General features: G+C 37.2%; 1 protein-coding gene and 2 pseudogenes across 4 annotated transcripts; 1 reads left to right on the plus strand and 2 right to left on the minus strand.

Moving 5' to 3' along the window:
* Nucleotides 1–20,185: 20,185 nt before the first annotated feature.
* Nucleotides 20,186–203,205, minus strand: REV3L (REV3 like, DNA directed polymerase zeta catalytic subunit). Of its 4 annotated transcripts, none has more exons than XM_032858330.1 (32): nt 193,717–193,841; nt 149,636–149,825; nt 143,445–143,519; nt 137,286–137,446; nt 130,777–130,873; nt 126,715–126,809; nt 126,044–126,148; nt 124,843–124,927; nt 124,607–124,758; nt 113,185–113,304; nt 109,903–110,140; nt 104,726–104,868; nt 99,488–103,646; nt 94,769–95,685; nt 89,117–89,196; nt 87,683–87,808; nt 83,182–83,374; nt 81,762–81,873; nt 76,414–76,529; nt 73,104–73,222; nt 65,529–65,647; nt 56,026–56,167; nt 54,089–54,333; nt 53,022–53,130; nt 50,954–51,160; nt 42,827–42,936; nt 36,152–36,266; nt 32,017–32,154; nt 30,506–30,696; nt 29,015–29,261; nt 26,929–27,138; nt 20,186–21,342 (listed from the first exon to the last, which is right to left on the minus strand). In XM_032858330.1, exons 2-32 carry the CDS (start codon nt 149,728–149,730, stop codon nt 21,202–21,204), a joined length of 9,162 nt encoding a protein of 3,053 aa, XP_032714221.1. In that variant the 5' UTR covers nt 149,731–149,825; nt 193,717–193,841; the 3' UTR covers nt 20,186–21,201. The 4 variants fall into 4 exon arrangements, with proteins under 4 accessions (XP_032714221.1, XP_032714220.1, XP_032714219.1 ...); XM_032858329.1 differs by lacking the exon at nt 193,717–193,841 and adding an exon at nt 202,976–203,205 and having other exon boundaries at nt 20,193–21,342; nt 124,607–124,755; XM_032858328.1 differs by lacking the exon at nt 193,717–193,841 and adding an exon at nt 202,976–203,205 and having other exon boundaries at nt 20,193–21,342.
* On the plus strand, nt 167,265–167,356 carry LOC116868244 (annotated as a pseudogene).
* A 10,554-nt stretch (nt 203,206–213,759) lies between the features above and the next one.
* On the minus strand, nt 213,760–214,483 carry LOC116868190 (annotated as a pseudogene).
* Between the last annotated feature and the right edge of the window lie 41,208 nt (nt 214,484–255,691).

Genomic DNA, 255,691 nt, shown 5'->3' on the forward strand with positions numbered 1-255,691 from the left:
GTCACCTTCTGTTTTTTTCATCATTATTTTATAGTTTTCAGAGTACAGGTTTTTCATGTCTTTGGTTAGGTTTATTCCTAGGTATCTTTTAATTTTTGGTCCAATTGTAAATGGGATTGTTTTCTTAATTTCTATTTTTGGTCCTTCATTTTTAGTGTATAGAAATGCAGTGGATTTCTGTACACTGATTTTGTATTCTGTGACTTTACTGAATTCATTTATCAGTTCTTGCAATTTTTTGATGGAGTCTTTTGGGTTTTCTATATATAGTGTTATGTCATCTGCAAATAGTTTAAGAGTTTTACTTCTTCCTTACCAATTTGGATGCCTTTTTATTTCATTTTGTTGTCTGATTGCTGTGGCTGGAACTTCCGGTACTCTGTTGAATAAAAGTGATGCGTGTGGACATCCCTGTCTCATTCCTGACCTTAGGGAAAGGGCTTTCAGTTTCCCTATTTCAGTTTCACTTCCCCATTATGGATTAGGTTAGCTGTGGGCCTTTCATAGATGGCCTTTATTATGTTGAGGTATGTTTCATCTAAACCTATTTTTGTTGAGGCTTTTTTTTTTAATCAAGAATGGATGTTGTCCTTTGCCAAATGCCTTTTCTGGATCTATGGAAATGATCAAATGGTTCTCAATGTGATGTATCATTGTTTGATTTGCAAATATTGAACCACCCTTGCAACCCAGGAATAAATCCTACTTGATTGTGGTGAATTATTTTTTAAGTGTATTGTTGGATTTGGTTTGCTAATACTTCGTGGAGGATTTTTGAGTCTATATTCACCAGAGATATTGGCCTAGAGTTGTCTTTTTTTGTAGTGTCTTTAGCTGGTTTTGGTATCAGAGTAAAGCTGGCCTTATAGAATGCTTTTGGAAGCTTTCCTTCATCTTCTTTTTTTTAGAATAGTTTGAGAAAAGTAGGCCTTAACTCTTTAAATATTTGTTAGAATTTGCCTGTGAAGCCATCTGGTCCTGGACTTTAGTTTGATGGGAGTTTTTTGATTACTGATTCAATTTCTTTGCCAGTAATTGGCCTGTTTAAATTTTCTATTTTTTCCTGTTTCAGTTTTGATAGGTTATATATTTCTAAGAATTTATCCACTTCTTCTAGGCTGTCCAATTTCTTGGCATATAGTTCTTCCTAATACTCTTATAATTGTATTTCTGTGATATTTGTTGTTATTTCTCCTCTCTCATTTGTGATTTTATTTATTTGGAGCCTTCCTTTTTTTCCTTGATAAGTCTGTCTAGAGGTTTATCAGTTTTATTGATTTTTTCCCCCAAAGAACCAGCTTCTGCTTTCATTGATCTCTTCTATTGTTTTTTTTTAAGTGCTGTATCATTTATTTCTGCTGTATTATTATCTCCCTCCCTTTGCTGGTATTAGGTTTTGCTTGTTGTTCTTAGCCTAGCTCCTTTAGATGTAAGGTTGGGTTGTTTATTTGAGATTTTTCTTGTTTCTTGAGGTAGGCCTGTATTGCTATAAATTTCCCTCTCAGAACTACTTTTGCTGCATCTTAAAGGACTTAAACTGTTATGTTTTCATTTTCATTTGTTTTCATGTACTTTTTAATTTCTTCTTTTATTTCCTGTTTGGCCCAGTTATTGTTTAGTAGGATGTTATTTAACCTTCATATATTTGCGGTCTTTCCAGATTTTTTTCTTGTGGTTGACCTCTAGTTTCATAGTGTTGTGGTCAAAAAAGATGCATGGTCTTCTTGAATTTGCTTGTTTTGTCGCCTAATATATGATCTATTTTGGAGAATGTTCTGTGTGCACTTGAAAAGAATGTGTATTCTGCTGTTTTAAAATGGAATGTTCTGAATATATCTGTTAAATCCATGTGGTCTAGTGTGTCATTCAAAGCCATTGTTTCCTTACTGATTTTCTATTTAGATGATCTGTCCATTGCTATACATGGGTTGTTTAAGTCCCCTACTATTATTGTATTACTATTGATTAGTTCCTCTATGTTGTTATTAACTATTTTATGTTTTTGGGTTCTCCTATGTTAGGTCCATAAATATTTACGATTATTATATCTTCTTGTTGGAATATCCCTTTTATTATTATACAGTGTCCTTCTTTGTCTTTTGTTACAGTTTTTGTTGTTGTCTATTTTGTCTGATATAAGTATAGATACTCTAGCTTTTTTTAGACACCCATTTGCATGATAGTTGTTTCTCCATTCCATCACTTTCAATCTGCAGGTGTCTTTAGATCTAAGATGAGTCTCTGGTAGGCAGCATATAGATAGGTCTTATTTTTTTATCCATTCTGTCAGCCTATGTCTTTTCATTGGAGCATTTAATCCACTTAAATTCCAAGTTACTGATAGATATTTTATTGCCATGTATTACTTTTTTGGTGGTTGCTTTTGAAGATTTTTTCTGATCCTGTCTTTCTTGCTTTCATGGTATGCTGGTTTTCTTTAGTGATATATTTGGATTTCTTTCTCTTTATTTATTCTTTGGATATTTATTAGTAGTTTTTGATTTATAGTTACCATTAGTTTTTATATAACATCTTCTGCATATAGTAGTCTATGTTAAGTTGATGGTCACTTAATTTTGAACTCATTTTTTACTCTTCTCCTCTCCACGTTTTAGGTATATAGTGTTATATTTTACATCCTCTTTTTTTTTTTTTTGGTGACTTCCTTGACTCATTCTTTATTTATTAATTTTTTTTTTTGGTAGAAATATTCATTTTTACTGCTTTTTGTTTCCTACCTTCAAACTGTTATTTTGGTCTTTCCTTTCTACTCAAAGACTTCCTTTAATATTTCTTGAAGGGCTGGTTTAGTGATCATGAAATTTTATTTGTCTGGGATACTCTTTATTTCTCCTTCTGCTCTGAATGATAGCTTTGCTGGATAGAGTGTTCTTGGCTTCAAGATTTCCTCTTTCAGCACTTCGAATATATCATGCCATTCTCTTCTGGTTTGGGAAGTTTCTGCTGAAAAATTCCCTGATAGCCTTATAGGATTTCCTTTGTATAGAACTGCCTTCTTTTGTTTTGCTGCTTTTAATATTTTTTTGTCATCACTGTATTTTGCCATTTTATTTTATTTTATAGATTTAATGTATTTTTTTGACAGAGAGAGAGAGAGTACAAGCAGGGGGAGTGGCAAGGAGAGGGAGCAGGCTCCTGCAGAGCAGGAAGCCCTATGTGGAGCTTGATGGGGCCCTGGGATCATGACCTGAGCTGAAGGCAAACGCTCAACCAATTGAGCTACCCAGGTGCCCCATATTTTGCCATTTTAAATACAATATGTCTTGGTGTGGATCTGCTTTCATTGATTTTGTTGGGTGTTCTCTGCCTCCTAGATCTGGATATCTGTTTCCTGTCCCGGATTTATTCTTCAAATAAATTTTCTGCTCCTTTCTCTGTCTCTTCTTCTGGGACTCCTATAATACAAACGTTATTATGTTTGATGGAGTCACTGAATTCCCTAAGTCTAATCTCCTTTTGCATAATTCTTTTTTTTCTCTCTTTTATTCAGCTTAATTACTTTCCATTACTCTGGCTTCTAAGTCATTAATTGGTTCTTCCAGGCTGTTCATCCCTTCAGCATGTTTCTTATTTCATTTATTGAGTCCTTTATTTCTGCTATATTATTTCTTATCTCTGTGTTGCTCGTCTCACTGATGTACTCTATTCTTTTCTCAAGTCCAGTGAATATTCTTATTATCATTGCTTTAAATTCTCCATCAGGCATGTTTCTTATTTCTGTTTCACTTACATCTCTGGCTATGGCCTTGCCCTGTTCTTTCATTTGGGACAAATTTCTCTGTCTCCTCATTTTGCCTAAGTTTCTCCTCATTTTGCCTAAGTTTTTTTGTGTTAGAAAATTCAGCTATGTCTCCTGTTCTTGACGGTAATGGCTTTGTGAAGAAGAAATTCTGTAGTGCCCTGCAGTGTAATGTCTCTCATTCCCCAGATCCTGGCGCTTCTGGGAGTGTCTCTAATGTGTTCTGTGTGCTCTCTGCTATTGTGTCCTGGATGCTTTATCCTTCGGGCCAGTCATCTGCAGAGGCTCTCTTTGTCTGCTGTGAACAGTCCTTGGCCTGAATGTGGTGAATTTTAACTAGGTGTGCTCTGGTCTGCTTGTGAAATGAGCCCGGTGGCCACTGCCACTGGAACTAAAGCCTCTCAAAATTCCCGGGTTAGGAGATGCGGTGTGGGCAGGGGTTTGGGTTGGTCTTCTTGGGGAGGGGCCCACTGTGGTGGGACTGAGGTAAGCATGACTGAAAAGGGTGGTTTTTCTTGAGTGCAGCAGGGTGGGGCTTGGTGTAAGCAAAATAGGTAGTGAGTGTTGACCCTCCCTGCCCTGGTTCCCATAGGTAGCTCTGTTTATGCTGAGGGGCAGGGGAGGGAAATAGCAGCTATTAGTTCCTTTGTTCTTGGAGGGATCTCACTTTGAGTGCTCCCTCTCTGGGACTGCACTGAGATTAGCAACTAAACTCCACACTCTGTGCCTCAGACACTCATCAGATTGCTGTTTCCCTGCTCTATGTCCATGGGCTATTTGCCCAGCCTTTTCTCCAAGAGCAGCCCTAATGTCCTCCAAGCTCTCCCAGAGCCAAGCACGCTGACCTTTAAAACTCCAGGCCTTAGCCCCCCATGAGTTGCAAGAGCTCATGAAATCTGGGCTCTCTTGCTTTCTAAGCCAATTGCTATGGGCATTCATTTTTCTCATGCACCTACCTATGTGCTAGACTGTCTCTTGCCCTTTTCCATGACTGTGGCTCTCTCCCACTATGGTGGCCACAGTCCATTTCTTTCCCAAGCTGCATCCCCACACCTACTACCTTCTTTGATGTGGAATCTTCTCTACCTTTAGTTGTGGCATTTGTTCTGCCAATCTTCAGATCAGTTGCGGGGGGGTATTTAGGATGATTTGATAGTAATCAAGTTGTATTTGTGGGTCAAGGTGAGCCAAGGTCCTCCTACTTTGCCACCATCTTCCCCTATAGTCTCATCTGAATGCATTTTAGAGCTCTATATTTTTACTCTCCCCACCCCACATTTTGTTTTTGATGTCACAATTTAAATCTTGTATATCCAGTAACAAATTATTGTAATTATGATGTTTTGTTACATAGTTATAGTTATTAGTATTAGTTATGTAGTATTATTTTTACTATTTTTGTCTTTTAACCTTCATAACTAGATTTACAAGTGATTAACCCATCAGCACCACAATATTAGATTATTCTGAATTTAACTATATATTTATCTTTACTACTGAAATTTATACTTTCATATATATTTCCTCTTACTAATTAGTACCCCTCATTTTGGCTTAAATCCTTTAACATTTTCTTGGAAGTTTGTCTAGTGGCACTGACTCCTTTGGCTTTTGCTTATCTGGATGACTTTATCTCTCATTCAATTCTGAAGGACTTTGCTGGGTATAATATTCTTATATGGCAGTTTTTTCCTTTAAGAACTTTGAATTTGTCATGCCACTCCCTTCTGTCCTGCAAAGTCTGCCCTAAAAAATCTGCTGCTTGTATTAGTAGCATGTCCTTATACATAACAAGTTTTTCTCTTGCTGCTTTTAAGATCTTCTCCTCTTTTTTAAATTTTGACAGTTTAATTAAAATGTGTCTCGGTGTGGGGTCTGTTTGAGTTCATCTTACTTGGAACTCTCTGGAATTCCTGGCTCTGGATATTTGTTCCCTTCTCCGGGTTAAGGACGTTTTCAGCCATTATTTCTTCAAATGAGTTTTCTACTCCTTTTTCTCTCTCTTCTCTTTCTGGGACTCCCCTACTGCAAATATTGTTCCTGTTGATGTTTTTCCATAAGTCTCTTAAACTATCTTCCCTGTTTCTCATTCTTTTTCCTTTTTGCTACTCTGATTGATTGAGTGCACTGCCATGTCTTTAAAGAACTCATTGATCCTTTTTCAGGTTCACCTAGCCTGTTACTGAACCCCACTAAGTGTATTTTTCAGTTGAATTATTGTATTCTATAGTTTTGTGACTTGTGTTTGGTACTTTCTTATATTTTATATCTTTGTTGAAATTATCTCTTTGTTCATTCATTGTTCTCTTACCCTTGGTGAACATCTTTATGGCTGTTATTTTAACTCTATGAGGTAAATCACTTATCTGTGTTTCATTAAGGTATTTTTCTGGGGTTTTGTCTTATTCTGTTGTTAGTAAAATTTCCCCTGATTTTCCATTTTCCTTGACTCTCTGTGTTGGTTTCTAGATGAAACAGCATCTCTTCTTAACTTAAAGGAGTCATCTCCTATAGGAGATGAACTTTATCCTTTGTTCAACCCTTCCTAGCTCTTGGTTGTCTCTCAATTAACCTATGGTGTTATATTAGTTTCAGGTGTACAATATAATGATTCAACAATTCTGTACATTAGTCAGTGCTTATCACAATAGATGTAAACTTAATCCCCTTCACCAGTTTGTTCCCCTCTGGTAACCAGCAGTTTGCTCAGTATATATGAGTCTGTTTTTAAAACAAGTTTTTATTTATTTATTTGAAAGAGAAAGCACAAGCAGAAAGAGTGGCGGGCAGAGGGAGAAGGAGAAGCAGGCTCCCCACAGAGCAGGGAAAATGATGCAAGTCTTGATCCCAAGAGCCTGTGATCATGACTGGAGTCAAAGGCAGATGCTTCACCAACTGAGCCACCAGGCACCCCCAAGAGCCTGTTTTTTTCCCCCCTCCTTTCTTTGTTCCTAAATTCTACATATAAGTAAAATCATATAGTATTTGTCTTTCTCTGACTTATTTCACTTAGCATTATACCCTCTACATCCATCCATGTTGTTGCAAATGGCAAGATTTTGTCCTTTTTTTTTTTAATGGCTGAGTAATATTCTATTGGATACTTGGCCTACTTCTGTAAATTGGCTATTGTAAATATGCTGCAATAAAATAGGGGTGCATATAGCTTTTTGAATTAGTGTGTTCATATTCATTGGGTAAATACCCAGTAGTGGAATTACACAGTAATTCTGTTTTTAACTTTTTGAGGAACCTCCAAACTGTTTTCCACAGTGGCTGCACCAACATTCCCACCAACAGTGCATGAGGACTCCTTTTTTCTCCACATCCTTGCCAGCACTTGTTGTTTCTTGTGTTTTTTTTATTTTAGCCATTCTGACAGATGTGTGGTGATAGCTCATTGTGGTTTTGATTTGTATTTCCCTGATGATTAGTGATGTTGAGCATCTTTCCATGTATCTGTTGGCTATCTGGATGTCTTCCTTGGAGAAATGTCTGTTCATGTTTTCTGCCCATTTTTATTTTTATTTTCAAATTTTTTAATTTAAAACATTTTTAAAATTTAAATTCAATTAATTAACATATACTGTATTATTCCAGGGGGCTTCTGCCCTTCGTTAATTGGATTATTTGTTTTTTAGGTGTTGAGTTGTATAAGTTCTTTATAAATTTAGATACTGACTTTTAAAAAATTAACATATATTATTTGCTTCAGGGGTACAGGTCTGTGAATCATCAGTCTTACACAATTCACAGCACTCATCATAGCACATACCCTCCCCAATGTCCATAAACCAGGCGCCCTATCCCTCCCCCCCACCCCCTTGCAACCCTCAGTTTCTTTGCTGAGATTAAGAGTCTCTTATGATTTGTCTCCCTCCTGATCCCATCTTATTTCATTTTTTCCCTCCTACCTCCTGGGACCCCCCGCCCTGCCTCTCAAATTCCTCATATCAGAGAGATCATATGATAATTATCTTTCTCTGATTGACTTATTTTACTTAGCATCATACCCTCTACTTCCATACACATTGTTGCAAATGGCAAGATTTTGTGGGCTTTTTGATGGCTGCATAGTATCCCAGTGTGTGTGTATATATATAGATATATATATATACACTGCATAGTATCACACTGCACATAGTATACACACTGCGCATACACACACACACACACACACACACACACACTGCATAGTATCATAGGCTGCATAGTATCCCAGTGTGTGTGTGTGTGTGTGTGTGTGTGTGTGTGTGTATGTGTATACCACATCTTCTTTATCCATTCATCTGTTGGTGGCCATCTAGGTTCTCTCCATCATTTGGTTATTGTGGACATTGCTGCTATAAACATTGAGGTGCTTGTGCCCCTTCGGATCACTACATTTGTATCTTTAGGGTAAATACCCAGTGGTGCAATCGCTGGGTCATAAGGTAGCTCTATTTTCAACTTTTTGAGGAACCTCCATACTGTTTTCCAGAGTGGCCACACCAGCTTGCATTCCCACCAACAGTGTAGGGGGGTTCCCCTTTCTCCACATCCTCACCAACATCTGTCATTTCCTGACTTGTTAATTTTAGCCATTCTGACTGGTGGAGGTGGTATCTCACTGTGCTTTTGATTTGTATTTCCCTGATGCCAAGTGATGTTGAGCACTTTTACATGTGTCTGTTGTCTATTTGGATATCTTCTCTGCAGAAATGTCTGTTCATATCTTCTGTCCTTTTCTTGATTGGATTATTTGTTCTTTGGTTGTTGAGTTTGATAAGTTCTCTATAGATTTTGGATAGTAGCCCTTTATCTGATATGTCATTTGCAAAGATCTTCTCCCATTCTTTCGTAGTCTTTTGGTCTTATTGACTGTTTCCTTTGCTATGTGAAAGCTTTTGATCTTGAGGAAGTCCCAATAGTTCATTTTTGCCCTTGCTTCCCTTGCCTGTGACAATGTTTCTAGGAAGAAGTTTTTGTGGCTGAGGTCAAAGAGGTTGCTGCCTGTGTTCTCAAGGATTTTGATGGATTCCTGTCTCACACTGAGGTCTTTCATCCATTTTGAGTCTACTTTTGTGTGTGGTGTAAGGAAATGGTCCAGTTTCATTCTTCTGCATCTGGCTGTCCAATTTTCCCAACACCATTTGTTGAAGAGGCTGTCTTTTTTCCATTGGACATTCTTTTCTGCTTTGTCAAAGATTAGTTGACCGAGAGTTGAAGGTCCATTTCTGGGCTCTCTATTCTGTTCCATTGATCTGTGTGTCTGTTTTTGTGCCAGTACCATACTGTCTTGATGATGACAGCTTTGTAATAGAGCTTGATGTCTGGAATTGTGATGCTGCCATCTTTGGTTTTCTTTTTCAACATTTCTCTGGCTATTTGGGGTCTTTTCTGGTTCCATATAAATTTTAGGATTGTTTCATTTCTTTGAAAAAAATTGATGGTATTTTAATAAGCATTACATTAAATGTGTAGATTGCTTTAGGTAGCATAGACATTTTCACAATATTTGTTCTTCCAATCCATGACCATGGAATGTTTTTCCATTTCTTTTTTTTCTTCAATTTATTTCATGAGTACATATTTTTTGCCTCTTTGGTTAGGTTATTCCTAGGTATCTTAAAGTTTGGGGTGCAATTGTAAATGGGATTGATTCCTTAATATCTCTTTCTTCTATCTTGCTGTTGGTGTATAGAAATGCAACTGATTTCTGGGCATTGATTTTATATCCTGACACTTTACTGAATTCCTGTATGAATTCTAGCAATTTTGGAGTGGAGTCTTTTGGGTTTTCCATATAAAGTATCATATCATCTGCAAAGAGTGAGAGTTTGACTTCTTCTTTGCCAATTTGATGCCTTTAATTTCTTTTTGTTGTCTGATTGCTGAGGCTAGGACTTGTAGTATTATGTTGCATAGCAGTGGTGACAGTGGACATCCCTGCCATGTTCCTGACCTTAGGGGAAAACTCTCAGTTTTTCCCCCATTGAGAATGATATTCGCTGTGGGTTTTCATAGATGGCTTTGATGGTATTGAGGTATGTACCCTCTATCCCTACACTTTGAAGAGTTTTGATCAACAAAGGATGCTGTACTTTGTCAAATGCTTTTCAGTGTCTATTGAGAGTATCATATGGTTCTTATTCTTTCTTTTATTAATGTGTTTTAACACATCGATTGATTAACATATCCCACTTTGTCATGGTGGATAATCCTTTTAATGTACTGTTGGATCCTATTGGCTAGTATTTTGGTGAGAATTTTTGCATCCATGTTCATCAAAGATATTGTTCTGTAATTCTTCTTGTTGATGGGGTTTTTGTTTGGTTTTGGGATCAAGGTAATGCTGGCCTCGTAAAATGAGTTTGGAAGTTTTCCTTCCATTTCTATTTTTTGGAACAGTTTCAGGAGAATAGGTATTACTTATTCTCTAAGTGTTTGGTAGAATTCCCTGGGGAAGCTGTCTGGTCCTGGGCTCTTGTTTGTTGGGAGAATTTGATGATATCTCCTTACTAGTTATGGGTTTGTTCAGGCTTTCTATTTCTTCCTGGTTCAGTTTTGGTAGTTTATATGTCTCTAGGAATGCATCCATTTCTTCTGGGTTGTCAAATTTACTGGTGTATAGTTGTTCGTAATATATATATATATTTTTTTTTACGATTTTATTTTTTGACACAGAGACACAGCGAGGGAGGGAACACAAGTAGGGGGCATGGGAGAGGAAAAGGCAGACTCCATATAGGGCAGGGAGCCTGACATGGGGCTCGATCCCAGGACCCTGGGATCATGGCCTGAGCCAAAGGCAGATGCTCAACGACTGAGCCACCCAGACACTCCTCATAATATGTTCTTATAATTGTATTTCTGTGGTGTTGGTTGTGATCTCTCCTCTTTCAATTGTGATTTTATTAATTTGGGTCCTTTCTTTTTTTGATAAGTCTGGCCAGGGGTTTATCAATCTTCTTAATTCTTTCAAAGAACCAGCTCCTGGTTTCATTGATTTGTTCTACTGTTCTTTTGATTTCTATTTCATTGATTTCTGCTCTGAAATGTATGATTTCTCTTCTCCTGATAGGTTTACGCTTTCTTTGCTGCTCACTCTCTAGCTCCTTTAGGTGTAAGGTTAGGTTGTGAAATTGAGACCTTTCTTGTTTCCTGAGAAAGACTTGTATTGCTATATACTTTCCTCTCAGGACCACGTTTGCTGTGTCCCAAAGATTTTGAACAATTGTGTTTTCATTTTCATTTGTTTCCATGAATTTTTAAATTTCTCCTTTAATTTCCTGGTTGACCCATTCATTCTTTAGCAGGATGCTCTTTAGCAGCCATGTATTTGAGTTCTTTCCAACTTTCCTCTTGTGGTTGAGTTCTAGTTTCAAAGCATTGTGGTCTGAAAATATGCAGAGAATGATCCTAGTCTTTTGGTACTGGTTGAGACCTGATTTGTGACCTAGGGTGTGATCTGTTCTGGAGAATGTTCCATGTGCACTAGAGAAGAATGTGTATTCTGTTGCTTTGGGATGGAATGTTCTGAATATATCTGTGATGTTCATCTGGTCCAGTGTGTCATTTAAAGCCTTTATTTCCTTGATCTTTTGCTTAGATGATCTGTCCATTTCAGTGAGGGGGGTGTTAAAGTCCCCTCCTATTATTGTATTGTTGTCAATGTGTTTCTTTGATTTTGTTATTAATTGGTTTATATAATTGGCTGCTCAAATGTTAGGGGCATAGATGTTTAAAATTGTTAGATCTTCTTGTTGGACAGACTCTTTGAGTATGATATAGTGTCCTTCCTCATCTCTTATTATAGTCTTTGGCTTAAAATCTAATTTATCTGATGGAAGGATTGCCATCCCAGCTTTCTTTTGATGTCCATTAGCATGGTAAATGGTTTTACACCTCCTTACTTTAAATCTGGAGGTGTCTTTGGGTCTAAAATGACTTTCTTGTAGACAGCATATTGATGGGTCTTTTTTTTTTTTATCCAATCTAATACCCTGTGTCTTTTAATTGTGGCATTTAGCCCATTTACATTCAGAGTAACTTTTGAAAGATAAAAATTTAGTGCCGTTGTATTTATTGCCTGTAAGGTGACTGTTACTGTATATTGTCTCTGTTGCTTTCTGGTCTATGTTACTTTTAGGCTCTCTCTTTGCTTAGAGGACCCTTTCAATATTCCCTGGAGGGCTGGTTTAGTGTCTGCAAATTCTTTTAACTTTTGTTTGTCCTGGAAGCTTTTTATTTCTCTTTCTATTTTCAATGACAGCCTAGCTGGATATAGTAATCTTGGCTGCATATTTTTCTTGTTAGTGCTATGACTATATCATACCAGTCCTTTCTGGCCTGCCAGGTCTCTGTGGATAGGTGTGCCACCAGTCTAATATTTCTACTGTTGTACGTCACAGACCTCTTGTCCTGAGCTGCTTTCAGGATTTTCTCTTTGTCACTGAGACTTGTAAGTTTTATTATTAGATAATGTGGTGTGGACCTATTTTTATTGATTTTGAGGGGGATTCTCTGTGCCCCCTAGATTTTGACACTTGTTCCCTTTGCCAAATTAGGGAAATTCTCTGCTATAATTTGGTCCAATATACCTTCTGCCCCCACTTCTTCTGAGATCCCAATTATTCTAATGTTGTTTCATCTTATGGTATCATTTATCTCTTGAATTCTCCCCTTGTCATCCAGTAGTTGTTTATCTCTTTTTCTTAGCTTCTTTATTCTCCATCATTTGGTCTTCTATATCACCAATTCTCTCTTCTGCCTCTTTCATCCTAGCAGAAAGAGACTCCATTTTTGATTGCACCTTATTAATAACTTTTTTCATTTCAACTTGGTTAGATTTTAGGTTTTTTTATTTCTCCAGAAAGGGATTCTTTAGTACCTTGTATGCTTTTTTCAAGCTCAGCTGTCACCTTGATAATCATCATTCTGAATTCTAGTTCTGACATATTGCTGATGTTCGTATTGATTAGGTCCTTAGCCTTCCGAACTGCCTCTTGTTCTTTAAAAAAAAAAAAAAAAAATTATTTATTTTTGAGAGAGCATGAGAGAGGTGAGGGTCAGAGGGAGAAGCAGAATCCCCACTGAAGAGGGAGCCTGATGCGGGCATCGATCCCAGGACTCCAGAATCATGACCTGAGCCGAAGGCAGTCGCTTAACTGACTGAGCCACCCAGACACCCTTGTTCTTTTGGGGTGACTTTTTCTGCCTTGTCATTTTATCCAGATAAGAATAGATAGATTCTTATCTATATATTATCTATATCTTACCTATATATTATAGAATGTTAGATAAGATTCTTAGATAGATAAGAATGAGAGGACAAAATATAAAAGGGTAGAAATGACCCCAGAAAGATATACATTAACAGAATCAGAAGAGACCCAAAACCAGGTGAAGACTAAAGGAGGAAAAAAGAAAACACACACACACACACACACACACACACACACACACACACATTAGACTGTTGAATAGATAACAGAGCCACACACTTGATCACTTGATTTTGGGTGTATTTTGGCCTGTTAGAAGAAACTGCCTCCCAGAATTTTAAAGAAAGAAAAACATATATATATATATATATATATATATATATATATATATGCACAAAAATAAGGGTAACACGATGAAAGGATGGAATATGACTGTAAAGATGAAAATTATAGATTCTAAAAAAGGAATTGATAAGAAATTGGTTAAAAAATAAAAAAAGAGAGAAAGAGTGTGATCAGGCTGGAGACCTGAACAAAGACATGTGCTAGATTTGGGGTATATTTTGATTTATTAGAAGAAACTGTATCCCAAAATTTTAAATTATGAAAAACCTATGTGTACACAAAAAATAAGGTTAAATCCAATGAAGAGATAGAGTATGACTATAGTAATGAAGATTTAAAAAGATTTTTTAAAAAGGTATTGATAAGATAAAATAGTTAAAAAACATTAAAATAGAAAAGAGGAAAAATTTAAAAAAATAGAATAAGAAGAAAAAATGTAAAAGAGTTAACTTTGAAAGAGTAAACAATCATGGGTAAAGAGCCATGAAGTCTATGTATTGCTCTCCTCTAGCTCTGGAGTTCCACAATTCTCACTGATTGGTGACCTTGGTCTTGTCTGGATGCTCCTGCTGATCTTCTGGGGGAGGGGCCTATTGCTATGATTCTCAAATGTCTTTGCCTGAGGCAGAATTGCACCACCCTGGCTGGGGGCCATGCTAAGTAATCTGCTTGGTTTTGCTTTCAGTAGCTTTTGTTCCCTGAACGCTTTCCATACAGCTTTGGAGGACAGGAATGAGGATGGCAGCCTCCCAATCTCTGGCCCAGAGGAACCGAGAACTGGGAGCCCCACTCCTCAGTGTGCCCTTGGAGAAAAGCCGTCAATCCCTCCCCTCTCCCTGGTCTCCAGCCGCACTCTGTGCTCACCCAGCCTGTGACCAATTGTTTCTATCTCTGGTACACGGCTCTGTTTGGAGTCTCCAAGCCCAGCAGATCTCCTGCAGTGCGCTCCTGCTCTGCTCCTCCTGGAGGAGGAAGGAGGGGTCTCCCCGGATCTGACACTTGTGGGGTCCCTGCTCAAAGAGCAGTGGTCCGACTGTGACTCGGATCATGGTGTAAGGTAACCCCGAACTGAGAGCCCCCTCCTTGGCTCCATCTCTGCTGCCGGCTTACCCGCTCCAATATCTGGCAGCTCTGCCGCACTCAGGCACCCCGTCTTTCTGTGACCCCGTGGGTCCTGAGACCACACTGTCCCTACGAGGGCTCCACCCCCTGTTTAGCCTCTGGAGCGATGTCCCTCAGTGGAGCAGACTTCTAAATGTTCGAATTTTGTGCTCCTCGGCTCCACCACTTGCTGGGAGCCAGCCCCTCCCCCCGCGGTCTATCTTCCTGTTGCTTCGGATTCACTTCTCTGCCAGTCCTACCTTCCGGAAAGTGGTCGGTTTTCTGTTCCTAGAATTGGTGCTCTTCTTCTCTTCTATCTCCTGTTGAGCTTATAGGTGTTCAGAATGGTTTGACAACTATGTAGCTGAACTCCTGGGACCCGATGATATTTAGGTCTCCTACTGCTCTACCATTTTGCTCCTCCCCCTCCTGGATACTGAACTTTGATGGGATGTGTCATTTGCAAATATCTTCTTTCATTGTGTAGTTTGCCTCTTAGTTTTTTTGATTATTTCCTTTATTGGGTAGACGGTTTTTATTTGATGTAGCCCCAGTAGTTTATCTTTGCTTTTGTTTCTCTTGCCTCATAAGACCTATCTAGAAAGATTTTGCTATAACCAGTATTGGAGAAATTACTGCCTGTGTTGTCTTCTAGGATTTTTATGGTTTCAGGTTTCATATTTAGTTCTTTAATCCATTTTGTGTTTATTTTTGTGTATGGTATAAGAAAGTGGTCCGGTTCATTCTTTTGCATTTTGCTGTCCAGTTTTCCCAACACCATCTGTTGAAGAGACTGTATTTTTCCCATTGCATATTCTTGTCTCCTTTGTAGAAGATTAATTGACCAGAAAATTGAGGATTTATTTCTGGGCTCTCTATTCTATTCTACTGAGCTATGTGCTTGTACTGGTACCATACTGTTTTGATTACTACAGCTTTGTAGTATGTCTTCGAATCTGGGATTACAACACCTCCAGCTTTGTTCTTTTTGGGGATTGCTTTAGCTATTTGAGGTCTTTTGTGGTTCCATACAAATTTTAGGATTATTCTAGTTCTGTGAAAAAATGCTATTGGTATTTTAACCGGGTTGCATTAAATCTGTAGATTGTTTTGGGTAGCCCATGTTTTGGGTAGCCCATTTTAACAGTATTTGTTCTTCCAACCCATGAGCATGGAATCTTTTTATTTGTTTGTATCATCTTCAATTTCTTCCATCAGTGTTTTTTTTTTTTTTTTAAAGATTTTTATTTATTTATTTGACAGAGATCACAAGTAGGCAGAGAGGCAGGCAGAGAGAGAGGAAGGGCGGGGGGAAGCAGGCTCCCTGCTGAGCAGAGAGCCCCATGCGGGACTCGATCCCAGGACCCTGATGTCATGACCTGAGCCGAAGGCAGCAGCTTAACCCACTGAGCCACCCAGGCGCCCTCTTCCATCAGTGTTTTATAGTAGTCAGAGTACAGGTCTTTTACCTCCTTGGTTAAGTTTATTCTTAGGTATTTTATTATTTTTGCTTCATTTGTAAATGGGATTTTTTTCTTAATTTCTCTTTCTGCTCCTTTCTTATTAGTGTATAGAAATACAGTGGTATGTTGCTTCATATTGATTTTGTATCCTGCAACTCTTACTGAATTCATTTATCAGTTCTAGTAGGTTTTTTGGTGAAGTCTTTAGGGTTTTGTATATAGCATTATGTCATCTGCAGATAGTGAAAGTTTTACTTCTTCCCTACCAATTTACATTCCTTTTATTCCTTTTGTCTGTTTGCTAAGGCTAGGACTTCCATACTATGTTAAATAATACTGGTGAGAGGGGACATCCCTGTCTTGTTTCTGACCTTATGGGAATTGTTGTCAGCTTTTCATCAGGTGGGCATTTTATTTTTATTTTATTTTTAAAGACTTTACTTATTTATTTGACAGAGAGAGATCACAAGTAGGCAGAGCAGCAGGCAGAGAGAGAGGGGGAAGCAGGTTCACCTCTGCGCAGAGAGCCTGATGCGGGGCTCGATCCCAGGACTCCAAGATCATGATCTGAGCCAAAGGCAGAGGCTTAACCCACTGAGCCACCCAGCCCCCCACCGCCCCAGGTGGGAATTTTAAACCCTTCAACTCACTGTTCTTTATCAGTAATCTGAGGGTGTTTTGCTGGTGGTGGGTTATGTTAGGGAGCACATCAGACATGATCTCTGACTTGATATATATAGAATTTATAGATATATAGAATTTATATGTAGAATTGAATGGAGACACTGATATCAAATGGCACACACAATTATCTGTAATTATTGGAATGACTGGGTGACTCTGTCAGTTAAGCATTTGCCTTCAATTTGGGTCACGATCCCAGGATACTGGGACCGAGTCCCACATCAGGCTCCTTGCTCTGCAGGGAGCCTACGTCTCCCTCTGCCTGCTCTGCCTGCCGCTCCTCCTGTTTGTGCGCTCTCTCTGACAAATAAATAAAACTTAAAATAAGCCTGTATTTATTATGAGCCATGATATGGGAATGTAGACTTGGCTTTTGGGGTTTTGCACCTTGGCATGGTGTGAGGCAGAGGGTCTCACTTTATTGTTGAAGACGCAGTTAATCCCCATTCTTCGTGGTATACCTAGTCCTGCCCCCATCGGTGCCCAGTGTCTCCATGTTCAGTGCCTGTTTCTCATTTGCTGTAGAGTAAGACTAAACTCTATTTGTGTGTGTGAGGGGGGTGGTCACCTGAGTATGTGGAGTCAGGTTTGGTCCATAAGGTCTAACTGTTTCCTTTAAATAATTGGTTCCCACGTGGGGTCTTCTGTTCCTAAGCTTTTTTTGGAGTTCGCTAATGCTGTCTTTCTCTTATTTTTGGGTTCATCCAATAGAAGAGGAAGAGGCAAAAACATCTTTATTTCATAATCTTGAAACCAATGTCATTACTTATCTGTCTCTCCCAATAGGTTGTGACATACCTGAGGACAGTGGATTACGTTGGTATCTCTAGATGAGCAAAACGTGCAGTGCCTCTTAGGTGCTCAGTAAATATTTATTGAATAACTAATACTTTACATTTGTGGAACTTGTCGCACCCATCCGTAGTCCCATTCATAAAGCCTCTACCAAGTAATCAGGGCAGGTGCTATTATCCTGCCTTCAAAGAATGATTGGTTTTGAAACTTCTTAATCTCTGTGACCAAAGTAGTGGCTTTTCCAAAGTGTTGCATTTGCAGTAGCAATTATGAGGACCAGGGTATGGGTCTCCTTACTCCTAGGCCACTATTTCCCTGGACTCTCCCAATCCTTCCCCCAGAAGAAAGGCACTTGCGATGGCATCAGTGGCAAGTTCAGGTAAAGACTCAGGCAGTAAGATGGTATTTTTTTTTTTTAAAGATTTTATTATTTATTTGACAGATAGAGATCACAAGTAGGCAGAGAGGCAGGCAGAGAGAGAGAGGAGGAGGCAGGTTCCCTGCTGAGCAGAGAGCCTTACGTGGGGCTTGATCCCAGGACACTGGGACCATGACCTGAGCCGAAGGCAGAGGCTTTAACCCACTGAGCCACCCAGGTGCCCCAGTAAGATGGTATTTTGATTTAAAAATATCTCCTCTATCTTCTTGGTGATATTCTCTCCTTCCCTAATAGACACAGAAACCTGATTTTAGAAATCTGAGAATTCGTCTACAACATATTTGCTCTGTAAGCCACTTCTGGAGATTGGCCAAGGTGACAAAACAGCTATGGGAATGGACAAGGCAACAGGACAGATGGTCGATTCAGTGCTTAGGATTTCCTCCTCAGACCTCAAATACTAGAGATTAATTTCCGGTATAAAGCTATTTATTAAGCAGAACTCTGGGGCATTAGTGGCATTAGATTTCATTTACTTCTATGAAACCCAAAATGTCTTCAGGACAGGTCTCATCCTACCAGGGGAAAGAGACAAGGTGTCATGGGGTGCACCAGGCAGACTGTCCTCCACGTCTGACTGAGACAGGGACATACGGAGCCCAAAAATAGCTTCTTGTGCCCTGCTGCCTTCTCTCCCCCCCGCCCTCTGGTCAGGGCAGAGCCCTCATGTGATTTGTAGCCAGGCTTTTTACCTTATAAAATCAAATATGTGAGTATCTTAAGAAATATTATTCTGAAATTGAGAAATGAACTTACAAACTTATTTGATAGACCCTAAAAGACTATGGTTGTTGTGATGCAAAAGAAGAGAGTAGATGGAAAGATCAAGATTACATAGCTAGAAGAATGTGCTGGCATAAACGCTAGCTCTTCTAGAGAATTTTAGGTCATTGGGGCAGCACGCTTGATGGTGGGGACTGGTCTCCTCCTGAGACTCACGGCGAGGGGCCTGTGACTGTGGGCAGGGCTGGAGGGTCCACGGACTCTCTGGGCAGCCTGCTCCGGCCCTGGCAGGACTACTCCGTCTAAAAATTCTGTAACTGTCCATGTTCACATTTTATGTTTTTCCCAATGTCCTGGCCTTCTTCACGGACATAGAAAATTGAAGTTCATACAAAATTGAATATAAGTTCAGCATTTGTCTGTTTCCCACAGTTGAATGGGATTTCTCCGGGGTGGGACAGAGAGACGCTTGTAAGTAGCTTTTGTTTGTATTTTACGTCTAGAGAAAGGCACTGGTGGGAAGTGGACAGAATGAGAGAAAATGACGTTAACAAACTTAAGGGGATGTTTAATGACATTACCTCTCCAGCATTACTCAGAAATAGTTTTTCTTTTTGTGGTCTGGGTGAAAGACAAAATTATTAATAGCTGATGGATAGTTTTGGAAAGGCAGGGAAAACAATTATGAAAGCATGCTGTAAGCTTCTTGCAAAATACTGTTTTGGTCAAGTCAGTCCCAGCCTCAACAAGGGTGAATGAACCTCGGTAAAGGGCCGTGAGGCTGCAGACCCTGAGGATGACCGTGTTCCAAGGGACGTACTTCCTCCGGGAAAGGGAACTAGAGATATGGGAAGAGCATGAGACAGAGCCAGTTTTGGGCACTTGTGGTTTGATAATCATTTCTTAGTCTGGCTGTGTTCAATTGTAAAGAACTTGAGAACAGTTACTCTGCTGAGAATACCGTATCTGGTTACAAGGGGAAAGCTGACGTAAGTGGGAATCCTGTTAGCGCAACTTAGAAAGGACCAACGACTGCCAGGCAACAGGGTAACAGAATCCCAATTCTGAGGGCCAGCCCCAGCCTCCCAAACAAAATTCCTCAAAGTGGGGCTCGTCTCTGCAGAACTTTGGGAAATATGCGCAGAAACAATTTGTGGTTCTGTGATTCTGTATCTACGGTCTCATTTTTAGAAACGAATCCCCCCTCCCCCTGTATTTGGAAGTTCTGATTTGGCAATGGAAGACCCACTTCTGATATATACCCAGATGAGCTTCCTGTGTTAAAATAAGAATTGTTTTATACTGAAAAAAATTGGCATTTAATTAAAAAAAAAAAGGAATAATTATTGCTTTCCCTCTGGAAAGTCTTGGCTTCATGATTAATTATAGCTAAGTGAAAGTGAAAGTGTACATAGAAGAATCTACTTCTTAGTAGAGTTACTAACTATAAAAGGATGAGAGCTAAATTTTTTTCTGGACTAACTTTTGCTGTCACATTTTTAAAAATCAAGTTTTGGGTGAGGGAATTTGCAGCATCAGTTGTGATATAACAATGAACTAAACTGACTGCATTAAAATTTAGAAAGGAGTAGGGTCAGATGTAACCAACAGAGGCATATAAAACATGACAATAATACCACTGATATCAAGATAAAATCACACTGCCATATTTCATATTTTATTCAACTTTAATATGGTTTCCATTATTAACTTTTAAAAACAAAATGATTTCCAGTTTAGAAAACAATGCACTGACCACATAATTCCTTTTTCATTTTATACAGTTATACAAATATTCTAAATACACATTTTGTGTTCAAGATGATGGCAAATAAGATTAACTGTACAGTACATAAGGAAAGAAAATATTTTAAGCATATTTAGAAGCAATAGAAATGTCTATACAAAACAAGCAAAAATGGAATAAAATTTTTTATTTTTAAAGTATTGCAACAGGCCCACAGGTTTGTAACAAAAATGTCTTTGCACAGTTCCTCACAATGCCCCAGGAATAGCTAAAGCAAGACAGCGGTTTTAGAAAATAACATTTCAAAATGCTACACATGGTACTATTGTTTGCACAGTTTGATCAAAATAACAACTCTACTCTGAGTCAAGCAAAACCTAGAGGAAATATACCTAACAACTTGAAAATCATTTGTATAAAATTCATTGCACATTATTTTACTCAGTTGTTTGAAAAGTAAAAAAGTGTATTTACAAAATATTTCGCAGTCAAAATTATAAAGTGAATGAGTATCTCTAAGTAACACGTCTTGATACAGACAGTTCAAGGAAAACACACGAATGTTTTTTTTTGTTTTTTGTTTTTTTGTTTTGTTTTGTTTTGTTTTGTTTTTTTTAAAGAGGTTTTCAGTGCTCCTTCCACAGGGAAGTAAGTATCATCTACTCAAATGGATTTACAAGATGTTACACATACTGGAGCAAATTCAACACATATGTTATAAAAGGATGAAGAAGAATTTGTACATTGTAAGAAGAGAGCTATTCAGAGATCAACAAGTACAATTTTTAATTCAGTTAGCATAAAAGCCTTCATAGTCTTCAGATAATAGACAGTGAACATACTTGACTCGATGAAAGTTGAGAAAGCACCATGCACAACAGTTTAGTGGTAAACACTGAAAAAAAAAGTAGCACCTGGAATTCTGTGATTTTGACAGTTTAAAACTGGTCTAGTAATTGCCGGAGATATGGTGCCTTGGATAATTCTCTATTTACTCGGGAGAGTTTGAAAAGTACTGGGCAGTTCAGAGAAACACACGGGATATGCCGGTCAAAGCACCCTGTGCAGTTCTTGCAGATCTGAAAGCAGAAGCGGGATACGTAAAACAGTAGCAAAGTCCCTGTATGTGTTAACTGCAAACTTGCACAATCCCTCCTCTCTGACCCACCGTAGGTTACTGACAGACAGATGAGATGCAACACACTACAGAAAGTTTCATTAATTCTCATCTCTGAAGCCCAACTACCCTGATGGATATTACAGGTTACCCTTGAACAACATGGATTTGACATGCACAGGTCCACTTGTATATGGATTTTTTTTTTCCAATAAACTCACAGTACACTATTATAAATGTTACAAATGTTACAAAATTCTTAAAGGAAGCTAGAGAAAAAATAAGTTTTTCTCTAAACGATTGTTTTCTCTAGCTTACTTTAAAGATACAGTATATAATCCATGTAACATACAAAATAAGTGTTAATCAAGTGTTACCAGTAAGGCTTTCCATCAACAGTAGACTATTAGTAATTTAAGTTTTTGGACAGTCAAAATTCCCATGTAGATTTTTGGCTGGGGGCGGGGTAGTTACCCCACCCCTATGTTGTTCAAGAGTCAATGGTATATTAAGATCCACAAACAAGCTACCCAATTACCATGAAAGACTATTTTTTAAATGAGCTATAAACACTAATTTTTTTTTTCAAATTACTCAGATTTATCTTTTTAGATGTCAATAATAAGCGATCCATTTTCTCATTCCAGAAGAGAAAAATGTCAGTATGGAAAAAAAATCAAAAGATAGGAATTAGAAAGTAGTAGTCCGGATCAGTAGTTCTCATATCTTGCTATACACGAGCTTAAAAGTGTACTAACACCCGAGACCCATTCCAGACCAACGAATCAGAATCCTCAGGCAAAAGAGCCTAAGGGTGTGTATACTTTTTAGGGCCCCCAGGTGATCCGGATGTTCAATAAGATTTGGTCTAAAGAAAAATAATTAATAAGGCAATTTTTAGCGGTGGAGAAGCATGATAATGTCTTAATGATCAGATATTAAAGTCTCAGGTCACACGTAGGTTAAAAAGATTATAAAACATGAAAAACATCAAAAAATTAAAAAGGATATTAAATGTGGACTCAAGGGTCAAGCAAGTGCAGGCTGGGTTTTTATCTGAAAGTGTACCCAACCGTGCGTTTACAAAACGGATGCGAACAGCTGCGTCTACTCCAGATGCTCTGAGAGATCGAACTGCTTCAGCAGTTCTCTGATCTGCATCTCAAAGACCTTCTCTTTTTGAGATGTCTCAACATTTTTGTTCTTTGCCCCAAGACCTTCCAGTCACCCGAAGGGCACGTTCTTCTGAGCACACTGCTTACTGTGTCCAGTACTCGGATACCGTCCGAGCGAACTCCCGAGAAACTGGGCACTGACCGAGCGCGCTCTCCGAGGACTAAGGATGCTGTTCTACTAGGACGCCTTTCCCTAGGAGTCTCGGCCAGGAGGCTCCCATCTCTTCCCAAACACAGAGCTTCTGTGCTACAATTGAGTGTCAGCTGCTGGGCAAACAGATCCGTATTTATGCACTCTCTGTGCCTCATAAATAAGCCAGGATGGAATTACTTGCCGCTTGAAATCTTAACTCAATTTTTAGTTTCAAGATCCATTACTGGTGACTTCAACCCTGGAACGCTATAGCTTAATTCAGCTTATGTTTTAAAACTTGAAACACTACAACCTGGATACTTACTTTTTAGCTCATGAGGCAGACATTTAAAAAAAAAAAAAAAAGGAAAGTCTGCTGTAGTCTTTCTTTTTGCTAGCCTTTGAAAAATTTTGAAGACATAAGAAAGCCAATCAGATGCTTATTTCATTCATTTTCATTCTTTCATGTTTATTATTAAAAGTGTTTAAAGCGATGAATTTTTCTCTGAGATCTGCCATGGCTGTCTAGAATCTTATGTGTGTGTTTAAGAGAGAGTTAAAGTTTCCAAGTGTAATGATCATTTTGTTTTCTGAGTTTAAAATGAATTACTAGCATTATAGCATTGCATTGATAAAATGTCGGTAGTACTTCCAACTTTTGTTAGTTTATTAAGGCTCTCTCTCTCTTTTTTTTTAAAGATTTTATTTATTTGAGAGAGAGATGGGAAGAGAGGAGCAGCAGACTCCTGGCTGAGCAGGGAACCCGCTATCAGGACCCTGGGATCATGACCTGGGCTGAAGGCAGATGCTTAACTGACTGAGCCACAAAGGTGCTCCTTATTAAAAGCTTTCTTTGCAGACTAAGATAGGGTCAATTTTTTAACATGCTGTAACACTTGAAAAAAGGTGTATCCTAGAATACTGGCTTTCAGAGTTCGATATATAATCATAATGTCTACCTTATGTTGTTTACATCTTCTATAACTGTACTTTTTGATCACTTGATTGTTCTTGGGCTGAGAAGCATGTGAAAATCTATTACTATATTTCTATTTCTTATTATATCTCCTATAATTTCTGCTTTATGAAAATTTCTACAGATTACTTAGTATACAGGAAACACATTTTAATTCTTTTTTTTTTAAATATTTATTTATTTATTTGACAGATCACAAGTAGACAGAGAGACAGGCAGAGAGAAGGGAGAAGCAGGCCCCCAGCCGAGCAGAGAGCCCGATGTGGGGCTCGATCCCAGGACCCTGAGATCATGACCTGAGCTGAAGGCAGAGGCTTAACCCACTGAGCCACCCAGGCGCCCCCACATTTTAATTCTTAAAAAAAGCTTTAAACTTTAAAATATCTTTTGAAAGATCATGAGTCATCCTTATTTATAAAACAACATCCCTTCTTTTATGTATTTCTATATGAAATAAGACCTAATACTGACCGAGGGATCTAGTTAAATCGATGGCACCAACTAGTGTGGTGTAGGTCACTGAGGGCAGAAGCTAGGAAGGTCCGGAGAAGAGACCTACACAGCCTTTGACTTCAGTGGGACTCCGGAGGTCCTGCTCACATTTGCGCCTTGTAATAGAAGCCAACAAGAGAATCTGCTATGGGGGCTGGTTGCTATCACCAGGGCAGCAACCTATAAAATAGAAGCTGGGAGCACCCCGTGACTTCAGTGGTTGCACGGACTAGAACCCAGCACTAACACAGAAGTGGCTGCAAATGGCCTGGTAATCGCTCCCATGACATACCGCTACTTCCCCTGTGCATTCAGCAAGAAGCTGTTCGTTTGTTCCAACTCTTACTGCCGCCCTGGGCAGGACTCTGCTCAGGCACAGCTGACGCAGCAGTAGGAGAACGGAGGGCCTCTACCCTCACTGGGCTCCCTAGCTTTCCAGCGGGGGAAGACCGACCGACACACAGGCACAGCAAGGCAGAAGAGCTTATGGCGGGAGCCCGCTGCAGGGAAGGCTTCACCGGGTCTAGGGTTTAAGCTGATTCCTTGTAGATGATGATTAATGGAGGTGGAGGAAAGCACTCCAGACAGAAGGAACAGGATTTTAAAAGGCCAGAACACGGAAGAAATTAAAGTGCGTTCATGGACCTAAAAGTTCAGTATGGTATGCATGGAGGGTAGAGTGTAACAGGGAGCAGGGTAAGGGATGCGGACAGAGGTAGCAGGGAGGCGCCAGAATGGAGACAGACGTATAAAGCACACCTAAGGAGTTCGAATTTATCAGAGAGAAAGAGCACCAGACTGGTACTTTTAAAATATAATTCTAGCTAGTGTTTAGGATGGAGATAGGGGCGGCTGCGTGACTCAGTCGATGAAGCCTCCAGCTCCCGATTTTGGCTCAGTCACGATCTCAGTGTCGTGAGAGGGAGCCCAGTGTCAGGCTCTACGCCCAGCAGGGGGTCTGCTCCTCTCCTTCGCCCTCTGCCCTTGCCCTGCTCCCTGCTCGCACATGTGTGCGCTCGCTCTCAGAAAAAGAATGGAGACAATGGCAGGTGGCTGTTGCAGGAGTTTAGGGGAGAGAGAATGGATGATAACAGAAGGGAAGGAGAAAAGTGAGGGTATTTAGAACTACTTAAGGGGGTGGAAGGGGAGAGGGAAAAATCAACTTATTTCGGCGAGCCAGGCTTCTGTGGCGCATCAAAATAACCATCCCTTCACGATTCTACCATCCTTAATGAGATCTGCTTAATGGATTCTGGATGACTGGCTGTGCTCTCGAAAACTTAAGAATTTCCTGCCAATACTAACTGTAGTGGTTAGAATGGTGCAGAGCAAACAGTCTTTATCAACCCTTGATTATCTTCAGAAAATATTCAAATTTTTAAAAGTGTTCTCTCCCTGGTCACCTTCGTGGCAGCTAAGTTTGACTGATTGTGGATGGATACTCTGTCTTGATTCAACAGCTTCTTTACCTTGAGGATAGGGTGCAGAGTATGGCCTTCACGTAGCGGTTTGGATACGTTAGGACTGTGAGGATGATTGTACAAGAGAATTTACAACATCAGAGCTAGATGGGGCCTATAAAAGAGGCCGATAAAACAGGCCAAAGGACAAAGCCGATGTTATGAAGTCCAGACTAGAATCCTGATGTCATTATTATCAGCATAATTCATTTCCCACTAACACACTACCTCTCCATTATTTGGCTGGTTTTCAAACATTTCAATTACTTTATATATTGCTCTTCTAAAATGAGACAAAACAAACTCCACTCCAAAATTGTTTTCTCTAGCCTGAAAGCTAAAAGTGTAATATGAAATGTGATGGTGTAAGATATAATCATTCAAGAAATATACTACTATGTTTTTAAAAAAAACGTGCTAGATTAATTTTTCTTCAGATTTCACTTTCCAACTTCTTTCAAGAGATTTTTGTTGTTTACTTCTGCTAAAATTCCCATATTTGAAAAATCATCTCTGCATTTTATGCCTGTATCCCAGCCAGCTGCTTATTAGCAGTGTAACACAGGGCAAATTACTTAACCCCTCTGTGACAGCTGACTCATTTGTAAGAGTTCTCTTGCCCAGATTAAGACCCAGTTATGTTGGGGCACCTGGGTGGCTCAGGTCATGATCTCGGGGTCCTGGGATCGAGCCCCACATCGCACTCTCTGCTCACCAGGGAGCCTGCTTCCTCCTCTCTCTGTGCCTGCCTCTCTGCCTGCTTGTGATCGCTCTGTCAAATAAATAAATAAAATCTTAAAAAAAAAAAAAAGACCTAGTCATGTTAACTATTTTCTATCTGGACTCAGAACTGTGAGCCTTCCAAGTTTACTAGCAATTCTGTAGGACAACTGGATTTTTATGAGAATGGTATGTAGCTATGGTAGAGAAATTGGTACTTCCTTTAAAAAATACAAATTATAAAAGAAATTGGGTGGAAGAACATCGTAGTTCTAGGTTTTGATAAACACAGTACACTATTCCATAAAAACAAAAAGTTATGAAACAATCAACAAAACTAAAAGGCAACCTATGGAATGGAAGAAGATATCTGCAAATGACATATCTGATAGGGGGTTAATATCCAAAACAATCCATCCTTAAATAATTCAGTTCAATTATGGTATTTTTGATATTTTAAAGTTTATTAACTTAGAATCTTTAGTTTGCTTTTCACCCAGTTTCTTATCTCAAACTCTATTTCAAGTATTGATGACATCTCCCTAAAGAATCCGATTGCCTGGGGTTCTGGGTTTATCTAACAAGGTCATACCTTTACAAGCTGCTCCTGTTGACGTTCCAGCTCTCGAATTTCTTGGTGGAGGACGACGGCGACGTGCTGAGGCTGGCTCCGACATTTACTGCAGATGCCATGCTGCGTCAGGGCGTCACACACAGGACAATGTAAAGTAGTAAAATACTGTGAAATGGTGCCTTTTCGCCCTTCAGGTTCACTTCGAGAGGAGCTGGTGGCTTTCTGGATCTATAAAAACATCAATTCAGAAATAAGTTTCAGGGAGGTGGGCCGAGAGGGGAGTGAAATGGGTGACGCGGATTACAGGACACTTTTGTACATCACGGTGAGCACTAAGTAACGGACAGAACCGCTTCGTCACTACACTGTATACCTGAAAGTAAAGGAACACTGTATGTTAGCCATACTGGAATTAAAATAATAAAACTTAAAAAAAAAGTCTGATCCAGCTTCATAGCAGAGCTGCTACTGTTATGTTAATTATAGGTTTATGAAGGCATTACTTCATTGACCTAACAAATAACGAAGAGCTACTATATGTCAGGTACTGTCCTACACGATGGGGATACAGAAACGAAGAAAATCCTTCCTTTAACAGAACCTAAATATTAATATCATCTGTGTATATATGTACTCATTTAGGGGAAGAAAATGGGTCTCTGTCACTCAGTTTTTTGGCTGGGATATACAGTGTGAGATCATACAGGACACTGGAGATTAGAGAGGACAGTGGAAGAAATCCAGGTTGAGAGTGGATACTGTTTCAGGCCGCACAAGTGGGCCAGGGAAACAAGGCAAGTTAGAAGGTTAAAAATAACTTATTAGGCAGTAGGATACAAAATTCAAGCAAGAGTAAACCTGGAACATTCCAAATGAAATTAGATATATGTCACCTAAGCATTCTTCATTGGAAGGTAATACTAGTTTCAGAGATCGGTCTTCTGGTACTCTTTCTGGTACTATTTCTGGTACTGAAATAACATTTTCATGTTGTTGTTATACCCTTGGTCTCCTCCTGGTATCTTTTAATCACTAGGTATCGAAGTTATTATTAGGCCAAACTCTTACAAATGCCATTGATTTAGCATTCTTGCTGATGAAACGGAAAGTTGTCAGAGCCTTCTGGTGCAGAGCTAGTACCCAGAAGACAGACGGTGGCCAGTGTAACTCCCACCACCTTCGTTTCCAAGCTCATTCTTTCCCTGAGGCCATACATGCTTGTTGAGAAATTAAAAGTAATTTGAGGATCAACTTTTTTTTTTTTTTTTTAAAGATTTTATTTATTTGTCAGAGAGAGAGAGAGGAAGAGAGAGCAAGCACAGGCAGACAGAATGACAGGCAGAGGCAGAGGGAGAAGCAGGCTCCCCGCCGAGCAAGGAGCCCGATGCGGGACTCGATCCCAGGACGCTGGGATCATGACCCGAGCCGAAGGCAGCTGCTCAACCAACTGAGCCACCCAGGCGTCCCTGAGGATCAACTTTTACTAGTTTGCCTAGACACCATGAGTCTTTCGTAGTCGGAGACAACAGCAGATGACTGAGCAGATCCAATTCTGAACAGTAGATAAAAGTCCTCTCCAAGACTCGTGTTTCCCAGACGATTATCCAATCACAGACTGCTCCTCCAGGCTGCCAGGGAGTTAACTAGGAGTTCAAGCAAAATTCCCTTGGCCAATATTCCAAGTTCCAGGTTTTACTTTAGTATAATGCTCTTTTAACATCATTTCGTTGGTCTGATTTCTTCAAGCACTATGTCGAGATACAACATACTACATACATTTCTTAAGCACCCATTCTGAAGGAATTTTTGCTCTCCTTCATTTACTTTTTATTAGCTGGTTTATTATGAAAATTTATCCGAAATAGCTGCAGAATTTATTTTACTCTTCTATAATTTGGCCAATGTGACAGCAGCTCGGAAGGTGTTTGTAGAAAACTTAATTTCTTTTAGGAAACCAGAAGACGGTGGAGCCTTTGCCAGTTTAGGATAACAGAGCATCCGTGTTGCCTCTCATAGCACTTAAATAAACTCTTTAGTTCTACTGGAAACTGCAAGTGAATTCTCTCTACAGACATAGCATAGGTGTACTATTTGGTAGGCTTACCCTTGGTAACTCATGATACCAGCTGAAGACATCAATTCCAATAAGTGAGAAGATTCTTGCCAGGGGCGGCAGGATTTGCTTGGTGATATAGTACGTGGCATTCAGTCTCAGAGCCGGGTCTTGCAGCACTTCCACCGGGCGCCTCACCAGCTGGATAAGTGGCACCCCGGGGGCCCCACAGATGATTACGTAGGGCACTCGCTCTCCAACCCGAGGCTCAGAGCGCCGATCATAAGTAAGCATTTTCCTATTTAAATCCAGAGAGATATTCACTCAAAAACGGTTATGGAAGGCATTTTACTGGAAAATTAAGTGATAATTAAACAATTATGAAACCACGAGAATACAAGGGGTACCTTTATGTTAGAGTTACAACCTTTTTTTTTTTTTTTTTTTTAATACAGATTTTTAAATTTATTCATGGCGGGGGAGAGAGAGAAAGAGAGCGAGCGAGTGATCGAGCGAGCATGTGCATGAGCAGGAGTAGAGGCACAGGGAGAAGCTGACTCCCAGCTGAGTCAAGAGCCCGACGTGGGGCTCAATTCCAGGACTTGGAGATCACGACCTGAGCTGAAAGCAGATACCCAGCCATCTGAGCCACACAGGTGCCCAGAGTTACAATTCTTTTGAGAGCTATATACACTTGACTTAATGAGCACCAAGAAGATATAATATAAGTTTAAAACTTACTGTAGGGGCACTCAGGTGGGGCTCAGTCAGTTAAGCATCTGCTTTCAGATCAGGTCATGACCTCAGGTTCCTGGGATCAAGCCCCACTTTGGGCTCCCTGCTCAGTGGGAAACCTGCTTCTCCCTCTCCCTTTGCCCTTCCTCACCCCACTGCTCGTCCTCTCCCTTCCGTGAATAAATAAATGAAATCTTTAAAAAAAAGATTAAAAAAGATTTAAATAAAATAGATTTATATCTTTTTATTTATTTAACTTTTTATTTTATTTAAATCTTTTTAATTTTAGTTTTTATTAATTTAAATAAAAGATTTTTTTTTTTAAAACAGCTTACATTATAAATCCTTGCTACCTGAAAAACGTGAGTTGCCAGATACCAACTAGCTTAAAATGTTTTCTATCTCTGAAGAATAAGAACTATCATAAATCTAACAGTGAAAGAGAAGAGGAAATTTAGCTGGTTAGATGATCGGATTTTAGAATGATACCATTTAAGTGCTCTGGTAGACTCATATTAAGGACTACCTAGTGATTCTGATGTGGAAAAACAATTCAAGCTCTGTACCAGATTATGATTTCACTGAATGTAGTTTCTCAAGGGAAGTCCAAAAGAGGAATTCCTTCTTCCTCTTCAGAGTTTACACAGTATGGGAGAGCATCTATTTACCTTTGTGAGGCTTTGTCTGGGCAGGTGAAGAAACTGTGTGCCTGTGGACTAGCTGTCTTTTCATCTACTCCAAACCATTCAGAATCCCAGGACTATGCTTGCTGGGTACTGAGAGTTCTACTGTGGTGTGAATCATTACCTTGTAAGTTCAAGGGCTGGCACACAAGCTCCAGGTTTATAGGAGAAACTTCCTCTGTATTCCTTGGCAAAGATAAAATCTTGGATGCTGGCTGTTCCTTCCAGAAGCTTCATACATTGTCGCTGAACATACTGTTTAATTAAACTTATATCTCTTGTTTCAAATAGCAGCTTTAGAGAACGCTCAAGTATCTTAAAAAAAAAAAAAAGGATATGCTTATAAAAATATCCCCTAGTACATTCATCATTGTTGTATTTTCAACTATGTAACTACTGAGTAATTTGCTATCTACCTAAACAATCTGCTATTTACAGTAACTGGATAATAAAAATTATTAAAAATTGGAAAATATTTTGGAGATCTTATATAACTTGCTATTTCTAAAAAGAGTATCACGTAGTTTGAGGAAAATCATATCAAAATAACATGCAAATAAAATATTTGCTATGTAATGAATAACATGAAATACTTAAGCACAAGAAGCCAGACATAATTTCATGTATTGTTTTTTATTTGCCTGTTACAGACTCAGGTGGACCGACAGAAGTTTAAGTGTCATATCACCAAGCAGCGAAATCAAAATCAGTCTTTTGCTTTTTCATAGTGTCAAGAAATATATATTGATTGTGAAAGAATTCTCTATGCTGGGAGTATTTCTGACATGCAGTGGATTTATGTAGCAGATTGAATTTAAATTAGTTCTAGGTTAAAGTTCTGTATCTTATTATGAATACTGGAACCAATACATATTTACTCAGTTTGCTAATTTGGCTTAAGTATGATTCTACCCTTAGAGAAAGAATGCACTGGATGAGATCTCTTCAGAAACTAGTATTAAACATCTCAAATTATATAACATTATATATACAGCATAATATACTGACATTGACAATTATGTATTGTCCTTTTTATGCTCTTATAAAAATCAGTGTGTAGAGTATTATTCCATTTATACCACTTATATTTGGTTTGTTATAGAAGGAGTCTGGGTAAAGTGAGTAAAGTGAGTCAGTAAAGAAAACGTATAAAATACTATTGGTTACAATTACTGTGGCTGAGAAATTTAGGTAATTTATGGTACCACTGTTCAGAAATCTAACTTGTATTTAATCATTCAAGTAAATAAAATTTCAGTTGATCTACAATGAATTACTTATAAAATTATTCTGTTGCTAGTTTCCTTATCCTGCTCCCTAGGTTTTCAGTGTTGTCATGATAACATTGTCATCTCTAGGTGATAGGCAGGAAATTCTTATCAAGTTCATGTGTTGTTTTTTTAGCAGTTGTAATAAAAGATACGTTGTGGGAAGAAGTCAGAAACTAAGGACTAAAATCAAATTAAGTTGTTTTCATTAGAAATGAAATTCTCAAAAATCATATAGTTCCTCCACTAATAGTTATACACAGTCACCGAGGCTAGGAGGGCCACGGTGATGTGTGCTTAAGGATTTTCACCAGATTTTTTTAGCGACTTACTTCTTAAAGACGAAAACAAGGTAGGTAAAACTTACCTTAGAAACAGCAGGGCAGGAATCTCTTCTGACTGTTTCTATTCCTTTTGCATCGAATACCGGATCCTTTTGTTCCAGTGTTTCATACATGTAACCCACATACCTCTTTTTTGTTTGTAAGACACAGGGCAAATATACCTGTAATGGATTCACAAAATGCCTCTCAATAACAATTTTCCCCTACCACAAATATTTTATTTTTATGTCTTTTTCTATCTTTAGCTAAATATTAATTACACATACAGAATCTAAATATGGTTTAGCACCAATTAAATTCATGATACAACATTCAGAGGGGAAAGCACACAAAATGAGTTGTCTTTACTTCCTTACCACTCAGCTCCTTTGTTTGCACTATCAAATTTTTGCCCCTCCTGTAGCTGACACAGCTCTCTCAAAAGTCATCAATCATATCTATTTAAACAATTAGAAATTACTTTAACACCTACATATTTAAAAGTTATAAGTACAAAATTAGAAGTTATAAGAGAATATACAATGAAAAGCCCTGGTCCTCCTGCCTCTACTTTCCCTGCCTTAGAGGCATCCTCTGTTATTGATTTCCTGTGTACCTTTCCAGAGATACTTATATACATAATGGTAGCTTACCATATATATCATTCTGTACTTTGCTTATTTCATTGATACATAGTAGTCCATTATGGGAAGGTATCCCAATTTACGTAACTAGTTACTTACTACTGTGGGTCAATTTGGATGTTTCCAACCTTTTGTTATTACAAATTGTGTTCCAGTGAACAACCTTGCATGGAGTAATCTACTGGATAAATTCCTAGGATAACAGTCATGGGCCCTCCACCTCCTTTTAATGCTACCAAATTGGTCCTTTTCTCTGTCCCCAAGCTTTATCAATAATTGCATTAAATGTAAATGGTCTAAACAACCCAACTAAAAGGCAGAAGTAATCAGGTTGGATCTAACCAAAAAGTGAGATACAGCAATAAACTACTAAAAGTATACTTCAAGTGTAAGGACATAGAAAGGTTACAAATAAAAAATGGAAAAGGATATGCATGCTAACACTAATCAAAACAAAGCTAGAGTAGGTATATTAATATCAGAAAAAGTAGGCTTCAAGATAAGAAATATTATCAAAGATAACAGTATCAATTTGTCAGGAAGATACATAATCCTGAATATGTATGTACCTAATAAGAAAACTTCAAAGTGCATGAAATAAAAACTGGCAGAACAAGAAGGAATAGGCAAAACCATGATTATACTTGGAAACTTCAGAACCTCTCTCTTAGAAATTGACAGAAAATCATTAGGAATATAGAAGGCTTCAACAATACCACTATTAACTTAAGCTAAGTGACACTTATAGGACATTCCATAAGCAGAATACAGATAGCTTTTAAGGTCACATGGGAATATTCATTAAGACCAACCATAATATGCTGGACCAAAGGACACATTTCAATAAACTTAAAAGCATTAAAATCATACACAGTGAATTCTTTGACCATAATGGAATTAAACTGGAAATAATAACAAAAAGATTTCTAGAATATCCTTAAATATTTAGTACTTAACATAATTCTAAATGACAGTAGATATATCATTGAAACAAATGAATAATAATGAAAATACAAGATACCAAAATTTGAAGTTAAAGTAATATTTAGAGGGAAATATATATCTTAAAATACTTACATTAAAAAATATTTAATATAAATGACTCAGACTTCTAAATTAAGAAGACAGGAAAAGAAAAGCAAACTAACCCCAAAGTAAGTATAAAGAAGGAAATAATAAAGACTGGAAATTAAGGAAATGTTCTTCAAAAAGTTCAGTAAATGGAAAAACCTCTAGCTAGATGATCAAGGCAAAATAAATAAATAAATAAATAAGAAAAAAACCCACACTAAATTATCAATATCAAGGAGGGATGTCACTAAACATCTTACAGAAATCAAAATCATAGGAAGTATAAATAATTCATGCCAATAAATATGACGACCTAGGAGAAATGGAAAAATTTCTTGACAACTGCAAGTTATCAAAACTGACATAAGAAAATCTGAATATTTCAATATATATATTAAAGATGTTTAATTTGTAATTAAAAATCTTTGACTTCCCTCCCTCTCTCTCCAATAAAATATCAGGATCAGAGAGATTCACTGGTGAATTCCATCAACCATTTAAGAAAAAATAACCATACTAATCTTATATACATGGGAAAATTTCTAACTTGTTTTATGAAAATAGCTTTTTTTTTTTTTTTGGCCCAAATTCAATACAAGAAAAAACTACAGACCAATATTCATCATAAACATATACATCATAATCCTTAACTAGTGTTTAGTTTCTTTAAGAAGGTTTGCCTTTTTTGTTTTCATGTTAGGTCTGTGACGTATTTCAGGTAAATTTTCATGTCTGGTGTCATGCCAGATGGGTTGAGTGAGTGTCCACACAATATGTGTACTTCTAGGACAGCACTCATTCTTACTGTTTTCTAGCTGTTCTCCCTGTCTGTGCGCCAATTAGAATGCTCACTCTTCAGGGCAATACCATATCCTAATCTTTGAATCTCTTCTCGCACAATTCTTGCTGCGAAGTAGGTACTTTCACCCATTTCACACCTGTTCTCTTAAATCAACCACTTCTAACTCCTATCATTCCTTCTTTCTCAGTATCTCTTTAATTGTCCTTTCTTCATTTTCCCTAGTTCGGGCTATGCAGGTTGCACCCTATCTTGAGATTCCGCTCTCCCAATCCATCTTGTATACCATCGTGAGGACAATCCTCCCCAAACACCTCTGATTATGTCATACTCTTGTTTAATGAACTTTTCTGAGTCAGTTTAAACACTTTAGCTTGGCATTCAAGACACTCAGCAATCTGGTCTCAACTCTATTTTCCAGACTTCTCTCCCTGTACTCTCTATTTCCAATATTGTGTTTTTCTAACTCCATATTCTCCTACATACCATTTTCTTCTATGCAGAATGACTGCAGCCCCATGGCTGCCTATTGAAAATCTAACCATTTTTCTGAGACACAGTGCAATATTACCTCCTACATGGGGTCTCCCCATCCAGCCCAGGAGGACATAGTATCTCCTTTTATCTGTGCTCTTATGTGTTTAAGGAGACTGCTCTCATGAGACTTTCTGTAAGTTTAAAATAAAAGATTTCTAATTTTTCCTTTTAGGTATTGGCTCTTAGAGAGTGGGACTGTTGTCTTATGCTTCTTTGCATGCGACACCTCTCCTAGCTTAGTATCCTTTATGTAGAAAGAATTAAATACATATTTGATATCTAAAGTAAAATGAAAATAGTCTAAGGTCCTTATGGCAGACTCTACTGTCCAAAGAAATAGTATCTGCCATCCCACATGGTCTTAACAGCGTGACTCTGACATTGTTCCCATTAAGAGATGGGAGTCTATGTTCTCTCTTAAATCTAGACAGGCTATGATGCTGTGTGACTTTGAAACAAGGTCAAAAAAAGCAAAACAGCTTTTATCTGTTTTTCTTCGGAATATTCATCCTGGAACTTAGTCCCATCATGCTGTGAGGAAGAACACATAGTCTCAGGGAAAGACCCAGTGTAGTTAGGTGTTCCAGCTGACAGCCCCAGATGATGCTGCAAACAGCAGCCAGCATCAACCCCCAGATAGTAGAGTGAGCAAGCGAATTTCAGCCATTAGCTGTTGGTTGGATTACCTTCAGCTTTTAAATTTTCCCAGCTAAGGACCTAAGCATTGTGGAGCAGAGACCTGCCATCTCTGCTGCACCCTTTCTGAATTCCTGACCCATAAAATCTGTTAGCATCATTAATAAAAAGGGTGACTGTTTTACATCATTAAGTTTGGAGGTGGTCTGTTACAAAGCAATAGTTAACTGGAACAACCTTTTTATTTCTTTACATAAAGACACTACTAAAAATTTTTTGAGAAAATTACACAAAACTAAGGTAAAGTATTTTAAATTTAACACTTTGTAGACACTATTACTACTACTACTACTACTATTACTACTATTATAGGGTCTACACTTTGTAGACCCTATACTACTACTGATTCTGAAAATGTATTCTGCAAGTCCAAAATCTCTAGAAGGTATGTGAATTTTATATGTGATTACTAGTACTAATATATTCTCTTACCTTTTCAAACTTCAATTTCACTGGTTTAGGATTGGTAGCAGTTACAGCTTCAGCAATTTCCTGACCAATCTTAAAAGACTGCTCCTTAGTGGCTCCTTTCAGTAGCACAAACATACTAAGAGGATTAAAAAACGAGGAAGTCATTGTAATAATAAAGTTTCATCAAGAGTAACTTTCCTGGCTAATACTCTAATACCAAAGAAACCCTCCCCCCACACCCTCTTCCTTATTAAGTTGCTTCCCATCTAAATTTTCTTGTTTTGCCATACTTTCCCTGTATATCTTATTACAGATCTTTAAGACATTTAGTATTTCTAGTTTGGCTACACAGAGACCAGCTTAGCTGTCAGAGCTGCCAAGAAGGTCGTGGGTTATTCCTAGATAATAATGGCTTTATATGACACACAATTACACCAGTCCTAAAATAAGAGAAAATGTGATTATAAAGAAATGGAAAATTTACTTGTGATATGGGAGTAAACTTCCTTATGGCAGACTGTACTGTCCAAAGAAACAGTATCTGCTATCCCACATGGTCTTAACAGTGTGATTCTGACATTCTTCCCATTAAGAGATGGGAGTCTATGTTCTCTTAAAAGACAACTTAAAAAAGACACACATATATTTCATAATATAAGTTCACAGAAGAAATGTTAGAAAACATAAAGGACAAAGAAGAAAACAGCCACCTAATCATACCATTCAGAAAAAAGGCACTACAAACCTTTCTGGGTGTATCTGTAAATTTCTTCTCATCTGGGATCACAGATCATTATTGCTGGATAACTTTCTCCTTTCATTTAGCTGTACATCTTAACATTTTTCCACATTGTTTAGTTCTTTTAATTATTATTTTTAAAAAAGATTTTATTTATTGTTTATTTGACAGAGAGAGACACAGCGAGAACAAATTTCTATCAGTGAAATTTCTGGGTAAATGGTATACACTAAAAATGTTTTTTGAAAGATACTGTCAGGGCACCTGGGTAGCTCAGTTGTTAAGCGTCTGCCTTCAACTCAGGTCATGATCCCAGGGTCCCAGGACTGAGGCCCACATTGGGCTCCCTGCTCGGCGAGAAGCCTGCTGCTCCCTCTTCCCACTCCCCCTGCTTGTGTTTCCTTGCTCACTGTGTGTCTCTCTGTCAAATAAATAAATACAATCTAAAAAAAAAAAAAAAAAGACACTGTCTATAATCTGAATTTTAGAAAGATATTTCTAATGTACAATTCCAAGAGCAGTTTATGAAGGTCAAGAAGGAAGAATTTCTAATATAAATAAAAAACTGCAATACAAAAAATACTCAAAAAAATGTAACAAACCCCCCCAAAAGTATGGGTATTTTTCTCCAGCATAATGCAGAATAATAGCACAATCTGTGATCAACAAAACTAATAGCTAATAAACATATTTAAATAAGAGTTATAAAGTTGATCTTCATGTATAATTTTTTGGCAAATTTTATCATTTATTTACTTGGAGAGAGAGAGAGAGACAGAGTGAGTGAGTGCAGGGGGAGGGAAAGAGGGAGAGAGAGAATCTCAAGCAGACTCCGTACTGAAGCATGGAGTCCAATGCAGGGTTCAATCCCGTGACCCCGACATCATGACCTGAGCTGAAATCAAAAGTTGGACGCTTAACTGACTGAGCCACCCAGGCGCCCCTTTGCTTATAATTTTAATGAAAAGATATTAAATAGCAGAAATGAACACTATCTTGAAACATGATCTTAAGATTCTTGCTCCTAGTCTTGGGGCCACCTAAACCAATCTCTTATTTCTTAAATGTTTTTTATATTCGACCTCAAATCTCATTTGGATGGTTTCTTTGGAAAAGCTTTCTCTGCCAATACTGGAGATAATACTTAGAATCTGATATGAAAAGTTTAAGAAAATGAATATTTATTCAGTATCACTTAAGGTCTTTAAAATAAAAATGGTCTCAATCTAAATTAATTTTAAAGGCTATACTCCAAACCACTTGAAGCTTTCTACAATATTTTTTTTGCTAGGCCCATCTGATGCTGATTACACCAATACAACTTTATTTTTAAAACAGATTTTAAAACTTCCTTTTGAAAGATTATTTTCAAAAGCAACTTTACTGAGATATAATTTCAATATAACAAATTGAATACATCTTAAGTGTACAGTTCCATGAATGTTGACAAATACATAGCCTTCTTATGGGCTGAACTGTGTCCCCCTAAAATTCATATGTTGAAGCCCTAACACCAGGACCTCAGAATTTAAGTATACTTGGGAGAACGGAACTTTAAAGAGGTGATTAAGTTAAAAAGAGGCCCTAGGTTAGGTGGTGAGATGAGCCTAATCTTACTGGTGTCCTCATAAGAAAAGAATATTTGAATATACAAAGGAACACCAGGGATACATGTCATGTGAGGACACAGAAAGAAGGTAACCACCGGTAAGCCAAAGAGAGAGGCTTCAAGAGAAACCATATCTGCTGACACTTGATCTTGAACTTTGAGCTTCCAGAACTGTGAGAAAACAAATTTCTGTTGTTTGAGCCACTAAATCTATGATACCTTAGAAAAACAAAGCACATTTTCATCACCCCCCAAAATTCCCATGTGCTGCTTTGTAATAGTTTTTCACTCCTGGCCCTAGGCAACACAAAACCTGCTATTAATTACTACAGATTTTTTTTTTTCTTTCAAGAATTTTCTATCAATGGAAATATATAGTATATACTCTCTTATGTCTGGCTTCTTTCAGCTTGTTCTTCAGATTCAGCCGTGTTGCTGAAGTAAGAGTAACTGGTCCCTTTTTATTGCTGAGTAATAGTCCATCGTATGGATATGCTACATTTGTTTATCCATTCACCCTTCAGTGGAAATTTGGGTTGTTTGTGGTTTTAGACTGTTATAAATAAAGCTGCAATAAACATCTGCTTCAGGTCTTTTTGTGGACCTAAATTTAAATTTGCTTTAGGTAAATATCCAGAAGTAGAACTGTTGAGTCCAATGTAAAGGTATGTTTAACTTGAGGTGTAACTGCCAAACTTTTTTTTTTTTTTAAAAGATTTTATTTATTTATTTATTTGGCAGAGATCACAAGTAGGCAAAGAAGCAGGCAGAGAGAGAGGGGAAGCAGGCTCCCTGCTGAGCAGAGAGCCCAATGTGGGGCTCGATCCCAGGACCCTGGGATCATGACCTGAGCCGAAGGCAGAGGCTTTAACCCCCTGAGCCACCCAGGCGCTCCCCAAATTTGTTTTTTAAAAGATCACTATGCTTAAAATGGTCAGGTGCAATGATGATGAAGACGCTTTGAAATTAAAGTACATATATACACATTTCTATAAAATGCTAGGACAGGAAAAACTAAGCTGTGGTAATAGAATCACGTAAGTGGCAGCCTGGTGGTGGGGGATGAAAGTGAGGGACTGATTGTGAAGGGATCCAAAAGAACTTCCTACATTGGCAGAAATGTTCTGTACCCCCTAACCGAGGTGGTAATTGGGTTCACGGATCTATACACGTATTTACTGAACTACACGCTGTGCATTTTTAAACAATTGTGCACTTAGTATACCTCGATGGATTTGTTATCTTAAAAGTACTTTATTAGAGGGTGTATGAGATTTTATCCAGTAGTTAGTGGGTTTGAGTCCATCTATGTTGTTTTGGCCAGTTTTATTTGGAGCTAAGCTTCAAGACAGCTGGCCAAGCACTGGAAGGTCACTTAACAGAATGGAGGGGAACAGCCTACATATGAAGAGACAATTTTAAGATGAATTTCTTTGTCTGTCACTTATGCTTTTAATCTAGTTAAATAACATTTATCTTTGGTTTAAGAGATCCAAGTACACATATAGAGCAGTGATTTTCACATGGCAGAAAGTGAGTGGGGATATTAGAATAACTTAGGAGGTCTTTCTCAACTATAATCAGATGAATTTCCCAAGAGATTCTTTTAAAAAAATTTTTATTTTTGGGCACCTGGGTGGCTCAGTTGGTTAAGCAACTGCCTTCAGCTTGGGAGTTCCGGGATCGAGTCCTGCATCGGGCTCCCAGCTCCATGGGGAGTCTGATCTCCCTCTGACCTCCTCCCCTCTCATGCTCTCTCTCTCTCTCTCAAATAAAGAAAATCTTTAAAAAAATAACAATAAATAAAAAAAATTTATTTTTAAAATTTGAGTGTAGTTGATCCAAGAGATTCTAGACAACTCTTATTAACTGATGGGAGCAGGTCACATCCCATGAGGATGCAGTAAATATGACTGAGAACCATTATTCTATAAAATAACTATTTGAACTACTAGTCAATAATATTTTAAGGTGTCAAAAAGTCAATAATATTGTAACTTTGTATGGTGACAGTTGGTAGCTACACTTATCATAGTGCGCATTTTATAATGTATATAATTGCCAGATCACTGTATTGATCACCTGAAGCTAATACTGTATGTCAATTATATTTTAATAAAAAAATCTAACTACAGTGTGTTTATTATACTTTCTAAATGGACAACAATGCATAACTGCTTTAGAAAGAGAAACACCCTTCTAAAAGTACTTTTGATGCTTTGGTAACTGATCTCCCTTACCTAGACCCCAAGATTCATAAAAACAGCAGTCTTGAAATTGGAGGGAGGCAATGGTCATTCACCATCATCTATCAGATTTCCTTCATTCTGATTATAAGACAACTGAGTTCCAGAGGGGCTAAGTGATTTGTTAATGACCACACAATCAGCAAGGAGTACAGCTAGAAAGGGAATTCAGATCTCCTCATTCTCAGTTAAGAACTTCTTCACTTCACCAGGTATTATCTATTATCCCTAAAGCAATGTTTCTAGTCATTTATCATTATTGTCTTCTCAAAGAAACAAGTTAAAAGTAAATATAGTAAGAAAAAATAATTAGTAAGGAATAAAGTATTGTTGGGTGGGGTTGAACTTTGTGGGACCTAAACCCGTTGTACTATCTAAGTACTATTTAAGTTTTGCTCCCAATTTGTATTGTTAGGGTGATACTATTACCACTGATAGTGCATGTCCTGGAGTGACTTGCCCTCATACAGTATATTTCAATGAAATGATGAATAAATTTATTTGATTGGAATCATAAAACACCTGTGAATTCTGACTTAAGAGAAAGCACCAGCTGGGAATCAAAAAACACTGAGTACTACTTTATGGCTCCACTGCTGATGAGCTGGGGATTTTAGACATGGGAAAATGTGCTTTTATTATCATTATTTATTTATTTATTAAAAAAATTGTTAAAAAAAGTTTCGGATGTAGTGTTCAATAATTTATCAGTTGCATACAATGTGCTTTTAGGCAGTACCTGTGAATGTGCCTCTAATGGTTCCTCCTGACAGTGTGAAAACTGCTGACCTAAATAGCACCGAAATCGTCTTCCAGCTGACATTCTGTGAATCTGTGTTTTTTGGTTTGAATTCTTAAAGAACTTAAAGGCTAAACAAAATTATGACAACCAGAATCATGCCAACTTCTGATTCTCTGTGTCCATCAACCATGGACACGTACGATCCTGAATTAAACTCAGCAATTTAAAGGTTTAACTTTGTCTTCTTCCCTAAATATTCGCAAGGAGCTCTGCTAACAAGGGGCGAAATGATGTTCTAGTAACTCTTATTTTGCCAGACTACTCAGCAGAGGTGGTTTTACAAAGCAGTAAAATACTCAAACTTCAGAGTGGCTTTTGATGGGGAGGAGTAGAGACTCTGGATAAATCAGGGCCTGGATAACTTGAAAGTATCCCCACCTGTTAGTAATGAAACAGCTGCTGTATGAGGTAAGGTCTCATTCAGCATTAATATGATTATGCTGACTGCATGTGCATTAAAGAATGGAGAAGATTAAATGCTGTTTAAAGATTACCTAGAAGCTGTTTGTAATGATTAGAAGCGTTATCTCCTACTGCTCTGCTAGTGCTCAGAGCTCCCGAGGCAAGTGCTCTTAGCATGATCCCACTGAGACACTAAGCCTTCCATATGAAAAGAATATCAGACTCTATGAAATCTGCATAATACCTATATTCTAGAAGAATTTTAATAAGTCATACAAATAAGATGGTACATAAATACCTGGGCCCTAATAAATACCAAAGCAAGTAACTAGGCTGAAGTTATTAATTCAGGACTCAGAGGGAGTCCTGTCCTTTGTCAGTCCACGGATGATGGGCTTCAGGAAGACTGTGAGCCTTCTGGAATCAAATGGAAAACTTTATGTGCCTATAGGCACTTTTTGTAGAAGATCAAAAAGATTTTGGGACCTAGTGAAAAGTTATACTCATGGCTTTGGCAGTACCTTTCAAAATTAAGACATACATTTAAATTCAGAGCTGCACCTATATGAGGAATCATTTACATTTTTAAAAGTGGTTTCTTTATAGACTAGACTCCTGTATATACAGTATTTTTGCAGATCACTATCTACCTGGCTACCTGCAGGGATGCCATGGGATTCTCTACAAGTCTGGCTCAGGACACTTAAATCTTCTGTCTCTTAAAATCTTATCTGGTAAGTCAGGACTTGAGCTAATCAGGATCACAAGATCATAAGGATTGGGAAGGACTTAAGTAGAACTCTGTTTTTAGCAAGGATTACCCTTAAGATAGTTCAAACACTGAAATGAATATCTGAAGAGATGTAAAAGGACAACTATAAAGCAGAGAGTTCATTACCTGTCAGTATCTCCATATACAACCCTAGCGCCCCATTTCTTGGTATCATTCACCAGTTTAATAGCTCGTTCCAAGGTCTCTCTCGCTTTGTGAACAATACTATCACCAACCTGCGGGTACAAACACACTGGAAGTTATTTCTTAACATAGCTTAGTATAAATCAGTAGACTAACAATACTTTTCATTACCAAATATTTCTAAAATTGAAATAAGGAGAAAAGAATAAAAAAGAAAACAAAAGTCTTCAGTGTCATCATTCTTTTTGTAAGGACTCAAGAAGAAAATAAAGTGAAGAATTTAAAGAAAGGAACCAATCAATACACAGACTCACCTGTGAGTGTATTAGTTAAAGTGCAAAGGACTGCACTTTATACAAGATACGTAGATTCATAATTCCTGGAAGAATTAGCCTTACTTAAGGAATTTTTCAAATGCCTTTATAACCAATTAGCCAGGGACTTATTCTGTGTATGTGCATGAATGTATGTGTATCTTTCAAAAATTTTCTGTTGTAGTGTTATAATTTCAGTATCATTAAAGTTAACACTGAACTTTAATCTCAGTGATTGGTTATACGTAATTTTTAGAAAATAAAGAACACAAAGAAAAATGTATAATTATATGATGGAAAATATAAGTGTTCAATTTAAATTAAGTAGGCAGATATATGTCTAATAAGGGTACTTTCTTATTTATTTTTTATTTATTATTTATTTATTTTATTTATTTGCACATGCACAAGTGGGGGAGCTGCAGAGGGAGAAGCAGACTCCCTGCTGAGCAGGGCTCAGCTTGATCCTGGGACTCTGGGATCGCGCCCTGAGCTCTGAAGGCAGACGCTTAACCAACTGAGCCACCCAGGTGCTTTTTTTTTTCTTGTTTTTTAAAGTAATCTCTCCATCCAACATGGTGCTTTAACTCATTACCTTGATATTAAGAGTTGTATGCTCCACCAACTAAACCAGCCAGGTGCCCCTAAAAAGGCTACTTTCATTGGTCATTAGTGAGTTTAAACAAAGATCATGGCATAAACTATCAAAACAAAAAGATGGTAGATCTTGACAAATATGACTAATTATATTTTACAGTTAAGTAAATTGAGACCAGCATGGGACTGCTGCTTCATTTATTAAACTCATAAAAACTAAGAATTGGGGAAAATTACCCTTCGGCATTATTGGAGCATTCCTTTTAAAATTTTAAAGAATCATGCACTTTTGTGTAAAGAAGCAAACAAAAGTTATAATCATCCTCCTTTTACTGTAAAATTCGAATCACCTGAACTAAATGTAGGACGGGGTAAGTGTTTAAAAGGCTGAGCTCATAAAACGCTGTTTATAGTTGCTTTAAAAAGGAAATATTAAATGAACAAAGGAATAAATTTAAAAAACTGGTAGCAGACACTTAATCTGGTTCTAAGAATCATGAATTCTGTTGAGACCTTTAGTGCAAAAGAAAACCTTGAGAACATGAACTATATCCTGAGACATTTAAAAAATCATGTTATCCAGTTGAAATTCAAGTTTGAATAAAATGTTCAAGGTCATCTGTTGTCACTTTCAAAACAAGATACACTTTAAAATATATGACGGCAAATAGCCGGAAGGGTGAGCCATCTAGTGTCAGAGTCAAATATGCTTTTGAGACATACACATACTGATCCTAAATGTCTACCTCCCACTGCCTACTCTGACCCATTTAAGCAACACACCTGCCCCTCAAGACCCTGTAGTGGGAAGGACTCAGTGGCAGGAATGAGAGGCGGGGGTGGTGGGAAGAAGGAGGGAGTGATAATTAAATTAAAGGTGATTCTGCTACTTTGTGCCATGGTTCCTAGTTTGAACATTACTCCATTATGGGGCTGAGATTAGATTTTAAAAAAAGGAAAAGACTGGCTTTACAGTTTAGGCAATGGTTGGGATTATAAAAAGTCATGAGAAAAATAAAGTAAAAATTCCCGGAAAAGGAGTGCTGGCAAGAATGTGGAAAAAAGGGAATCCTTGTGCACACAAGTGGGACTACAAATTGGTGCAGCCACTATGGAGAACAATATGGAGGGTCCTCAAAAAATTAAAAACAGAAATACCATGTGATTCGCAATTTCACTACTGGGTATATAGCTGAAGGAAATGAAAACACTAACTGTAAAAGATACATACACCCCTATGTTCATTACAGCATTATTTACAACAGCTAACACATGGAAGCAACCTAAGTGTCCACAGACAGATGAATGGATAAAGAAAATGTGGTATATACACAGTTGACTCCTGAACAACACAGGCTTGAACTGTAGGGGTTCCCTTATATGTGGATTTTTTTCAATAAATAGAGTATAGTACTGTAAATGTATTTTCTTATGATTTTACTATTTTCCTTTCTCTAACTTAAAGAATACAGCATATAATACATATAACATACAAAACATGTATTAGTTGTTTATGTTATCAGTCAGGCTAGTGGTCAACAGTAGACTATTTGTAGTTAAGTTTGGGGGAGACAAAAGTTATTTATGGATTTTCAACTCTGGGGGGGGGGTCGGTGCCCCCAACCCCTGCATTCTCCAAGTCTATGGTTTATCTTTCCACGCTTGACTGTTTTTTGCAGAGTGGAAAATTACTTTAATGAAATACAGCTTATCAATTCTTTCTTTCATAGACTGTGCCTTTGGAGTTGCATATCTAAAAAGCCATTACCAAATCCAAGGTCATGTAGAATTTTTCCTATGTTTATCTTCTAGAAGTTTTTTTTTTAAGATTTTATTTATTTATTTGCCAGACAGAGATCACAAGTAGGCAGAGAGGCAGGCAGAGAGAGAAGGGGGAGCAGACTCCCTGCTGAGCAGAAAGCCCAATGCAGGGCTCTATCCCAGAACCCTGAGATCACCACTTGAGCTGTAAGCAGAGGCTTAACCCAATGAACCACCCAGACACCCCACCTTCTAAAAGTTTTATAGTTTTGTGTTTTATATTTACTTCTGTGATCCAATTTGAGTTAATTTTGTGAAGCGTGTAGGATTTGTGTCTAGACTGACTTTCTTGATTGCGAATATCCAGTCATCCCAGCACCATTTATTGAAAAGACTATCTTCTATTGTCAATACATTATATTACCTTTGCTCCTCTGTGAAAGATCAGATGTCTATATTTATGTGGGTCTATTTTTGTAATCTCTATTCTGTTCCACTACTATTCCTTGGCCAGTACAACACTACCTTCATTAATGTAGTTTAGTAAGTCTTGAAGTCAGGTACTGTCAGTCCTCTGAGTTTATTCAAAATTGTGTAGTCTATTCTAGGTCTTTTACCTCATCATGTAAACTTTGAAATCAGTTTGTCAATACCCACAAAATAACTTGCTGGGATTTTGACTAGGACTGCATTCAATCTATACATGAACTGACATCTTGACAATACTGAGACTTCTTATCTATCAACAAGGCATATCTTTCCTTTTATTTAGCTCTTCTTATATTTCTTTGACCAGTTGTGTCATTTTCCTCATAGAGATCTTATACATACTTTGTTAGATTTATACAAAGTATTTCATTTTGGGGGGGTGCTTAATATAAATGGTGTTACATTTTTAATTTCAAACTTCATTTGTTCATTGCTGGTACACAGGAAATGACTGAGTTTTGTTGTATTAACCCTATATTCGGCAACCCTGCTATAACTGCTTATTAGGCTTAGGAGGATTTTTTGTTAATTCTTTTGGATTTTCTGCAGAGAGGATTATGCCATATGTAACAAAGACAGTTTTACTTTTATTTTTTCCTTCCCAATCTGTATACTTTTTATGTCCTTTTTCCTTGTCTTACTGCATTAACTTCCAGTTCTTTTATGATGTTGAAAAGCAGTGGTGAGGGGGGGGGCTTATCCTTGCCTTGTTCCTAATCTTAGTGGGAAAGATTCAAGGTTTTCATAGCTAAGTATGATATTAGCTGTGGGCTTTTTTGGGGTAGATATTCTTTAGAAAGCTGAGAAAGTTCCCCTCTTCCTAGTTTACTGAGGATCTTTATGATGAATGGATATTGGATTTTGTCAAATGCTTTCTCTACATCTATTGTTATGATCATGCGGCTTTTATTTACCCTGTATGTGATGTGATGGAGCTTATTAGATGATTTTTGAATGTTATACCAGCTTGCATACCTGGATAAATTCCACTTGGTTGTGGTGTATAATCATTTTTGTAAATTGTTGGATTTGGGTTGCTAATATCTATTGAAAATTTTTGCATCTATGTTCATGAGAGATATTGGTGTGTAGTTTTCTTATAATGTCTTTGTCTGGTTTTGGTATTAGGATCACGCTGGCCGCACAGTATGAATGATAAAGTATTCCTTTTGCTTGTAATATCGGAAAGAGATTGTAGAGAATTGATACAATTTTTTTCCATTCTAGTTTTCTAAGGTGAAAGCTTAGATGATTAGTTTTGAATGTGTCTCTTCTTTTCTAATAATGGATTCAATACTATAAATTTCCCTCTATTTGCTGCTTTTGCAGATTCCCACAAATTGTGATGAGCTGTGTTGTCCTTTAGTTCAAAATATTTTAAAATTTCTTTCAAGATATTTTTTCTTTGACCCATGTGTTATTTAATCTTAAGCATGTGGGGATTTTTCCAGCTCTTTATTATCGATTTCTAGTTTAATTGCATTGTGCTTTGAGAGCAGACACTATATAATTTACACCTTTTAAATTTTTTAAAGTGTGTTTTATGACCCACAATGTGGTGCGTCTCGGTGCATGTTCCATGCGAGCTTGAGAAGAATGCATATTTGCGTGTGGCTGGCTGAAGTATTCTATAAATACCCACTATATTCAGTTGACGATGCTGCTGAGTTCAACTACATCCTTACTGATTTTATTTTTTCCTATATGTTGCCCTTGTTTTTTGTTCCTTATTTTTGTTTTCCTCTCTTTTTCTGCCTTTTGTGATTTTGACTATTTGAAATGATTCCATTTTCTCTTTTTTACATACCAATTTTTAACTCTTACTTTTTATAAAAGTGGTTGTTGCCTTAGATTTTGAAATATACGTTTACTTTCTTTCTTTCTTCTTCTTCTTTTTAAAGATTTTATCAAGTAGATCACAAGTAGGCAGAGAGTCAGGCAGAGAGAGAGGAGGAAGCAGGCTCCCTGCTGAGCAGAAAGCCCGATATGGGGCTCGATCCCAGGATGCTGGGATCATGACCTGAGCCGAAGGCAGAGGCCTTAACCCACTGAGCCACCCAGACGCCCTACATTTACTTTCAATATACCACTTTCAAATACTACTATACCACATCACAGTAGTGCAGTGCTTTATAATGATGAAATAATCCAATTCCTCCCAACCCTTTTGTCATTTGTCATTCATTTTACTTATACATAAGCATACAAACAAACATACATAATCAAATACATTGTTGCTATTATTTTGAACAAATTATAATCTGTTAGATCAATTAAGAATAAGAAAAATAAAAGTGTTTATTTTACTTTCCTTTATTCCTTTTCTGAGGCTGGTTTTTTTTTTTATGTAGATCTGAGTTTCTGCCCTCTATCATTTTTCTTCCCTCTAAAGAATTTCTAGTAACATTTCTTACAAGGCAGGTCAATTGCCAACAAATTCCCTCAATTTTTGTTTGTCTGAGAAAGTTTTCATTTCTCCTTTGCTTTTGGACAATAATTTTTCAGGGTACAGATTTTAATGTTGGAGTATTTTTCTCTCAATATTAAGTATTTCATTCCATTTTCTTCTTGCTTAAATGATTTAAGAGGAGAAGGTGGATGTAAATCTTACCTTTGCTTCCATATAGGTAAGGTATTTTTTCCCCCTCTGTCTTCTTTTAGAATTTTAATTTTACTACTGATTTTCTGTAGTATGAAAAGGATATCTCCAGGTTTAGTTTTTTGAGCATTTATTCTGTTTGGTGTTCTTTGAACTTCCTGGATCTGTGGTTTGGTGTCTGACATTAGTTTTGTGAAATTTTCAGTCATTACTGTTTCAAACATTTTTTTTTTTGTTCCTTTCTTTCTTCTCTTTCTGGAATCCCTATTACATGAATGTTACACCTTTTGTAGTTGCTCCAGTTTTAGGATTTTTTTTTTCATCTTTTTTTCTCTTTACTTTTTAGTTTTGTCAGTTTTTTTTTTTTTTTTAAAGATTTTATTTATTTATTTGACAGAGAGAGATCACAGGTAGGCAGAGAGGCAGGCCAAGAGAGAGGAGGAAGCAGGCTTTCCGCCAAGCAGAGAGCCCAATGCAGGGCTCGATCCCAGGACCCTGGGATCATGACCCAAGCCGAAGGCAGAGGCTTTAACCCACTGAGCCACCAGGAGCCCCTAGTTTTGTCAGTTTTGATGGAGATATCTTCCAATCCAGAGATTCTTTTTCTCTACATCTAGTTTACTAACAAGGCATTCTTCATTTCTATTGAAGTGTTTTGATATCTAGTATTTCTTTTTGGTTCTTTCTTAGTGTCTTCATGTCTCTGCTTACATTGCTCATTTGTCCTTTCATGCGTGTACTTGACCCATAGAGCTCTTAGTATCCTAATAGTTGTTTTAAATTTGCAGTCTGATAATTCCAACATCCCTGCCACATCTAAGTTTGGTTCTGATGTTTGCTCTGTCTCTTCAAACTGTGTTTTTTGGCTTTTGGTATGTCTTTATTTATTTATTTACTTTTTGGATAGATGCATATATCAGGTAAAAAGGACTGTCATAAATAGATCGTTAATATGGTGGTCATCTGTGGGGGAGGAAGTATTCTACAGTTCTATGAGTAGGTCTTACTCTTTCAGTGAAACTGTTCCTCTGGACTATAGACTTCACATGTGCTTCTGTTTTTTTCCCCCATCTTTGGTGGGACAGGATGGAGAGTGGGCTGGTATATTTCCTTTTCTCCACATGGAAGGCCAGTGCACTTGGAACTGGGTATTTCCCTTCTCTCAGGTCAGTTAGGCTCCAGTTAAATAGTATCCCTGAAGGTGGACCTTGTCAAGAACAGAACACTCTGATGTATTTCAAAATGGTTCCCCCTTCCTTTGCCAGAAGCACAGGGGAATTTTTCTTCTGTGAGAGAAAACCTCTGAGAACCTGGTTGAGCTCACAGAGGTAAAAGTCACAAAACTGTAGGGGTCCTGAAGACTGGGTCACCTGGAGTCTTAATCTGTCAGACTTACCCACTTTCCCCATCCTCAGCACTGGTTCCTGCAGAGGTGTGCGTGCCTGGGTTTCTGCTCTTGTGAGTTGTGATTCTTTGTATTTACCTACTGGACTCTTCAATTTTGGGGGTAGTGGTTTGCCCTGTGACCTCACTTCTCTGACACATCTAAGAAGAGTTGATTTTTCAGTATGTTTAGCTTTTTACTTGTTGTGGGAAGAAACTGATAATTTTGAGCTTCTGACATGCTGGACCTGAAACTGAAAGTCCCTTTTACAAGTTTTTGAAGTTTATTCTACCTATTGTGTGCTGTGTGGGAACCTTATCCTTCTCCTGTTTTTCCCTTTTTAATGTGGTATATACCACAATGTTCTGACCTTTGTTTGGCATAAAAAGATCACCAATAAAACAAATCTACTCTGCTCTTAATCACTAGTATGTTACTGCATTACTCTTGTCACACTATATTGTATTTATGTTAAATTAACACCTTTAGTAAATAGCAAAAAATTAATCTTATTCTGTGAAAAGTATCTTTCAATTGCAACTACCTCTGCAAAACAAAGCTTTTGCTTCACATCTACTGGTACATTAGTAAACACAGAATGTTGATTATTCCGACATTTGGAGAGGCCAACCTAGCATCATATCTGTCAATACATTAAAAGGACTTTAGTATGAAGGTTGTTGTAAATGCTGCTATAAACGTGGCACTAAATCTCATGCTAACAGTTTGCTACAGTGTGCTCATCTAGATACGTAGAAACTGTGTATGATGAAGAGTTCTCATAGAGGAAAACCCTAAAACCCATAAGATTTTGTATGTATACAAGCTCCAGTTTGAACAAAACCAATCTTAAATCACGGAAATGAATCTCTTTAGTCTAAACAAAACAAAATACTTCAATGATCAGATATTCATTTAATGCTGCTTTAGTCTCTTGAAAAAACTACAGATCTGTCATCACTTACCTCAATGCATGGCATTCTTCCAGAAAAATTTGCAGCTGTATAGCCGAATGTGACATTTGCTATAAGCTTAAGTCCTAGCTGACGTGCATCCAGCATTCGGGAAAGGGCTCTGTCCTGCTTGTAAGCCTTCATTGATTGCTTCACCATGAGTCTAGTCTTTAAAATTTCTTCGAGCATTCTTGGTAGCACACCTTTTCTTACTGAAGGCTATCATAAAGAAGAAAAGAATATTTAAAATCCCTTAAAAGTTATAGATTTAAATAATTAAGAAGGAAGCACAAAGTTTAACAATGGCCAACTGTCATGAATTGAAACATACTAACGACTGAGTGGCCACAGGGCCAGTGGCCATCAATACAAAATCATCACATTTTCTTTCTTTTGAAGAGGACTTTTCTCCTAAATGGTTCCTGTAATGTTTATAAATCTAATGTAGCACTACCATGTGAGTTCAGAGACCTCCAGGAAGGAGGATGTCAACTAGCGCATAAGAGACCATACAACAAGTTCAGAGGGAAATTTTGTTCAAAACTTTGATCCAAACCCCCACTCTTTCAGAAAGACACATGGGATTTGTATCACTCATAACAAACCTCAGTTTTTAAAGATCTCATCCTAATGACCCCACACAGTAATCTGCATGGAACTCCATTTATCTACCTTGGAAGAATGATGAGCTGGGTTGACTCTGCTGACATTCAAACCTGCAGTTCCAGGGACTCTAGGTATTTCAAATGTGATGCTTAGACCACTAAGCCATCCCCTCCGGCCTATATTTATTAGCAATCTGGAAGAGGGGATGAATAGTGAGGTGATAAAATTTGTTGATGCCAAAAAAAAAAAAAAAATCATTTGTATTAATCAAGACTAGGGAGAATTTATGAGAACTCCAGTAGGAATGAAAACCACAAAACAGTATTAACTTTGAAGATGATTCACAGACACGTGCAAGGTAATGCATGTTGGACTGAACAATTAAAATCTTAGGTATAAGGATAATCACAGTTCTGAATATTAAAAAATCTTAGTTTTATTAAGCTTTACATTTTGGGTCAAAATGTAGATGCAAATTTTAAAAATACTGTTAAAGGGAGATAATATAACAAGCCACTACATATGTGACAATGAAAACATATTCTAACCTCTAATTCATTCTGTGTACCTTATGAAGCAGACATAATGTTTATGTTAAGATGTAATATATGTCATTATGTTAAAAGAGGTAATATTTTCCAAAAAGGAACAGGTCATGAAGTCTCTGGTGAGAATTTCCCTATCTAAATATCTAATTTTAGGGTACTCTTTGAACACAGCATCCTCTTACTGGTAGAAAATGATGCTACTTTTCTAAGTACATCAGAATGAATCTGAGGGCTTGTGGGGTCCATGCTACCATCAACTGCCCTACTGTACCACGATTACAGTCAGACTCACTGGTAAAGAAATAGGAAAAAAAAAGAAAGGAATGAAGTTTGCATAAGAGAGGCAATATAATCTTCTCCTAGATCTCTCTCCTATTTGTCTTTAATTTATTCATTTATGAGGCTCTCTTTGGTCTCTTTCAAGGGGAGATAAGGGAGAGAAAAAAAGAGACCCTATTTTTAGTTTGGATATCTTAAAAATACAATCAATAAATACATTAGAGTATCATTTCTAAGATAGCCTTAATTTAAAATAATGTAGAAGAACAATTAGTAGAGTTTACACATTAAAGCGATCTGAATCTTTATAAGTTAACATCGTGGTGATTGTCAAACAGCTACTTAAATCTCAGATTCTAATAGAGGTCAGAACATACATATACACATTTATTTCTTTCAGTATTTCATTAAAAACTAAAATCTAACAGTTAAAAGACTTTAAATCTAAATTCATGCAAAACAAGTTAACTGGTTTTTAAAAAGTAATTTCTTAGCAGATTCATGTATCTTTACTTTTTAACATAATATACTCAAGCAAACTTGTTTTTTTTTTCTTTGTTTTACATGCCAACAGGATATAATCTAAATCATCAGCTCTCCAAATGTTAAGCCACAGTCGATACCTTTCACTTACAAGAGAGTATTACCTTGACAAAAGCTATTCCATTGGGGGACACTGTGATATCATGCCTAATTTGGTAAAGTAAATCTGGAGGTACTCTTAGAGAGGTACAGCCAAATTTGAACTCATCATACCTATTAAGAAAGAAAACATTAAGCAAATACTTTCTCAAATCATAGAACAGTGATACTAGACAATTTTAGGAATCTAAGAACTCTAGTAGAAATTCATTTTCAAATGAATTCTAAACATGAATTAATTTACTTCGTAACTGGTCTATTACCAAATAGCAGTTCTTTAAATATTCACAATTTATTAAAAGAAACACTTCTTAAATGGCATTATCCTAAAACTTATGGGCAAAATCTATACTGAATACCAGCTTTCAACTCAACATGTGATCGCTTTACACTAAGTTCCTTAAAGAAAAATTTAAGCCTTAACTAAAAATATTTTAAATAACTTTTCCAAATTTCTGTTCTTAATAAAAAGACAGGATTACCAATATAATTTCCATGAATCTATGAAGGAATGAGTATGCTCTAGGCTAACATTATAACTTGGTTTTAAATACATAAAAATCATTATAAAGGAAGACTCTGTATTTCTTATGAGAATAATATATACTCCTTTGAACATTAAAAAAGTTATTCTCATTTAGTTTATAAAATTTGGTTGAAATGAGTAACTAAAACCCAACACTTAACAATTTAACTTAAAAATATTACTGACTATTTCTAAGAGGTTAAGAGGAGGTGACAGCTGGAATAGGAGATCATAATCCTCAAACTATTCCACTGAAATGGATGTACATGGAGAATGAAACAAATAGGTTGCAAGACTGATCTATTCACGAGTCATCCATTCATGATGCTGAATTAGTCATACAGTTATCCAGTCAATTAGTAAGGTAACTACAAAGAATGAATTAGCTGTGCTACAGCCCATTCATCTTGCTCTTGCTCAAAAGGACAGTATCAAGTACAAAGAGACACTCAAAGTCTAATTTTAGTAAGAAGTACAAAGCACAACAATATAATTACAAATACGAAAAAAAAAAACCCCACAAAAACAAAAACCAAAAACCCTTACTTTCCCAAGTTCTCCACATGGCCAAGGCAGGTGGAGAAACAGTAGTTGTATGCAATCACAATCGAAGGATATAGTGACTGGAAATCCAAAACGAGAACAGAGTTGCTGTAGAAGCGAGATTCAGGCTCCATAATCAAGGGAACACACTGTGGAGCTCTCATTTGGGATCTCTGCTGTACACTAGGTGTCAGAGGAATATAGTTCATTGGTTTAGCAATACGCAACATCATTGATTCCACACGGTACTGCAGGAAAAGAGGGGAAGTAGGACGAAAAGAAGAAACAGTTTAAATAGAAATATATTGGTCTCTGAATATATGATAATCATTTAGGGGATGTTCTACTCTTCTGAATAAAGCTGCATTCTTATATGTTTTTTAAGTATGCTCCATACCCAGCATGGAGCCCAACATGAGGCTTCAACTTATGACCCTGAGATCAAGACCTGAACGGAGATCAAGAGTTGGATGCTTAACGGACTGAGCCAGCCAGGTGCACCAAGGATACGTTTTTACAATACAGTTGTAGAGTATGGGTTATTTAGTCAGCTTTCAGGTGCCTATAAAAGACATTCATAAATCCTTTTCCTATATTCCTATAACTTTTATAAAAACTGTAAAATATATCAAATAACTTATACAATAAGTCAAATTTTGGAAAGACAGAAGACAAAATTAGATTTCTTTTTATATTTAAAAACATCTATGTATAATAAACATAGTGTGGAAAAGACTGTATAGAGTTTAACAGTTGCATTGAAAAGTTGGCCAATGATCTTTGAGAACTTTATTTGAGAAAATTAGAGAATCAAAGTCAGGAGACTTGAAATGGATAACTGTTATTCCAATTTTCCAAGAAGGAAACATAAGGATTTCAGAATTGAAAGGTAGTCAACTTTATACCAGTCCCTAACAAAATTAAATCAAACAATTACTGATTGTTTATAATAACCACTATTAAGTAGATGGCTTGGAGTATTAGGAAAGGAAAGCACTCACAAGAGCCAGCATGGGTTCACAGAAATGTTCTCATGTTGTTTTAAAGTATCTTTGCCTCTTATTATAAAGCCAGCTCAAATCATTTTAAAAATTTGTGGGGGGTACAAATAGCTTATAAGCAATATAATTAAATAAACAAACATACTTTGCTTATTAATAAACATGTCAAAGTAATTAGAACTCTATTTTTGCCATATTTAGTGAATTGGTAGAATGGAGAAATGTTACAGACTTACACTAATTAAAATAATTAAAAATAAAAGACTTTATGAGGTAAGGAACCTGAGTGAATGAATGTAGTATCCTTGATGCCTATCATAGTGTTTATTTAACACACTAAAGGTACTCAAATAAATATTTGTTGAATGAATGCATGAAATCTTTTTGGGTGATGCATTTGACAAAATCTCTCATATCCTTGGGAAATTAGTTAAAAACTTGTGAATTAAATTACTTCAAAGGTCCTATTTTTAACTTCTTAACAAAGTGATACAGTTACTTACATTGATTCTCAAATCCTCTTCCTTTTTACATTCAACTTTTATTTGGGAATTAGAACATGATGAAATTAGGAATGTAAAACAAAAGACAGGCAGACTTTCTTTGCTGCTTCTTCCCTAGTTTTAAGGGGTTTTGAAAGCTTCCCTAATCACACTGACAATACTTAGGAACAAAATATCATCCCAGGGACACAGTCATTTAGTTTTTTAACAGCATGAAAAACTTAGCAGTGGCCAGAAAGTTGGCATGGAGAGAAAATAAAAAATGGAGCTGTTAAGTGAAATTAGAGCTTTTCCAGAAAATAAAATGATAAGATTTGATTAATCAGCTATATATTAGTACCACATAGAAAGTTCAAAATATCACATTACCACAAATATCGCAAAAGTATGTCACTCACATAGAACTCTCAAGTGTGTAAGAAAATTGATTTCCTACCTGTGAACCCCTTGTCAGTACATGTAAAAACTGAATGCCAAAGAGTCTAGCCATTTCACTGGTTTTCCCAATCAGGTCCAGCTGTTCTAACATCTGGAGATTTCCACGGACACGGCTAATGTAGTGATCAACCATTTTCCATCTGTTAAAAAAAGAGAATGTTCATATTAGGGAAAAATGTGGACGCTTGAAACTAGTACTCTTTTAATTTTGCCAAAACCTACACATTAAAAATGAGGATTTAACTAGGGAGTCATGATGTGAGCCATTAGCAAAATACGCAAAGGAGTTAAACAGAAAATTTCATATATTTCAAGGGCATAAAACCTAGTGAAAATACACCAACTTTAAAGTAGTACTTGTAAGGATAATTATTCTCAGTATTTTGCTTATTGTTACTCTATTTTTCTTATAAGAAATTAACACTTTCTTAGGTGCTACTGCTGATACAATAATTACACAATTATAAATGCACTGTCTCTATAGGTTTTTAAAGAATGTGGAGGCTTTGGGTTATCACTACAAATACCAGCCTAAAAGCATGCCTACTAACTGTTCATGGGAAGAAACACAGTAATTTGGTGATGATTTAGGAAAATAATGAGATTATACCTGGGGTAAATGTATGTCAAATCAGTATTTTCTGTAAACACACAAATATTCTGTTCTTTGTGATTTAAATCTTTACATAAATTAATCTCTTTACCCTGCCTTTGTTGTTAATAATCAAACAACAACAAAAAAACCTTCCACCAAAGCCAGGAACAAAAGGTTTTTGTTGTTTTTTTATTTTAAAGATTTTATTTATTTATTTGACAGATGGAGATCACAAGTAGGCAGAGAAGCAGGCAGAGAGGAGGAAGCAGGCTCCCTAGGAACAAAAGTTTTGACTGAGTATTAAAATGTAAAAATGATCTAAAGGTATATTAAAAAGAATAAACTTTATTCATTTAATGAAAGTAAGGTTCAAATATTTTGCAACCTTTAATTATATGGCTTTTAGAACAATACAGTCAAATAACCGTTCAATAAAAAAAGTCTTAAAAGTCATGATACATGACTAATAGAGAAATACTGGAAAATGAACATGAAAAGAAGGAAAAAATCACCCTATAATAAAAAAGACTGATAATAGCAAGTATCAGAGAGGGTATGGAGAAATTATAACCCTTATATACTGCTGGTGGGAATGTAAAATATTGCAGTTGCACTGGCAAACAGTCTGGCAGTTCCTCAAATTGTTAAACACGGAGTTACCATATAATTCACTGATTCCCCTCCTCAGTATATATCCAAGAATGAAAACCTACATCTACACAAAAATCCAATACAAATGTTCTTAACAGCACTACTCGAAATAGCCAGAAAGTAGAAATAACTCAAGCGTCCATCAACTGATGAATGAATAAACAAAATGTGGTATGTATCCATACGATGGACTATTATTTGGCAATAAAAGGAAATGAAGTACTGACACATGCTATGATATGAATTAACCTGAACAACATACTAAAAGAAGTCAGTTATAAAAGGCAACATATTACGTGAATCTTTTTATAGGAAATATCCAGAACAGGCAAATTTGCAGTGACAGAAAGCAGATTAACAAGGATGGGGGCAGAGAAAGGAAGACAGGAGGGTGATGCCTAGGAGACGCAGGGTTCCTTCTTGGCGTAATGCAAATACTAAGATTTACTGTGGTAATGGTTGCACAACTGAATACATGAAAATCACTGAACTGTACACTTTAAATGGGCGACTTTTACGGTATGTGAATTCTATCTGATTAAAAAGAATTAAACAAGAATTAAAAAGAATTAAGCAAAAACCTGTCTTAAAAATTTTATATTCAATTTTTAAATAAAATAGACAAAAAGAAATGTTCTATAAGTTGCATTTCTAACAATATATTGTGACTATTTCCCCATACTTATATATTTTTATAGCTATTGAATATACTATTATGATTATAACATAATTCAATGGCTCTGTTATTGAGTATCTTTTATTACTATAAGAAATGCTGTGATGAACATCTTCATAGCTGTGTCTATGAACTGATGCTGAAATATTTCCAAATAAAATATATATATAAAAAAAAGATAAATTCCTAGATTCAGTCAAAAGGTCTGTTATGATTTAGTTTTTAATACGTAGCACACACTGCTTTCCAGAAGGTTTTAATAATTTACATTCAAGCTAATGATGATAAAGTGCTTGTTTTCCTTGCATCTTTGCCAACATTGGGGATTATAATATTTAAGTGATTACTAGTTTGACAAGCAAAAAATTCCATCACATTTTAATGTATTTTTTAGATTGTCAAGGTAATAATACTGTATAATATGTATATTTGGTACAGTATGTACATTAATATGTAATAATCATGTAAGTGTTTCATTATGGTCAGTTTCTGGATATTTATCTTCCTTTGTTTGGAGTATCTTTGCCTGGTTCCTCATTTTCCTCAACTCTCCATGATGGTGTCCCACATTAGACAAAGCAGGCACTTCTCCCAGTCATGGACTAGCCTCATATAGGAGGTCTCCACCACTCATTCCAGCCAGAGATTCTGGGGGCCTCTACCAATTCGTTCACTTTCCAGGTAGAAGCGGGCAGTTGTGGTTTCTGTTTACCTACTCTCTGTTGAGCAGAAGGTGGAGTTATGGTGTCTGATAGTCCAAACCACTGTCTTTGTTCTCCTCTAGGCAGCCAGACTATGTTGAACCTGTCAGAGCTCCAAGATTGGAAAGACAGACAGCAGTTCTTTGTGGAGCTGTGCAGAAGTTAGGCTACTGGAAGCACGGATCTCTCTCTCTCTCCAGGGGTAAGCTAAGAGGTGGTATTTGTCATCCACTCACTTTGTGCTAAGCAGGGGAGGAGGATCTATGGCATCTATCAGCCTATACCACCATCTCCATTTGGCTCTGTAGCTAGACTGGTGAACTTGTCAGAGCCCCTTTGGAAAAGCTGGGGTGCCGATATGCAAACCAACCCTTCTTCTGTGGGAGAAGCAGAGAGCTAGAGGCCATTTTGTGATCATATGGCTCTGGGCCAGAGGCAGGGACTCTGGTAAGAGGGTGTCTTAAATCTCCCTCCAGCTTTGGTGATTCTGGTTCAGCATTCATCCAGGGCACAGGAGTCTTTCAATTAGTTTCTGGATTTCTCACAAAGGGAGTTTGTCTGTGAATTGTTGCTGAATCAGTGTGTTCATAGGGGAAAGAGGATCTAGGGCTTCCCACTCCACCATCTTGCTGACGTCACTCCTTATCTTTCCTGACATTTTGAAAGTATTTAAAAAGTGGACTTTTTAAATTAAAAGAGCAATCTTTTAAAATAAGATCACCTTCATAGGGCACCTGGGTGGATCATTGGTTAAATGACCTATTCTTTGTTTCAGCTCAGGTTGTGATCTCAGGGCCATGAGATCAAGCCCTGTGTTGGGCTCCATGCTTAGCTCAGAGTCTGCTTGGGACTCTCTCTCTCTCACTGCCCTTCTACTCCTCCTTCCTGCTTGCTCTCTCTCTCTAAAATAAACAAATAAATCTTTAAAGAAAGAAAATAAGATCACCTTCAGTCCTACTTTCTAGTCCTATTTGGGTCGCCACATGGTATAAAAAGAGAATGGAATTACATTGTGGTCTTTATTTTTTATATTAACATATATAATGTATTAGTTGTTTCAGGGGTACAGGTCTGTGATTCATCAGTCTCACACAATTCACAGCACTCCCCATAGTACATACTCTCCCCAATGTTTCCCACCCTCCTCCCCTCTAGCAACCCTCAGTTTGTTTCCTGATATTAAGAGGATTATGAGATTATGGTTTGTCTCCCTCTCTGGTTTCATCTTGCTTCATTTTTCCCTCCCTTCCCCTATGATCCTCTGTCTTATTTCTCCAATTCTTCACATCAGTGAGGTCATATGATAATTGTCTTTCTCTGTTTGACTTATTTTGCTTAGCATAGTACCCTCTAGTTCCATCCACGTCATTGCAAATGGCAAGATTTCCTTTTTTTCAATGGCTGCATAATATTCCATTGTGTATATATATACCACAACTTCTTTATCCATTTATCTGATGATGGACATCTAGGCTCTTTCCATAGTTTGGCTATTGTGGACATTGCTGCTATAAACATTTGGGTGCATGTGACATTGTGATCTTTAAAAAAATAATGTGACAAAGTAGAATTTTGTTAGGTAATTTTGTTATTGTTAAAGAATTATGCCATTCTCCTCTAATACTTTGGGAAACTCAAGTATAATAAGCAAATACAAGTTTTTATTTTTACCTATTTGTTAAATATTTTATTTATTTATTTGAGAGCGAGAGAGTGAAAGAGGGAGCGGTCACAAGCGGCGGGGGGAGGAGGGAGGGTGAGTTGAGGGAGAAGCGGACTCCCCTGTGAGCAGAGAGCCTGATGTGGGACTCCATCCCAGGACCCTCAGATCATGACCTAAGCCAAAGGCAGACGCTTAACTGATTGAGCCACCCAGGCACCCAAACACAAGTTTTTATTTGGGGAAGAGGGAGGGAAATATAAAGTATAAGCTACTCATGATAGGCCTGGGTAGGTGCTAAATATATGAACTTAGAGCATTTTGAGGGCACAGGGTATTTTCTGGGATAGGGAATCTAAGCAGAAAGTGACAAAAAGAATTAAGAAGTCTAAGTAAAAACTCACTTACTCTGAATTTTTTCTTTGGACTGGTTCTACATCCAGGAAATGAAGAAAAAAATTCTGAATATTATCTTCTTGAGCAACATAACCTTCTGCTACCAACACATAGCTCCTACCTCAGAAACTGGCATAGTATTCAAAACTATTGCTTGGAAAGCAGATAAAATGAGAATGCTACTATGAGTTCCCAAGATCATGAATATTAGGGATTAGGAAGGTTTTATAAGCTGGCTGAGGAATCTAAACATGGTATGGAAAAATACATTCTAACAACATAACTCTGAGAACTTAACTCATTTATATAAATCAAGGGCTTTCAGGAGACCAAATGTGAATTTACAAAAACAAAATGATAATAATCAGGGCTCCCTCATACTTTACAAACAGATTTAATACAAGAAATTCTTGACTAGCAAATTTCTTTAATTTCCGAGGCAATTTATAAAAAATGTGTCTATTTACTTAAAACACTGTAGAAAGAAAGTGCAAATTATTATTTTTTTAGCAAATGCAAATTAAATAATTCACTTAAATGTAAAAATAAAATTGTGTGATATTCCAAAGTGTCTCCAAAGAAAATCTCTCCACGTAAAACAAGCCATCTAACATAAATGGTCTAATGACTAGTTCAAGTCCTTTATGTAGTATGTTAGGTCCAGTTCTCTATTTCACTTCACGAAAGCAATTACTTATCCTAGATAATGCCTAATTAGAGGTAGCAAAATATGCATTTACTGCATTTTAGGGCTCATAAATAAACCACCAAATGTAGCTTTCAATGTTAAGTTTAATACCATTATTAAAAGTTTGAGTTTGGGATGCCTGCATGGTTCAGCCAGTTGAGTATCTGATTCTTGGTTTTGGCTCAGGTCATGGTCTCCGGTCATGAGATCAAGCTCTGCATCGGGCTCCACACTCAATGGGGAGTCAGCTTGAGATTCTCTCTCACCCTCTGTTCATTACCCTGCTCGTGCACGCACACACTCTCTCTCTAATAAATAAATCTTTTTTTTTTAAAGATTTTATTTATTTATTTATTTGACAGAGAGAGAGAGAGAGAGAGAGAGAGAGATCACAAGCAGGCAGAGAGGCAGCCAGAGGCAGAGAGAGAAGCAGGCTCCCCACTGAGCAAGGAGCCTGATGCGGGGCCTGATCCCAGGACCCTGAGATCACGACCTGAGCTGAAGGCAGCGGCTCAACCCACTGAGCCACCCAAGCGCCCTGCTAATAAATAAATCTTTAAAAAATAAATAAAAGCTTCATTTTATTTATTGATAAGTTCTAAACTTCTATTTCTGTAAGCCTTTGATCAAAAGCTTAGTGCTTTCTGTGACTTCACACTTCACCTCCTTTAGATTCTTCAGAAGAGATCAGAGATGACATGCTCAGAAAGCAGTTTGCCCAAATATTTCAAGTTGTTTTTGAGGCTATATTTCCATCCTCACCATCATGTGGCCTTACAATTCAATAAGCAGAACTTCATTCATTTCAAACATTGGACATATTAATTTCAGGACTTTTTAAAAAATATAGCTATTTTCTAAGCTTATTACTCCTGTTTTACCTTCAACTTAAAGAAAAGTGGAGGTGGGAACTTTCACTTCTGACAATGATGGAATAAATGGCACTGGACTAGCTTTCCTGCTTTGATAAACTGGGCAAAGAACGACAGACAATGTAAGACTGTGTTAGTGAACCCCAGCCCATGTGGAGATAATTCTAATTATGCTAGAATTTAAGTAGTCTGTCTTGCTAAGCTGAGGAGGCAAAGATCAGAGTTCAGGCAGTTCATAGCTAGAAACTGAGGGACCGAGTGTCTGTGCAAGCAGCAGAGGTTAGCAGTCAGAAATACAGGTGGGGGTTTCCTGTGAGTAACTGGCCCAGGGCTGTGCTGAAAATGAGGAAGATGAAACCAAGTGACGCTTACTAAGGAGCAGCCGCTGTGAGCTTGGGTTTGGAACAAAACCATTCAGGCAGTGCTGGGGTTAGAGGCCCAGCAACACTAGAGAGGAAAGACCTGATTATCCCTTTCTTAATAAGTTGGGCATCCACCTGGGAGTCCAGAAAAACCATGCCTTAGGAGGCCTTTGCCCTAGAGAAAGGCCTACTCCAGACAAACCTAAAACCAAGCGCTAGCAATATGCAAATGAAACGGTTTGGAGACTGAATCCTGCCAAGTTTGAGGGGCGTAGAAAACACTTTGGCTTACCAGAGAATCACCTTAACAAAGCATAAAAACCAGGTTTACATAAGTTCAAGGTGATTGGCCAATAACTGAATTAGCAACTTGAACAAAAATAAACACACTTCACAGGAAGATAACAAAAATCCAGAATGTGTACAAGAGAATATCAACAACAGCCATTATATAATCATGCAAAGAAATAAACAAAAAATATAACCCATAAGATTGATGAACCATAAGCCTGTACCTCTGAAACCAGCAATAAATTATGTTAATTATTGAATTTAAATTTAAAAAATGTTTTTAAAAAATATGACCCAGTTAAGGAAAAAAGCAGTTAAACAGAAACGAATACCGAGATAGCCAGATGTTGGATTTAGTAACTACTACAGATATGTTCAGGAATCTAAGGAAAAAATATTTAAAAGATTAAAAGAAATATAGTCTTAATGCGCAAATAGGGCAATAAAATATGGAAACTATAAAAAGAAAGAACCAAATGAGAATTTGGGAACTAAAAATACAAAAACTGAAATATAAAACGTATTGGCTGGCCTTAACAGCAGATCAGTGATGACAGAAGGAAGTTAGTGAAGCTAAAGATAGGTAGTTAGAGAAAACACTGAAGAAAAATGCACAGAGCCTCAAAGATCTGTGGGACACTGTCAAATAGTTTAATACACATGTAATTTGGAGTCTTAGAAAGAAAAGAGTAAGTGGGGGCTGAAAAAAATATTTAAATAGCCAAAAATTTCCTAAATTTGATGAAAAACATCAATTTAAAGATCCATGAAGCATAGCAAACACCAAGAAAGTTATGTAAATTCTTAAAAATCCACATTTATGAATATCATAGTGAAATTACTGAAAAGTAAAGGCAAAGAGAAAAACCTTGAAAGCAACAGGAAAAAAAAATCACAGAATTCTGTTTCAGATAAAGAAAGCTGCAGAAGGACATCACTCCAGTCTAACAATTATAAAGAGCTCAATAATCTACAAAATCATGTTTTCTTGAGGCCATCAGAAAGTTGAGATTACAAGAGAATCAGGTGAACTAAAATTTACAGGGTGACAAATACATCTAAAGACAGATAGGACACATAACTTACTTCATCTTTGGCAGAACACTGGCAGCACAGGCAGCACCATAAAAGCACTTAAGAGTGAAACCGTTAAAATGCTAATAAATTCTTAAAGGTCAGGGATGGGCCAACATGACAGTTTATAATCGCTGGGAACCCTAGATACCAGAGGAGTGTTTTTCCATGGGCCCCCCTCCAAGACTGGAGGCTGGGCAGGACACAAAGGAATGAAATCCTGCATCTTCCTCTGACTTTTCTCTCCTGTGAAGCAAAGCCTTGAGCTGCTGTGGGCCTGGCAGGAAACTCTAATCCTCAGGATTTAAGCAGAGATCCACTATCTCTGGGGAAAGAAAAGATGCAAAATATGTCTGCTGCTGGGAAAGGGGTAGTTGCAAAAACTGCACCTGAACGAAGGGCAGGCAAGATCCCCTGTTCCAACTGTGGGCCTTGTACTAAGTAACAAGCAACAGCTGTCTACCACTGGGAAAGAGGCAGGGAACCTTTCCATCATAGATTCCAAGCAAGGAAACTGCACTGATGAGGAAGGAATTGTACAAAGCAGAGGTCCACTGCTCTGTGGGAAGTCCAGGACTGTTGAGAAAGCCTCATCCCCAAGCCCCAGGAGAACAGGAACCTCTAAAGACTGACTCCGGATCAGGAGAGCTGAGTAATGCACCTGCCTCCACTATAAATCTTACACACAGGAACAGTAGCAGTCAGCTATTCATGAAGTCTGACTTTGAAAAAAATGTACTGCATACACTGGAAAAATGAGGAGAATGACTATTGATTTCTCATTAGAAATGGAGGCCAAAAGAAAAGGGAGTGAAATCTTTAAAATGGTGGAAGAAAAAAAAATCTCAACCCCAGAATTAGACACTGAAAATACCCTTCAAATATAAGGATGTGATAAAGACATTTTCAGATAAATAAAGGCTGAGAGAATTTATTGCCAGCCAACTAGCAGTAGAACTGCCAAAGTAAACAATTAAGCAGTTTCTTAAAATATTAAACATACTAACCATGTGACCCTGCAATTCCACTTCTAGAGAAATGAAAATGTGTATTCACATACAGACTTGCATGCAGTTTTATTCATAACAGCCTCAAACGAGAAACAACCCAATTGTCCATCAACAGGTGATCGGATAAATATATTGTGGTATATTCATACAACTGGCTATCACTTAGTAATAAAAATGAACAAGTTACTGGCTTATGCAACAACATGGCTGAATCTTAAAAATTATTATGCCTTCTTGAAGGAACCCAGAGAAAAATAGGTAGATTGTAAATAATTCTATTTATATGAAGTTCTAGAACTGGCAAAACTGATCTGTAGTAATAGAAATTCAATTAGTACTTACCTGGATGCTTCAGGGACAGTAGGTTGACTATCTAGCCTGGGGTGGTGGTTACAGGGTGTATACATTTTGTAAAGTCATGGCACAATACAATTTAAATGTGTGCATTTTATTGTATGTAAGTTATACTCTAATAATACTCATTTTAACAGGGATATTATCTTCTTCAGAGTTATAAAACATTACCTGTACAGATCTGTCTTGTTATCGAACCAATCGGATAACACTCGAAAGGTAAAGAGGGGAAAACGCTGATGAAGAACATGAAAGCTCACATTTTCAAAGGTGTAGTTAGTTAGAGCCACCTAAAAAAAAAACAACAAACCAACAAAACCAAGACTTCATTATAATAATGTTTGTATTTATGTGCAAATTTTGTTCTAAAAGATCTGTAATATTACTTCAAACTTTTCACAGTAGATATGAAAGCTACCTGTAAAAATGATTTGTTACAAGTGAATCATAAATAATTTAAAACTATGTATATATAGTGTTCTAGGTGGAAATACTCAAAATAAGCTAATATTTAATTGGAAACAATCAGACCAGATGAGTTCAACTTGGTCATGACATACTTAGGAGATCTCCGTTTTTATCACTTCTTTTTATACTCTATGCCAATACAAATACTGACAGAAGCATTTTAAAAAAACTTTAAAAAAGTTTATTTATTTTTTTAAGTAATTTTTACATCCAATGTGTGGGGCTTGAACTCGACCCTGGGATCAAGAGTCGCATACTCTTCGGACTAAGCCAGCTAGGCACCCGTGACAGAAGCATTTTTACAATATGACAGTCTTTTCAGTATAATGTCTTGAAGACATTGCCTTTAATATCTGTAGGGAAGGAAATGTCCAGACTTTTCAAATTTTTTATTACATCTTTCCTTTGTTGTTTACATAGGGAACAATGTTTATAGTTGTGTGTACAGTGGGGGTCTACAACAAGAAGCATATATTTTCAAACATTTTAACAATTTGACGACTTTTGCTAATAATTTTCAGGCTTCCACAGCTGTATTCTCACTGTGAAAGGGACTGTGAATCCCTTGCTTGCTCACGCATAAGTGTATTAAATACCATATACAGGTTTAGTATTTTTCGCCTGTTAGTGACTGTTTCACTTGTAATGTTTTGGTTGAGATGTTAAATGGTGGATGAGTACTGTGGACATTAATGTGGGAAGTAATTTTAATCATGTGTAATTGGTCACAAGGCCTAAACTGCAGTAACTACTGCTGCTTTACTTAGCAGTATCTTGTTGCTTTGTATGCATTAACTGGGTGTGAAGATTGTGGGTCTATCCAACAGGGAGCTGCAGTATTTAAATTGACCAATCTAATGTTACAACTACTTTGATGTGGCCAAATGTAGACTAAAAGCCTTAATTAGAGTGGTGCAATTTTGTAGAACTTAGCATTAGTAGTTCAAAAAATCTTGATTGCCATGCCAAAAACCTCCCCAAATCAAAAAACCAAAATGAAAACAAAACAAAAAAAAGCAAGTTAATTTTCTGTTCTTTCCATACTTACTTTTTGGTCCATGAAGACATGCTAATTAACAAAATTCCACAGATTCAAGAATGAGTTATCTAGTTAAGGTCAGGCATTCATCCTGCTTCCAAGAATCACATTGGTGTTAAGACCCAATACGTGGACATTACAGTTACTTAATTTCATTCCCAAATCAAAATATTAAAAGGAAATGGCAGAAATGTTTCCTCATCCTCAGAATATGTAGGAAAAAGGGGCACCTGGCTGGCACAGTCTGTTAAGTGTCACTCTTGGTTTCAGCTCAGGTTGTGATCTCATGGGTTGTGAGCCTAAGCTCTGCCACAGGCTCCATGCTCAGCAGGGTGTCTGTCTGCTTAAAGATTCTATCCTACTGCCCCTCCACACTTGCACATGCTCTCCCAAATAAATAAATCTTTTAAAAAATATGTAGGAAAAAGTATGTTAATGGGAAAAGAATACTAAAAAGGGTCCAGGGGCACCTGGGTGGCTCAGTGGGTTAAGCCTCTCTGCCTCTGGCTCAGGTCATGATCTCAAGGTCCTGGGATCGAGCCCCACATCGGGCTCTCTGCTCAGCGGGGAGCCTGCTTCCTGCTCTCTGCCTGCCTCTCTGCCTATTTGTGATCTCTCTGTCAAATAAATAAAAATCTTTAAAAGAAAAAAAGGGGGTCCAAATCATAAAACATACCTTATCTAAATACTATCTCAGAAATACCTATGGGATACAAACAATCTAGACAATGGCAAGCATTTTCAATGGAAAATGGAATGAGGAATCTGCAGTCCTCATTTGTAGGACAACTTGGGAGGAAGAACTCAAAAGCACTTCACATTTGTATATTATAATTTTAAAATATTTCCTTTTCCACTTCTATAATCCAGCAGGTATAAAACAGGGACTGAATTTTAAAGGCTAATCTGTGTATGATCCAAACTGGTCTTACTCTATCTACAATTTCTATCAACCTCCAGATGACCGCACTGCAATTAGTATACTTGCAAGCACACACACATGTACACAGAGTTTTAAACTTTGGGACAAGCCTATTCTAGAATCACCAGTACAAAGCAGGTATTAACCCATTATCTTGGAAGTAAGTCACCATTTTTCCAATAATCATTACTGGCCTGGAGTACTTCTCTCAAAAATGACTCATTTTATCATTAAATCCCTGTATTTGAGTGACTCTTCTACTTGCTAATGAATATTTTCATCTGATTGTTGTTTTTGTTGTTGTTTTAATTCTCATTTAGTGTTACAGAAAATGAAGCCAAACATCTGATCTCTGGTAGTTACAAGATTACCTAACACAGAGTATATCACTTTAGACCAAATCTAAACTTTTGTTGGATATGTCTTCATTAACATAAGCAATCAAAAAAACCTCTACAGAAAAGGTCACCTTCTTGTCCTATAGCTCTCTCATTAGGAAAAATTTTGAAGCTTGCCACATAAATTGACCTATAAGGATTAACTAGCAGATTTTGTAACTCAAATTAAACTTAAAATCTTAAGAAATTGGTTCCCAATATCTGAGACAGATGGCATATCTATGTTCTGGGTTGATTTTATTTTAAACAGAACAATATCACAAATTGAATTAAAACTAAACAAATACTATAATCTTACAATATCTATTTGAGTCACTCTACTCTGAGTCTTCTTGGTGTCACGGGAGCATTAATACACTTAGCTACAATCCTAGCTTTAAGTAAAACTAAAGGAGCAAAACATGAACTCTAAAATTAAGAAGATCTATCTTCAGAATGTTCCAATCTTTAGAGAGTTATTTACTCTAGAAGTTGAAGTATGGATCCAGAAATAAGTAGTAGGAGTTACTTGTTTTCAGGGGAAATCTAAGTAAGTTAAACATTATATAAATGTACTATGTAGATCAAAGTCAGAATTGATATAAAGAAAGTGTTACAATGCTTATACATTTATTTATTGATGAAGGAATGGTCTGATAGAGGTATAGTTACACTTCCATTCACAGCTGTAGTCAATGTGCAAAACACAATAGTTAATCACTTCAGAAATAAACTAACTCAGAACTAGGAGAGGCAGTCAGAATTAGCGCAGGGGAACAGAGAAAATAAAGATAAAAGAAAAATGGAAAGAGATCTTAAGTACCTGTGTCCTATATCCTCCATCACTTTATTCCCTCAGTTGTTCCTCATTACCTGAGTCTTCAGTTAAAAAATTTTTTTGATTGACACATACCTCATATAAAGAAATGGACAAAAATTTTTAGGTGAAGAATTCATGAATTTTTATGTATATATACAACCATGTAACCACCACCCATATGAAGATACAAAAAATTTCTAGGATAGGGAGCCTGGGTGGTTCAGTTAGTTAAACAACTGCCTTCAGCTCAGGTCATGATTCCAGGGTCCTGGGATAAAGCCCCGAACTGGGGTCCCTACTCAGTGAGGACCTACTTCTCCCTCTCCCTGCCACTCCCCTTGGTTGTGCTCTCTGTCAAATAAATAAATAAAATCTTAAAAAAAAAAAAAAATTTCTAGGACACTGGAAGACTGTCTTCAGAGAGCTTAGAATATATATTTATTTTATACATATTTAGATTTAAAATGAAATATACACTAAGCTCTCTGAAGACAGATAGCATGTCTACAGTGAGTATGAGTCTTAACCCCTTACTAGCTAATGAGGCTTTCAACAAGTCACTAATCTCTGTGAGCTTCAGTTTTCTTTATTTGGAATAGTACCTCACTATTTCTGTTGTCTTATTTATGTTGCAAGTTTGTATCAAAATTTAAAAGTGACCAAGTCTGTAAAAGTGCCTTATAAATGATAAACAACATATGAATGGGAGCGAGTACGTTATTCTACTTCCATATAATCTTCATTGTCCATCACATTGTCTTATTTAAAAGCATCTGATGTGCTTATTGACAAACTAAAACTGTAATAGGGAACATTAGAAACAGATTCTGATGTTGCCAGACTGAGATAATGGGAGGCTTACATGCTTGTGTAGAAAACATCTGACTTTTCTAGTGGCTCTGCTGGGAGTATTCTCTTCTGGTTCTTTGTCTTAGACTGCTTCTTAGGATCTGATTCTCTATACCTCAAAATGTTTTCATTCACAAAAATGTCTTTTGGCTCAATCCTGATCACTCTCTCCATTCCCTTCCTGGCGAGTTCATCAACTCTCATGTGACTTCTATCTCTAATCTAGGCCTTTACCTCATATTTGGGACTTTCCTTTTTTTTTTTTTTTAAGATTTTATTTATTTGAGAGAAAGTGAGAGCAAGCACAAGCAGGGGGAGGGGCAGAGGGAGAAGCCAACTTCCTGCTAAGCAGGTAGATGGACTCTGGGCTTGATCCTGCAGGACCTGAGCAGATGGCAGCAGCCACCAGGCATTCCCCTGTTAACATTCCTATTTACATTTCCCATTTACATATTTGGGACTTTGCTATCTTCACCTGGTTATCTGACTGATACCTCATGCCCTTTATTTTCCCAACTAACTAGGATCTTAAATCATCTAGGCCAGAACCCTGATAATTATTCTTGACACCTTCTCCTCTTCATCCTTTTGTACATCTAATTCCTTAGATGTACATCTTGGATTTATCCTCTAAATTGTTTTTTGAATCCTTATACGACTGCCAACTTTCACTTGAGTTACCTCAATAATCTCATGGGTTTCCTTATCTTTAAATTTGTCCTCTTCCATGCTGCCACCAGAGCTAGGTCTAAGGCAAATTCACATGTCACTGCCTCCGTCCACCTCAGCCACCCACTTCGATGATCTTACTCCAAGTTCTACCACCACCAATAATTAACCTCCTCAATAATCTCAGGCATCCTATTCTCTGACCACCATCTCCCATCCTTGTAGTTTATTCCCTCTAGTACCCCAACCTCCCTCTGCTCCTTATCTAGCTCAAATTGCACAACTGCAATCACAACCTTGCACATACCATTTCTTTCTTTGCCCCTCTCCTGCTCTGTGATTAACAAGCTAATTAATTAATTATTTTTTCACAAAGCTATAACCCTTTGCGAGTTGTAGTTGAATCTAACCATCTGTAACTTACACTTACATTTGTGAATTTGAACAGAGCTGGCAGGTTATCACTTTAATTTTCTGATGCAAATCTCAACTGGGCCGTCCATGCTACCTAGCTTTTATACTATATTTTCTTAATTAACCACTCCTGAATTCTCCTAGGTAACAAATTCTCCTAGGTAACAAAAAGTCCCTCTACTACGCTTATTCTCAGTTGAGAACTCGGACTGTTTTTTTTACTGAGAAAACTGAAGCAGTCAGAAGAGAACTTTGACAAACTCTCATCGACATATCCACCTACCTACCAACATCTGCAACCATATAATCTTGCCTCTCTACCTGTGGAAACAGAGGAACTGGCTATACATTCCCCCCCCAAAGATTTTTATTTATTATGAGAGAGACAGAGAGGGAGCAAGGGAGAGCACAAGCAGTGGTAAGGGCAGAGAGAGGGAGGAGCAGACTCCCCGCTGAGCAGGGAGCCCAATGTGGGGGCTCAATCCCAGCATCTGGGATCACGACCTGAGCCAAAGGCAGACGCTTAACTAACTGAGTCACCCAGACTCCCCCCAGCTATACCCTTAACTGATCTAACCCCAGGCTCAAATTTGTGGAGCAGAGATGGCAAAAAATAAGTATTTGGTACCTGGCAAATTCTTGAAAGGCCTGGATTAAGGTGATATGCAGACCTCTAAATACTATCTTCTGGGCAAAGAGTCATTTATTCTTTCATTTAAGCAGTCAACAAGTATGTCATGAGTACTATTTACGAGGCACTGTGTTTGTTACTGAGGATTCAAAGTCCAGAGGGAACAGCAGTAATTTTAAGTTAAGCAGGACAGTGAAGGGGTATAGAGAGGAAATAAAAATAAGGACATCTGAATTTTTTTTTTTTTTTTTGGACAGACAGATCACAAGTAGGCAGAGAGAGAGAGAGAGGAGGAAGCAGGCTCTCCGCTGAACAGAAAGCCTGATGCGGGGGCGCCTGGGTGGCTCAGTGGGTTAAAGCCTCTGCCTTCGGCTCAGGTCATGATCCCAGGGTCCTCGGATCGAGCCCCGCATCAGGCTCTCTGCTCAGAGGGGAGCCTGCGTCCTGCTCTCTCTCTCTGCCTATCTCTCCGCCTACTGTGATCTCTGTCTGTCAAATAAATAAATAAAATCTTTAAAAAAAAAAAAAAAAAAAAGCCTGATGCGGGGCTTGATCCCAGGACCCTGGGATCATGACCTGAGCTGAAGGCAGAGGCTTTAACCCACTGAGCCACCCAGGCGCCCCAGGACATCTGAATTTTATATAAAGAAACCTAATTCCTTATGTGAAAGAATTACTGTGTGCTGGTGTCCAAAAGAACTGCAGAGGGCATGCTTGGAAAGTCAAATGTTTTATATAAATCTAGAAGAGCACGAAAGATCATAGTGAATAATGAGTGTATAATAGAAAGTACATAGTGAGAAAGTAGTTTCAAATAGGGAAGCAACTGAAGAATACAGATTTCTTTTAAATATATCTTATCTGATATTATCCAAGGTCCAAAATCTGAGAATAGACCAATTTACAGGTGATATCTTTTTACATTTTAATAAAAGAAATCAGGCAACTTCAAGGATGCAAATATGGTCTAAGATCTTATGATCTCACATTTTTGTTTAAAGAATTATTTCTCTGAGTGATTGCAAATAAGATCATTTGTTGAAATTTATACTACCAAAAATCCTTATCTGGACCCCCAAAGCCTTGATTGGAAGCTGCTATTAACTATTTCCAAGTACTGTCTTTCCAATTTACCTTCTTAGTCTGACCCAATTTTTAAATAACCTTAATTCCTTCCTCTGTGTAGACTAAATTTTTCTTACTTAATAAATCAGAAAGACCAAGCTGATTTCATCTAGCATTAAGTGTAAAAATGAAATTATACAACATTCGACAAATACAACATAAAACTTTAAGACAGTTGTAGACTTTTCTAGCTACCACTATATAGACAAAAATGAAAAAATTAAAACACATCAATAACATTAAATAGTCCTGTAGCTTTGCATTTTAGAATGTAGTATTTGGTTTTGTAACTCTACTTAAGTATAACAAAAATAATACACAAAGAAGCATTCAAATTACATAAGTAGGTTATACTAATACTCTATAATAACTAAGATAGTTATACCATCCTAATCTCTTATTTACAGTAAGATTTTAGATGAAGTACGTTACCTCATTTCTCATGATTCTCCAAAGATTTAATGTAATTCGGCCAACAATATTTATTTCACTCATTGTATCTGATCCATAGTCATCTCTTTCAGGTGCAAATCTGTTCTCAATTTTGTCATCTACAGAAATGAATATAGATTGCATCAGGACTCACAGAAACCAAATTTCCAAGCAAATTATGCCAAATAAAATGAGAATAAAAATTAAAGAGAAAGATTAAAGATGAAATGTAATGATCTATTTTGTATCAGCCTTAAAGAATAATTAATCATTACTTTGATTAAAACAATTTTCTTTCCTCTAAGTTATGAAAGAATTTTGGAATGTCTCTGAAAATTTTATTTCTTAAATAATAAAAATGTGTATAGACACATATTTTAAAAAAATAAACCCTTTCACTTTAAATTTGGGAATTTCTGGTGCTATTCTTATGACACCTAACACTATAGCATTTCTTTGGTGTTAGGATGAATATGTTTATTCTTACACTGGTCATTTCCTGGAAAACATGATAGCATTTTTTTTTTAAAGATTTTATTTATTTGACAGACAGAGATCACAAGTAGGCAGAGGGGGAGAGAGGAAGAAGCAGGCTCCCTGCTAAGCAGAGAGCCCGATACAGGGCTCGATCCCAGGACCCCGGAGATTATGACCTGAGCTGAAGGCAGAGGCTTTAACCCATTGAGCCACCCAGGCACCCAAACATGGTAGCATTTTTAACCTGAACAACTCTCTGAAAATTTGACATCAATTAATGATGTTCTTATTCAGAATGAAAATTCTAACTTTGTATGGACAACTAGATGAAAAATAGAGTTTTGAGTCTAGTTTCTTGGGTGATGATTTTAACTAGAATAGAAATTAAAATATGTTTATTTTATATAACACTGGGTATATACAAATGTTATTAATTAGAGGATCTGGAATAATATATATATTTACCATATACAGAATGTCTATTATGTCCTAAGAACTTTATTATTCTATTTTAATCTAGCCACTTTATAATGCTAGCATAATTTTCTTTTTGCATCGTAGTAAATTCTACTCAGAAATGTTATTATCTTGGCTCAGGTCACACAGTAACAGAACCAGTACAGTAAACCAGGGTTACCTGATTCCAGAGACCATGTACATACACTCAACCCTCTTTATATTTTTTTTTTTTTAAGATTATTTATTTAGGGGCACCTGGGTGGCTCAGTGGGTTAAGCCGCTGCCTTCGGCTCAGGTCATGATCTCGGGGTCCTGGGATCGAGTCCCGCATCGGGCTCTCTGCTCGGCAGGGAGTCTGCTTCCCTCTCTCTCTCTCTCTCTCTCTGCCTGCCTCTCCGTCTACTTGTGATCTCTCTCTGTCAAATAAATAAATAAAATCTTAAAAAAAAAAAAAAGATTATTTATTTAACAGAGAGAGAGAGAGAGAGAGCAAGAGAGGGCACAAACGTGTGGAGCAGCAGGCAGAGGGAGAAGGAGAAGCAGGCTCCCCACTGGTCAGAGAGCTGGATATGGGGTCCAGGACTCTGGGATCATTACCTGAGCCGAAGACAGATGTTTGACTGAGCCACCCAGGTGCCCCCCCTTTTCTTTATTTCAAAAGATGATGTTTAAAAGTTTATTCCATTTAACATTTACATAATGTTTACTATGTTCTTAGGCACTGTTCTTAGCACTTCACAACTGCTCTATGAGAGAAGTTCTACTATCACCTGCATTTTGCAGATGAACAAAGTGAAGTATAAATAGGTTAAGTAACATGTTTGACATCACAAAGCTAGGGAGCAGGAGAGCCAGGATTTGAACCCTTGCTCTCTTTGTGCACAATCTATACTCTTTAGAATAACCATTCCCTCTCTATTGTACCATGTTGCCTCATAAAAATGGTTTCAGCAGTGTTCTAAAAAGGCCAGGGCTGGCTCAGCTGGTATAGCATGTAACTCTTGATCTCAGGGTTGTTGTGTTCAAACCTCATGTTGGTGTGGAACCTACTTAAGGATAAATAAATAAATAAATGGTCAAGAGCTTTCATTCACTCCTCTTTAAAAAAAAAACAAAAAAACAACAAAAAAACCCACAACTTATTTTAGAAGAGCACACATGAGAGTGGAGACACAGGCAGAGAGGGAGGGAGAGAGAAAATCCTCAAGCAGACTCCCTGTTGAGCAAGGAGGCTGACACGGGGCTTGATTTTAGGACCCTGAGTTCATAACATGAGCTGAAATCAAGAGTCCACCACTCAGCCAACTGAGCCATCCAGGTGCCCCTCATTCACTTTTCTGATCTGAAGTCATATACCTTACCTGGTATAGCTAATTAAAATAATTAATGAATAGACCTGAATACTCATGTTGCTGCTCCTGAATATTCAGAAACCTATCCCAAACGAAATGTTGAAAAAAACTGAGTTATAGCACTCAAGGGACACAGAAGCTACAAAAAATTTGTGCAATGAAAAACTAAAATTATCTTTGCCTTTTTATTCCAAGCTTTTTGCAAAGATCAAAATATTTACTGTTCTTAAATCTTCTAGTTTCAGCCTTTCCCTTTAAAGTTACTACACTTAAGACATTGTACTGAAGTCATAACCTCTCCTAGGAGTTCTCTTGATTAGTTCTCACCAATAAACCCAAAGCATATACTCTTTTGTTCTAGTCAGACTTATGACTTTAAAACCAAGTTATTAAAAATGTTGTAGTTACTAAGAAAAACAAAATTCTGAGAAGTGCTTTATCAAGTTGTTATTATTGCTCCCCTCCTTCAAACAGAATCAGATGATGGGAAACAGCCTTCAAAATCCATGCACGTTTTCAGCCTGATGCCTTACTAAAAATCAATAGCTGGTGTCCCTATGTCATCTTCTCCTTCCTTATAACCAAAAGGATAAAACTTAGACCCAGACAAAATAAAATTATGGTACATCAACCAAAAAAATGTGTTTCATAATGATTATGAGGAAGACTATCTCATAATATAGAAAAAATACTTATGAGATGCAAAATGAAGGAAGCATAACAAAAATGGGATATATGTATGATTAAAGTTATATAAAAAGAGACCTAGATATACACATGCAAAATGACTGAAAGGGAAAAAAAAAAAAAACTTTAATAGCCTATATAGCAGTGAGATGGGAGTTTTTTTTTTTTTTTACTTTTCTTGATTTTTGGATTTGTCCATAATGGAGTTATGCTATATCTAGAACTTACACAATTTAGTATTAAAAATTAGAATAGTACTGTTTAAACATCGTGTCTTTATTTACTTTGTAATTTGCTCTGTTGTTGAACCATAAAATATTCACAGTGCTTCATACCTGGCACCCGAGAGATCATCTGACATAAGTCAACACTTAAGGCAGCAGCCCTTTGTAAGAGGTAACCCCAGGAATGCATCTGAATCTCATATCCTAGCAGAATATCAGGATCGTACCTAAAAGGAATGAAAAAATTATTCAAGGACCACAGATTTGAACCTTTACTCAAAAGAATGGGTTCTTCCCCTTATGTCTTCTCGGATGGAGACATGGTACCTAAATAATTTCTATACAGTAAGGAACAGGGCGATTAGGGTTCCTGATTTGAAGCTACTTTTGTAAAGTAACCATAGTTTTTACTATTTATTTGATATTACTTAGGAAAGAAGTGGATAGAAACTAGGGTGCGAGGAAAAAAAAACGGGCGGGAGAGAGGCATTAACACTGAAGTTTTAAGAGTGAGCGTATGATTGAGACTATCATGGGGGCAGGGTGAGATATGAAGGCATGCGTGGATACCATTCTGAAAAAGATCACCCCCCAGATCATTTTGTTGCCACTTCTAACCTATACTGTCTTAAAGGGGTTTAATGTTGAGAAAGAAAATGAAAATGTCTTCCTTTTCTCACTTAATTTTAGCAATGATTTGGTCCTCACGTGAAGTAAGGCCTCAGTAATGACAAGTTTGTCCTCTAAACTTAAGAGAAGGTGACTCAGTTTAATGGAACACTGAAATATTAACAGGGGTGAGATTAATGTGGGGAAGCTAAGCATTAGAAACTAAGAGAAAAACGTGCTCACTACAGCCGCACAGTTGCAATGGTTAAGACTGAACCGACAATGTGCATCCAACCCAGAAACAGCCTCTTTGTGGCTCCTCTTAGTACTTTCATGGTGACCACCATAGAACGCTTGGTGATAGCAGAAGGGAAAATAAACTTGAAGATTTACCTCAGTGAGAAAGTTATGTAAGGAAGAGAGCAAATTATCATAGACACAATTTGAGAACAAAAACTTAGAAACTACAATAATGCTCCAAATTACAAATTGGGTTGAAATTTCTGAGAAAGCCACTTAATTTAAGGACCACCTACTGATTAATTTAATAGAACAGCCAAATGGATCTTTTCACCAACCTATAAAAAGGTGTTTTCTTGGGAGAAAGTGCCACATGGCTGGTAATTTTAGAAGAGCAGGGGTTAGGCATAAGCGTGGGGAAGGAAAAGAAATCAAGGGATTATGCAACAATGAGGCAAATACTTAAGTCTCAGAGACCAGAGGCTAAAAGGGTAGACTAATACCTAAACAAAAAGTCCAGAAAGATCCTAGAACACGCAAGAAAAGAGAGGTCTCCCAACACTCTTCCTGCTCATTTGTCTTCTAACATAACATCTAATATGTTAACATATCTTTGTTGATAGCAATTTCATCAATTCTTCCATTAAGGTAAGACTCTTTCAGGGTAGTTATCTGAATGACAAAGTGCATCACCCCGAAAACTATGTATTGTCTAAATTTGAGAAACTGGGGTAGAAATATTATATCAAGTGGCTCTAGGGATTATCAGGGATGGGAGATTCAAAGGATTCCCATGCACTTAAGAAAGAACCGATGCAGCCAACTGCTTTAGTACCAAGAATAACTCAGAATAGGAATTACAATGTGCCACAGTTGGCCTTGATTTTCATTTCTAAGCATAGGTACGTGAAGAGGATGCTAGATAGGTTAAAGAGCCCTTCTTTGATAAATCCTATATAGTTCTGACTTCTTTACTGAATTTCTCTGATTCATAAAACATCTTATCACTGCCAGAATTATTATTCCAGTAAGCTACTCTGCTGTGTTGTGGCACCTGACTAATAGAGTTGGTTAAATACATTTACTTTTTGATGTTTTAAAAAAATATTTTTATTTATTTTTATTTTTTAAAAGATTTTATTTGTCAGAGAGAGAGAGCACACACAAGCAGGGAGAGCGGCAGACAGAGGGAGAAGCAGGCTCCAGAATGGAACCTGATGTGGGACTCAATCCCAGGACCCTGGGTCATGACCTGAGCTGAAGGCAGACACTTAACCAACTGAGCCACCCAGGCATCCCGAAAATATATTTCTTTTTAAAAAGTTGTCTTTTATTAATCACTACTGCTAGAGATGACTGCTGGGAAAAAAAAAGTTATTCTGTGCTGCTTTTAATTGATTAAATAGATTTTATTCCTTTAGAAGAATTGGGTATTGTTTTAATATTTTTCAGATCATTTTTTTTTTTTGACCTACAAGCCATTTTGTCTTAACAGACTCTTAAAGTTATGAAACCATGTCTCAAGTTCAAAATCTCAAGGATTTCATTTCTTCTGTGAAAACATTTGGTCACAATAACAAAATCTTTGTAACTTGTTCTTCAACTTTGGTGAATTTTATCTACTTTATTTGGTTTCTGAAAGTTATGGAAAGAACAAGGTTGGGTAGATGGGTCTGGTGATGAAGGAAAAATCAACTGGAGAAAACGCAAGCAGCAGCAGAAATATGAAAACAATTTATTTGCTTAGGCAGAAAAAAAAAAGCTGCTTCACAACTAAAACTTTAAATAACTCATTAATATCTGGACACAAGAGAGATGGGGGGTTCTAACTAGGGCAGTGGCAATTGGTGGGGATGGGGGAAAGGAATGATCTTGAAACATAATCCTGAGGTTATATGGATAAAATGTAATATATGGATGGAGGGAAGAGAAAAAGGAAGAAATCAAAGCTTATATTTAAGTTAGGGAGGCTGGGAAAAATGTAAAATTATTAATAGTTCAAGGAAATATAGAAAGAGAAATGACAAAACAATGCATTTGGTTTAACTTTTTAAATACCACTTCCTACTACTTTTTATGTTTTCCATCTGAGGAGGTAAATATTAAGAATGAATAAATAAAGACAATAAAACTCTGAAAGTATGCACCTATATTTTATTCAATTTTTATTTGGCACCTAGCACTATACCTTACACTCACAGCAAACATTTATGTATTGACCAGGCTAAAAGTTTTACGTACATTACCTCATTTAACTTTCTTCTTCTTTTTTATGGGGGGGAGGGTGGTGTGGGGAGGAGATGGAGTGAGAGGGAGCTAGAGATCTTAAGCAGGCTCCAGGCCCAGTACAGAGTCCAACGCAGGGTCAATCTCACAACCCTGAGATTATGATTTGAGCTGAAATCAAGACTCGGCTACTTAACCGAATGAGCCACCGAGGTGTCCCTCATTTAACTCATACTTATTACCTATTTTATAAATGAGGAAGCTAAAGCTTAGAGAGATAAGTACTTGCTCAAGACAAAAATACAGATGCAACATGGATGGAGCTAGGGTATAATGCTAAGTGAAATAAGTCAGTCAGAGAAAGACAAATACCATATGACTTCACTCATATGTTGACTTCAAGAAACAAAACAAATAAGCAAAAGGTCATGTGGGGGGAGGGGAGAGAGACAGACAAACCACGAATCAGCCTCTTAGCTATAGAGAACAAACTGATGGTTACCAGAAGGGAAGTGGGTGAGGGGGATGGGTGAAACAGATGATGTGGATTAAGGGATGCACTTGCTTTGATGAGTACCAGGTGTTGTACCGAAGTGTTGAATCACTGTGTGGTACACCTGAAACTAATATAACACTGTATGTTAATTAACTGTAATAAAAATTAAAACCCATCTTTCAAGTAACATCTTCCATTAAGATACACATATTTAAAATATAGATGTAGAAGCATATAATAAAAGCCATTTTCTTAAAAAAAAAATTACAGAGCTAGCTGATTCCAAAGTTTACCCTTTTAACAAAGCCTGTGTTGATTAGGTACTCAACAAATGGGCTGAAAGAATGAAATAATATTTTCAGGGGTTGTTTAGAATAACATATAAAGGACACTACAGAACTGAAATGTTGATATTTAAGCACTCTTCTTCTCTTTATAATAATCATATGATCTTTTAGAGTACGAACCAGAAATTGGTTTTGTTTACTGCATTCTTCCTAGTGACTAATATAATTCATGTTATGGACATGAAGTCACTACACTTGTAAATGACGGACAAAATTCTCAATGCTGGCAGATAAGCCTGATAGGAATATATGAGGAAAACACAAGCTTACAAAGCCCAGGGATATTACTGGACGTGTGCTGGCACACAAAGCAGTATTGACTGAAACTTTGCATTTACTTGTTGCTAAGTTGCTTGCAGAAATAAAAGTGTGAGCACTGAAGCATCTGACATACGGATGACAACCTCTGTGAGAAGATAAAAAGTAGGCATGACAAGACTCAAATGGATGGGAATCCATCCAGTCTTCAGTGGTATAAATAGTAAAAATACTTACCTCTTTTTACCTCCCTAGAGTGACGGGTACCAGTATATTATTTTTGATGCCCTGACAGTTAATTTTATTTTGCTGAAAACATTTTCTGGTCTTCTAAATTTAAAAATGGTTTATGTTAACCCATCTGGGTGGGATTCAATCAGATATTCAGTCTGTAGAATATTATGTTTATCTTTCTTGCAAAATATTGTCTCAGTTTTAACAGAAAAAGTTCAACTATAGAAAGCAAACTACAGAAAGCAAAACAGAAAGGGTCGAGTGTAATGACATGCTCACGGACAGATTTTATCCATACATTAAGATCCAAGGAGTATTTTCTAGCCTACTTTAGGTATTTAAAAACCTAAGCCTAGTATGGGGCAGAAACATTAAGTTCCTAGAAAAGTGAAGCATTTAATAAGAGGGCCCATAGCTATCAAAAGTTATAGTCTTAAAGTAATTAAATCTTTTGCATTTTCTTATTTTTAAATTAAAATACTTTTGTTTTAAAAAAATCCTTTTCATAAATTTTGACAAGATTCTACTATCAACCAACTATCAGGCCAACTACCAAATGATCAAAAGAGATTTTTAAGGAAGCACGTATTACAAATGAGTATGTATCGCATAGTCCTATATTTATGAACAGATTGCAAGCCAAAGCTTTTCGGAAACTTGGTTTAGAAATCAGAAAACATTTAAGAAAAACAAAAAAAAGGTGCTGAAAGGATGGTTGGCTCCCGAGGTAGAAGCTTATTTAGTGAATAATACAATTTAAATTTAGTACCCATTATTTCACCACCATAGAAAAATTATGCTAAAATCCAACTGGGAAAGCTAGAGGCTAAGCCAGTATCTCTTTCACAGACCTTTTAAACTTTTTGCCATCCCTAACCTGCTGGAAATGGTGATGGTGGTGGGAGGTGAGGGCAAAATTTTTCCAAAGATAACTTTTAAGGGCCCCAGGAAGGGATTTACTTCCTTTTTCCTATTTTCGCCCATGTTATTCAATAGCAAGAAAGGACTCTGAACAAAAACCAGAAAAATCAGAAAATACAAAACAATACCTCTTTATTATATCTGCAATTTCTTGAAAAAGTGCCTTCTCATCAGGTGCATAGGTAACTTCCAGTCCTGTAATTCCAGATCTAATCAGTAATGGGGTCTGGTACCTGATATCTAAGAAACAAGCAAAATGTTTATTACACGTAACTGTATAAGTAACATAATGTCTTATTTTTGAGTGAAATTATGCTACTGAAATACTTCAAGTTAAGAGTGTTCCCCAAAGTAAATACTTCATTAACTCAATTTCTTGAAAACTTTCTTAAAGATTTTCTAGTTTAATATGCAACTGAAAAGTCAAATTTTATTTTTTCAGTTATTTTCTTGAAAAGTCTGTATTTACCAAATGCCTCAAGTAATAACATCTCCCCCCAAAAGAAATTTTATTACTTTGCTTCTGTCTTTACTCTTCCCATGGAAAGAGCTTTGCTTAGTAGAGAGTATTTCAATAAATGGTATGCTGAGTTTTAAGGAACTATGTGTTATAAAAGAGTATGTACCATATCATCCTGTATTTATGAAGACATTGCATGCCAAAGCTTTCTGGAACCATTGGTTTAGAACTCAGAAAACATTTCATTTAAAAAAAAAGTTTATAACTATTTCTCAATGAAAAAAAAAAAAAAAAAAAAGCCCTGATTTTCAGTGCTTGCTTATTTCCATAATGTAAGACTCCCCACCATGGCTGATATCAAACTACCAATACGACATCAACCAGTTCAAAAATTCATAAACATTTAACAACTGGCTTGTGAATTGGTAAAAGTCAGCTCAAGCACACCACTGATTAGACTGCAAATTCCTATATGGTTTTGTTCTGTGCTAAGACTTCCTCCTCAATGGACTGAATTCACATATTACTATTCAAAACTGCAGAACACGAACACTTGATAGTGTATAAAATGCCTTTATGTGGTATACTCTATGAAGAATGTCTAAATCAAAAATGTGTGTATTTAGGAAGAGATATAAACAAAATTGGAATGTATCTTTAAAGTCTTATAATCCATTAACTTACCCTAGTAACTTCTTAAAAGAAAAAAACAAAACAAAACAAAAAAACTATTAGCAGCAAAATACTAGCAATGCATATGTAAGTTTGTCCACCCAACCTAAAGATAATCATTTTAATTCAGTATTAGCAATTATTATTTTATAAAATAGTATTCAGAACAAATTAGATATGTTAATTGAAAATTTTATTAATAGCTTTCTATTAAATGCTTCTGACTCTGGACAATAAATCAAGTAAGACTAATGAATCCAGGACAAAGCTATACAGAATACTTCCTACTCCTACTTTAGTACACATTTTAAAAAGGAGTTCCTGGTACTTGGTTTAGATCTCTAGCACAGAAATTGTCCCATTAAAAGGTTCATCCTAGGGTGGGTAGGTATAAAATTAATAAAAATAAACAATACCTTGGCTGGAGACTGTCTTGTCTTTATCAATCACTATAACACCTGTGAGTTCTGTTTTGTCTGTATCTGGTAGTGGAGTGTCAGATGAGATGCAGTAAAACAGAGCACAGATTGGATCAAATTCCGGATCTGGTTCTAAGTCTCGTCTAGTTCGAGCATGTAACTCCACACTGATTAGGGTAAGATTCTGTATCTACAAAAGGAAATAAAAATGATGATTTTAGACAACTTTTTGAGACATGTTGAAAGAAATGTTTCACTAAGACTCCAAAGAAATATGTGTAAAATTATGGGAAAAAATGGCCATAAAGGACACAAACACAATCTAATACTCCACAGATTAGGACTAAAGATTTTTACTTCCAAGATTAGATTGAATCAATTCATGTTTTTATTTTAGAAAAACTGGTTGTGATATAATTTCTCAGTGACAACATATACTTAAAAAGATTTCTCTAAAATACATGCAGTACCTCTCAAGTTTCTCAAATATTGAGAAAGAGAATGACTAGCCCAAGTGCTTGTATTTTGAGTCAAAATCTGTTACTTTGCACTTTCTACCCAGTTAACTATGGTTTCACCTCTAGTTTAGACTAAAAAGAAAGGTGTATTTTATTTTGAAATTCCTATTAATTCTCTACTACCACAATTTACTTCTGTATGTACTAGGTAAGTTTTTAATTATAGTTTTTCCTGAAAAAAATATTGTAAGAATTATATGCCATCAACTACACAATAGATTTTTGCCCATGTATATTTTCTCTTTAACATATATGCAAAAAAGTAGTATTTTGTTTTTTGCACTTATATTCCTATGCTTATAAAAACTCTGAACTGTAATCCTTAGTTCTCTTCTTAAAAACCAAGACAAAATAAGTAGAAACTTTAGGTAAAAAAATAAAACATAGGTTGGATTCATGATTACAGCCATGGAATTATAGCCATCACTGTACCAATAATGTACATATATGTGGCAATGGAAAAGAGGAGACTACTCCTCCAGTATTGGTAATTATTAAAATCATACAAATTTAATGGAAGGACTGTGTTCAGTATTTATTTCGCATGAAGAAATGTAAATACAAGGCTCTCCCTAGTGATGGACGCAGAATTTGATAGACCTCTTTGGAGGACAATTTAGAAATATCTATCAAAATTAAAAATGGAGGGGCGCCTGGGTGGCTCAGGGGGTTAAAGCCTCTGCCTTCGGCTCAAGTCATGATCCCAGGGTCCTGGGATCGAGCCCCGCATCGGGCTCTCTGCTCGGCGGGGAGCCTGCTTCCCTTCCTCTCTCTCTGCTTGCCTCTCTGCCTGCTTGTGATCTCTGTCTGTCAAATAAATAAATAAAATCTTAAAAAAAAAATTAAAAATGGACATCTCCTTTGATCTAGCAATTCTATTCCTGAAATACATCCTGCAGATATACTCACATGTAGTCAATATTTATGTATGAGGATGTTCATTAAAAATTATATTTCCAGTCTTTTATAGTTCATAAAAGACTAAAAACATAAATGTTTATCAGTTGGCGACTGGTTACATAAATTATGTGACATCCCATAAAGGCTACATATAATAAATATTCTGTAACTTTTACAGTTTTCAAAAGAACGAAACAGATCTAAATGTCCTAATATGGAAAGATCACCATAATACACTGAAAAGTGGAACCAGTGAGTGTAGCGTGTGTTTATGTATGTAAAAATGTTAAAGCACATGTACAGAAAATTTCTGCAAAGAGACATAAAAATAAAGAACTGCTTATACTGTCTTTGGGGAAGGACACTGTTTAGAGTCTGATGTGGGAGGTAAGCTTAATTTTCACTGTAAATCTGTTTGCCCTGCGTGCATTAGTAAGTTTGTAATTAAATACTTCTTAATATGTAAAGAACATTAATTATACATATATAAAGCACAAGAATAAAACAAATATCCACAAATCTACTATTTTCTTTGAATATATACTGCTGTTTCTAAATATTAAAAACATCAAACTAAGTAAAATGGGGAGCAAAGGGAAAGAACTTCTACTTTTAAATGTATGCTCTTCAGGCTTGATTTTTTTTAGACAATAATCACATATTAATTTGGTAAGTTAAAAAATCTAAACTGGGAAACCTCTCCCTAAACTAAAACCAAACGAAACCGAAACAAAACAACAACAACAAAAACAGTTTATTTAGAAAAGGATGAAAAAGCAGACTATGAAGAAGACTGAAGACAATTTCACATCAAAAGATTTGTGGAGGTCTTCTTATTTAGTAGGCCAAACTGCACATTCAAATTTTGCCATTCTATTCCTTGATATACAATGCACTACTGATCTTAGGGGCATTTTTTTAAGCAAACATGAAATCAAGAGATGGAGAGATTTACTGAGTGTGACTAAGAAAGAGGTGGGTGACAAAGGAGGATGAGGATTATAACCCCTCTCTTCTGTACGGAGAATGGATATGCAGAAGAGAGGGAAATTAGTGCAGCATAACAGAACACAAAGGAAAAAAAGCTATGGACACAATTCCCTAGAAAAAGGAATGGCATAGATACTGTAGATTTTTTTTTTTGCTCATTCCCAATGTGACCACCAGGTGGCAGTTTGGAGTACATGTTGAGATGAAAGCCCGCTTAGGGAAGAAGCTGTGAGCAACCTACCATAACTTCTAAGTGATTTTAACTTCAAGAGGGTTCATGATTCTGCAATGGCGTTATGGAGAAATAATGTAAGAGCACAAGGAGAATAATCCTTCAAATAATTAAAGGATAATCATATGTAATGAGTCTTTTCTAAGGTCTATAAAATTTGCTTTAATAAATATTTTTATCACATATTTTTTTCCCTAATTTTGGGTCTGTACTTCATAAGATATCTATTCCTGAGTTTATTACTTAATTTATCTAGGCTTCGAGGGATATGGTACAAGGCCAAGTAGGTATAAAGCAGGAACTAAATGCTGTTGAAAAAAGCAATGTTCAAGTAATTAGGGAATTAGACTATGTTCCAATTTCTAAAAAAATACAAATCTTAGCTCCAATTTAGATGAAAATGAGGACAATATTTGAATTTTTCTTAGACTATGCTCATCTATCCTTAGAACAGTTTAAGACAGAATTGACTTGAGAACAAATATACAAAAATAAAAAATCAAATTTTGTGCTCTAAGGGCAAAGACATAAAACTGTTCAATAGAAATATCATGAAAGTCACATGTAATTTTAAATTTTCTAGTAGTTACATTAAAAAAAGTAAAAATAGGTTAATTTAAAAATATTTTCATTTAAAATATCTAAATATCTAAAATATCACCCTTTCAACATGTAATCAATATAAAACATTACTAATGTGATATTATGTGATATTTTACATTCTTTGTTCCTATTAAGTCTTTAAAATCTGTTGTGCATTTACATTTACAGCACATTTCAATGCTGATGTTAAATTTTTATACGGAAATACTTGGTTTGTATTATTGTAAAATTTATAATTGAAAAAGTAGTTTTTTTAAAAGATTTTATTTATTTATTTGACAGAGAGAGAGACAGACAGACAGACAGACAGACATCACAAGTAGGCAGAGAGAAGGGGAAGCAGGCTCCCCGCTGAGCAGAGAGCCCGATGTGGGGCTCGATCCCAGGACACTGAGATCATGACCTGAGCTGAAGGCAGAGGCTTAACCCACTGAGTCACCCAGGCGCCCTGAAAAAGTAGTTTTAAATACCTAAGTTGTTCCAAACATACTTAACCATTTTCTAACAAAGGAGTCAAGTATCAGTTTTTAAATCTAAATTATGTACAATTAAATGAAATTTAGAATTCACTTCCTAGATGGATAAGACAAATTTTAAATTCTCAATAGCCACATTGCTAGTGGTGGCCAGCACAGGTATGTAAACAATGAAAATATACTCTAATTTCCACCTTAATGCCTGACAGAGATATGCTCTGAGTTGTGTTTTCTTTAATACAGATAAATTTTCTTTATTTTTTAGTATGTCCTGTGATTGACGTACATATTTATAAGATGGCTGCCTACCCTTTGGCATATGGTCTGTGCTGTGAAGGTAACAATAGAATCGTAGCAATGAATTAGCAAGCACTGATTAACTGAACCAAACAAGTAGAAAACACAAGTAAATATCTCATTTAGGATATAACATCTTAATTTAACAATCCCAGAATAACATAAAGAATAGTTATAAAGGCTTTTCTAATTTCAGCTTCTATAAACCAAACTTCAGCTATAAGATTTGTGAAAATTGTGAAATCACAAAGCAGTCTCAATAACTGATGGCTACTTCAAAAGTTTCTCCAAAACCCCAAAAAACAAAAAATAAAACCCAAAAAGGTTTCTTTATCTTATATGGATATATAAACTAATAACAAAATGAAGATTAATAGGCACAGAATTCAATGTATTCCACCCTCCGTAATAGATGTCCATACTTGTCCACAGAATAAAACATGAGAGGTTAAATAGTGTATGTGCCACTGTTGCAATTTTACCTCATGTAAAGCTTTTGCCTCCTGTAAGTTTTGTATGCTGACTTTGAAACCGTAGGTATTGTTTAAAGATGGTCCGTCAATCTGAGAAGTTTCTTTCTTTGGGGTATTTACTGCTGCAAATTGATTCTATTAAAAAAAACAACAACAACACATAGCCAGAAAAAGATAAATAAGCAATCATTTTCTTTTTTTTGATCACTTATTCCTACTTAGATAATCTGCTTTATGTGTTTAGTAATACATGATAACCTAGTACCATCTCTTCAGACCCAAGAAGAAACTAAATATTTTATTAACATTCTTTTCATGCTAGTAATTCAAGGTATCAGAACTGGGTATATGTAGAAATATCTGATATAATCTGTAAGCAAACCAAATGTCGATCTTTAGTTTATAAACCCCAAATAATGAAAATAAGTCTTGTTGGAGAGCTGACATTTACACCACATGGACATTTGTCTTGACCTTTCTTGGAAGTATAGCAAACAAGCAGGCAATGTATGTGCAACCAGGTTGACTAAAGTTTCTATAAGATTTGAAAATGTGGGTCTGTATTTTACTCTAACACAACATGTGTCTGAAAGATGAATGAAAATGTAAATCATCTTGAAGGGTTTAGAAAAAATAGAATCTATTTTTTTAAAATATTTTTTTCTAATTTCCAGATCCATTAACCATTCCCCCCAATGTTGATTTACGCTCACAACACATTTGTACTTATTCTTTAATATAAATAGCTTGTAATTCAACAATATTTATTTAAAAATGTAAGCTTTTTAAAAGTATTTAGTTCTAAAATAGAAATGCTGAAACATATTTTATGTGGTTAATATTAATGAGATGTAACCAATACGGAAGTGATTTCTGTCATCTATTTTTAAGGATACATGTCTAATGTATACCTTTTTTTAACATAATCATATATTTCTAACTATTACTATATTTTTAGTATTTGAATAAAGATATTTAAGATTTTTTAGTTTTAGGAGTAAATAATGTTGCTTTCCTTTACTACTTAGTAAAATGAACTGAAAAAAATCAATGTTATAGTTGAGAAAAAAGTAATAAACCAAGAAAAAGGATATATTTTTGGTGGGATCAAAAATCACTTACTTGAGCTCTGCTGTCATTGGATTGTTCTGATTTTGCCAGTAATCAGTTAATGTATTTGTATCCTCATAATCCACATTTTGGCTATCATATTCACTTTCTCTGTAATATTTGTATTTACATATAAGAATCTTTTAGATCCCAACAACAAAAAAAAAACTAAAAAAAAATTAGGCAATTTCTTGTTGTCTCAAAGATATGTAAATAAAATGATGCAAAAATATAATAAAATTTTTAAAAATTGAGACACAAAGTTATCAATTATCTAACTGAAATCTAAGAATGGATCTTCCACTGAACAATAAGTATGTTTAGCATAGTTACCTTTGCTTGTGTTAAGAGTACTCTTCCAAGAGTGTCAGTATTACTTCCTTTCTTATGACTCAATTTCTGGGTTTTTGGTTCTGTAGAAAGAAATGTCATTAATTTGTACATCAAAATTACCTTTAATTTTTGTTATTCCAAACTCCTGAGGACCATTTGTGAGTACTGTTCTATTGTCCTATTAATTCCCCCCAAAGACTTCATAATTTAAAAATAAAACTAATTCAAACTTCTGATCCCCACTAAAATAACTTTAAAATTCTGTATTTTTAAAAAACATTTTTATTTTAATTATTGAGTTTTATACTTCCGTCATATCCTAGGCAATCATTTAATTCATTTATTTATATATTCATCAATTATTTATGATGAGGAAAAAATAGAGTCTCTTCCCTCACAGGGTCTAGAGTGAGAATAAGATACTCATCAAATGCATTCAGCAAAATAAAATTATAACTGGGGTAAGTATGACAAAGGGGAATATAGCTGGGATTTTTATTAGGGAGATCAGGAAGGCTTTTTTATGCTAAAATCAGAAGAAAGAGTAGTAATTAACTAGGAACTGAGTAAGAATTTTTCCTGATTACCAAGCAAAAGAAGTGGAAATCATTGTGGGTGGAAAGAAGGCTAGGACAGACATCCAGGTGAGATGATGACAGCTTGGCCTAAGGTTGTGGTGGTAGAGTAGAGAAAACAACAGAGAGATTTGGGTAATTTGGGAAACAAAAAAGTGACAGGACTTGGCTGGTAATAGACTAGAGAGAATGGGGGATAAAGGAATCAGGTGGGTGTTACAAACAAATCCCATGTTTCTGAGTTGTGTAATTCAGTGACAGAGAGATGGTTGTACTATTCACTTAAGTAAGGAAAACCAAAAAAGAACCACAGGGGCTTTTATGTGTGGGCATGTATGTTTGTGTGTATGAGTACACAGGATGACCGGTGGCAAATGTATACTGTGAGATCATAAATTGAGTTTTTAAAAACAATGACATTATGGGGTGCCAGAGTGGTTCAGTCAGTTGAGTGTCTGCCTTGATTTTGGCTCAGGTTTTGATCTCAGGGTTGAGGGATCAAGCCCCGCACTGGGTTCCGTGCTGGGTGTGGAGCCTGTTTAGGACCTCTTTCCTCCTTTCCCCTCTCCCTCATCTAAAAAACAAGAAGGAGGAGGAGGAGGAGGGAGAAGGGGGGAAGGAGGAGGAGGAGGAGAAGGAGAAGAAGAAGGAGAAGGAGAAGAAGGAGAAGAAGGAGGAGGAGGAGGAGGAGGAGAAGGAGGAGAAGGAGAAGAAAAATACTGACCTTGTGATGCTTTTGAGCATTCAAACAGAAATGCCAAATAGACAGCTAGATTGGAGGTTAAGAGAGTTCTGAACTTGAAGTTTAAATCTGTAAGTTATCTGTAGTAATCCTGTGGGTAGGAGCTCACTTATTTAGGGAGAAAATACTGAGTAAAGCTTCAAAGGAAAGCAAGTAGGCAGACATAGGAGTAGGAGAAAAGCCAAGGGGACTGAAAGCTCCAAGAAGGAAGGTATGGTCGATAGAACAATGGCTGTTTAAAGAGGGCACATGACAGGAACACCAAGAAAACATATACTGGCTTTAGCTACATGAAATTTTTTTGAAAATCTTTACAAGAGCCATATTAGTGGAATGATGGGGGCAGAATTGAATGTTGAGTGGGCTAAGAAATGAGTAGGAGGTAAAGAAATGGGAGTTGTCAAATTATAAGAAATCTGGTTTTGAAGAACAGGAAAAAAGTAGAAGCTGCAGGAATAAGATCAAGGCAGGTTTTTGGTTTTCTTTATATCTTAAAGAGTGGGAGAGAGTTGGGTATATGTTAAAGCCAGTGGGAAAAATCAAGTTGAGAAAAAGGAAAGCTTCTGAGAGGGCTCCTATATTTCACCCAGCAAGCAAAAGAACATATGATGGAAGCATCTATAAATAGATTTCACAGCAGAAAGATAAAGTTTCCATGTGATAATTGATGACTTTATAGGACATGATAAAATAATAATAATAACTTCTCATTAGTGGAGTTAAGATTTCATTTAAAAAGCTCTGATTTTCAGGTCTAAACTGGTACCAAAAGATTGGGATCATTCCCTATATATTTTCAGACTTCAATGCTTTGAAACTTGAACCCAATCACAAGAGGAAATTTGGAAAGAACACAAATACATGGAGTTAACGTTAAAGAGCATACTACTTAAGAATGAATGGGTCAACCAGGAAATTAAAGAATTTTAAAAAATTCATAGAAACAAATAAAAATGAAAACACAACTGTTCAAAACCTTTGGGATGTAGCAAAGGTGGTCCTAAGAGGAAAATACATAGCAATACAAGCCTTTCTCAAGAAACAAGAAAGGTCGCAAGTATACAACCTAACCCTACACAAAGGAGCTGGAGAAAGAACAGCAAGTAAAGCCTAAATCCAGCAGGAGAAGAGAATTTATAAAGATCAGAGCAGAAACCAACGAAATAAAAACCAAAAGAACAATAGAACAAATCAATGAAACTAGGAGCTGGTTCTTTGAAAGAATTAGTAAGATTGATAAACCCCTGGCCAGACTTATCAAAAAGAAGAGAAAGGATCCAAATTAATAAAATCATGAATGAAAGAAGAGAGATCACAACCAACACCAAATAAATAGGAACAATTATAAGAACATATCATGAGCAACTACATGCCAATAAATTAGGCAATCTGGAAGAAAGAGATGCATTCCTAGATACATATGAACTACCAAAACAGAAGTAGAAAGAAACAGAAAACCTGAACAGACCCATAACCAGCAAATAAATTGAAGCAGTAATAAAAAATCTCCCAGCAAACAAGGGTCCAGGACCAGATGGCTTCCCAGGAGACTCCTAACAAACATTTGAAGAATTCATACCTATTTTTCTGAAGCTATTTCAAAAAATAGAAATGGAAGGATAACTTCCAAACTCTTTCTATGAGGCCAGCATTACCTTGATCCCCAAACTAGACAAAGACCCCACCAAAAAGAACTACAGACCAATATTCCTGATTAACATGGATGCAAAAATTCTCACCAAGATACTAGCCAATAGGATCCAACAGTACATTAAAAGGATTATTCACCACAACCAAGTGGGACTTACCCCTGGGCTGCAAGGGTGGCTTAACATTCGTAAATCAATGTAATACACTACATTAATAAAAGAAAGAACAAGAACCATATGATACTCTCAGCAGATGCAGAAAAAGCATCTGAAGTATAGCATCCTTTCTTGATTAAAACTTTTCACAGTGTAGGGATAAAGGGTACATATCTCAATATCATAAAAGCCATATATGAAAAGTCCAGAGCAAATTATCATTCTCAATGGGGGAAAAACTGAGAGCTTTCCCCCAAGGTCAGGAACATGACAAGGATGTCCACTATCACGACTGTTCAACACAGTAGTAGAGCCCTAGCCTCAGCAATCAGCAAACAAAAAGAATTAAAGGCATCTGAATCTGCAAAGAAGAAATCAAACTCTCACTCTTTGCAGATGATATGACACTCTCTGTGTAAAACCCAAAAGACTCCACCCCAAAATTGCTAGAATTCATACAGAATTCCAGCAATGCACAGAAATCAATGCACAGAAAGCAGTTGCATTTCTATACACTAACAAGACAGAAACTGAGGAGTCGATCCCATTTGCAATTGCACCCCACACCGTAAGATATGTAGAACTAAATCAAACCAAAGAGGCAAAGGATCTGTACTCAGAAAACTATAGAACACTCATGAAAGAAATGGAGGAAGATCCAAAGAAATGGAAAAATGTTCCATGCTCATGGATTGGAAGAACAAATATTGTTGAAATGTCTATGCTATCTAAAGCAATCCATACATTTGATGAAACCCCTATCAAAATACCACCAGCCTTTTTTTTTTTTTTTTTTTCACAGAAATGGGACAAATAATCCTAAAATTTGTATGGAACCAGAAAAGACCCCAAATACCCAGAATGATGTTGAGAAAGAAAAAAAAGCTGGTAGCATCAAAATTCCTTGAATTCAAGCTCTATTACAAAACTGTAATCAACAAGACAGTATAGTACTGGCATAAAAACAGACTCATGGATCAATGGAACAGAATACAGAACCCTGAAATGGAACCTCAACTCTATGGTCAACTAATCTTCCACAAAACAGTAATGAGTTTTTCCAATGGAAAAAAAACAGTAAGGAGTTTTTCTAATGGAAAAAAGACAATCTCTTCAACAAATGGCGCTGGAAAAATTGGACAGCCACATGCGGAAGAATGAAACTGGACCATTTGCTTACACCACGCACCAAAATAGATTCAAAATGGATGAAAGACCTAAATGTGAGACAAGAATCCATCAAAATCTTAGAGGACAACACAGGCAGCAACCTCTGTGACCTCGGCCACAGCAACTTCTTGCTAGACATGTCTCCAAAGGCAAGGGAAACAAAGGCAAAAATGAACTACTATGAATTCATCAAGATAAAAAGTTTTTGCACAGCGAAGGAAACAGTCAACAAAACCAAAAGATAACCAACAGAATGGAAAAAGGTATTTGCAAATGTCTTATCAGATAAAGGACTAGTATCCGAAATCTATAAAGAACTTACGAAACTTAATACCCAAAGAATAAATGTTCCAATCAAGGAATGGGCAGAAGATACAGACATTTCTCCAAAGACGACGTACAAATGGTCAACAGACACATAAAATAATGCTCAATGTCACTTGGCACCAGGGAAATACAAATCAAAACCATAATGATATAGCACCTCACATCTGTCAGAATGGCTAAAATTAACTACTCAGGAAATGACAGATGCTGGTGAGGATGCAGAGTAAGGAGAATCCTCTTACACTCTTGGGAGGAATGCAAGCTGGTGCAGCCATTCTGGAAAACAGTATGGAGGTTCCTCAAAAAGCTGAACACAGAGCTACCCTAAGACCCAGAAATTGCACTCCTAGGGATTCTGAAGGAGCGCCTGCACCCCAATGTTTATAGCAGCCACGCCCACAATAGCCACACTACAGAAAGAGTCCAGATGTCCACTGACAGATAAATGGATAAAGAAGATATCACGCGTGCGTGCACACACACACACACACACACACACACACACAGGAATATTATGCAGCCATCAAAAAAGAAATTTTGCTACTTGCAACGACAGGGATGGAACTAAAGGGTATTATGCTAAGTGAAATAAGTCGATCAGAAAGACAATTACCATATGATCTCACTCATGAGGCAGAATTTAAGAAGCAAAACAGAGGATCATAGGGGAAGGGAGGGAAAAATAAAACAAGATAAAATCAGAGAGGGAGACAAGCCATAAGAGACTCTTTAATCATGGGAAACAAACTGAGGATTGCTGGATGGGAGAGGGGTGGTGGGATGGAGTAATGGAGTGATGGACATTAAGGAGGGCACATGATATAATGAGCACTGGGTATTATGTAAGAATGATGAGTCACTGAACTCTACCTCTGGAACTAATAATACACTACATGTTAATTAAATTTAAATTTAAAAAACATATTTAAAAAATCACATTAAAAAGCTCTGAATTCCATTACATAGTCTAATGTTTTCATTTCTACATCTTTGAAAAAGAACTTTGAAGTCCTTCTGTTATTTGTAAACTCACCTGTTGATAAAGGGCTCAGGCTACTTGCTTCAGGAAGCCTTTCCAGAAGTTTTCTCTGTACAATTGGTGTACTGTGAAGGCGGAGTGGGTCACATATTCCAGTCCTCGCCCTAACATTAATTGGAGATATCACTAGAGGCTCCAGAGGCTCACTGCAGGGGCTTTTCTGTATACCATCTTTTACTGGTTTTAAGATATTCTCAATATTCAGGGAATGTAGTTCCTCTACTGGTGATGTGGGTCTCTCATCTCCATTTAAAGTTTTAGAATCTGGGGATGTTGCCTGTTGCCAAGGCGGAATTACTGGAGAATCAGGGGAGCTATAACTAACATAGTAGTCATCATCATCATCATCTTCAACTTTCTCAGCATCATTTGTGGAAACAACTGGTGGCAGTGCCTGGTTTTCACTTATAGTTCGACTACAACCCGTAGTTGGTGCTTGTAAAGCAATCTGGGCGTTATCAACATCTTCCTTGGTATGTGCTGTGGTGGGGAGTGTATGGGGAGCTGTACTCATTTTTGGAGGCACTACAGGTTTGTCATCTGGGTTAACTAAAGAGCTGAAGTTCTCAGCAGATTTTACAACTCCAGTTGGCTCAGTTTTAGACAGTTTCTTGGAACGTTCATATTCTTCTTTGGCTTGAAGCCATGCTTGAACCAGTTGTCGACTTGGGGCACATTTGCAAGGCATAATCACAATTTTTTTATCTTCAACCATTTTATAGCTATTACTTGACCCTTTATTGACCACTGCCTGGCCATTGCGAAGGGGTGACCCTGGTCTTGGATTCTGAGTCATTGCTGAGAATGCTGTTTTCCACAGACGAAGTCCTTCCAAGGAAAAGTCTCCCTCAAACTCAGCCAGATCATTTGGAAGTCGAGTTTCTACCATGAGAAGCCGTCCACCGATCTCCCTATAAACAACATATTTTAGAACACCTGTTTTGTCTCAAAGAGCAATTACCAAAATATATAGCTCCCTATCCTAAAGATTTTTTTTGAAGTTTCTTTTGAATTCTTAAAAAATGCCCATTTCTTCCCTTTCTGTGCCCTCTCACTACATATTTAATATAGGTACACTCTTTCTAGTCTTAACATGTTTTTCTTCTCAGGTATATGCTACTAAATTAATTTCCTTTGAAAGGAATCATCAATACCAGGAAAGAAGGTATTTTTTTTTTGTTTTAAGTGCCCCATGAAGCCTCCTTTTCTCCAAGGAGAGGACACAAACTGATCATATTCCTTTCCTCTACTCAAATAACTCTCCACTGTCACCACATATGAATAAAAAGAATGGAATAATTTTATCATTAGAGATCATCTCCCTGGATCTTATCTACAGCCTCTCTAGACATTCCCTAGTAGCTACAGTAGTTTAGCAAAACCAGTCAGTTCAAATATATCTTTGTACTGCCCCAAGTCCTTTCAAACATTAAAAAAATCACACACAATTGAGATAAATTACCATATTCTTACTCCCCTATACATGGCAAGGCTTAACACTAACATTAAGAACTTTAAGTTGGCAGAGGCCACAGAATACATAGCATAAATGCTGATAATGTATGTGTATGTGGGGAATCACTATTAAAAGGTAGCCGCATTTATTTTTCAATAGTTGGAAATATCAAGTTAAACTTCTTTCTCTAACATATATCCCCTGGTACTGTCTCTGTCTTTTGCAACAAGAAAATCTATTTTTTCTTCCTTATGGTATCTCTTTCCTGGATATGAAGATAAGTTCTTAGTTTTTTCAGTTACTTTTTCTAGGGCATGATTTCCCAAATATCCTGGTTATTCTCTACATAAAACTCAATGAACTGGATTCATGTTTTCTGATTTGGAGCAGAAGGATTACCACAGGTGCTTTTCCCCTTTACGTGGAAAGACTTTGGCCTTAATAGTTAACTCTGTAACCACCTCCCAGCTATATGAAGAATCAGAAGAAAGATTATCGCTACTGAAGAAAATGAGTTCATGTGTTATGTGACATAGCCAACTCTAATATTAATGATACAGAGATCATAATGAAGTAAAAAATAACAAAAACTGGTGAGGTATGGTAAATTCAGCTCTCTTGAATATGTCAACAGTGTGGTTATTGCTACAACTCATGTCATAATATACATCAAGAGTCTTCCTTTTTTTAGTAATCCTACTTCTAAGACTATATGGAAAAACCCCAAAATACAAGAATGTGCTTCATGAAGAAAACAATAATCACATAATTATCTATACTGGCAGAACAGGGAACAAACTTTCTGTTCAATAAAACATACATATGATAGGATTTATCATGTAGTCATTAAAATGATGTTTCCAGAAACTTGTAATTTGGAAAATGTTTATAATATTAGGTGAAAAAAATCTGTATGCAATACTGTGACTATAGTAAGATCACATTTCATAAAACAGAACAAAATAAAAACTATACATTTAAAAAAACTAAAATAAAAAACCACATTAGGGCGCCTGGGTGGCTCAGTTGGTTAAGCAATTGCCTTCGACTCAGGTCATGGTCCCCGAGTCCTGGGATCAAGTCCCACATCGGGCTCCCAGCTCTATGGGGAGTTTGCTTCTCCCTCTGACCTCCCCTCTCATGCTCTCTCTCTCTCTCAAAATAAATAAAAATCTTAAAAAACAAACAAACAAACAACAAAAAAAAACCCACATTAAAATACTGAGTGGTTGTCAATAGGTAGAGAAATTGTGGGACTTTTATTCTTTTATACCTCCTAAATTTAATATAGTGAATAGTTTTATACTAAAAATTGTTTTTCAAAAATAATGACTATCGTCCTTTTATTTCAGCTGCATGACAAGTCTCAAAGTTGGACAACAACTAACAGCAACAGAGTTAATGACTAACACATGGTAAGGTAACAGAATTAAAAATTAGATATGCAAGGCTCGAGATGGAAAAAAAATAGTTCAGTTAAAAACATATACCATAATCACTACTGATAAAAGCCAAAGCCCCCCAAATAATGGCAACTAATGCTTAAGGAACAGACATTCAGATATTCTGGAAGTGAAATAAAAGAAAGAGTCCCGTTTGTGTTAAAAGACCACACATAGGTACCAAGCAAAACAAAACTGTAGAACTGTGTATTAGGAAGGCTGGGGAAGAAATTTTCTGTCTTCCACTTCTAATCTTTAGGGGAGGAAACTTTTAACCTGTATTTCTGATCACTTTTTCTCAAACCCTTCTTAAATAGACTCCTGCAGGATTATTGCTGATCTGCTGGGTAAAATCCTGGTATTCACTGTGTCTTTTCTACCGGGGTCAAGAACACGGTGCTGCTGAAGGTTACTGTACACACGTGGTGTGGCTTCTTGCCGTAGGTGACTCTTCATCTCTCTTCTATCCTTTAGACTAAGCTAAATCAGCTGCAGAAGTCTTAGCCAGCCTCCTCTGCTTCTGACTGGATGACTGAAATGAACTGCCTCTCCTTGCAACTGGTTAGGTAAATGGGATAAAAGACATAGGGGGTGGGGGGTAGGAACAAAAATCATCACTTAAATGGCCTGGGTTAAGTTATGTTCCCAACTTAGTTCCCATCAGTTATAGTCTACCTTGGTGATGCAAGAGGTACAGAATACCTACTTAACTACTGGCTTATAAATAAACCGATACTGATGCCTTTGTGTTTTGCTATTGGCTGTGTATATGTGTATGTGTGTATGCATCTGTCTACTGCCTCTCTGAAAAGATTTTTTTTTTTAAATGTTACTGGGTTACATATTACTGGTGTTTTATTTTAAAATTATTCTTTATCATGGCACCAAATTAATATTTTAGGATTCATTTTGGCACAGCATCTGGCTACAGTATATTTATTTTCTATGGATTTTAGTTTGACTATTCCTATTTTGAGTAAGAGCTTCTTACATGGATTCAAATTCTCTCTATTCACAAATCTTTGTACTAGTCTGACCCACATTACCAATTCCTTTGCAATGATTTTGTTTCCAACAGCCTGAAGAAATTCAAGTTCATTATTGAGGGAGAAATTTCAGAGGATTAGCTAACATTTTCTCATATTTACCACAGAGAACTATGAGATTATTTCCTTTTCAAATAGTCTATTTGTATGGTTATTTTTTTTTATTATTATGTTCAATTAACCTTCTTTTAAAAAACGAGAGATAAGGAGAAGTCAAGTCCATCTTGTATCCCTAATAACTGGACAAACTAATAGGAGTAACAATACGATTGAAGATGTTGGCAACATGAAAAGAAAATGATATATTATAATACAAACAAGTTAAAATAATCTTCATTTAGAGATATACCGGAAAGTACTTAAAACATATATACTCATTTCCAAACATATTTAAGTTCTTTCAAAAATTGTAAAAATTTACAATTTTAGAAATAAACACCATTTTTAAAATGATAAATGTGCTTAAGTATTATCACATCCTTCTTAATCTGGCATCATGTCACGGTGAGCCTCTGCATCTCTAATCCCTGATGTTGACACAGTGTTAACAGTAAGATTGAAGACCAACACTTATCAGCTTAAAGTTCTCAAGGTGCAACCATCCAGCTAGTTTGTGAATTTTCTCAGAAGTCCTAATTACGAACCACTTTTACAATGATTTACTTATAAATACAGTATATTACACCCAGAACACAAGCAGTCAGGTACCAATGTTATATTCATTATAAGTACTCAGAGTGACTCAAGGAGAAAAAATAATTCTGATTACCTGGGCTTTTCTGGTACATCAGAAGGATTACTGCAAAATGGTTCCTGGTAAATAGTTTCTGAAAGGTCATGATCCAACAAAGTTGCCATAATTTCTTCCCTACTTGGTGGGGACATAAGTGGTTTCAGAATGTGAGCAGTTCGAGGGGTGAAACTGCCGTTTTTAGATTGTGAGGGAGAGCTGGTAGACCTTGGTGAACTATCGGGAGTTGGTGTCAATATATCATTGTTTCTTGAAACATACAATTCTAAATCTTCAGAGGCTGCATCCAGAAGTTCACCATCAGGGGAGGATAGTATTGTAGTAAAAGAGGTATTGACTGAGTCAAGAGACTGTTGCATCTCTTTTCTGGTATGACCTTGAATCCAGTCTGAAGTGCCTGGCTGTGAGAGACTAAGAAACACTTCTTTGCTTACTGAACTCCTATTCAATCTGGATTTTTCATTTAGACAGTCCTCTGCCTGCTGGACACAGAAAGAATCCATTATTGAATTAGAGCGATTTGTTAGAGGATGGAAGGTACTTTTCCACTGGTTGTGGCGATGATTCTCATTGTTATCAACTGATGATTTCTCAAATAGTTCAGGACTTAGAGTGCTAGATCTAATCCACGAGGTTGAGTCTGAGGCATGATGTTTGTCTTCATCACACTTCTGGTTATCATGACTTAAAAACTCATTTTTTTCTATGGTTTGTCCTGGGAAAAGATCCTGAACTGCATCACTTAAGAATTTCTGAGGCAAATTCTGATCAGCTGGGACAAACTGACTTCCAGAATAAAAGCTACAAAATCCAGTTTGACCTATTGTATTAATATCAAAATTATAATTATGTTCAGGAGACAAGCTATCTTCAAGTGAGTAACAGCTCTCAAAACCTGGATCTGAAAAAAAGATGGGACTGTCATCTGATAGAGAGTTATCCAACTGGCCAGAGTTTTGTAAATTTAGAGAGTCTACTTTAAGAAGTTTGGGAACTTTTTCTTTAGGTTTTGTAGTTCTGGGAGTTCGAGGTTTTCTTGAAGCTGTTACTGATCGTGTTCGTTTAATTGTTTTGTTTTGCTCAAGGGAACCAGAAATATTTTTGTTTGGTTGGTGTTTATTAGGTAATGGGTCTTGCATAATATTTGCATTTTGTGCTTTCTGCTGTCTTTTTTGTAACAATTCTTTTAGAACTGCCAGTCCAGACTGGCCTTCACCAAATGCTGAAGGTGTTGACACATTTCGACTTTTACACTGAGAAAGTGCTTTGGTTTGTGAAATTGCTTCTGACAACGACCTCTGTTTTACCTTTTCAGGTTTAAAATTGGACATATCTAAAATAAAGCCCCTTTGTTTTTGCTCCCATGCTATTTGTTTGATTGGACTTCTCAAGGAAGTTACAAAGCAATTATTAGGCATTTGGCTTTCCTCTGAAGCTGCATTTCCTGGAGAACAAGTTTCACTGTGCTTTGACTGTTCTGCCATGCACACAATCTGCTGCTGACTGTCTTTGCAATGCAAAAAATTAGGGGCATATGCCTGGTCTGGCTTTGATTCTAAAGAATTACGATATTCATTTAACTTCCCGATAGATGACAAATAACTTTTTTGTGTATTTGCATTCTCTTCTGTCTTTGGAGACATTATACCCGAAGATATCTGTGTATTCTGGGCTACCTGAGACAAATGGTTGGAAAGATCAAATATATTTTTTTGAATTAAGGTTGATTCTTTTAGAGTAAACATAGTATTTTGATTATGAGACCTCTGAACATTAATTTTTGAGATTCCAGGTCCCAAAGAACTACAAACAACTGATGAATGCAAATCATCTCGTGAGCTGGGGAATGTTTGCAAATCTACAGGCTTCTTGCTTTCTAAAAAAGAAGAAAAACAGCCAGATAAATTTTGTTGTGCATGAATTCCAGTGGGCAGGGGAGCAGAAAGGGGATGATCTATAGCAGAGCCCATTAGTGACACATCTTTCTGTTTAAAAAGTAATTGAGAGCCTCCAGAATTATTTGAGGTCTCAGACACATTCTGATGTTTCAGCACAAACTTAACTTCAGCACCAGACTGAGATTTTATTTTTTCATCTTTAATTGTTGTATGTTTTCTTGACATAGCTTTCTCATTTGTTTTTTGTTTCTGTTTTGCTCTCTGTTTCTTTTTTCCATCATCTCCTACTTTATTTGTCTGATTCCGTTTGTTCCTTTTCTTAGTAACTACAGAGGGATTAACAAGCTTAGTTTTTGATTTCTTAACCTGTGCTCTTGCTCGACTATTTTTTTCCATACGAGAATTAACAGTCTTGTTATTACATGCATTAGGACCCTTAAAAAGCACTGTTTCTTTATCTGCAGCAGCCATCATTTCTTCAGCTCTTGGATCTGTGGGAGACCAGCAGCGAGGGGGAGAAGAATTTATGGGACTTGTGCTTCTCTCAGAAAGAAAACCTAGTTTAGACATAACATCACTATAATTCAAGTCACAGTCTTCGGTTTCAGCATTGTAAGATGGCAAGGGAGGTGACAGGATGGCATGTGACCGTTTTCGCCTGAAAGACAAAGTTCTTTTAATATTTTCACTATTTGTCCTTTGTTGCTTACCAGTTTTTTTCTTAGCAGACTTATGTTTTGATTTTCTTCTGTGACTTTTCTTTGGTGTTAGTGGATAAATGGGATATTTGGTTGCAGGGGAGTCAGGAACTTTTGGCCAAAAATCCTTCAAAGGTGCAAGCTTTTTATATAGTTCCATTTTTTCCTCTGTCAATATAACTTGTTTTTCTTTAGAGTCTATTTTTCCTAGCTTCACAAGCATATTTTTTCTCCCTCTAAATCTATTAATAATAATATACTTTATGATGACAGGGGGTAGCTTTTTAGACATTTTTCTTCGTTTTCGAGCTTTGAGAGTTCCATCTAAACTTTCACCAATTTCCATGGGATGAGGTAGGCTAATTTTTGAGTTGTGTGTTACAAAACTTGACTCACTATCTTCAGTCTCATAATTCACCTTGCGTTTGGCTCTAAGTGTATATTTATTTCCATACAATCCTAAGGACTGTTCAGTTTCTAAGGTTCCATCTCCAAAGTGACAGTCTATAAAATCGTCTGCAGGTGTTTTATTTTCAAAAGCTCCACGGGTGACTTTAATTAGATCACTCGCCAATCCGTTATCCTTCTCAGGATTACAAGGATTATTTTGTATACAATTATCTTTTGTGGACACAGTCTCACTAGTTTTGGTAGAAGTCTCCTGATGACCTATAAACTTCTTTTTATTCATTTTTAACCGGGACTGTTTACTGCTGGGTTGTAGTTTGTATGTGACAGGAGAGAGTTTCTGTGGTCTACTGAGACAGTTAGAAAGAACAACACTGGGAAAAAACATATAATGTGCTGCTTGCTGGCTGAGGCTTGGCTTTTCTGTTTTATGTTCTTGAAACTCTTCATATCTAATTTTAAGTTTATTTAGCCCACTTTCATCAGCAATGCTATCAAGAGAATGTACCATAGTTCTATTTTCTCCTGAGCATGAGAGCAAGTCACAATTTTCAGTTAATGATGAAGGGAATAAACTATTCAGAGCTGTGCTGTTTCCTTTTTCATTTCCTTCAGAGGATAACTTACTTTTTGAATGACTTAGGTCAGAAAAGTTGAAAGAATTTTTGCCCAATGTACTTTCACTACTATGACGGTTCATGTGTATAAAAGGGGCATCCTTATCAATTTTTCTAATATTTGTATACTTTCTACTTGGTGCCTGTCTTGTAACAGATGGAATATCCTCTTCATAATCAAAAATACTACTTTCACAGGAAGATACTGGGAGGGTATCTTTCTTACTTTCTTTATGAGAGTTTTCTGAATGGACAGAATTGCTCAAAGATCCAGGGTATTTCATGGAGTAAGTACTTTCATTTGTAAAAGAAGCAGCTGAATGATCTAGACATTTTTCTATGTTGTTTGGCTGTGGAAGTTCTTCAATTAAATCTTCCTTATTCAAAACATGGGAAGAAAGGGCACTTGTGTGTTTACACTGAAAGGTAATCTTAGCAGAAGATGGGGGTTCTAATGTAGCAGCATCTTTGTGGAAGATGGAAGGTTTTACTGATAGCTTGCTTGTTGCAATCACAGAAGAGTGGGTCCTGGAATTTTCGTTGTTCAATGGATTGTCTGAAATTGGGGAAAATAGAATTTATTTCACCTTCATGCTTTTAATTTTTAAAATATTTCTCCATACTATCACTATGAAAGAAGCTATATGAAATTATGTTTCCATGCTTAAAATGGTTATCTTAACAAAATGTCATTCCTCTCATTAAGATAATAACTCAATCTAACTAATCAAGAGTCAGTTACACTTGATTATTATTCATTATTTTAAACATATTTCTTTTTGTTAGAAATAAGTTATATTAGGGGTTCCAGGGTGGCTCAGTTGGTTGAGCTGCTGACTCTCAATTTTGGCTCGGGTCATGAGCTAAGGGTCCTGGGATCAAGCTCTGCAAGGGCTCTACACAGAGCATGTTGTCTCTCTTTCTCTCTCAAAAAAAAAAAAAAAAAAAAATTTTTCAAAGTAAAAATTAAAAAAAGAAATTTTATATTAATATTCAGTGCCTTCGTGGTGAATAGGGAAAAATACTGTCACCTTGAAAATTTTTCATAAAACAGTATGCTTCTTTGTATGCTTCTTTGTATTATCACTTCAAATAAGATGAGAGTATTTTTTCTCAAGTTTTTATTTAAATTCCAATTAGTTAACATCTGAATGTATTTCTTACAGTTTATGCTACTTAAATGTTAACATGATAAACTGATTAAAGTCTATGAAGTTTTAAATCAGTGATTTACAAATATTATACTCTTAGAAATAGGAAATAATCAGATATTCACATTCTTACAAAAGAAAAAATCTTGGAGAAGGACAAAACAGATAGTATTGTCAAAGCTTCACACTTAGCCGATTTTGTATGTGTGATTACAGTTTTCCTTTTTTTTTTAAGATTTTATTTATTTATTTGACAGAGATCACAAGTAGGCAGAAAGACAGGCAGAGAGAGAAGGAAGCAGGCTCCCCACTGAGCAGAGAGCCCGACGCGGGGCTCGATCCCAGGACCCTGTGATCATGACCCGAGCTGAAGGCAGGGGCTTTAACCCACTGAGCCACCCAGGTGCCCTTGTGATTACAGTTTTAAAAGCAAATATATTCTCAGCTGCTAAATCATAAAATGCTCTTATATTAGATAACTTACCACTGTTTTCATCTGCAGTTCCATCTAACTGAGGTATAGAAAGATTGGCTAGAAGCAAACTGTTAGTATTCCATTCCATTTCTTCTTCCGAAGATGAATCATCCTCTTCAGTTGAGCTTCTATGGGTATTTCTACACAGTGATCTAGAGAATATGAAGATTCATTATGAGTATGATCATAGAAAAAGCATGTCAGATTAAAAATATTTGCTTAATCTGATGTTGTAATAGTAAAATTGAAAAGATCTGAGAATTAGAACCTCAAAAAGAAACGCAGATTTATCTTGCTTTAGTATTATGTTCTATAAAAAGTTATTGCAGAGAAACTTCACATCCTTTTCATGTGAGCTAGAAGACACCATCATTCCTGTACCCAAAGCTCCACAATATCCTGGACTACCATATCTAATCATGTTCTTCCTTACATTCTCCCCCTCATCCTGTATTAGACATAGATAACAGCTTGGCTGAGAACTCAGTAACTTCTAAAAAGGTAGCATCCCGTCAAATTTAAAGAAGTCTCCACAAATACACAATCTCTACACTGTGAACTGGAAAAAACAAACACAAAAGGAATTACGCAAGGGGGTATTCCGGTGAGGCTGGAAGAGAAAACAGGGGTCAGAGGAGCTAGGAAGTAGTAGAGGTGTTGAGTCAATCCGAGCAGCGGCTCTAAAGCAGGTTACTAAAGAATTCAGATGGACGGTCAAGTCCAGATAGATAATCTTTTCAGGTTTCATCTCTTATCGATTTAAATTTTTTCACTAAGTCCTAGCTTGATACTTCCCTTTCTATCCATACCTAAGCTTTTCTTTCTCTGGTCTCAAAAATTTGAAAGTGTCCCTTAATTATACATGTAACAGTTTCTCCATTAATCCTTTACCAAATCAAAATTTGTCCTAAAACCACTGTCTTAAGAGCTGAAAGAATTATTAGAGGTCATCTAGTCTAATTTTCTACTGAATGCCAAAACCTTATTTTTAACAGATGACAAAATCTCCACTCTTACATTCTCAGTATAAGGGGCTTGCTTGCTGTCCACGAGTTAATCTTTTCCATTATTAATTGTTAGGATTTTTTCCCCTCTGTTACACAGTACTTTCCAAATTCCATTCATTATTTCTGCTTTTGTCCTGCGTTGTTATACGTAGCCTATTGTTGCTATTTTCCATATGATAACTTTAAAATATTTGAAGGCATTTATAATTTATCCCGTAATTCCTAATTAGACCAAACATTATCTATCCTTTCTACTGTTCTTTAAAAGTGACATGTTGGGAATGCAAGCTGGTGCAGCCACTCTGGAAAACAGTATGGAAATTCCTCAAAAAGTTGAACATGGTGCTACCCTATGACCCAGTAATTGCAGTCCTAGGGATTTGCCCCAAAGACACAAGTGTAGTGATCCAAAGGGGCACATGCACCCCAATGTTTATAGCAGCCATGCTCACAATAGCCAAACTATGGGAAGAGTCCAGATGTCCACTGACAGATGAATGGATAAAAAAGAATACTACTAAGAATACTAAGAAAAAGGAATACTATTAAGCCATCAAAAAAGACGAACTCTGGCCATTTGCAAGACATGGATGGAACTAGAGGGTATTATGCTAAGTGAAATAAGTCAATCAGAGAAAGACAATTACCATATGATCTCATTCATATGTGGAAGAAGAAAGCAAAATAGAGGATGATAGGGGAAGAGAGGAAAAAATAAAATGAAATCAGAGAGGGAGACAAACTGTAAAAGACTCTTAATCATTGGAAACTGAGGGTTGCTGGAGGGGAGGTGGGATGGGGGGATAGGGTAACGGAGTGATGCACATTAAGGAATGCATGTGATGTAATGAGCACTGGGTATTATAGAAGACTGATAAATCACTGACCTCTACCTTGGAAACCAATAATATATGTTTAATTAACTGAAAGTAAAATTAGAAAAAATAAAAATAAATAAATAAAAGTGACAGTGTTCACAGATCCTTCCTTTTCTTTCTCTTCTTTCCCTTTCCTGTCCTTTCTCAGGATTCTTAAAATATGGTACTCAGAGCAAAATATAACATCCAAATACAATTGAAGAACTCCTTTCGTAGACACTATACTTCTATTTTTCAATCTCTTTCTAAAGTACATTAATGAAATGTTCCAGTTTGTTTTCCCAAGATTGACTTGGGCATGGTTTTCACAGGATTGGTCCAGTTAATGAACATATAAGCATTCATTAATTGTGGGACAAACCATGCCTATGATTTTAAACAGGCTGACACTACTGGTAACAAGTAGATAGTGACTCTAAGAATTTTATATATTTGAATGTGTATCTACTTTATACAGGCTCAAAAATATAAATAGCTATATAAGATATCATCTAAGAAACTGTAGAAAAATGCTAATGAGACACTAAAGGTAAAATCAAAGAAATAATACCAAATAAAACAATCAAGAAAAACAAATGGAAATAAGAAAAAGTGAAATGCCACAATATCAATCAAATAGAAATATCAGATAGTCAACACATTGCTAAAATATGAAAGAAGCGATCCAATTTATTACAGCAAGACTTAAATACATCAAGTAAATACTGTAATCATTTTATTAATAAAATCTAAAATCTGTTAGAATAATAAATGTTACCCTAGGTACAGCTGGTAGCTAATAATTAAATTCATTATTTTGGCAACCATACAACACTACAGACTTATTGTGCTCTTAATAGAGTAAAATCATGGCTTTCCAACAGAAATTAAACCCAGAATAGATAGTTAAGCCCAGAGAGATGGTCTACCTAGTCTGTATTTATAAAGCTGACTGACTGAACCTAAACACATGACTCTATATTAGGCATCACCTATTCAGTTCTGAGATATTTTTGGACTATATTCTGTCACCCAGTGAATTACCAATCTCTAATATTTGTGAAAATTTCAATCCAATCTAGCATGATACTTGGCATTTAAGCATTTATGTTGTTTTTTAAATTTTTTTTTCTTTAAATATTTTATTTATTTATGTGACAGAGAGAGAGATCACAAGTAGGCAGAGAGGCAGGCAGAGGGGGAAGGGGGGGAAGCAGGCTCCCTGCAAAGCAGAGAGCCCAAAGCAGGGCTCGATCCCAGGACCTTGGGATATGACCTGAGCCGAAGGCAGAGGCTTTAACCCACTAAGCCACCCAGGCACCCCAGCATTTATGTTGTTTTTAAGTGCAAAGTCATGTAAATTCTTGTGAACCCACCTAAGTGGTCACTACTGCCATGTTTTCTCCTTATTTACAAGGATACTATGTAAGACTTACAAGACTCAATATGATTATAACATTCCCCTAAATAACCATATTTAAAAAGGATATAAAGACAGTAGAGCATGACTTGAACTCATGAAGATTCCTGATATTCTCTGCTTCCCTTCTTCCCTTTCTGGTGCCCATGTTTACTTAATAATCGTAATTATTACCCCTATTATAAAGGAGGACTTAGAGGCAAGGAGGAGACCAATTAAAAAGTGAGTCATAGTGTTCCAGATAAATGATAATGAAGGCCCAAACTAGGATATTAACCTTGGGAGGAAGGAGGGTGGAAGGACAGAATGGCAAAAGAGGGCAAGTCAAATACAACACTGAAGTTGCAAACTTCCAGAAGTTGGGGGGAATTTATTATTACAGAAATAACAGAGAAACAAGAACAAAGCCATCTATAGGCTGACGTGGTTGAGGCATTTCCCAATAGGCTATTCCATGCAAAGATTGATCAAGTTTATATTAAAAAATTGAAAAAACAACTTACAGAGATCTACAAAAAATTTTATGTCTTTCACTTCACTTTATTTTTTTAATAGTTAGGAAATATTGACAAAAGACATTTTATGACATTGTTAAGGGTCAACTCTATCAGGAAATCAAATACTGATTCTGTCTGGACCAGGTAGCATTCGTTCTTCAAAGGTCAAGCTCTGAGTCTTTGAATGACTTATCACTGTCACTGGAGAGGGAACTGAGTACATGAAGCTAGGAAAGTATGAAATAATATTTTGTAGGTTTGGATTCTCCACCCACAGAATGAAAATGGAATTCTTTGAGGAAGCATACTGCGAAAATACAGAAGAAGGTTATATACACAGATAACAAGAGAACATTTCAAACAAAGAGTTCAGAAGTTCTGGTATTATCTACCTATGTTTGAAGGACAGGCATATTCAGTGTTTCAGGCTCAGAGGCCCAATCTTTTTCCACATACAGAACATATATAAGTCAAATCAATCAGTTTCACAAGAAACTTAATTTGGAAAACCACAGTGCCATCTTATTAATTTAATTTGAGAAATGAAGAATACCAGTGTCTGTTTCTGAGACTCTTATTTACTTATTTTTAATATTTAATTCCTTCAGTCTAATCAGACCTAAAGGCTATTTCTTGTCTTCAAGCTGACTCTGTAACTGTTGCTGTAACCCATGTAACTCTCAGAGGGCGTTCTTTTTCCTCAAGTTCAGGGATAAAGAGGCACTTCTACTTTGCCCCACTTACTATCAACACATATTAATACTACATATATAATTTCTAAAAGTTAAGTTTATGGGGGTAGAAGAACTGGAGGAAGGTGGTCAAAAGATACAAACTTACAGTTGTAAGATAATTACTAGGGATGTAATGTACAACCTGGCAACTATAGTTACCACTCCTGTAGGATTAAAGAGGAAAGTTGTTAGAATGAATCCTGAGAGTTCTCATTACAAGGAGCAGCTTTTTTCCCCCTTTTCCCCTCCATTTCTTTTTATTATATGTATATGAGATGAAGAATGTTAACTAAACTTATTTGTGGTAATCATTTCATAATATATGTTAAGTCAAACATTTATGCTGTACAACTGAAACTCATACAGTGATATAGGTCAATTACATCTCAATAAAACTTGAAAAAAAAAAACCCCACCTAGGTTTAATCTTTTAATAAAACTGGAAAAAAACTCCAGGTTTAATCTTTTTAAATGTAGCAAAATTGTATTTTGTTTAGAATATGAAGTTTATGCCACATGAAAAACAAAGCACTACTTTAAAGGGATTTAAAAGAAGACTAGTTTATAAAGAATTTATATTATAAACAATAGTAAAAAATAATTTCTAATGCGAGAACAGTGATAACGATAACAGGAAATTATTAAAGTAACTGAAAGAACTAAAAAGTTACCTCTTTTTGGCACAAGGTTCTTCAATATTGCTGTCCCATCTCTGAGACATCACCAAACTAAGTTCCATTTCTTCTTTTTCAATCTGTGGTTCGTTTTCTTCATCATCACTATTTTGGGGATTTTTAGTGTTTCCAAAGAAATGACATGGTGATGGTATCCTATTTCTTCCCCCCTGATATCCATCATTTTCCAAACCAGCAAGAAGATGTACCAGAGCCTCATCAGGACTACTGTCCACTATAAAACAAGTGAAGCATCACTAACAAATAACTTTTCTCAATAATTGAACTAAGGTCAATTACATTCAATAAAATCACAGATGCTGGCACATACTGAAAAAATACAGCTGATGCAAAGATTTCTATGTCAATGTAATGTTTTATCAAAGTGTGATGATCTTTGGACTCTTTGCACTGGAACGATTTTGTATCCTCATTAAAAGGAAGATTCCCCAGAACCCATCTTCTATCTCTTGAATCAGAACTTCTGAGTTAGGGCCCAGGAAGATGCATTTTAACAAGCTGTCCAAGCTTACTGCACAATTAAGCTTGAGGAACACTAAACCAAATAGGGTGACCAGGGTTTAAAACAAAATCAAAATACGTAATAAATATGTGAATTAATGCTAAGGAAGAGGTGCCTTAAAAACAATACATGTGAATACCTTATTCTCACTTAAATTTTATTTAGTGCACAGGATAGTTAAATGAAACATGTGGTTGAAAAACACAAGAGAGCTTTAAAGTAGTCAAAGACATTACTTAAAAAACCTTCAAGGTTTTTTTTTCTTCTTCAAGACTATAATGAGATGCCACTTCATATGCACTATGCTTGCCAAATCAAGACAAGTAGTAAGTATTGGCAAGGAAGTCAAAGAAGGAAGTCCTACATTGCTGGTCAGACTGTAAAATGGTACACCAGCTTTGGAAAAAAGTTTGATGGTTTGTTGAAATGTTAAAAATAGTTACCATATGATACAGCAATTCCACTCCTGGTATACAACCAAGATAACTAAAAATATATGTCCACACAAAAACCTACACATAAATAATCACAGCAGTATCATTTGTAATTGACAAAAAGGTGGCAACTCACGTATCCATCATGTGAAGAATGGATAAATGAACTATAATGTATATCCCTATGAGGGAATATTATTCAGTAGTGAATGAAATACTGATCCATGCTACAATTTGAATGAACCTTGAAAACATTATGCTAAGTGAAAGAAGCCACAAACAAAAGGTTATATGATTCCATTTATATGAAATGACCCAAACAGGTAAATGCAGTAAAAAAGAGAACAGATTAGTGGTTCCCAAGAGCTGAGAGGAGAGAAGAATGAGGAGTGACTGGTAATGGTTATGGAGTTGCTTTTTAGGGTGATAAAATGTCCTGGAATCAGATAGTGGTAATGGTTACATAACTGTGAACATGATAAAAATCACTGAACTTGGGGCACCTGGGTGGCTCAGTTGGTTAAGCATCTGCCTTTGGCTAAAGCTATGATTTCAGGGTCCTAGGATCGAGCCCCGTGTTGGGTTCCCTGTTCAGTGGGGAGTCTGCCTCTCATTTGTACTCTCTCTCAAATAAACAAAAGTCTTTAAAAAAAAATCACTGAACCATATAAATTAGAAGGTATATTTTCTGGTATGTGAAATACATCAATAAAAGGTTTTATTTAAAAAAGGGGGGCGGGTGCGCCTAGGTGGCTCAGTCGGTTAAACATCTGACACTTGGTTTTCACTCACGTCATGATTTCAGGGTCATGAGATTGAGCTCCACATCAGGCTCTGTACTCAGCAGGGAATCTGCTTAAGATTCTCTCTCTTCCTTTACTTCTGCCCCTTCCCTCCCAAGCATGCTCTCTCTCACAGATAATAAATAAATCTTAAATCAGTAACAAATAATAAATAAATCTTTTTTAAAAAGACCATGAAGATAGAGGTTTGTTGCCATTTTGGCAAAAATCTCTCTTTTTAAAAAGATTTTATTTACTTGACAGAGTGAGTACAAGATGGGAAAGCGGCAGGCAGAGGGAGAGGGAGAGGGAGAAGCAGGCTCCCTGCTCAGCAGGGATGTGGGGCTCCATTCCAGGAACTTGGGATCATGACTTGAGGTGAAGGCAGATGCTTAATGGACTGAGCCACCCAGGGGCCCCCAAAAATCTTTTCTTAAACCTAGTACTGCAGTTCATTTTCCTGTCTCATTTTTTAAAAAAGAGCAGTATTAGCGAATGAATTATAGATATCTGACTTTCAAATCTTTGACTAGCATTGAGACTGCATTTTTGCAAACTTAGACAAGGTGGAATTTATCTACTGATGATATTCTATTTGCCTGTTTCATTCATGTCTATTTGCCTATTTCATTACATTGAAATAAGGATATGTCTCTCTCAGTCTCTTCTTCAATTCCTTCATTTTCTCGATGTTCCTCTCTTTCAGCTGCTTATTTTTTCCTCTGGGTTATTTCCTTCTGCATATACCATTCATTTATAAAGGAAAAAAGTTTTCTACTCCTGTCTCAAATGTTCTTGATATATGACTGTGTACAATAATTTTGGTATTGTTCTTAGTCCTTCAATTTGTGTTCCATTCAAATAAAAATGAAGATAACTGACAGAGGACACTGTAGAAAGCTGGGAACACATATGAGACAGTAAGAATGAAAAAACAGAAAGTTCACACAAAAAAGAAACAAAAAATCACTAAATCAAGCAAAACAAAAGGCATGAAACTCAGTGACTTCTCACTTTTTACAATGAAATTTTAAATAAATTTCTGTAAAGATGTCAGTAATTTAGACTATATTAAGGAAATGAAATCTGACAAATGATGCTAATGAAGATGCATTTAGGGAGATGCAGAAATAAGAGTCATATTCTACCCAAACAAAAATTAATGGCTTAATAAGAACTGTCCAGGGAAATTTCTGATACTCACCAAGAAAAGAATTATGGTATTTTAATGTACTCAAATTTGGAAAAGTCTAACTAAAAAATATGCATTTTTCCCCTAAAGCAATAAGATTTTCCTCCAATCAAAGTGAAGTTAAAAAAAAAAAGGCAAAGAAATTATTTTCTTTCACAATTTTTTTAAAGCTGTGTAGAAAACAAAAAACAAAGCTACTTCATTTAATTCAAGGCTACATTTCATACTTACAGTAATGATTTACTGAACATGCAGCATTAACCTCTTCAAACCAAAGGAAAATACCCCCTCACATAACACACTTCCATTGATTAACATTCTGAAATTTATGGTAGAATTGCTACTTACAGAAAACTGGTGACTCACTCAGTCTTTGGGTCAAAGGCTGAAAAGTCTGACTATTTTCAATGAGGTTCAAAATTGCTTCTTCATTAATAAGAGCTTCCTCCACTTTGTGTGTAGTGCGACCTTAAGATGACAAAGAATACAAAAACATTAAAGCAACAGATTAAATCTTATTATTTAGAATTTATGTAAATTAGAAACCATAATGATGCAAACCTATTTATAAAATTTTGAAGTGTTACTGTGATATGTGTTAAGTAAAAACACTATAAAACTCAGTAAAAGCCAGAGGAATATCTAACCAGTGACATGGAGTAATCATAAAGGAAAAAAATAAAACCAAAACCAGGGGTGCCTGGGTGATGCAGTTGGTTATGCCTCTGACTCTTGGTTTCTGCTCAGATATAATCTCAGGGTGGTAAGATGGAGACCTACACTGGGCTCTGTGCTCAGCGAGGAGTCTGCTTAAGACTTCCTCTCCCTCAGGGCGCCTGGGTGGCTCAGTTGTTAAGCAGTTGCCTTCAGCTCAGGTCATGATCCCAGGGTCCTGGGATGGAGCCCCGCATTGGGCTCCCTGCTCAGTGGGAAGCCTGCTTCTCCCTCTCCCACTCCCCCTGCTTCTGTTCCCTCTCTCACTGTGTCTCTCTCTGTCAAAAAAAAAATAAATAAATAAAATCTTAAAAAAAAAAAAAAAAAAAGACTTCCTCTTCCTCAGATAGAGAAGAAGTGAGTTGGGTAAATCAGAGGGGGAAACAAACCATGAGAGACTGTGGACACTGAGAAACAAACTGAGGGTTTCGGGGGGAGGGTGAGCCTGGTGGTGGGTATTATGGAGGGTATATATTGCATGGAGCACTGGGTGTGGTGCATAAACAATGAATTTTGGAACACTGAAAAAAACTAAAGTAAAATTCCAAAAAAAAAAAAAAAAAGACTTCCTCTTCTTCTCCCTTTGCTCCTCCCCCGTTCATGATCATGTGTACACATACACTCTCTCTCTCTCAAGTGAATAAATCTTTTAAAAATTTTTTTAAAATTAAAAACCCTCCATCTGTGAATCACTAAATATTTACAATCTCTTTAGCCTCTTTGATCCTACCTAGTTTATACAATTATACTACCCTGATTAAATTAAAATATACAAAGGGAAAAGAGTAATATAATTATTCTCTATGGTTTAAAAATTACAAATTAATTTTCTATTTCTCAGCTTTCAAGATCTAAAAATTTCTCCTTTAATGTATGATTTTTATAAGCCTAACTTGAACCACTGGATTAATTTTAAGAATAAAGATAAAATGAGTCTCATATTACAATCTAGTGAAAGGGAGAGAGAGAGCAAATAGCACTGGGAAAAAAAGACTACAGTAAAAAATGGAAGGCAGTTAGAACTAAATGGAAAACAGTTCCCCTCTCTTCACTCACGCACTCTCTCTCTCAAATAAATAAAATCTTAAAAAGAAAAACCAAAACACAAGTTTTAAAGGGCACCTGGGTGGCTCAGTTGGTTGGACAACCAACTCCTGGTTTCCACTTGAGTGGTGATCTCAGGTCTGTGAGACTGGAACATGACTGAGGTGGAAGAATTCAGTGGGAAAAAAAATTTGCAGTAATATGTGAGAACTAGTTATTTACCTTTAGAAAAATATGGGGTGCTTGAGTGGCTCAGTTGGTTAAGTGTCTGAATCTTGATTTGAGCTCGTCATGATACTGAGCCCTGATTCTCTCTCCCCTCTCCCTCTGCCCCCTCTTAAAAAACATATATAATTAGATCCTTATTATACATAAACATAAAATTTCAGATAAGTATAAGATCTAAGTGTGAAAAACCAAATTGTAAGCACACATAAGCCGTAGGGATGAAAACTTGCATTACATCACAATAGGGAAGGACCCAAGAGGAAATGAACCAAGAGCATGAATAAGCAATTCTCAGATAAAGACACATAAATGCTCAAACTTATTAGTAAGCAGGAAATACAAATTAAACTAAGGAGATACCATTTCAAAGAATCAAAATGGCAAAAATTTTTTACATCTGATACTATCAAATGCCATTGAGGATGCAGAGAAATATAAGCTCTGATACACTGTGGGATTATAAACTTAGGATCATTTTATAGAGGAATTTTATAATACAGCATTACTACTATAATGTGATATTTTTATTATTAACATACTTCAAAATATGAAAAATGGAGCTCTAAAAATAACAGGGCTTACAGGGGAAAAAAAGGTTAAGGCAAAATTTATGCAACTTTATAACCAGAACACTAATAAAATCAATAATTGGTACCTGAGGAGATAACTCTGATCAGTCAGGCAGGCAGCCAGTGTGGCTGGAAGCTGTCAAAAGTGGATATTAAAATGCACAGGAAATAACAGTATGGAAATGCTGGATACATTTTGATTAGAACGCAGCTGGCAGATGCTAAGACAGAGCAAATGCAAGTAGAACTCTGAGCCAGTAGGATGCCAATGAGGTGAGTCAGGAAACCTCAGGTGCAACCTGCCATGAGGCAGAGATGGCACAATATTGGGATACCTCCTAGGGAGAGAGGAAGCCCTGGGTGTAGAGACCCATTTTGAATTTTAGTTAAATATAGTCAAAAGAGCCACTGCTGCTAATGCAACAGTCTAAAGTCTAAAGGCGGCTTTTCCATTCCAGCAGAAAGTTGTAATTCTACTGCTGCTATTCTGGTTCCCCTTGTGAGAAAAACTGAGTATCAAACAATGTGACTTTGGAGTAAAACTTTCGTTATTCTTTTATTTACCAATCGTGTAAAATCTAACTACCTTACTTCTAGAAACCTGTTAGAACAGATGCTATCTAGGTAGAGTACTTATACTCTAAGACCTGGCAAATTACACTTCTATATGTTTTCTACAAAGAAACTCTTGCCTCAAGGTGACAAAAATAACACTATTAATAACAATGCAAAAGTGAAAACCATCTAATGGTTGCAGAGAAGCAGATAAACATGTTTAATCTTACAAAGGAACACTTCAGCAGCTAAAATGAGTGAACTAGAAACATGTATGAAGAAGGAAAGATTTCAAAGTTATACTGTTGACATAAGCTACGCAACATCATTAGTAACAAGGGAAATGATAATTAAAACCATAATGAGATACCATTTCACACACACTAGGATGGCTATATAAAAAAAAACAAATAACAAATATTCTTGAAGATGCAGGGTCACTGCAACTTTCACATACTGCTGGTGGAAATGTAAAACAGTATAGTCACATTGGAAAAACAGCATTGTAGTTTATTAAAAAGTTGAATATAAGTTTATCAAATGACCCAGCAATTCCATTCTTGTATCTCTAAAGAAAAATGCAAATACATGCCTACACAAAGACTTGCATGTAAGTGTTCATAGCAGCATTATTCTTTTTTTCAATTAACATATAATGTATTATTTGCCCCAGGGGTACACGTCTGTGAATCATCAGGCTTACAAAATTCATAGGACTCACCATAGCACATAACCTCCCCAATGTCCATAACCCAGCCACCCTATACCTATCTCCTGACCCTTCAGCAACCCTGTTTGCTTGAGGAGATTAAGAGTCTCTTATGGTTTGTCTCCCTCCCGATCCCATCTTGTTTTATTTTTTTCTTCCCTACTCACCCACAATCCCCTGCCCTCCCTCTCAAATTTCTCATATCAGAGAGATCATATGATAATTGTCTTTCTCTGATTGACTTATTTCACTTAGCATAATACCCTCTAGTTCCATCCATGTCGTTGCAAATGGTAAGACTTCATTTCTTTTGATGGCTCCATAGTATTCCATTGTGTGTGTGTGTGTGTGTGTGTGTGTGTGTGTGTGTGTATACACCACTTCTTCTTTATCCATTCACTGTTGATGGGACATCTAGGTTCTTTCCCTAGTTTGGCTATTGTGGACATTGCTGCTATAAACATTAGGTGCACGTACCCCTTCAGATCACTACATTTGTATCTTTAGGGTAAATACTTAGTAGTGCAATTGCTGAGTCAAATAGTCTGTTTCCAACTTTTTGAGGAACTTCCATACTGTTTTCCAGAGTGGCCGCACCAGCTTGCATTCTCACCAACAGTGTAGGAGGGTTCCCCTTTCTCCACATCCTCACCAAAATCTGTCGTTTCCTGACTTGTTAATTTTAGCCATACTGACTGGTTTGAGGTGGTATCTCACTGTGGTTTTGATTTGTATTTCCCTGATGCCAAGTGATGTTGAGCACTTTTTCATGTGTCTCTTGGCCATCTGGATGTCTTCTTTGCAGAAATGACTGTTGTATTCTGCCCATTTCTTGATTAGATTATTTGTTCTTTGGGTGTTGAGTTTGATAATTTCTCTATAGATTTTGGATACTAGCCCTTTATCTGATATGTCATTTGTGAATATTTTCTCTAATTCTATCAGTTGTCTTTTGGTTTTGTTGACCGTTTCCCTTGCTGTGCAAAGGCTTTTGATCTTGAGGAAGTCCCAATAGTTCATTTTTGCCCTTGCTTCCCTTGCCTTTGGCGATGTTTCTAGGAAGAAGTTGCTGTGACTGAAATCGAAGAGGTTGCTACACAAGTTCTCCTCAAGAATTCGGATGGATTCCTGTCTCACATTGAGCTCTTTCATCCATTTTGAGTCTACTTTTGTGTGTGGTGTAAGGAAATGGTCCAGTTTCATTCTTCTGCATGTGGCTGTCCAATTTTCCCAACACCATTTGTTGAAGAGATTTTCATTTTTCCATTGGACATTTTTCTGCTTTGTCAAAGATTAGTTGACCATAGAGTTGAGGGTCCATTTCTGGGCTCCCTATTCTGTTCCATTGATCTATATGTCTGTTTTTGTGCCAGTACCATACTGTCTTGATGATGACAGCTTTGTAACAGAGCTTGATGTCCGGAATTGCGATGTCACCAACTTTGGCTTTCTTCTTCAACATTCCTCTGGCTATTCAGGGTCTTTTCTGGTTCCATATAAATTTTAGGATTATTTGTTCAATTTCTTTGAAAAAAATTGATGGTATTTTGATTAGGAGTGGACTAAATGTGTAGATTGCTTTAGGTAGCATAGACATTTTCACAATATTTGTTCTTCTGATCCATGACCATGGGACATTTTTCCATTTCTTTGTGTCTTCCTCAATTTCTTTCATGAACACTTTATAGTTTTCTGAGTACAGATTCTTTGCCTCTTTGGTTAGGTTTATTCCTAGGTATCTTATGGTTTGGGGTGCAATTGTAAATGGGATCAACTCCTTAATTTCTTTCTTCTGTCTTGCTGTTGGTATACAGAAATGCAACTGATTTCTGGGCATTGATTTTATATCCTGACACTTTACTGAATTCCTGTATGAGTTCTAGCAGTTTTGGAGTGGAGTCTTTTGGGTTTTCCACATAAAGTATCATATCATCTGCAAAGAGTGAGAGTTTTACTTCTTCTTTGCTGATTCAGATGCCTTTAATTTCTTTTTGTTGTCTGATTGCTGAGGCTAGGACTTCTAGTACTATGTCGAATAGCAGTGGTGACAGTGGATATCACTGCTGTGTTCCTGACCTCAGGGAAAAACTCTCAGTTTTTCCCCACTGAGAATGATATTCGCTGTGGGTTTTCATAGATGGCTTTGATGATACTGAGGTATGTATCCTCCATCCCTACACTTTGAAGAGTTTTGATCAACAAAGGATGCTGTACTTTGTCAAATACTTTTTCTGCATCTATGGAGAGTATCATATGGTTCTTGCTCTTTCTTTCATTAATGTATCACATTGATTAATTTGTGGATGTTGGACAAACCTTGCAGACCAGGAATAAATCCCACTTGGTAGTGGTGAATAATCCATTTAATGTACTGTTGGATCCTATTGGCTAGTATTTTGGTGAGAATTTTTGCATCTGTGTTCATAAGGATATTGGTCTGTAGTTCTTTTTGATGGGGTCTTTGGTTTTGGCATCAAGGTAAAGCTGGCCTCATAAAATGAGTTTGGAAGTTTCCCTTCCATTGCTAGTTCTTGTAATAGTTTCAGGAGAATAGGTATTAACTCTTCTCTAAATGTTTGGTAGAATTCCCTGGGAAGCCATCTGGCCCTGGGCTCCTGTTTGTTGGGAGATTTATTATTATTATTTTTTTAATTGTTTAAAATTTATTATTTATTTATTTGTTTGTTTGTTTGTTTGCTTGTTGGGAGATTTTTGATGACTGCTTCAATCTCCTTACTGGTTATGGGTCTGTTCAGGTTTTCTATTTCTTCCTAGTTCAGTTTTGGTATTTTATATGTCTCGAGGAATGCATCCATTTCTTCCATATTGTCAAATTATCTGGTGTACAGTTGCTTATAATATGTTATAATTGTTTGTATTTCCTTGGTGTTGGTTGTGATCGCTCCTCTTTTATTCATGATTTTATTAATTTGGGTCCCTTCTCTTTTCTTTTTGATAAGTCTGGCCAGGGGTTTATCAATCTTACTAATTCTTTCAAAGAATCAGCTCCTAGTTTTGTTGATTTGTTCTACTGTTCTTTTGGTTTCCATTTCATTGATTTCTGCTCTTTTATTATTTCTCTTCTCCTGCTGGGTTTAGGCTTTCTTTACTGCTCTTTCTCCAGTTTCTTTAGGTGTAGGGTTAGGTTGTGTACTTGAGATCTTTCTTGTTTCTTGAGAAAGACTTGTATTGCTATATACTTTCCTCTCAGGACTGCCTTTGCTGTGTCCCAAAGATTTTGAACAGTTGTGTCTTCATTTTCATTTGTTTCCATGAATTTTTAAATTCTTCTTTAATTTCCTGGTTGACCTATTCATTATTAAGTAGTATACTCTTTAGCCTCCATGTATTTGAGATCTTTCCAACTTTCCTCTTGTGATTGAGTTCTAGTTTCAAAGCACTGTGGTCTGAAAAATATGAAGGGAATGATCCCAATCTTTTTTTACCAGTTGAGACCTGATTTGTGACCCAGGATGTGACCTACTCTGCAGAATGTTCCATGTACACTAGAGAAGAATGTATATTCTGTTGCTTTGGGATGGAATGTTCTGAATTTATCTGTGATGTCCATCTGATCCAGGGTGTCATTTAAAGCCTTTATTTCCTTGCTGATCTTTGGCTTGGATGATCTGCCCATTTCAGTGAGAGGGGTGTGAAAGTCCCCCACTATTATCGTATTATTGTTGATGTGTTTCTTTTGATTTTGTTATTAATTGGTTTATATAACTGGCTGCTCCTGTGTTAAGGGCATAGATATTTTAAATTATTAGATCTTCTTGTTAGAGCCTTTAAGTATGATATAGTGTCCTTCATCTCTTATTCTAGTCTTTGGCTTGAAATCTAATTTATCTGATATAAGGATTGCCACTCCAGCTTTCTTTTCATGTCCATTAGCATGGTAAATGGTTTTCTACCGCCTCATTTTAAATCTGGAGGTGTCTTTGGGTCTAAAATGAGTTTCTTGTGGACAGCATATTGATGGTTCTTGTTTTTTAATCCATTCTGATACCTTGTGTCTTCTGATTGGGGCATTTAGCTCATTTACATTCAGGGTAACTACTGAAAGATATGAATTTAGTGCCACTGTATTGTCTGTAAGGTGACTGTTACTGTATATTGTCTCTGTTCCTTTCTTGTCTACTACTTTTAGGGTCTCTCTTTGCTTAGAGGACCTCTTTCAATATTTCCTGGAGGGCTGGTTTGGTGTTTGCAAATTCTTTTAAGTTTTGTTTGTCCTGGAAACTTTTTATCTCTCCTATTTTTAGTGACAGCCTAGCTAGATACCGTATTCTTGGCCGCATATTTTTCTCGTTTAGTGCTATGAGCATATCATGCCAGTCCTTTCTAGCCTGCCAGGTCTCTGTGGATAGGTCTGCTGCCAGTCTAATATTTATACCATTGTAAGTTACAGACTTCTTGCCCTGAGCTGCTTTCATGATTTTCTCTTTGTCCCTAAGAGTTGTAAGTTTTATTAGATGATGGGGTGTGGACCTATTTTTATTGATTTTGAGGGGGGATTCTCTGCCTCCTGGATTTTGATGCTTGTTCCCTTTGCAAAATTAGGGAAATTCTATGCTAAAATATGGTCCAATATACCTTCTGCCCCTCTCTCTCTCTCTTTCTTCTTCTTCTGGGATTCCAATTATTCTAATGTTATTTTGTCTTATGGTATCACCTATCTCTTGAAATCTCCCCTTGTGGTCCAATAGTTGTTTGTCTCTTTTTTGCTGTGCTTCTTTATTCTCCATCATTTGGTCTTCTATATCACTAATTCTCTCTTCTGCTTCATTTATCCTAGCAATGAGAGCCTCCATTTTTGACTGTACTTCATTAATAGCTTTTTAAATTTCAATATGGTTAGATTTTAGTTCTTTTATTTGTCCAGTAAGGGGTTTTATTTCTCCAGAAAGGTATTCTCTAGTATCTTCCATGCTTTTTTCAAGCCCAGCTAACAGCTTGATAATCGTCATTCTGAGCTCTAGTTCTGACGTATTACTAATGTCCATATTGATTAGGTCCCTAGCCATCGGTACTACTTTTGGGGGGTTTTTTTGTGGTGAATTTTTCCACCTTTTCATTTTGCCCAGATAAGAACAGATAAATGAGAGAACAAGAACAAAATACTAAAACGGTGGCAAAGATCCCAGAATTATATACACTAACCAAATCAGAAGAGACCCAAAACCGGGGCGTAGGGGGAGGGGGAAGGAGGCGAAATTAAAAAAAAAAATAAAAATAAATAAAAAGTTAAAAAATTTATATATATTAGACTGGTGAACAGAACAGAGCCAGCCACTTGATTTTGGGTGTTCTGGTCTCTTAGAAGAAACTACCTCCCCAAATTTTAAAGCATGAAAAACTTACATATATATATATATGCAAAAATAAAGGTAAACATGATGAAGGGACGGAATGTTACTGTAAAGATGAAAATTTAAAAAGATTCTAAAACAGGAATTGATAAGAAGTTTAAAAAAAAAAGAAGAGTGAATGTGATCAGGCTGGAGACTAGAACAGAGTCATGTGCTAGACTTAGGGTATATTTTGATCTATTAGAAGAAATTGTATCCCAAAATTTTAAAGAAAAAAACCCTATACGTATACAAAAAATAAGGTTAAATACAATGAACAGACAGAATATGACTGTAACAATGAAAATTTAAAAATGTTTTTTTAAAAAGGTATTGATAAGATAAAATAGTTTAAAAAACGTTAAAATAGTTAAGAGGAAAAGTTAAAAAATAGAATAAGAAAAAAATTAAGTTTAAAAAAGTTACCTTTGAAAGACTAAAGGATCATGGGGGAAAAGCCACGAATTCTTGTGTTGCTTTCCCCTAGCTCTAGAGTTCTGCAGTTCTCACTGATTGGTGACCTTGGGCTTGGCTGGATGCTCCTGCTGATCTTCTGGGGGAGAGGCCTACTGTCATGATTCTCAAATGTCTTTGCCTGAGGCGGAACTGTACTGCCCTTGCTGGGGGACAGGCTAAGTAATCTGCTCGGGTTCGCTCTTGGTAGCTTTTGTTTCCTGAATGCTTTCCATACAGCTCTGGAGGACAGGAATGAAGATGGTGGCCTCCAAATCTCCGGCCAGTAGCAGTCGAGAGCTCGTGGCCCCACTCCTTATGCGTCCTCAGAGAAAAGCGGTCAATCCCTCCTGTCTCCCTGGTCTCTGGCTGCACTCCATGTTCACCCGGCCTGTGACCCAGCATTTCTATCTCTGGCACATGGACCCATTTGGAGTCTCCAAACGCAGGAGATTCCTGCCGTGCACTCCCATGCTGCTCCTCCCGGAGGAGGAAGGAGGGGATCTCTCCAGATCTGCCACTTGTGCAGTCCCTGCTCGAACATCAGTGGCTCGACTGTGACTTGGACGACGGTTTAAGGTAACCCCAAGCTGACAGCTCATTGCTCAGCTCCATCTCTGTAGCCAGCTTCCCTGCTCCAATACCTGGGAGCTTTGCCACACTCAGACACCCCTGGGTCTTTCTGTGTCCCTGCAGGTCTTGAGATCACACTGTCCTTGCAAGGGTTCCACCCCTCACTTAGCCTCTGGAACGACATCCCTCAGTGGAGCAGACTTCTATAAGTTCCGATTCCGTGCTCTGCTGCTCCCTCACTTGCTGGGAAACAGCCCCTCCTCCAGTGGTCTCTCTTCCCATCGCTTTGGATTCACTTCTCCACAGGTCCTACCTTCTGGAAAGTGGTTGATTTTCTGTTCCTAGAATTGCTGCTCTTCTTCTCTTCTATCTCCTGTTGAATTTGTAGGTGTTCAGAATGGTTTGATAACTATCTAGCTGAACTCCTGGTACCTGATGATATTTCAGTTTCCTACTCCTCCGCCATCCTGCCTCCTCTCTCTAGCAGCATTATTCTTAAGAGCCCAAGAAGTGAAAACAATTCAAATATCCATCAACTGATTAATGAATTAACAAAATATGGTAACAGCCGAGAAATGCAATACTATCTGGTAATAAAATTTTAAAAATTTAAATACTGATACCACAATACGGATGAACCTGAAATATTATGCTAAATGAAAGACAAAGAAGATTACATATTATGTAATTTCTTTTATATGGGGTACCTAGGAAAGACAAAATCTTGAAAGACAGAAAAGTGGATTAGTGATTACTTAGGGTTGGAGGTGGGAAAAGATGTATGTGCCTGCAGACAGACACAAGGAATCTTCTGAGGTGAAGGAAATGTTCTAAAATTGAATTATGGGGATCTTTGCACAACTCCAAGTTTATTAAATCACTGAACTGTACACTTAAAGATTTTTTATTTTTATTCGTTTGTCAGAGAGGGAGAGGGCATAAGCAGGGGGAGTGGCAGGCAGAGCAGGCAAAGGGAAAAGCAGGCTCCCCACTGAGCAAGAAGCCTAATGTGGGACTCAATCCCAGGACCCTGGAATCATGACCTGAGTGGAAGGCAGATGCTTAACCTACTAATCCCACCCAGGTGTCCCTGAATTGTACACTAAAAATAAGTGTGTTTTATGTTATACAAATCATACCTCAACTTATTAATTAATTAATTAATTAAAGGCTCCACACCCAGCATGGAGCCCAACATGGAGCTTGAACTCAACCCAAAGATCAAGACCTGAGCTGAGATCACAAGTCAGATGTTTAACTGATGAGCCACCCAGGTGCCTCCTCAATTAAATTATTTTTAAAGTGTTGAATGAAAAAAGCAAGTCGCTTAATTTATGTCAAGTAGAATACCACTTACGTAAAATTTAAAACCCCAAATAGCAGTATATATTACGGACATACATACATAAGAAAATATACAATCATATATGGTTACAATTTACACCAACTTTAGAACAGTGTTTACCTCTAGAAATGAAGAAAACCTAAAGGAATGGAAGAAACTTAGCTAATTCAACCAAATACTACTGTAGTCTATGGTAGTATTTTCTGTATACTTGCAAACCAAACCTCACCTTTGCTCAATTCTGTATCTTTGTGGACTTCTACCATATTGGCTGGTGTACACTGAAGAATATCAGGAGACAGAACTTCAGAGTGCAACGTTAACTCAGCAGAGAACTCCTGAGATCCATCGCTGTAGTCCACTGATCCTGATAATGTTCTGCTTAATTAAAACATATCCTTTATAACAAACTAGATAACCAAGCAATAAAATTAGTTCTGAGATCTATAATAAATAACCACTTACACAGAGAAATCATTCTGTTTGAGAATTTCCTGAAGTCTCTTCTGAAAATTTTTTTCACTTTCTGTTGCTGGCACAAACCTGCGATCTTTGAATTTTAAAAGTGCATTAAAACATGTGGATAACAAATGAATGAAATATTTTCCTTTCTCTTAGAGTAGCTTTTAAAATAGTTATAATTTCCTATCTTTCTCTTGACACATATAATACCACCTAAAAGTAGTCCTATTATAAAGTCAAACAAAAGAGAAATGGTTGATACTGAAGCTATAAAATTAAGCACTTAAAGTTCAAGATTAAGTTCTATAATTTAAATCTAAAACAAAAACATTGCTCTCTACCTATAAATGTACCACACACTCTGAACCTAGAAATTTCCCCCTTATAAAATATTTCTATCTTAGAATGCCTTAGAAGGCATTCAAAATTTATCATAGCATTTTTAGTGTCTAAGACACAATAAAAATTTTAATTTGACTTTAATGTATACTTACTACTATATTTCAAATATATTTACCTCCTGAATTACCTTTTTATTCTTTTATGTGTATCTTTAATTCTTTTATTTTTACTTAAAATTTTTATTGTATTCATGGCATTTATTTAAGCCCTCAAATTCTTTTTTGAATGTAGAAAAATTTAATAATACATAAAATGTAGAATTTAGTAATACATAATTTAGTATGTATACTAATACAGAATTTAGTAATACACAGAATTTAGTAATACATAAAATACATTAAATGAGTATTTTTTTCTGAGCTGTACAAGATGATCATAGCGGGAATTTAAAGACATACAAAGAAAATAGTTTAAGGGCAGTATTTCAAGAGTTACATTTTTAAAGCTTAATGAACAAAATGTAGTGTTTCTACATTGGGACTCTTCTACAAAAGCCTAGAACATACTAGAAGATAAAAAAGGATCAAAGAGGTGGGATAAGAAGACAAGGTAAGGTCAAAACCAAGGACAATGAAGATGACAGTTTCTATGGTGGTGGGGGGTATGGGTGGAGGGAGAAAATAATGAGTGACACTTTGGAAGTAAAGAATTACAGTTCAGAGCAATGACAGAAGGAAAAAACTAGAACATTTAAAGGTAACTTGAAAAGTAAAATTTAACGTCAAGGTAAAAACTCAATGGCTTAAACTTAAAAAAAAAAAAAAAAAAAAAAAAAATCACCAGAGTACTATTGGGTTTATACCTTGTGATTCAGGTTGGCTAATTTGGGAAGTTTCATTTCTGTTTCTTCGCCGTTGCTTTTCATCTTCCCATATGGCCTGCAGACCAGGGTTTCCACCAATTTGAGCTATAATCACAATAATACTTCAATATGACAAGGATCAAAGTGAAAAATATTTGCTCAGAAAAAGAAATCCAAAGTTTAATAAAATAAATACTGCCTTAAAAAAAATTACCTGCTTTGTGTAATAAAATGACCAAACATTCCCAATCTACATTATTACATTATTCTTTTGTTTTAGTTTTCTTCCTACTGGCTCCTGAAAACCCAGCAAATGAGTAAGATTCAAGCACTTGATGACAGTCAATACACCTAAGAGTTCCCTCCCTGGTATATAACCTGAAAATTAAAAAATTGAAAGGCAGAGTATATGACATTCTTTTATGATGGCTGAAGTATTCAGTGTCTTACTTTAGGCTCATGTCTATGCAAATATACTTACATGAATGGATGTACCCGTGAAAAAATAATGACCGTCTCATCAGAGGTACAGAAGAAATCTTCCTAACATTTTGCATCCCCCTTTTATAATATATTACTTCTCTACTACTGTTTTCTTCCCTATTTTTTCTACTCTATTTTGGTCATTAAATTTTAAAAATAAAAACACATATTAATAATTGTGTATATACCTTCAATGTCCAGCCGATTTAAGATATCAGCAGCTACAGCATCCACTTCTAGTTCACATGTACTCTGTGGTTCAACACCTTCCAGTATTAAAGAGCTGTATTAAGAAGATATCCAAAAATATAATAATCAGGGGTGCCTGGCTGGCTCAGTCAGTAAAGCATGCAACTCCTGATCTTGGGGCTGTGAGTTCAAGCCCCATATTGGGCAGAGATTACTTAAAAAATAAATAACAGATTTAAAAAACATGTGTCACATAAGAGCGTATTTTCTTATGTAACTTTTCATGTTTAGTGATATTATAGTAAGTCACAATTATTCATGACGATACTGTGTATACATATAAAGAAATAAAATACAGGAAGAGAAAAATACAAAACCCATTGTACTGACAACTCTATGGAGATTCTTTTTCAGTATATTTCATATATTTTGGTTCATTATATTTTATATGTAAGGAATGTACAATGTTTTAGCATGAGGGTCATATCCAGGTAGAATGGGATTAGATGACAACAGAGGGATACAGAAACCATATACATTTGTAATCACTCGCCCAGAGGCATCTTCCTCAGCAATCATAGCTGGTTATAAAACAATGGAGGACAGAATATGCAACAAGAGATAAGGGGAAGAGAGCATACTGAAAAGTGGGGCAAATGATACTGTTCTCCCTGCCTTCAACCACTGCTGAGCTAAGGAAGGTTTTAAAAGTCTCCATAACTACAGAACTGAGAAACTATACGAGTTCAACAGTGGGATCATAGCTAAGAAAAGTGCTGATACCACAAGGCCATTAATTCTTATGACAACTTCAGAGGGTAGTTCTCCACTAATGTTCTTTTACTCAAAAGCATTTTTTTTTTCATCAGAGCAGGATTAGGAAGATACCGCATAATTAACCCTGTTTGACAGAATGAACATACAGCATCTAATATGAATACCAGTTTGCTCATTCCAAAATTTAGATCTCCTACAAATACTGACCCCAAATGAAAAGGAGAACTTTTATTAGAAAGCAGGTGACGGCAGATTTCATTAACATTTTTAGTTGAAAGATTTTTTTTTTAGTGTTTTAAGAGAAACATATTAGCAAAACCTAATTTTCTATTATCTATCCTTAAGGATCCCTAAGGAAGTCCCTATATGTACATATAATATATATATGTAGATACAAAACATACCTGTATCTTTTTACCATTGACAGAGAAGGGACATATTAGCTAACCTATCACAGTATATCCCTTTCACTTTCAGAAAAAAAAAATTATCAATGTAGCTTTTCTATTTTTTTTATTCACATAATTTAATAAAACCAGTTTTACCATGAATTGAAGTAGTAGATAAAATAGTTTGGTCAGAGTTTTCTCCTTTTACCAAAAAGTTTCACAATTTTTGCAAGAATTATACTGTAAATTTCAAGGGTGAATTTCCCAGGAGCAGCATATTCATGATAAAAGATGGGAAAAATAACAACAAAAAAAAGCAATCTCATAGTAAAAATTTACAACTATTTCTTGCCCTTATTACAAAACTACTTTTGACATTCAGTATAGGCGGTGTTCCTAATGAAAGGAAGTAATTTTCACAATAAAAATTTGTTTCCAGGGGCGCCTGGGTGGCTCCGTGGGTTAAGCCTCTGCCTTTGGTTCAGGTCATGATCTCAGGGTCCTGGGATCGAGCCCCACATCGCGCTCTCTGCTCAGCGGGGAGCCTACTTCTCCCTCTCTCTCTGCCTACTTGTGATCCCTCTGTCAAATAAATGAATAAAATCTTTTAAACAAATTGTTTCCAGTAGATAGAAAAACCGTAAGTAAAAAATCTGAGTCAGCAAAACATGTAAACTATTCATTATAGTCATGAAAAGCAGATAAGCAATAGGATGGTAACTAGACAATCGTGCCTCTCTGAACATTTCCGTTTCTAGCTTAACACAACAGACATACTAATTAGAATCACTGAGGGTGGAGCTCAAACATCTATCATTTTAAAAGTCTCTTCAGATCAATCGATTGGGCAGACAAGGTTGAGATTACTGCGGTAGACTTGACTTTTGTGGATTCAACACTCTGAGGCAAATGACCCTGAAGGTCCATGATATGTGGTAATTTATAATGAGTTAACGAGTAGGGTTAGCAGAATTGCTAACTCAGCACTCTCATCCCTTAATAGTTTGCTGCTATTTGTCATAGTCCTTGTAATAATGTTTGTGAGGGAATGTAAAATATTTCTTTGTTTAAAAAAAAAATACCCAGCAAGAAGGTGATAACAGCACTGGGGGCAGAAATGAGACTAATAAAATCTAAGAGTACTAATCCATGGCAAAATTTTTTTGACATTATGTTATTTGTACTTGGTGAAACAATGGATTCTCATGTTTATTACAACATAAGCATCCCCAAAGGATAATCTGAGAAAAAAATAGAGTTATCCTATATTTATTATAAATTCTAACTCTTGAGTACCTCTTCTAATTTTACTAGTTTGCCTACTCATATCTTCACTCATAATTTGTCAATTGCTAAGAATAAGATGGACTCCCCAAAAACATTCTAAATCACGAACTTTTTATTATATATGGTTTCCCCAAACTTACTTCTAAACAATAAAGCTTTACTATGAGCTAACTAGAAAGATGGTTGCTTATAAATGGATTTCAAGTACTAATAAACTTTGGTCTTATTTGATCAAGCAAAACACAAGTTATTAAATATAAAACTTTCAGAACTGAAGGCTCTAGTGAATAGGTAAAGTCCTTGGATCAAACTGATGTGCTCCAATTTCAGAGAGATCGAGGAACTGTATCACAAGCATAAAAAATGAAGGCAGCAAGTAGCTTCTTGGTCACATTGCCCTGGACTGATTAGAATTTGATTTCATGTGGTGATTAATATTCTGTCTAAACTTAATACCATTTCAATATGATTAAAAAATAATTCTGCTGTACTGAGAAGGAACCAAGAAGTACATATGTATGTATATGTGAACGTGTGTGTGCATGTTTATCAAAAAGTCTTAATACTTGTTCAAGTCAATCAAGAGATAAGGTGAGTCAGTGTGCATATCACTCTGAAGACCTCAAAGTTTCATTCTGGTATAATTACTTCTGTCATAAAATAATGCATTTTTATCATTATTTAGTGAGATTCTTTCTTAAGTTTAGGTATTAAAAACCCAACTAATTCTAAAATGTAAAAATTCTGTGAAGCACATATTAGAATCTTAAATAACATAAACTTTAAACAAATATTTTTATGATAATTTATCTTCAGTCGCTTACTAAATTCATACTGTCTTATTAAGAAATAAAGCATAAAATCATTTAAACACCTTTTCTATCTTGCACTGTTCATGAAAATTACCTACTTAAAAAAGCATCAGATGACATATGTGAAAAGAGGAAGACCATAATTATCCTGCCAATACCCAACTGATAAACAGAGGGATCAAGAAAGCTTGGGCAAACTTTGTGGTATAAGACAGATACCTTTCTGAATTCTATGTATAAAGCTATTATTGATAATTTAGATAGGTACTAATTACCTATCTATAATCTAAACATTTGAGAAATGTTACCTCCCCCAGAAAGTCTAATAAATAATATACCTGGTCAAAAGAAATCACAAACTACATTATTCATACACAGTACATCAATCTACTTTTTTCCATAAAAATATTTAGAAATTTGAGGGTTATTTTTACTAAAAGTATTTGCTATTTACATTTTAAATTATTTTACTATGTGATTTTTATTTGAAAAGTTATAGGGTATCAATTTACAATGCATAATGTAGATAGATATTGGAGAGAAGTATAAAAATTTATACCCAGATTACTTTTATTAATTAGGTAATAAGTAGGTCTATTTTCATATTTCCAAGGTCTGTTTTTAAAATCTGTGATTCCATGTAACATACTAATGCTGAGATTTGCTTCTCTGACAAAGTTAGAAATTAAAAAATATACATAAATTAAGATGAAATTATAGTAACCACTGATTTTTTTAATACAGTAGGTTATATATGAATAGGTTTTTTTTTTTTCCCTTTACAACATTAACTAACCTTGGTATTTCATCTTCTTCCCACCGAAATAAAGTACCAGTAAGAGAATTTCCTGGTAGCCGATCCTTGCAAGATCCAGTTGCACGCAATGGATCACCTAGGAATAGAAAGGTAAAAGGGGATATATTCTACTTTTAATTTGCACACAATTACCCTTTAGGTAAAATAATATAAAACCTATATGACTAGTTTCTAAAACTGTGTCCTTAAAATGCATACACACACAGGAATGCATATGTACGTCAGAGAACAATGGTTCCAAACTAAGAGGGAACAAAAGTATTTGTGATATGAATATGAGAGAAAAATAGACACAATACTTAGATACTGGAATAAAAGTATGACACATTTAAGTGTGCTATTGTGGTAGGTATGATTAAAATCTCATTTTGAAAATAATGAAGAATTAAGAATTTTTATAGACTTTTTAAATTCGTAGGGTATTCTGTATGAATCTCCACTAAAATTCTAATGGAAATCGGATTCCAGGTTAAGATTCAAAACATACTTCAACACTATGCCCCCAACAAAAAAATATGTAACACATTCCAGAAGTGATGGCAGTTAACAGCAGTGACTGGAAACCGGGGGCAAATACAAATACAATTTGACCAGTGGTGGAAGAAGGGACTAAGCATGTTCACTTAGTTGTCTAGGTTTCAGGCACTGAGTCCTGGGGTCATACTTTGAAGTAGTCTCTACATTTTAGTAACTCTTCTGTGATCTCTTACAGGAATTTAAATTCTAAGAGAAAGCTTAATTGAGTAGCATGGACAGAATTCTAACATTAAGAAAGATGCTAAATTTGTAATCTTTTCCAGCTAAATTTAATGCTTTTTGTTTGTTGTTGTTGTTTTAAGTAGGCACGGTGTCCAGCATGGAGCCCAATATGGGGCTTGAACTCACCACCCTGGGATCAAGACCCGAGCTGAGATTAGAGTCAGACACTCAACCAAATGAACCACCAACGTGCCCCAGTACTTTGATCCTATTTGGTTAGCCTGATCACAAAATAGTGTAATTAAGACTGAGATCAGGTATTACCTACCACCTTTGTTATTTCAATAAAACACATGCGGAAACATGAAAGTGATTTTATATACCTTTAGATGTTTTTAAAGACTTTGCTGTTAGGTGGCTAGGACATTAATATGAAATTACTTTGTAAGTTGTAAATTTCCATAAATATTTTCTAACACATTTATATGAAAAAAGAATCTATACAAGTTTACTGATTCAAAGTTATTGATAACATTATAAAAAAACACATTTTACCTACTTTTTGTGTACGGTTTTAGCATATTTCCCTAAAGAACATGGAAACTCCCTAACTTAAATATATATATATACACACACACATAAAATTATATAATTTTTCAATTGTGGATGATAAAAAATACAAAATACCTCTGTGGTGCTCAAAATATTTACTGTTTACTTTATATACTTCACCTTAACAACTACAGCAATTAGCACCATTTCCATTCATCTGACACCTGATTATATAACTGAAATCCTGAGAAAAAAACTGTATATGCCTATATACTGTTAAAATTTCTAAATCTTTTCTACTTTTGAACTTACTCCATTTTCAAGACTCCATTATGTACATCTTCCAAAATAAAAATGTTAAGTTATGCATATATATGTAATACATATTAATTTACCATAAGAAGTTAACTGTCAGTTTAATGTATCTGAGAAACATGGTAAAATATAAAAAAGTGATTCGCTTCTTCTTTCCATGATTTCACTATAACCTTTTATACAAAACAAGCAAAACAAAACAAACCAAAACCTGAGGGACATTTAGTATAAGGAATTAAGATATACATTTTATTTCATCATATTTGCAACAATTTCCCTGCTTTTAATTTCCAACTAAATCTCATGTGTTCCTGCCTTCAAATTGCGAAAATTTTCTGTATCTTGAAAAAAAAAAAATCCTTCTAATTAACATTCTAATTCTCATCTAACTTCTGTAACTAAAATAAATGGCTTACATATATTTGACAACTCAAACTTTTCTCATGTTTTCCTATTGGAAATAAACTTCTGTGAAAGTTACCTACTCTTCCTATAAAAACCTACTGTTGATAGTCTAGAATCTTTACCATTCCTCAATCCTAATTGAACTATCATCTGTATTTGATACTGATAACCAAGCTGCTGTATTCTTTTATTCCCTCAATAACCTTTTTATTTTGGAATAATGTTACATTTATAGAGAAGTTGCAAGGGTAGTACAGAGTTTCTACTGTTAACATTTTACATTATGACAGTACATCTGTCAATAAACAGACACAGACACATCAGTATTAACTAAACTGCACACTTTATTTGAATTTCACCAGTTTTTCCACTGTTGTCCACTTTCTGTTTCAGGGTCCAATTCAGTACAACACATGGCATCTAGTTATCCTATCTCCCTAAGTCTCATCGGGTCTATTTCTGTCTCTCCTTGTTTTTCATGGCCTTGAGAATCAGGAGTACCGGCCAGGTAACCTGTAGAACATCCCCCCACCTCTGGGTTTGTCTGACGTTTTTCTCATCCCTAGACTGTGGTAATGGGTTTTTGAAGTGTCACAGAGATGAAGTGTCCTCCTCATCACCTCACATGAGGGGCTACACAGTATCGCAGGACACCACTTGAGGATGTTAACCTTCAGCATTTGGTTAACTAAGGTATAGTCTATGGGTCTGATAAATATACGGACGAATGCAGGACCATATAGAACAATTCCTTCACCCTCAAAGCTTGCCTGTATATTTGCTTTGTAGTCAACACTCCCCTCTCCTCCAATCCCTAGCAACCACTAATATGTTCTCCATTTCTGTAGTTTTACTTTTTCCAGAATGTTTTATGAATGAAATCATCCAATTAGGAGCCTCTGGGTCTGGCTTCTTTCACTCAGTAAAATGTGTTAAAGATTCATCAATGTTGTATGAACTGATAGCTTGATGCTTTTTACTGATTCACGGTATTCCATTGTATAGTGGAAGTTTATCCACTACCCCAATGAGTGGACATTTTGGTTACTTTAGACTTTTAGCAATTATGAAGCTGCTATAAACATTTGCATACAGGTTCTTGGGCAGACATAACTTTTAAATCGCTTGGGTAAATGCAGAGGAGAGCAATCACTGGGTCATGTAAGTCTATGTGTAACATTATGAGAAACTGCCAAACTGTATTCCAAACTGGTTGCACTATTTTGCATTCCCACCCGCAATGAATGAGTTACTGTTGTTCCATATCCCTGCCAGCACGTATTGCTAGTTTTTGGATTTTAGCCATTCTAAAAGGTACATAGCAGTAGCTCTTTGTGGTTGTCATTTGCATTTCCCTAATGATATATAATATTAACAATCATCTTTTCATGTGTTTGCCCTTGTTACATCTTCTTCTTTGCTAGGATCTGTCCAGATCTTTGAACTTTATTTTTTAAATATTTATTTATTTCAGAGAGCCTGAGCACAAATGTGCATACTGGGAGAGGGGCAGAGGGAGAGATTCAAGCAAACTCCATGCTGAGTGTGGGGGAGTGGGGCTTGGGCCCATAACCCATGAGAGCATGAAGTGAGCTGAAACCAAGAGTCAGATGCTCAACCGACTGAGCAACCCAGGTGCCCCTCTTTTGACCATTTTTAATTGGATTGTTTGCTTTCTTACTGTTGAGAGTTCTTTACATATTCTAGATGCAAGTACTTTATCTGATATGTAATTTGAAAATGTTTTCTCCCAGTATGTGACTTACCTTTTCATTAATAGTATTTTCCACAGAGCTAAAATTTTTAATTTTGATAAAATCAACTTAGCAGTTTTTCTTTTCATGGAAGGTTTTTTTGTATTCTACCTAGAACCTCATTGCCAATCCAAGGTCAGGCAGATTTTCCCTTTGTTTTCCTCTGTAAGTCTGACAGTTTTAAATTTCACATTTAAGTCTATGATCCATTTTGATTTTTACATAAGGTGTGAAATATGTGTCTGGGTTCTTTTATTTTTATTTTCTGGCATCCAATGATTCCAGCACCATTTGTTGAAAAAAACTATCCTTTCTTCACTGAATTACGACAGTACCTTTGCCAAAGATAAGTTGATGTTATTTGTGTGGGTCTATTTCTGGGTTCTCTTTTGTTCCATCGGTCTGTATGTCCCATCCTTTTTCTAATACCATGCTGTCTTGATTACTGTAGCTTTATAATAAATGTCTTGAAATTGGTAATGTGATTCCTTAAAGCTTTACTCTTGAAAATCTCTAAATTGCCCCCCTCACCAAAAGAAGGATCTCCCAGATAAGAAATAACAAAGCCCTCACAAGAATTTGGGGAAACAATTCCTGTAGGGAAGGAAGTTAAGCAGTGAAGTTATCCTTCTCCTGCCTTTTTGTATCTTTTCTCTTCCTGCCTTCACTTTCTACTCTTTTTCTCTATGGAGAAAAGGAAAGATACTGGGCAGACAGACTACTTCATCCTTTATCAGATTATCTCTATCTTGGTATCCTATGGACTATTTATACAACTTGGTTTATACAGAATTTTATAAAATTCTAAGATTTTGAGATATTGAGAAAAACTGGCATTTAGTAAACTGTAAGTTGCACCTAAAACTGAGATTACTATCTAGAAGAATTAGTTATGAACAAATGAATTATTTTGGTCTACTTAAAAGGTGAGTCATATATTGGTCAATGCTTCAATTTTTGTGGATTTAAAAAATGTAATATTTAAGTTGTCAATATAAAACAATCTGTTTTCAGAAACAGTATTACTGCATCTAAATTATTTCATGTATAGGTATTATCAGCATCATGGAGAGACATGACAAACACAACTATAAGTATATATAACATTATATATTAAAGCATTGCAAATAGTATTATATTTGATAAGGATTCTGCATTATAGTTTTCCAAATTACATCTGTAATTCCAGTGCCTGAATTCCTTTTAAGTCTTTAGAGAATGTGTATGTGCACATATGTGCACACATCAGTGTTTGCTAGGTTTTGCTCATAGATAGTTTTCTTGTGTGTCTGGTATGTTCTAATTTGTGTGAACATATTATATTTGAAATGTTATTTTTAGGAATAATTTAAGACCTGTAATAAAATTCTACAGTAGAATTTAGAATTTAGAATTTGCCTCTACTGAAGGGTGAATCTATGACCAGACCATCATTACCTCAGATCAAGTTCTAGATCTGGGAATCTCTTTTATTCCCAAAGAATTCAAACTGTGTTGAAGTATCTTAAAGCTGTTCCACTTCCTACTTTGTAAGGGCATCTTACCCAATGAGACCCTGGGTTTTGTTTCTGCCTCTCTCATTTGGAAAGGCTGTCTCAATGGAGAGTCCAAATTTTCCAGGATGAGCAAACCCTTCAGGAGAAAGGTTGATTTTCAGCAGTCTATTTCCTCTTTTGGCCAGTATTTCTTTGCTGTTTTGTATCTCTTTGATGCATTTAAGATTTTTTAAAAATCTTCTTAGCCTTTAAATTGTTTTTAACAGGAAGGTTAATTATAATCACTTAGTCCATTATTGAGCAGGGGAAAAAAAAATCCTCCCTGGTTACTTTTTAGAGCACAGTTTGGATACTGTAGAAGAAATGTAAGAAGTTAAACCAAAAAGAATAGACAGTAAACTATGAGATAAAAAAAAAGCTAGCCTCTGGTTTAAGAAGTATGGCAGTGAAGAAAAAGAAAAAATTAAAACAGGACAATAGCATTGGCAGAAAAAAAATGTTGGGTTCATTTTGTTTCATGCAGAAGAGAAGGAATTCGATGAGAACAAAAACAAAAGATGCTAGACCATCTGACCCGGAAATTCTATTCCTAGATATGTGCCCAAGAGAAGTGAAAATATATGGCTACACAAATATCTGAACTTATGTTCAAAGCAGCTTTGCTCATAAAAGCCAAAAAGTGGAAACCCAAATTTTCCATCAGTTGATGAGCTGATGAACAAAATGTAATATGTTCATAAAATAGAGTGTTATTTGGCCATAAAAAGAATGAAACACTAATAAATGTTACAACATGGATGAACCTTGAAAACATTAGGCTAAATGAAAAAAAAATACAATTCCATTTATGGGAAATGTGCAGGCTGGCAAACATACAGAGACAGAAAATAGGTTGCTAAGGGGTGGGAGGCATGGAAAGGTTAAAGGTGACTGCTAAAGACTACAGATTTTTCTTTAGAAGTGCTGAAAATGTTCTGAATTTGATTGTGGCGATGGTTGTACAACTCTGTGACTATACTAAAAGCCAATGAATTGTCCATTTTAAATGAGTGAGTTGTATGGTATGTGAATTATATTTCAATAAAGTTATTACAAAAAAAATTCTTTTGAGATTCTTTTCCTGATGAACCCTAATACCATTTTGCATATTCCTTTTTATTCTTTATCCACTCAGCAGTTATTTTTTAAATATATGTCATTTTATGAATCATCAATTACATAACCCTTGTTTCAAAGCTTTAATTTGAACTTGGGAAATTAACCTTACTTTTCCTTCTTGCTTTTCGGAACTTGACAGCAGCCAGATTTATTAAATTCATTCCATAGAGATTGTAGTCAATGAACAGCTGTAGGAGATAGGGAATATGCGCTTCATGAGGCTGGTAAAATTTATTCATTATGGCTCCACTTTGCAAAAGTTCACATATCCTAAATTAGAAGAAAAAGTTATATCATAAAATTATGGTTCCTAAAATGTTAAATGAAACATTATACTACTATAGAGAATGAAACACATTATATTAGCACACAAATTTTTTATTTTAATTTTACTGAAAATTTGTATTTTGTTAGAAATAAAAAAAAATAAAAGTTTGGACAAGTTTTAAAGTCAGCTGCACACTCAAAGAAAATGACAAAAAACTACTTGGATAAAGAATATTTTGACTTCAAAAACCAACTTAATACTAATTATATTAAAAAAACAGGATGTGAAAAGTTTCTAAAATATGAACTTTTCCTGGGGTGCCTACCTGCCTCAGTCAGTGGAGTATGTAACTCTTGATCTCCAGGTTCTAAGTTTGAGCCCCAAGTTGGGTGTAGAGATTACTTAAAAATAAAATCTTTAAAAAAAAAGAGTTTCTCCTTTTAAACATTGAGAGAAACATTTTAAAAGATTATTACAAACGTTCTGAAAAAGGATTTATGACTCAAATCCACTACTCTGAAATATTGCTATTTTAATATTTGTCTTCTCTTGAGTTATTTTTCCTTCATGATGGAGAATACAAACAATAGGCAATTATAAAAAGTGTAAGTGCTATGCAAGGGAAGTATATGAAACATCCAGAAGGGATTAATAAGATAAAAGTACAGAAGTTGTTTCTGCAAAGCCTCCTTGAAGAGAAATCTCTAAGCAGGAGACTAAATGATGAATTAAAGATATTTCTTCTCTGGAGAAAGGGAAGAGTATTTCACACAAATAAAATTATACATATGAAAGGTCACAAGAAAACGTGGCCTATTTGGGAACTGAAATCATTGAGTGAGGCTTAGTGACAGGCTGTGGAGAGTGTGTCTATAGGGGTGTGGGGTAGAGAGATAATGAAAAGTCAGATCATGCAGTCTATTAAAACATTCAGAGATAGCAGAATTTGCCTTTGAAGTAAAGAGCAGGAAAGACAAATGACCAGGGTATCTAGACAATACACAGGACTAGAGCTAGGAAGTGAGAAAGGTATTGTGGAAAAACTAAGATGATGGTAGCGTTGACGAAGATCATGGCACTGTGTTGATTCAGGAGATATATAAGGAACAGTCATGGCTTGGTGACTGATTAGATGTGGAGGATATGGCAGAATAAGAGTTAAGGAGGATATCTAGATTTCTTGGTGGTGCCATGTTATTGAAATAGAAAGGACTAGGGACACCTGGGTGGCCCAGTCAGTTAAGCCACTATTTTCGGCTCAGGTCATGATCCCAGGGTTCAGGGATCATGGGATCAGGGATCAGAGTCCCACATCGGGCTCCTTGCTTGGCAGAGAGCCTGCTTCTCTCTCCGCCTCTGCCCGCTTATTCAAAATAGAAAGGACTAGAAAAAAACAGGTTTCTTTGCAGAATTTCAGAGAGGGATTAAGGATAAACTCAGTTTTAGACATACTGGGGTTTAGGTATTGTGGGGTATTCAGGTAGGTTTCCATAAAAATACTGACAATGAATGACAATGAGAATGAGGACAAGAATAACTTCATTTACACAGCAGAGGCAGCTAACATATTTAAGGACTATGTACTAAACACTGTGTTATGTGTTTCAAATGCTTAATCTCAAGTAATCCTCACTACAAACCTATGATACTATTATCCCCATTTTATAAATAGAGAAACTGAGTCTTAGATTAAAAAGTTGTCCCAAATCATACAAATTAAAAGCGGAAGAGCTAAAATTAATGTTTTCTCTGATTTGTGAGCCCATACTCTTAATGGCAGAGCTATTCTATTTATCCAGAAGATGGTGTGACACATTGATCCAGAGCTCTGGAGGAAAATTTAGGTTATTGATATATACCTGGAAGTCAAATGCATAAAGATTAACAAAAAGTTAAACCAAACTATAACAGTAGATAAGGCTGTACAGTGAGGTGAGAGTACAGAGAGAAAAGCTGAAAGCCTAAGACATAACCCCAAGGACAGCTGCAGATGTTAAAAGAGGAACCAACAAAATGGCATAAATATGAATAATCAGACAGGTATAAGGAAAATCAGAGGAGGCTTATATCAAAGAAATGAACACCTGGGGTTATTTTAAAGCACTATAACGACAGACATCAGGTCAAAAGTTAAGGACAAAATGGTATTAACTAGATTTAGCAACATGGAGATCTGATTTTGACAACACAGATCCTCTCGAAAGGGTCTAAGGAATCCCCAGTGCACAATTTAACAACTACTTTTCTAGACTGATGAGTTCCATTTTCTCTGTGAAGTAGAAGGCAAAGCCTCAGGAGGGGCTTCACATTTGAGTAAAGAGGGTGGAGAAAGGTAGGAAGAAAATTAGAGAAAAGCAGAAATAAGGCAAGGCAGGGCCCAGGTGAAGTTGAAGACTATGAATTCACAGTGGCACCATTCTGTTGTGATTTTTTTTTGTATCCTAACAGTAATCAGAAGCCAGAGTTTATAGCAGAGAAAAAAAGGTAAATAAACAGATTAACCCAGAATTGATGGTTAACCTGGCAGACAAAGGAGTTGAAAAGATAGAGAACAGAATCTAAGCTGGATAGGAAAGAAATTAATTGCAGGAGAAAGTTATACAGAATGGGGCAGTAGTAGTGCGTCCAGGGAGTTTAAAGCCTCAAAACAAAACAAAACAAAACAAAACAGGGACACCTAGATGGCTCAGTCACTAAGCGTCTGCCTTCAGCTCAAGTCAGGATCTCAGGGTCCTGGGATCAAGCCCTGCATTGGGCTCCCAGCTCAGTGGAAAGCCTGATTCTCCCTCTCCCACTCCTCCTGCTTGTATTCCCTCTCTCACTGTCTCTCTCTGGGTGAAATAAAGAAAATCTTAAAAACAAATAAACAAACAAAAAAACCCCCAACAACATATAAAGGATCTTATTAGAGCCATGAAAAGGTTCTAAAACTGAATTATAGTGGTAAGTGTACAATTCAGCAAATTTACTTTAAAAAAAATCACTGAACTGCATATCCTTAAAATGTGTGAATTTTGTGGTAAATTAGATCTCAAAAATTAAAGAAAAAAAAGAAGACTGTAGTCAGAAATCAAGATGTCTGCATTTAAAATCTCAGAGGCAGGACAAATTTCAGGGTGTGGTAAGAGTAGGTACTAGGTATTTATCCTAAAGATACAAATGCAGTGATCTGAAGGGGCACGTGCGCCCAAATGTTTATAGCAGCAAGGTCCACAACAGCCAAACTATGGAAAGAATCTAGATGTCCATCAACAGATGAATGGATAAGGAAGATGCGGTGTATATATGTATATATATCAAAAGAAATGAACTCTGGCCATTTGCAATGACGTCGATGGAACTAGAGGGTATTATGCTGAGCGAAATAAGTCAATCAGAGAAAGACAATTATCATATGATCTCCCTGAGATGAGGAACTTCAGAAACAGAGTAGGGGGTTTGGGGAGTAGGAAAGGTAAAAATGAAACAAGATGGGATCGGGAGGGAGACAAACCATAAGAAAATCTTAACCTCACAAAACAAACTGAGGGTTGGGTGAGGGAGGATATGGAGAGGGTGGTTGGGTTATGAACCTTGGGGAGGGTATGTGCTATGGTGAGTGCTGTGAAGTATGTAAGCCTAACGATTCACAGACCTGAACCTCTGGGGCAAATAATACACATTATATGTTAAAAAAAAAAAAAAAAAAAAGAATGGCAGTAAAGTTCACAGGAGATGAGCAAGTAGAGAAAGCAAGAGACCAGTCTCCAAATGGTATGTATAGGATTGATTCATTCTATAGAAAGTTATTGACTACTCTGTGCCAGACACATAGATTCTGAACACTGAGGATTATACATCAAACATAGCAAAAAAAAATATTTGCCTGTGGGCTTACGTTCTAGCAGGGTACCAATTGTATGTGCAAAAATTTTTTTACGATTTTTATTTATTTATTTGAGACAGCAAGCGAGTACATGCTGGGGGAAGGGACAGAAGAAGAACAGACACCCTGCTGAGCAGAGAGCCTGATGCAGCGCTTGATCCCAGGACCCCAGGATCGTGATCTGAGCCCAAGGCACAGATGCTTAACCTATTGAGACACCCAGGTGCCCCTGTATATGGAAATTTTAAAAAGAGGACATGTGTGTATATATATGTATGGAAAATAAAAGGATAGGGGCACCTGGGTGGCTCAGTGGGTTAAGCCTCTGCCTTTGGCTTAGGTCATGATCTCAGGGTCCTGGGATCGAGCTCCACATCGGGCTCTCTGCTCAGCAGGGAGCCTGCTTCCCCCTCTCTCTCTGCCTGCCTCTCTGTCTGCTTGTGATCTCTCTCTCTCTGTCAAATAAATAAATAAAATCTTTAAAAAAAAAAAAAAAAAGGACACACACCACACTCTTAAATTGCCTCTGGGGAGAAAAGTAGTTAAGAGCAAGGGTAAATAAAAAATAAATATTTTAATTTATATAAAATATGAAATTTTGTATTTCATATAAAATATGAAAATCTTTTTCATATATACTATAGCCAACACAGCACCTATAATGTGCCAGGCACTGTTTGGAGCGACTTATAGATATTAACACATTTGATATCAGAACGACGTGTGCTAACATCAACCCAATTTACAGATGAGGAAGATAAGTCACAGAGTAAATAACATGCCTAAATCGTCCCAGGAGATAAGAAGTAGAGCCAGATTTTGAATACAGGTAATCTCTCAATAAATCAGGGAATTTCAATAGGCACATGATAACCTGACTATATAATTTAAAGCAAACTTACTGGAAAGAGTTTAATAAGTATTTGACTGTTATAGTCAGAAGGAAGAAAAAGATTAGATGTATACTTCACATAGAACTAGGCTATTTTTAAAGATTATGCAAATTTTATTTATGGGTCCCCCTCTAGCACACTTGGGGCTGAGAAAGGGTAAAATGATTAAGGTTTACTCTCTCAGTACTGTGTGTACAAGATAGGTTAAGAATTCACAATGATTGTTCTTCTAGACTCCATGTATATAAGAAAGTGTGACCAAGGGAAGTGGTACAAGAAACATCATTGTCTGTAAGTACCTGTTCTGAAAAACTGTTTTAGTACCCTACATAACAGAAGCTGTTTGGGATAAGGGTGGGAGCAGATTATAGAGAAAACTAGTTTTCACTGGTTACCTGGAGAAGGGAATAACTAACCATTGGGATTAAGGCAGTGATTCAGTGAAGCACTCAGTTGGCCTAATTCAGAATGAACCTCACATCGTTGGTAGCTGTGCCTCTCTTGGTGCCTAAATCCACTCTGGGGAAACATTCAATTTGTGTCTTACCAAAAGGTTACCTTTTGAAACCTAGTACTTACTAGCAGAGAGGTCTTCTGAAAAAACAACAATAAGCATTTCTCTAAGGACACTTTTACCCTACTCATCACCACACAGAATGAAAACCCTTGTTGTGAGCCCCAGAGGACGACTGAAATCTTCTTTACATGTGCCCTTCCTGCCATTAATGACTTAGACTCCAGGACCACTGACAAAATAAGATATAGACAGACTTACTGAGGGAAAGAAAAAGACAAAACAAAACAAACAAAAAACCCGGGATATAAAATTTCACTAACATTAATAAAGAGTCAAAAGGATTTTGAGTTCTTAGTTTATACTCTGGCCTCACTCTCATATATTTCTTTTTGCTTTGAAACTAAAGAGCAAATTTCTCCTGGTTTTGAACATTTGCTCTGGCTACTAAGATCCTACAAGGCAGCCATCATCTCTCTTTATCTACTTCTACAGGCTCTCCAAACCTAAGACAGAAAAGAAGCAGTAAGGGGCCATGAAGCAAGGTCCTGTCACTCTTAAAATATCCTTTTTAGAGGCCAAGTTACGGCTCTCTCTTTGCACATAAATATACATATGGTCTCTTCCTTTAATAATGCTACAAACTACATAATCCTTTCTTCTAGATTTTTCTTATTATTACTGAAATACTTAAGTGATAGTTATTCATATTTTTATTTATCTTGTACCTTTTCACCATCGCAGGATTATAAAGATAGATCTTCATAAAGTGTCTTTCCTTCTCATGATAACCATAAAAAGGCCTGAAATAAAAGAAAAAGATATTTCAAATTATTTTCTGCATTCAGAGATGAAGTAATGCAGCTTGTTTCCCAAATTAGACTCAGGTGACCTAATTCGGTCTTATTTATATTATTAACCAAAACCCTAAAAAACAAACAAAACCATTCAAAACCTTCCAATTAAACCTACAATAGGTTAATATATAAAATACTGAAATCTGGTTACTTCTTTTAAGAAGTTTAAAAATAAGACTTTCAAAAACTAGGGACAAAAAGGAGTGGTAAACCATTCATACCTTAATTTCAATCATAATATCTTTATTAAAAAATGGCTCTTTTCAGGCACCTGGGTGGCTCAGTGGGTTAAAGCCTCTGCCTTCGGCTCAGGTCATGGTCTCAGGGTCCTGGTATCGAGCCCCGCATTAGGCTCTCTGCTGGGCAGGGAGCCTGCTTCCTCCTCTCTCTCTCTCTGCCTGCCTCTCCGCCTACTTGTGATCTCTCTCAGTCAAATAAATAAATAAAATTAAAAAAAAAAAAAGGCTCTTTTCTCTTTACTCTAACCATGTATAAAAAAAAACAGAGACCTTTCAAGTACCTTCTTGACCTATTTCCCATTCTTTCTGTCAAAAGCTGTATTTCTTCACTAATAAAGTCCTTTAATTAATAGCATTCACGAGGCACCGGGGTGGCTCAGTCGGTTAAGGGTCTGTCTTCAGCTCAGGTCATGATAACAGGGTCCTGGGATCGAGCCCCGCATTGGGCTCCCTGCTCAGTGGGAAGCCCGTTTCTTCCTCTCCCACTCCCCCTGTTTGTGTTCCCTCTCTCTGTCTCTGTCAAATAAATAAACAAAATCTTAAAAAAAAAAAAAAAAAAAAAAAACTTAACAGCATTCATGTTACTTTGCTTATTTGTCTCTGTTTATTATTGATTTTGTAAGTTCACTAGCCAGAGACAATTTACCTATATTGTATATGCACATATACATGTGTGTGTGCGTAACACACATCCAACTCAAATGAGGCCTACGAAAACTGTGCAGACAGGAATTTAAGAGATTGAAAAGACCATGGCCTTACTTGAGGACCCTAATTATGTTGAGGCTGGATTTTTCTCAAGGGCATTAGCTAGAATGGGGAAAGGAAGAAGCAATATCCCACATGGTCAGGAGAGAAAGAATCTTCAGTGCAAGATGAAATAAGTTGGAATATCATGTTGCATCATTTCAGAAGGATCTGAAACTACACCAGTACCTCTGATATACAGACTACCATAACTGTTTTTTTTTTCTTAAGTATGCTCCATGTCCAATATGGGGCTTGAACTCACAACCCTGAGATCAAGGATCACATGCTCTATAGATTGAGCCAGCCAGGTGCCCCCAGACTATCGCTTTCAAAGATGATATAATTAGAAATAATATATAAACAAGTATGAATTTGCATATAAAATAAAAAGTTTCCTATCTTCCTAGAGTTTATCTGTAAATAAGTGGTTGGTTAAATCTTTAGGTGGGTAAACCCATTCACTTTCATTTAAAAAATACTGTCCCTTTATAATGGGCACTAGAGAGAACTTATCCTCGTTAGGATACCATTTCTGTCATGTCGGACAGTGTAGAGGACATCAAATACAGGATTAATCTGGCAGCAGAGTCATTATCTAGAGTATAAACTTTTATTTCCCCTAGCTAGTTTAAGCTTTTAGGTCACAGCCATCTATATGATTGTTGTAAAGCAATTTCTATTTAAAAAAACAAAAACAAAAACCCAACTATTTACCAAGTCTTAAAAGGTTCTTTATCTCGTCCTTGCCACTCACTCCAATCTTGTGTCCTATCACTCCTCCTTTAGCCTTCCTGAACATTTTAGCCCCTCTAACTTACTCCACTCTCAAGTACTTGCCATTCTCTCTGCCTGGAAAGCTTGTTCTGAACACTGGCATGGTTTGTTTTCAGTCTTCATTTAGGTTTCTACTGAAACTTTCTCACTTCCTCGTAAAAGCCTTTTCTGACCATCACTCCTTATCCCTTACCCTTCTTCACTCTTCCCCCCACGCCCCACCCTTCTTTGTTTTAAAAACACTTAACCACTTCGTCTAGTTGGCCACTATTTACCCCATTTTTGTTGCCATGAAACAAAGACACATTACATGAATGATTTCATTCTCTCTCACTGGCAAAATTTCAACTGTTTATTCCTCCTGCTATGGTATTTCTCATATAGATAAATAGAGTTCTCTACCTGGAGACACAAGTTATTTTTAGCCAGATAAATAGGGGAAAAATTTAAATGTGCAGTGTAGTACATGTTTTCTTTGCTTTGTTTTGGTTTTGTTAACAATCTTTAGGGTTTTACAATTAAAATTTCATAAATTTCAAAAACGGATTTTAAGTTAAGACTATCAAACCTCTAAAATTCTTTATAAATCTAGGATTCTGTTTTCACATCTATGGCCCCAAAATATAGCCTGGAAATTCTATAAATTCAATTTTCTGCTTCTGTAAAATCTAACTGGCAACCCTTACTTCCTGCTGTTGGCTTCAGCTGGTTTTGCTAAAAGAATTCCTCAACAGGGAGATCCTTTGGATGGAAGAAGGCAGGATGGAACAGTTTGAAAAGATATTTTATGCTTAAAAAATATCTGATAATTAAGTGTTTTTTAATAACAGAAGGAAAATGAAAATGGATAGCAAAAGAGCTCAATTAACTTACATGGATTAGGAATCTCTTTTTAGGATATTTTCTAGAATCATGGCAGCTAAATAGCAAGGAATTCCAGAAATGAGCCTAAAGTCCTAATCCTATCTCTTGACCTAGCCTCAGGATAATGCATTATCCAAAAAGACTGGAATTAAACCTGTACAAATTTTAATTTGGTAGTTATGCGCAACCTTGTCTAAAGAAGTAGGAAAAACTGAAGGACTAAAATATCATAGAAGCTAAAATGTATGGTAATAAAAAAGGGATCTAGGTTGGGAAAAAAGTTAGAATAAGGGGAAAAGAGAACGGCAGCCAGAGAACAGCTCATCTTTCACCTCAGGTATTTGGATTCTTAAAACCATGACAATGCCTTTAAGAAAATACCCATTAAAAATACAGAAAGACTGGTAAGTGGGACGCCTGGCTGGCTTAGTTGGTAGAGCATGTGACTCTTGATCTCAGGTTAGTGAGTTCAAGCCCTGTTGGGGAAAGAGCTTACTTTAAAAAAAAAAGACTGGTAACTATTCATTTTACTAGGCCGTTTGGAAACTCAACTTTGAAATGAGAATATGTATAGGAAATTCCTTAGAAACTATTAAACATTAAAAAATTAGAATATAAAGCTGATAATTATCTTTAACCTAATTGTTACTATCATAGGATAGGTGTGAACTTGTACCTCATTCACTTATGCAACCAAATAGTGGCTGAGCCATATTTACTAAGTGTCCAACACCATACAAAGTGCTAAGGACATCATGGTGGACAAGACAAACATGGTCCTTTTTCTTGCAGAGCTTACATGCTAGTGGGAGAAATACATAAAAATTAAGTAAACAAAAATTAAAAATAATTGCCAACTACATTAAGTGCTGAAGGAAACAAAGAATGGGCAGAGATACAGAATAACAATAATGACAACCTATTTTTAAGTAAGGAAATCAGAGAAAACTTCTTTGAAGAGGTAAAGGATTTAAAGGACTGGAGAAGGATAGAGTACTCAAGGAAAACAAACTGCATGTATGAAGCTGGGAAAGAGCTCGGCACATCAGAGGAACTGAAAGAAGACCCATATAGAATTTCTAGATGGAGCACAGTGAACTTAAGTATGGAGGTAGGCAGGGGTCAGATCACATAGGCTGTGGTTAGAAGCTTAAATTCATTCCATTAACAATATGAAGCCATTCAAGGATTTTTTTTTTAATTTTATTTATTTATTTGACAGAGATCACAAGCAGGCAGAGAGAGAGGAGGAAGCAGGCTCCCCGCTGAGCAGAGAGCCTGATGTGGGGCTTGATCCCAGAACGCTGGGATCACGACCTGAGCCGAAGACAGAGGCTTTAACCCACTGAGCCACTCAGGCGCCCCCATTCAAGGATTTTAAGTGATTTTAAGAGGATTCAGTGTATCTTAAAAGAAGAGTACTCTCATGGCTCTGGAGCAAGACAAAAATAGAAGGAAATCCCATTAAAGATACTGTGATGGTCCAGAGGAAAGCCTAGATTAAGGTGGAAGTAATAGAGAGACTTTAAGATAGTTTTCATATAAACATCTCAAACTCAAAATGTTCTAAAATGAGCTCCAAATCTTCCCTGCCAGCCTGTTCTGCCTGCACCTTGCATCCTGTTAGCAGTATGGACTCAAATTTTTATAGTCATCTTTGACTCCTGTCACAACCTTCATCCAATCAGATAGCAAAGCTTATTGACTCAAACCTCAGAATAGATCCAGAAGCTGACCACGTCTCACTACTCCCATTACTACCTAAGTACAAGTCAGCATGTTTTCTCATCTCACCCAGATTAATGAAACAGAATCCTAATGCTCTCCCCTGCTTCTACCCTTATCCCCGACGATCTACTTTTCACAGAACTGCTAAAGTAATCCTTTCAAGTTTAAGTTAAATTGTGGCTACTCAAATTTCTGCAAGAGCTCAGAGTAAAAGTCATAGTCCTCAGAACAACCCACTGCAGTAGTTCTCAAACTCCAGTGTGTATCAGAATCATTACAAAGGCTTATTAAAACACAAATTGCTGGGCCCTACCACCAGAGTTCTGATTCATTAGGTCTAGGATGGGACCCAAGAATATATTTTAAATAAGTTCCTAGGTATGTTAATCTGAGTCCTCTGAGAAGTAGATGCCAATATATGTAAGAATTTATCAGGGGAAACGACTGAGAGAAAATGAGGAGGGACCCAGGAGAGCCTTGGATAGTTACCAAACTTGATACACATCTGATCCCATGTGAAACAGAGAGGGACAGAGGGAAGATCAGTAGAAATGTCTTCTATTGTAATGTAATTCTAATCAAAGTGCAGAATGAATTTCAGAGAGTTCTCAAGTGTCTCCCAGGAACAGGCCTGCCTTCCTACCCTTACCAGGTTTAGCCACTGGTTAGGAATAGCCTACAGAAAGCAGCTTCAGTTCATATGGAATGATAGATAGATTTCACCGTGCTGGTGGGGCTGTTGTTCAATCATGCTTGCTGTATTTGGAGGTCTGACAGATGCATTCTCCTAGCTGTCAAATCAGGTAAAGCTGATGTTGGTGATCCTGGAAACTATACTTTAAGAACCACTGGCCAACATGATCTCCATCCATTCATCTCTCTCTAACCTCATTTGTCCTACTCTCTTTTTCCTCCATTCTGATCACCTCCATGTAATTCCTACTCCCTCACCTTCAAGTCTTTGCTCAAATGTCATTCACCTTGTCAATGCCACCTTCCCTGATGACCTTGTATAAAATTGCCACCAGTCCACTTTCCTACCCTACACTATGGATCCATCATATACTACTCTACATCTTTGTTCCATAGCACTATCATGTAATAAATACATTTATTTTGTGTCATATCTTTAAGTTATGTTTTGTTTCCAAATACTAAAATATAACCTCCATGGGGGCAGGGATCTTTGTTTTGTTCACCAATATATCCCAAGCACCTAGAATAGTGCCTAGCAAATGGAAGATGCTCAATAAATATGTTAAAATAAATCACATGAAATTCTACAGTTCTAAGAAGTGGAGAAATGGAAAAGGTTAAACCATCTTTCACTGCAATAAAAATTTACTTTAAAAAATTAAAGCATAGGGATGCCTGGGTGGCTCAGTTGGTTAAGCCGCTTCCTTCAGCTCAGGTCATGATCCTGGGTCCTGGGACTGAGTCCCGTATCGGGCTCCTTGCTCAGTGGCGAGCCTGCTTCTCTCTCTGCTCTGCCTGCCACTCTGCCTCCTTGTGCTTGTGTGCTCTCTCTGACAAAAAAATAAAATCTTAAAAAAAAAAAAAAAAATTACAGCATAAAATTTGCCTTACTTCCATTAGATTAGAAGTAAAAGAAAAATAAACAGTATCTCTGAATCAGACAGGTTTTCTTTACTTGGGATGGTACTAGAAATACAAATAAAGAAATTTAAAAAGTTAACATATACTTACATTCCTGATACTAATGACACTTTGAACACGTGCTGAGCAGTGGAAGATGGATTGCCTAAAGCCACATTAAGTGCTCTGTCGATACTGAATGCCATCTGAGAAAGATAGCTTTCTGGCTGCTGTCCATAACCATCGTATGGCACATAGAGGTAAGGAAAGATGCCATGCAGATGAAGACATGTCTTCTGACCTAAAAATGTAACACATTATAAAGTTTAGTCTTGAGATGTATTTTAAAATTTTAACATTACAAGCTCAGAATGCAAATCATTTAAATGTTCTAATGACAATACAGCTTATCTAGGATAAGAGTTGAAAAAAATTAACCCATAATTTAAAGCCACCTATATTAACTGCATTTTACAACAGAACATTTAGAAGCATTTTATAAACATAAGCATTATAGTATGATTGAAACAGTAGTTTTGGTGAAAATATGTTTGAGTATTTTACCCACAAAATCTCACTGGTTTTACATACTTCACTCAATCGCCCTATAATAATACCACTTAGCACAGTGTTATGAATCTTACAGAAACTCACTGTAAGTTTTTTAAATAAATCAGTGCATGTCTGTCTTGGCATAAAGGTTTTCAAACAAGAGAATTCCCTGAGACAGCGACTGCTCTAGGAGAAAGGAGAGGGTAAAAGCAGTTCTAGTATGTGGAATTTTGCTATAAGGGTGTGGAAGGGGGTTTGGGGAAGAGTAATAATAAAATTTTGCTATTAGGAAAACAACAATAACAACAACAACCAAAAATGACAAAAACAAAGCAAAAGAAAACCTCTACAGATCATTTGTCCATAATGGACCTCTAGATATCTAAACTGCACATTTGGTGGAGTGGGACGAGGGGGAAACACAATGAGAGGTGAAAAAACAAGGATGCACACTTCCCAGGAAGCCGTTCTATCGGGCAAGGTGCAAAAGGGGTAAACGGTGCTGACCTGCCAACAGACAATCAGGGTTAGCTATGATAAAGAAAGTAATACGAGTAAGAACCCACAAAAGAAGTGACACAGAAACAGTAATGTATCCATTACAAGGTTAAGTAACAACAGCAACAACAAAAAACAGATGCACCATTACTCTCATGAATCTGGCAGGGCTGTATAGAAGTGGTTCCTGTCCTCAGAGCACTGTCCCTAGGTCCCCTTGGGTACATACCATTTGTCTACTTCAAACAGGGAGAATGGCAGTGATGGAAGAACGTATCCATTTTTTTCATGCTGTCACTATCACTATACTGCCCTGCCAACACAATCCTTGGGCTTCTTCCCCATCCCTTATTCTACTCTGCTTCACTAGGTTTTTTTTTTCCTTTTTTGGCAGGAAGGTAACTATTTGTTTGCTTATTTTTTTTCCTATTTATAATTTAGAATGATTTATATAAAATACAAAGAAAATAGGTCTATGTTCTGTTGATGTATTTAACACCATAGTGATTAACATCAGTTTATCTTATTTTTAAGGTACAGCTATGACAGAATTAACAAATAAATCTGGAGCAGTTATTACATACAGCAGAGCAAAATTAGAAAGACCAGTCACACAATGGAATAAGATCTATACCCGCTCAAGTGCAGTATTTGGATTTCAACTACCAACTTCACACTTCTGAAGAACTATAAATTGTGCTGCTGTTAGACCAGTTTCTATTGTTAGCAGCAGTTATGTTGCTTAATTTCAAAGGAATGGAAAAAAAAAATAACACCTTTCCACTTAAAAGCAAATTGTTGATCATTTTGTTTCATTTCAAATCTGATTATATCTACTAAATACTGCAATTTCTTAATTCTCTGAAGAGAAAAAAAAGCTAAATTTTAACAATGCTTTTTAAATATCTCATGAAAAATGTTACATCCATTACCATTCAGGACATAAACCACAATTTGTTTAAGAGCACGTGGCAATGCTAAACCATGGAGGTAAGGAAGATGGGGAGACAGAAAAGTATCCTCTTTTAAGCTGACAAATAAATCTAAGACCAGTGATTACAGAAGTAGTGTAATAGTGCGGTGCCTGGGTGGCACAGTCGCTTGAGCGTTTGACTCTTGCTTTCAGCTCAGGTCATGATCTCAGGATCATGAGGTCCAGCCCATTGTCAGGCTCCATGCTCAGTGTGGAGTCTGCTTAAGACTCTCTGCCCCTGACCACTGTGCATTCTGTCTCAAATAAATAAATCTTAAAAACAAACAAAAAAAAGAATTAGTGTAATAGTATATTTTATAAGTTTCTAAGTTACTAAGATACTAGTTTTACAGTGTGTATATCTCAATAATGGAAATTTGGATAAATTTTATAAGAAATAATTATAAAACCTGATTTCTACAAGTTTCTTTATAGGGAGGGTGTTCAGAGTTCACAGAATTTTTTTTTAAATACCTACTTTTCATATCTCCTGTGAAGTAGGGGCATAAAGACATTATCTTTCTATTTTACAGCTTTGAAGCTACAATAATTTGTGGTTTATGACTTAGGAATAAAGCAGAAATAATTTATTCAGCTGGCACTGAACTAGGTACTACACATATATTCAGTTCTAGAACATATAAAAACCTCGCAAGTATCACAAAGCTTAACTTTCCCCAAATCACATAACTACTAGGTAATCGAATCAAAATTTAAAAGCAGATCAATAAAATCTAAAATCAATGCTCTTTTCATTTAACCATGCTGGTTCTATCCAATGTCGGCTTCCTTAATCCTTAACTCTTCAGTTCTTATTTTGTAATGTAAATGCCTGTTTTCTTACCTGACTCTCCCATTTGAAAATTCTTTGCAACTGGTGCTGTGTTTGAATGATCATAATATCCCCAGGACCGAACACAAAGCACATTTTATGTGCTTAATAAATACTTATTATAATGGATGAACAAACCCTCAGTAAAACAGAGTAACTGCTTAAGGAGAAAGGAATGATGTAAAAGCCTTGAGTATCTGGGAAAAAAAATCTATGAAAACAGAGGGACTTTGATACAACTAAGGATTACAGAGTTTTAGGGGGACACAGGTGTTGGGAAGAGTCCCCAGCTTACTGCACTTTCCTACCCTGACTAACCCAAAGTCCCATGCAAAGCTGCAGTCATTACATCAACACAGATGTACCTCCCTCTGGTTCTCCAGCAGCTAGGGATGGCTCGGTGCCTTAACACCTTTCCTCAAGAACAACCTCCTGAAAACACAGCACAAGAATTCTTGGCATTGCACTTAACGGTTCTAATATAGAATGAGTATCACAGAAAAGAAAATGATGAGAAACAAGATAGAATAGGAAACTCAAAAAGTTAAACTAGGAATAAGAAATGTGTAAAAATCAATGTGAGATTCCATTTCTTTTTGGCAACAGGTCTTTTATTATTGTAAAATTTGCAGTTCCATAACAGCACTGCTTTATCTTGACAAGATACAGACCACTTCCATAGACTTCCCTCCATCAGCTCTACACCACACATACATAAAGTACCTTGAAGATAAGCTATTCTGCTCCACCCCCATCAGTCAGGATTAGATTCAGCTGTGAGAAACCTAAAATCAGTGACTTGAGCATTTAATTAATGGTTTCTCTCTCGTAAAGTAAGTCCAGAGCTATAGGTAGTTTGTACTGCACGTTCGGGCTTTTGCAACATCTAGTTAGTTGTGTAGTTGAACAACTTGTGACTTCAATCCAGAGGCTTTTTCACTATGCTCCAAAGAGCTCCACACACAGGATTCTTTTAAAGAATGTTTATATAAAATTAGTGAAAGCTATGCTATTTTGAAACCCTGCTAAATGATCTAGGATTCTTCGAAGGTTTAGAATAATAAGCTATGTCTAAGTAACATGTGGATCCAAAGCAAGCAAGCAACTGGCATTCTTCATCTTCCTAATTTCTGAATGTCCTCTCTTATTGTCATGTCAAACTGAATCAAGGCAGCAAACTTAGGAATAAAGACTGTTGTTGGGAGAATAAGTCTACACACACGAGTTTCAAAAATTTTTAGAATTTGGGTTTTCCAATTTGACTGATGTTGTCTCATTCAGAAACTGCAATAAAGTTGTTCCAGGAAAGATCCACAGAAACCTGTCATAGCATAACTGCTGGTTTTTAAAGACACCATGGCAAAACTGTGTGAAGGTGGCTACTTTGCAATTCTGTGTAAGGAGGGCTTCTATAACCAAGGTGGATGCCTCTGTAACAGCCAGTACTCGGGTATTGTAAATCTAATCTTTTAGGAATTTAGATGTACAGTACACATTAAGACCTCTGTATTCCAACATTTCTTATGTCGTTTCCCCACATTTTCTCCTCCATTTTAAGTGCCTTTATTTGGTCTCTTAATTTGGTCTCTTAAAGTGTGCATCTAAAGTCTTATTAGTTTACTCACAGAAAAATTACCTGTATTTTTTTGTAGATACACTTTTGATAAGCAGAAAGACTAATAAGTACCATTCCTCTAATTCTGAGGTCTGCAAATTTTTTTCTGTAAAGTAGCAGATAGTAAATATTTTAGACGTTATGGGCTATACCGTGTTTGATACAACTACTTAACTCTGCTACTGTAGTCTGAAAACAGCCATAGACGATAAATACATAAGTGAACAGGCATGGCGGTGCTATTCCAGTAAGAATTCATTTATGAAAACAGGTAGTGAAAGGATTTGGTCCATGGATAGTAGTTTGCCAATCCCCGCTCTAACTTATGAGACTTCATCATCTAGAACAGAAAAGCTTAACGTCTTTTTTTTCTTTTTAAAATAAGCTGACTGGTCACCACAATCAAAACCATGCTGGCCTAAGAGTATACTAGGAGACTGAATAAGAAATGCTTATTTTGTAACTTGTAACCCTATCTCCCAAATCTCAAACTCAATACACATAAGATTTTTTAAAAAAACTCTACAGAGCTATTAAATAGAAAAGCTTGGTATGTGAAAAGGAAAATGTGTATTTATGGAATTTTTGTTATTTTTTAAGTTTTATATCATTGTCATTACCTCAATCTGTGTCCCTCTAAGCAAAGTCTTTCTTTGCTTCTCTTTAAAGTTTTCCTCTTTCTTTCCCATTCTCACAAAACCACAAAATGAACCAAGCAAAACTGTTCTATCATCTATTATCCTCTAAGAAAAAAACAAGAATGTACATGAAAATTTAGATATCAAGATGTTAAGACAGTATTACCAACAGTAAAAAAAAAATGAAGACATTACAAATTTCCAAAAATAGGAGATAAATTATGTTAAATTTGTATCATGTCTATGGCTCTCATACCAATTCCACTTACTGCTTGTTTTTATAAATACAAAGTTATCATAACACACCACATCCGGAATGGTCTATTGCTGCTTTGCTTCCAGCAGAGTTGAGTAGTTACAACAGAGACCTTCTAGCCCCCAGAGCCTAAAATATATACTATATGGCCCTTTATTTTTAAAGATTTTATTTATTTGACAGACAGAGATCACAAGTAGGCAGAGGCCGGCAGGGACAGAGAGAGGGAGGGAAGCAGGCTCCCCGCTGAGCAGAGACCCCCCTCCCACCCCGCAATTCGGGGCTTGATCCCAGGACCCTGGGATCCTGGCCTGAGCTGAAGGCAGAGACTTTAACCCACTGAGCCACCCAGGTACCCCCTATATGGCCCTTTATAGAAAGTTTGCCAACCTCAGCAGCAGATGGTGTTGAAGTATATTTCCTGGTGTGAAGAGATGTTTATGATATATTTATTTCAGGTGATATTCAGATTTATTTCAATTATAAACATATCTTTACCATAGTAAACAAGATAATGATTTATCTTCTTTTTGCTTATATATATTTTGGAAATTTCCAAAAGAAATTTCCAATTTCTTTAAGAGAAAGGTAGGAAGAAGTCATCTGCTTTTAAATGACCCAGAAATTAAAACAAACAAACAAAAAACCACCACCAGGTGCCTGGGTGGCTCAGTTGGTTAAGCATCTATCTTTGGCTCAGGTTGTGATCCCAGGGTTCTGGGACAGGCTCCCTTCCCTGTGGGGAGCCTGCTTCTCCTTCTCTTTCTCATGAACAAATGAAATCTTTAAAGAAAAAACACCACCAAGAACAACAAAAAACTAAGTATGATAATTAACTTTACAAAGGGCATATGTATATAACTTTGTTAAACAGTTTCTCTTCATATTCTCCATTGTAAATAATGCTTTGGGGTTTCACATTTATTCATGCCATTTTATTTCTTCAACTGAAGTATACATGGCTTTATTAGAATCACTGGCTTTGGGGCACCGGGGTGGCTCAGTTGGTTGAGCAGCTGGACTCTTGATTTTGGATCAGGATCATGGGACTGAGCCTTGCATTGGGCTGAGCCTTGCTTCATGCTCAGCATGAAGTCTGCTTGTTCCTCTCCCTCTGCTCCTTGCCCCAAATAAATAAATAAATGGAATCTTTAAAAAAAAAAATCATTGGTTTAAAGTTACAATCCCACATTACTAACAGAACTATATCCCCCAAGAACCAGATGTCTCAAAGGCCAATTTATGCATTTGTATAATTTATTTTTGTATTTCCAGTGCTAAACATGATTGGTTTTTTCATTCATAAATGTAGACATAAATTCTTTAGTCTTCATATACTTTGTCAAAGTCCACCATAGGCTGCTCATAATCACAGTCTCAGAATTCATGAACTTTTTATGTTCTACACAGAGATAAAGATGAGTAAATAGGCAATTACAGTACAGCAATTCTATATCCAAAAGACTCAGATTTGTAAGACTACTGATAGGCTTTCCAGAGGAAGCAATGGAAGAGCAAAGACAGAATGTTGTGGTATATACAAAAATCTGAAAGCAAAGGAGAACACATGGTCTGGGAACAGGAAAAATGTAGTTAGGAAGCAGCAAAGAGTGCAATGGAGAGAAAGGCCAAGTATGCATATGTAAGTGTGAGAGTATGTGTATATTCTGCGATCTGTGTAGATTTGCATTTTATAAAGTCCCCTTGTGGGCACATTGTAAGAGAAGCTAGGGACAGAGTTTTAATAGGAAAATAAGTTTAGGAGGCTGCTAGAGTAATTCACAAGAGAGAGTCAGCAGAGATGGAGAAAGCATCAAGAAGGACTGAGGGCACAAAAAATTTAGAGGTAACTGACTAGAACTTGGGAGTACGGTAAAAGAGAAAGAATCAAGGATGATGCAAATTTTTGGGTTTAGGCAACTGGATAGATGTAAATGTCATTCAGAGAAAACTGAGAAAGAAGAATAGGCTGATTTCTATTTTGAAGTTGTGGAATTTTAGATGTTTATAGAATTTCCAAATGGAGATTTATATTAAGCACAGATGTTGAGCTTGAGAGAGAGATCTGGGTAGAGAAGAAGACAGATTTGGGAGTCTGAATAACAGATGGGTAAAAACGCTCAAGAGAATACAGAGACAAAAGAAGGGGCATAGGTCAGAAACTTGAGGAACAGTAATATTTAAGGGGGGAATAAAGGATTTTGATTTGTGTGGGATATGAGAGAATGACTCCCTGAAAGGGCTGCCAGGCAAGAAAGAGTAGTAACGGCAAATACTTGAAAATATAAGTATGTTAGCCATGGAAACAAAGCTCCAAGAGTCCATGAGAAATGTATAAGAGAAACACAAGCAATGAAAGGCTGGATCAGAAACTGGGAGAAGGACGTACATAAATGTATATAGAAATGGCAAGAAACACTTCAGAATGGCAGAGGAAGAACCTTTAAAAGCCTGCTCCTCAGTGATAGCAACAAGAACACTGGGAAATTCTGTCACTTTTTTCAGCATTTTGTAAGATAATTAAAAGGCCTGTGACAATCCAACACATGTTTATTCAAGAAAATCAGTTGAATCTTAGCAAGAACAGCAAGCTTTGTGGTATTCTAAGTTGCCCTAATCCAATCTCCTTACCCCCAGCACCCCCCGCCCCAGCTCCAGAGTAGCTGTGAAAACAGCTAGCCAAGCAGGCACTGGAGGGACCAAAATAGATATGCAGTTCCCCAAAAGCCTGATCACCAGAAAACTGTCACTATTTGACCTGCCTGGTCACAAGTGAAAAGCTCCATTCTCAGTACTGTATTTAATCAGACTCCAAGCTCACTCTCTGTGTACAGTACTATCTGTAGCATCTTTATGGAAAACAATCAGCAGCAACTGTTTAACATCACAGTTGCTTGAGGGAGTTTTACCAGTTGTCGCTAATAAGAGGCTGAACAAAAACCTTAAAAGGAAAAGCTGAGGACTGAAATATCCATAAGAACTTGAAAGGCTCTGACATAGTTCTTGAAATTTAGAAGGTTATGCACATGTGTGGAGCTGCGGGCATTCTCAGGAAGGGATGAGAAGGCCCTAATCTTTCACTATGGTTGACCTTGAGGCTCTGCACCAAAATGCGAATACACAGAGACCCTCAACAAAAAGTGGAAAGAGACCTATCAGCTCAATGCATTTAAAGGAATCTCTGGTCAATCATTAAATTACCAATAAGCTACCTAAGCAGAGACTTCAAAAAATAGAGATTGTACAGAATTAATCCATGCAAGTCACTAAAGAAACAAACAACTAACAACAAAACAATAATAAATCCTGGGGATAGGGAAGAATAGGATTGTCCTAATTATTTTAAATGTCTAGTTTTCAATAAAAAATGGTAAGATAAAGAAAAAGAGAAGCATGGAAAAAAGGAGTCAATAAAACTGTCTCTGAAGAAGTCCAGACATTCAACTTATAATAGACAAAGACTTTAAACCAGCTATTAAAAATATTTCAAAGAGGAGGGGTACCTGCTGGCTCAGTGGGTAAAACAGTTCACTCTTGGCTTCAGCTTAGGTTGTGATCTCAGGGTTGTGAGACTGAGCCCTGCACTGGGCTCTGCACTCAGTGAGGGGTCTGTTTGAGATTCTCTTTCCTTTCCTCTCCCTTTGCCCCTCCCCCTCAAATAAAGTCTTAAAAAATTTTTTCAAAGATCAAAGGGAGATCATGTCTGAAGAATTAAAAGAAAGTTTGAGAATCATGTCTTACCTAACAGAAAATATAAATGAATAGACAGAAATTATTTTTAAAAATCAAATGTAAATTTTGGTATTAAAAAAAATTTTGGTGTTGAAAAGTGCAATTTTTAATTTCTGTTGCAAGAAATTGAACAAAATTTCTTGCAACAGAAATTACAACAGCATATTTGAACTGGTAGAAGTATCAGTGAACTTGAAGACAGGACAGCTGAAATTTTCCAATCTGAGGAACAAAAAAGAAAAAGAATGAAGAAAAATTAACAGAGCCTGAGAGATTTATAGGATTCCATGAAGAATACCAATATATACATAATGTGAGCTTTAGCAGATGAGACAGAAAAAGGAATGGGAAAAATATTTGAAAGTAAGGCCAAAAAACCCCCCAAATTTGACTGAAAACATTAACCTGCATATAAGAAGCTCAATAAACTGCAAGTAAGAGAAACTCAAAGAGATCCAATGCCAAGATGTATCATAAGCAAACTACCAGAGGCAAAGAAAAAATCTTGAAAGTGACAAATGAAAAGTAATTTATCACGTACAAAATTTCTTCAATAAGGTTAAGAGCTGAATTCTCATTAGAAATCAGGGAGGCCAGGAGGATGACATAATCAAAGTGATGAAAGACAAAGACTCTTAACCAAGAATTCTGTATCTAGCAAAACTACCCTTCAAAACAAAGGAGAGCTGGGTAAGGTAGGAAGGAAGAAGAAATGAAGATGTTCCCAGCTAAATGAAAATTGAGAGAATTTGTCACTAGTAGGGCTGACCTACAAGAAATACTAAAGGGACTCTCATTCCAGGCTAAAATGAAAGGACAATAGAGAGTAGCTTAAATCCACACTAAGCAATAAAGAGTATCAATAAAGATAACTACATAGGTAAATACAAAAGATAACAAACATGTATTTTGTAATTCCTTCTCCTATGTCATTTAAGACAGCTGCATAAAGTAATAATTATAAAATTGTGTTGATAGGCTTATAATGTGTAATTGATGTAATTTATATAAATAATGTTATAATGGAGTAAAGTTTTTATGTACTACAGGCATACCGATATTGTGGGTTCAGTTCCCACAATATTCCCAAATATTGCAATAAAGTGAGTCAAATGAACTTCTTTGGTTTCCTGGTACATATAAAAGTTATGTTCACACTATAATTGTCTACTAGTTGTGCAATAACATTGTTTAAAAAAATGATGTACACACATTAAAAAATATTTTCTTCCTAAAAAATGCTAGCCATCATCTGAGCTTTCAGCAAGTCATAATCATTGATCACAGGTAACCATACCAAATACAATAATGAAAGTTCAAAATACGGCAAGTTACCAAAACGTAACACAGACACTACGTTATCAAGTGCTGTTGGAAAAATCGTGCTGACAGAATTGCCTGATGCAGGGTTTCCACACACCTTTAACTTGTAAAAAAAAGACAGTACCTGCAAAAGCACAGCAAAGTGAAGCATAATGAAGTATGCCTGTATGAAAATTAAAGTGGGATTAATCCAAACTGTCTTAAATTAACATGTTAAATGTAATACCCAGAGTAACTATGAAGAAAACTAAAAGAGAAAGAGAGGTAGAGAAAGGGAGGAGGAAAAATGGAATTAAAACAGTATACCAGAAAATACCTATTTAGCATAAAAGAAGACTACAGTAAAGGAATAAAACAGCAAGAGCATAAGACACAGAGAAAACAGTAACAAAATGGCAGATATAAAACTACCCAGAACTGGTAGGTAGTCAAAGGACACATTATATCTTGCCCTATACCCCTCAACTGAATGGGGAGTATCAATTTTCCCATTTCACATTTGCCAGTACAATTTGGGGTACTATGCAAAATAAGAACTTACAGAAGCATCATAAACCAAAGAAAAATTAGGAGGACTAGAATCCTTTGCCTCAGTCATGTCAAACATGCTCACTTTATTTCCTTGAATTAATTAATATACTCTATTACCAGAAGAATCATCACTGAAGAAATAGGAAAATGGCTGATGTGGAGAATTGTTTGAAGACAATAAAAAAATATGATTAGTATTTAGATGGAAAATACCATAACTCCTATTCTCATTCTTTAAGGTCAAGCTCCCTTGTTTAGTTCAACTATATACACCTTCCTTTACCTACAAAAGTTAAGTGCACAACTTATTTCCTCATTTATGTCTTCAGAGCACTTATATAAATCTATTATATTTATGAATTTACACTGTTTACATACAGTGGAATCACATCATATGTGCATTTACTGGTAGGAAGGAATCAATGGGGATGGAAAGAGACTCAGGTAGAGAGGTAGATCAAGTGAATGACGATGAGAATGTAGTTAAATCGTGCCAGTATGCCCAGTCAATAAATTTACGACCTAGTATCATGAGATAGGGTATATAAATATAATTCCTTAGTTTCAGTTCCTTCGTATTTCTACAGTGGAAGCAACTCCTACTGAAAGTGCCAACTAAGTGTGATTCTGGTTAAACGATACAGTTCATAAATTTTCATTAAACATGGCCCTGCTTATGGGCCAACTATTTCGACTAGAGCTGAGGGAAAGTGATGAGTGTCTGTGTCTGTAAATAAGGAAAATTAAGCTGCTGGACTTATTAAAAGATAGTGTGATAGAACTCATGCAGTTTGAGAGACTATCAAGGGAAATTCTGCCTAATTCTAAAAAAAAGGTTTTAACCTCATACCTTTGCCTCAGAACCTAATTCCCATGTAAGATGCAACTTCACTGTTTCTGTCTCCACACCTACAGTGTGAGTTCCATGAACACATGCATGTCTTCTTACTCTTCCTATCCTCAATACCTAGAATAGAGGGGGTGTTTGATCCACACTGGCTAAGCATATGCAACATAATATATGTACTTGGTCTTTATGTCTCATTCCACAACCCCACTCCCCACCTGCCACCTCACCTCCAGAGAGGCGAGAAGACTTGAAAGTTTAGTTCAATCACCAATGGCCAATGATTTAATCAATCCTGACTTTGTAATGAAACTTCAACAGAAACTCTGGAACAATGAGGTCTGGGAAAGCTTCCTGGTTGGTGGTACATCCTGACTCCACAGAAATATCTGAGCTCAGGACCCTTCTGAACCTTGCCCTATGTATGTTTTCACCTGGCTGTTCACCTGTACTCTTTATAATAAACTGTATAAATATAGCGTTTTTCTGAGTTCTGTAAGTTGTTCTAGCAATTTATTGAACCGAGGGTAGGGAGGGTTGAGAGAATCCCTGAATTTGCAACTGGCTAGGCAGAAGTACAGGCAGCCTGGGTATCCTTTTGGGGCTGGCATCTGAAGTGGGGGTGATCTTGTGGAAATGATCAAGGATTGACCCTGTGGGGGTCTGATTAATTTCAGGTAGTGTCATAATTGAGTTGAATTACAGAACATCTATAGCTGATGTCAGAGAACTGAGAATTTATTGTTGGATAACCAACAGGCCATCTTTTTCATACTGGTTAACTCCTTAAGAGGTCTTTCAACTGAGTCTTGTAGAAAATTCGACTGCCTTTATTTTTTCTTCCTTATAATTTCTACTCAAAAGCTAACAAAGATATTTATAATGCCCTCCTATCTTCCCTATTTGCAAGAGAATGAGAAGGGACTAAATTAAGGATCAACTTTCCATATTAGACTAATTAATTAATTAAACTAATAAACAGCAAAATATAACACTAACAAATATTTTTATGATTAATATGTCAAGAATGTGATGAAATGACATGTCCAAAATTCATGTGTAATTTAGTTTGCAGTTATTACTACAGAAAGGAAAACAGTAATTACTTTGACTTTCAGAGTGACTGGGAACATCAGTTTGGGTACTATTTAAAGGCTCATGCAGTATGGTATACCATCGCATTTTTCTAAAAAGGCTAGCTTTAAAAAATTAAACTGCTAACAGTGTTTTCAAGCCAGAATCTCCAAGAAAATGTATACCTCTCAGACTAAATGTCATAAAAATAACTAGTAGTTATTAACCTTTGCTAAAAATAAAATTCTGGCTTATAAAACAAATACTGTTTTGGGGCACCTGGTTGGCTCAGTCTCAGGTTCATAAATTCAAGCCCCAATACTGGGTGTGGAGCCTACTTAAAAAAACAAAACCAAACCCTATATATTGTTTTAGTTTCAGATGCCTTACAGCCAGAATGGTCATCTTAATCTTAATCTTAATCTATGTGGTATTTCAATTCAAAGGTAAGTAATCCAAGGTCTTAAAGTAAAATTAATAATTTGATTAGTATCTGAAGATTCACATCCAGTGATGTAAAACAGTATTAATTGCTAATCAAGATAAAGTCACTATTCTTTCAAAGACACATAAATAAAATAAAACAATACAGGTAATTAAATTAATGCAAGTCTAGTAAACCGTTCAATGCAACCATTCTTTATGATAGTTCAAAATAAACTATCTACAAGAAAGTAAAAAGATAACACAGAATAAGAGAAACTATTTAGAAATGTTTGATAATGGATTTGTGTCTAAAGTAACTTATAACTCAGTAATAAAAAGACAAATAACCCAATTTTAAAATGGGCAAAGGATCTGAACAGACATTTGTCCAAAAAGATCTAAAAATGGCAAGTACATGTAAAAGACGCTCAACATTAGTAGCCACCAAAGCAAATCAAAACCACAATGAAATATACTTCACACCCACTAGACTGCTATAATGAAAAAGTGAGACAGTAACAAGTGTTGTGGATAAACTGGAAACCTCATATACTGCTGGTAAGTAAGAATGTTAAATGGGATAGCTGCTTTGGAAAATAGGTTGGTAGTTCCTCAAAAGATTAAACATGGAGTTATACGATCAGCAATTCCATTCCTAGTTATATGCCCAAGATAAAGATTTTATTTATTTATTTGACAGAGAAATCACAAGCAGGCAGAGAGGCAGGCAGAGAGAGAGAGGAGGAAGCAGGCTCCCCGCTGAGCAGAGAGCCCGATGCGGGGATCGATCCCAGGACTCTGAGATCATGACCTGAGCCGAAGGCAGCGGCTTAACCCACTGCACCACCCAGGCGCCCCTATATGCCCAAGATAAATGAAAATTTACACCCACACAAAAACTTGTACATGAATGCTCATTGTAGCATTTATCATAATAGCCAAAAGGTGGTAATAAAGGTCCATCAACTGATAAATAAATATAATGTGGAATAGCCATACAATGGGATATTAATTCAGCCATTAAAAGGAATGAAATACTGATAACAACTTGGATGAATAGGCAAATTGTAAACTGTATCTGAATAAACCTCTTACATAATTGTTTAGCCCATACATACTCATTGTTTTATTTTGGTAGTCTCTAATGAGAAGACCTCTAATTTTGAATATACCATTAGTGTTAATGCATTCATTAAAATGAATTATTTGATTTGCATCACATAAATTCTGACTAAATTGAGAGAAATATAACCATTAGTCCCTAAAACCACTTTATATATCTCTATTTCCACTTAATGATGCACTAAGTATATTATTTTAGACATTTAATCACATTAAGGTAAATTGTCAAATTACAGAGAGATGCTCTACTTATAGTGATCATTACTAAAAACAGATAATGATTAAGAACTGTCAATGTAAGATTAAGTTTCTTCAGACAATAAAACATTAAGACAATAAACTAAAACTGACCTACCACATGCGCTTAATATTTGCTCTGTCAAAAGTAGAAGCGGCATACCCTCCTCCTACCCCTCAAACCATCCCCTTGAAAAATGCTATATAACTTTTGTATATGAATTAAATGGAAATTTTCTTATGAAAATTCTTATGTTCAGTTACTCAACAGTATCAGACTGCTATGGCCATTTAGTTCTACTAAGCATAAAGTTGGGTATATGGGGGCCTGAATAAAGCAGGTATAAATCATAAAAATCAGAACTCCAAAATATTTGACAAAAACATACTGCCAAACCTATCTAAAATAATGCAAACCAGAAGTCAATGGAGCACCATATTTAAAGTATTAAAAGAGAAAACTGAATTTTTTTTAGTGGTTGCTTTTGAGTTTGCTGTATACATTTAATCTATATCCACTGTCAAATAACATTATACTGCACTTCATGGGCAGTACCTTAAAGCAGTATTCCAAATTCCTCTCTCCTACCCCTTGTGATATTGCTATCAAATTTCACTTATCTTAAAAAATAAATAAAGAAATAAATAAATTTCACTTATCTATAAGCTAGAATCACTCTATACGTTGTTCCTATTATTTTGAAATTATCTGTTATATCCATTAAAGACAGAAAATAAAGGGTTTTGGAGCACCTGGGGGGTGGCTCAGTCTCCGGGTCATGATCCCAGGGTCCTGGGATCAAGCCCCACATCAGACTCCCTGCTCAGTGAGAGGCCTATTTCTCCCTCTTCCACTCCCCCTGCTCGTATTCCCTCTCTTACTGTCAAATAAATAAAATCTTAAAAAAAAAAAAATGGGGGGGGGGGGGGGGGGGGGGCACCTGGATGGCACAGATGGTAAAGTGTCTGCCATCAGCTCAGGTCATGATCCCAGGGTCCTGGGATCAAGCCCTGCATTGGGCTCCCTGCTCAGCGGAGAGTCTGCTTTCCCCTCTGCCCCTCTCCCCCTGCTCATGTTCTCTCTTTCTCAAATGAATATTTTTAAAAAATTTTAAAAATAAAATTTAAAAAAAGATAAAAGGTTTCATTTTACCTTCATTTATTCCTTCACTAACTTTCCTTTTTTTCTGAATAACTTATTTTAACATTTCTTGCAAGGCAAGTTAACAGTTCTTATACTTTTGAAATTTAAGTTCAATGTATACAGAATTCTAGGTTGGTGATTTTTTTTTTTCTTTCAACACTAAACATTTCTTTCTACTCTCTATGCTTGTATGGTTTGTGAAGGGAAGTCCAATGTAATTCCTAGCCTTCTTTCTGTATAAGTAAGGTGTTTTTTTTCTCCTCTAGCTCCCTTCAAGATTTTCTCTTTGTTTTTGGTTTCCTGCAGTTTGGAAATGATAGGTCCAGGTGTAGATTTGATGTTTGTCATATTCGGTGTCCTCTGTGCTTCCTGGATTGGTGGTTTGGAGTCTGTCATTAATTTTGGAAAATTCTTAGCCATTATTACTTCAAATATTTCTTTTGCTCCCTCCTCTCTTCTCCTGATGTGCCTATCAAAGGCATTCTTTACTTGTTACAGTGTTTTTGATTTCTATTATTTTCTTTTGATTCTTAGAATTTCAATCTCTGCTTACATTACCCATCTGTTCTTACATGTTGTTCACTTTTTCCATTAGAGCCTTTAGCATACTGATTTCCCAGTCTGACAGTTCCAAAATCTCTGCCATATCTGACTAGAAGTTAGACTATCTTTACTGTAGCTACGGGTATCAAAAACTAAAATTTCCTCAAACATCCTTGTTGTCCTTGGGTCTTCCCAGAAACTCCTTTAACAAAGTGCAAACCATGCAGATCTTTCATCTTTAATCCTTTATTATTACCACTGTTGATGTAGTGGTAAAATGTGGGAGGAGGGGAAGTACTGCATAATCCAATGATGAGGTCTGAGTCTTTCAGTGGATCTGTATCCCTGGCTATGGCTTTTGAAAGTGCTCCTGGACTTTTTTTTTTTTTTTTCCAATCCACAGATGACACAGCAAGGCTAGAGAGGAAGTTGCGTGTCCCCAAGTTGGTTAGGCTCTGGTAGTTTTCCTTTTAGGGAGGGAGAGGACAGAATGCTATGAGCTGATTTCAAAATGGTTACTATTCCCCTCTTACTAAAACATAGGAAATCCCCCTGCCTCCCAATCTTAACTGAGAACCCAGTGGAGCCTGTGGAAGAAAAACTCACAAGAGCGTGAGAGCCCTCCTAAAACTAGATCCGCAAAAGTTTTTAACTATCAAGCTAATCCACACAGCTTCTGGCAGGTCATCAGTTACAGTTAAGTTTTCCTACCAGTTCTTGGCTTCATCAGTTTATGCTCCCACCAAGCTGTGATTCTTTGTATTCACCTGTCTCTCCAGTTTTGGAGGCACCAGTTTACTCTGTGATTTTAGTTCTCTGATGGATCTAAGAAGAACGGTTGCTTTTTAATTCAACTTTGTTCCTGATATAAGGACCTCAAGAGTGGCGACTTCCAATTTCTTTCATGTCTGAGTGGAAACCAGAATTTAATGTCTTTTTTATGTATTCCCATCATTCCTTGAACACTTTTTTTAATTTTCTGGAACAAGGAGAGGTTCTAGGTTCATTTCTGAGTTTTCTCAAGGGACTCTTGGTTACTTTTAGTGAAGAATACTGTTTAGAAATCAAGATCTGGATGCAAAGTATGCTCATTGCTATGGGGGTATCATTACTTCTAGAGCCTCTAAGCACATACTAGGAAATTTATATATTTATAAACATAAACACACTCTATATTTCTCTATCTATCCATCCATCCTTCTCTGTATATAATAAAAGTTATTCTCAAACCCCCAATTCCAACCCAACACCCTAGAGAAATTCTGTCTCTATGTCCATGCTTCTTTCTCTTTGGCCAACGTGAGAAACCTGGCTCCCATTTTCCTTAATGTATTCACTTGTTTGCAAAATCCTAAAAAACTAAGTACTTACTTTCAGAACTCCTACCCACTACCATTGAGAAAAGCACATATACTAAAATTGGAATGATACAAAGATTAGCATGGCCCTTGTACAAGAACGACACCCAGTATTTGTTTACTGTTCTTTTCCGAGGTGGGGGGAATAGGGTGGGCACAGAGCGGGGCGGGGGGGTAAAATTTTCAGATAATAAAATGCACAAATACTAACTACACTTTATTAATTTTGACAAATATATCTTTATTAGGTTTTGGAACATTTTCCATTTTCATCACCTCCAAAATGCCCTCGTGCCGCTCTTCAGTCACTCCCCACCTCCTGTGAGGCAGTCACTGTTCTGATTTATCACAGCAGATTTGTCTAGCACTTCATAAAAATGGCATACTTTTTTGTGCCCGAATTCTTTTGCCCAGCACTGCGATTTTAATGTTCATCCAGGATGTCACATGTATCAGTAGTTCATTCTTTTTGTTGTCCCATAGTAACTCCTTGTACGGATAATCAGTTTGTTTCCCCATTTTATATATGAGATAAGAGATTCAGAGTGCCTAAAGTCACAGAGTTAATAGGATGAGAAAAATTCCAAGGGCCTCAGAGCCAGAAGTATTATAAACTCTTGATTCTTAGTTTGGTGTTCTTTTCACTTTACCAAAGCACCAAATTTTAAAAATAACAACTGGGGCACCTGGGTGGTTCAGCTGGTTAAGCACCTGACTTTTGATTTCAGCTAGGTCATGGTATCAGGATTGTGAGATGGAGCCCAGGAAATCCGAGATTCTCTCCCTCACCCTTTTCCTCTCCCCTTCCACTCACTCATAAGAACTCTCTAAAATAAATCTTTAAAAATAAACAAATAATAAAAATAACAAAAACTCCAAGGATATATTTTATTTTATTTTTTTAAAGATTTTATTTATTTATTTGACAGGCAGAGATCACAAGTAGGCAGAGAGGCAAGCAGAGAGAGAGGGGGAAGCAGGCTTCCCGCTGAGCAGAGAGCCCGATGCGGGGCTCGATCCCAGGACCCCGGGACCATGACCTGAGCCGAAGGCAGAGGCTTTAACCCACTGAGCCACCCAGGCGCCCCTCCAAGGATATATTTTAACCATATAAATTTAGTGATGTATAAGGAACTACCTACATATAATCACATCACAGATGTAATAATATTTCTCAAAATCACCACTGTGATACTTTCCAATGAGTTCTTAGTAGGAAATGAAAAATATCTAAAATTAAAATGTTATTAAATCAAATGCAAATATTTTTAAATCTTTAAGAATATCTATAGTTAACATTGACATTTCTTCCATAATCCGTAAATTCATATTCCCTCCTAATCCTTACTTCTGCCAATGCTGATTTCAAATTTACCTGGTATTTCTTAAATATCTCTTAAACATCTACATAACTAAACATTATAACCAGTCTTCAATGAAAGTAATTTATACATTATTCATTAATTTCTTCAGTTTATTAAACTTATAAACTACCAAGAAGAGAACTCTCCTTATTCTAGCCTTTCTAGGCAATTTTTACCCTTTTGAGTCTCTCCTCAGGTCTGTCAAATCATCCAATTCTAATTCCCTAGTTAGAAAATGTATCAATCTCTCTCTCTTTAAAATGTAACATAAAAGACAAGTTTTTCTTCAACCTATAATCTTTAAACTCCTCCTCAAACCCTAATTTAGTAATTCTGTACTTTTCTGTAATTTTCCTATACTATGAAATGCTACTACATTTCATTTCATGAATTTCATTTCATTTCACGATGAAAGTTTATGGTAGCATCATTCAAGGTGACCTTAAGTCATTGCCATAGACTGAAGGGCCAAAAAGTAGAACACCGAGAGTGAGATTGCCATTAGAATAGGTTGTCCCATCATCTCCCCTACTGCCCAAACATGCATACCCTGTGTCTTGGCCCAATCTAGATGAACTTCCTGAAGATGAAGTAGTGGAGGAAGTAACAGAGAATTTGAGTTCTCTTCTTCAAAAGTATAAACAAATCTATGGATCTGTTTTATTTAATGTAGGTCCCAATGTGAGGTTCCCCTCTAATAGGTTTCTAGAATTCTCATGTATTCTAAAACATCCATCTCACAAGAACATGGTGAAATATAAAGCGTACCTTTAAGTACTGAGCATCTCTAGATACTGTATTTATTTGAAATGCTCCTACAAGTTAGGGGATATTATCCTAATTTTCCTAAGGTGAAAACAGATTAACTTCAGACTTAATCAATCTACCGTATATATGATGACCTGAGAACTTAGTCTATAACAAAAATAAGGTAGATGAGACCAACTGACTTATCGTATTTCATTTATAAGTCACAATCCTTAGCTCATAATTTATGTGAATGAAGGCCCTTCATGAAATGAAATGTAAAAATGAAATGTAAATGAATGATTTCATTTATGTGAAATAAAATGCTTATTATGATTTGGAGCGAAGAAAATGAAAGGTTTAAGATGGATCAGAGCACTGAATACAATTCTATAACAAAACTTCCCAATTCCCAGTCACCACACCAAGGACAAATGATGGTTTGATAACAGCTATGGCAAAGACAGCTGTTTAGCACCTGGTTTCACCTTTTGGTTTTAGGTTCCAAAAATTCCTGTGAACTTCTTTTTTCATCCAAACAAAATAAAAATTTTTGATATAGCCAAGATTTCATGCCCGAAGAGCTAGACCACAAGTCTAATGAAATTCGACTTTATTTGAAAGAAAAAGAAATGACAGGGATGTGATGACACCTGCTCATTCTTCTTGTGCACCATTAGAAAAACTGTACAAAGTAGGTTAATGTTTAAGATATACTTTCCTGAACTCCTTAATACTTTTCATCCTACTTCTTCTCTAAAAATATAGTGGCCAAAATAAAGGAGATCTGTGGAAAGCAATGATTAATCCAGAGAACTAATGTAGGTAGTCGGGCAACTGATCATTTAGTCATCTTTAAGAATTAACTGAAGATAATAAGATGGCAATGGGAAAAGAACGTAAGAAGCTCTTGGAACACGGCAAAATGCCTTGGAAGGGAAGGAAAAATAGAAACTTTTGGTTCCAGTTAAAGTGTCAAGAATATACTTCTATCTGAAGAAAAAAAAAAGTGTTAACAGGAATGCAGATAAAATAAAGACAATTAAAGGTAGTAAATAAATTTAGAAATTGGATTACTAAAAGTACCCTTACAAAGCTTACAAAGAAAGTATCTTTTAAAAATATTTTCTGGCCTAGTTGTTCCAAAGTAATAAGGAGAATAAGCCAACAATCAAACATACATTTTTACTGAACACCTAGTATATAAACGGTTTTGCATAGGTAATGTGATTTTATTTATTTTAAAAAAGATTTTATTTATTTGAGAGAGATAGAAAGAGAACATGAGTGGTGGGGAGGGACAGAAGGAGAGGGAGAAGCAGAATCCTCACTGAGCAGGGAGCCCAACTCAGGGCTAGATCCCAGGACCCCAGGATCATAACCCAAGCCTAAGGCAGAGGATTACTCGATTAACCAACCGAGCCACCCAAGCACCCCGGTAATGTGATTTTAAAATGAATTAAATATAGTCTCTTGCCCCATCTCTAGCTGGAGATAGGGTTGGGGCACCACGTTTCATATAAGACATAACAGAGATGGAAACAAAATGCTTAGGGAGCCTAGAGAAAAGAGAATTCGAATGGAAGTGTGGCAAAAAGGTTTCACAGAAGTGATATTTCCACTGGACTTTAAAGGATGGGCAGGTATTTAATAGGCATAGATAGGAAAAAGGTAGAGCAAGGAAAAAAAAAAACGGAATAACATGAGAAAGGTATGGGAGTTAGAAATAAGTGTAAGATATATTCAGGAAAATCCAAGTGTATATGAGTGGGGTAGAAAAATAGTGTTCATGATAAAGAGAGAGAAAATGAGAAAAGAAAAGCCTAGAGAAGCAGATTGGAAAAGAGACTGAGGAATCCCTAAACACTACATAATAAGTTCATTTTTAGCAGTAGGGATTCAAATTATTTTGAGCCTTAGAGACACACATAATCTAGGTTCTTACTATCAGATAAGCCTGCATACAAGTTAAATTTCACTTTAACAACTATGTTGTCTTGCAGTCATCAATCAGCAACTCTCATGTGAAATTTAAAATCAGAATAAATGCAGAAGCTGGTTAAATGCTAAATTTCAAAAGATATCCAGCTGCTCAATGGTCAACATGATTATAAACAGGGTGACCACTTAATTTATCATCTAAACTGGGATTTTTCAGAATAAAGGGGGGGCACTATTAATAATTACACTAGTATAAATTCAGAACATCCCAAGCAAACTGGGATGAATGGTTAACCTAGTTTTAAAAATTCCCCAAATCAAAGGGACTCTTACATTCTCTTCAGTGGGAATTTCCACTGTGGAGCAGGAGGAGAATCCAGTATTTGATATTGAGATCAACGGCTATAGCATTTTCAAGAAGCACATACTAAAAATGAGTAACAGATCTATTTTATAGTAGCGAGGCATGAAGGATGAATAACTTCATGCAAATCTGTATAAGACTTCTTTATCTTAACTAATGACAACCATACTGATTACTACAAAGCAACTACATACTGATTACTAACCTCACAAGCACATTTAGACTTAGATAGTATTCCCTAAGTTTCTATTTTTCATATTTGAAAACAAGTTAATTTTCAACTATACCAACCATCTCAAAGCATATTACTTTTTCTTTTAATACAAGAGAGGAAAAAAATCTGTTTTTATTGCTAAAATTACAGAAAACACTATGGCTTGGCAAAAGATTATTATGTGGATGGTTGCAACTAGGCCTTTAACCTTTTGCCAAATACCATAACACAGGTGTTCTGAATTACTAGTAAACCCAGATGTGAGGTATTTCAAATCCAACCAGAAATTAATTGAGACAAAACAATCCTATGGTCTTCATGAATGAAACCAAGAGCTTCTTTAAAAAAGGGAGGGGAGGAGAAACCAAGAACTTCTACTGTGTAATGTTAGCACTTTGGGAAAATAATTTAACTTCTTTCTAAATATTCATTCTAGTTAAAGTCTAAGACCTGATAAAGAAGGTCTTGTCACTGCAAAAAGAAATCAAACTTTTGATATTAGAAAATATTTACAATCACCTAATACCACAGGTTGGCCAACTTTTTCCCTAACAGGACAAATTGCAAATTTTTAGGTTTTGTGGGCCATAGAGTCTCTTGTTGATAATACAGAAATGAATGGAGGGGGCTGTGATCCAATAAAACTTTATTTAGAAAAACAGGTGGTGGGGCTGGATTTGGTTCTCTGGGCTTTATAAAAGTATAAGCGCCTTTGTATCCCTCGTCTCGGACAGTGTCTGGTACATAATATATGATCCGAAAATGTCTGTAGCTGAATCCTATTATTTAATCAAAAACATAAGCAAAATGTCTGAGCTATCTTGTTACAAACATTGTGTTTACTGAATGTTATTTGAGACTAACTTCCTAGTTAGAATTTGTAAGTTGGTATTTCTCACAAAAATACTTACTTCAAAATTTCTTTTCATTTAAAAAACTGTAATAGTATTATTAATCATGGTCATGTCACTACTGAACTCTGTTTACCCAAGATTAATACTAATTTTCTGGCTCCTTGGCCATTTACATAAATAGATAATCTAATTACACAGTGTAAGGACCAGAGCTGAAAGGTCATGTTGAGTTAAAGCTAGAGTTAATATCATGGCAAGTGAGAGTGAAAGGCAGGTGGAAAGAAGCCTGAGGAGAAGACTGGTGTGCAGAGGAGAGAATGGAAGAGAAGACAGACCTGTCTGTACCATGCAGTGAAGATCTGAGAGATTTCTCTGTATTATAATAATAAATCTCCTTTTTATTAGAGCTTCTGTGAAAGGGCTTCTGTTCTCTGCAGTTAAATGATTCCTGCCTAGAAAATGGATTATGAGACATTTGGAGAGGAGTTAATATTTGAGCTGAATTTAAAAAAAAAATGAAGACAGGGATTCTAGTCTACATGGATTAATAGGGAACAGATTTACCCTCCTGCCTGAAACAACAACAACAGAAAAAAAAGAAACAGACATTAAACATTAGCTAGTATAGGAGAGTAATCCCTGACAGAAGGAAACAAAATGAGCCCTCTTATAATAGCTCCCTGCTTAGAGAGCGCTTCCAGGGAGCAGAAAGGGAAAGAAGTCAGGTGGAGCTCAGCAATCTCCCTGAGTTGAGGAAGCAGGAGTCCAAGCTTGCTAGAATATGTCCAGTAGAGTACCACCGAGGAGACAGTCATAGAAAGATAGTAGAATAGATCTGGAGAGGGCCCCCTGAAGACTTTACTGAGTAACATCAGCACAAGCTTGTGAGTAACCTACCCAAAGCGAGAGAAGAACTAAAAGGAGCAGAGGGACCAATTTCAGGGGTCAGACAGTGCAAAAAGAATTTGTTTCATCCAGAATGGGAAAAAAATCTCACACTTCACAGGACATCAGGCAGAATAATCATAAGTTATTGCCTTAGTAATGGAGCAAAATATGCCCTGGATAAAGTTCATTCTGTTTCCACCTGGACAAGAATAAGAATAGCATTGAAAGTGTCAAACAATTTCCAAGTAAGTGTCCCAGAATAAAATAGAGTATTTCTAGAAATACAAAATATCCTAAACGCAAGGTTAAATTCATAATGTCTGGCATCTGATAAAAAAAATTATCAGACATGGAAAGAAATGGAAAAATATAGCCCATAATGAGAAGAAAAAGCAGCAACAGAAACAAGCCAACAACTGATAAGTATTGGGGGCAGCAAAAATATCAAGATAATTCTTATAATCTGTATGTTGAAAAAAGTGGAGGAATGCTTGGACATGTTAAGCAGAGATGTGGACAATATAAAAAAAAGGTGAATAAAAATTTTCATCTTACTAGAGATGAAAAATAAGTGTTTGAGATACATACAATAGATGGAATTAAAAGTACATAAGAAATGCCACGGGCGCCTCGGTGGCTTGGGGTGGCCCAGCTCTAGATTCTGAAGTCTCAGGATCAAGCCCCACATCAGGCTCCCTGCTCAGCAGGGAGTCTGCTTCTCCCTCTCCCTCTGCCCCACCCCATGCTCCTTCTCTCTCTCTCTCTGCTTGCTCACTTTCTCTCTCTCAAATAAATAAATAAAATCTTTTTTTTTTTTTAAATGCCAGAATGGGGGCGCCTGGATGGCTCAGGGGTTTAAGTCTCTGCCTTCAGCTCAGGTCATGATCTCAGGGTCCTGGGATCGAGCCCCATATCAGGCTCTCTGCTCAGCAGGGAGCCTGCTTTCTCCTCTCTCTCTGCCTGCCTCTCTGCCTACTTGTGATCTCTGTCTGTCAAATAAATAAATAAAATCTTTAAAAAAAAAAAAAGTCTGACAAAAAAAAAAAAAAAAGCCAGAATGAAGGATTAAGAATTTGAGAGCAGCAACAGAAATTACCCAAAATGAGGCACAAAATAATCCTGGAGGGGAGGGGAGGGGAGATCAAAACATTAGTAACCCACGCAACAACTTTAAGCAGACACATACATATGTAATTTGAGTCTTCAAGGTGGAGGATAAGTGCTATATAAAATTATATTTTAAAAAAAGAGGAAAGGACAGTATGGCTTCAAGTAGTGCATAAGAGCAAGCTATACAGATTATGGAGAGGAGGAAAGAAATGAGAAAAACTGTACATTTGGCTATAAATCTGACAATGGCTGACAAATAACATAGCTAGAAGCTATTACCTCTAAGAAAGAAGGAGAACCAGGATTAAGATATGATGGTAAGGAAAGAGAGAATTGAAAATATTTTAAAGGAAGAAATCATAGGAATTCATGACTAACTTTGTACTGAAAAGAAGAATGTTAAGAGGTTGAAATTTTGAAAAGGACCAGACTAGTTGAGTCCCAGCTTCTCTATTTACTATTTGAACTTGGAGAGGTTATTCAATATCTCTCTGGCTTACTTTCCTCATTAGTAGAGATAATAGCAGCGCCTATGTAACAGGGCTGTTTTGAGAATTAAATTAGTTAAAACATGTGAAGTACTTCGGCCTGTAATAATAAGTGCTTAATAAAGACTGGCTATTGCAGTTCTCAAAACTTTTGGTCTCAGGACTATTTTTCCCTCTTAAAAGTTATGGAGGACCCCAAAGAATTTTGCTTATCTGGGTAATGTTGATCAATATATACCATATTAGAAATTAAAACTGAGAAATAAAGTATTAACATTTTCATTCATTAAAAATAGTAAACCTGGGCGCCTGGGTGGCTCAGTGGGTTAAGCTGCTGCCTTCAGCTCAGGTCATGATCTCAGGGTCCTGGGATCGAGTCCCGCATCGGGCTCTCTGCTCAACGGGGAGCCTGCTTCCCTTCCTCTCTCTCTGCCTGCCTCTCTGCCTACTTGTGATCTCTGTCTGTCAAATAAATAAATAAAATCTTTAAAAAAAAAATAGTAAACCTATTACATGTTAACATGAGTAACATTTCGTTTTTCCAAAGAAAAAAATTGGTACAAAGATAGAAACTGTTTTACATTTTTGTAAATCTCTCTAATGTCTGGCTTACTAAGAGAAAGCTGGGTTCTCATATCTGCCTCTGCTCAATCTGTTGCTCATGTTGTTTTGGCTGGGAAAGACAACCAACCAATCTGTGTCATGTAGAAGCTTACACACCCAAGAAAGCTAAGATAGCATCTTCTGGGTAGAACGACGAAGTTTAAAAAGGGGGACAGCACAGTATTCGTTCTGTAAATCTTAAGAGTGCTTAAGAGGAGAATAAGGGATTAACTATAAACTACTCTAGTCAGCTCACAAGAGAGAGCCAGAGAAACTATTAAATTTATCCCACATGGGATATAAGGAGAACTGTAGAAAGGATGGAAGCACAAAGAATTCCCATATAAGATAATAGAGATACATAGTTCTACATAAACAGTAAGGAAATGCCTGGGCCTGCGCTGAGAGTTTAGAAAGTTTAAGCATAAGAAGCCAGATTTCCAAAGAACACAGAGAAAAAGAGAACAGGGCCAAGGAATGGAATCTGGGGCAGGTGGGGAGGCCAGGGGGGTGCTAGACAGAAGAAAAACAACTGAAATCTTTTTTGTGTGTGTGGGCAAAAGATTATTAAATAGAAAAACTTCACTAGAGTAGATATGTGAATGGCAAATAAGCACATGAAAAGATGTCCAGTAACTTAGAAACAAAAATTAAAACAATGAGGTATCATTACATTCCCACTAGAAAGGATACAATTTTAAAAAGACTAAGCCAGAACGAAATGTTGAGAATATGGAGAAATTGGACTTCCCATACACTGTTGGAGGTAATGCAAAATGGTATAGCTCTTTTGGAAAGGAGTTTGGTAGTTTCTTATAAAGTAAACTAAGTATATGACCCAGCAATCCTATCTCTAAGTATCTGTAAGAGAAATGAAAATATATATTCACACAAAGACTTGTACATGACTGCTCAGAGCAGCTTTATTCATAACAGTCCAAACTGGAAACTATCCAAATGTCCAGATCCCAGTGAACGGTGTAACCATATAATGGAATATGACTTAGCAACATAAAGGAACACACTACTCATCCATGCAAGAATACGGATGAAGGCACAAATAACTACATATTGTATATTCCATTAACATGAAATTCTGTAAAAGGCAAAACTGTAGTAATTATATTACATATTGTAATTATATAGTAATTACAGTGACAAAACAGATCAGTAGTTGCTGGAAGGGGGGAGGAAGCTTTGATTGAAAGGGCACAAGGAAACTTTTTAGAGTAATAGAAGCTTCTATATTATCATAATTGTGGTGATGGTGATTACAGGATGGATACATTTGCCAAAATTCATCTATCTGTATACTTAAAATTGGTAAATTTTGTTGTATATATGTTATACCTCAATAAAACTGATTAAAGAAAAAGAACAATGAACATATCTTCATCTTACCTGTCACTCACCAGGATTTCTTAATGTCTGACAGAAAATGGCACTAGGTAGGAAAGTACAGATGCAGAAATCATTGACAAGAAAGAACAGGGAGTTGATAGAAATGATGCAGTCATAAGAAGAAATGTCATTTTTATGAGATTCCAAAAATGAGAATATTTATTTTTTAAAGATTTTATTTGAGAGAGAGAGGGAGGGAGGGAGGGAGGAAAGGAGAGATCACAAGTGGGGGGGGGGGTAGAGGGAGAAGCAGACTCCCCACTGAGAAGTAGCCCAAAGCAGGGCTTGATCCCAGGACCCTGGGATCATGACCTGAGCTGAAGGCAGCCGCTTAACCAACTGAGCCACCCAGGCGCCCCAAGAAAACAATTTGCTTCTAAAAGAGACCTTGACCAGTCCAAAATAGGTTTCACTGTAATAGTATTTCTTTCATTATGTTCTAAGAACTACCTAAACCAGAAGCATCCCAGACCTTCTCTGCCAGAAACTCTGTGTGCAAAGTCCCTAAATCTCCTTTTAAATTTCTCCCAAAGAAATTCTTTGTGTAGTGCCTAATTGGCTCAGTTGGTTGAATATGCGACTCTTGATCTTGGGATTGTGAGGTCAAGCCCCACAGTGGATGCAGATATTACATAAAAATAAAAATTCTTTAGGGGCATCTGGGTGGCACATTCAGTTAAGCAACTGACTTGGTTTCAGCTCAGGTCCTGATTTCAGGGTTGTGAGATCAAACCTCACACTGGGCTCTGTGTTGGGTGTGGAGGCTGCTTAAGACTCTCTTTCTCCCTCTCCCTCTGTTCCCCCCTCTTAAAAAAATTATTTTACAAACTAAATCAGAAAGAGCCACTGTTCTAGAAGGAACGTATACATGTATACACACACATATGTGTACTATGTTTGCAATAGCTCCGAGTGAATAGTATTAAATAGCATATATGATTTCTTTATGAAAACACAGAATCATCATTACTTCATGGAGATGTAAGCAGCTCAAAGGAGCTCATATACAAAATCCACTTAGGATACTGCCAAGGTACTCAATGTATTGCTTGCCAATCACCCTGGACTTAAGTAAGAAGATAATTCAAGCAAAGAAAAGAAAGATCCTTTGACCATACCAAGTTTGAAGTTCCATGAAGCCATACTGCTTCTGTTTCACCACTATCTACCGGCCAGTAGTAGGTGACAACCACTTCAATTTTAATTACAATTTATAATATCATGACTTTTTTTTAAATACGCGATTTTTTAAAAAGCAATATGCTAGGTTTTCCTCTTTATAAATTTTGTTGACTTGTTACAGAACTTCCTATGGGCTTTCTCTATACACTTGACTTATTTTCAAACATCTTTAAAATCAAAAGAAAACACAAACAATGAAACAAAACAATGTTAGGAACTGTAGAGAACAAAGCTGAATGAATAGCCAGGGTCTTTACCTTCATGAGGTGGTTTGCTTATGTGTGTCACAATATACATAAAACTTACCATTTTAATTTTTTGAGTGTACAAGTCAGTGGTACTAATGAGCTCACACTATTGTATAACCATTATCACATCCATCTCTAGAACATTTTCATCATCCCAAAATGAAACTCTGCACCCATTTAACAATAAATCCCCATTTATCCCCTCCCAAGCTCCTGGTAACCACTAATTTACTTTCTTTCTCTATGAATTTTACTATACTACACATCTCATGTAAGTGGAATCATATACTATTTGTTCTTCCATCATGAGCTTTTTTTCTACCACTTTTTATTGCATATATAGGCACCACGCACTGAGGACAGACACAAAGACTGGCAACATACAAATCTGCCCTCATGAAATTTATACTCTAGTAGGGAAGTCAGACAAGTCAATAACAACAACTTGCATGTCAGTGTGATAACAGCTCTAACAGAGGTACAAAGTACAATGATGGCACAAAGGATTAATTAACTCTAAGGAAAGTCAAGAGCACTTCACAATGGAGGTAGTATCTCAGGACATTTTAAAACAGGAAGAATTCCCTGAATGGACATCGTCATTTCATCCAGAGGAATGGAATACATTCATTCATCAAACATTTAAGGAGGGGCAACACTATCCCCAGCATGCCATACCTAGGACAGTCAGAGTCCCCGCTTTCCTTAAACTAAAAGTAAATGCAGAGACATAAGATATGCATCCGAGGAAGAGCAAGCAGTTCAGACTAAAAAGCAAAGTGCCTGGGGAAGAAGAAGATGAGGCTGGGAAGGCATTCAGGTATCATCAGATCATGGAAAAGTCATCCACAGTTTTACTCTATATGGTAAGCCAGTTTCAAAACTATAGAATATATAAGAATCATTGATGGCACTTGCCAGAAGTACACATTCCTAGACAACCCCAGAGGATTTAATTTCATATGTCTGGGATGGACCTTAGGAATCCGTATTTTTAATAAGTGCCCTAGGTGATTCTAAAACAGGCATATCCATGGACTACTTTTGGGAAACATCTCTGTACTTCATGATGTGAACTACACATCATATAGTTCATGATGGCTTCAAAGAGAAGAATTATATGAATAGATTATATGTCTTGGTTTATTAATTTTCCCCCTTGTTACAAAGTAACACATGCTTTTATAAGATATAAAAAAGCACAAGAAAGAATTACTTAAATCTACCACCTTCACATTGTCTTATTATTTCTCTAATGTTTATATTATATACACTCTTAAACAGAAGGATCATACTGTACTATTTTGAAGCATATTTTCTTCACTTAGCCATGCAAGTGAACACTTCCCCTTTATATTCTTTCTCAGTCAGATTTTTGATGACTATATGGCAGACTATATATATCATATTGTAAGGGCCTATTTAGCTGGAGCGATTCCATCGGGTTAAACAGTGATTTTGTTGTTTATGCAGTAATACTTAAACTGACCCTGCACACCACCCCCCAAGGGGAACTTACTTAAAAGCAAGTCCGGGAAACCAGTAGAATGTGGTCAACCAGTCCCTGAAAACAGAGCCCAAATACAAGGGCGGGTCAGGTCAGATGGAGACAACCGAGCCCGAATGCGGGGATGAGTTGGGTCAGGTGGAGACATCCAATCAGTGGAGAGCGTATACTGTCTCCCTAGCTACAAGGAGTGTGGGCCCCGCCTTTTGGGCGCCAATTCTGACCAAGGTGATAGGCTAGTTCAAACAGCTACTATGGGGTGAATTGTAATTCAATTGGCCACCCATGTGTGACCTAGCATGACTGTGCAGCTTTCTCTGTGTGTTACAATCTCACTGTCCACCTGTGTGTGGCCAGGCTCAACCACATGGCCTTTGCTCTGTAAAAGTTAGTCTGTGAGGCTGGGGGTGGTCGCCCTCTCTGTAAGAGGCGGCCCCGAACAGTCTGATTCTCGATGCTTGGTGGGAAATAAAGTTTTGCTTGACCTTCACTTTGTATCAATCTCATTCCTTTGACCACGGACCTAACAATATACATGTAATTATCCTTCTTTTTATTTTTTTTTTTTTAAGATTTTATTTATTTGTCAGACAGTGAGAACACAAGCAGGAGGAGAGGCAGGCAGAGGGAGAAGCAGGCTTCCCACTGAGTAAGAAGCCCAATGTGGGACTCCATCCCAGAACCCTGGGATCATGACCTGAGCTGAAGGCAGACACTTAACTGACTGAGGCACTCAGGCGTCCCTATCCTTCATTTTTTTTTTAAGCACCGAGGTTATTAACAATTTTTCACAGTTTCTCCTGTACTACTGTCAATATGTCATCATTTGGATAAAATCTGGGTTTTAGAACAATCACTCTATTGACATTGTAAGGGCTGAATTTGAAAAGAGGTGAATTCAGAGACAAGCTGAGAGACTACTATGGTCCAAACAAAAATAATGAGACCTCAATTAAAGTTGTAACAATGGAAATGGACAGAGAATGGATTTGAAAGTCCACAATCTACATGTAAAGTTCTGTCATCTGTTTAAAACTATATATAAAGAAATAATTCCTCTTTTTCAATAAATATTTACCAGAGCCCTACAATGTATCCAAGAATAATTAGTGAGAAAAACATACCAGGATAAAAGAACACAACACATCTGCACTTTTATGTCTGTGTATATGTGTAGGATCAGGGTTCCAACTGCATCTAAGTAATTCAGAGTCTTCCTTCTTATCAGAGGAAAAACAATTCCCTATTCTGATTCTACAATTGTAGAAGTAGAGCCAGAAAATGTCATAGTTGTCAACAAAAGCTTGACCTTCTGTTCTCAAGTTATATGCTGGGGCTATGGTGGGCGTTTAACGCACTAAACAAGAAACTGCCCATGATCAGGTTTACTTCAATTTTTAAATGAATCTGCATATACCAGGGCTTTCTGCCAAAAAAGCAAATGTTTCATGCATTTGGCTCCTTGTCCTTTTATGTGGCTAGTGTCCAATATCAACTTGGAGATGTCCCCATCTCAAAATCTGCCAGCTACTGAAACATGGGTCAAACAAAAAACATTTTTCCTTTCTATGAGAAAGTATAATGTATCATGACAAGGAATCTTATTAGGGAAAGCTGAGCTCACATAAAAAATGCTTACAGTGAACCAGTTCCCCCAATATCTTTTTTTTTTTTTACTAATGCCCATTAAACTTCAGATTTCAAAAGTAATGATTTTTTTTAATAATTAAACGTTAGATTCTTGAATCACACATATCCAAAGATTCTTTAGTAAATCTGACATACCTCAAGTGATGTAAATGAAAAAAATTAGAAGCATATCTTCCTTTTGAGATAACATTCCTTTTTATTCATTTACCACGTAATTTTTTCAAAACTAGAGAGATCTCATTTATCACTTTTGATAATTCAAAGTATATGTACTCAAAAAATTTTCCCACACTTTGAAATTTCCAAGTTTTATTTATATTAGTTGGTTTATTAATTTTTAGTGATCTTGAAACTTCCATGTATAAAAAAAGCTCTCCTTTAAAAGGCATCCCATTGGAATGCCTGGGTGGCTCAGTCGTTAAGTGTCTGCCTTAGGCTCAGGTCATAATCCCAGGGTCCTGGAATTGAATCCTGCATCAGGTTCCTTGCTCTGTGGGGAACTTGCCTCTCCCTCTGCCTACCACTCCCCCTGCTCGTGCTCTCCCTCTCCCTGACAAATAAAGAAATAAAATCTTTAAAAAACAAAAACAAAAACAAAAAAATAAATAAAGGCATCCCATCTTCACTTCCAAAAACACTTTCTCAATTAACAGACCACAAAAAAACAAAATACTATTATTAATTTCTTACTTGTCTTTCTCATGTCTATTTAATTCTACATAGTCCTAGGTGAGTAAAATAAGCATATCTGGGTCTAGCTACTTGGTAATTTGTAGTATTTTTATTCCAAATTAAATATGTACTATTATAATAACTGAGGCATAATTCAGAATGAAAATCCAGTGAATTTCAAGTGATTAACACAGGTAGAAAAATAATACATATAAAACATATAAAATTGAAACGTACTTTAGGATCTAATTATTACATTAAATTCTATCTCCACAACAATAGCCATAATCCTGGGCCATATCTCATTGTCCTTAAATCTAATCAGGCTGTTCTTTAGCTGGGACACAATTTATTATTTACCTTTATTTTACTAATAATCTGAACGATCTCAGGACATGCCAAAAAAAAAAACAAAAAAACCACATGCCTTTATACTATAGCTTCACCTTCTGAAATATTAATACTTCAGGAACAGCAATATCTATTATCATCAAGGTAATCTTTCTAGAAGATAAATCTCACATCAGAAAAAAAAGTGTAGGTGAAAATAAGACAAAACCCATAACGAATCATATTAAGAGCTATGAGACAGTATCTTATGGTCTAACATCCACTTAACTGAAATCACACAGAGAAGAGAGAACAGTTCAAAAGAAATACATGAAGAGATAATAGCTGAAGAGATAATGCCTGAGAGTTTTCATTAAATAAAAGATACCAAACCACAGAACCAAGCAGTTTAGAGAATACCAAGCAAAAGCAAATAGACACATCATGTTCAAAAATAAAGGCAAATCAGGGCACCTAGGTGGTTCAGTCAGTTAAATGTCTGCCTTAAGCTCAGGTTATGATCCCAGGGTCTTGGGGCTGAGCCCCATGTCACGTACTCTGCTCAGCATGGAGTCTGCTTCTCCCTCTCCCTCTACCTGCTCATTCTCTCTCTCTCTCTCTCGCTCTCCCTCTCAAATTAATAATCTTAAGGAAAAAAAAGTAAAGGCAAATCATATCCAAAGACAAAGAGAAAAAAAGAATCAAAGATAAGAATTATAGCAAAACTACATAAGTGAGACAACAACAGAGTGGTATCTTTTTATGAGACTGTGGGAAAAAAAAAGGCAATCCACAATCCTATACTCAGCAAAAATATTTTTTTGAAGATTTTATTTATTTATCTGTCAGAGAGAGAGAGAGAAAGAGACAGACATTGAGCACACAAGCAGGGGAGCAGCAGGAAGAGGGAGACGCAGGCTCCCTGCAAAGCAAGGAGCCCAACAAGGGACTCGATCCTAGGACCCTGGGATTATGACCTGAGCCAAAGGCAGATGCTCAATTGACAAAACCACCCAGGAGACCCCTAGGCAAAAATACTTTGTAAAAATGAAAGATAAAATTTCTTTCAGAAAAACAAAAACTGAGATAATTCATTACCACCATTTTTGCCTTACAATAAAATAAATGTTAAAGAAGTTCTTCACACAGATGGAATATAGTAACAGACAGAAACCTGGGTCCACACAAGGAAATCAACAACACTAGAAATGACATAAATGAAAGTAAATACAAAACTTCATTTATTTCTTATCTGTGACTGCTCTTTTTTTAAGAAAATATTTTATTTATTTATTTGTCAGTGAGAGAGAGAACACACAAGCAAGGGGAGCAGCAGGCAGAGGGAGAAGCAGGCTCCCTGCTTCTGGAGCCTGCTGCGGGACTCGATCCCAGGATCCGGGATCATGACCTGGGCCAAAGGCAGATGCTTAACCAACTGAGCCACCCAGGCATCCTTATTTGTAATTGCTCTTAAAAGATAAAAAGCAAAAATAGTAGCAACAACTTTTATGGAAGTAAAACGTATTAACAGAAGCACAAAAGATAAGCAGGAAGAATTGGGAATCCTTATAGTACATATGAGATTATATACTATTATATGATGGAGACTTTGGTTAGTTACAAATGTGTATTTCAAACCCCAGGGCTGCCACTAAATTAATTTCAAAAGGTATAAATAAATAGGCAAATAGTGGAGAGAAAGGAAATAAAAAAAATATCCAAGTAATCCAAAAGAGGAAAAACAAAGCAAAGATCAGACAGTAACAGAAAATAGCTAGCACAGTGGTAGATTTTTAGTCCAACCATATTACTAATTACATTAAACATAATCTTAACACACCAATGAAAAGAGAGATTATTAGACTAAATGAATAAGTCCAACTATGTGGTATATGTTTTCTACAAGAAACCCATACAAAAGTATAAATACGTTGAAAGTAAAAGGATGAAAAAAGATATGCTGGGAGACAACTTCCCATGGGTCTCTACTGTGGTAGCATTTTTTGAACAGACTTCTCAGTACTTTACCCACAACCATCTCCCATCTGCAGTTCCTCCTTATTAATAGTCAATAAAATGGAGATCCAGGAATCTCTTGTCTACTGCCAGTATCTATGAAATTTGTGGTAACTTAACTTGTTAGCTTTCAAGAAGGTAAAATTTCAGGCCCTTCAAATTCTTGACATATCCTATAAACACTAATAAAAAAAGCTAGAATGGCTATATTAACAACAGACAAGGAAGATTTCATAACAAGGAATACTGCCTGGGATAAAGAGACCACCTAACCAAGAAGACATAATAATCCTAAATTTATAAGGCCCTAACAATGCTTCAAAATACATGAAGCAACAACTGACATAACTAAAAGAGAAAAAGACAAATCCCCAAGTTGGAGACTTCAACACATCTCTCTCAATATTTGCTGAAACAAGCAGATATAAGCATATGGAAAAATTCAACTTTACTAGTGAAAGAAAACATACAAAATCACAATAAGCTATCATTTATATCTCTAAGAATTAATTTGGAACTTAAGTCTGACAATTCTAAATGTTGGTGATGATGCAGAACATCAGAACTCTCACACACTGCTGGTGGGAATACAGTTTGGTGGAACCACTTTAGAAAACAATTGGCATTCCCTAGTAAAGGAGACGTGTGCACACTCAACCTCAGCAATTCTACTACCCTAGTATAAACACATAAATTCTTACACATATGCACTACAAGACATGCACAACAGTTTTCTTAACAGCATTGTTTGTAATTGGGGATAAAAACAGGAAACAACTCAAATGTCTAAAGACAGAAGAATGGAAAAATTAAATTATGGTATAGTCATATAATGCCAATATTATACAACAGTATAATGAATGAACTATATCTATATAATTCAACATGGATGATGTCCAAAACATGGGAAAAAAAAATCACAAAAGAACAAGCACACATAAATATCTCCATAAAGACAAAACTACACAATCTATTGTTTAGGGATATATACATCTGAGGTAAAACTAAGAAGAAAAGCAAGGAAATGATTAACCAAAATTAAAAACCAAAATTATTAGACAGGAGAGAAGGAGGCAAATACTTCAAAGATATCTGTAACATTCTATGTTTTACTTTGATATTAAAACAGATATTTGTTATATTCTTTACGTATATTAATCTAGATTATAAAGAATATCTGTGGGGTGCCTGGGTGGCTCAGTGGGTTAAAGCCTCTGCCTTCAGCTCAGGTCATGATCCCAGGGTCCTGGGATCGAGCCCCGCATGGGGCTCCCTGCGAAGCAAGGAGGTTGCTTCCCCCTCTCTCTCTCTCTGCCTGACTCTCTGCCTACTTGTGATCTCTGTCAAATAAATAAATTAAAACTTAAAAAAAAAAAAAGAATATCTGTATTACATATTTAAAATTTAAAATGCTTACAAAGAACAAGCAACAAGTACAGATTCACTCAGCAAATATTAAAAACCAAAATAATAAAATCATGAAATACAAGTACAACATATTAGGTTCAACTAGACATTGAAACTCACATGACTCAAAAAGATCACTTGGTTATACTTAATAGGATATAAAATATGAAACAACATTCAAGCAAGGCAATGTGAACTAGTTTCTCTTCATCAGGAGTCTTCACAGCAATTCAAGGGATATTCTTTGGTTCTCCCCATTAGCAATAAAGCACCAGAGGATGAAATCATGGGGATTGGTGCCATAACTACCCTAGCTTAGGAATACCAAATAGCAACCACTATCTTCAGTCCCATAGACAAGCTTCAAAACAGACTTGCTCAAGAATGATCATACCCAGGGAATGAATGTTTCACACCTAAAAACATTAACTGATGGAGCACAGCTCTCTCTATTCTGGATGTTACATTAGCTTCCATCCCTGCTGAAATCACCAAAAGTCCTAAGGGCCTTTATAACTTAGAGAATTTCAAGTAATTAATGCTCTGGTTAAAAAAAAAGATGGAGGGTATGTGGTTGGCTCAGTCAGTTAAAAATGTCTGACTCTTGATTTCAGCTCAGGTCATGATCTCAGGCTCATGAGATAGTCAGCCTGCTTAAGATTCTCTCTCTCCCTCTGCCCCTCCCCCTTGCCTGCATGTGTACTTTCTAAAAACAATAAACAACAAGCAAAAATAAATGGAAAAAAAAAAAAAAACCTATTTCATGTTATCTAGAAGTAAGTTCTCTTCTACATAACAGAGAGGATGTGCAGTGAGATGTGCAGGGAAAAACTGAAACCTCAACCCAGTAGAGGCACACGGGATGAATGCTTTAATCTCAGTGGGTTGTGCACAATTATTAATTCTATGTATCTGGAAGAGCAATTCTATCAGTTAGAAGAAAACAAAGACAACTAAGTGGACTTTCCATACTCTGCCTCCTGGCAAACACCAGGAATGGATAAATAGCGTCTTGTTCATTAATGGATAGCATGGGACCTATACTAATATTCAGCAGCATGGATAAAACATCTTAAATTGTCAATGAAAAGAATCTGTAATAATTTACATTAGGAAACAGAAGAAATGTAGAAAGTATCTGCTGTGTGTCTCAGTAAAAGACAAAAAAATTAAGTTCTTGTAAAACATATTTTATAAGGAAAGATGATCAATTAAAAAGACCAGGAAGGACTAAAGACACAATAGACATATGCAGAGTAAGATATAAACCTATGGAACTCTAACCAATAAGAAAAAAGAAAGGAATAAACAACAAAATTAAATTCCACACTGGAGATGAGAAAGAATCAATATTGCAAAAAAACCTATCAGTAAAGTAGATGATGAAAATAAAAATGTTCACCAAGAATGCAAAAAGACAAAGTTAAAAATAAGAAAAAAGACCAGTATAAAAAAGAAATATGAACCAGTCCACCAATAACAGTTATTTAATTAAAAAAAAAATCCTTAACAAATGGAATGTAAGCAATATTCAAAGGTATAACAGAAGAACTATCCCAAAATGAAAAGCACCAGCACTTCTACATCAAAAGGTCTTTCTTGTCCCAGTCAAAAGTAAAAGAGACCAGAATAATGGCTAGAGAATTATAAAGGAAAAGTCTGGGACACATGAATACCATACTGAGTCATGCTATCATTAACACATGCAAGCAACAAGAGCCATTTTCAGATATTCAAGGGGTGCAGAAAAAGTAATCCATATGAATATCTCCTGAAAAATATTCCTAAAAACATATTTGTGGCAACCAAAAGAGGGAAATTAAAACTAGAACTCAAGCATGGGTATAAAAGGTATGGTATAAACAGATTAGTGGTGGTACTCTATACCAAATTAGTATGTAGAGTCCAAATTGTTGTGTTAAAATTTAATACAGAAGGTTAACATTTTTTGAAAGAGGAGATACACAGTTTATTCAACATTTATAAGTTAGTTTTAAAGATTAACTTGAGAAGCTGAGAGCGTAAAACAATAAAATAAGCTAAATTCCTTTTATTACATTAAAGAAAATATTTTTGAATTGTTCTTAAATTTTGTAATTACAACTACATTTCTATATATAAGCTTCTAAAATGATTTTTGCACCTATTTAAAAAACACACAGAACAGTCTAATATTGCAAAGAGCAAAGGAAAGAACAAAACAAAATTATTAAAATATAAAATTACAGAAGAAAAAATCAATTATAACAAATTTTTATTGTTTAAAAGCCTTCTATCCTCAGATGGGATTGAAAAAATGAAATGACATAAAAAAGATTAAAAATAATGACAGGCAATGATAGTATCATGGAAATAGGAATAACAATTTTGATATGGGTCAAGAAATAGGATTCAAGAAGAAAGGAATTAAAGGATCTCTTTAAATCGAAAAAAGGATGTTTACATAACTACTCAAACATGGTCCATTAACTAGCTGTTTGTTATAGGTCTGGAACAAGACAAGTATAAAACTTGAAAGCAAGCATTTAGAAACCGTTACAGCAATCTGACAGGGGAACTGTATACCTGTTTAATAAAATAATTTTAAAAAGGGGGGTGCCTGGGTGGCTCAGTGGGTTAAAGCCTCTGCCTTCGGCTCTGGTCATGATCCCAAGGGTTCTGGGATCAGAGCCCCGGGTTGGGTTCTCTGCTCAGCAGGGAGCCTGCTTCCCTTCCTCTCTCTCTGCCTACTTGTGATCTCTGTCAAATAAATAAATAAAATTAAAAAAAAAAAAGAAAAAAGGGAAGCTTGTTTTTGCTTCTTGGTTTTTCACTCTTTTTAATTTTTCTAACTCATTTCCAATGTATTTTAAAGAAGTATCAGGAAAAAAACTGATTCTTTACTACAAATAGTTTGAAAAGCACTGCCACAAAAGATCTATTAGTTATGAAGTTTTATGTGCCAAATAACAACATCAGAATATACAAAGTTAAAACCATTAAAGATGCAAGGCAAAAATGAAGAACAAAATGAAGTGGGAAGCAATTTCATTCCATGACATATTAAATAAAAAAATACATGTACAGAGGATGAAAACAAATTATGAAATGCTATATTTTTTTTAGGAACTCTTATCTTAGAAGATATCCCATCATTTTAATATCAACTTCTCAAAAGGGAAAACTACTATATTAAATGCACATATTGTAAGATGTATTACAACCTCAGAAATGTTAACATTTCTTTCAGTCAAGGAAATAGTATGTCCACACAATTTTGTATCAAATAAATGGAAAGCATTAATTAAGGTATAGCTGACATACGATATTATACTAGTTTCAGGTATATAACAGTGACTGGATAATTATATACATTATGAAATGCTCACTATAATTGAATTATAGTTACCACCCAGAAAACTTCTTGTCAATGAAACATTTATAAAGATAACAATAATATAACAGATCCTAAAGAACACTTCAACAACTCTGAAAAATTAAAATTTAAAGCATGGCAAAAACTGGTTTTCTACCATTGCCCACCACTGTCCACTATAAATCACGAAAGGATTCTTTGTTGTTTTTGGATGCTTCTGGGTAAAATTATGTGTGAAGGGTTTGCCAACTTTAAAAACTTTTGAAAACTACCTTAAATGACTCAAAACACGCTAATCTCCAAAGCCTCATGATTTTCTAATCCCCTTTTATACAGAAGTCAAGGGGGAAAACTTTTAGTATTTCACAATGTCAGATGCTGCGGATGAGGTCACAAATGCCTCTGCCACCCTATTCTAGCTCCTTACAACCTTATTAAAAATGTAGGATATTGTTTGGATTGTGGGCAGGTTCACTGCCTTCTCAAAAAAGACCAGAGTCCATTGTCTTTCCTCTATTTGGCCCCTGGGTAAAGGCTAGCCATATCTAGCCACCCTACTACAGCTATCTGATTGATTAGGTAAAGGCTGGCTTAATAGTTCATGAGTCAGAGCCCAGCCTGAACCACTACTACTATATATGTATGTGTTGTACACATTACAAGCGCACATGTGCGCACACACACAAACTGAACAAGACTCAAAGCAACATTATTAACAAGTTATTCTAAGTAACACAATTTTTTCCACCTATGCTACACAGTCTAATCATCTAAAAATAGCCCCAAAACGGGTGGTCTCAGGATAGAACTAAACTGAGGAAAAAAAAGTGAATAAAAAACAGGATCCTTCTGAAACTGTTCATTTTAAGCTACGGCATTTTAAAGGTAAGTTCTCTAAATAAGAAGTGATAAAGTCAGGATCTTTTTCTTCTACTCCCGTGACTAATATTTAAGGGTAACTTCAACTAAATGTGATCTAAAGCCTCATTTAAGATATAAAAGTTCTTTATAAAATGAAAAAATTAAAATGTATTTACCCTAAGAATAAACAAACTGGGAAAAATACTTTAAAGTCAATTCAGAGACCAATTTTCCTATTATATGAAGAGCTCTTTGGAACCAATAAACAAAAGACCAAGACCCAAAAAAGAAAAGTGGATAAAAGATAAACATGTAGTACATTGAAAAGGAAATACAAATGGCTCTCAAGCATATGGAAAGACACTCGGTCTCACTTGTAATAAAAGAACTGCAAATTAAAACCACTGAGATCCATGTTTTTATCTATTAGATTGGCAAAGATCAAAACACTTGAGAACATAAACCTGGTGAAGAGATGGAAAAAGTCTCATATTGCTGGTGGGAGTACAGATCAAAACAACCTCTGTGTTACACTTTTTCTTCTCTTGAAGATATTCTCACAAGACATTTAAAAAATAGAGTATACAAGATATATTCTGTCTTGTGTGGGCTGTTGGTCATTTTCAGAAAACTTTTAATTGCCTGTTTTTATAGAATTCTGTTCATATAATAGAGCAGATAGGTAGGGAAGTTTAAGAAACTTGGATGATGAACACAGTGATCTTGCTCCAGTGATCTGCTGCCCACCTAATACCTTACTGTGCACTTAGCGGGGGCTCAGTAGATATTTGTTGATTAAATGGGACCAGGAATGATGCTGAGCAATGATGAGAATGAAATAAAACAAGAATGAGGAATTTATCTGAACTGCTGAATACATTTTTAAACACTATACTTGTTCAAGAGCAGACCACCAACACGCTGACAAATGTTTCCTGAAAAATGAGTCAGACAGCAATAGTGGTATAGATTATTGCAATAATGGCCCCCTAATGAGTCACACACTCTTAGGAAACCCTTTCCACACTGCTCTGAGCTTGGCCATGTTTTGCTTTGGCCCATGGAACAAGATAAAATATATGGGGCTTGCCTTCACTTGCTGCTTCTGTAAACCCTACTACTACTGCCTCCAACTGAAGGCTAGCCTACTGGAGACACATGGCACCCTAGGACCCTAGCCAACAGTTCACACCAATACCCAGACATATGAATGAAGCAATCCTAGACCAACCACCTTCCAGCTGACCTCTTAGCTAACTGCGCCCCATAAGCAGCCCAGCCACTAGCAGGGGCAGAACTGCTTAACTGAGCCTATCCCAGAATCATATGTTAACAAATAGCTTATTTTATACTACTATGTTTTGGGGAGGTTATGCAAAAACCAATACAAGTGGATAGGGAAATAGAATTGGTGGTGATTAAGGAAAATTTATGTTTCATCTGTTTGTTAAATTTCACAATGAGAATATATTCATACACTACTTGTTTAATCAAACTAAACTTATAAAGAAAGATATTTTGTATCAGACTGATATTATAGTCAAGTCCCATTATCACCTTATAAGCACATATACATAAAACAAAACAATCTAGTCCAAATGGGAACATGAATTTGAGAGGAGACTTAATATTGCTCAGGGAAAAAAAGGGTCAGTACAGAGTAGCAGGGTATATTATCATATACACAAAAAAAGTGAATAAAAATATATTCATGGTCACAGTCATGTCTCAATAATGATTATCAAATTCCAGAATCTCAGATTTTGCTTCTCTGCTTCTTCGGTTTAGGCTAATACACATTCCCTCATTTTAATCCTCACATGCTAGGAGGTAAATATATGCTGAATAACTTTAGGCAAAAGTTAATTAACCTCTCCAAGCCTCATTTCCTCAACTGTAAAATGGGGATAATACTACCCATTTTATAGAGTTGTTATAAAGATTAAAACACTCACTCTAAAAGTGGACACATAAGTACGGGGTCAGTAAATGGTTTATAATCTCTGTTAGTAAAATGACTCAAAAGTAATGTCTTGACTAACCTGGCTTCTATTTTAAAATCATTAAGCATCATCAACCAGTGATTTATCAAAATTAATTTGAAAATCTTTCTAACGACTTCATGAAAAAAATTAAAAAATAATGTTATTAAAAAAAAAAAAACAAAAAACACCAAACCTGGGAAAACATATAGGGAAAATATGAAGAAATCAAAACTCCAGGCAATAATGAATTCATTTGGTCCACATTCCACAATCCTAAATAGGTTTAAAAACCAAAGGCTTCAGTTTTTGTGTTTTATAAATTCACAAATGGCAAAAACAAGAGAGCAATAAATCCAATTATCATCTTTGTGATCTCTGGCACACATACTTTCAATACTTTCTACCCCATCTTTAATAAAGAAGGCACTACTGAAGGCTTTGGAAAATAAGGCTCTTTCAGAAGAAATAAACTTAACCTAATCTGCAGCATTGGAAAATTATAGTTACTCCTTGAATCGATGGCTTAACATTGGCCTTATTCAAGGCAAGATCAGGCCTGGACACTTTTCTTTCTCTAAATACATCAATAGTTAAAAAAGAAAAATTAGGCCTAATGGGTATTTATTAAAAAGTCAATTCTTTAAAAAGTATTTTAAAAGGTAATTACCTAGCCTGAAGACACAAGAGGTAGTGACCAACTACAAAAAGCTTTACACCACAATGTGCAGGTAATTTTAGTTTGCCCTAAATTAATAAATGCTACAAGAATTCCATTTTTCATTTCAATTGAAGAGTGCTTAGTATACATGAAATAATGTGGCAGATTCTGGGTTAGAAGAGTAAAGAAAGTAACACTTATATTGATATCATGCCACACATTTGTTGATTACTATTTAATCACAATAATTCAACGAGGTAAAAATTATTAGAACTCATTTTACAGAGGAGGAAATTAGGGCTCATAGACGTAAAATAGCTTGTCCAAGGTCCCTCAGCAGAAGACAGTGTAAGGGCTGGGGGGGGGGGGGTCAAGGAGGCACACAAGGGTGCCATGTGACTATCCCTACAAACAAATACAACACTACATGTGTTAAGTCCTTTATCAGCAATGCGAAAGGAGGCTAAGACTATGGGAATCCAAAGAGATAACCTTTTGGGAATGGGCAAAGGAGTCACAAAAGACTTTAAAGAGGTTAATATTTGAGTTGTTACTTTAAGGATGAGTAGGATTTTTCAACTTCAATGCCAAGGCTTACCCCCAACCCCCCTCATCCCCAATATATTAACCAAAATAAATTACTTACTTGAAATTGAGAAAAACAATTTTGAGAGAAATCTTCCTCAGATATATTATTCCATAGTTTTAAAACAAATAATATGATGACAGTTTAATTTTTAGGTTGCTTTTATGTGGCTTGTCTTGGTTTTTATTCTGAAATGAAATTTAGATTAGTCATTTTCTTGTTCTGAGAAACTAGGAGTATGCCAACATGTTTTAACTTCACATTTTTTCACATATCAACATGTATTCTTACTTACAAAACCTTTCATTTCACCATCTCAAACAAAAACTAATATATAAATTACTTTGAAGTGTAAATATATACGCAAAATAAGATATTTTTAAAATTATGGTTATACTTCCTTGGTAATTGTAATAAATGGAAGAAAAATAGAAAATTCTTGTTATATTGTTATTTATTACACAAGCACTTTTGAGGTAACACGCTTTCTTGTATTATTTGAATCGTTTATATAGTAAATTCTCTCTCAGCCCAAAGAAAATTAAATAATTCCCCAAGGAAATTGGCCTCAAATTCTTAGTTTTTCCCACAACTATTGTCTAAAAAGAAAATAGAATTGGACCAAAAAAAACCCCCTAACATTTACAGTGACAATTACTACCCTTTTTTCTCAGAATTTACTTTGCTAGGCATACATTCAATTTCTGCTGCAGAAAACAGTCCAGTTTGCCAATACTAATTAAGCAACAAAATATTTTTCACTGAAAAAAAAAATGAAATATTTAAAAAGCTAGAGAACTGGAAGAAACACAGAAGGTCATCTGAAAAACTTAAATGACAAAAACAAAAACAAAAACAAAAAACAAAAAAAAACACACCAACACACCAAAAGGTTAACTAGACCGTTATTAAGAAGATTTAATTTTTACTTATAATTTTAGTCTCAAAAATGTATCTACTTTATGTTTAAGCAGTGGAATTTTGTTTTAATTGCCTACAACACCTACTCCTGCCCTATCTATATCTTACCTGGAAACTATAAGTTAACACATTTTACCCAAAGTTCACTGTACCTTAACTCCCACTCCTTCCTCTCTTATTTAGTATCGCTGCGGTGTTAAAATGGCAGCCAGGTACCAAAGTAACATACAACACACCATATCCCATATCTCAGTAAGTTGCTGAGTATTTCTTTGAAATGTCTAGGGTTACTGATAACATCCTTTGAAATCTGTTTAACCCCGACCTCCTTAAACCTAGTCATAAAACAAATCCCACTACAACCTATCCTACAGGAAGATTCTAAGCACTATTACACACAGTAGGCCCTTAAAGATTTCTAAACTGTGTACATGCAGGTCTTCTAACAATTCTTCCAAGGCTCAGTACGTTCACCTTTCTATTATCAATGCCTTCTTCCAATTTTCCCTCATGTCTGGGGGGACAGTGTGAAGCAGTGAGAGTCAAGATCAATAGTTTTCACCCCTACCCCACATAATCAACTTACAGGACACGGGACAAATCCCTGAGCTTACCTATCTAGATTTCAGTTCTCTTTATATAAAATGAAAATGATTTGACCAGAACAGTGTTTCCAAACCTTTTCACATTGTAAATAATATTTGTTCAGCACAAGAAGGGCATTTGGAAGCATCAACATGGTGGTTGGTGAAAAAAATCACATTTTCTTTATATAATTATAGAAGAAAATTAAAATTTAAATGAGGTTTGTAATAATATGAATTTCAAAATCAACCTTTTTCACATCAGGAATAATATTTCAAAATAACAATGATGTTTATTTTTGCAGAACATACATGCACTATTAGGTAGCCACCTTGCAGGAAGCTAAATAACACATCAGATGCATGTGACTAGGAGATCTAATATAGCAAATACAGAAATTCAGGCCTAGAGATGGGCTCCCCAGGGCAACCAACATCCCTGCTACCCTGTGCTTTCATTGTCATTGGGCTACACCTTGCGCTGTGTAACATGCTCCTCAGGCACTCAGAATATAAACTCCAACGGTAGCTCCATGATCCCTTCTCCAAGAGGTAGCTGCATATACTCTGTGGTGAGCTGAAGTAGATTCCAAGTAATAAAGCACCTTCTTTAATGCATTAAAAATATCAAAAGGAGCAGTAACTTCAGGTTATTGCTCATGATGTTACTTGCTTAAAGGAGCCCCACAGCCTTCCTTTAGACCCCACTCCGAGAGAGCCTCCCTCCAGTGAACCATGTATCACTATGAAACTCTGAATTAGAAGACCTCTAGCAAAATCTAAAATTAAACAATATTGCAGTAATCATTTGATAACTGCTCACAACTATTACAGCCTTTGGTTTTTGCTCCTCTTTACCAATTCCTTCAAACACAACTTAAAAAACAAACAAACACACACCACTAACTCTGAATAGGTATCACATGTACATGGTTAAAAAAAAAAAAAATCCAAAATAACCAAACATTATACTAAAAAAAAAAATTCAGTCTCTCACCTTTGTCCTCTAGGCCACCAGTTCCCTTCAATGGAGGCAACCACTGTTACCAAACTCTCACATATCCTTTGATATTTACACACACACACACACACACACACATACATATATATTTTATATATATAATTTTTTAAACCACACAAATGTCAGCATACCATACATGGAGTCTTACATGTTTTTTCTCTTAATATATCTTAGACAGGGCACCATTGTAGTACACATGTGTTGCTTCTTTAAGGGTTGCCTAGTATTCCATTGAATAGATATACCATTATTTACTTAACCACTTCCCTAACTGATTTATGTTTAGGTTGTTTCCAATTTTTTGCAATGACAAACAATGCTGCCACAAATATTCTTACATGTTCATTTAACACATATATAAAATACTTGAGGATAAAATCCTTGAATGAAATTGCTAGATCGAAATATATGTATATCTTTAATTTTGAAAATGATTTCCAAATTGCTTTCCATAGAAAATGGAACATTTTATATTCCCACCAGCAATATGAGAATGCCCATTTCCCCTTCCTCTCATTCTCCCCGTTATACTATGTAATCAATTGTTCCTAATTTGATAGATGATAAATAGTATGTTGTAGCTTTAATTTATATGTCCTTTATAAATAAAATTACACACCTTTTCATAGAACTCTCTTCACTCATTTTGTCTACTAGATCATTTTCTAGGAGCTCTTTGTATATTAAGAGGACATTAGCCTTTGTGGAGAGTGTATAATTAAGTTTTACTAGTCTGTTTCTTTTAACTTTAATTTTTTTCTCTATGCAGGATTTATTTTTTATGTTGTAAAGATCACCAACCAGGCTCCAGTTCTGTTTTATACTTTGAAAAGTCTTTGCCATTCCTAGATTATATTAAAAATAATTATCTTATGTTGTTTTGTTTATACATTTAAATCTTCTGATTCATCTGGAAGCCAACTTTTATTTTTCCAGATGAACACTTTATTAAATAATTTTTTCCATACTAATAGGTAAGGGTAGCATCCATTTTCACAAAGTAAATTTTATTTATATTTAAATCAATTTCTGGCCTCCACTCTGTTTCATTACTGCTATATGCCAAAACGGAACTACTTTTCAAAACATTTTAAAATTAAAATCTGCTACATATGAATGGGTATAATAATAATTTTTTAAAATGCCAGAAATTACTGGCTTGCTTTAATGTAAGAATCATTCTGCAGTTACTAAATTGAATTTACATAATCAAGTTCAATGCTATCATCACATAATCATGCATTTGGGCAGATACTTATTTTGGAGCCCAGTATGAACTTCAAGTCTCTTTTGTTGTATTTCTGAAATATATATACCTAGAAAGCCAGTTTTTCATTAATTTTGTACACAGTTTTCTCTCAAATTATAAAATCAATACATTCTCTCTGTAAGAAAATCTAAAAAATTAAAAACACACCTCTCAGAGATAACCAACCTTTACATATTTATGTACTTTTCCTGTATTTTAATAAATGACTATTTTGCAAACTCATTTTTTCACATAACATACTGAGCAGTCCTATATTATTTATTCTTCTAAAATGTTAATGACATAAATTCTACCACATGAATATGTCCAGTTTATGTAACCATTTCCCAACTGTTGAATATCTGAGGTTGTGCCCTGTTGATGACTAACATCTACTGATTAATTCTTGCAAAAATGCTTGATTTTCAAACACTGTGGTAAGTATTGACTGTATAATGGTGAGCAAAAATGAACACAGTACCAGCATTTATGGAGGTTATTGGGAAAAACAGACATTAATCTCCAACATATATAAAATTACAATTATAGCAAGTGTTATGAAGGAGAGTTTATGGAGTTTTGAGAGTCTATGATAGGGAAGGCTTCCCTGAGGAAAGATAAATCAGAGTTTAGGTGAAGGAAAAGGAAAAACATTCTAGGCAGAGGGAACAGCAGGTATAAAGGCCTCATTGTGGAAGGGAGCATGGCAAGAACAGGGACTGAAATAAGGCCAATATGGCTGGAACACAAAGAGCAAGGCAAGAAGAACATGGCTCAAGCCATGACTGGATAGAAAGGTAGGGGCCAGACTATATGAAAGACCTTGTAAGACATGTAGACGCCACCACATAAGACATGTAGCTTTGTCCTTATCCTAAATGCAATGAAAGCTACTGAAGCATATCAAGTAGTAGGGTGATATAATCAGGTTTGCATTTTGAAAAGATCCCTCTGATTACAGTGTAGAAAACAGATTAGAAGGGAACAGAGTGGATTGGGGTAGGCCAAGATTAGGAGGCTACTGTAAATGCATCCAAAAATGCTAGTAGTTTAGACTAGGGTGGTGATGGATAATGAAAAGAAGTAGATGGATTCAAAAGATAATCAGATTTGCCAAAAGATTTACATTCATAGATTAAAATCCCTAAAACTAGAATTATTGGGTCAAAAAACATTTCAAGGATTATGATATGTATTGCCAAGCTGCCCTGCCAAGAGCAGTTTTCTCTTTGTGAATTACCTTGTATCTGTTCCTCTATCAGAATTTTGAAATTCCTTAAAAATGACTTAATCCATACTTCCTTCATGAAGCCTTCCCTGACTCCCCTTTTTGCCTGCTAGTTGGTCACTGACATGTCCTCCTTGGAGTCCTTGCTTTCTTACACACATTTCTGTCATACTCCAATCAAACTATGACTTACGTTTTAGATGTCATCTCTCCTATATTGTGAGAGTCTAGAGGGTAAAAGTTGTTCATAACGACACCAAAATAGCTCAATATACATAGTAGATTCTCATTAAGTGTTCACTGAATGAACCCAATCACTTTTACCAGATTCCACTGCGTCTAGATTTAAGAGGGTCCTGGTTCATCCTCTGATTCACTAATTGTGATTTTAAATCAAATATAATACAGAAAGCTAACAAAATTTGCTACTCAGGGCTACAAATGCCTACTAAATAAAGTCAGTAATTTTGTTTGTAGTAAATCACTAAATCTCAGTAGTGCTCCTGAAAAACCTTTCCAGTAATTACATCAAATAAGTATGTGATCCTAAAATATTTTTAAATGGCTTGACAAAAAAAAAAAAAAGACTATGAACAAGTAAGAGTTTTATTAGAGAAATCAGTTGAAATTAGTTATAATTTGAATTGTTCATAAATGCTATGGTTTTTAAAACTGTATTAGTCTCAAACTTAGTTAAAAATGCAATTTACCAAAAAGGTGATGTTATTAAGCAACTACATACATTTATATAGCATTTGAGAATGATCAATTTCTCATGTTGAAAAACTTGATTTCATGTTTAACAGTTAGCATCTAAAACAATCTACTAAAATTTTTACTACCTGAGGGAAGACTAGAGGGGGGAGTGGCAGAGTTCCTTACAGTAATCTTAAAGACAAGCAGCTCCCTCTATAGTCTGTTTGGCCTACTTTGTTTAATTACTTGCTGTGTGAACATCTCACTCTCACTCTTCTATTTACTCCTACTCTGAATCTCAGCAGGAAAGCTTTTTGAAAGGATGATTCTGTTTAACCTGGTGCTAAGAAAACCGAGAGCTTTCTAAACTCAACATGAAGTGAGTTACATCAAGCAACTAAGCAAAAGTTGGGATGTGGAAACCTGACAGCCTCCCAGACCCACTGGACTCAGGTCTTCACCACGAAGCCTTAGGATTTTATTTGAAGTGAATTCCCAGAGCAGTCACACCTGTATTCAAATCTAAGTGAAAAACACAGCTTGCTTTAGTTATTTACAGCCTTTCTTCTTTCCATTAAAACAAGTTACAGAAACGTTACATTGCTAATACATTGTTAGATCAAAAAAATGTTCAAGACATTTTTAAATGTGTGTATAAAAGCAGAAGAGGTTTTTCTGGTTTTTTTTTTTTTTTTTTTAATAATTCCATCACTCACATGAAGAAAATTTAAGTGATTCTCTCAGGAATCAATATCCTCAGTCAACAACAGATTGAATCAGTCAGGATTTACCATTCAAATTTGAATATGTCACTTTCTTAAAACCTTTTCAAATTTCACCAACTCAAGATATGAGAGCTTTTAAACCTAAGACAATTTATTTCTTAAATTATTCAGGATATGCCCTCAAAACACAGGACAATCAGAAGTCAACCGGACTGTTTTCTAAAGCAGAAAAATACTGTTTATGAATAGAAAAACTGAACTAGTAAAAACATAAGAAACCAATCAGTTCAGAATTTATAATACAAATATGAAATGCCCTCTTTATTTGGGAGACAATTTTTTCTGCTATTTTTCAGGACTCATTTATAAAACAAACTCATTTTAAAAACAGCTTTTCTCCAAATCAAGAATTGAGGACTTCCAAAATCAACTAATAATATGAAAGGCTTACATTTATGGTACTTTATGTAACATAGTTTTATATTATTATTTTTCATTAATTTGTTTTACTAATTAGTAAATATATAAACATAGTTTATACTTCCAAACAATAGAACTGTCTTCATTAAAAATTCTATCATTCAGATTTTTACCAAGTCAGATTGACCTTTTAATTATTTTCAAGTTTTATTTTAATGGGTGAAATGGACTTGTTGTCTTTGGGGAGAGAATCCAGGAGCAGATAATTGTACAGTTTTTGTTTACATTTAATACTTTACTGGGAGTTTCTAACCCGTTAAAAATGCTGGCTTGATTTCTGAAGGCTATAAACTCTAAATATATGCCAATGACTTCAAATTTTTTCACTTGTTGAAGAAACAGTTAATTTTTTATGTGTGACACTGAGAACTATACTTATAATAAACTCAATCTGATACTTCTGAACAACCTTAAGTTTCAGTTTCTTTGTATCAAGTTTCGATCCTTCAATGTATGTACAAAAAAGTCATCCATATTCATTTACATTATACATTTCAAAATATATTTTTTGAAGTTTTTTTTAAAGGAGGGGGCTTGTAATCTATTGTAAGAGAAGGGGAAAAATGAATATTTATCAGAGAATAGTCCTCGTGTCTGTTTTTTTTATATTGAAAAATACAAAAGTACCTCATCATCTTTATCATTTAAAAAGTATTTTCTCACTTTATAGAGTTACTGCTAGTTCACAGTGAAATTCACCTATTCCACAAACAAAACTTTTCTATAACACAGCCTGAAAATTCAGGGATACAAACTCAATGACTTGGGGGCGGGGGGGGGGGGACGACTATGTGTAGAGAAGTAATCCAAACCACACAAACTTTAATACCTAGAAATGCCACAGAATATCCTATTAGCATGTCCCTTTATAATTTGGAAATCTGGCTGAACAGAGCTATATCAACATCACTCTTATTCTTCCTCTGTACTTGAAGTGAAAAGAAACTGTACATTACACTGAAATTCCAATTAGAAACAAAAGACAGCACCAATATATTTAAAAGGGCAGAAAATCTATCCTTCAGAACTTTATTGCCTCTATTTTCCAGCCTCTAAAGTTTCAGGTGTTATACTTTCATAAAATTAACAGCACTCAAATTTCCCATTTCACCAGGTCCCTACCATCAAAATCGTTCTCATTATTTTAAAAAGGAATACTGTATCAAATCTCACTAACAACACAGAAATTTTTAACAAAGGGAATTTACATTAAAAGATAACTGCCTGAAAATGAGTGCTTGTGTCTGAGAAAGGGTTATTATCTTGGTAGTGCACAGAAACAGTAGTAATAAGATGAATACTGATTAGGGCAAGGAGCATCAAGTGGGAAACGGCTATCTAAAATCCCATAGGGCAACACATAACTAGAGGTAAGAGCATCCCCTTCTACGAGGCAGCTCCATTATTTCACGTAGGCAGTTCAAGACATGTAGAAAACCACAATTCAAAACCTTGTAAATTTGGCCACTACCTATTTATATTATCACAAATCCCTAGGAGCTTTTGAGAAGGTAGCTTCTGTCACTGCTGTCTCCCCACCCTACTCGTTCATCAAAACAGTTTTTATTTTAAAGATACGTGAATGTAAAATGCAGTACCACAACTCAGCAGAAGGGCATTTCTAAATGTTTGCGTTGCTGAGTTTAGCTGCGCCTCTTAAGAAATTCACGCTATTGAGTGGGATGTTTTACGTGGGCAACAAACGCACATTTCCTACTTCCATGGATCCACGTTCCCCTCAAAGCAATGCACCTGATGCTGCCCCGTCCCCCGACACGGAGGCTTAGACTCCAAGGAGTCACGACCTGCACTCACAGCGGAACCACATGGTCACTTCAATGAGAAAGCTTATTTGGCCCTGGGCGCCACTCTTCAGCCCGCGGCATCTCCGGAAGGGGCAGAGGAGAGCGCTGGCGCGAGGAGTAGACTGAACCCAGAGAACTGACACTTACTCCTTCCTCTTAAAGCCATTTCCAGAAAGGACATTTGGGAGACGCGGGGGGGGGGGTGCGGTGGAGAGGGGGGTGTCCGCAGTCCCACCAGCGACAGAGCTCATAGCGGGGCTCTGTGAACCGGGTCACGGAGGACATGGCGCGGCGACCTGGCCCATCTTCCTGGGTCAGAGCGCGGTTCGCGGGCGCTCGCTTCTCCCCGGCCCCCGACAGCCGCACGCACTGTAAACACTCGGCGCCCGCCGCCTCCCTGTCCGGGGAGGAGGGGGCGCAACGCTCGCGCGGACCCACATTTTTGCGCCTCTTGTCACGCACCCGGGAAAAGGCGACGAGGGCGGAGGGGAGGGAAGAGGCGGCAGCGATACACCGAAGGCCGGCGGCGTGCGCGCGTGTGCGCGGCCGGGAGGGCAGCCCCGGCGCCCCGCCGGCTCCCGCCCGCGCCCCGCGCCCCGCGCCTGCTTACCTGCCGGGGTCGCTCCGAAGACTCGCACCACCGGCACCTTCTTGACAGGGGCCTGGGTGAGGGGGGATTGGCAGATATCCAGCCCCTGCAGAGGGCTGGCCATGTAGTAGTCGGCAGTCACTATCCTCACTGAAAACATGTTCGCCGCCGCCGCCACCGCCTCCTCTTCACGAGCGATCTGGCAGCAGCAGCAGCAGCGGCGGCGGCGGCGGCTTCTTCCGCAGCGACGGCCCCACAGCAGCGGCGGCGGCGGCGCCCCCTCCCTGCTTCGGCTCGGCCCCCTCCCCTCGCACACACTGAAACCGTGAGCGGCGGCGGCGGGCGGGGCGGTGTTGGCACTGCTGCCGCCGCCTCCTCAGGAGCACCCGGCGAGGGGCAACAGGAGAGAAGCCCTGGCGCTTTCGTCGGTGCTGGTGCTGCCGCCACTGCCGCCACCGCCGGGAATCACACGGGCTCCTCGGTCCCAGGCTGCAGCTCTTGTTGCCATGATGATGATGTCACGGACGCAACCACTGGGGGAGGGTAGAAGGGGGTTGTGTGTGTGTGGCGGAGGGCGGTGAGTAGTTGGGGGAGGGGACGCGGCGGGAAAGGGAGGGAGCGAGGCGGGCACCCGAGCGGGACACCCGGGTGGGGGCCGAGAAGGTGTTTTCTCCCCCTCCCCCAGGCTCGCAGCGAGGGAGGAGGCTGGTGGAAAGCGGGGTCCGCGCCTGGCGCGGAGAATCGATGACTCGGCCGGTGGGCACGGCCACCTGGGTGGGGGCAGTGGAGCGGGGGGGGGGGGGGGGCGGAGCGCCGATGTCATGGATGGGCTCCGAGGGGCTTGCAGGAGTGGGGCCGCCAGTGTTCGGGGCCGTTTTGGCGGCTAGGCCGGATTGGCCGGAGCTGCGGTGCTCGCGCTCGCCTAGCCGACCGCCATTTCACATCCAGCGGAGGAGGCGGGGGCAGTCGCGGAGACCGCTTTTTACAAGGTAAGAAAACCCGCCCGCGGGAGGAGGGAGGCGAGGCGCAGATCTCGTGCCGCCGCGGCCTCGCGGGAGGGCGGGCGGCGGAACAGGCGGGGCGGGGCGCGGACGCAGCCGGCCCTTCTCAGGTATCGCCGCGGCTCCGCGCGTGGCCCGGGGGCGGTGCGAGGGGCGGGGGCGCGCGAGCGCGGGCTCCGGCCTATAAAAGGGCGGCCCGGGCGCTCCCTCCCGATCGGGAGGCTCGAGCCGCCGAGCCCCTCCCACTACGCGGTGCTGCAGTGTCTGCGCTTGGCCACCAAAAGGGATTTATTCGCGCTCGGCTCTGCTTAGCGTTGCTAGGGCTTGGCGGATCCGTGCTCAGGGATTTCCCAGCACGATGTTTTTCTCCCGCCCTAATAGATCCTTCCTTGGTTTCCTCTTTGGCTCTGCAGGCTGCGTCCCGAGCGTGCGCGTGTACATGTTAGGACTTGTCCGCCCTGGGTGACCTCCCTCCCCTTCTCCCTCCCCCGGCAGAATCCAGGATTAAGAGCCTTTCAGAGAAATGTTCCGCCGAAAAAAAAAAGAAAGAAAGAAAAAGGTCCGTGAAAGTCACCGCGTTAGATGTGGACACCCAGTGTTACTCATTAACTGTTTGTGTGAGGTTTTACCCAAAGGCATAAAAGCAAAAGGAGGTGGGGAAAGACTGTTAAAAAAAACTTTATCCAAAAAGTGGGGAGGGTAGATAGGGGTGCAGTTGTGAAATCAGGGGGAAAGGGGGAGGTTATTAACAGCAGCTGGGTTGGCCATCGTATTGGAACCGAGAGGGTTTTTTGTCTGACTTGGGTCACTAATATAGGGTGTGACCTTGGACAAATAATTTGGTTTCTTCGGACCTCAGTTTCCTCCTCGTGGAACGAGAGTTTCACTTAAAACCAGAAAAGGCTTTCTTCCGAACAAAAAGATTTTAAGCAGTAGGAGGCAGAAACCATGGTTTCCAGTTCGAAATAGGACACCGAATAAAGAACTTTTGACAGTAATTTCCAACCTACCCTAATTAGAGATCATTCACACTTATTTAGGATACAGGTGTATTTTAATGTTTGGTAGGTTGCCATGTATTTTAAGTGATGTGAGAGATCGTCATTTGGAACCATTGTGGTTCTTCAAATAGGAAAATCAAAAGGCTCAAAGGGACAGATCGCTGGTAAGAAGCTGTCTATAAATTCCATAACATATAATGCTAGTAAGAATTTATGCTCCAAGGGATTTGAGGCTGATTACCACAGTAAATTAGCCTGCAGTTTTTAACCTCAGAGCGTGCTTCTTCTAATAAGCATAGGTAGTGAGATTTCTAATATACAGGAAATTACATAATATTTTTAAGAGGCTAATCTCTTAAATTGATTTAAGTTTTAGAAGGCTATGGAAGTGATTTTAAAATAGCATTACTGTGCTAAAATGCATTTTCTCGTAAAATGTTTTTGTACAAGCTGAATATCAGATGCATGACACCAGTGATTCTTATAATATTGTATGGCACTGGAGTTTTAAATTTTAATATTTTGTCTCAGTCACATTTTTAGGGATGAGGCCTGGAAATCTGTATTAGCAACCTCACCCACCATTCATGATTCTAAAGTAATATAAAATTGAGTGTCTCTGTACTATATTATAATCCAAATACATCCATAATATTTAAATTATACTATTCCTAACTAGAAAAAGATAAAACCATCAAATTTCATGGATTACCTATTTCTAGAAAAGGGTTTCCTTCCCCCTACCTCTTGAATCAACATCATTGAGTAAGAAAAGACAATTGCAACCACAATTCAAATCTTTCCAAAATGCCAAGGAAAGAATGTTCACTCTTGGAGAAAAACATTTGCAGCATAAAATTAGGATATTTTGTCCACTGCATGTAATTGAGTTTAAGCTGATGCTCAAATTGGAAATCTGACAATACTTCCCTAATTAATCACTATCAAATGTATAAGTAAGAAAGAGTTCTATAATTTTGAGTCAGGAAATGAAAATTTTAAACCGTCATTAACTAGCTAAATGAATTTGGAAAGATCACTTTACTTTTTGGAGTTTGTTTTCTCATCTGTGAAATGGATAGTAAATTCTGTTTTAACTTCTCAGAATGGTACAGGATCAAATGAGATAACATATGTGAATGTATCATCATAAACTGTTGACATCCAGAGGTTTAGCCCCTCTAAAAGGAGTCAGTAAAATCATTTGCAGCTTTCTTATCTACACAGAATAATAGAAATGCCAAAATTGAACTCTCTATATCCTTAGGTATTTCTTTTGTTGTTGTTACCGTTGAATGGCTTCTGTTTCCTGGTTGATTTGAGATATAGTGAGACAAAACAGACATGGTTCCTACTCTTACAGAGTATATAGTCTAGCATCATAAAAATGTATTTTAGTTATCTCAATTGATATTTTATCTCTTTAAGTCCAGTGACCTATACTCATCATGTCATGCTTTTAGTAAAAACCTCTCCAAACTTCTGTACTACTGTACTACTGTTGAATGTCTATTAGTATTTGCCTATTAGCAATTTAAAAATTTATAAATGTTTATATATAAATTTATATATATAGCTATATATAAATTATATATATAAATTTATATATATAAATTGCCTATAGCAATTTATAATCTAGAACAGAAGGCAGTGGCTGCCATAATCAGGTTATAGGATGGCTTACCCAACACTCATCCAATCCCCTTCTAGCTTGCTTTCCTGCACTTTAGAAGCTAGAAAATTAAAAACTACAATTTCTAGACTCCCTTGCAGCTGGAGTGCTGCTTGCAGCTCGATGATGGTGTGCTGGTAAATGTTTACTAATGGCTGGGGGGAGGGAAAAACGGATTCGTAGCATTGGCCAGTCTTCATGGCATGACTCCTCCCAAGCTACCAAAATGACTTCACTGAATGTGGAATTAGTTGGAAAAGATGCTGACAATCAACAGCCAGCTTCAGCATAATCAGTACCTTTGACCTAATTTCCAGCATCAGATGCACCCATTTAAGTCTTAGGTGAAGGTGAGCAACATGATGCCTCAACTACACTCAGGGAGGTGGGATTTTCTGACAAACACCATGGTGGAGATACTTGGTTCTTCTGAGTAGCTGGGGAAGAGTTCTCGCATCCATTTTTAGAGTGATAGGTGCTGACTGACTGGCGGTGTTGGGATGAGTTTCCAGAGTTGGGATGAGTTTCCGTAGAATTACCCTGTGTTGTGGGATGAGTGTTCTTTCTGGTTTGGTTTTTCCTGGATGTTGTTTCTAGCTAAGTATTATCCAAGCCTGCTTCTCTCAGAGAACTGTAAACTAAACACTGTCCTTTAATCCGTTTCTGCTTAAACTAGCTCAGTCATGGCCAGGTACGTAATTTGCTCAGCCCAGAGGGAAATGAAAAATGTAGAGCCCCTTGTTCAAAAAGCAAGAAAAAAGTGCCATTATACTTACTAAAATATAAAGCTTTTTCTTTCTTCGTCATCTCTCCCTTGACTTGTAATGATTTTTTTATTTGCTTTTTAATGTCATTCTAAGTAAAGAAAAATTAGAATTTTAAATTATTAGAATGAATTTTACCATTCATCTTTATTTTGCGTAATGCTATTTATAAATGCAAATATAAAAGCACTTAACTCACACATAGAATCACCAAAATTACACAATTCATATCTCCTAGTTTATACATGCTTATGCATTCTGTGCTTATCAGAACAGTGTAAAGGCTGCACAGAACCAACTCTACCATTTTTATTTCCCTTCTTGATATGCACACATTCTACCTACCAATTTGAGTATGGAAGGACCAAAAGGAAAGAGGACCATGGATTACCTTTCCTTCCCCCTTCCTTCTCTGTCATCATTTTCAGTATAAATGGTAATATGGGTAAGTAACACACACTAGTAAGAAAGGTATGATGGGGTTCTTCTGTCACTTGTATTTTTTAGGATGCCATTGCCTTCTTTTTGCATCTGAAGCAAGCTCTGGTTCAAACGGAGAGCGTAGCATTTAGGAACTGTCCACTAAGTCAGCCATAGATGTAATACACTTGCCTTGTCATCATTGTCATCATTGTGACTCCCTGAGTTCCTGTGCCTCATAGGTCCATCAGAATCCTGTGTTTATGACACACCATGAAGACTATAGGCCAACAGGGTGGCAAGAAAGAAAAGATGCACTCATTGCCTCCTCTGCTTGAATGTATGATCCACTGTACCACCGGACTTCATTTATAAAACAGATGTTCAAACATAAATGTATGAAGATTTTCAAAATGGTGACTGCAGAACTCTAAACCAGGCGCTGTACCCTGTAGAACTGCATAGTTTGCATGCCCCTGGTGTTGACCTTGAGCTCCGTGTTTCTCAAGGGGCTTCTCCTGATATGTTAGGTGAAACAATTCTACATTGTACTGTACATTGTACTGCATATTTAACATCCCTGGCCCCTGGGCACTACTGCTAGTCTTGACAAAAGTGCCCCCCAAGAGGAGTTACTACTCTCCACTGAACTCCTGGAGTGCACTCCACTATCTGCCTCTGGGAACCATGGTCATTACAGATCCAAGAAAGGTCATGTGCAGTTTTTGCTAGTGATTCTCAAGCAGGGAAAAAATACAGAGTTGAGTTTAAAAGATTTCAGAAGTCTCATACCTGAGAGAACAGAATTACGGTGACCTTTTCCCCCTTGTCAGGAAAATAATACTATCTGCACTGGTGATGAAACAAATATTTGGGATAAAAGTTTAAAAGTGATCAGTGGGTTTTATGTGTCACATGGATATAAATAGCAGCTGACTCCAGATAGATGGCAATTTCTGATAGTTAAGAAAAAGAGTAGAGAACTACAGAAAAGTAAAGAGAACTATCCCACTGTCATTATCTTCATCAATTGGCTGAAGGGAGAAAAATTTAAAAAGCTCTCAAGAAAAATTAAAGAAGTTGCCATAAAAAGCTGTGGTACTCGAATAGATTTTGAAAACAAACTGTAAGAGACTCTCAATCTCACAAAACAAACTGAGGATTGCCGGGGGGAGGGGAGTAGAGAGAGGGTGGTGGGGTTATGGACATTGGGGAAGGTATGTGCTATGAAGTGGTAAACCTGGCGATTCACAGACCTGTACCCCTGGGGCTAATAATTATATGTTAATAATATATTATATGTTAATAATAGATTTTGAACTTAGTTTCATTGTGTCTCTAATTTTTTTTTTTAAGTTTTGGTTCTGGATTTAAGTATATTAACATCATAATAAATTAGAGCTGAAACAAGATATTCTAAATCATTTGTTTTCTTTATCCCTATACTATTATTAGCTGTGTAGAGATTAAAAGCTCTGGCTCCATAGACCTGGCCTTGCCTTTGCTAATGCTGAAACTGTTTTCTCCACAACAAAATGAGGACAGTTGTGCATTACCTTAGGTTGTAAGTCATTTTTCCAAAGCCAATTCACTAAAGAAGTAATTTTACCAAAGAATGTGTTTGTTAAATAAAATTAAAGTGAATTTTCTGTAAAACAAGTATTTGGTAAATTTAACTGCCTGATTCTTTGGCAAATTAATTTTTAGCATATTGGACTGTTTTCCGTCACTATTAGGCTCATTATATGGATCAAATGAACTATTGCACACATACAAAAAGTGCTCTGTCTTATTCTAGAATCCCTCCAACACTCTGACTCCAAGACTTGGGAAGTCTTGAATATTCAGTATTCTCTGGATATTACCCACTCCGGCGCACATAATTGACCTTCTGTAGGCCTTCACTACCTATAGGTGGACTATAGCAGTAGTTACTTGATTGGCTTAAAAGTAGTCCCTCTTGGCTCATTCCCCTCTAAACTTACTAAAGCAAGGGTGGCCTATCACATATTTAAAATTTTAAATTGTCAGCTACACTATAACAGTCATTTCACCTTTTTCATATATCCTTTAGCACCACTGGAGTACTTACAGTTCCTTAAATACACTTTTTTTTAAAGCATCATATTTCTCTGCTTTTGCCTTTCTAACTGGAATATCTTCCCTCTTCTTGTCTCCTACCAAAATTTTTATTCATCTTCCAAGTTTTAGTTAAAATGCCACTTCCCTTGTAAAGGTCTCCCTGATTTCCCCAAACAAATATAGGTGTTCTTTCTAGGCTTCCACTTTTTTTTGGTTCATGCTTCTGTTAGATTATTGCACTTGTTTATTAGTCTGCCATTATACTGGAATATAATCTCCTTGAAGGACAGGACCCTGTCTTTTTATCTTTTCTATACTAGCCCCATGTATAGTGGCTAGACTAGATCTTCAGCATATATTGAATTTAAAAATTAGAAGATCTCTTTACAGCTCTCTCTACTGCTTTCCTGCTACACTTCCATTTTATAGATCAGGAAACAGAAGCCAAAGAAATGAAGCTATTTAGCGAGAACCCAAGCCTTCTAACTCCAGATCTATTACTTTTACTCCTTTACTGTAGAGAATCTTCTGAGTGGGGTCATATGTTAGTCATTCTGTTGTTGGAAATGGACTGTCTAGTCAGTGTCTTTCCATTCATTACTAATCTAGAGAATATCCCATGAGTCAGGAGGGCATAGTGATCTGGTATAATTTGTATTTTCTTATTCAATTATTTGTTTGTTTTTGTTTTCTAGTAAATTCAGTGAAAGTCAAGGTAAATTATTTGTTTCTTTCATCCCCGGGGGACATTTGGTAAAATGTCTCCAGACATTTTTGATTATCACATCTGAAGGACTGCTCCCTGTATCAAGTAGGTAAGAGACCAAGGATGCTGCTACATATCTTACAATGCATAGGACAGCCCCCATAACGGAGAGAATTATCTGACCCAAAATGTGAATAGTGCCAAGCTGAAAAGCCCTGATCTAGTCCAAAGGAAATTTTTACTCAGCCCTTCATGTACTGCATTGCCTCTGTGAAACCATAATGGAAAAGAAACTCAACCCCCCGCCCCCCACCACCACCACCCCAAGGGATTTGGAAGCCCTGAATGGCAAACTCTGGAGGCAATTGCTATCAACTACAGACTCTCAAAAGTCTTCATGCAGGTTTCCCCCAATGGATTCATAGCGCCTGCCTGGGTGTAAGATAAGCACACAAATGTATATTGCCTGAATGATTAATAAAGTATATTTTAAACAAAATAGTGGGGTTTATTTCTTTTTTTAAAAACTAAAGGGAAGTCAAATTAATCATTGTGGGGAGAATTTCTGTTCTTATCTTTTTATTGCAGTTACAGGAAGAAGCAAAACTTTTTAAAAACAACTCTCAATTCACCCACTTCCATAAATTAGCAGTAATAGTTTTAAGGGAGAGACCAATAGACCTATAAATTAAAGATGATGTTTGAGGAACAAAAAATAACAGCAGCTTTCAGAATAGAGTAATATTAGAGCTCATGCATGAGGTCTCCAAGACCCTCATTTAAATGACGTATCCAGAATTGAAACCAGAGCATTTCTGATGGATTATGGCCAGCCAGGAAGAGACCAAATGCACGTGGAGTAAGGTTAGATTAAGTTCTCAGTTTAAATAAGGCACAGAGTCTCAGAAGCAAGGTGTCTGTATAGAGCACCATATCGAGTAGTTTTCTCTGGCTCCAATGTCCCCACTGCACTTTTATAACTACAGGTTAAATCACATTCTAGGAGAACTTCCACTGATAATCTTTGTTACTGACAGTGAATTCTCCTGGGTTTTGATCCTCATTTTATATCCTCATTCCAGAGCTGAGGAAAGACTACCCTCAAAGGTGTAGATACAGATCAACACTTACATTTGTTTCCTCAATAAAATGTATTTTTCCAACCTTAAAGGTTTTAAATGCAAAGCATAGGAAATACAGAAAACCACAAAGAAAATATAGGATACTCAATCCCACCCAGAGGCAGTTATAATTAACATTTTAGTCCATTTTTCTTCTAGAACATTTTTCTATGAATATATTTCTTAGTGGAAACAACGTCCCACTTTTTCTACTTTATAGGGAAGCATTTTCCATACAAATTAAAATTCTTCATATTCATTACTTTAATGGATGCAGAATATACTGTGCTATGGGCGTAACGACAGTTTACCACTTTCCCACAGTAGGCCAACAACAGAGTGTTTCAAATTTTACATTGTAATAAGTATCCCACTGAGCATTTGCTCCATTTTGGATCCTACCCTTAACTTTTCAAGGAACTTACTTTATAATTTATTATTGGACAAGAACATCAATTCCTGTGACATGTCATGTTCCTTCTCTCCAACTCTTTTTGCCCAGTTAGTTCACTCTAGATTTCAGGTCTAAAGTCACTTCCTCCAGGAAGTCTTCCCAAACTTTATATGTGGTTATGGTTTTCCGTTATATATTCTAATTGCACAGTGTTCCTTTTCTCCATATCACTTACCTCTGGTTGTAATAATCTAGTCATTTGTTAATTATTTGGTTAATTTCTGTTTCCCCCCTTGGACTAGAACAGTACAATCATTGTCTGGGTAAGCAGTGATTATAATGTTATAAACACAGGCCAATTAATGTGATCTCTTCTGTATCCCTGACAAGATAGGTTAAAGCTCAAGATTGAAATACAATTAGTCCAGAAATACTTATGTGTCTGGCATTACTCTAGGTGCTGGGAATATAGAAATGAGAACAACAGGCATGATTTCAGTTTTCATTGTGCTTATAGTCTAATGCAGCATTTGGCAAACTAGGGGGGGACAGATAATAAATATTTGGAGTTTTTACACTATATGGCCTCTCACAACTACTCAGCTTTGCCATTGAAATGCGAAAGCAATCATCAATAATCATAAATAAGAGAGTGTGTTTAGGTTCCGATAGGAGATGCAGCGGGGCTAGGTTTGACCCATGGGCTATTGTTTACCCCTGGTCTGTTGGACAAGACAGCTGTTGAACAGATCATGAGATGATGACTACTTTTCTTTTTCAAAAGAAAGGACAGGGTGCAATGAAGTCATGTGGAAGAGCTGTATATATAGATATATATATGTCTATATAGACATATATATATAACCTGTGTGTGTGTGTGTGTGTGTGTGTGTGTGTGTGTGTGTGGAGAGAGAGAGAGAGAGAGATAAGAGTAGGGCTGGGTCTGAGTAAGGGTGCCTGGGAGTGATAGGGCAGAGAATGAAGAGTAGTAAAGAAATAAGAAGTAAAAGCGAGAGGTACAGATTGTTGGTATCTAGTAGGTGCTCAGTAATTTTTTGATAAATGAATGAAAGGATAACAATATAAGATCAAATAATCCAAGAGGGAAAGTGTTTCAATAACAGGTTGGTCAATAGTTTTGCATACTTAAAAGAACTATTGCTCAAGGCTAGTTACCTTGTCCATCTGGGAAAAGATACAGGTAAGGGCTCGGCCACTCCTGATGCCCCAGCGCAGGATAAGCCTGTCCTTCCAATTTTTACCTGTAGGAAAGGCTGACCTGGTTTTTTTTCCCTCCCTAAAGATTTCAATAAGTAGGAATAGGGATCTTCCTGCGTCAGAACTTGCTCAAAAAAGAATAGGAACAAGAGTTTTTCATTGATTACAATGACACTAGCTCAACTGTTACCTCTTCTCTCAGTCACCTATGTTAAATGTGTTTATTACTTTAACATTTTGTATTGTTTTAATTTGTTATTAACTTCTCATTGATATCTATAAAGTCCTATGTTAGATGCTGTGAGTCATTTTTTAAAAATGTAAGACATGGTTCTGGGGTGAAGTATTATGTAATTGACCAATAAATTGTAAGCTTCTTGACATTAGGAATCAGATTTGACATTTCCTTTTCTTCCTTGCACAGTATCAGACATATGGTTGGTACTGTAGAAATAATTTTCCCTTGCCCTCTATGTTGCACCATTTGGTGACCAAATGGTATCTATCTAGCTACTTCTGTATGACTTGGACAAAACATGCTGCTTTCCGTGGCAATGATATTCTGAAGGCATCAGTAACAGTAATTTCAGCTTGTTGAAAGTGGAGGTTCTTTGTGTAAAGGTCAGCCTGTCAGTAAATAGCATGACACCCTGTACTTTCAAGATTATAAGAAACCTTTGTATGTGTATTTTTTTACACTTAAAAAAAAAAAAAAAAAGGTAGTGGGAAGCTGTACCCAGGGTCTCACCAGATGTTTTCAAATCAGAACTGGGGCAACTGAGTTGTAATTTATTTTTTAAACATTTATTTTTACCAATTTATGAGAGTGGGAAGCTGAGATTTTTCTTGCCTGAATTAGCAATAATTTCATTCTCTATTCAACTTTAGGAAAATACTAACCTAGCCCTAAGTTGAAAAGGTGACATACAGATTCTTACGAAGTCAAAAAAGTGGAAAAGAAAATTAGTCATAAGAATGAAGGGAAACATTACTCATTTTTCTTAAGCTGCTGCTTGCTTCTGCCTTAGTATGAACTGTTTTAGACTGAAAACTCATAGATAATGGTGGGTAGCATCTTTCTAGAATATCCAGTCCCTTATACTAAGCATATCCAAAGTCTTTTAAGACTTAAATTATTAAAGACTGACATGTGGCTTACAGTCTTCCTGTTTTCCTTAACTGCTACCCTCATCCTGAGTGAATCAGTCACCAAAGTAGACAGAATACCATCCTCCAAGTTCATTGACATCTCATCTCCAGTTATCTTCAGGGGATCAATTCTGTTGCCGCACCCTGGATCTTGTCATAGACCTGATCTGTTTCACCTCTAACTGCAGACTTCACAGTCTCTGGCCATGACATGCATCACAGCTCTGTCCCTCACTTCCTCCCAGTACATCCTTCTCAGGTCCCTGATGTCTCCAGGGCTCTTCTCTCTCTACGTCAGTCTGTCGTCCTTCTCTCGTTTCTCTGACGTGGGACCTCCAATCCAGACTTCTCTTTTTCTCCCTCTCAGCCTTCTTCTGCCTTCACTTCCTCTGATCTTTTGCTGCATTCTATTTTAAATTACTTTACCACTCACCTTTGCCCTGCTTGCCCTGCTGTCACTAACCTGGCAAAACCCTAGCTCCAACTGGGTGCCTGCACCCAGATTGCTGAGTGCACCCAGTTAGAAAAAAAATTGCACTCCTGTGTAGGTTGGCATTTCACATTGTACATTCAGAACCACAGAGCAGTAAGGTCACTCTGTGCTGTGGGGAAAGGAAGGTTATCCTTATAATGCACTAGACTCTACTCCATATGCCAAGGTAACTTGTTATAAATTCTCCTTTGTATATGACAAATTAGTAATAGGCTGAATTATTTCAAATGTCGTTACCCTCTCTCTGAGTCTCAAACATAGCTTTTGTGCTTATTTCCTGTTTTAACTTTATAGTTTGGGGGCTAGTTCACCCAATAAGGTAAATTTCTAATTTTTTAAAAATTAATATTTGATCAGTCAAAAAAAACATGTCTCAAACATTATGGAATGAAGTGAGAACTGAAGGCAGATCACTCGTAGGGATGATTACCTTTTCAGCAGGGCTTTTGTGAGTCGCAGTAGTCTCTAGTTGTTGCAACTCAGGGTCTGGGGACTTAGGCTTAGCTCCCTTGAGTCATTTCATTCTTGCCTTTTCCAGATTCCCCCTTCCATCATTTCAGATTCCACAGTTTTTTCTAAAAACAAACCCTTCTGGGGCGCCTGGGTGGCTCAGTGGGTTAAGCCTCTGCCTTCCGCTCAGGTCAAGATCTCAGGGTCCTGGGATCGAGTCCCGCACTGGGCTCTCTGCTCAGCGGGGAGCCTGCTTCCCCCTCTCCCTCTGCCTGCCTCTCTGCCTACTCGTGATCTCTCTCTCTCTCTGTCAAATAAATAAATAAAATCTTTAAAAAAATAAAAAATAAATAAAAACAGACCCTTCTTTTTTCCTAAGTAACGGAGAAAGCAGTGCTACTTGGGTGGGGAGCGGTGCGGGTGCTGTTTGTAGGTGTAGTTCCCTTATAGTGGATGGCAGTAGCATACTGGTGAAAAGTCTAGGCTCTATGCCCAGTTTCCCTACTTATCTGCTCTGTAGCTTAGGGAAAATTACTCTCTATGCCTCTGTTTCCCCGCTCTGTGTTATATAGATGACAATATTAGTATCTACCTCACTGTTGTTGTGAAGATTGAACTACATATATTAAATGAGTTAATACCTTAGAACTGGTGAGCGCTCAGTAACTGTAAGCTATTATTCATAATTTAGAGGCAGCTTCCCTATTTCCTAAAATACATTTATTCATTAGAAGAGACTTTTCATCATTACAATGATGAAAGCTAGGAGCTATTAAAATTCCACTGATTGGATATAAAAAGTAGACTTTTAGAATTGCAAAAGGCTCAAGAAATTATTTAGGCCATTGGTTTTTAACCAGTACTATGCATCAGAATCACTTACGAAGTGTTGTAAAGCTGCAGTTACCCAGGCCCTCCCTTCTCACATCTACCAAGTCAAAATAAAATGTCCACAGGCAATCCCGATGCAGTCTTCCTTACAAGAACCCACTGAAATAATTCAAGTCTTTATATTTGATGATAAGGATAGTAAGACTTAGAAAGAATGAATGTCTTGAGTAAGACCCCATAGAATAGGTAGGATCAACGTCACCTAACTCCTTGATAAGTGATCTTCCTATTCTGTGTTGCCTGCCAAGTATATTAAGTTTCCAAGGAACTAATATGGGAGTTTATCCTCCTTCCAGTAACATCAGGAAGAATAACATAGGCTTAAAAAGTGTACTTTATTCATCACATAATTCAAAATAGCAAAATTTATTGTACAATTCATGTAAAGGACTACTGCACATTTACAATAGGATTTAAAGTGAATTTTGCTGTGCTTTTCATGTGGACATTAGTCTTTGCCACAATGCTCCTAATTAGTACAAGGAAACACTGTGTGTGGCAGAGAGCTGCTCAACCCAACCTCACAGACTGAAAGCAAACAAATGCTTTATAAGGAAAAGTAGCTGTAGGAATTAAGCTTTGTAGAGCTCTCAATAATAAAATATGCATTTCCTATAAATAGGATTTTTTTTGTTTTACATTTTTTTATTTTTTTAAAAGATTTTATTTATTCATTTGAGAAGAATGAGTGAGAAAGCATGCATATAGTGTGCACATATGCAAGCTAGGAGAGGAGCAGAGGGAGAGGTACAAGCAGACTCTGCACTCTTGAGTGGGAAGCCCATAGTGGGGTCTGACATGGGTCAATCTCACGACCCTGAGATCATGATCTGAGTTGAAATCAAGAGTTGGATGCTTAACCACCTAAGCCACCCAGGTGCCCTGTTTTAAGTTAAAAAAAAAAAAAAGGCAAACAAACAAACAAAACCTTTGTAAAATATTCTTAGAATTTTCCACTCTATAAATGGTTAATGTAGAAAAAAAAATCAGTGGTTATTAGGTACAGTTTTCTTATTGTAGCTTTATTGATTGGTAGTTTGGAAGTCTAAAAAATAGAGAAAAATCAAATTCTGAGTTTTTGTGTTTGGAGTCGAATGCTATGATATTATCTCTCTTAAAATATGCTTTTCTTTATCCATAATATGGAGGAATCAAAAAAATGCATTAAAACTTGGATGTGAACTTTTGCAAACGTGTGAAACAAATTAAGATGGCAGAGCAGAAGAAAATGGAGCTGAAATGAAATCTACCTCTCAAAGCAGGCCTGTTTATATTTCACTATATTTGCTATTATAAATTTATTTCCATCTATTTCTTTGCTAGAAATGATAAATGGCTGCCCACCAACTTCTGACTCTTAGGCAACTCTGTTTTACTAATAAACTGTTCGTTTTGATCCTGTAAATGCTGTGCACAAGCCCCTAAAACAAGTGCACCATTCCAGATCCCCATCAACCTATTATTAAGCTACTGTTTCTTCTACTGTGTCTTTGCTTGATTCCAAACCCTTTCTTCTACACTTCATCTCAGGTTTGGCCTTTGGATCTTTTTATTTGATGCTTATTTTTGGCCTCCTGGCACTGGCCTCTGTGCTCAATCTGATCATCTTTGGTTTAAACTCACCTTGTACTTCCAAGCTGCCAAGATTTATACCCTTTGATTCTAGCAGTTGGAATTCCTAGCACACCTACTGGCTGCTGCCTCAAGGAGACCAGTCCCAAATACTAGCCTCATATTATAAACATCCATTTATTCATCTGTTTAACAGATTTCATTCGTCAGTACTATGTGTAAGCCACCAGAGTAGTTTCTGGAGGAATATAGAAGATTACTAAGTGATAGAAGGCTCTTAAAATCTGGTAGAACAAATAAATAAGTATATAGTGATAATTTAAGATAGTATGTGTTCAACTCTTACTAAGTATTATTGAATTCAAGACATCAATTAGCAAAAACTTCAAATAGATTTCTTCTTTTCTTTTTTCTTCTTTCAGTAGGCTTCATGCCCAGCATGGAACCCAATGAAGGCTTGAACTCACAACCCTGAGCTCAAGACTGAGCTGAGATCAAGAGTCAGACCCTTAACTGACTGAGTGACCCCGGCACTCAAAACCTCCAATAGAAAGATTTCTAACCAGGGACTTAGGGATATAGGGTTCAAGGGAACATTACAAAAAGAACTTGAGGTGGTGGGTCATGGACTTAAAAAGATTGAGAATACTGACAGGTTAAGTTAACAGACTTGAAGGTAGAGTAGGATAAACATCATGGGAGAAAGGCATTCCAAAAAGTAGAACCAAAGCAATAGGAACAGAAAAAGAAAGTTGTGTTTAAAAAAGTCTTATCTAGATTGGTTGATGGTATAAGTAGAAATGGAAGAAAGCCTAAAGAACCTGGTTGGAACCAGAGTATGGAAGGCTTTGAGTACGGAGAATTTAGAATTGGCAAACATATACTGAGGAGTCAGAAGGTTTTTAGCAAGAAATGATAACTGGCTTGATTTAACAGTGGTATGCAGGAAGGAGTTGGTAGTGAGGATTTTTTTTGTTTGTTTTGCATCAAGTTTTTTTTTTATTTTGTTTTGTTTTTTTTTTAAAGGTAGGCAGAGACTGCAGACCAGGAAATCAATTAGGAGACTATAACAGTAATCTAAAGTAGGGAGGGCCTAGAGATGAAGACTTTATTAATTTCATTAAGCTCCTGCGGTGCCCGGGTGGCTCAGTGGGTTAAGCCTCCACCTTTGGCTCAGGTCATGATCTCAGGATCCTGGGATTGAGCCCTGCATCGGGCTATCCACTCAGCGGGGAGTCTGCACACCCCCCCCCCACTGCTCTGCCTACTTGTGATGTGTGTCAAATAAATAAAGTCTAAAAAAAAATTTCATTAAGCTCCTGCTATGACAGAGCTGCAGGTGATGCAGTGAGGGCTAGGTCCTTGTCAGGTGGGGCTTTTCAATCTAGTGAGACATTGATCTCTTAAAGGCTCCTAGAGGGGTGTCCATTTTGCAACCACTTCTGACCTTTGCCTGGTTACTAAGCAATAGGTCCTCATTTAACAATGAGATGTATTTCCTACCTTCTAAAACTACTTTACATTTTATGAGTCTGTTAAGGAAAAAGTATCCCATCCACTTGCACGTGAAGAAAAGCAATTTATTACTTAAAACAAGTTAAGACAGGAACACTACCAGACAAGGCAAAGAAGAAAATGGCATGTGTTTTAAAGAGATAACTGAAGACGATGTGGAGAATGAATTGGAGGTTAGATTAGGGGCAAGAAAACCTAAGAGGTTGTTGTAATAATCCACCTACTTGATTGTGAGGGCCTAAACAAAGACAGAATGAAAGAAGAGCAATTGGTGGTGGTTACTTCCACCGTAATCCTTTCCATCCCTGCCCTGGTTCAACTAAAGGATGGGTAGGGGACTCTCATTTGGAATTAAATTTTTTTTTTTTTTTTTTTTTTGGTTGGGGAGAGAGAGGGGAGGGACAGAGGGAGAAGGAAAGAGAGTCCTCAAGCAGACTCCTTGCTGAGTGTGGAGCTAGATACCCGGCTTGATCCCAGGACCATGAAATCGTGACCAGCCAAAATCAAGAGTGGGACACTCAACTGACAGAGCCACCAGATGTCCTTGGAATTGAATCTTGAACAGAGGGACTCAAGAAGACAAGAAACACTGTCTACTTTTTCAGATATAGAGGTAATGCTCCTATTATCAAGTAGTCTGTTTTCTGGTTTCCTTATTTGGAGCATGGATCACACCAGTCTTCACACTGAATCTGTGAGCTCCCTAATAAATTCTTAGTTTTGCTTTAGCTAGCTCAAATTGGTTCCTAGGGGCTTACAGTTAAAAACAAAATAAACAAATCAACAACAACAACAACAACAACAACAACAAAAACCCACCCTAACTGACACTATGCAATGTTTGAATCACCTGTACAATGTTTGATAACCAGTGGAGTCCATTAGGTAGTAGGAAATATGAAACTACAATAGTGGTTCTCAAAGTTACACATCAGCATCACCTGAGAACTTGTTAATAATGTAAATTCTCTGGCTTCACTCCAGACTTACTGAATATGAAACTCAAGCAGTGGGACCCTAACAATCTGAACATTTGTATGCCCTCTGGGTGATTCTAATGCACATGGTAGTTTGAGAACCAACTCAACTAGAGCTCAGAAGGGAGATTTGGGGTGGAGATAAAGATGCGTGAATCAAATATATGATAATTGCTGTTGGGGGAATGAATAAACTCCCAAGAGTGGAAGAGAGAAGATGAGTGCCTGAAATAGATGAAATAATCAAAGAAATTGACACCAGTGCAGTACAATCGGGGAGGGGGAAATTTAACAGCTATTAGGTGATCTATAGAGTCAAGTGTCATGCAGAGGCCAAGGTTGATAAGGACAGAGTTACAGCTGTAGGAGTGCCCATTAGGGCCCATTTTTGGCATCAATTAAGAGAAGTGATAAGATCACAAGAACAAGTGGTAAGAGAACACAGGCCAAAAAATAAAGGATATTTTTCGCAGCAGTTTGGGGGTACAAGAAAGTAAGGATAATAAAGTCAAGAGCTTTTTCAAGGTAGGTATTTCAGTTAGCTTTTGCTGCATAACAGACATTTGAAAACTCAGTGGCTCAAGAATGCAGTAATTGTCGAGGCGCCTGGGTGGCTCAGTCGGTTAAGCATCTGCCTGGGGCTCAGGTCACTATCCTGGACTCCTGGGATCGAGCCCCACGTCGGGCTCCCTGCTCAGCGGGGAGTCTGCTTCTCCCTCCCTCTGCTGCTCCCCCCGCTTGTGCTCTCTCTCTCTCTCAAATAAATAAAATGTTTAAAAAAAAAAAAAAGACTGCAGTTATTATTCCAGCTCATGTCTGAGGGTTGGCTGATGTCAGTGGAGACTGCTTGTGCATCTACAAGCCTACCGGGGAGCTTCACTCCATGCTGGACTCTACTCCACATGTCATCCTCCTCCTGTCTGGCTTACCTAGGCACACCCTTCTCATGGAGATGGGAGAAGAATTTTAAGAGGACAGGCAGAAATATATAAGGCCCCATGAATCCTTGACTCCAAACTGACACACTGACATTCTGCTTCATTCTGGTGACCAGATCAAGTTATGTGGCTAAGTTCAGATACAAGGGGTGAGGAAATAGAATTTACCTTTGTAGAGAAATCACACAGTGACACAGCAAAGGGCATGGGTGGGCTCATGGAGGGGTATAGAACTGGGATCATTCATACTGTAGGAGGGATAACCTGAGAATGCTTGAAAGTAGAGGGGAAGGAATATGTAGAATGAAGAAGAAAGTGAACTAAGGAGAAAGGCCAGTACCATAGCTCAGAGAGTTAACCTTTGAAAAAAGGAAGGATGCTTCTGGGATTGGAAAGTAAGGGAATTTGATTGGATTAGATTTAGCAAATTCAAATGCAAGAAGCCCAGTAAAATTTGAACTTCAGGTAAACAATGAATACATTTTTAGTATTAAGTATGGTCTATACAATATTTGGTAGGATCTCAGTACATAGTTTGCTGGGGTTTTTTTATTATTTTAAATGGCATTTAGATATTTCTATAATGCAATATTTGGGACATACTTCTTTGGGAGGGACATATTTATACTAAAGTATGATCCTTTATTTTAAATTCAAATTTAAACAGGTACCCTGTATTTTGTCTGGCAGCTTTACTTTGGATGAATTTCAAGTAAATCCATAGCAAAATAATCTACAAAGGGATAGGTGGGTGCGCTTGGGGATTTAATCCTGGAAGAAGTTGGAAACAGCTGCTATGGATGCTTCGAAGTGTCAAAGAAAGGATTACCGTGCAGCAGTGAAGGCCACTTAGCAACAGGAAACTTGACTTTTTCTTGGATTAAATCAGCTGTGATGTTTCCCTGCCCGGAAGCAGTAACAAGAGATCGCTGGTGCAGGGGACCACCCTGGTTTGGCTTCAGGAGGAGAGGTCAGGGCAGGAGTCTGGGGTCTAATTGAAATCCCTAGGGGTCCAGGTTGTCTAGGGAGGCAGGTGAATCCAGAAGGTGAATTGGGAGGCAGAAGGTGAACAGTGCGTCAGTGCTGTGAAGAGGTAGAAGTTCACAAGGAAATGGAATCTGCAATCTCAGAAGAGTTCTGTGTGATGATGGGGTTTAAAATCCAATTTCACATTACAGCACTGGAGCTAAATTAAAAGCAAGAGCTCTGCACACTAGGGGCCTGGTTCTGTGTGCTATTTGTGTGACCTTTAACCTCCCTATGCCTCAGCTCTTTGTTAAGTAGGAATAATAATAGTTCTTACCTGATAGGACTATTGTGGGGATTAGGTGAAAGAAACATGAAGTACTTAGAACAGTATGTCTGACACACAGTAAACCCTCAAATGTTAGCTCTGTTTTATTATTTTAAATGCCACTTACATGCATCTCTAATCAATAAAGGGGAGTGCTCTGGAGAGTACGATCTTAAAGACAAATGACAAGCACACATACGTGTTTTCCACCGCAGCCAACAAAGGCTATGTTTGGTAAATAAATGTAGGATCGGCTACCTGTTGAAGTTCAAGCCCACAAAACCTTTACCATGTGAGCTTGTTTTCTCTTCACTATTACTACAAGAAAATAATTACCATGCTCAAGTCGTATCTGTCTCATTTCCCCATAGGTGACCATGCTTTGGGATTTTCATAGTTTGAGTTAATTCCTCTGGGCTCCGCCACCCAACAAGTTTCCTCCCAGAGGATTGTGGTTCTGGGAATGTGAGCAGCTTGTTTTCAGGAGATCTGCACCCTGACCTGGCCTACTGTTAGGAGCTGTCGTGTTGTTCTTAGTTGTTTTTTTTTTGTCTTACATAGTTATTTGTATATAAACATTTTTGCAAAGTAAATGTTTTACGGGGATGTTTTGCTTATACAAAAAAAATTAAAACTATCTTGAAGTAATTACATGTGTCATATTTTTCTCTTTAAAAATAAATGAAAGTATTAATTCATAGTTTCTGGAAAGAAAACAAAAGCCCAGGAAATGGCCATGCTCTTAATGTTTGAAAATAAGGTAATATTATTCTCTGTTCAAATGGAGCCTTCTAAGGAATTACTAGAGTCTCATACACAATCGACTTAAATGCATTCTTTATCTTTAAAAGGAAGCAGAATAGAATCATTGAGTAAGTCACATGTGTTCACAGCCTTGTCTGGTGTAATCATATCCTACACAAACACATTATTCTCTAGTCAGAAGGGTAAGGGGACATTTGAAACACGACCTGCCCTTGCAGAGACCTTTTTTTGTTTAAAGAATAGTGCAGCGAGAGACCACACAGTAGAAGATAACAGAAAATATCTTCCGTGCCTTCCTCAACCTATTTTCTCATTCTCTTTTGTTCTCTAAGGACATCTGTTGTAATGATTATTCTGTAAAACTCACAGGTATACTGCAGAAGGCATATCATATTTCATTTATTATTTTGTCTACTATAATTATTGCTCTTTTATACCACACCATTGTAGGTCTTTAAAATATTTTGTTTATAAAAGATATGTAAGGATATTAACAGAAAACTTATTAGTTGACTATAGATATCTAAAGAGTGAATGTTTTAACTCTGAATTTAATACAATTATATCTTAGGAAGTCTAATAGATTTGTATTAAGCTACATTTTAAAGAGAAGTGTGGTTTAAAAAGATGCTGAAGATCTTTTTTATATTAATCGCAATGGATTTTTAAAAATATCCTATGTAAGCATTTAAAAGATATTCCTAATTTTAATTTTAAAATTTAATTTTAAATTTTGGAGGCTTTAAAATATGTCCATTATTTGAAATGTTTCCAACATTTTGATAGCTGGTTTGCTGTCTATATAATGGTTGCAATTATATATTGAACTCTTTTAAAAAAATAAGAATTTTTTTTTTAAATTCAAGTTTTCACTTCTTATTAGGGTTTTTTATATTGCTTCCCAGTTTTCCCCTAGGTTAATCCTTTGGGAATTTTGAAATTTACATCTGAAGGGGTTTTTAAAAAATCTTTCTTATTATAAAAAATTTCGAACATATGCAAAAATAGAACAAATAGTATGATGAGCCCCCAAGTTATGTTTGAGTTTTAAGTGATATATTAGTATAGTTGCTACACTTATTAATACAACAGATGTTCAGGAACTCCGGGAATGGTTGTGGCTTAATGCACACTTGTAAGAATTTATATAAATAAAATTTTTGAAAATATCCAACCATTTCCCAACCTATGACAGATTGTATTTCAAATGTTTGTTGATGGTTAGCCAATTTGTGGACCTACAAATACAATTCTCATAGAAATAATCTTAAAATGGCTATTTGCTTTTCAGGCCAAATCTCAGAAATTTATCTAATTCACATTAAGGGAAACCCATGCATCTCTTTTAACATCATTTCAATGAGAAAATGCTTCCTTTGCAATTGGAATACTATGGAACTGCCACCCATCTTGCCTTCTACTAAGTATGGGGTATAGGAAAGTGGGGAGTCAAGCTCCTGTGATGGAGATATATTTCCGTGATGGGTTTTTGATTGTCTCAGCAAAACTAGTAGGAACTCTGAGAAGAGAGTAGGAGGGTGTGGGGATGGGCGTGCACACTGTACACACCATTCTGAAATTATTTACCTTTTCTTTAGCTAGTGGAATTTGTTTTTGTAGGGTTTTTTTTTTTAAGGCCCATTTAAAAAAAAAAAAAAAAGAGGGGTGCCTGGGTGGCTCAGTTGGTTAACGTCCAACTCTTGATTTTAGCTTGGGTCATGATCTCAGGGTCGTGAAGACCAAGCCCCATGTTGGGCTCTGCCCTCAGTGGGGAGTTTGCCTGGGATTCTCTCTCTCCCTCTGCCTTTCCCCCACCACCCCAGCACACATGCTCTAAAAAATACATAAATAAATAATCTTGCTTAAAAAAAAATGAAAAAGAAACCTTCCTTTATAACAAATACTCTGTGTCATGTCTAAAGCTTGCATTTTACAGACTTTTAAAAGTAGGCTTCTGGCTTTCTTCTTTAAGTTTCTGACATAGGGGGAAATGATTTTCACTGCTGAGATATGCCTGAGACAACAAGAAAACATTCCTGACTACTAAAACAGAAAATTAGAACATAAACATAAGTATTAAGTGGCCAATAAGCTAAAATCAGACGTTGCAGTAATGTTTATAGTGAGTCTATAAGTAGTATTAAGGTCTAAGAGTATCTGGGAATGACAAAGCAGAAAGATGGGTTCTGATAACCTATACTCACACTGTTCCAAATTGACCTTAAATTCTTATTCTCCTAAAACCCTTCTCTAACGAAGAATTAGAGCCACAGAACTGTGCTCATCAACTTCTGCTTTTCATCTTGTATGCAATCTGAAATAAAAAGGGAACTAGGGCAAGTGCTTTATGGGTAGAGCAACAGGGTCAAGGTCCAGAAAGCATGAAACCGCTGAAAACAAGGCCAGCTCAGACTTAGGAACTCCAAACAATTATAATGGTCTTTGAGCCTGAGGTAGTCACTTAACCTCCCAAGGTAGTAAAATGAATGATTGAAATGAATCAGTCCTATTTCTTCTAGGTCTAAAAGTCCCATCTGTTAATAGTCACCCTAGATCCTATGAAGTCTTTCAATGCTAGTGTGACATGACGGTTACCCTGTCAGGTAAGTTAGGTTCCGTGGGTATGCTCGTGAATGCTTGATGGCAGGTCCCCAAAGCGAGCTAGCCTCATTTTCCAGAGGGAGTCGTGCCAAGACTCCAAAGTACAAAAAGAACTGGGCATGCTTTGTGAGGAGTCCACCAAAGGTCCCCCAGCGGGATATATCATAGTTTCACTCCTGACCCCTGCTCCCGTCAGATAAAGAGGGGCCTCCTGTGTGTTAAGTACTGTAGTAATGAGGTGCTTTACCTGTTACTGTATTAATCCCCACAGTAACCCCAAGAATGGGGTTATTGTCCTCATTTTACAGATGAGGAAATTTCCTAAGAACCTTACTGATGGTGCTAGTGAACGGTGAAACCACCTTCAACCCTGCTAGAAGGAGAATGAACTGCAGATTCCTTATTTAAACCTGCCCACTAAACTAGCTAAGGAGAAAAAACCAAGAAGACTTCTCTGCACTTAGCCTTATACTCCCCAGGACCTCTAAGAACTCTGGCTCCTCTGCCTATGGGACCTGGACCCTTGCAACTCTCAGAGTTAGTGCATTTTCTCAAGATCCACTACCCGTGCCCCCCCCCCCTACACACATACAAGTCCAGGGTAAGCCTGTCCCCTCCCAGCCCTTCTGAAGTCTCAGGAGAAAGGCCTGCAGCTTTCCCAAGGCTCCTGCGGTTGGAAACCCAGTCCTCTCTAACCCAGATGAGGAAATTCTGGGCTTGATATTAAGACACTGTTCCAGAAGAACTCTTCAAGTGTGAAGCCCCTCCCTGTCTACCAGTGGTGCAGGGTGCCAGAGGCCAAGTTCCCGTGTACACAAGTGCAACTCAGGGAAGAGCCTGCATGAAGGTAGTAGCTCAAGAGGATTAGAAATAAACCGCAAGGAACAGGAGTTGTCTGGTGATCCCACCACGGAGCCTCGAGGCGCAGGGAAGTTTCTTCGGCATCAGTAACTTCTCCAGTAACTTCGAGGATGGCTACTTCTAGATCCCTGAGTTCCTAACTGCTGACGAAGGAAAGTCCAAATTTAAGATAGCAGAGTCAGAAACTCCCCAGAAATAGCAGACGGCTGTTCTCAAGGTATGTTCCTCTGGCCAGCAGGGTTAGCCTCACCTGGGAACTTGTTAAAGATGCAAATCGCTGAGCCCCATCCCAGACTTACTGAATCAGAAGTGGGATCCAGGACTCTGTGTTTTCACAAACTGTCCAGGTGATCCTGATGTACACCAGAGTTTGAAAACCACTGGCCTAGGAAAATGAAGGGTAACCCCATGTGCTCTACATTAACCTAGAATTAACCTGCAACACCTGCCTAGGGCAAGAGGCTCCCCTCCCCTCCCCCACACGCACTTTAACCAGTGCTAGAGCTCAGTGGTTAGAGTTAGGTGACTACTGCCTAGTTGCTCATTATTTTCCTTAAAAACGCCTAGGAAAATTTTGGGCAAATAGATGATCAATAATGACTGAACTGAAATTTAAAATCATATTGTTTATGATAGGAAGGTCGGAAATAACTTCAATGTCTATAATAGGAATTAGACTAAAAAAAAGTCTATGAAGATTGGGTCCAACACTGACCAATACTACCTTCACTGATTCTTATTGCCTAATACAATATAAATATTTAATATTTGTCGATTGAGTGAATACATACCTCTTCATATATATTCACGTCCTGAATACAATGCAGCATTTAAAAAAAAAAAAGATGTTTTCTAATAGCATTCCCACGCCTATGTGCTTACCCAAAAACCTGGAAGTCAATGTTTAGAGCAACTCTATTCATAATTGCCTAAAACTGGAAATAAACCAAATGTTCTTCACCTGATGAGTGGATCAGGCAGGGACTGCATTTCCATTATTTTATACGTTACTGTATGACTTTTTTAAAGAATTTATTTATGTGTTATGTTTGTGTTATTCAGAAATAGGCAACATTTTAGATACTGGAAAGCTGAACACCCAAAAGTTAATAGTAGTTATCTCCAATTGATGGGATGATGAGTGTTTTCTGTTTTCTTTGTTCTTATTTCTAGCTTCTAATTTTTCAGTATAAACAAGTTGTGCTTTTACAACTAGAAAAAAAATAAGTTACTTTTTTAAAATGGGGAGACCTGAAAGCATATAGACTCATAAAAAAAAGTACACAAAGTAGAAATGTGTTAAGTTATAAGAATATTCAAAACTAGGTTTCACTGAAGAGAAGAATTTGGATACATCCTCCAGAATAGTCCTTCTTAAAGTCCATACAAATCCTCTGCCGTGCTCGTTGAGATGCAGATTCTCATTCCAAGAATCTGTATTTCTAACAAGCTCCCACATGATCCCAGAGCTCCTGGTCCACAGAGGACTCTGAGTATCAGGGCTCTAAAACTACTCGATGTCAAGAAAGCAGCCACTAATTAGCCACATGCAGCCCTTAAGTATTTGAAATGTGGCCAGTCAGAATTGAGATGTACCAATGTAAAGTACCCACTGGTTTTGAAGACTTAACACACACACGAAGAATGTAAACATCTTAACAATTATTTTGTATTAAGTATATGTTGGAATTGTTTTTTGGACGTATGGTGTTAAATAAACTATATCATTAAAATCAATTTCACGTGTTTCTTTTTACCATCTTAATGTGGCTACTAGAATATTTTAAATCACATTTATGGTTTGCAATTTTGGCTTGTATTATATTTTTATTGGATAGCACTGATCTAGAAAAAACTATTAATAGGATTTTACTTCACACTGGGTCTTAAATCACCAACATAATGCAGGGAAAGGATTAACACCCCATTAATGACCAAAGTGGCAACTTTTGTATATTCACATAAACATTCATAGGAGTTCTGAAAAGCTATAGATAGAGGTTGAGACAAATAAAAATCAAAAAATTTTAGACCAGGTAGGAAACTTTGAGGCCATCAAGTGGAAACCCCTTGTCTTACGGAATTATTTATCAATCTGACAAAGATGGATTTGATACTTTGTATCTGTAAATGCTGAAGAGGTACTTACACGATAGGTAAGTGACTGCCATGGAGAGCCTCCCCTGAAGAAATTAAGAATGATAGCCGTGGTCTCTCAGAGGACCCCAGGAGGAGTTGGCAGAGGCCAACACAGACTCCATCTTCCTGAGGAAGAATCAGATGAGCTCCACACCTGAGGGCTTATTAGGCCAGCTCTCTGTTTCCCCAGGTTTTATAGCTTGCGTTTGGTATTAATGGCGCACATAAGGCTTTAGGGTTAGTTGTCACTTAAATAATCAATGCAAGGCATGCTGTCCCCTCTCCTCTTTCACACAAAGACACTATTATCAGAAACCCTAGACGTTTAGTGCTCGCTTCGGCAACACATGTACTAAAATTGGAAAGAAAGCAAAGACGTTTGGACCTGAGAAACTCTTGAAACTTTGAACATGGTTGATGGCAGCAGAATGAAATTTGGAGTGTGGCAGCACCACCATCAATTACGTGTGCAAATGAGGGGCAAGAAGTGCTGAGGCGATTCAAAGCGATGAATAAAACAAAAAGCTCATGTTAGTGGTTATTTTTTAAACTTATTTATCAAGAATATCTTACACCAGAGACATTGTGACTGGAATTTGTTCTTATTGGAATTACATTTCCTTTCTGTGAGGGAATGAAAAGACAAATTTAGGATAAATGATACAGTTTTGCAGTGAATTGTGAAAATTCTTGTTACTTCCGGAGGAAGTATAGGCTGAAAATGTAAATAACCCTTTACAGTTTTTTTTTTTTTTTTAGTTCAAACCTGGGTCTCCCTCCTGCCCTCCTGCCATAATGTTTCAACCATGTATAATATAGTATAAAAGGAATCCAGGTTGCTTTGGTATGCATTCTTAACCTGTGCCTCGTTCCACGCACAGACCAGTGGCCCATGTGATCACGGGTTGGATCTAATCTGAACATTTGTATTATTCATTTTCAACCAGTATTTTTTAAATTGCCCATCTGGAAAAAGTCAAACCTACCTGAGAATGGCCGGATGGGCCTTGCCCAGGAGTGAAAAACTGCCTAAAGCCATTCAAAACTAAAACTTGAGCTAAGCAGAATAAATAGTTCTGCGTAAGAATTATAACTGCTTTCCTCTGTCTTTAAGGGTAATTGGAGCAGCAGTTCTAGGACCTTAAGTGTTTTTTAGCAAGCAGTGAGTTTGTTTCATTGATTTTGCTTCATTGATACCAAAAAGTAGAGTATATTGACTCTTCAGTTGGCTTTGAATATTCCTAATGATTTTTTTAAAAGATTTATTTATTTACTTAAGGGGGGTGGGGGGAGGGGCGGAGGGAGAGCAACTCAAGCAGACTCCCTGCTGAGCATGGGGCTCATTGTGGGCCCCACACAGGCTCAACATGGGGCTGAACCGGGGACTCAGTCTTATGATCCTGATATCTAACCTGCGCTGAAACCAGGAGTCAGGGGCTTAACTGACTGAGCCACCCAGGTGCCCCTATTCCCAATGATTATTTAAACATCTCATTCCCCAACACGAGCAGTACTTATTTATAGGAAGTGGCCTAATTTTTTAAAATAATAACCTGCCATCCTCTCCACAAACAAAAGGAAAACTCATTTTTTCCCTGTTAAAAATATGTCTGTTATAAAGATACGTGTCCTCTGGGTCCCCATGTTGTGGGGTACTTCCAAGATCTGTCTTGGAAGATCCCCTAATGGAGAGATTGGGGTGAGGAGACAGTTACAAAATGTTTAGATTCTGGAAAAATATGTACATGTAAGTGTAATCCAATAATGTAATTTAAGTAGGATTTTACCCCCCTTCAAATACAGAGTTTTAGGAAAATAAGATGTTTTAGGAGAACCAACACACTGTTCATGTCTCATAAAACACCAAGATTGCTTTTCTCTTTTCCTGAGTTGCATCGATAGAAAACATGCAAAATGATAGTCTTCTTGTCACCTCATCCTAGGTTTTCTAGATTTCTAATTTTGATGTATAGCATATTTATGACACAACTTATACCCTTATTTATTTGAGATGAATTATTAGATGCTATTTGCAGGCTGTGAAAAAACGGCCACTCATTTCTTTCTAAACTTTCGACATCCAAGCCCGATATCGTCATTAGAGAGTTTCATGGCCTTTTCATGAAAAAATTTCTAATCATCCAACCCTTTAAACAAGCATTTCCCCCTCTATGACATTAATTTCTCCTTAAAGGGTTTACTTCAGTTGCAATTTTAGGGGAAATGGGAAAGACAATGATCAGTGCACTTACGTTCATAATGTGCTTATTCTCTTTTGAAAGGAGTCTTGTAATAAAGAAGGAATTCAAACAAACGCAATCTAGTTTCTGCAGAAGTACAAGAAGGCTACAAATCAGCCAGAATTCCGATCACACTGAGCTCTGCATTTCTGCAGCACATCCCCCCTGACTAGAGGGCAGAACTTTCCCTCTTTCTCCAGAGAATAGGCATAATAAAGATGGATAGCCATTGATAATTACTTGGCTTCAAAATGATGCTTTCTTCATGTGCATAGAGTTAGGAGCAAGATGTTTAGAGAACTGTTTCAAATATCTGTTGGGTTGAAAAGAGCAACGACAGCAAATCTAAACTTCATGTTCTTTTACTCTCCTGATCCACTGTTTTATACCTTTTCCTTATCAAGCCACCAATACCTCCTGCCCCACCATCCTGATCAGCCCTTGCTTCCTCCTTCCCTGCGAAATAGGAGTAATCGGAAAAAAACTTCGACGGACCCCACCGCTAGTGCCACGGCCGCCTACCGGCATCCGGGCCCATATTGCCACCTGCCTTCCATCCTCCCCATCCCCCACCCCCAACGCCTGCCAGTGATAGTGAATCAGCCACTCTCTCCTCTCCCCCTTGTCATCATTCCCACCCTCTCTACTAGATCATTCCCTTTTGTCTAAACCACTACCACCTTGGCGGAAACAGTCATCAGCTCTCCTGGATTCCTGTAGGAGCCTCCCAACTGGCCATCTTCTTTCAGCCTCAGCCCCCGGTCCGACGGTACCCATTTCAACAGCCAGCATGCTTCTGCGGAAATCCAAGGAGATCTTGTCACTCCTTTGCTCAAAACCCTCCCTCCAGAGGCTTCACATCTCATTGAGTATAAAAGCTGGAGTCCCTGCAAAGGTGTGTAAGGCCCTTTTTGGTCCTCCCCGCCCTCCTCCTCCCTTTGACACTTGCACTCCCCCTGCTCCTTCCCTTGGGCTCTTCCTGCACCAGCCACACTGATGCTACCACCTGCACCAGATGCTCACATAGATTGTTCCCTTCCTTTCTTTTGATCTTTCCTCCAACATCACCTTCTTACTAAGGTCTTTCCTGCCCACTCTTGAAAATGATAACTCCCCTACTCCCCTGCTCTCTTTTTCGCTTCTCTTCATGTGGTGAGATACTATGTTTTCATTTAATTGTTGTTTATAGTCTGTTTGCTCCTAACTCCCAAGCTAAGGAAGATCCCCGAGTGGATCCACGAGTGGTGGGATTTTCTCTCCCTTTTCCCCTCCTTCCCGTATTACGGGTATATTCCCTGCACATAGTAAATGCTCAATAAATATCTGTCAGAAGAATCAATCTGGCTTTATGAAAGTATAACTGGAAAATAATGTGGGTGTAATGCAAACCCTGACAGTTGTTTTTTGGGGGTTTTTTGGTCATTGTTTTTTATAATGCAAACGCCTGATTTAAAATTTGATAGCATCCACTTCAGAGAGGCATCCACTTCAAAGATGGCTATTTCCAAAACACATTGCCAGCCACTAGCTACAGAGCCAGGCCAACTCCCCCATTGAGTTTCCCTTGCTTTAGAGATCTTGGTTGATCTTGATAACTGATCATTTGGGCCACTTGTTGGTTGTTGTTTTTTTTTTCCCCCTCTTCCCAGGCGTTAAATTCCATCTTTTACATCTTAAACTCACCAATAAAGCGTGAGGTGAAATCTTAGACTCCCACCTTCACTACTAATAAAAGCAGAACCCCAGGTCGCCGCACACACTGTGCTCGCTTTCTCTTTCTACCCATGACCTTGCTGTGTGGCCCCCGGTATGCTGTGTAGTTAGTCCTCTAAGTAATAAACCATTATTTATTTATTTATTTTCCAAGTTTCCTGATAATTACTGCTGAAGGGCATCTCGTGATGATCAGAACCACAGGTACCACTCCAGCCACAACACTAGTTGTTGACAGGCTAAGACCGACACACTGGCGTGGTTGGTAAGATTGCATGATTGCCCTCGCAATCAACCCAGGGAAACGCCTTTACCTTGCTTACCAACCGCCACACTCAGGTGGGTAACACCATCTGAGAAAGAAGCACGCTAACCGGGGGTCTGTTGTGCTGCTTGATGCTTTCGCCTGCTGCCCACAGTATCCAATGCAAAAGGTCAGGCCTGCTGCAATCATCTAACCCTCTCACCAGAGCAGTGCGATGAAGGCCATATGGTCTAACGAGATGACGAGACCACTAGTTACAAAGACTTTAATTGACTATTGACGCGCAAAAGAGTCCTCCACACTAAGGAGAGTTGAGGAGGTTGGATGAGATCGCAAGGCTGTTGTCACTGCCCAAGGAGGGCTCTGGGCTAAAGGCACAAGGAAAAGATTCCCATAAGTGAGCATGGGAGACATCTGCCTGTCACCACTGATTTGGTGGCTTGTGCCCAGACTACATGTCCTAACCCACGAAAAGTGAAATAGCCTTGCAACTGGAAGCCAGTGTCACAGCAAGAGGGAAAATACAACAGGGGCCTACAATCTCCGTGTCACCACTTCATTCACACTGCTGCTCTTTGTCCCCTGACCCAATGAGATATTGTGGGTTCAATTGCTTGGTGTGGTGTTGCTAAAAAATTAATGAACAAATATAAATGTCCTAAACATCTGGGGCCAGCACTTCCTAAGAACCTTGAGGAGGCACATCAGCTCCTTGATAAATGCACGGCCTCATGGATGCTTCCTGGCTATTATTCAATGCCAGGCACCAACGTGCCAAGACTCTGGTTCATGTTCCAGAGGCCTACAGGCTTGTCCCAACCACCCTGCGCATATCACACTCTTAAAGGCAGACTCCGATCCTGGAGAGGTCTCTTGGGACACCCTGGAAAAGAAAGCAGCCACCTATGAAGAGGGCTGACAGTAACGTCATCCCAAATTTTCTGGCAATAGCCCATAAGATTAAGGTAACAGGAGAAAAACAAGTAGAAACTGAGATTTAAAAAAAACGAATGAGAGTCAAATCTTTCTTAAAGATTTTATACAGTAGGAAGGAGAGAAGAGAGCTAATTGGCTATTTTGGGTTTTCTTGTTTGTTTGGAACGGGCTCTAAATTCCTCACAGTGGCCAAAATTCATTAACTGGGGCCAGTATTGAAAGACTCTAAAATCCATAACTTTCTCAGAGATCCATCTGGGCTGCATGCTCATTCCTTCTGAGATACCACAGATTCTGAGCCCCTTTGGCTTTCTGCTGAATGGCTTTCCAATACCAACATGCCTCTCGAGGTGTCCCTGCCACCATGGGATGAACTGATGGGGTTATCGAGGCCTCTCCTGAGGAGGAAGAGGGAAGTGGGAAGACAAAGGCCCCTACAGCCACTGATACTCCTACCCGAGCCCTCCCTCTCCTCACCTAGATATATGTTGCCTGGCGCTGTACCCATCTTTCCATCAGTGATCACTAAGGCTCATGGAGGAAGGTTATCTCCTGCTTCACAAAATTATCATGGTCCAATGGGTTCATCATTTCCATGACCCTAGTGACCCAAATGACCTCTTCTTCATTTCTAACCTGAAGAGGCTCCACTTGACCCTGAGAATTGTTTTTACAAGGCACCCCACTAATTACAGGGTGGTGTTACTACATTTAGTGGGGAGGGCTGAAACCATCCAAAAGGCACTGGAACTCCTAGGAGAAAACTTACATCCTTTGTCTGTTCATTGAAGATGTAAATCTTATCAAGTCTTTGTAATGTCAACACCTCTGGAGGTAACTAAAACTGTGCCTGAGACCAAAGGAAAAAAGGGGGGGCAGATGTAAGAGGCCTTTTAAAATAGAAATTACTGGGGCGCCTGGGTGGCTCAGTGGGTTAAAGCCTCTGCCTTCGGTCTGAGGTCCCAGGGTCCTGGGATCGAGCCCCATGTCAGGCTCTCTGCTCAGCAGGGAGCCTGAGCCTGCTTCCCCCTCTCTCTTTCTGCCTGCCTTTCTGCCTACTTGTGATCTCAGTCTGTCAAATAAATAAATAAAATCTTTAAATAAATAAATAAAATAGAAATTTCTATCCAAACTCTAGTTCACAGCCTCCCGAAGATTGTCAAGGACAAAATACAAATCTTAAAGGTCTTCTCCACAAATTCTGTTCCTCTGTTAGAAGCAGTTTGGATTCAACTGTTACTTGTAAACTAGTGAATTTTATATTGTACCTGACCCATGGCTAAAATTTTGAAATGGAAACTTACAGGGTCTCTGTCTGTATCAGAGTGTTTACAAATGTCTGCAGATATAAGTTATGCATGTGATTTTCTTTTGCCTTCTAACTCTGGATGGAATTGCCAAAATTAGTAGAAGAACCCTATTGAATTGGCTTAAAAATAAGCACTTGCGAATTATTTCTAAAGCTCAGAAATATGGAAACTAACCCAAATATTTTTCAAGTTCATGCTATCTGGCATAATCTTGGGTAAATAAAAACTGCTTTCAGTTTGGTTTAATTGAAGTAGGTATGTCTTCAGGGTTGTCAGCATTAAATGTGCAGATAACAGCTTTTATCCTACCTGGGTTTACTAGTCAAATAACTTCGTTATCTCTATTACAACATTTGTCAGCAAGAAAAGTAGCTTGGTGTGATGACTGACTTTGTCTAGAGTCTAATGAAGTTTTCAGGGGCAGTCTAAACCTAATTATTGGGAGCAAATAACTTCGATAGATATAAGTAGGATAAGTGAGCTTTGCAGCAATCATTACATTACGTCTCCTTAAAAATAGTCTGTTCCTCCCAACCCTCCACCAAAAATACTTTCCCAGACGTTTGGTCACTTCCATCCTTAGAATTTTGCTAAGTTAAATTAAATGATGGGAATTCATTGAATGTCTTCATCATTTCCAAATAAAATAAAAATATTGAAACATTAACTGCTAAACAAATCTAAGTTTACCTACGTTTGACCTCTTATTGCAGAGGAAATACAGATATTTGGGCTTCTTACTAAACATGTGTTGTGCCACATTAAAAAAAAATACTATGAGGAAATGTAGGTTTCTAGAAATCAGGAAATGTATTCATAAAATTGCCAATCTAAACAATGCTGGTGTAACAGTTCACAATTTCTACTTCTTAGCTTTCACTAGAAATTAAGTTTCCTAAGGGATAAGAATTCTAATATATGGGGTGCCTGGGTGGCTCAGGAGCCTGCTTCCCCCTCTCTCTGCCTGCTTCTCTGCCTACTTGTGATTTCTGTCAAATAAATAAATAAAATCTTAAAAAAAAAAAAGAATTCTAATACATGTAATCAAAACTACTAGAAATTATACAAAAAACTGTATGTAAGAAAAGTAGTATGTGTGGTGTTTTGTTTTGTTTTGTTTTGTTTTCCTTGTTTTGGTTAGAAAAGGCGTGAGATATGGAGATGTATTTTTGCTGGGGGAAATGAAAGTGATTTTGTTCTAAATAAAGCTGGTGGGGGGCCTGGGCGGCTCAGTGGGTTAAAGCCTCTGCCTTCGGCTCAGGTCATGATCCCAGTGTCCTGGGATCAAGACCCGAGTCAGGCTCTCTGCTCGGCAGGGAGCCTGCTTCCTCCTCTCTCTTTGCCTGCCTCTCTGCCTGTTTGTGATCTCTATCTGTCAAATAAATAAATAAATAAAATCTTTAAAATAAAATAAAGCTGGTTATTTCAGAATGGGAAGGAAGAAAGTGAAAGACAAACTATAGACCTAGAAGGTTAGAGGGAGGGGTAGGGGAGGTAGAGAGAAAGAGAAGGAATCTAGTGTAGTCAAGTTGGCTAAAAATTGAATTCCTATTATGAGGATTTTTAAAATTAAGCTTTAATACCAATAATGTGCTTATGTAAACCTAATTTTTATTTCATCTGCCAAAAAGACAGTTTTCTTAGATTATTAGTCTGCTCTTAACAAAAAATCTGAACAAAGGCTTTTCTTTACCTTTTAAGTCATCAGCTTGGAAAGCAAAGATTTTGTGTCCTACCCACTGTGCTTCAGTCTGTCTTCCTCAGGTCTTTGATGATGCAAACCAAGTCTTCTCTATTAAAAGAGCTAAGTTTTGCCCAGTACGATGTAACCTTCTATATTTGCTTTTGAAATCTTTTCTGTCTCTTGAAATGGATAATTAAGTATTGTATCCAAGCTTTTTTGATATTTTGACAAATCTTATAAAATTCAAATTCTAAATGAAATAATTAAAAAAAATTTTTTTTAAAGATTTTATTTTTATTTGACAGAGAAAGATCACAAGTAGACAGAGAGGCAGGCAGGGAGAGAGAGAGAGGGAAGCAGGCTCCCTGATGAGCAGAGAGCCCGATGTGGGACTTGATCCCAGGATCCTGAGATCATGACCTGAGCTGAAGGCAGTGGCTTAACCCACTGAGCCACTCAGGTGCCCCTAAATGAAATAATTTTGATTTCATACTAACTTGGGACTTTAGGAGAGTCCCTGGTACACCTCAAAAGATTTGTCCTCTCTCTCTCAAAACACTTGTAATTGTAGTTACTATCTTACAATGTGTGTCCCAGAAATAACCAAATTTTTCTGTTGATAACATAAGGAACATTCATCAGATCTTAAACCTGGGCATTTTTAAGTCTTTTGTCATTTACAGACATTTATTGTTTTACTCTTATGCTTTTGCAAAAGTGGTCCATCTTCAAGGAGATTCATGGAAAGGACTCTGACAAGTACAGGTTTCTGATAATTTTCAGATCATACCACTGAATAGGGTAAGACTTTACAGGACTCCAAGGAAAAACTGGATTTATAAAACTGCTAACAAAAGATCAAGATCAAAAATTAATTACATAGGATTAAATGAGAATGATTCTAATTTTATAAGATTTTTTTGAAACATTACTTGTTCTTTAATCTTCTGTTTTCTAGATTTAAGGAAAATTTTTTTTTTCCTGCTAGCTAACTAGCTAGTTATAACTTACAGCAATTTGGTAAAATATCTTTGTGAACAAAGACGGAACAATTACTTTTTTTTTTTTCTCCGACCTGATCTCTCCAGGATTCAGAAACTTAGTGAGTATTCTTATTTTCATGGCAATATAGTTAGTTGCATAAGCTCAATGAGAATCTGTTCTCTTTGTAACGGAACATACTTGGGAACGTTGGTTATATCACTAAGGCTTTAACCGTATTTTCATATTTGAGAGAGATATATAGAGACTCAGATATGACCAGACAGCTGTCAGGAACTAAGGTTGATTTTATGGAGCCAATAAAGCCCCTTGGAAAAAACTGACCTGTTACTTTGCTTATACTGTTCCCGGCAGCCTTGCAAGGTGAGTAAGGAAGGTTACTTCCTAGTAGGTGCAGGAACCTCAAGATACTTGGGGGGGGGGCATCAAAAAGAGAGGAATTCACCCAAATCAATAGGCATTGAGCAAAAATCTGATAATGAGTCTTTGGTTTGGCTTCCTACCCTTGAGAGACTTTTGAAAGTTCAATTTGAGATTCCTTATGAAAAGTTCCAGCAAAGCAGACTTAGGACCTAATTGGTCAATCACTATTTTTGTTGCACTTATGTAAATAATCAGGCCAAGTTTGTTGAAACCAGACTTAATGTGCAAACAAATTGGCCTTACTGTGATTTTCTTTGATAGAAATGGAGGTGGTTCTAGAGAGAAAAATCATGTTTCAGTGGAAAAATACATATTCGTGAATATTAGGTTCTATTCTAGTTATGTTCATTGTGTTTTGTTTTGTTCTCTATTGGATCCTGAATTCTCCTCATTTCCTCCAATACTTGGCTACCCCTCTTCAAAGCTACATTTTCATTCCCCCCCCCCCCGCCCTTCTGGCTTGCAATCATTGAGAACTAAAACTGCCCTTTTCCCCAAAGCCATGCAAATTAAAGTGGGACAAATTTATAAACATAAGAGAAATCACAACAGCTGATGTATGTACCATCTTTGTGCCTGTCGCTGTGTGGGCCACTCAGACAGATCACCTGCAAGGCAAACTGTAAACAGGACCGTCTATCAGGTCACCACTGTTGGCCCTCACTCCATTGGAAGATGCTTCAAGCCTGACATCTTGGAATCTCAACCCGCTACCCTCAGAACTCAGAAACTGGGATTACCACCTGTTCCAATCATTAACCTTTCTTTTTCTCGAATTTCCAGAGAAGCGAAATTTCTTGGATCTAGGAGATTAAAGTTCTCACCTCATTTGGGAACATTTCAACCTTTATTTCTTCGGATTTTTTTTTCTGCCATTTCTTCGGATATTTTTTTCTGCCATATACTCTTTTTCTCTTCTTCCGAATCATACTCCTTGGTATTGTTCCTCACGGAGATTCTGTCTCCTCTGTGCTTCAGGTTGCAAAATTCCCATTTTTCAGGTTCACTGATCTTCTGTAGTGTATCATCTGCTGCTGTTAAGCCCATCCAATGAAATTTAAAATTTTGATTTTAGATACTGAATTTTCAGCTCTAGAAGTTATATATAGTACTTTTAAAAAAAATTCTTTTGCTGTCTCTATTGAGATACCTTATTTGTCTCTAAATTATTTCATGCTTTCCATTACTTCCTTAACCATATTTATAAGAACTGTTCTAAAGTTTTCTATTAATTCTATTTTCTATTAATTAATTTTCTATTAATTCTACCATCTCTGTCAACTCTGAATCGGTTTCTATTGACTGATTTTATCCTGGTTATGAGTTACATTTCCTTCCTTCTTTGCCTGTCTAATAATTTTTTTTATTGGCGCTGGACACCATGTTTACCATGCTATTGAATTTCTAGATTTTTTGGTCTTCTTTTCCAAAGTATGTTGTTTCAGCAGGCAGTTAATTTACTTGCACATCAGCTTGATCCTTTCAAGTCATGTTTTAAAGCTTTGTTAAGATGGTTCTAAAGTAGAAGTGGATGACTTTTCTCTTTAAAGGGCCAGATAGTAGGTATTTTAGGCTCTATAGGCTATATACAGTCTCTTGCAAATTCTTGGGGTTTTTTGGTTTTGGTTTTGGTTTTGTTTTTTTAATGTACCTTTAAAAATGTAAAACAAACAAACAAACAAAGAAGAAAAATGACCAAAACCAAAAAAAAACCCTATTCTTTGCTCAAAAGCTATACAAAACCAGGCTATGGGTTGGATTTAGCTTGTGGGCTGGATGACCTTTTTGATGTCTCTCTTAAATGCCTGCTGTCAGGTCAGCGGCTACTCAGTGTATAAGATTTTTCCCTACTTTGCAAGCCTGTAATGGTTGCCTACATGCTAACAGAAGACACAAGACTCCAAGGTCAGAGGACAAAGGACTTGATGACTTACAGCAGGTAGCATGAACTCCATGTTCTCATGGGTTTCTCTTGTCCCCCAGACCTCATGAAGGCAAATGCAGAGTGGATCCAAGTAGGTATTACACTCAGTGAGTCTGAATCATAGCTGAGAAATCTTGAACTTAGAAAACCTCTCATTTTATAAGATAGCTGCTACCAAATCTGCCCCCAACTTTGCCCCGGAAGGAGGCATTTTTTATTATCCTGGTCAGGAAACAAATTTGCCCTTTCTTCTGGAAAGCAACACTGTACATACCTTCTAAAGGCTACTGACTATACAAACATCCTTGGAAAGATAGTCAAGGACAAAAGTTGTCACAAGACATGGAGACACATCCTAGAAGATCGTCTCCTAGCATCCCCCATGTTTAAGAGGACTCCTCCCTGGTTAGAGCTCAAAGCTTCCATTTGTGAAAGTCTTGCGCACGTCTCAGATCCCCAGTAATTCTTTCCCTGAGAGTGGTTCTTCTCCCAGTAGTTGTTTTGCCTGGCTTTATGGGGTCCTCCCTCATGCTTATGCATCTTAATATTCAAACAAACACTCAAGATGACCCTTATACAGATTTCTGGAACTCTGTCTCTGCACATCTTCCCCCCTCGGATACCCTGTTACTCAAATTGTGGTTACCTTCCTGAGTTCCACTCACATTTTTTTTTTTTTTAAGATTTGTTTTTTTAAAGATTTGTCTCGCAAGAGAGCGAGAGAGAGCACACACATGCAGGGGAGAGGAGGGGAGAGGGAGATAGAGAAAATCTCATGCAGACTCCCAGCAGAGCAGGGAGACTGAGGCAGGGCCCTACCCCATGACCCCCATTTCACGACCCAAGCCATTTGCTCTTAAACACAGCAAAATCATTGTGCTGTGCTTGAGTTTTGCCTCTCTGTGTGTCAATCCACAGAGAGCCTCCAGACAGAAAACTGGGGCATCGGGGGGACTCGTTTGTTTTGTTTCTCCCAGGAATCACAGCCTCTTAGTGCTTGTTGCTCAATTTCTGCAAATGGTTGTTTTATATATTTTATCTATTTTTATAACTTTTTTATAGCAGGAACATTTGTCCCGCGCCACTTACTCCATCATTGCCCAACTGTCTTTTTTAGCATGAACCATACATGTTTTGGAATTTTGATTTGCACAATCACTTTGAGTAGGAGCTGTTTCTGTCATCCTTTCCTATCCCATCTCGAGCTTGATGAATATTTCCACATGCCCTTATCTCCACGGCACACCGCAGTCTAGAACAAGATCGTGAAATGACTTTCGAGGCCATTAATGCTCCCGATCCATGTTAGGAATATGGCTAATCTAGTATGTAAACCAGCTGGTATCTCAGTTCATTTGCCGTAGTGTTGTTTGTCTTTCGTGCTTTGCTTTCCTGTTCCTGGGTCCACTGCTTCCCATAAATCCACAGCTCTGGGCAGTGTACTGGCACTAGTTTTATTCCACTTCTTTCATGGAGCTAGGAAAGTCGGGTGACCCATCACCACCGTGTGCCCAGAACCAAGGGATTTCCTGGGATTTGGGATGTTCTGGGCTAGAACAGGGAGAGTCCTGGGAAAACCAGGATGGTTGGTCTGTTCCAGAGCCTCCCAGCTTTCGGTAACATTGCTGGGTTTTGTCTCCATCTCGAATGGAGCATTTTAGCCCCAGTATTAAACCAGAGCTGAATTTCCATTTGCCACCAGCTGCTTTAACACTCAGAGCCTGATAGGCTGCAGCATTCGCCCAGCTCAGTGCTTTGCATTTCTGGTCCACAAAGATGTTTATCTTGTTGTTTTTGTTTTTGTTTTTGTTTTTTTGAGCCCAGCAATGACCTTTTGGTTTTTCTCTTTTTCTATTGCCTCCGTCATTATTGTGCGTTTAGAGCATACAGGATGAATTGAAGCACGAATTTACTGTGCCACCTTGACTGGAAATCCTGCTGCTTTTCTTTTTTAATTTGTTATTGTCTTAGTTTACGAAATTATGTAATTAACAGCCTGCTTTATCTAGAAGCCCCCGCAGCCCTTTCAGTCTTTTTGAGGGATCCCGAGTCACAGAAATTCAAGTGAAATGCAGCCATTGTCCATATAGTAGTTCTATTCTTTTCTTGAGGGATCGTGACTCAGCATTTGAGTTCAAATAGAACAAAAAAGGAATCGTGTTCCAGCTGCTCCGTCGCACATCCCCTGCTTGATAAAAGTGCTATCAGGCAGTGCTTTGTCATCATCTTTACCACCACGTCTAGCTACTCTCTTTTTTTTGTTCCTCCACTCCTGAAGAGGCAGAGGAAGAAATCAAAGGGAGGCTAGGGCAATGGTTGCCAACCTCTTTGAAAATGAAGGGTCTTTTTCACCCCAATAAGTTCTTTTAAAAAAAAAAAATTGAAGTATAGGGCGCCTGGGTGGCTCAGTCGTTAAGCATCTGCCTTCGGCTCAGGTCATGATCCCAGGGTGCTGGGATCAAGCCCCACATCGGGCTCTCTGCTCTGCGGGAAGCCTGCTTCTCCCTCTCCCACTCCCCCTGCTTATGTTCCCTCGCTTGCTGTCACTCTCCCTGTCAAATAAATAAATAAATCTTAAAAAAAAAAAAAAAAGGAAGTATGGCTGACACAAAATGTTACTTTAGTTTCGGGTGTACAAGACTGTGATTCGACAAGTTTACCTGTTATGCTGTGCTCACCACAGGACCAGCTACCACCTGTCCCTGCATGACACTACTGCAGTGCCACTGACTCCATTCCCTGTGCTGTACCTTTCATCCCTGTGACATACTCTTTCCATCACTGGAAGCCTGGACCTCCCACTCCCCTTCACCCGTTTTGCCCATTCCCCTACCTTCTCCCCTTTGGCAAACATCAGTTTGTTCTCTGTATTTATGAGTCTGGTTCTGCTTTTTGTTTGTTTGTTTATTTGTTTTGTTTTTTAGATTCCACATAGAAGTGAAATCATATAGTATTTGTTTTTCTCTGTCTGACTTATTTCGCTTAGCATAATACCTTCTAGATCCATCCGTGTTGTTGCAAATGGCAAGATCTCATTCTTTTTATGGCTGAGAATTATTCCTTTATATATGAATCATATATAACATATATATTATCCATTCATCTATTGACACTGTGTCACTTCTGTATCTTGGCTATTGTAAATAATGTTGTAATAAACATAGGCATGCATAGAGCTTTTCCAGTTAGTATTTTCATTTTCTTTGAGTAAATACCCAGTAGTGGGATTGTTGGATCTTTGGTCATTCTATGTTTAATATTCTGAGGAATCTGCATGCTGTTTTCCACAGTGGCTGCACCAATTTCATTCCTACCAACAGTACATGAGTGTTTCTTTTTCTCCACATTCTCGCCAACACTTGTTATTTCTTTTCTTTTTGACTCCAGCCATTCTGACAGGTGTAAGGTGATATATGAGGTCCTTTTTTCTGCAAACCTCAGTCTGTTTTTGGAGAAAACCAGGATTTTTAGATTCTCTGTAATAATTTTGGAGCCCTCCCAAAGAGTTACTACCCCTGAAATTAGGCAAAAGGAACATTTTTTTTTTTCAGTATAAGTATTTCAATTTATACTGTAAGGCTTTTACATTGACATTAAAATAGTAAAGAGCCATGGGGCACCTGAGTGGCTCAGTCGGTTAAGTGTGGGACTCTTGATTTGGGCTCAGGTCATGATCTCAGGATCGTGAGTTTGAGGCCCGTGTTGGGCTCTGTGCTCAGCAGGGAGTCTGCTTGAGATTCCCACTCTCCCTCTCCCTCTGCCCCTTCCCTCACTTTGCCCCTTCCCTCACTCACACACACATTCTCTCTCTAAAATAAATAAATAAACCTTAAAAAAAATAGTAAAGAGCCAGAAGAGAAAAATATTTTGGTTATTTATTTTTTTTTTCTTTATGGAATTCAAAGTTTTATATATAAAGAAAATTACAAGCTATACAATGTTTTTGGAAAATAAACTTCCTTACTTGTTTGTCTCAAACTATGCTTTATATTCTTTTAGATGTGAAGATTTTTTAAAAACAATTTTAAGTTTTCCGTTCTTCCATTCTGTTAAAAGTAACAATTCAATTAATTGTCTTGCAGATTTGTATTGTGATTTATAGTGAGCATTTACAATATTTTTCCTGGATTAATGAGTTTTTGAAAATAAGGGGTTTTGCATTTTAAACCCAGGAATCTAAATTTTTATGCAAACCAGGATGCCTGGCTAGCTCAGTCCAAAGAGCATGCCACTCTTGATCTCTGTGTTGTGAGTTCAAACCTCACATTGGTTGTAGAGATTACTTAAATAAATAAATAAACTTAGAAAAATATTATGCAAAGCAAGTTTCTGCCATAATATAAAACTAATGAAGTTGCAAAAATATAACCTACAGCAAAGTAGTTCACATTAACCATTTTAGCTTATGTAGCTTTGGTCTTCTGTTTTCATTTTTATTTTTTCTTAAGTTTATTTATTTATTTTTAGTAATCTGTACACCTAGTGTGGAACTCGAACTCACAGCCCTGAGATCAAGAGTCTCCTGCTCTTGGGGCTCCCGGGTGGCTCAGTTGTTACACGTCTGCCTTCAGCTCAGGTCATGATCCCAGGGTCCTGGGATCAAGCCCCACGTCTGGCTCCTTGCTCGGCAGGAAGCCTCCTTCTCCCTCTCCCACTCCTTCTGCTTGTGTTCCGTCTCTCGCTGTGTCTCTCTCTGTCAAATAAATGAATAAAATCTTAAAAAAAAAAAAAAAAAAAGAGTCTCCTGCTCTTGCTCCTGGATTGCATGGTATCACCTTCTTTAAGAACCAGTCTATTTTTTAACAAAAGCAAAGTAAATATGTGCTCACATATAACTAAGTCAGTGAACACCTGCTCACATGATGGAATGAAACATTTTCTGGGAGGTAATTTAGTAAAAACTAAATGATTCATGAAATTACTACCTTATTGTTTTATTGGTTTATTTCTTTGTTAAAGAAACTAGTTAGAAAAACACCTTGTTGGGGCATTTAAAAATGTCTCCATAGGTAGCTGGTGTGTGATTCCTGACTGGCAGTATGGACAAGTTACAAAATGAAATGAAGAGCTATCATTTAGCAACTAAGAGCACACTTTGCTTATTTAACTAGGACTAAGTACTGCTGGAGCAAGTTCAGTGCTAAAAGTAGACATTGGGGTTGATCCAATAGCAGCACAAGTTATAATCCTTTAGAAATCATAGTCTGTTGGTTCAATTCAGGACACTGCAACGTGAGAATATAATAATTTATGCCATGAGGCCATTATACCCCGGCAGTCTCCATTACAGCAGAGTTACCAAAGCTAGAATTACTTCTACCTGGAGGTTGGGTTTTATTTATTTTTTTCTTTTTTGCTTTTCTTTTATATATGAGAAGATCCTTTGAGAATGATATTTAATTTCCTATTGCTCTGGCCTCATGACCCCTCACAAATAAAAAATATGTATGTATATATTTATAATTTTAACTATATATATTATATATAATAATTAATGTTATAATAGAAATATATATAAATATAAATACTGGGAAGCATGTATTAGGTGAGTACTATGGACAGCATACTAGAACCTAAAGGTTGTAGAAAATTAATGGGAAAGATAATTGATGGAGTGGGGAGAGAATGGGTCTTAGAGTCAGATATACCTTCCTATGAATCCTGTCTCCACCACACCCTTTATAACCTTGGAGAAATCACTTAATTTCTAAGGGCCTCTCAGCTTTCTTATCCGGATTTAAATACACACACACACACACCCACCCAAAGCAGAAAATGCCGGATCCTGAGAAAATGCCTCCCCTGTTCTGCTACCACCACTATTAAGAGAATTTAAATAGATAGATAGAATTTTATTAGCTTAGCATTTCATATGTACCAGGCATTGTGCTACATCTCTTGTTTACTCTTATGTACCCATGAAGTCGAGGAGCTCACGTAGTCCTTACATATCTCTCTAGGTTGCTAGCCTACAGGTACGTGGCCAGAAAGTGGCAGAACCAGGACTAGACATATCCTACCAATTTCAATTGTAATAACAGATCATTAGTTTCTCACCATATTTAATTTTTTAAAATACATTTACTTTTGATGCATGTATTACTTTGTTAGGTCTACCATAACAAAATACCACAGCCTGAATGGCTTCAACAACAGAAGATTATTTTCTCACAGTTCTGGAGACTGGAAGTCCAAAACCAAGGGTGTCGGCAGGTTGGGTTTCTCCTGAGGCCTTTCTCCTTGGCTTGCAGATGGCTGCCTTCTTTCTGTGTCCTCACCTGGCCATCACTCTCTCTCTGTTGTATGTGTCCTAATCTCCATTTCTTGTGAGGACTCTAGTCATTTTGGATTAATGATCCCATTTTAACTTTTTAACTTTAAAGGTCCTGTCTCCAAATACAGTCACATTTTGAGATCCTGAAGTGTTGGGCTTCAACACATGAATTTGAGGAGACACTACTCAGCGCATTTGTATTTGTAGCATAAGCCATGTGATACCAAATAAAAAAGAAAAGAACTCCTACATAGTGTTTACTATGTGTCCAACACTGTGTTAAAACACTGCACACGTTCTTTTAATCCATAGGAGCTAGGTACTATTCTTATCCCTATTTATTGCTGAGAGGTTAAGTAGCTGGTCCCAAGTCACATGGGTATGGTAGGACAGGATTTGAGTTCACATGGTCTGATGCCAGAGTCTGTGCTCCTCCACTATATTCTACTCCCCCTCTCACAAGAAGCATCCCACTTGGAACAAAGAAACAGAAAACACAGTAATATCTATCTGAGGTAAAGTTATAATTAACTTTAAAAGTCGGTATATGTTTAATTAGCAATTACTAGTCTGTCATATATGAAAAATAATGAAGCAGCTTTCATTTATTCTTTTGTTATGGCACGAGTAATAAATCAGAGTCACTTAGAAAATGACAAAGAAAATTCTTTCTAGCATCCTACACCCTATGTAATGAAGAATTAGTTAATACAAAGTATTTTTCTTCTAAATCGTCAAAGGCGAAAAGTATGTACAATGAAGTATCAATATTTGAAGACCTAGGACACATATGCCTCACTTCTGGTTTTTCTCCTAAGGGGATATCGTTCCTGCTTTAGCCCATTTTACTGAAGCAAAAAAAGGAGCTGAGCTCCATAGCTGGAGATGTTGGGTTCAGAGAGAGCAAAACACTCATCCGAGCCACTGAACTAAATCCACAAAAGGCAAGAACTTGGAGCCAGAGGTGACTAGGAAAAGAAATCATAAACTACCTCTACCCCCTTCCAGAATCCCCAGCAGGAAGGAATGTAGGGCTCCCACCATACAAAGGAACAGGATTTGAGCCAATTTAGTTGAGTCTCAAAGGACAGCATTCCTCAGCTCACATCTGGTTTAAACCCAAAGTAAGAAAAAGAATAGATTTGAGGTTAGGAAACGCTGCTATGGCGCTTCTTTGCCAGTCATTTGAGTATGTCAACAGATGCTTACAGTTTGGCAACTGGCAGGATTTCCAAAGATGAGTTAATGAAAGTTTACAAAGTCCTCACGGTCACATGCTAAGCTGGGCATAATCGAATAACAACATAAATAGTGGAGATACAGTGATGACTCTTCGGGATTGGAGAGGCCACTGCTGACTGAAGTGACCTCAGTTTTCCCAGTGGAGAAAAGGTGGGTTTGATACGGGTCTTGAGAGATGGGCGGGGCGTAGTGAAAGCATTTCCGCCTGAGGATTCCACAGCAACTGGGGCATGAAGGCAGGAATGAGGGGAGCATGTGGGAACAATGAAGAGACATCCTCTCTAGAACAGACAGACTTGGGGTGGGGTGGGGGGGGGGCGGTAACAGGACAGGCCCGAGGATCAGACAGGGAATCAGATTATGACAATGGCTTCATGCTGGAGGTCAGCATGATTTTTCTGTTAGCTGAGCTGCTCGTCGAACTTATCTCATTTCTTGAAACGTGTTTATAGGAACACATCTCAATAGAACCAAGTGCTTTGCATTTAGTAGCATGTTTGTTTTCTTTGAGGCTGCTCAGACCACAGCAGCAGACTCGGAGGGCCGCTCTCCATTCTTGAGTCATGCCAGGCCTAGCTGAGCTGGGAAATCAGGCAGCTGCCGGCCATCAGCCTCCATAGACTCAGACCTGGCTGGAGACCCTGGAGTGCGCTTTCGTAGTTCTAAGTGCCTGACTGGGGTTGGGAGAAGAGCACCCTGCCTGCGAAGGCAGATAGCCTGAGAAATGTCTTGGCCTTTTGGAATCAATGACATACTCATTCTCTGTCTGTAGGTCATAAACCCTACAAGGGAAGAGCTCTATAGAATTTTGAGAGACCCCCCCTCCCCCGCCCCCCGGCCACCCCTCAGGCCGTCTTACAGAAGTAGAAAGAAGTTTTGGTGTTCACAGACCTTTATTTGACTTCTGACCCTCCTCTGTGACTTGAATTACTAAACTTTATGGGACTTTTATTTTTTAATCTGTAAAACAGCCCAGCAGCTAAGCGGTTATTATTAACTCTCTTCCTCCTCTTTTGTGATTTCTCTCTGTCCCTGACATTTTTGAGGAATATCTTTTTCTGATTGTAAGTGCTCTCTGCTATCAAGAAGGTGAAACCCTGTTGTTTAGGAGGCCTGTGGGTCCTGAAGAAAGCACAGGGATGGATGGAGTTGGCCCGCCCCTGACCTCTCTGTCCCCAACCGTGTGTTTATTTCCTGAGGATAGGATTTCAAGTCAATCACAGCCAGTACTTCGGATAGTCCGAATAGTCCAGAGTTCTTGGAAATCATCTCAGAGTAGGGGATCAACTACCCTCCTTTGAGTTTAAAACAAGAAATAATGGCTTAAAGCCACTATATGCCCTACAGCATATAAAAATGAAGGTTATATATGACAAAGCATTTTATGAGTTCAGTAACAGGTGGGCATGGCCATAAACTATCATATTACTAAATTGCTACCATTTCTAATGTTCCAGGTTCCAACTATAAGTTTGTCTTTAGAAACTGCGGCATAATTTGGGTATTCCCAATTGTGCTTGCAGCTAAGAAGCACATAGAGTTTGCTGGTTAGTATTTTGCCTATATTTGAAACCTAAAAATAACCACCTCCTGAGAACAGAGTGTGCTTTGTGAAGCATATACTCCAGTTGGTTAGAAATGGAAGGTACATTTTTCCTCTCCCCTCTTGCCTTTCATTCCTAAACACATTTGCCTCTATTCTGAAGCAGAGGAGACTCTTAGAGCAGCTGCGGCAAGCAGCTGTAGAATCTTCTGTGTCATCTGCTCCCCGGCTTTGCAGACTGTTCCATCCTCTGCTCCCAGTTGTCCTTTCCAGCCTTCTAAAATGGATCACCGCCCTCTTCCGCCCGCTGCAACACCCGAGTTCCGGCTCTCCCCCTGCGCTGATTTCAGGAGATCTGGCCTGGTGTCTCCTTGCTTTTATCATTCTTGATGATCAAAGAAATCGTTCATCAAAATGTTTTTGTCGGGGCGCCTGGGTCGCTCAGGTCATGATCCCAGAGTCCTGGGATCGAGCCCCGAATTGGGCTCTCTGCTCAGCAGGGAGCCTACTTCCCTTCCTCTCTCTCTGCCTACCTGTGATCTGTCTGTCAAATAAGTAAATAAAATCTTAGAAAAAAAAAAAAAAGTTTTTGTCATATGAGGAACAACCGGAAAGAAAAAACAAAACAAAGTCTATGGGCTGCTCGCTCCTGCCCTTGCAAGTTTTGCGAGTCGTTTCTGGTGGAGCTCTTTCCAGCGTGCTACCGTACTGCGTACTGTAAAGCTGCTCTTTTACATTTGCGTGCAGAGGCGGGATGCTGATGACTGTTTGAGGGGAGGCCCTCCGCAGGATTACCCTGAGAAAGAAGATTTATTCATCCCATGCCTAGTAAACAACTCTACCAGAGGCTGGTCCCTGTAACTTTGCGCAGAGCGCTTAGGGACCGTCTGAGCCGCTGCCGGTGTCGCTCTCAGTGCATAATAAACTGCTCTAATCAGCGGCTACTGGACTTCTGTTTTTTCAATGTAGCGTTGAGCCGAAGCTTCTCTCTAAGGTAGACTATGGGAGCTAGTGCAGGAAAAATTCCTTTGCATAATACGTTAAAGCCATTTCTGTTCCGCGGCTTATAGGGAAGAGCTGGCTCATATCGGCTGGTCCATTTAATGTTTGATTTTGAACACTTAGAAAACGGGCTTGCCTTCCTTTTTCTCTTTTTGAAAAAACTATTATGTTGTTTTAAAACATACATGTTTTAGACCTTAGGTAATATATGATCCAAACACTAATTTAAAACAAAATATTTTTAATATAGTTGATTTATAACACATTACATGCACCAAGCATAGAAAGCAGGTAATAACAAATTATATGGTTTACTTTACTGTGTTAGCAACAGAGCAGTCTGCCTTGCAAAACAATATAAATCATCTTTTACCACTGCTCTCTGAAATTAATTCAGGGTTAACAAAATCTAAATTGCACTTGTCAGAACTACCAGTAATATCTTCAATTTTCACTGACTATACTCTCCCTTCTCTGTCATACCTTTAGACTAATGGAGCAGTGGCACAGTTTTCACGAAGAAAAACAAAGGTGGAAGAAAGGAAAGGAAGGCTTTATAAAGTTTCCTTTAGGTAGGTAAGGGGGCAGATCCCAGCATATAAGGACACTGGCAAAGTGTACCTGAAATAAGGCAGTAACCGTGCACCAGAGTGGATAGGGGTCAGTGTGGTTTGTGCCAAAACAGGCCAAACCTCCCCTTTTCTCACATAAATAGAACAGTTTCACTACTTAGCCATAAATATATTCCTGCTTTATGAGGGGGGAAAAAACCCAGCTAAATTGCCTTCTTAAGTATCACACCACATAGTAAGTTTTTCTTTGCATAGAAATGTAAAAAGAATGTGCCTGCAAATGTTAATTAACTAGAACTGAGAGTAAATACTTTGTGAAGAATAGATAAGAAACTAGAACAATTAGACCTAGGTTGGCGAGGCCCAACTGGAAAAATACAGAAACTCTGAGCTGGAAGGATTTGATTCGACCTCTATAAATCAAATCTTATATCCCCTTTGTGGCATCCCAGCGAAATGGTTCTTCTGCCCTTGTTTTAAATACTATAGGTGTAGGGATACCCATTACTGATGAACACTTCCAACCTCAAGTTCGTCTTACTTTGGGAACTATACTTATCTGTAACTACACATTCATTTGAATCCGATTCTTCCCCTTCACCCCACACAGCATAGATCTAATCCCTCCTACAACTTTTCAAATATCTGAAGACGGTCATTATGACTTAAAACTGTTCCGTAACCAAGCCATTGCTAACTTAAGACTTGTCTCCTAAGCCAGTCACAGCAGGAGCTCTATGCATCCACACTACTCAGCAGCTGAAAGAGTCTCCTCCCTAGAGTAGGTTGGTGGTGGTGATTCTCGGTTGATGGGTCTCTGATGTGGTTGTGTTGACGAGTTACTGCTGAAGACACTGGAGCCAGACAGGGGAGGTCCTAAGGCTAGAGAGCCCAGGAAGAGCCCTGAATCTTAATTAAGTTAGTGGCAGCAAAGTAGGCACTGTAATATTTCACCTTTGCCAAAAAACCAAACACAAAGACTATTAATTCCTGTCATTGACATTCAACCAAGCCTATAATTTGGGGGTTAGGGCCTTGAGCTCCAGTTCTGCCAGTGGCCAGTTGCATGCCCTTGGGTAATCCTCCCCACCATTTCAGAGTTCCCTCTGTGATATTTAAAGGCCTCTGCTGTTTTTCTGCCTAGAAAGGTGGCCCCTTCTCCTGGCCTTAGCTCAGATGTCATTTCTCCAGGAACCCTGGCCTGACTCCCACTCCTTCCCCACCCTGAGAATAAGCCTCTGTCTGCCTTTGTGCCCTCTGCTCACTTCTATTGTAGCACTTTCTTCATTGTGTGTTAATAACCTGCTTACTCGCATGGAAGGTACTAGAAATTCTTTTAGACTAAGGATTCAGTCTTGGTTTCCAGCTCTTGGTTCAGTGCCTGATACACAGCAGAACTCAGAAAATATTTCTTGCATTTTAAAAAAGAAGAAAGGAAAGAGAAGATAGAGGAAGAAGATAAAAGAAGCAAGTTAGAGTACATTATCTAAATAGCCTCATACAGTTAAAAAATCTACAATTTCTGGTTCTTGAGTTCCATCCTTAATGTCAAGCCCAGGTTTTTAGAAATTCAGATTTTCTCTAGTAAGGGGATGTTTCAAGTGGTTATACCAAATTAGAAAAACTATAAATACATATTCATCCATATAATGCAATTTTAGGACTGATATTTAACATTCATTTAAAAGTAAAACCTTATTTTATTAGATGAGGAAACCGAAGCACAATGAAATTAAGTTCTCTGCCTAAACCCACCTGGTTAGTGGGAAGACCAGATTTCAGATCCTGAGCTCTCTTGCCCCTGAACCAGGATAGCTGGTCTCTCATCTTCTCCTTTTTTGAAAAAGCTGCTACAAACTCGGCTACAAATGGAAGTGACAGACGTTTTCCCTTTTATGTGACGGTTACATCAATCTACAACTTTCTGGTTATAAATTAAACTTCGAGAAACACCCTTCCCTGCTCCTATACAAACTGCTGAAAATGAGTCCTCTTTTCTTCCAGAAATGTCAGAGGGTGCTGCCATGCTATGCGAGATGACTCCTGTAGGTTGTTTGCTAAACAGAGTTGCGGTCATGTGAATTGCTTTTAGCCGGGTTGGGTATCACGGCTCAATGTTCTGGTGTTAAGCCATAGGGCAGAGCTACCATGAGACCAGCTTCTTGGCATAGAGCCCCGAGGTGCAGCTGTAAGGTGACCCAGGGCAGGCCTGAGGCCAGGGCCCAGTGCTCAGTGCCAGAAACCTGAGCCAAACACGGGAACTAATTCCCAGGGCCCTGAATTGGTCTCAATTAAATTTTTAGATGAAAAGATTTTTTGTTTATCCCAAAGAACCACTTCAATTTATAAACTCATAGGCAAGCTGGGTGTTTTGCCATTATGCTTGGAATACTTTCTAGAAGCCAAACCTTTAAAAGCCGATGAAGAAGAAGTTGATGATGACAACTTTAGATGATTTAAGAAGTCATAAAAATATTCTTTGAAAGCAGCATCTTTTATTAGATATGCTGACTGGAGAAATTTTGTTGTTCCATGTTTTTGAATATGCCATGTAAGTTGTCTATCTTCAGAGTAAAGTGGCATTGGAGTGGAAATGGTAGACGTCGTGGTTAAGGTGATGGTGGCGATTGAAACAAGCTCTGGGCCCACACAGATTTGAATTCAGAACCCAGCTCCACTACTTACACTGCTTACGAGCAGCTGATCTGGGGTAGGTGTGCTATTGTGTAAGCATGGAGATATGGAGATGGTGTTGTATATTGGGGTTTTCAACCTGCCTATGGTGGAAACACCTAGATGCTTATAAAAGGTATCCCTGACTGGGCCCCCACCCAGACCGGTTAAATTAGGCTCTCTGGTGGGTCCCAGAATGAATCTTTTTGGAATGCTCCCCAGTGAGCATAGTGACCCAAACTTTGGTTTTGGAGTCAGCTTGCTTGGCATCCCCCTACCTGTTTACCACATCATGATATTTGACCTTAGACAATATACTTAACCTGTCAGAGCCTCAGTGTTCTCAAGTGTATAATGTATTAGTAAGAGTTTAACGCAGGGACGCCTAGCTGGCTCAGTCGGAAGACCATGCGACTCAGTGAGTTCGAGCCCCACGTTGGGTGTAGAGATTACTAAAAAAAAAATAATTAATTTTAAAAAAGAGTTTAATGTTGAGTGGTTAGAGGATTAAGTTAAGGAAGTCATGTAAAATATAGCACAGTGTCTATGATGTAGTGAATGTTTGATTATAGCTGCTATTTTATTTTTACTTTATTTTTATTATCCATGATTACTTTAATTCACCTTGGGTTTGAGGCCCAATTTTGTCCTGTTTGCAGTCTTACAGAGAAGACTAAAAAAAAAGACTAAAAAAAAAAAATCAGAAGTACCTTACTAATGAACATGAAAACAAGTGGAAAATTCTACAAGGATAAATATGGGTTATGTAACCTTCCTGTCAGATCTTGAGTGACAGGATAAAGTTCAGGGTCTTCACTGACTCGAGTCCCAATGGGACCTACTATTTATCATTTCTCCACCTCACAGAGTCTTGTATAGAAAAAAAAAAAAAAAAAAAAAAGAAAAGAAACCCTGGAAATATGGAAACAGAGGCATTCAAGGGAAATACATTTTGGAAGGTGGGCAATGGAGGCTGGAGACACCCACCTGGGAAGACAGCTGAGAGCTCAACAGTGTGTCTCAGTAGCTGTCCAGCTTTAATATCAGAGAATCATCTGGATGCTTGTGAAAATGAAGATTGCTGGGCTGCACCCTCCCAGAGATTCTGGGAGTACGTCTGGAATGGGACCCAAGACTCTGCATTTCTAACAAGTTCCCCAGTGACAGTGATGCCACTGGTCTGGGGACCACACTCTGAGAACCCCTGTTGGTTAGACGTGTAGCTCTTGGTAGTCTGGGTGTTCTTAAACCCTGATGGTTGTTTAGGATCCTTTCCCATCTGCACCCATGCAAAGTTGGTGGACACCCCACAGGTCTCTCTCTCCTGATGACCCATATGCTGCCATCAAACAGTGTTGGTTTTCTGTTCATGAGTCTTTTTTCAGCCAGAGTTTTGAACTGCACTTTCCTCTGTCCCCTTGGAGATTGTTTGTCGTGTAGTCTTAAGCTCTGAGAGTAGAGTTCCGTGAATGGTTGGGTGTTTGTCTTTGCCCTGTGACCAGCCACACACCAACTCATTCCCAATTCCCCCAGGGCTCTTGCATATGAAGACAGAGCCCAGACCCGGAAGCACAGAGTGAGTGTCCTTCCAATAGAGGTCTCTTCCTCCTACCTAGCAACAGGCCAAACTCAGAATCTGGGATTTTGGGGGTATAACATCAGCTTCTTTTATTTAAAGGACATCAGGGCATATAGGCACATTTAAATTTGGTACACATACAGACTGAACTCTGTCGCCATCCTGGGTCACATATGTTACCAGAAACTTGGGATGGTAAAGGACTGTATGTAACTTGATAGGCTAATCCCGAAGCCGGCTTCAGAACCATCTTGGGCTTCCAATTTCACAATTTCTTTACTATCACTTTTAACATAGTTATCCAGACTCAAAACTCGGGCATGATGATCTC

The sequence above is a fragment of the Lontra canadensis genome, unplaced genomic scaffold, assembly GCF_010015895.1.
Source record: "Lontra canadensis isolate GAN:19392208 unplaced genomic scaffold, GSC_riverotter_1.0 scaffold14, whole genome shotgun sequence".
Taxonomy (NCBI): domain Eukaryota; kingdom Metazoa; phylum Chordata; class Mammalia; order Carnivora; family Mustelidae; genus Lontra; species Lontra canadensis.

Bases quoted from the DNA above. Each gene is read 5' to 3' on its own strand.
- REV3L (XM_032858328.1), bottom strand. From the start codon at position 203,114: ATGTTTTCAGTGAGGATAGTGACTGCCGACTACTACATGGCCAGCCCT. The intron at 110,141-113,184 runs GTAAGTAGCAAT...CTTGTTTTATAG, and splicing joins GAGTGAGTCACCAGTTTTCT to TGGACAGTAGTCCTGATGAG. The intron at 83,375-87,682 runs GTAAAATTGCAA...TTCCTTTTGTAG, and splicing joins AGGCAAAAGCTTTACATGAG to ATACAGAATCTTACCCTAAT.